The 276,077-nt window shown below is 38.5% G+C and overlaps 8 protein-coding genes and 1 long non-coding RNA gene across 19 annotated transcripts in view; 8 read left to right on the top strand and 1 right to left on the bottom strand.

Annotated features, from left to right (window-relative positions):
* Positions 1-20,916: 20,916 nt before the first annotated feature.
* Positions 20,917-68,906, top strand: LOC105939973 (SH3 and cysteine-rich domain-containing protein 2). 5 transcript variants are annotated; one of them, XM_021308517.2, is made up of 12 exons: positions 20,917-21,000; positions 21,198-21,372; positions 36,850-37,222; positions 37,337-37,431; positions 49,228-49,312; positions 49,403-49,515; positions 49,605-49,668; positions 51,185-51,240; positions 51,391-51,479; positions 64,067-64,118; positions 66,595-66,732; positions 66,957-68,747. In XM_021308517.2, exons 2-12 carry the CDS (start codon positions 21,283-21,285, stop codon positions 67,053-67,055), a joined length of 1,254 nt encoding a protein of 417 aa, XP_021164192.2. In that variant the 5' UTR covers positions 20,917-21,000; positions 21,198-21,282; the 3' UTR covers positions 67,056-68,747. The 5 variants fall into 5 exon arrangements, 3 of the variants coding, with proteins under 3 accessions (XP_021164192.2, XP_021164193.2, XP_012737842.2); XM_021308518.2 differs by lacking the exon at positions 66,957-68,747 and adding an exon at positions 68,777-68,906 and having other exon boundaries at positions 20,921-21,372; XM_012882388.3 differs by having other exon boundaries at positions 20,921-21,372.
* Positions 68,907-83,676: 14,770 nt separating this feature from the next.
* Positions 83,677-87,655, bottom strand: LOC105939963 (60S ribosomal protein L19). The gene is made up of 6 exons (XM_012882349.3): positions 87,533-87,655; positions 86,082-86,188; positions 85,861-85,983; positions 84,205-84,325; positions 83,987-84,097; positions 83,677-83,887 (listed from the first exon to the last, which is right to left on the bottom strand). The coding sequence occupies exons 1-6, from the start codon at positions 87,535-87,537 to the stop codon at positions 83,761-83,763; spliced, it is 594 nt and encodes a 197-aa protein (XP_012737803.2). The 5' UTR covers positions 87,538-87,655; the 3' UTR covers positions 83,677-83,760.
* A 4,314-nt stretch (positions 87,656-91,969) lies between these two features.
* Positions 91,970-118,188, top strand: gpam (glycerol-3-phosphate acyltransferase, mitochondrial). Of its 2 annotated transcripts, XM_012882348.3 has the most exons (21): positions 91,970-92,167; positions 94,395-94,533; positions 94,687-94,806; positions 95,931-96,004; positions 98,634-98,747; positions 98,951-99,100; positions 99,183-99,282; positions 100,080-100,216; positions 100,332-100,431; positions 103,250-103,462; positions 103,680-103,793; positions 104,663-104,748; positions 105,938-106,047; positions 107,078-107,148; positions 109,157-109,424; positions 109,540-109,691; positions 109,833-109,910; positions 110,028-110,165; positions 110,256-110,445; positions 112,277-112,335; positions 112,450-113,351. In XM_012882348.3, the coding sequence occupies exons 2-21, from the start codon at positions 94,450-94,452 to the stop codon at positions 112,564-112,566; spliced, it is 2,475 nt and encodes an 824-aa protein (XP_012737802.2). In that variant the 5' UTR covers positions 91,970-92,167; positions 94,395-94,449; the 3' UTR covers positions 112,567-113,351. The 2 variants fall into 2 exon arrangements, with proteins under 2 accessions (XP_012737802.2, XP_021164191.2); XM_021308516.2 differs by lacking the exons at positions 112,277-112,335; positions 112,450-113,351 and adding an exon at positions 118,098-118,188 and having other exon boundaries at positions 91,971-92,167.
* On the top strand, positions 118,165-126,363 carry LOC105939957 (FERM domain-containing protein 6). Of its 2 annotated transcripts, XM_036141846.1 has the most exons (14): positions 118,165-118,257; positions 118,481-118,571; positions 118,734-118,813; positions 118,898-118,956; positions 119,047-119,251; positions 120,327-120,482; positions 120,724-120,789; positions 122,370-122,438; positions 122,527-122,701; positions 122,791-122,952; positions 124,819-124,935; positions 125,032-125,054; positions 125,132-125,179; positions 125,833-126,363. In XM_036141846.1, the coding sequence occupies exons 1-13, from the start codon at positions 118,186-118,188 to the stop codon at positions 125,171-125,173; spliced, it is 1,317 nt and encodes a 438-aa protein (XP_035997739.1). In that variant the 5' UTR covers positions 118,165-118,185; the 3' UTR covers positions 125,174-125,179; positions 125,833-126,363. The 2 variants fall into 2 exon arrangements, with proteins under 2 accessions (XP_035997739.1, XP_035997738.1); XM_036141845.1 differs by having other exon boundaries at positions 125,132-126,363.
* A 3,044-nt stretch (positions 126,364-129,407) lies between these two features.
* ghdc (GH3 domain containing) lies at positions 129,408-149,254 on the top strand. Of its 4 annotated transcripts, none has more exons than XR_002426799.2 (12): positions 129,408-129,841; positions 130,051-130,341; positions 132,969-133,165; positions 133,256-133,450; positions 133,537-133,656; positions 135,478-135,775; positions 135,924-136,113; positions 137,245-137,316; positions 137,412-137,545; positions 137,636-137,724; positions 137,807-138,098; positions 147,999-149,254. XR_002426799.2 is itself a non-coding variant. In XM_012882389.3 (11 exons), the coding sequence occupies exons 1-11, from the start codon at positions 129,757-129,759 to the stop codon at positions 138,026-138,028; spliced, it is 1,893 nt and encodes a 630-aa protein (XP_012737843.2). In that variant the 5' UTR covers positions 129,409-129,756; the 3' UTR covers positions 138,029-138,476. The 4 variants fall into 4 exon arrangements, 1 of the variants encoding a protein (XP_012737843.2); XR_002426798.2 differs by lacking the exon at positions 147,999-149,254 and adding an exon at positions 138,690-139,324; XR_002426797.2 differs by lacking the exon at positions 147,999-149,254 and adding an exon at positions 138,356-138,476.
* kcnh4b (potassium voltage-gated channel, subfamily H (eag-related), member 4b) lies at positions 148,184-215,443 on the top strand. Of its 2 annotated transcripts, XM_012882385.3 has the most exons (16): positions 148,184-148,277; positions 167,034-167,267; positions 171,110-171,241; positions 171,585-171,712; positions 185,276-185,516; positions 186,887-187,044; positions 187,205-187,406; positions 190,771-190,965; positions 194,167-194,366; positions 194,531-194,780; positions 194,877-195,091; positions 203,945-203,983; positions 207,350-207,732; positions 209,034-209,125; positions 211,314-211,390; positions 213,587-215,443. In XM_012882385.3, the coding sequence occupies exons 1-16, from the start codon at positions 148,202-148,204 to the stop codon at positions 214,538-214,540; spliced, it is 3,576 nt and encodes a 1,191-aa protein (XP_012737839.2). In that variant the 5' UTR covers positions 148,184-148,201; the 3' UTR covers positions 214,541-215,443. The 2 variants fall into 2 exon arrangements, with proteins under 2 accessions (XP_012737839.2, XP_021164190.2); XM_021308515.2 differs by lacking the exon at positions 148,184-148,277 and having other exon boundaries at positions 167,251-167,267; positions 171,193-171,241.
* Positions 215,444-221,464: 6,021 nt separating this feature from the next.
* LOC105939971 lies at positions 221,465-222,718 on the top strand. The gene is made up of 4 exons (XR_001167110.3): positions 221,465-221,555; positions 221,647-221,727; positions 222,110-222,220; positions 222,312-222,718. It is a non-coding gene; the product is annotated as an uncharacterized LOC105939971 (long non-coding RNA).
* Positions 222,719-225,540: 2,822 nt separating this feature from the next.
* On the top strand, positions 225,541-233,019 carry LOC105939972 (ras-related protein Rab-5C). The gene is made up of 6 exons (XM_012882386.3): positions 225,541-225,689; positions 227,197-227,496; positions 228,704-228,855; positions 229,162-229,284; positions 229,440-229,533; positions 232,720-233,019. Exons 2-6 carry the CDS (start codon positions 227,328-227,330, stop codon positions 232,842-232,844), a joined length of 663 nt encoding a protein of 220 aa, XP_012737840.1. The 5' UTR covers positions 225,541-225,689; positions 227,197-227,327; the 3' UTR covers positions 232,845-233,019.
* Positions 233,020-248,598: 15,579 nt separating this feature from the next.
* The window catches only part of LOC105919501 (zinc finger protein 385C), a 115,389-nt gene continuing 87,910 nt past the window's right edge, over positions 248,599-276,077 (top strand). The window contains exon 1 of the mRNA XM_036141842.1: positions 248,599-248,789. Within this exon, the coding sequence (XP_035997735.1) occupies positions 248,747-248,789 (43 nt within the window). The 5' untranslated portion in view covers positions 248,599-248,746. The remainder of the gene's footprint in view (positions 248,790-276,077) is intronic.

Genomic DNA, 276,077 nt, shown 5'->3' with positions numbered 1-276,077 from the left:
TTTTTTTTATTTTTTATTGTGATTATAGTGGAAATTTGATTCATTGTCCAGTTTTACAGTGGAGTAAAGCTAAAAAAAAAAAAGTTAAATTATTTTAGCCCCCGCTACTTTACTAATTAAGTCACGTATTAAACCAATCAAGTTCAATACCTTTTTCTTTCAACTAGTTATGCGGTTTATTGTTTCCTCAGTCCTTCAAACAACCAACACCTCTCTTGGCGACTCATTTCTCTCCCCTATCTTCATGCTTGACCGTGCTCACGTCATAATTCAGTTTTTGCTGCTGCTGCTGTTTTTTCCATTGCCTTCTGTCTTTAGTTTATGTAAAGCACCTTCAATTTTCTGTCTGTGGATGAAAAGCGCTCTATGAGATCCATTGATTGGTTGATTGATCTGAGTCACACTTCAGATTATTATTATTTTTTTTTTTTAAACCATCCATGTTTTTCCTTCCTCTTCACAAGGATGTGCTCCTTTGTGTTGGTCCATCACACGGACACATATATCAACCTCATCTTGAGGGAAACGTGACTGAAGATCAGTTGATTGCATTTTAGATGTGTACCACTAGGGGGCAGTAGAGCAGCGGCCTGTACAGCCGCACAAATATGCATGGTGAGTTTAGACGTGTTGCACCTTCCAGGAGACAATTTTCTGGGGTTAAACTGACTTCCACATTCTTGTTCACAGTTATTATGAAATACGATTTGAAGATTTATGTTGCAAACTCATAAAAGGTGCGAGAAAGACAAACATTCGGTTGTACTCCAAGAAGGCGATTAAAAATACACCTTTATCAGCTCACCCTTTGTTCTTCTTGTGGACTTTTTCCCCTGCTTACTGCTGATGCACCTGAATTTTCCCACTGTGGGACGATAAAAGATTATTCTATTATCACCCAACGGGATGTTTACCAGATTAAAAATAGAACCTGTACGAGAAGTTTAATCAACGTAGGCCTGTCTTGAACTCTGGAGGGTTTGTATAAACTCTTTTTTGTTTTCTGTTTTTTTAGATGATGGGACAAAAAACTGTTGCCACTTTGGTCATACAGGTGGTAACATTATTGAACTGACTCCTGAAAAAACGCTCTAATAGGTGTTTTAAAAAAATCAGCATAACAGAGAGAATTGAACAGAACTGATGCGAGCAAATGTAAAGACATTTTCACTTATAGTCCTCGCCTAGACTGAGTTTTTATAAATTTGAGGCAAAATATGGGTGGAATAAAGGTGACAGTGAAAATCCCAGCTACATTCATTGTGTAAAATCAATAACATGTACTTGAAAGAAGGAGGTATTTTATCCTATGGTCTAGTCACAACATATGAAACCCAGTCGCCTCACTTTTCCCCGACTCTGCTGTTTTCCACCCTCAGGAGGCATGAGCCGATGTGTCTTTTTTTTTTTTTTTTCAAACATGGATGTGCTTTTATAATGGTGAAAATCTGGGTGTTCAGTCCCTCAGTGGTTAGTCAGCTTCCTGCTCGTCAACTTTATGGTGCTCTAAAGCTCTAAAGAGCACCATAATTTCCACTTAAAGGTCTCAGTTTTGTCAAAAACAGATGACAACGCTGTCTATCGACTCATAGATTTCCTTCAATTCAATTAAATTTTATTTATGTAGTGCCAATTCATGAAACATGTCATCTCAAGGCACTTTCCAAAGTCAAATTCAATCAGATTATACAGATTGGTCAAAAAATAAATAAATTCCTATCTAAGGAACCCCAGTAGATTACATCAATTCTTGACAAGCAGCATTCACTCCTGAAAGAGCGTAGAGCCACAGGGACAGTCGTCTGCATTGTTGATGGCTTTGCAGCTATCCCTCATACTGAGCAAGCATGAAGCGACAGTGGAAAGAAAAACTCCCCTTTAACAGAAAGGTTAAACCTCCAGCGGAACCAGAACCAGGCTCAGTATGAACGGTCATCTGCCTCGACCCACTGGGGTTTAGAGAAGACAGAGCAGAGACAAGAGAGACAAAAAAGCACAGAAGCACACATTGATCCAATAAGATGAGAATCACTGCAGCTCCTCCAGAGTTAGCGTGGGCTTCTTGGCTGCTTCTTTGACTAATGCTCTATTTTAAGATGAGCGGCTGAATGGTGCTCACGCGTTGTTCAAAGTTTGAGATTTTTTATGATCTAACATACTGAACCGAAGCATCAAACCTCAGGTCTTCGTAAAACATTTGCATTCATACTTAGATTAGATGAACTCTAGTTATTGCATGAATTATGGAGGCAACTGGTTGCTCTGGGTTTTAATGGATATTAGATTAAACAAAAGAGCTGCACGGTGGCACTGTTAATGGCACTTTTGCATTGCATCAAGAAGCTTTTTGTTTTTTTTATTTGTTAAAATGTTTTTTTTTTTTTTAAATGTAATGTCCTTTTCTTTCAACTTTGTGAATATGCACCGTTTTGTGTTAATTTATCCCGGTAGATTACTGTAGGCTACTAAAGGTTATAGTTGTAACGTGACAAATTCTGAAAAAGTTTAAGGAGTGCGCACATTTTTGCACCTTTATAAATGCCTTAAGTGTTTATTGATATTTGTTAGTTCCTCTGTGTTCAGTCTGTTGACCTGTTCAGTGCAGGAACACTGACACTGATATAAATAGTTGTCCGTGGAATATGTTGTGTACATGTTTTTTTAATATTAGAAATCTTGTAATGAGCACCTTCCTGCCATTTAAACTTCCTTTCTGGGTTGTATCCACAACATTCTCCTTTTATATTTGTCTTAATCGTTCATCTTTTTATAAAAAAAAAATTAGCCCTTAGGTTGACTGTAGGTCTGAGGGATTTTGTTGAATTCCTTTCCATTCTTTCTCAATGTAGGTTGGCAAAAAATATATTTTATTGCATTTAAAACTAACCCTGGAAAGGCTTTTTTTTAGCAGTTTATTGAATATCGTAGACTTTTACTACAGAAATGGATGATTATGATTTATGTTGGCCAGTTACGTCGACGATCAATTATAAAATAGTCTGGTTTCATATTCACTAAAATGAAGTCAGGTATTTAAAATCTTCTTTTGAAATCATTTGTTTGATAATTTATATAGTTTTAACTTTCCATATCATCTTAACTTCCCTGAATTGGGGTTTAAACTCTGCTGATTTGCAGCTCCTGGATGCTGTTCTGCCTCCCATGTTGCCCAAGTCCCGTGGAACCAGCGAGGGTTTAAAAGTTTTTATACCCCATAATTATAATTTTTAATAATGGGAACTTTCCTCCCAATTACTGGAAGTCAAAAAAGTTATATGGAAATCAGTAAATGTGACAAAAAATATTTTATTTGAAGGTGCCCTTCTTGTCAAACAGAAAAAAATACAGCAATAAAATAGATAAACAGGAAGATATTATGAGAAGAGCTATTAAAAGCCAAAAACAGCTATTAGGTTATTCAGTAATGAGACTGGACAGAATATGCAAGTATAGAGAGGCTGTGAAAAAGACAGACGGAGACGGTGGTGGAATAATGCAAACCGAGTAATGCTACTGATATGAGATTCTAAATCTAAAGTGCTATCAATTATGACACCAAAAGAAAAAAGAAAGAAGAAACCTTTAAGGGGAGAATTTTGATCAGCATTGTACACGACACAACAATAATGTTAATTTATGCTCTCTTAGCTGTGGGTTTTGGTGTACAGATAAGGAGAATGAGCTGACTTCAGCAGACTTCCACCTCCTTCCCAGCTCATAAGGAAGGGCCTGGAGTTCGTGGCTGTTGAGGAGCAGTAAAGCGTAGAAAAAAAACCTCCTGGATATTCTTATAAGAGCAGCAAGTGAGAGGGAGGGGAAGGATTTGCCAGTTAGTTAAGCTTTATGGGTGCACCCAGTCAGCTTTCTGGTGAACGGAGGAACAGAAAGGAAGAGGAAGTTAGAATAAAGGAAGGAAGGAGGAGAAGAGAGTCAGGATTTATTTTCAGCCTCGGAGTGCTGCAATTTAAAGTAAGGATATTATTATAGCATGAGGGCTGCAGACAGATACCAGTGCAGCCGTGGCTTCAGGTCTTAGGCTGCAGTGAAACATTTCAGCAGCGGTTACGCCTGCTGTCTGAGCCCAGGGCTGACGTTTAAATTTGACAAAGTATTGGAAAGGTGTTATTGTGCTAATTAGTAATGATATGGGCCTGGAGATGTGGGATCACTTACTGATGATTAAGTGAACAAATCAGAGTATAACAGACTGCGTCTGAAAATTAATGCAGCATCTTGTGTTTTTTTCTTTGGTTGCTGCAACCTAATTATAGAAAACGTATTAGTGAAATTATTGATGTTTTGTATTGGAACGTGGCACATTTTCCTTTTTGATGTCACTTGCTTTCTGGGAGCAGTTTATGGTTGTGTGAATTTTGCAGATCTGTACGGAGCCTCAGATTTTTGCTGAGCAGGCTGAAGCGATTGGCTGTAAAAACTGTGATCCTGGGGAACACATCAGCAAAACTAAAGGAAGCAGAGGTATGCTTCAATTTGCCTCCCTGTGACAACACGACACATTTTGCTTTAGCGACTGTTCTATATTTTATATTTTGCATATTTTAGTCAAAACCAGAGATAAAATGGAAAAAATAAATAAAATCACAGCTCATTATGACTGAAAGCTTAGCTAAAGCCTTTTGTACCTTTTATAGTGTTAAGGAAAAATGTAAAAATAGTTCCAGTCAGAAGTTTATATGCAGTCATGATGGGCATAACTAATATACAGTAAACTTTGGACTTTTGTTAATTTATTTGAGCCATATTTTCTAAAGGTGGAATGATAATGCAACATATTTAAAAGTAACTTTTAAATGTTAAGCATTATGTCAACAAGTTTGAATTAATTGTACATTTTGTTTAATCCACACAGGACAAAAAAAATAAGCATAGAGGTTCACAAACATATATATACCCCCATTAATATTCGGTTAAACGTCACTTAGCAAGCTGCATCTTCACCACACGATTGTTTTTGTTTGTTTTTTTAGCCATTAACAAAGTTTGGATATAATCCTGACTAGATATATTACCACTCATCTGAGCAGATGAGGTAAGGTTCATTTAAACTGTTTGTTAAAGTCAAAAATGCAGCTAGAATTATTCTGGAGGCTTAATAACTGCAGAAATATTTATAAGCAACTTGCTAAGCAGCATTTAACTAAATATTAGCAGTTTATCTATCCAACTGAGCCTGTATGTATGATTTAAACAATGTGTGGATTTGAGAAAACCCCCCCCCCCCAAAAAAAAAAAAAAAAATATCTAGCTTGTGCACCTATTGTTTTAAAACAAAATAGCATTTAAGCTGTATTTTGCATCATAATTTCATGCTGTAACAAGAATGGTTTAAATTAATAACTAAAGGCTCAACTTTGTATGATATTAATGCAGATAATGAGTTTCTGTAGATTTCTGATTGCAACCATACATATTTAGAGAGGTTTTTGACACATTGAGCATGTAAACATTTCACATTTTAGTTTCTGCATTGCAATTTTTCTTTTAGAACTTCGCTGCCGGTGCTTAACTAACAAATACACTGAAAATGTCATAACTGGAGGTTAATTTGTTTCTGACTTACCTATCCCAGATAAATGGTGAACAGCCTTCCATTTTAATTGATGGGTTGTTACAACTCAAGCACATGTATTTGTATTTGTGTATTTAAGTATCTTGAGGTTAAATTCTGCTTTTAGGGCTTTGGATGTAAGCCAGAACTGCAGCAATATTCCTATAAGGTTTCCATTTCAGGTCTTTAGATATTGTATATATATGCCCAGCCCAGTTACCTCTACTACATGCTAAATCAAAACAAAAGCCATCACTGGCAGCCATGTAAAAACTCATATCTCTGCCAGAGTTAATCACTCAGCTTCTGCCTTCCTCTGGTTTCTGCTGACAGCAGCTGCTTTTCTAAAAACAATGCCAGGGACACATTAAAAACTGATACTCCCAATAATCCCTGCAGGATTGGCGAACGAGTCAGCATTTGGGAGTGCCAACGCCTTGTGACGTGTCAAAGAAGAAGGAAAAGAAGGAAACCTAAAAATAGCTTAAAGGGTTAGAGGTTAATCTTAATGTAGTTCTCTGTCATCAGATCCTCACTTCTAATTTAATGGTGTGAGTTACAGCATGCATGAGGCAGACCAGACTATGTTTATCTAATTAGGTCCAAATCATTTTCCAATAACCCTGTCATGGTCTGGCAATTTAATTAATTTCTTGTTGTTGATGAGTTTAAATATGTTAATTTTGTCATAATCGAGTATGTCTGGCTTGTATTTGCTCCACAGTGTCTGTTTATTTCATCTTAACACTTGACAACATGAATAACACTGAGTCTTTGGTTTATATAATTTATTGCCAAAACATGCCAAATTGCAGGGAGGGGAGAGTTAGCGGTTCTCAATAAATCAGCCACAACCTGTGTGCTGATGTTTGGTGTTTAATTTATTACAGGAATAGAGCAGCTCCATGCAATCTACTTTTATCCTAACCCAAACAGTTTTGCAAGCCACCGTAAAATCATCCAAGAATATTTGAATAATCCATATATGGAGGCGTCAGCAAGAATTTGCCTCCTAAGAGATTTCTTTTGTTAGCTTTTTTTCACATTTAAATGTTTGAAATCAAATACATTTTAATGACAGACAAATAGAACTTTTCAATAACAATTTTATTTATCAAGAGGGAAGGCTATTCAACCACCGTGGCCCTGTGTTAAAATATAACTTTCTCTTAGACTTAGACAACTTTATTTGTCATTTTGTATGCACAGAACGAAATTTTGTTGCATACAGCTTGTAAATTGCAGTAAAATTAAATTACAGTATAGGGTGCAGCAGTGATTTAAAAGTAAACAATTTAAATGTAGGTAAATCAATTTAAATGCTCTCAGGTAAATTAGGTAAATCATAAATTGAATGATGAAAGACCAAGAGGAGAATACTGCCTGACCAGTAGAATCAGGTTATCACTTCAACAGAACCTGTCAGACAACATGGAGTAGGATAAAAGGTCTCTCAGATGGCACCAGGAGGTCACAAACCAACCAAGGACAACATCACAGACTCACCTGCCTCTGTTAAGGTCAGTGCTAATGATCCAACAATAAGAAAAAATGGACATCATTGGACATTTCTAAGGCCATAAATCCACTTCTGACCAAAAAGAACCAAAAGGCTCGTCTTACAGTTCCTCAAAATATCCTGATGATCCCCAAGACTTTAGGATAAATATACTGTTGGCTGACAAGAAAAAAGAGAAACTTTGATCTAAGTTGTGTCACTTCTTAGATCTGATGTAACACTAACACAGCATGTCAAGAAACAAACCTCATTTCAAACATGATGGCGGTAGGGTTTGGGCCTAGTCATGTATTATGACTATTAAAAAGAAACACAAAAAAAATAGACATTTTTCAAATAAAACAATATACACCAAGCGTTCATCCTGACAGTCTTTACTTGGTCAATTTGGAGCTTGAAAAAAACTTTGAACCGGGTGCAATCAGCAGAAAAATGTTGCGCGATCTGCTGGCGGAACCACGTAACTTTTAGAAAACAAGATGGCGATGGTTGACAAAGCTACTGTAAAAGCTAGTAGACTGTGCTGCATTGCCTCGCAGTAAAGTGACAGCTCGCAGTTGCTAATTATTTCTTTTTGCACTTCCGCTGGACATTGCAGACTCACTGGGCTCCAATGCTTCTACTTGTTTACTTGTTGTGTGCATGCGGAATATCATACCTCTGGTCACATGATCTTGTTCTGGTAAATATTAGGGATGCACTGATATGAAAATTTCTGCTGATATCCATATCCTATATTTATATTGCTGTAATGTCCGATAACCAATATTTACTGGTGTGTGTGTGCGTAGATCAACTTTAAATCAATATTTTTTCATTATGATGGAAACTATGATTTTTTTTACATCATTATCCACAAATATCAACATGCTGTCCATCCTCTTTTTTTAAAACCTCAAAATAGACATAAAGGAGCGTTTCTTTAACAATGACAACATATGTCCTACAGTAGATCTTTATCACAAATTCTAACTTGTATTTTTTTCAAAATGCCAGGCAACTCTGAACGTCTAGACTTACATGCTCCTTTCCGTATGTGTTCTTTTGACACCATGAAAAACGACCACACTGCAGACACTCCTTCTCTGCTTCATCTAAAATGCCAACAATCCTGGCAGCAGTGCATTACTGTTACTGTCACATGTCCAACCCCACCTCCTCCAACTGTAGGAACACAGGCACACTAGATGGGAATAAACATCAGTTGTTAAAGCTATAGTTGGTTAGCCTCGTGAGACCATCCTGATCTCGCGAGCTTTCAAGGTTTCACTCGCAGATCAGTCTGGCTATAGCCTCGTGAGACCATCCTGATCTCGCGAGCTTTCAAGGTTTTACTCGCCGATCAGTATGGGCTCTCCCGTTAAAGAACAATTTTGGAGCCGTTCACCAAACGAATCCAATCAGCGTTGGCTTGGAGGCGGGTTAGTGTGACCAAAGGGAAGCGCGTTCAGTTCAGTCTAAACAACATGGCGGCTTCAGCCGATGAAATAGCGTTAGCGTGGCTATCGAGCAAGTTTGATCGGAAATACAGAGGATTCTTTGCTGAGCTAAAGAGCCTTAACCTGCAGCAGCAAGAGAGCTTGGCTTGTGGTTGTGTTTCGTCGTCGCGCGTACACAGAGCGACGACGAATTGATTGTTCATTTGGCCCGTCTATCCCCAACATAGGCCAATCAAGCTAACCAGTATTTTCGCCCCTTCCCAAAATTACTTCATCGGAAGGTTCCAGATGATATGCGGAGCAATCTATCTGGCGGCTTTCGGTTAGTCTGGCTACTCTCCTTTAAAGAAATTTGAGCCGGTCACCAAACGGAACGCAATCAGCTTGCTTTGAGGCGAGTTGAGGTGTGACGCAAAGGGAAGCGCGACAGTTCAGCCTAAAGAACAGTCGGCTTCAGCGAGTTTGCACTGCGTTAGCGCGGCTACGAGCAAGTTTTATCGGACTTACAGAGTATTCTTGCTGAGCTAACGAGCCTTTACCTGCAGCCAGCAAGAGTAGCTTGGCTTGTGGTGGTGTTTTCGTCGTCGCTCATAACAGAGCGACGACGAATCTGATTGGTCATTGGCCCGTCTATCACCAACATCGCAAACAGCTACCAGTATTTCGCCCCTTCCCAAAAATTACTTCCAACGGAAGGTTTCCAGATGGATATGCGGAGCAACTCTATCTGGCGGAGTCAGGTAAATAGTTGGTAATCCTGTTGAGAAACACTTTTTGTTATAGTGGGTGAAATAGTCCTTCCATCCTGACAGTGGTCAATGCATTATGTATTCAGAAAAAGGAGGTTAAAAAATGTATCTCTGTGGGAGCTGCAGGTCTGTAAAAACTCTGACCAATCATGTTAAATGGAAAGAACCCATCAGATGCCTTCAGGCATCGTCCCCCCCACACTCCCCTTTGTCCCTCAAGTGCAAAGTCAATGGTATCTCCCTATCTATCAGTTGTCCCACATGCCAATCATTCGGACACACTCACATAACGCCAGTGTATGTGCACGTTTATTGTTAGTTTCTGCTTGCTGGTTGCGCTTCCTACATAAACACACTTCTAATGTATCCGATTAGCTTAGCGATTAGCTTCAGTGTTAGCCATTCATTGTAGCTCCGCTGCTCTCACCGTATACTTTGAAAATGGCTGAGAGTCGCAAGAAGCAAACGGGTACAAGTTTATGAGAAGAAGAGAAAGAGGAAAAAAAGAAGAGGAAGACCTCAGTAGAAAGAAATAAGACCAGATGCGATTTTGGAGATTTTTTCCCACAAACACCCTGAGGAGCGGCAGAGTAGGTAAGTCGGTCACGCGCATGCACAATTATTTAAAAAGGTGCATATGTTTCTTACTGGCATTTGCAGAAAAATTACCAACTCTACCTTTAATCTCAGCCTAGTTTTACTTATCGGACTGATGCCGATATGTTAAATAATTACTAACATTGGCCAATACGATGTCAGTGCAGGTATATCGTTCATCTCTATCTTCATTTAAAATATAACACTTTTGTATGCAACCACAATCAGTTACTGCTGTAGAAATTCTTAGTCACGGTACATGCGAGGCCCCTTTAAAGTTTTTCCATTGGTAACAATTTTGCTTTGCAACAAGAAGGTCCTGGGTTGAAATCCCAGCATGGGATCATTCTGCATTGAGATTGCATGTTCTCCCCATGCATGCATGGTTTCTCTCCAGGTACTCCAGCTTCATCCTACAGTCCAAAAACATGGATAATCAGTCTGTAAACTGTCCTTGGGTAGGAGTTTGTGTGCATGGATGCTTGTCCTGCGTATCTCCAGACTAGCAACCTGTCAAGAATGTTCCCCACCGTTCACCCAATGACCCCTGAAGATAGGTGCCAACCCACCCAGGGCCCTACCAGGATAAGCCGGTAAAGACGATTGATGGATGAAACACTTTAGAGTGGCTAAATTACAAAAAAAAATCTGAAAACCAAATGAAGACAAAATTATTGTCCCTAAAGAGATGTGCTGTTTCATAAGTGTTGGGATGTGCTTGGATTCATTAATAATGAATGATTTTACTGTCAGGAGATATCTTTAAACATTCTTCATTTATTTTTACCATTTCAGCTGAAAATATAATTGGCTTAGTTGAAAATTTTAAATGCTTATAGGGTAATTAATTAAAATGTAATTAATTTGGTTGATTATAATTGTTTTTTAGCCTGAAATTACTTTTCCTCAAGCATATGAACGCCACAGCTTTTTTTTTCTTGGCTTTTTATTACTCCTCAGTTATTTTTGTCATTTTCTGACAACTTGAAAGCTTATTCATACACTTCTTCTTTTAATACCTCACACTTATAAATATCTTCACAGCTAACCAGTTAAAAAGGGCCTCAAAGCTTAAAATAGAGTCTAATCCTTCACATTGTCGTTAACGTTTTGACACTTTTCTCTTTTATTGCATGGCAACACAGAGATACACATTCCAAAAATTCTTCAGAAGCTGCATCAAAAAAACACACACACACACACACACACACACACACACACACACACACACACACACACACACACAACAACAACAACAAAGAAAACAACACAAGCCTGTTTCAGACATGAACAAACACTTGCTGGTTACTTCAGGAGGAAAATGTGCTTCTGGTATCGGGATTTGCAGGGTTGACGTTTGACCTAGATTCAGTTGGGATCTGTAGATGTTCATCACATCAAAGAGTTTAAATGAGGCGAGCTCATTTAAATAGAAAATCAGCTTTACAATGAAGCAGTTTTCACATAGTGGGATCATACACTTCAACGAAGGCTGAGTAGCTTGAGGCTTTTTTTTTTACCTAATTATTTTTGTCCTCATGAGACATGTGAAATATGCAGTTTGCCTTCTATTTTCTTTGTGAACTTTAAAAGCATGTTGCACTTGGCAGCCTACACAGCCTTGAATACCACCACAGGACGTGAGATTTCCTTTTTATGGACATTTGCAGTTTTTCCGCTCTACATTGACTGGCACAATATTAAGTGAACTAACACAGGGATTTGAATTCCAGTTACATTTGTGATTCACACTGTGACCACAAATGTAACTGGAATTCAAATCAGAAACAGTCCTTTGTACAAACATAGGACTGCTCTTAGGCTCAGTTAGCTGGTAAGAGATCTGCACTTGGTTTCCTGACCTAAGATGATTTGTGTGAGGACCCATCCTTACTCTACGGATTTTGTACGGACCGTTGCACATTTTCCAAGACACTGCAAAATCACCTCAGGATTATTCTGAAAAAGTTAAAAAACAAAACAACTGGACTTTTTTTCCAAAGTTTGAAGACGTTTCACTTCCCATCCAGAAAGCTTTCTCAACTCAATGCAGTAGTGTGGAGTTCCAAGCTTTATAATATTGCCCAACAAAGGCCCTGTTATGGCTTAGATAATATGCAAATTGAACCGAAACTGGTCCACCCCTCAACCCTTTTCTGGATGGGAAGCAAAACGTCTTCAAACTTCTGAAAAAAGTCCAGTTGTTTTTTTGTTTTTTTTACTTTTTTTGGAATGATCATGACCTGGATGACTGAAAATCTTCACCAGCACCTCAGGACTATAACACTTCTACCCCACTTTGTTCACAATTGCTGCATGGCCCGAAGTGTGTTTCTGATCAGGATAAAACCAAGAACTCTATTGCTTACTTCATCCAATCAAAGCACTCAGTAGTTTGGAAAAGTAACCCATTTATGTTTCTGATGGAGGAAATTAAACCCCACCTTCCATTCATCCTCGAATGTCCCTCCCTACAACCTTCTCCCACCTCTACCTCAAACTCCTCTCCTCCATGTAACAGATTTTGTTTTTTCTCTGCTCTAATTAGAATGTGGAGGGTTCCACAGTTGGTTCAAGGAAGTGATGTCCTGAGACAGGACATCTGCTTTGGGTCTCCAAAGCCTCCAGATGTTTGCATCATATTCATCAGTCATGCACCCCAAAGATTACCTTGAAAAATCATTTGAACTTTCCTTGTTGCGGGCAGGTACTTATTAGTGAACGTTGTTCAGCATGTAGATAGCAGATTGTTGTGAGATTTCTGACCCATAAGATGTCACTTTTTGCTGCTGTTCAGTAAACTTTGCAGATTTTTTTTTTTCAAACCTCTCTTATAATCGTTCTCACTGTGCGGTTTGGCAAGATAAACTTGGATCCTGGTACTGCTTGGATTGTCACAGTTTTTGATGTTTTAAACATTGAAATTACAAAATTAGCCTCTTTGTAGTTAGCAAGTAGAAACAATCTACTTGGCTGATCAACATTAGCAAAGTAGCCATTTCCTTGGAGCTATTTTCCTCCTCATGTAAATTAACATACATTTTTAAGAGGTTAGGTGAAACACCCCTCTTTGTCATGTCCTATTTATATCCCAGTGCAAAACATGAATTTATATTTAAAAGTTTCGAGACAGCCTGAAGAACTGAAAACAGCTAAGTATAATTTAAAAAAAACAACTTCAGTTTTATTCATCATATAGAAATGTTTGGGTGCCAATAAGTGTGGCATCAGGAAATTTAAAAACAAAACAAAACCCAGTTTTTGAACATTGGATTGAATAAAAACACAACGGTTCTTATTTTTCTTATTTACAATAATTACATTATTGTAAATAAGATTAATTCGTTTCCAAGCTCCTCGGAATTATTCACAAGTGTTGCCATTAAATCTTGAGGCATGTGCATATCTGTTTCCCATCTTACTTTTACAAATCTTCAACAAACAAGGGATAAATATGTTGGAGGCAGTTTTTAGTGCTTCAAAAATATGAACAAGCTGCTATTCTGTGCTTATATATATAAAAAAAAAAGATTTGTTGTCTTTTCCCTTTATCAGGGAAATGATGGCAGATTAAAAGACTGTTAAAAATAAAACAGCAGCCAACACAGTAAATTACATAAATGGTTTTGATTGGCCAATCCTGGACAGGACCGAAGGGGACATCTGTTTGGATGGGAGGGGGTCCAGTCCCTCTCTGCCAGAGCAAATGAAAGATGAGCTCACACACTCAGCTGCTTTCCAAGTTTAGTTCAGCCGCTGTCCCCTTGCTGACTCAATGCTGCTTCCTCTGGGGCCGCAAGACGTTTCGTGTTTCACTTTTAATTTGATATGCAGAAGCAGCCAACTTCCATTTATTACTGCAATCACATGAACGGTGAATTAGAAAACCTGCTCTCTGTTGCCAGTGTTTGTATCCTTGAAGCCTGTACTAGGGCTGAAGCACAATCAAAAGGTGAATAAATTATTTTCTCTGTTTTGTCTTAAGAATACATGGGCTTTGTAAGCACATATTGTATACTAAGTGGAGGAAATGTAAAGTAAACCAGTCAGTCATTTACTGATTAGTAGTCTTCACTGTTATTTTTCTATTTTAGAGCTTAAAATATTTCAAGCTTAATTTAATTAGTTCTTACGTTTAAAATTATAGTTGAATAAACATTTCTAGCCACCCTGAGATTTTAAAATTCTGAGCCAAGAACATGCCTGTTCTGGCATTATTCGGCAAGTTTGCGCACACAAACAATGATTTGCAATGGCTCCACTTTGCTTTCAGTTTATAAATTTTAAATATAAATATGTAAAAATTATCTTAGAATGCAGTCCTCAGACAGTGACGATGACAATGACTGACTTTGTATTTATTAGTACTATTGAGAAGGATTTGTTCTGAGTAATTGCCAGTGCAACATGGGAACCGGTCAGAATACACCACTAAAACCCAAGAACTCATATTTGGCCATGTTCCTTCCAGATACCACACCATAATTACCTCCCTTGGTCCCATTATCTCCATCTTACCCACATGCAGAAAAAAAAAACTTGCATGAAAACTTAAATGTAGTTGATGGTGTGCAGTTAATGGTGCAGAGTACATTTTAGATGATAGCTAGGGAAATGTAGCATGACACCTGCAAGTACAGAAAAGACAACGAAGGGTGAAATAAAGTTACCTTACTTGCCTGTTTTCTCAGTTTTTGTCCTTCCACAGAAAATACTACCTGCCCTGTGCCCCAGTGCTGAACCTGTTTCTTTTACTAAGCAGAGCCATGGACTGAGGTTGTCATGGTTTCCAGGTTTAAAGGTTTGGATTTTCTTTTGTATTATTGTTTCTGTATTTACTTGTTTATTTAGGTCTTGACATGTTAATTTGTAATTTTGTGTTTGGTTTCTTAACTTATTGTATATCTATTGTATTCTCTGTGCATTTAGTATTTTTTTTTTTTTTGGCTTAATTTAATCTTTATTTATACAGGCTGTCTCACTGATCTTATTTAAAAGACAGACCTGTTTGATTACACACACACAAAAAAACATCAAAGAAGTTGCAAAGACACAAACAATACAAAAAATTAAAAGACTTCACTTAAATTAAATAAGGTAATAAAATACAATCTAAAAACATGTTTCACAGGAAGATTTCTCTATTTTGTTTAAAAAAGTTTTTTTTTTTATCTTTTTGTCCTGGTTGAATTTCAAACTCACATGGGACATTGCTTTGAAAGTTGTGGGAATTCTGATTTGCTTGTTGATTTTATCCATGTGACAACCTTTTTTGTACATATATTTTGTAATTAGTATGATGTTAATGCTGAAGTTAGTGATAAGGTTGCCTTAATGGGGTTCAGGCTTGTGATTTACAAGTTATATTTACGTATATGTCTAAAATAGGAAAATAAGCAGTAAAGTTGCAGCAGTTGCAGAAGAGTTATGGTATTAAGTTTGTAACGGAAACATCAGGGATCAATGCATAACACTTTGTCCAATTACAAATAAAGCACTGATAAAAGAATCAAAAGCTGTGATGTGAGTTCAAAAAGACTTTTTCTTATTTGCAGGAAAGAAGGAGGAGAAATGTTGTCTGAGAGACAGAAGGCAAAAAATTAAATTCTGGCAGCATTCTGTTAGATGTTGCAATTTCTACTCCTGTTTCCTACCAACAACTGTGTCAGCAGAATATAGCTTTTATTGTATTAGAGAGATGTGCATTGGTTACGTAAATCAAAATGTTCCATATAATCAGTGATGTGGTAATCAATGGACTGTCATTCATTTGGTTCTGACACAAATAAAGAATATCCATTAAAGCTAATCATGATGGCTAAATATGTAAAAATAAATCATTAAGAGTAGTGGCATTCAAACTCAGTCTGTAAGGGCTGATGTTCTACAGCTTTTAGATGTTGCCCTGGTTCATTAGCAGGCATGTGCAGAGCTATGTGACATGCTAACAGGGTAACTCAATTATTTCTAGCAATTGTGTTGGAGAAAGAAAACATCTGTAACCTGGAAGGCGTTTTCTCCTTAGTTTGGAGGGATTAATTATTCAACGTGATCTTTATATATCTGCTGGCATTTTGTACAGACAAAGGACTCAAACACAAAGCTTGCCATAATTTTTTTTATAATTTACTTACTTAAACATAATGACCACAAGAGCTGCAGGATCATTGATGGTCTGGCTGTTGACTTTCTGCTCCAGCTTTCTGTACTGGCATGAACTGTGGAATCCTGGGGCAAAAGAATAGTTTTCCAATGTTAAGACCATTTTTTGTTTTTTGACCAGAAATCCACATTTATCACCTGTTAACTTCCATAGAGCTCACCCAGGCTTCTTCGTGAACTTGAGGCAAAAGTGCTTTAGTCGTGAATAGGGGGAGGCACCTCTATCGACCATATTCCCAGACGGAGGGTGTTTTTTCCTTAAGTAAGAAAATAATCTGTGTTTACTGCTATGGACAGTAACAAGCTGACAGAAGGTGCAGTGTCAGACTCCACATCATCCACCATATATGATAGTGTGGGTCCCGCTTTGAGGCTTTGACTCAAAAGGCTCCTCATGTACCAGAAACGTGTGTTAAAAAAATGTAAAGGCTGAATAGAATTCATAATTGTTTCATGTTTTTAAGATTTCTAGGTTTACTGGCTCTAAAATGGGATATTTGGCCTTTAGTTTATTTTCATGTAAAGCAAGTTTAATAAAAAAAAGTGCCTATAGCAATAATGGTTTTGTGAAAATATAGAAAGCTTTATGCATTTCAAAAAAAGTATAACATAATAGCTGCAGTCACGCCGTTTGAAAGGTTTTCCTATGTGACTTGTTCTATGTGTATGCTATTGTGTTTGTGCAGCATAAAGAGAAAGTGGATGAAGGGTAATGTTTTGTAAGTAGAGCAAAACAGCTCTCCTCCTAAGCACTCAATAAAAGATGATGCTGCAAAAATGGAAGCCAACAGGAGCTCTTGGCATGGCATGAGAACAAAAATCGTTCATGATTCAACACTAAGTGAAGTGATCATTAAAAACTAACAAAATTATAGATTTTGACACTTTAAGAATCTGACAAATGAAACCCAAATGTTTCAGGAGCTGAAAATGTTTTTCCTGTTTATCAGTTTTTCAACTAATACTTTAGAAATGTGCACATTAATGAGCCAGTATTGAATTAAGTATTGAACATGTCAACAATTCAAGCAATCCACATGTACAAATAAATCCAATAAGTTAGTCCAGATATGGAGTAATGAGTGAAAGATTGTAATCACACGCATAAAAAGTACTGAACACATGCTCAGAAATATATTAAATACTTTGGATACAAGCAATTTTTGGCTATGATAACTTCAAGAGATTTTCTGCATGAAAAAGGCATTGCTCAAGATTATCTTCAAATCTTGTCCTTTCTATGTGGTCAGATCTTCAGTTCTTTCCATAGATTTTTCCAGTGTCAGGTGATTGACTTGACAGATTGATTAATTTCAGTTTCTTAAAGCAATTATGAGTGTCCTTGACTGTGTGTTTGGGACTGTTATGTTGGACATCATTAGTTATCATAATCAACTGCAATCATTCGAGGTCTGAACATAACATACCCTGTTAAGAGAACCCACACATGATTATTCCACCTGCAAACTTTACTATACCCATGTTTTTTTTGTTGTTGTTTTTTTTGGATGATGTTCAGATCCATTCTTCCTTCAAACATGGTTTGTGCAAGCCAGACTATATCCTTACAGAATTTTAAGGGCTTTCCCCAGTCTTCTGCAGCAAATCTTTAACTGATGTCAATATGTTTTTTCTTGAGCATACAGTTTGGTGCAGCTATGTTCTTTCCACTTCCACATTATAGCAACAGTAAGACCTTTTTTGCAAAGCTCTCTTTGCTTTTACCAGTTGTATTATTCAGTGCGTAAGAATGTGTTGCAAATATTGATAGATTTCAGCTGATGTCTTGGCTTTCTATGCCTGTTTGATCATCGTTTTTTTCATGTATTCAGTAGGCTACCTGTTTCCTTTCTTATTCCATTTTTCCCTCAACTTTATTTGTGAACTAAATAGTTTTGATTTCTTCCTGAATTGCTTTAGTTGATGTCTGGTTTAAATCTTTTGTCAATGGCCACATTTGAAATATCTTAACTGTGAAAAGTTGATATGCTTTTCCTGTGGTAAAAAAACAAAATATCCAGAAAACACCTCTAAGCTATAGGTTTGTGTTATAGAAATACTGCCATGTAAGTTACATTAAGCTTTAGACGTCATGTTTGATGGAATCAGATCAAAGCGCAGATAACGTAAGACAAGTTTATTTATATAGCACCTTTTCAGTAACAAGACAATTCAAAGTGCTGTTCATGAACAGAAAAACATTACAGACATAGAAAAAAACATTATAGACTCAGGAAAAACAATAAGCTAAATAAATCCTTGACTAGAATTATATCATACATTAACAAACATACAGAAAGACTTAATTGTTTCTATTAATAATAAGAAATTAGTTAAGTAGATTCTCTGGGATTTCTGATCTAAAATAATTATGTGCAACCTTTGCAAAGCAGCAAATAAAATAGCTTCATTTGTTTCATTGTTTAAGATAAGGGCTTGGAAGTCACATGTTGAATGGTGGTTATATTTATTAAATAATAAAACAAGGCTTACAGAGTAACAGGGAAACAGGAATCAGGAACACGGCAATGATGAGACCAGATGAAGACAGAGGACGTGACAATTGGTAATGGCTGGGCTGATAATATATATAGGAGGGAAAACAGGAGGAGTAGCAGGTAGCATTATTTATACAGGTTAGATGAGTAACATTGAATTAAACAGAGAGAAAAGAGGGCAGTGAGCTGGCAGGAGCAGAGGGAGAACTGAATCTAACAGGGAAGCATGAAAATGACCAGATCTGAGGGGGGGTGGGGGTGGGGGGCGGGGTCTAACTAAACTTAGGAAGAGCAGAACTAACATAACTACTAAAATAAAGAACAGAAGCTAACTAAAATGAAAACCGAATCTAACAATCTGAAGAATGCGTAATAAACATAAATAATGAACAGAAAACTAATGACAAAAATCAGGATCTAAGGATGAATATTACGAAGGTGCAAAACATGAACAAACTGCAGGATCAACAAAAGTAATCAAACCCCAGGGGATCCTGACATTAGAAAGCTATTTTTTTAACAGTTCACTAAATTTGCAGCATACTGGATCATACCATCAGTGTACCACATGTACATAAAGAAGTCCTTTAAAAGACTTGTCAGCATTTTGTGCATTTCTAATAGAATAAGTAGGCCTTAATTACCTTATTCTCTATAAATAAACATTATGTTGTTGATAGAAAAAGTACAGTGGCTGTCGAGTTGCCCAAAAGTGGGGTTCAGAAAAACTGTCATAAAAATAACTAGAACATGGTGTTCCGTCCAATTCTGCTGCAACCACAAGCAAAAGACTGATAAACTATATCTCTATATCTGCACATTTCTATGGGGCTGCATAAATATTGTTTCAAGTCTCAGTTGTTTCAATATTAAACTCTGCATGCATGTTTTCAATTAAAAAAAAACACAACAAGGTTTAATCAATAGGAGAAATCTGTTAATGAAAGAACTGGGTGAAAATGGAAAGAGGCAACTCAGCTCACATGAAGCCTGATAATTAGTGAGACACTTGCAGAGGCAGCCGGGAGGAGCTGTCCTTAGTGCTGAATCAGCCACCCATGCTGGGCTGCCCATGCTCTCTGTGGACTGCGCAGTCACCTACACATGCTTGTACTGGTTAACCTGTATCTTCTTCATTGTCTGTGTTAATTCTTACACAAACAAGGGAGCCTGAATAAAACCACATCTTTTTTGTTGTTGTTTTTAAACATTCATTATTATACGCATATGAGGAGCCATGAGATGTAATTGCAGTAAGGGAAGTTGTTCTTTCCTGCTGAGGAAACTATAAAATGCATAACAGTGGTGTTTTGTATCCATAAAATCAATATTGTCTATCGGTATTCATTCTATTTCAGACATAAATACCACTGCATTAGAGCTCATTTGTCTTGCAGTATTTCACCACATATCAATATGCGCCTCCCTTAGTGGTTACAAACTAAATGCGTTGTGATTATATGAGGCGATCTGAACAGAATATGTCTGTCTATGTATAATCAGTTATATTTTCTATTGTGCACTGTGTACTGCAATTCAAATCTTATTAAAGTACTGAAATATATAAATTAACAATATTTGATCATCAACAGAAAACAATCAATTGTTACATCCTGCCTTACATGGATTAGCAAGTGTGGGACTCTAATGTTGATGCATTTTCATTGCAATGGACAGTGAAGCTTAAGTAAATTTCAAATGTGTGGACTGTTTAACCCACAATAAATTATGTGTAAAATATCTTGATGTAATCAACTTGCTACATTTAACACCAGATAAAATTTTATGGAAATGATGCTAAACAAAAGTTATGATCTTTGATATTTGAAGGGGACATATCATGCAAAATCCACTTTTTAGCTATTAAATAGATTTTGTTGTGTACTTGAAGTCTCGGAAATGTGGATGTAGTCTGTCCCGGTGCTGTATAGACATCTTTATATTCTTTTTGGGTCATATTTTACGAAGAGGTTGAGTTTTCTCTCTTTTCAGTTATGTTTTTTGAACAAGTACGTCACAGCTTTTGCTGTGGAGCTGTAAGATTGTGTCTAACGGATCTAATATAGAGTTCAGTTTGACACCATTTAATTTTCTATTATTTCCTAAATAGTTTTTCATCCTTTTGTTGTAATCTGGATTTTCTGCGTGAACAAATTACTGTTTACATTTTGTGCAGGTGTTTGGTTAGATAAGGGCACATGTGTAACAGAGATCAATCTTAACTTTATTTTGGATATTCTGCTGTTTTAGCTCTTATTTAAAAATTCACCACGTCTGAGCGTCATTGTCTCGCAGCCAATCACCGCAGACTTCTAATGCCCCTTTTTTTTCGCATTTGCCTGCCCATTTGAACCAATCAGAGCGTGCGGAGCACTTTGTATCGGCGAGATTAAAGTTGTTGGAAAGAGCGCGAGGAGAAACACGGACCGGGGTCACGAGACAGGCGCGAGACGGCGGAGGATGAACAGCAAGTCTTTCCGGATATTATTCTGTTTTTAATCCGATAATTCATTGGCTTTATTTCCACCCGTTCAGAGCTTTAAACCTGAGAGGAAGCGTCTCGTTTTCGAGGGATTTTGACTGTTCTTTTTTATTATTATTATTATTTGATAGATGGTGTTTGGAGTCTGAAACGTCCCCTCTCTTTTCCACGCCATATTTCAGACCTCCGGTATAAATGGTTTTCTCGTTCCTCTGTCGCCGCGGACCTCTGGCTTTGCTGCTGGAGGAACATTTTCACTGATCCGAGATGACGGAAATCAGCGAAAAAGAGAGCGAACCTCAGAACCGGGACCTGAGCCGGCAGGGTACCACCGTGTCCGGTCAGCCGGAATCAAAGGTAGCAACACACCTGTTCAACAAACAGCAGCTTTGAAACAAGCGAAACCAACGATTAATCATTTAATCTGCAGGTAAAGGGGCTGTATGAAGCCAGGAATGTTTAATAATAAGTCGGATGTGTTTTTTTAATAAATAATTGTGGTGCTTCTGTGTTTGGTAACATTGGGGGGTCTATAAATCCAAGCGCAGGTAATTTTAGACAGAAATCAGTGACTGCGCGCTTCTCTGCCTTACGAAGCTAATTCTGTGGTGGCTCCAGGTGTTGCATAACAACTCTAAGCCACTGTAATTCTCCCACCTTGTCTGACCTCAAAGTTAGAGCGCAGAGATTACACAAAGGTGCGCATGTTCTCTTTGGCATGTGCGCCGAAACAAGTAAGGTAAGGCAGGGCACATTTATTTCTATAACACATTTCAAAACAAAGACAACGCAAATGGGAAAACTGAAACTAAAAGCAAATATTAAAAACAGTTGGAATACAAAGTTGAACTAATGATGTTTCAGTAAAACAGTTTAATTAGAACAGTCAAAGGCAATCCTAAACAAATGTGTTTTTAATCTTGATTTAAAGGAACTCAAGCTTTCAACACTTTTACAGTTTTCTGGAAGTTTGTTCCAGATCAGTGGAGCATAGGAACTAAATGCTGCTTCTCCTTGTTTAGTTCTGGTTCTAGGTATGCAGAGCAGGCTGGAGCCAGACGACCTTAGTGGTCTGGAGGATTGATACACTGACAAGTCTGTGATGTATTTAGATGCTAAGCTACTCAGTGATTTATAGACTTTTTAATACTTACTAACAGAAGTATTTTAATATATATATATATATATATATATATATATATATATATATATATATATATATATATATATATATATATATATATATATATATATATATATATTTAAAGTCACTCTGAGATACAGGGAGCCAGTGTAAGGACTTTAGAACTGGGCTGATATCTCTACTTTCTTAGTCTTAGTGAGTAAACACCACTGAACAAAAAAAGTTTTCCTTTCTCTGAAGACCACAAATAAAGGGCAGCCCCCTTTTTTTCCTGAATGATGTCCTTAAATTGTTTCAGTTGCACAAGAAAACTGTTTTCAGACTCTTGTGGCTTAGTGTGCTGTAGTTAAAATAAGTGTTTCACATTTACTTAGAAAGCGTAAACTAAGTAGTAATTGAAGGTGTTGCTTATTAAAAATGTTGGCATGTTAACATTTCGAAGTCAGCACTATTATTCTATTTAAATCCCAAGCTCCAATTGGAAGTATATTTATATACAAGAAATAATTGTTGAACAAATTCACGTGTGGCACAGTTATTACCACCACTGCTGTCAACACTTTGTATAGCCTATTGTACAAAGTGTTGTACAACACTTTTAAGACTTATTGCTTGGCTGCAGCATAGAGGGAAGGGGATTTTTGCTAATGCCTCTTTGTGCAATCTCTATACATCCATATGTCCTATGTCCCTGCTTAAGATGTCCACCCTTCATTCTAAATGCTTTTATATAGTATTTATTTCTGGGGGCTGAGATGGCCATCAAAATAATGTTGATTTTTATACCTGGTGAAGCATTTTGGGTCATTATCCTACAGTTTGCCATCAAAGTCTTCTAAATTTCTTTTATTTTAACCCCCCTTGTATTTCCAAGGCTTTCAGGATGCCATGTACTCTGAAAAGGTTCCCTGTGAAACAGGCCCACAGCATCACAGATCCCCTAACATACTTTACTCTAGCCATGAAATGCTTTGTCTAATTTGTGTCGTTTGCTTTACTGCAGACCCACCTGCAGAATTATTTTTTAAACTCATTCGTATTTTCATCTGACCAAATCACATCCCAGAAGAGTTTTGGAAACGCACGTTTATGTTTGTGATGGTAGGACTGAAAAGTCTTTTTCTGGCATTTGTGCACCCAAAGATGTCCCGTCTTTGCTGCGATGCTCTTAATGTGAGCTTTGAAGATTATTATTTTCAATCTCTTTTTATCCTGCTTGATGTGTGGGCAGTTAGATAATTGTGGGTCTCGATCCAGCCTGTGCGGTGGTTAAAAGAAATGGTCCTTTGTGTCACGCCTTGTTTATATCCCGCTTAAAAAGAAAGTCTCTAATATTTAAAAGTTCCACGAAATGATGCCAAACTTAAAAAAGTAAAGAATGAATAACAATTCTTAAGCTACATTTATTTTAAGTCAAAGCTGCGCATCTCATTGAATTGCAACCGAGAACTCAGAATGTGCAACATTAGAACCCAAAACCCACCTCAGAGCACTGTTTGGATGCAAAATGTGGTGGGTTATGATACATGAAGGGGCATGTGTAAGCACTCTGCGTTCAAATAATGTCTTTGACCAGCTGGATGGACTTTCAGTGGCCTTGATACATGAACTTCATCTAGATTTCTGTCAACAAATGGACCCAGCTCATACAAAGTAGTGAGGTAACTGATGGAAGGAAAATGAGGAGAAGAGTGAAAAAAAATGTGGCTTGGTCACATTATAATTTTCCACAACTCTATCCCAAATCATTTGTCTTCCTGATATTGTGCAAACCTTTTTTTAAAGGGATCCTTGAGAAAAAGTTGTGCCAGAACATGATTAACATGAGCTCATTACTTTTCTGAATAAATGTACAAAAGTTATAGACTGGATTTAACTCCATTCTTTACTGTGTGAATACCCTGCAATAAGAAAATCAGAATTTATGTGAAAGCTTTGTCGCCTCATGGTAATCACTTGGATTCTCCAATTTCTTGAATGAGGAATCGAATAGAGCTCCATGTGAGCCTCCTTTTTATAACCTAATCCTGTTTTAAACTTCACCCCAACTTTAACCCTGACCTGCCTGAAGTTTCTCTTAGTCTCCATGATGCTCTTTGCTCACTGGGTTACTCCAAAAATCCTTTGAGGCCTTCACAGAACCCCTGCGGGAGCTATGCTAAGATTATGTGGCACACCGGTGGCTCCTATTCGCTAAATAGGGATCTTGTTAAAGGCTAATGGTTGCACGCACTTCTATTTGGGGTTATCAGAGTTGAGTGGGTTGAATACCACCTTTTTTACATTTGATCTCTATGAAAGTCGCTTAAAATCCCAACAAAATACATTGAAGTTTATAGTTTTAACGTGATAAAACGTAAGAAAGTTCAAGGGTTATGAATAGTTTTGCCAGGCAAAGTAGCCGCCTTCTACTTGCTGATAATCCACTGGTGTAGAGATTTAGACTTAATCAGGATTCTAAGGATTTATAGTGCTTATCTGATTAATTTATCATCATATAAATCTTAAACTTGTTCCTGCTCTTTAATTTGACCACCAGATTCATTTTATTTTTTGCTTTCAACTGAGCTGTAACAAGCAGCCTTAATTTCCAGACATTAGTTTGTGGTAAATGTTATTGGTTATCTCCACAGAGACCAAGATTAAGCCCAGCTGAACAGATTTCTTGTTGTCTCTGTTTGTCCACAGACACCATAACGAATGGTGGGCAGTGAGGTGCTGCTTGAATTTATGAGCCAATCAGCTAGCAGATGTTTGCGGTGTCCTGCTAGGGGCTAGGTCATAATTCACCCAAGTGTTTGCCGAGACAAAATAGATCTCCAAGCGGCATCGACCGGGTAGTTCAGAGGTTTATTAAGGCCCTGTTGGCAGCCCGGTTTCCTAAACATCCTGCAGAAGAACGAAGCGGAAAGGAGAGGAAATTATTAAACGTATATCACAAGATGTCTCTTTGGTAGCTTTCTTTAGGGTATCCTTTGAGCTCCTTTTCCTTTCTTCCAGTGAATCCTTATCTCTTCTCTGCGTTCTAATAATCTCAACCTTTTGAATTTCTTTTTTGCATCCATCCGTCTCGCTTCCCTTCGCTATTGTCTCTCAACAGTCTCTCAGCCCGTCAGCAGCAAAACTCCTTCATGTCTCTCTCCTATCCCTCTCTGCTCTCCCTTAGAGTATTTATTACAGTGCTAAGTGGGCCCACCAGCTTTCTAGAGTGCTTCTAATAAAGGCAGTGACACAGAGTGAATAGTTATTCCACCTCCTCCAGCTACGGGCAAGGTGACGGCTGCAAAAAATATTTTTATTCCTCTATAATCACTTGGGGCTCATGTCATTCAAATATCTTGCACTCAGAATTGGATTTATGTTTGAGAAGATGAGAGAGTCAAACTGGTCGAAAGGCAGTCTCCCACCATATCCTCTTGTTTAAAGGGGCCTCGTCACTTATATTGACCATTTAAAAAAAACACAGAAAACATATATTCTTCAAATGAAATAATATACGGCAAGCTTTTGTCCTGATAGTGTTTACTAGTCCTTTTTGAGCCTGAAAAGAACTTTGCACCGGCCGCGATCAGCAGACATGTACATTGTTGTGCAGTCTGCCGGCATTACTGTAAAACGATCAGCAAGCGAGATGGCGACAATTGATGCAGCTACTTTAAGAGCCAGTCTACCGTCCTGCAATGCCTCACAGTGAAGAGACAGCTCTGTGTGGTCGAAGACCAACCTGATCTACAGGGTCCCAGATTACCGAACCTCTTTCTTTTCACACCCCCGCTGGACGGTGCTGACTCATTCGGCTCCATTGCTTCTCCATGTTTACTCACTGCCCGCTTGAGCAATATCATACTTCCGGTCAAACGGTCTTGTTATGGATTACTATACACAAAAAGTGCTTTGTTTACTAACAAATAGATAAAGTGTAAAACACGGTGATAAGACAAGAGCCAACAGGGAGTGATAATTTAATCGGAAAAGCTTTGTATGCAATCAGTGAGTGTTACGCCCACTTTAGGCTGGAAGACAGGGTTAACATAATAAAAGAGCCTTTTCTGCTTTAAAAATACTGATGGGAGAACTTTCTCCAGCATCTGATTAAAATCAATTTAAACCACACTAATGATATATAAACAAATTAGACTTTTAGGAACCATAACTTTCTAAATCTTGATATTAAAAAAAATACTTACAGAAAAACATAATTGTATTTGTATTTCCATCTAAATAATTTCTTACATGTGGATGAGGGGTGAAAATGCTTGTTTTGCAACATGAATGTCAATTTGAACTGATCTTTTAGTTTAATGCCAAGATTTTCCAAAAAAGACGCACTTGTTCAGGACTTAAAAAAAAAGCCTTAGCTTTGTGTTTTAATGGCACTTGCAGATTTGATAAGGCTGGGACAAAGAGACTGCCTTCCAGGACTGTTTTATTTGTTTTTAAAAGAATTGCAGCTGTTCTCTCAGTTCTGGTATAACATTTTTCTACATTAACAGCCATGGAAATTAATATTTGAACTCCAAAGTGCTTTGCTAAACCCTTTATCTCTTTCTCTCTTTATTACTTCTTCAGGGCCATTGGACATATGGTAGCTGTAAGTCTCTTTATCTTCATCTCCTAACGCCACCTCCTAAAAACCATAAGTTTTTCCTTTCGGGAAGGGTGTTCTTGGATAAGTGGCATATTTTGTGCGATTACACATCTGTTTTATGCAGAAAAATCTGACGACAAGAAACTTGGGTTGTTGTTTAATAGTCAGCAGACTGAAGCTTTGCCTCATCATCTCGGCAGTTTCTGCAAGATTCCTGAATCGTCATGCGTGCTTTCTGTTGTTTCAGTGAGGATGAAATGATGGTTGTACGCCACATAAATTTTAATAAAGCCTTTGAAGTGGCTGTGACTGCTGATAATGCAAGGTGTAGGTATGCTGCAGTCTCCAGGGCCTCTACACAGTTCACTGAATATTTGGCCAGCACGGAGACATTTTAATGAGACTGCAACGATGAAAACCATTTCTTTCCAACTCTGCCTCTCACCTTCATTTCACATTTACCCCCTTATCAGTTTTGTATTATTTTTATGCCCCACACATAGATTATGTAACACCTTTCTCTTTCCATTTCCGCTGTCCGATGACCTTTTCCACCTGTCCTTCAGTTCCTCGTTCTTTCTTTTTTTTTTTGTCTCAGCTGCACCATCACTGTTAAATTCCCATTATGACCTCCCTGATGTTTAGATAATGCTTGATTGTAAAGATGAAGGTTATTTAGAAATGCTCAGGTGGGAGATGAGTAAAAATTATACACAAAACAGGCCCTCGCTGACTACAATAAACAACATGCCTCATTTTGTAATTTTCTACTATGATTCCACGTTATTTGCAGCTCATTAAACCAGTCTTACGTGTGTATTTGCCCAACGGTGAATAATGCAGAGATTCTTCATTTGCATTTTCCAACAGTGCTGGCATTTAGCTACATGTCCATTACAGAATAAAATCCCAGCTTTTTTAGTGAGCGAATACTATGGAGCGCTTCTTACACATGCCAACTTCTATCTGTAAACTTGACGAGAGAAGATGACATTTCCTAACAACACGGATTCAGCCTCCTTTTGTTTATTTAATTATTATCTCTGTTTGCAGATGGATGCATCACTCAGTCTATATAATGTCTGACTGACTGAGATATGTTTATGATTTCCATGCATAAATGAATGGAATAGTGATAGTCTGATCTGAAACACATAAAGGCTGAAAGCTCCGGCTAGAAAATACACAATTAAGAGAATATAATCTCTGCCTCAATGCTAAATTACATCAAGTTAGGGGTTAGTTCTTATTCTGACACCCCTAAATAAAAAACAGTGCAGCCAATTGACTTTAGAAGGCACATAACTAGTAAGAGTGCTAAAGAGTCCATTTAGGAGTAATTTAATCTCAGCATAAAAACAGCTGTTCTGTAGAGGCCTGAGAGGTATTCTAGAGAGCATTAGTCAAGAAAAAGCTGTTTAAAGCAGAGTTAGGTCATAAAACAATTGAATTGTTCATCAATCTTTTAAAAAATAATAAAAAAAAAAAATATATATAATGCCACCCTAAATTGACCCAGACAAGACCATCTATCTGTCGTGAAACATTGGTAGACTATTAACCAGAGAGGAAGCCGCATGGCCCATTGCAACTCTGGAAGGCATGCAGAGATCTGTTGACACGATACCCATTAGTCACACAATCCACAAATATGTCCTTTATGAACGAGAGGCAAGAAGAAAGCCAATTTTTGAAATAAACAACAACACAAGTCCAAAGCCTCAGAGGGGACACAGCAAGCATGTGAATGAAGATGCTCGGGTCAGAGGAGACCACAATTCACTGCACATTACCCTGAATATACTATACTCCAGGTGAAACAAGGTGGCAGTAGCATCATGCTGTGGAGGTGCGTTTCTTCAGCAGGAACGGGGAAGCTGGTTAAAATTGTTGGAAAGAAAGATAGTAAATGGACTGAACTTATATAGCGCTTTTCCAGTCATGCTGACCACCCAAAGCACTGTACACTATAGCCACATTCACCCAATCGCTCTCACTAACGCACACATACACTGAGATGCAGCTCGGTAGGCAACTTGGGGTTAAGTGCCTTGCCAAGGGGCACATCGACATGTGGCAAGGGGAAGCTGGAATTGAATCCACAACCTTTTGATTGCCAGACGACTACTCAACCCATCAAGCCACAGTCAAGCAGTGTTTGAGGGCATAAAAGACTTGAGAATGGGGAGAGGGTTTGCCTTCTAGTGGGACAATGACCAGATTCTTAAGTGTTTTGGAAATTATCCTGTCAATCCTGTCTGACTGAGCTTGAAATATTTTGCTAAGAAAATAAGGAATCAAATTAATTCTCTAGATAAAATAGATAAAACATCCATCCATCCGTTTTCTAACACGTCTATCCCTTGTGGGGTCGCGAGGGGTGCTGGTGCCTATCTCCAAGTGTCCATGGGCGAGAGGCAGGGTACACCTGGACAGGTCGCCAGTCTATCGCAGGGCTAGATAAAACAAAAAACAAAAAATATAAATGTAATAGTAAGGTGTCTTGGTATAGCGACCAGGGCTTAAAAATAAATGAATGGACATCTTTCAGGATTTGTATGTATAGAAGCATCCACATACACATTTTGTTGAACTTGATAAACCTGTTAATACAGGTCTTTCACACACAGAGTCCCAAAAATCCCGTAGAAGTTTCTAAATTCAACATCTAATGTGAAAAGCTTGGAGGGATGTCAATACTTCTTTGAGGCCATGCCGTTGCAACAAGAATGCCTGAAACTGTGAGGAGAGCATCTGTAATGGATGTTTAAGTCTCAGGCTGTGTTTTGAGGATAATAAGGAAATAAAACAGGCTATAAATATGATTGTGGGTAACCAACTTGCTGTATTCACGGTCACTTTACCATTATATGCAAATCAATGAGCCGTTGTGATTGTCAGCGATTTCTAAGAGCTCCTTCTGCAGTTAAGCCCTTTTAACTGCCGGATTTGGAAATGAAAGCCTCTCTTGCTGCACACTTTAGCAGGCAGCTTGTGGGCTGCTGGAGTCTGCTTAAATGCAAATCAGAAAAAAAAGAAAAGAAAAGAAAAAAAAACCCGACCCTGGAAACAACAGGCAGGCCTTTTAAAGCCACACAGAGGTGTGACTGTATCAAGAAGAGGAGGATGCAAGAATTTGCTGTGGTTCATTCAGCGTCTGTCATTTTGGTATGATATAGAAAAGTTTTTTTACTATATCAGAGACAGAAAATCATCAGGACGCAGCTCATCCAGTTATCAAGTGTTAAATTAGTGAAAAAATAAATATCAAATGAAACTCTGATATAAATCTGTGTTCTATCATGTAGTTTCCCCCTTTTAGTTCTTTTCTAAAACAACTTGATTGTTCATTTACCCATTTGTACCTCATAAATTACCACTCCATCTTGCCCCGTGATTGTAGGCTTGGTGGCTGATGGAGCAATGTTTTGTCTACATCCAACACGTTATACGTTTTCAACCTCTGTTTGGTGTCTTTTGAGTTACTTTCTGGGCAAGTGAAAAGAAATGTTGAGAAAAAATATGACAAATACCGTTTAAAAGACTAAAAAGATAATAGTATGAAAACTAATATTTATGTAAAACAGCTTTTCATTTGGTAAGAAGTTTTTTTCCGTTTATTTTGGGCACCAGTAGAATGACTTCTCATCCACAGAAAAGGTTGATTTAGTTCACTTTTTACAAACATGCTCAAGCTGCATGGATGCTTATTGACGTCACCTTTCATTTAAAGCACAGCTCATGGTGAGGAAAGCAAAACGCATACTCAGACTTCAATGTGTTCAGTAAGATAATTTGAGACCTTAAGCCACAAGAGATGGGATGTTATACTTCACTCAGCATCAATTCTGTGTCATATATAAATCTGTGCATATCTGGGATAGTGTGTTTTTTCTCTTTTTGTGTTATTGAAATCAGTTTGCTACATTATGGGTTGTTTCGTTTCCATTTTGACCTGTCCTAGCTGGTACTTTTTTAATAATACCCCTGCTTAGGTTGTAGTATAGGCATAAAAGGACCAACTCTTATCCTATCAGTTGCCTTTTTCTGTTTCTGTGACACTGTGAGGAACTGAGTAACAAGCAGCCTTTATTCCCCCTCATATTAGCTGCATTATTCAGTAAAATGACATGGAAGCATGCTTTTGGTAATTACTGATCCATTTACACTGCAAAAAGGGAACTAAAAGTAAGTAAAATTTTCTAGAAATGTGTCTATTTTTCATTGATTTGAGCAGGTAAATTAGACTATTTGCCAGTGGGATTAGTAGTTCTACCTCCTAAAATAAGATAATTAGATATTCTGCACTTGGAAAATGATGATGGAGATGTATTGTTCCTACTTTAAGTGCAAAAATCTTATTCCGTTGGCAAATAATCATATTTGCCAATCTGCTCAAATCCAAATAAAATGCACTCATTTCAAGAAAAATTTACTTAATTTCAGTTTCCTTTTTGCCGTGTTGTATCTCCTTAAATGCTTGTGTCTCTGCTCCAGACATCAATAAGTCTGTCCAGAGAAGCTGAGCAGCAACACCAGGAAAACCTGTGATCTCCAAGTATCTGTAGTAAAGTCAATAACAGTCATATCGTTCAACATTCCCTGCGGGTGATTCTGGATTTTTTAATTTATCTGAGGCCGGGCTATGTTTTCTGTTTCCACAGGGGAGAACGTACTCTGGGTTTTGCAGCTGTAATGGAGGATCAAAACCTATATTTACCATCCCAGCGATGGGTTGATTGTCCAGAGCAACATTTTCAGTAAACCGTTCTCTAATCCTGTTTGCCTTATCGTGGTCCCTTTGAAATGTATCCTCTTTAAGTTTCCTCCTAACTCTATTACTTCCCCTCTTACTGGGTTTCAGCCTCGTAAACTCGTATTTGGACGTGTTGCTCTTTCAGTACAGCCTTGTGATGAAAGAGCCATATGTTGTGACTGTTTTACTGCTGTTGTTTCAAAGAGCAGACAGGTTTGTAACACTAGTTGGCATCTCAGCCTTTTAGAGCAGGTTATAGCTTTCACAACACAGGTAACATACGATCAAAAATGTCAGGGTGACAATAGGTATCAAATTGAAAACCGTCCCCTACATATCACTGGTAAATGCCTTACCAGGAGTTTTGATCGAGACATGTTGCCTCTGCGTATTGGTTACACTTTCCAACAATCATTCATTGCAATATTGGCGTTTTACTTGTTTACCCAAAAAACAAATATGACAACGCAGTTTTAGGCTTGCTCTGAATTCTTGTTAAAAAAATCCCCCCAAGACAATAGGGCAGAATGCTGGCAATCGAAGATTAACTATTTTGTCTTATTTGAAGTGAAAAATGTGCTCAATGAGTAAAGATCAGCATGGCAGGAATTTAAAACTACCGACTTAAGAGTTTGTCATAGGCCTGGATGATATAGAAAAAAAGCATATCAATAAAATAGATAGAATAGATATCGATAATTATCAACAAATTCAAAATATATATTTTAAGTGCAGCCCTGGCCATTTTGTGCTGTTGTTTAGCGACCTATTTCTAGATACAGAACACACAAACGCTGAATTCAAACTCAACCCTTTATTCAACCAACTTTTTACCAAATCTGAAGAAAAAAAAAATTTAAAAAGTATGCGTGCTCGCTGAACTCTCTGAAGTGGGTGGAGCTTGGTAGTGGAGCGTTCCTGGGTCTGCGTTTGTGATTGGTTGGGAGGATGTAATGAATATAGTATTAACCTACATGATAGGCTAGAATGCAAAATGTTATTCTATTGAACTTTTTATTTACCCTTTTTTTCTATCATCGATATACGTCTATCGAAAGATATATATATGTTGATACTGAATTATTGTCCAGCCCTAGTTTGTCATAACCAGCCCTCTTCTTTATAATGCTGCTTCTCAACTATCAGCATTGCCAGCAGATGATAAAAATATTTGGCAGGAAGTGTTGTACTGTATCTGAGCATCCACAAAGCCTCTCCTGATTATTAATTTATCCAAGCGTTCCCCACAACAACCTATTTTTAGGCCTTCACCACATCTCCAAACAAAGCTGACACAGGTTTATGAGATGGTGAGCTTATTTTGGTGGCTCTTTTATTCCCATTTATCCTGCCACTTGCCTGTTCTCTACATATCCTCCCTACACACTTCAAATTGATCTACACATGCTTTATTTCTTCGCTTCTTCACTGCCTTCCTCCAACCAGAGTCTAACTATACATCGCCACTCGCTCTGTGATCAGCTAATTGCTGTCACTAGTTCAGCATGGAGGGTCTCGGGTTCTGTGATCCATAAATAGATTTTTAAATGTTAGAGAGAGAGACAGAGGGGCATCAGGAAGTATCGTAGAGACTCGAGTTCATTATAATTTAGCTTTTGATTTCTGCTCTGTTTTTCAGCGAAGGTTACAGGCTAAAATAACTCCACCAATTAACCAGAAGCTTTCCCAACACAATGCTGCACATGTATAACTATAACCATAAAGGTTTGGCGTTAATAAAGATAAATGAGATTCTGCAGTGTGACGCCCTGCAGCTTAGACAGCTGTTATTGTTTTATGTTTCATCTCTGTGCACACTGATGATAAACTAAATTAGGATAGAAATTTGTGCTCCTTTTCAAACAACACACCAAATTATACTTACACACAGTACTTTTATGGTCTGTGTCTAGACATTAATTGCATGAATAGACATGAGAATGAAGCGATTAGCGTTTTCATGATGGCACAGTGAATGCATATTGCTGTCATGTTTTGAACAGAGGTGGGTAGAGTAGCCAAAAACTGTACTCAAGTAATAGTAGCACTACTTCAACATATTTTTACTCAAGTACAGTAAAAAGTAGTCTGCCAAGAAATTACTCAAGTAAGAGTAAAAAAGTGTTCAGTAAGAAAGCTACTCAAGTACTGAGTAACTTTTTGTTTCTACATTTTATTTCTACTTGCTTTTATTCTGCTTTATTTTCCTATATTTTAATCATGTAAAGCACTTTGCATTGTCTATGTACTAAATTGTGCTATACAAATAAATTTGCCTTGCCTTGTCTAATCATAACAAATGATGATTTGATATTTAAAAAATTATGTAACCAGACGAACATATAAGGTTATGTACAAATCTATTAAAGACAAAAGTGAAAACTATGCAAAGAATAACATAATTAGAAATTACCAAACTCAGGAAGAATATTTTCTAAATATTTCTTTGCAATTTTAAACTTGAAAGTAAAGTACTTTCCACTCTTTACTGTATGTTCATCTGACCTTCTAATGTCATGACCTCCAAAAAAACATTAAAATAACAAAGCTTGTGTAAGAAGAAGAGGTTTCACTTTGATATAAACTATATGTTTTTGTCTCTGGTGCATTTTTGGTTAAAACGCGTATATTCTTAATTCATGAAGTTACTCACAGTTGGTAGAGTAGCCAGAAATTCAACTCAACTAAGAGTAGCAATACTTGAGTAATAATTTATGACTCAAGTAAAAGTAAAAAGTACAGTGCAGTAAAACTACTCCTAAAATAACATTTTTGTTAAAAAAGTTAATCAAGTAAATGCAACTGACTAAATGTAACTAGTTACTACCCACCTCTGGTTTTTAAATAGCAGAAGGTTCAGATATAGACGGGAGGCAAGCAATCAGGTGAAATGGAGAAAATAGATCTTGAAATGAAATCAAAACTCTAAAGAAAACCAAAGATGGATTTTATACAAAACCATGAAGCAGTAAACATGTAACAAGCCAGAACCGAAACTGCCAGTTTTTACAGTGAACTCTGTAAAACCTGACCTTATATAAGTAGTAGGAAGTGATTGTTGGTTTGTGACTGATAGGAAACAGCTGATAGGGAATCCAGTGTAAGAAAAGTTTTTTTTTTTATCTCTTCTGAGTTGTTTCCATGATTTTAACCTAATACATGTGTAAATGTTAGATAATAAAGATTTCCTAGTTTTTTATTTTTATTTTTATTTTTGGTTTTAATTTGAACCATCTTGACACATTGGCTTGAAGGTAAGGAGAAAACGAAGTCTGGACCTGAAATGTTTCAGAACGATATTCAAATATGTAAGGACATTTACAAAAAACATTGAGATGACGTTTGTTGTTTTATTAGAAGGTTAGTTTGCTTGAAGAGGAAGGTTTTTCTTCTTTGAAGTCTTTCTAAAGCAGACAGTCACTTATGCGAAGATCAACACAGTCAAACAGTTTTAAGATCTAATGGAGATGAACACTCATTACTGAATGGGGTCTTCAGTTGAGCCAAGAAAAGACCATTAAAGAAAGCATAAACTCAGCTTTCTCTTCAAAACATTTACGAGAAGAAAGTGGGTCTTTTCATCACTCAATTTAATTGGATTCTTTAAATCTGGAGCTTATGGAGGAGGAACCTGCTCAATACTATTGATTATTCTTTGTGAAGTGAGTGCAGATGGCTAATGTGGTGGATGTTAAAGCTTAAAAATGCAATAAACACTGTAAGGAGGTTGTAATAATGTTAATAAATATCTTGACACGTTTATCTAAATTGCTTCAATTGAAGAAATGTAAAATACAACCACAGCATGAAACTAGAAATGCTTAAAATAAGTAAATCTCTGCGGTTCAAAGTGGTTTCTACAGGCAGCTAATGAGTTCAGTGCAAACTGAAGAGCTGCTCTCCACCGTCAGAAAGCCATTACGTCCTTGTCCTCAGCGGCCAGTCTTTTCCCTTAATGAACGACTCCGCTGCAGTTTTTATTTCCATATTCTGCCCTCCCATAATTTCTAAGTCTCTGTAATTGTTTAGCGTTATCGGCTCCTCTTTACTGTGACCGAGAGCAGTGAGTTGCGAGCACGTGAGAAGTGAAGGCAAAGAGCAGCAAAGATTAACAAAGCGTTGGCTGCGCATCACTGACTGCACACAGTGAAGGCGTCGGACGCTCAATAGCATTAATGCAACATGAATTTTAAGAAGTATTGACATAAGTGGGTGGAAAATTGGATGTAAATTTGCCATCTAAGGAAAAGAGGAGATGACTAAAGACAAGCGATCAGAAGTTAGCTTGACATTGCAGGGACAGTAAAAGGGTTCATCTTGCAGAGATTGTAAAGCCTGCATAGCCCTTCAAGCTGGACGCCCATTTATCACATTAAATGCCTGTTCTAGTGATCTTGATGTACCTGCACCTTATGATGGAGGACTAAATAAGGGTGTATTTTTAACAAAACAAAGTGAAATAACAGCTTGACTAAATATTGAGCTGGGAAAGCATCTTTCATCATACGAACCCTGGTTTTCAGATTTTCAGCATCAAAGTATGGATCTGCAACTTTTTTAGAACACTATGTTCTCTACTAAGACAAACAGGTTTGGCTGATTTTATCCATCGCTTGAATCCAAGTTCTGTAAAACACTTTATTTTTCATCATGGGTGGCTGTGTTTAAAGGTAATTGCATACGAAAATGTAGAATTCCTGTCTTGTGATTTAAAGTTAACTTTTATGGAGCGCAGGGGAGTGTAAAGTGAGAGATGAGTGTAACAAAATACTAGGAATATTTAACCAGTGAGAAAGTGTCAGAACTCTCCCGCTATAGCTCCGCCTTTAGTTTAGGGCCCATCCAAACTACCTTACCTTCCCAATAGTTCTATTGGTTGAATTTCTACCCTGGTACTCCGGTTTGATTTCTGATCTTGGTTCCTTTAGTGCACACACCAAGAACAGAAAATCGCCCTAGAAAACTACCCTGGTTCCTGAATAGGTTTCTGCATCTTAATCCAGGAACCTCCAGGATTGATACAATGTTATTGCATTGAATAAGGAGATTTCCCTTCTACTTCCAAAATGTATCAGTTTAGGTTTGTTCTTTTAAATATATATATATTTCCAGAACTGCTTACTTGTTTATTAATATGATCTCATTAAAGGTATTTTTCACAAGTAATGAAGTTTAATATTGCTGCTCTATCCCTCACATCTCTCATGTGTTTGATTCTCCGTGGTTGGTTTTGTGGCCTGTAGGACCTTTTCTATGTGTAGCCAAATGTGCAGATCATTAATCACTGATACATAGCCTCTAGTTTTTTGTATACAGCTGTCTAAAAAGATTCACTCTATCTTCCAGCTGCAGCGGCTGAAGCGCTCCCTGTCCCTCAAATCCGTCATACGCAGCAAGAGTGTGGATAACTTTTTCCAGCGGAGCAACGGCGAATCTCGGCTGACCACGGCCATCATCACCGTGCCACCACCTCGATCATCTCCTCCCTCCTCTGAATCCCCTCTGACTCATGAGCAGTCGCCCTCTCTATCGCCATCAGTCAGTCCCAACCCTTCCTTGTCGTCACATTCCCCCTCTATCAGCCCTTCGCTGTCCAGGACGTCAAAGAGCCAGCCAAAGTCTCAGGTCCAGCCAATGCAACCAGTCAAAACCCACTGCTTCCAGGAGCATGTCTTCCGTAGGCCCACCAGCTGCCAGCGATGCAATCATATGATCCAAGGTACACCAATTAGCAACTGTTACCAGAAGTTCTCTGTGCAATTTATTATCTGACTGACCGTAGCCTTAAGCAGAAAGTGTTTGATTTAAAGCCTGCCAATTGTTGTGTATCCAGGGAATTCCAAGCAGGGCCTGCGTTGTAAAGCCTGTAAGATGGCAGCCCACCTCTGGTGTTCCTCTGAGCTCTCTCAGCAGGCGTGTAATGGCAAGGTAAGAGAATTCAGATCAGGAGACGCGGTGTTTGCCAAGAGAAATCGATGTATGTGTGACAACTAGAGAATAAATCTGGAATCAATAAAAGTGCTGCGATGGATGCTAGAGTTGCACAAAATATCAAATCCCAATCATCATTGCAGTATGAATGAGAGCAATAAAGTAGTCACAAAGGACCTGTATGATACAGCATTTGGTTGGCTATTACATTTAAAGTGCTGTTTGTTGCATGTCCGACATGCCAGTTATATATTTGGCCAGTTGGATGGTCTTTAACTGCCCTAGATGATTAAATCTGATGTTGATTTTAGCGTTTAAGATGCTAAAGCTCATAGAGAGGGGTAGGGTTGTCCTGATGATGTAAAAGAAAGAAGGGTGATTAAAAACGGGGGTTTACTGTCACAGATCATTGCCATATTAAACAATAATGTTGCAAGGTCATGCTCTGGTGAAATTGGGCAGCCCTAATGGATAGTGAGGATGTTTTTCTTGCGTTTTTAGTTAAACCCTGAATTTAGCATTAATATTTTTTGTCTGATTCTGTCTGTGGTCCCAAATTGTAAAAAAGAAAAACAGAAACTGTAGAAGTTTTGGATTATAGAGTCCCAATTGAAGCAGTTTTGAATAATTGGCATTGGATTAGCTGTGTGCTACTAAACCTCTGCTACCTGTCGTGTTTGCACTCTCTGGGTTTTAAATCAGCTGTACTGTAAAAGCAATGACCTGTTAAAACCAAATCATACTGTGAGGCATTGCACTGGAAGGTGCAGTCAGTGCTGCTGTCACGTCTGCGGTTCAGAACTGGTCTTAAACAGAAAATGAAAGCTGTTCAGCTGCCAGCTGCAAACTTTGCAGATGAGATATTTCTCAACACGTTTGTGAAAGAGATGTATGAACAAATTAACAAGTGCCCACAGCTAACTTCAGAAATAAATGGGTGGAAACAACATACTTTACAGAAAAACTCTAAAGAAGGGAAATACTTTTCAAGAAAAGTCTGTGCCATTAAAAAAACACAATCAGAATGGATGGGTGACTTTATTGCTCTGGATGACCAACTTTTCACTATAATGGGGGATTATGTCTTTAGTCGTGCTTTGCATCTGCTGGAGTCTCAGCATGCCCTGCTCTAGAGGCTAAATAGTCAATACAGCACTGTCTTAGTTGGATAAACATTTGCCATCACCTGTTGGGTATGTAATGGGATGCAATGGGATGCAACTCTAGTTGACTTATGTACAGACATTTGAAGGGTCAGGGGTTTGTCTAATGCCACTGCCTAAAACCCCTCACACTGGAAAGCCTCCTCATTGATGAAATATGCACTGTGCTGCATACTCTGCAGTGTCATGTGTCTCATAATGTGGAATATATAAAATAACTGTTGAAGAAAATTGCCTAAAACACAGGAAATTGACAAGGAGCATGACTGCATCTTTTTACTAAATAATGAAAGAAATAAGGGAAAAAGCATTGGTTTATAGAGGAAAGAGGGGCTGCTTATGTATCAATATACACTTCTAAACTTTTATATCTTCTAACTCTACAGCTTTTAGTTTATTAAAAATGTGGCATAAAAGATTTTATATACGTTTCTGTGCTGTGCAAGGAAATGCTACACTAGGGACAGTTTATTAGCTCAGAATGCTTAATTGACTATTTTGGTCTGATTATTTATATAAGGTTCGCTGTATTTCGGTTGCTCCTAGCGTTGTGCTTTACCCAGAGCAAAAAAAGTCACATAATTAATTAGATTTACTGTAATTGTTTCTAAAATGTACTGGGAATGTGGACATTCCTTGGAGAGAGGACACAAATTAAGAATGCTCTGCGTCAGCAGAATTAAACAGCATCTGGATGCTGTGAGTGTCTCTCTGAGTCATTTGGCACAGCCTCTAGCCCTGGTAATATGCCCAGTCCCAAAATCCCTGGCTTGTAGAATGAGAATAAAACCCTCTGCAAACCAGCAAAGACAAAAAGGTGGCGGTATAATTAGAACATGGATTGACTAAAAATTTATGAAAGAGGAGTCATTTTTTCTCCCTTCTACAGTATATGCCATGCCTTATCAGAAGAAAAAGGCTGAGTCTAGTCGTAGTGAATTTCACATGGTTACATTCCCGCATTTTGTCTGCACAACCTTTCTGCTTATTTACTTACACACTGCTTCTCTCTCTTTTCCTGTCACTCGTGTGGACGCAACATTTCCTACCTCCCCTCTAAACTTTGCTGGAAAATCAATATCTCTCTGTACCAGCTGGTCTGCCTAATTCAGTGTGAAATTTGCTGTGTTTGAGGCGAACACCGTCCCTCGAGGATGTGCTTGCTCTTACCAATCCAGTGTCCTTTTCGATCACCGCACACTCACCAAAGCATGGATTAGCCTTTTTTATTTTAACTAGAGAGAGTTTTAGCCACCATTTATGCATATAAATTAAAGTTTTTGGATTGAAACACTTCAAGAATTTGTGGATATTATAATTAACGTTATTGTTTCAGTGGCAATTTTTGAGATATGGACAAAATACACAGCTGAAATTTAGAAATTTAGAAAAAGGAATTGTTATGCAGTGGAAAATTGTTTTTTGGTGAAAATAATGCCACAAACTCATATAATTAGTTGGGGCTTCAAAGTCCTTGAGGAAGCTGAAACTAAATCAGGCCAATGGGAGCACAGTCTGGTTATAGATCAGCTTAGCATGACTAAACTCTAGTTTAAAAGGCCATTGTACAAACAATTGGCCTCAAAGACCTCTTTTGCTTCCACAGGGAGGTAAGATTTATTGGCAGTTATCAAAAATAATTGATGGTCGTTGCTACCAACAGTGATGCCACCATTATTGCGTTCACTTTGAGGAGCACTCACTTAGTTAGTTGGGTTAGCTCTTTTCTCTTAGTAAATGGATCGTTATTTGAAAACTTGATTATTGTTTTTACTCTGGTTATTAAAACCTGTTGGATAAGCTGACTGAAACATGTTAGCATGACATAAAAAATACAAAGGAAAAAAACTCTGCTGAAGGGCAGGTGCCTTTTCACAGCTCTTTATTACTTCACCACCCTTTGCTCGTTTTCAGTTTACGTGCTGATTATGAACTTCAGAATATCTCCAGAATCAAGCACTTTTGAATGACTCTAGAATCATGAAATCTGTTCAGTAATCAATGTTAATTAAGCATTAAGGTGTAATATACTTTTATTGGGGACCTGGGAGTGCTGAGCATTGCACAAAAAAATCACTGCTATTGCAGTAAAGCTTCACACACACACACACACACACACACACACACACACACACACACACACACACACACACACACACACACACACACACATCCTCACTCTGTTCTTATTATCTAACAGTTAAAATGTGATCTAATCTATGAAGTTTATGATACTGAAATACAACAGAACAGTGACGGAAAGGGAAAAAATAAAACAAACTAACCAACATTACAAGCTTTCTGTTTGAAAAAAAAGAGCACATTTGTGCCAGTATTAAACACAATTATTTATAATTTTATCTCAGGCATGTGCTGTTGTTATAAACTATTTTTTTATTGCTTAAAAATCTGATTTTAAAGGCATTAAGATCCAGATTTGTACCGACTGATGTTTAGTTTGAAAGACAGAGCCAAATTACATCTATTTCCAGCAGTGCATATTAATACTGAAATGTAAGTAACGAAAATATATAGTAATAGAATTTATATTATCTGTAAAACACTTTAAATATGCATATTTTGGGACGTGGATGTCAGCAGAAGTGACTTGTGTATACCGTATTAGGTGATAAGAGGCTGACTAGTCCCTGTTAGATGATGAACGGTTTCGAAAGGTTAAAACGGGACAAATCCACGTCCAGACCCAGCTCAGCTTGAGTACTTTCCACCTACAGTCCATAAGCCGAAAGGCTCAGATGAAGAAATGCCAATGGCAATTATTACCTTTTTATTGTGAAGAAAAGGGGTAGAAGCATACTTGGGAGCAGGTGTGTGCTTTTCCCGAATGTCCTCAAATAAAACACTGGAGCAATAATATCTAATTTATTGAGCTCATGATCTTCTGTTGACATTGCAGGAGATAATGTTTCTTCGCAAAGGCCTGGCTTACCTTTTATTTACTTTAGCATCTTTTAGGTGTAGGAGGCAGGCTTTTGTGCCGTTCTTTCTGAGAAAGACTTCATTTATTAATATCGGTAAAAACAAAAAGGACAAAGAAAGCTAATACCTGCCATGATGTATAGATATGTGCACAAGAAATATTAAAATCAGTGCTATAACAATGTAGTGCTGTTACTAAACTGTTAAAAGTTGATCTGTCAGTAAATTAAAATCCTATTTTCATTAATTTGGTTAGAAACTGTTAAACCCTGTTGTTTTGTGCATTAACCCATGCGAAGCAGACTGAAACTTTAGTACCAGGTAGGGATGCAGCGATATGGAAATTTGAGCCGCTTTCAATATTTCCATATTAATATTGCTGTTATGTTCAATAACCGATATTTATCAATGTGTATACACACACATATTTACGTTTCTGCGATGGTCAAAATATGTAAAAGTTTGTACCGATTGAAAACAATGCTAAATAATTTTTTTTTATGTGGGTTATGGTCTAGACTTGCACACTGCTTATTTTTTTATCTCTGCTTCATTTAAAAAAAAAAAACAATCCTGGCTGCGATGCATCACTGTCACACGCTATATTGGAAATAAACAGTGGTTGTTAGGATCGGCCCTGTTTTACTTACGGGGCCGATACCAATAAAAAAAAAAAATTACAAACATTGGCCGATACCTATGTTAATGCCGATATATCGTGCATCCCTAGTAACAGGCAGAATAACGTGTCACTCTGACAAAATGCTTAACCCTTTTCAATATGATATAACAATTTATTCCAAATTAAATATAGCAGTTCTTTTAGGTGAAGCAGACTGACAGACAGCAGATTGTGAGGGATGACCTTCTATATGTTGATCTCAGTATCACTTATAAGAAGACCAGTTTTAACCTAATGAACAAACATGAATATATAGGGATCTAATCATTTGAAACTAGATATTTGCATACACTATTTAAAATGACAAAAAAAATTCTCAGTTTTTGAAATTAGAAAAGAATATTCATATTTTCTAAATGGCAGAATAAACAGATTTTTTGTATCTTTTCTGAAATTTAGAATAGTACATAAACCAACTGAAAAGATTATTGTTCCTTTAAACAGTGTGAGAAAGGCCAGATAATGGTGTCATGAATTTTAAGCTTCTGCTAGAATAATTCAAAACATTTGAATTAAATAGAGGTCCATTTGTGGATGTCTTTTAAAGCAACCCACCCACCCACACACACTTCTTCCTTGTGTGACATCATGGGAACATCAAGAGAAATCTGACATGATATCAGGAAGATATTGTAAACCTCCAGAATCCTGGAGTATCTGAGTCCTTAGGCAAGGTTTTGAGATGCTAAAGGTGCGAAATTCATCTATTCTAACAATTATATACAAGCATAAACACCATATTTTCATCATAATGTTCAGGGGGGAGACTATTACTGCGTCCCAAAGATGAATGTGGTTTGGTGCAAAAAAATGTGTGAATCAATCCAGGACAAAAGCTCAAGACCTTGTGAAAATGCTGCATGAAGCTCATACGAAAGTGTCACTAAAAAGTCCTCCACTAATAAGGGCTGTAAGGTCACTCAGAGAAGAAATCACCCTTATACCAAAGGCAACAGCAAAATCCTGATTACAGTTTTGAAATATAAAAAGGTACAAGACCTGAACTTTCAGAGTGATGCCCTGTGGTTTATGTGTTTTGCCACAATGGCCATTGTTAGATTTTAATGAAACCTTTACAAAAAACAATATTCCTAGTGTGAAGTGCGGAGGTTCCAGCATAATATTTTGTGAGTTGTTTGCTCGGTCACTTCACAAAGTAGGTGGCATCATAAGGACATTAGGCAAGGCAAGGCATGTTTATTTAAGTAGCACTTTTCAGTAACAATATTATTCAAAGTGCTGTACATGAACCAAAGACATTACAGAGGGAAATATTAAATAGGAATAGAAAATCATTACATTTACAAAGGAATAAGCTTAGTAAATCCTTGACTAGACTTCTTTAGTTTCACTGGCACAAGCTTCATCACTAATTGTTTTTATTCATATTAACAAATAGACTAATACATCTTTGGGGGTTTCTAATCTAAAGTAGTTGTCTCAAGCTTTATTAAGAGCTACGATTAACTAGACTTATTTTTGTTTCATTGAAATAAAAATAAACTGAGTAAATCTGTAAAGCTACAACTTAAGGTCTTTGATCTGACCTTTCTGACACTACAGCTAAAACAGAAAACAGCAGAGTAAAATGGAAAAAAGCGCAGTGAAGGCAGTATGCATGCATGTGTGTTTTAGTGTATTTCTCTGTGTGTGTGCGTATTAGTGTATGTCCGTGAACTGTCCCCGGTGGCCCTTTCCCTTGATGGAACGTTATCAGGCAATTCAGTAGCGCTCTGTTCCAGGTTACAGATGCCACAGAACATCTTGTTAACATAACATCCAGGAGAAATTAAGATTGCAGTGGAGCCGGTTTGGATACCAGCATTTATTTTTGGGCAGGCAGACTCTTGTTTTTCCGTCTGCCTTAAAGTCTTAAGTGGTTCTTCTCAAATAGCCAAACAGCCAAATTTGTAGTCATTCTGCCAAAGCCGGGCTTCCAACTTCTCCAAGATCTATCAATGCCGCCAGTGAGTTCAAGAACTACAGCTGGCCTGCAGTTCTGCTTACACAGCATTTCAGTCTGAGTATGGATATCACGAGATAAACCTTCACATAGTTTAGGCAGCCTTGACATGAGCCGAAACAGTTCGGAATTTCTTGAAACTCCAGGTAACCGTTAGCTTCAAAACGCAGAAATCCTGTTATCATAAATCCAATTTTAAATGCATTTTCAACGTCCTTGACCATCAAAATGGACAGAACACGATCCTCCTCCCAGGAGTCCACAGTCTGTCCAGCTGCAAATGTCCCGCCAGTGCTTGAGGGCTCTCCTTTGACCAGTCTTCACGTTGAGAAATTTTTATCAATTGTGTTGTGAGAGTCCAGCTGACCAGTTTCATAGTTTACAATTGGGAAGATATGTAAAGAGGGGCTCCAAAAAGATTGACAGAAGTAGAAGCAGGGGAGATACGGGGGAGGGAGGGAGAGGGGAAAGGAAGGGAGAGGGGAAAGGAAAGGAGAGGAGAAAGAAAAGCATCCGTCTTCAGCGAGAGTAGAAAGTAAAAAATAAAATACTGTGAAATACTGAAGCAACATCTCAAGACATTTGGGTCTTCCAAATGGACAATGATCCTAAGCATTCTGCCAAATTACTAAGTGGCTTAGGAAAAACAAAGTCAGTGCTTTAGAGTGGGCATCACAAAGCCCAGTTTAGTTCCTAAGGAAATTTGTAGGCAGAGCTGAAAGGTGTGTGAGAGCAAGGCGGCCTACAACCCTGACTCAATTACAACAGTTCTGTCAGGAGAAATTAGACTTAGCCTTAGACTTAGACACTTTATTTGTCATTTTGTATGCACAGAGTGCGTACAGAACAAAATTCTGTTTGCATACAGCTTGAAAAATCACAGTAAATTGCAGTAAGTTTCAGGATAAGGTGCAGCAGTAATTTATGTAAACAATTGAAATGTTAACAATGTAAACAATGCAGGGGAAATAGACAGTGTGCGATTCACAGTGTACAGGTGAGTATTATTAGAGTAATATTAGAAATTATCTCTATCATCATTCTACCATTTAGAAAATAGAAATTACGTTGCTGATTGACCTAAAACAGGAACAGTTTTGTCAAATTCAATGTCAGGAAGTGACACAAATAAATATCTGGTATATTTAAATTGGGTGAAAAAACAGTTTTTGTTTGACAGTCGTCTAATAATTAACAAATAAATATTCAAATGACAACAAATCCTGGTGGTATATTGATATTTTTTGCAATTATTTGTTGCAAACAGTCAAAACTCTCTATTAATTAATATGGTATATTTGTGTCTTTTTAATATTTTTTTTCAGTCAGTTGTTTGCTCCAGCAGGTCTGTATTACTTTTGCATTTAGATTTGGTTTCTGTGAAATGGGTTTGATCACTGCAGTTTAATGGCTTGCGCAAACATGACCTATTTCTTTTCTTTCTTGAAAATTAGAGCCTCGAACATAAATATAACACTGTCAAGCTTAAAGGTGTCACCTTGTGGAGGCGGTGGAGGTGTATAAAAACCTTGGTGTTCACCTGGACAGCCAACTGGACTGGAGATGTAACAGTGAAGCTCTCTACAACAAGAGAGAGAGCAGACTGTACTTCTTTGGGAGGTTTAGGTGCTTTTGGTTTTTCCAGCAAGATGCTCCACATAATGGAGCGTGTGGTCTCTTCTACCATCATCTTTTATAGCAGCATCAGAGCTAACAACTTAAAAAAGCTCATCAGGCTAAAGCCTTGTTTATACTTTACTTGATGCTTCTGCAAAGTCCGTGCGGCCATATTATGTCATTTGGCTCCCATGTCCCTCTGTGCGGCCAAATGTTTCCCCTCCCCACATAGGAAAGTTCCTAACTACGCAGACTGTCCCACACTGAAAAACATGGCGGACGAGGAAGCGCTCCTTCTAGCGAAGTTTGTAAATGAAGATGAAAATTATGATTCGTGATCAAGACATTTTTAACAATTCCTGGATAGAAATCGCCATCACTCTTGGAAGAAAGAAAACAACAGTTTTTTTTTTCTAAACAGCACAACACTGCCCTCTAGAGCAGGGGTCCCCTGGTGTCTGTGGGCACCAAGTAGCCTCTAAGAACAACATGTGGCGCCCTCGGTCTGTTTAAAAACAATAGCATCACCCAACTGTGAGCTGCATCTAAATGTGTATTTCATCCTTTTGCCTTTCCTTTTTAACCACACTTGCATTTATGTAGATTTAAAAATTTTACAAATGCATGAAAAAGGTTAACTTTTATGTAACATTAAGATGAGCTTTGACTCTTCTAGTTCAAAGGTCAGTACTGGTAGCCTTTCGTAGCACACAGTACCAATGAAGTAGCTCTCTGTTTCAAAAAGGTTGATGACCCCTGATCTGGAGTCTAGGAGAATAGTGCTACTTTGGAGGAAAACTGCACGGACCATAAATGCTGCAGACATTGGGTCTTATTTCTGCGCGGAGCCTATGTGCGTCAAGCATAAATTTGCCTTAATAAAGAAAGCTGGCTCTATCCTGGGAACTCCTCTATAACATCTGGAGATCATTGTGCAAAGAAGAATTAATCATAAAAAGAACATCTTCAGTTGGAGGCTTCTTCTGAACCGCTCTAAGGCTACGTTCACACTGCAGCCTGAAGTGACCCAATTCCGATTTTTTTGCCCATATGCGACCTGTATCTGATCTTTTTACAGTCAAGTCAGTCTGAACAACACAGATCGGATTTTTTCAAATGCGACCCAGGCCGCTTGGATATGTGGTCCTGAATCTGATACGTATCTGATCTTTTCAAATGCGACCTGTGTCTGTACGGCCGGGTCACATTCATCCGACCTGTACGTCATTAATACTCGACAAATGTCACTATTCTGCGTCCTGCTATGCAGAAGCGGGAAGAAAGACGACACCCATAGCGGACTACAATGAGGAGAGCAGTCAGTGGAGAGAAAGCTCCGGTTAGAAAATAAATTAATGACCGCAAAATGCGCGCAAGCATTATAATTCATGTTTACTTCCGCAAACACTGAGGACGCTCGCTACGTGTGACGTCCTCGCGTCCTCGAGTGCGCATGCGGGACACTTAGATTGAACGCATTCAGTTCACAAAGGAGATCACATACAAGTCGCATATATTTGGAAATGTGAACGGACACGCAGAAAAATCGGAATTGAGCATTAAGACCTGCAGTGTGAACGTAGCCTTAGACAGAAGATCCGTCCTGCCTCCAGCCATCAGCATCTACAAATACAATTTGAAGAAATCGGGACAATATGAGTTTCTACATTTAATTTCCCTTTGGGATTAATAAAGTATGTCTAAATTTAATTGAATTCTCCTCTGGGTCAAATGATGATAGCTTAGTAGACTTACTTCATAAGACAAAAATCACATGCTGGATACCCCGCCGTATGACAGACTTTAGTTTGGCAATAAATATAGCATTGTCATATGCCACATCTCAGTATGTTGCATCAAACAGGGTTTTCTATATCTTTATTTTATAATTATTCAGTGTTTCCCCTAAAAATTGTTTTTCCGAGAGACGGGTGGATGCTACCACTTCTTTCTTGGGCAGTTATGAAGGATTTTCTTCCACTTAGCTTTCCATTTATAGAAGCATACAGCTTTATACAAGCAGCCATCTTCTGCCTCTCTTAACCTCTCCCCTCTCCTATTTATCCATCTTTGTCTCTCTTTTTAAGTTTTTGTCTATATCATTTATCCTTATTCATGGTTATATTTTGAAGGCTACCTGCCTCTCTTCCTTCCTATTTCTTCATTGAATGATTTTTTTTTTAAATCTAGATATGCCAGGGTTTAGAACATTTTTCAGTGTAACGTAATTACATTTTAATTTACATTTGGGGTGTGTTTCTGAGCCATTCATGGTTTCTAGCAACAAAAATGTGTTTTCCAAGAATAAAGCAGCCATCTGTTTTCAGGGATGGACTCAGGAAGGTGGATTTTTGCTTCCCACAGACAGACTTTTGGTGATTTGCGACAGTCAAAGCAAATAGTATTTTTGTAGGACATCTGGAAATAACCAGATGATGTTTACTTGTTGAAAACGTGCTATATGGAGCTTTAATGTTTATAATTATCGAGTTTAAACAGATGTCATGATTCTCATGTTTATGTCAGGCAAACGTTCTCGGTATATTGAAGTAATCGGGGCAAAAGGTGAAATCAACAAAAACTTATCCCATTGGATCCTGCGCTCCTGACAAAACAACACAAGTTCTGTCGGGGATAATTACTCAGACTTTTCTAAGGGTTTCTCTTTAATGCACCCCCAAGTTCCCACATCAGACCAGACTCTCTCTTCACAGCCAGGAGAGACTCAGTGTTCCTAACTCGGTGGAAGTTTTTAGTGCAGCCATTCTCAGAAATTGGGCTCGTTTACAAAACACAGAAATACTTATCAAGGCAGATAAAATATGTCTTGAGTCTGAGCGCCCTCTCTCCTGGCTGGAATATAAGTTTACCTGCGTGCGAACACCGGTGACCCTGAGCTGACAGTAAAGGAGAGACAACTTAACTTAGGAGACACATTAAAAGTACCTGCACACCCAGGGGGCGGACAATTTTCTTAGCAGGGCGCCCCCTTTGTAGAATGGTAGGGGAAACAGTGGTATTGACTCCACTTTAAGTCTTCTGTTTCAACATGTCTCTTTTTTTCTTAGATTCAGCCATTTGTTAAAAAAGGCACTTTAATGGTTACTTTTGGTGTATTCAAGTCCATTGTTTTCCCCATATACTGGGAATTTAAAGGTTAAAACAGGATGACCCTGGTCCTTTCTCTTGATGCTGGTTGAATGTGAAAGAGCTCTAAATTACAGCAATAAACTCATCATAATTCAATCTCACAGCCTTTCCCATTTCTCGAGTTACATGCAGGCCCAATTTAACAGACTGAAACCACCAAGGTTTCACATTACCCGTACAGTACCCATTCTTGGCTTCTGTCTATATTAAGTAACATTTACCCTTCTGCTGTTCTCCTGTGCTGCCCTTGCATCTCTTCTGATCTACTGATATTTCAGTCTGGAGCCTTTAAGAGAAACTTCAGCTCTCCTCTGCTTACCATCGATCCGCTGAGTATAGTGAAGGAGGCTCCGGCTGCCCAGGGTGAGTGATGACACCTCTGGATGATTTGTCACTGTGGCAAACAACTGGAATATCTCACTAATGCTGTTTCATTTGTCTGGCTGTGTTCAGAGACAGACAATGTCATCGTTGACCCTGTGTATGAGGCACTGCGCTACGGGACGTCATTGGCTCAGATGAGTCGCTCCAGCTTTGGAAGTATCTCCGAATCTCCTTGTCATGAGGTATAAAATAGACAGCAGGTAGGCCATTTAAATTAAAGTTGACATTAAAGGGAAATGTTGCTGACTTTGTTTTTTTTTTTATATCCAAGGCAGAGACACTGCAAGGTAAACTAGAAAACCAACCCATTGCAGAAGAGGAAAATATTCCAGGAAGTAAGTCCAGTTTGCACATATATCTGCTAATTCTGTGCCATCTTTAATGACGTTTTCTAGAAATCTAAGCAAAACTCACTTTTTACAAGAGGTGCACTGATTAGAGATTTGTTTTTTGGATTTTCAAGCTTAGTTTTTGGCAAATCCTTAACCTGCCTGTAACAGTTTCTCTATTAACAAGTTCAAAATATTTATTTCTAGCCTTGCTGCAATAAACATTCATCATACACAGTCGCACACTCTGTGTGTTCGTTGCTGAACTAACTATATTTACATTATTAAATGTAAATATCAGTCTCTGCGAGTAATCGATAAGGGAATGCAGATCCATACCCTAAGTCTGGTGTTTCCAAAAGGATTGCCAACATATCCAAAGTCAGTATATTACATGACAGACACAGTTTAAAAGCTCAAAAGAACAAACCACTTTCCAACTTGGTCAGAATATGTTCAGCCTTCCTTGTATCGACAAAATAGGTATTCAACTCAGTTTGCCACTTCACTAATTTGATAAATCATCCTCAAGTTGAGTAACAATTGCCATTTGTTTGTGACAGATGGTTACTTTTCATACCCCCAAAAACTAGGTACAAAACAACGAGAAATATAAAAGTGAAAAATGCCGAAGGAGCAACATGACCAGGATGGTGTGTTGTAGAAGTCTGAATTAATGGGCGACATGCATGAATGAACAGTTACTATTAAATAATTTCCCTTTGGTTGTTTGCTTAATTGATTGGTTGATTGCACAATTCTGCAATTAAATTTAATGCACAATATTGTAGGCTGCAGTCTGAGTTTTTGACTTGAAAATTAATCGATTGGCTGCTAAGGACACCATGCACGCTTTAGCCCCTCTGGGGGTGTTGTTGTTGGCCAGTGCAGTCAACTGTTTGTCTGTTTGTGTTTTTTTTTTTAAAAAGATTATGTCAAAATGGAAAGATTGTCTTGTTGATTCTGCATGTTATGTGTAATTGTGTGCATCCTAAGCCGGTGTCTGCCTCATCAAAAATGTCATTATGATAACACATAATGACAATAAAGCTTCTTGGTTTTTTGTACAAAAGGGAACGCACATCAACGAGCCTTAATTAGAGTTTCTTTTTATACAGTCATACATGTGTCTGGTAAAGAGGTACAATAAACTAAATACCAAAAAGTTAAAGTACCATGTTGCAGTAATATCATTTACAATATAGAGCTGTAGTTTTTTTTGTATAGACAGTACTTTTCCCTTTCGCTCTCTACTCCCAGGAGAAAAGATCATCTCTGTTTGTTCTGCCACCACTTTACAGTACCTGACCTTCACTTCTGCCTTGCTGCTCTTGGTCAAAAAGTGTCACAAGCTCTCTCTCTCTCTCGTCTTTCTCTCTCACTAGCTCGTCTTTCTCCCTTTACTTTGCACTTTTCCTCTTTCCGCTGTCCGTTTCTTACATGTGACCTTTGATATTGTCTATCCTTCCCTTTATCTTTCCCCTTTTCCTTTTTGTCTCTTTTTATGTGTCTGTCTTTCCAGTGCTCACCCCTCCTGAAAGTGAGAAGGCTGATTCAGAGGACAGGGTCAGCCTGAAGGTGTGTAGTCAGCATTCTTCTCTTCTTTCAGCTTATTTTTATTAGAATAAGCGTTCTCTGTGAGTCCATCTTAGTCTCTCTTTTCTTCTCTTGGTTCTACGCAAAGACAAATTTCATGACTCGTTTTAATCTCATGTTTATTGTCGCCAGACTCCAAAGCGAGTAGAGGTTCACTCCCTTCACACGTACATCGCCCTCTACAAGTTTCTGCCTCAGGAGAAGAACGACCTGGAACTACAGTTAGTGGGATTTCTTTGTATACTGTATGTGTGATTTTTGCATGAATTAGAGTGGCCAGGTGAGAAAGGACATTCATGCACCATCTGCCTGCTCAGCAGGATGATCGTAGGGGGGCTCAGATTGGGATGGAGGAACATGCTGGGAGGCTAGAAAGGACAAACAGCTGCACTAAGTGCACGTCAGAAAATAGTTTTCGTGTTTTAGCAGGTACAGCTAACTGCTGAGTGTATTTCAACACCTGCAGCTAATCTAAAGATACAATATAAGGAGGTGAGGAGTAGCGCATTAGAACAATTGAGGCTTATGATTTAGTGACTCTTAAATTGCTGTTTGTGAAAGGATCAAGTTGGCAAAGAAACTTACAGTAGTTACGTTAGCTTCTTAGTGATAGGTGCCTCTTTTTTTTTTTTTTTTTAAGAATTGCTCAATGTACAACAGCAATAACATTGTGACAAAATGTGGCCGCTTCTATAGGCGGTGGGTAATGTAAAGGGTTAGGGTACTGGATCATGGTTGGTAATATGCAACAGCAAAAAAAAGGCAATATTTAATTGGACATAATGAAGCTCCTCATCTTAGGCCCAGCACACACCACCATTTCATCAAACTGTGCAAACTTGGTTTAAAACAACATTAGGTTACCTGTTTGACAATGTGTGGCTGAGGATTATAAGGTTATACTAGTGCACAGTCATGTCCCATCAGGGATATCAATTCAGCAATGGAGATAACTAGAGCCCTGGTGTTAATGCTCTTATTTTAAGATATACACTCTTAATTGTGTGCGTGTGTGTGTGTGTGGTGGGGGGACATATTTGAGATTGCCTAATGATTAGTAAATAAGGATGCTAATTAGTCCTCATTCATTCAATCATCCAGAGGGAGTGCTTTCCAGAGTTGATGCAGCTGAAAGATGTTTGCCTAATGATGGCAACCTGTGCAGGAGGAGTGGATAGTGCAGCAGAACTAGACCTTAGCATTTAACTGCTTGGTGTTTGTCATAGAGTGTAGGTTTTTTGTTGAAAATGCATCTAAATTGTCAATATGGACCACATAAATGAATTCTGCCTTTAGATATTTAATTTGTATATAATTAAGAATTTTGAAATGTTTTTAGACATTTACTAAAAGCCTAAATCTCAACCTGTTATAGCAGTGATTGACAGGGATATAAGTAAAACTGAATCTTACTAACTTAGCATCCATTCTAAGTGTCTAACATATTGACTTACACCATGTTGTGCAGAAAATATAAAAGCCTAGGACTTTGCATGTTTTTTTTTTTTTTTTTTTTTTCAAAATACAAATTAAAATCCTTTCCTGAGCTGCTTCAGAGATATTCTGTCAGGGCATCACCTCCGTGTTGCGAGCAGTTCAGGTACTGAGGTGCTGCTGCTGCTGTTTGAGAGTTTGGTTCTGGTTGGAAATTATAGTTGCTGAACAACTGACATTTTACTTTTCTGACATGGATCTTAACCTTCCCTTCTGATATTGACAAGCTGTGTTGTACCTAGTGCCCAGTTTGTGTTTAATAATACTATAGGTAAAGATTAATTTCCTCCTGCAAGAAGAGTACACATATGTACATATGTTGCAATATTAGCTTTTTTTTCATCGTTTATCAAAAATAATCTTTTTCTATACGCATTGATTTTGTACTGTAGTATCACAGCTGAAAAAATGATAATTTATTCAGACTGAATCAACAAAAGTGATCCTGAAATTGTGGTGTATGCTACCTAGTATTTTGCATGATTTGGATCATTTTTGTAGATCTTACAAGTTTGAAAGTGTAAGCCAGGACAACGCACTTTTGATTGGCCAAAAAACCCTCTAAAAAAATACACTTTTCTAAATCCTGGCTACTTCTAAACATAACTGACTCACGTCTAAATGAGCTTTATGTTTCATCTCAATGCTGAAATCAGGTTTAATGATCAGTGTTGAGTACTAAAAGAGGTTGTCGGTGTCTCTGGCACACACCTAACAGTCACAGACCGCTGCTGCATTTTGCTTTGGGCTACATCCAAACTACGTGTTTCGGAGGGGGAATGCTTTTCAACGTCAGATTTGAAAAGCTCAGATTGTAGTGTATGTAGACATTTAATCAAAAAAAAACAATGACAAACCTTTTCATTCATGCCAAGTAGTGTATTTATGGAGAATTTCTTAATCAGTCTCCTTTTGTCCTGACGTTTTCTGCAGACAACTTATTATCGTTGAATATGTAAATAGTGGAAAGGGTAAAGTATATCAAAGGAAGTTCATTTTGGGAGAATCTTTTGTGTAATATGTATGCTTCAGCCATGCTCAGGATCTTATTTTTATTATTCGGATGTTGCTTGTGTAACACAGTAGAGAAGAGTCCTATGTATTTTAGATAAATGGGCCAATAGGTTCGGCTATCGGAGCACAGTGAGGGTGTTTAAATGACAACGGATGCAGTTGGATGGTTTAACAAACGATTGCTTTAGTGAGATAAACCATCAAATTAACAAACAGTTGTACAAGACAAACAATTATGAAAATAAATTCAACACAATAAAATACATAAAATAATATGAACACTTGGCCAAGTTCTACTTCTCTGGTTTTATCTATTTTGGGTGCACCCTGTTAATCTAAATTCTGAACCTTAATAGATCACAGATTATTCGAATTCAGTTCACATTCAGATTGGACTCAACATCAGTCACGTGAGGAGAGTGTCCTACACAGTAGTTTGTTACTACGTCCAAAATAAAATTTATGTCCAAAGTCCCAGAATGAAACGAAAAAAATGGAAAAAGTCAGTAAGTAGTCTCGTGCATAACAAACTCTGCGTGAAGATTTGAGTGACACAGGCCTACCACACCGCAGGGTGCAGCAGAACTCCAAATGCAAAAGGAGGAAGCCAGTTCCTTTTCTAAGTCCAGGTGGGAAGGCTCGCCATCAGTCTCTTGAGGAATCCACCTCAGGAACGATCCAGCGGAAAAAAAAACCTGACCGATCTCAATCTCACTCAATCTCAATCAGTTTGGGACAACAATATGATGGCCTCGAGTCCAGACAGGTGGGACACTTCAGCTCAACTAATTCCAAATTAGAACTTGGATAATGAACAGCAATTCCAATTGCAAAAAGCTTCGTTTTTCATTTGTGTGTAATACTATAACAGTCTTAACACAGACTCTGACGCTGCACAGCTCAGCAGTCTCGTCCTCGTGTCCGATCTCTCTCGCTCACCCTATATTGCTACATACATGGGAAAGCAGGGCGGGACCTACAGGGGCAGTCTGCATTCTCATTGGTGGATAGACACTGGAAACTTAACTTCCTATTGGCTAGATAGACTACCTAGCTCCCTTAACGTCTGTTTTCCTTAAAGAGGCATCCCCATTTTATGTATGTTACACCCTCCCCTCTGAAGGGTATGCCCGTCCCTGGGCATCTGCAATGCGACACTGAGTCACACAGCTCAAACATGCCTGACGGAATTAATGGATACATTTTCAAGACCATTTAGGGAACTAGTCAATGCCTCACTTAGACCATGGAAAAGAGAATTCACTACCATTATCAGAGGATTTCCTAGTTTTACATAGTCTAATCTTTTAGGCTTCGTGTGCACTCTCTGAGAGCGACGAAGAAATGTTTCAGCATCTTGAGGTCCATCAGTCTGAAACTTTAAGGGTTCAGGCTGGCCAGTAACAGGTTCATTTGCTTCACAAAACCCATCATCACATGCTGCATCTGAGTTCATCTCATTATCTGGAGGAGTTTCCTCAGATTGCTGCAAATCCAAACACTGAGGGGATCGGTTCACTTGGTTCAGTTCAGGTAAAACGTTTGCTTCGGATAAGCTGTCTTGTTCAGGTAGGTTGTCATGTTCAGGTAGGTTGTCATGTTCAGGTAGGTTGTCATGTTCAGGTAAGTTGTCATGTTCAGGTAAGTTGTCATGTTCAGGTAAGTCGACACTTGATGCACCCTGAATATCTCCAGTACTTTTATCTCCTACAAGGGACTGAGTTGCTGGAGCATCAGGTGAGAGGGAAACTACAGACTCCTCCCTTTCTGCTGATTGCCGAACTGCACAAGGAGGCTCACTCAACTTGTGAGTTTCAGGCACCACAACAGATATATCAGGTCCATCTGTAATACGAGGGAGAAATGCCCAATCAGGTACATCATCCAAATCTGAGATGATCTCCTCCTCACTCTCAACGACTGGACATTGTCTTGTTCTGGGTCTCTTGTTTGGACGAGGTTTGATTGTTGCAGGTTCTGCAGCTGCTGATAGGAATCCACAGGGCAGAAGCAGGTCTCGGTGCAGAGTCCGCACTGGTCCTTCTTTACCTTCTGGTTTAACTGTGTAAACTGGCATCTCTCCAGTTTGCTTGAGGACAATATAAACATCCTCCTCCCATTTGTCTGCCAATTTATGTTTTCCACGCAGCTTCACATTTCGCACTAGAACTCTGTCTCCCGTCTGCAAAGTTGATTCAATCACTCGCCGGTCAAATCTAGCTTTATTGCGACTTGCATTCTTTCCTGCATTGCTAGTAGCAATACGGTAACTTTCTTCCAACCGAGATTTCAAATTGCCGACGTACTGGGAATGAGTCTGCTTAGAAGCCGTTGTGGGCAATCTGAAAATCAAGTCAATGGGTAATCTGGGCTGTCTCCCGAACATCAACTCGTAAGGAGAGAACCCAGTCACATCACTCTTTGTACAATTATACGCATGTACCAGAGGTTTGACAAAGTCTTTCCAGTGGAGTTTATCTGACTTGTCAAGTGTTCCAAGCATTTGAAGGAGAGTGCGGTTGAATCTTTCAACTGGATTTCCCCTAGGATGGTAAGGGGAAGTGCGCACTTTCCTGATGCCAATGAGTTCACAAAGTTCTTTTATGGTCTTTGATTCGAAATCAGCCCCCTGATCACTAAGGAGCTTTTCAGGAAAACCATAATGGACAATGAAGTTTTCCCAGAGGCACTTCGCCACAGTCTGTGCTCGCTGGTTTGGAGTTGGTATGGCCAATGCATATTTTGTAAAATGATCAGTTATTACTAGAATGTCTTTCGTGTTGGAGCGATCTGGCTCTATTGACAAAAAGTCAATGCATACCAGTTCGAGAGGTCGGCAGGTTTTAATGTTCATCAGCGGAGCAGCTTTTTCTGGATGTGTTTTTCGACGAACACATCTCTCACAGGCTTTAACCATTTTTTCTATGGTCATGTACATTTTCGGCCAGTAAAATCTGGTTCTTGCCAAATCTACTGTTCTTTCAACTCCAAGGTGGCCCATATCATCATGAAGACTCCTAAGGGCTGTAGCTCTTAGGTCCTCAGGAAGCACAAGCTGATATGAGATGTTTGGACCATCTTGTCGTTTACGGTAAAGCACTCCATTCTGCATCTCCAACCGTGACAACTCTCTGAGTAACAAAGGTAGTTCTGGTAGCTCCAACCTGAGACTGGGACATGGAGTTTCACCAGTCTCTAAGAGTACAATAACTGCATTGATAGCAGGATCTAATGTTTGTTTTTGCCTCAACTCTTCTTCTGAGAATGAATGGACAAGAGGGGACCCATCCACTTGCTCCTGCTGGAAGCAGTCGGGAATGGCTGCGGACTGGTGAGTGAGGGATTCAACTAATGTCAACCCAGGAGTGGTGGCTTGAACACCAGCTACAGATGAAGTGACCATATGACGTTCACAAATAGCCTTGATCACCTCCTGGGGAATAGTTTCTGGACTGTCAGAATTGCTCAGGTGGTACAGTGTGAACTGCCGGATTCTCTCACTTTCTTTTTTGGATGCATAATCATCCTTTGCTGGATCGTGAGGTCGGCGAGAAAGTGCGTCGGCATCTAGATTTTGCTTTCCCGCTCTGTACTGAAGACTGAATGAGTAAGTAGAAAGACTAGACAACCACCTGTAACCTGTCGCATCAAGCTTTGCGGATGTTAAAATATATGTAAGTGGATTGCTGTCAGTCACCACTGTGAAATCTGTTCCATATAGGTAATCAGAGAATTTTTCTGTGACTGCCCATTTAAGGGCCAAGAATTCAAGCTTATGAGCCGGGTACTTCCTCTCACTCTTTGAAAGTCCTCGACTCGCAAAAGCTATGACTCGAGATTGACCATCTTGAACCTGATATAGTGCAGCCCCAAGGCCAACAGTGCTGGCATCTGTATGTAAAACATACGGAAGCTGGGGGTCTGCGAATCCCAATACTGGAGCTGATGTTAGCTTCCTTATTATGTCATCAAAGGCTTTCTGACATTGGGATGTCCACCGCTCACCAAAGGACTCCTTTGGGTTGCGATACTCTGAACTTAGATTTATCTTTGGTTTCTTGTTCAGCTTTCTGAGTGGTGGATAACCGGAAGTTAGCTCATTCAGTGGTTTTACAATAGTCGAGTACCCCTGAATGAACCGTCGGTAGTATCCAGCAAATCCTAAAAAGGATTGAAGCTCTTTGAGATTTGTGGGGATCGGCCAGGTCTTCAAGGCCGCAACTTTCTCAGGGTCGGTTTCAACTCCTCTCTCAGAAACAACGTGACCAAGGTATTTCACTGAGGTTTGAAAGAATTTGCACTTCTCTGGTGCCAGTTTCAACCCATATGTCATCAATCGTTCAAGAACACGCTTCAAGCGCTGTTCGTGTTCTTCCAGGGACGATGAGAAAATGATCAGGTCGTCAATGAACACTAGAACTTCTTTTAGGTTCATATCGCCAACACACTTTTCCATCAGTCTTTGGAAGGTTGAAGGCGCGTTTGTTATTCCTTGGGGCATTCTGTTGAATTCCCAGAATCCAACTGGACACACAAATGCAGTCTTATGCTTGTCTGCTTCTTCCATTTCGACCTGATAGTAGCCTGACTTGAGGTCTAGAACGGAGAACCACTTAGAGCCAGAAAGTGCAGTGAAAGCATCTTCCAGTTTTGGAAGAGCGTAGGCGTCCTTAATAGTCTGCATATTCAGCTTTCTGTAATCCACACACAGACGAACAGAACCATTCTTTTTGCGAACCACAACGATTGGGGAAGCAAATGGGGACTCAGATTCCCGTATAACTCCAGAATCTAGGAGTTCCTGTAGATGTTGTCTTACAGCATCCACATCGTTGGGGTGTATCGGACGTGCTCTTTGCTTAAAAGGCGTCTCATCACTGAGCTTGATTCTGTGTTTCACTTTATCAGTATGGCCAAAATCCAGGTCATTTTGAGAGAAAACATTTGGCATGGTGTTTAACATTTTTGTTATTCGCTCTTTCCATTCAGTGGATAGAGGTGAATCTCCAAAATCAAAGCTCAGTTCTGGGAAAGACTTCGCTTGAGATTGAGAACAGTCTGGTTCATTGACGGTATGTTCTTTGTGTAATACCTGTACTATAGCATTAACGTCTGCCACAATACTGTTGGGGGGAATGACTATGTCATGATAGGTGTCATTTCTTAGTACGACAGGAAGATGACAAGAGCGTTTGCTTGGTAAAGTTACCGCAATCGCTGAAACGAGTAAGCCATTCGGTAGAGAAGAAGCTGATGGTTGCTCAAGAATGACATCTCTCTTCATGTTCAAACGATCAACATGAACAAAAGCTTCAACAACAGCGGTTTGCCTTGCAGGAACAACTTTAGGTGAATTGCCCATTAGTTTTGCACACCCAAGGCTGCTGTGGTTAAGCTCCCTTTGTCGTATCTCAAGTATTTTGAGAACAGCCTTATATCCATTGATCAAAGGCTCAAAAGATGAATGTTTCTGGTAATCAGCATAAAGAACGTCAAGTGTGTTTGTTCCTATAAGCACCTGTTCATGAGCTGCAGAGCGAAGGTGAGGAATAACCAAGGCCAGAGTGTTAATTTCAATATCAGACCCAACAAACTCTTTGGAAAAAGTGATGGTAAGCTCAACATATCCTAAATAGGGAACAAACTGGCCATTAGCACTCTCCACTTGAAGCAAATCATTTAAAGAATGAATGGTAAGATCAGAAAGGTGTTCTTCATAAAAGGACTGGGGCACAGTTGTGACTTGTGAACCTGTGTCCAGAAGACAGTTTGTGTCTTTCCCTGCGATACATACTTGAGCTGTGGTTTTAGTTCCCACAAGGCCATGTGGCAATTTTAACCCTTCTACCTCAACACACTTGATAACAGATTTCATGGTTTTGGGACTGCAGTTTTGTAACTTCGCTCCCATATGTCCCTCTATGGAAGCAGAGACTAGTTTAAATGTGTCTCACTTTGAGGAGCATTAAAGGCTTCCCAAGCAGCCTGCTTTTCTCTCAGCTGTTTTTTCTTAGCTGCTACAAGGGAAGGATTCGGTGCTTTATCACAGACTGAAACAACATGGCCATCCTCTCCACACTGGAAACAGTACCAGGGACGCGGTCTGCCATTTGCTTTAAGTGTGGTAGAATGCTCACGGCTTGTTTTTGCTTTCACAACATGGGCTTCATGTGTGACGCATAGAGGAACAGACTTTGCTTTTTGTTGCTTAGGTTGTTTTGGCTTTTGACTCTCTGACACAATGCTCTTCACCTGAATGCTGAGGTCAGCAATTTGTTGCTTGAGCACCTCAAGATCAGTCTTATTTATCAATTCATTTGTGTCATGTGCAAGATGCACTTGTGACATGGCACGCTGCTTGCCATGGCCAGACTTAGCATGGCTGAAATGCTGTCGCATGCGAGACATTTTTGCAGCCTGTTTATCTTCTTCTGTTCTAAGAAGGAGCAACAATTCTGCAAAAGTAGGAGGGTTTTCTTTCTTTTGTTCTAACTGAAAATCAGCTATTAAAGCGTTCTCCCAACAGCCTCTGCAGAACTGCTTTAAAAGCTGTTGGTCAAACTCAGGAGCGGAAACACCACCACGTCTCATTGTTTTGCTTAAGGCAGTGTGCAGTCTCTGCAGGAAAACAGAAGGTAACTCTCCATCATTCTGGAACGTGCTCATGAACCTAGCATAAAGCTCGTCACCGTCTTCAACTGTCCCGTAAGCGGAGTCAAGCAATTTAAGATAAGTTGAGGGACTAGACTGTGGGCTCAAATGTTTGATCATTTCAGAAGCAGGAGGAAGAAGACTGTCCAATATACGATGTGTGCAATGCAAGTCTGGCACAGATGGATCTCTGATAAGAATCTCAACACTTGCACGCCATGTATCATAATCTGCTTCATGGCTCGGACGTGGACTCTTGCCAGAAAAAGCTCTGAGTCTACTGGGTGAGGTGAACTGGGGTGAGTTATCATTGCTGCGCACCACATGCTCAACCACCACTCGCTGAACTGCAGGTGGATTGACATCGATTAGGGGCGTAGCAGAGGATTCAGATGAGGCAGCAAAAGTCTGTGGGGGGTTGAGATCGATCAGGTTTTTACTCAAAATGGAAGGGGTGAGAGGCTTACTTTGATCATTTGCTGGTGTCAAAATCGTGGAGTTAGTAGGCATTACTGACTGAGGGGTTTCAGAAGATGGGATATCTCTTTGGCTGGTTGAGTCTTTTTGTGGGGTTGGACTCTGTGGAGCTGAGGATTCTGTATCAGTCTGAGGTGATTGTGCAAAGGCACTTTCTGCAGATGAAACCAGATTTTTAAGTTCCTCCTTCAACATTTCTCCTAATGAATTTCCACTCAGCCTGGCAATTTCAGAGAGCTGTTCCATGTACATTTTAGTAGCTTTGCTTCTGGCATCTATGGTGTAAACACTTCCTAAAGCCTTCAACTCATACACAATGCCTGCTTGAGTCGTGCTTGGAAGCTGAAGAGGCAACAATGGCTCCAATGTCTGCATGGCAGTTTCATGTGCAAACTCAATAATCATGTCTTTATGGTAATCTGATTTAGGATCATCTAAGCGAATGTAACGGTTAATGGAACCATACTTCTGGAGAAAGGTTGACACTTCCTCATCTGTCTCTGACCCTGTTAAACCACTAACAACCACAGAATGGGGAATTTGGATGGACTCCCGGAGTACCACATCCATTTTTTTTTTTTTTTTTTTTTTTTTTTTAGAAGTACTTGGCACGATCTAACAGTACTTGTAAGATGTCTGACATTTAAACACACACACTCATGCTCTTGGCTGGCTCGCCATAAGATCCTATGTAACACAGTAGAGAAGAGTCCTATGTATTTTAGATAAATGGGCCAATAGGTTCGGCTATCGGAGCACAGTGAGGGTGTTTAAATGACAACGGATGCAGTTGGATGGTTTAACAAACGATTGCTTTAGTGAGATAAACCATCAAATTAACAAACAGTTGTACAAGACAAACAATTATGAAAATAAATTCAACACAATAAAATACATAAAATAATATGAACACTTGGCCAAGTTCTACTTCTCTGGTTTTATCTATTTTGGGTGCACCCTGTTAATCTAAATTCTGAACCTTAATAGATCACAGATTATTCGAATTCAGTTCACATTCAGATTGGACTCAACATCAGTCACGTGAGGAGAGTGTCCTACACAGTAGTTTGTTACTACGTCCAAAATAAAATTTATGTCCAAAGTCCCAGAATGAAACGAAAAAAATGGAAAAAGTCAGTAAGTAGTCTCGTGCATAACAAACTCTGCGTGAAGATTTGAGTGACACAGGCCTACCACACCGCAGGGTGCAGCAGAACTCCAAATGCAAAAGGAGGAAGCCAGTTCCTTTTCTAAGTCCAGGTGGGAAGGCTCGCCATCAGTCTCTTGAGGAATCCACCTCAGGAACGATCCAGCGGAAAAAAAAACCTGACCGATCTCAATCTCACTCAATCTCAATCAGTTTGGGACAACAATATGATGGCCTTGAGTCCAGACAGGTGGGACACTTCAGCTCAACTAATTCCAAATTAGAACTTGGATAATGAACAGCAATTCCAATTGCAAAAAGCTTCGTTTTTCATTTGTGTGTAATACTATAACAGTCTTAACACAGACTCTGACGCTGCACAGCTCAGCAGTCTCGTCCTCGTGTCCGATCTCTCTCGCTCACCCTATATTGCTACATACATGGGAAAGCAGGGCGGGACCTACAGGGGCAGTCTGCATTCTCATTGGTGGATAGACACTGGAAACTTAACTTCCTATTGGCTAGATAGACTACCTAGCTCCCTTAACGTCTGTTTCCTTAAAGAGGCATCCCCATTTTATGTATGTTACACTTGCCTACTGGTGCAACATGCAACATTTTTGAGGGCCATATAGAGATTAAGTAGATTCAGTTAATATAAAGAACAATGAAATATATTTATCAAAATATCTGGAGTTGTGTGTTGCAGCTTTAAGCTCAAAATCAAATATGATTTTCTCGATTTTTAGTGTAAACCCAGCTTTATATTGGCTAGCAAATGGCAAGCTAGACATAGCCCAGAGGTTTTTGACAAGGAAGGCTAACATTGTTACTGTCAGTTTGATGCATTTTTATCCTTTTTAAATATTAGCCTCCTTCACTTATCTAATTGAAACTGTGGTACAGTATTCTGAATTTCATCAGCCAAATACTAGAATTAAATTGTATAAACACTATTAAATGCTATTCATCTGGTTTGCCATCCATTTACCACTACATATTTAATTATGAGCTAAAATTTTAGTTTAGCTTAACATTTAAGTTTTGCTGAGCTAAGATAAAAAACTACTGACTCTATAGCTCTGCATTTAAAATAAACTCAAATTAAGTCAAAAGTAAGGTGTTGAAGTGTAACTCACTGACGTAAAAGCGTAACCCCGTCTCTAGACACATTTTGAAAGATGCCACCAAAGTGGACGGTTCCAAAAGACACGGATGAGCGGTGGGAGTCCTAAGCAGTGGTCAATGCTGCGGCGGTCAGGATGAGGGAAACTTAAATGTTAAAACATAGAGTGACCGACGCCACATCTGGTGGTTTTGCCACAGAGCTGACTTTTGAGGTATAGGAACTTTCACCCTCGAATCGCAGGGCTGTGGCGACAAAAGCGCGTACCGTTTGAACCAATGGGAAAATTCAACTGCAATAGCCACCGTTCAACCCTAGGAGGGCAGCACAAACACTGCAGAACTTAACAAGTTCACATAAAAATGTAGAAAAATTGCACAGTAACATTAAAATAGCACCCTTAGGCCCAGTTTATACAGTTTATCTGCAAAAAAAGTTGATTTTGGGGTGAGTTACACTTTAAAGTTAATTCTGTCCAGGGCAATTCATCGAATAAACTCAAGAGTAGAACTGCATGGCAGTCCAAGCCAGCAGAAAAAAGCTGATTACTTTATCTTTTTTCGAATTAAACACTTCAACTTTATTATTTCTGTCCAATTACACAATAGCTGAGGAACACGACAAGGAAGACAACGTTGCCCAGAAAAGTGTGTTGAGAGCAAGCTATGAAATCTTCAAAACCAGGGCTGTCAGTCTTTTCTCACTGCCCTGGGACATAGAACAAATTTCTCGCTTCTTAAGGAGTAAAAGCCTTAAGCCTAAACGAAAGGTAGAGAAAAAAGTCATTTGCTGTCGTGCTGACCTAGCGTTAAGTAAAATAGAAATTACCGAGATCTGGGAATGACAATAACAAACATTGTATGGGGCCCTATTTAATAATAATGTGTTTGTGCCTGCAGGCCTGGCGACAGAATTCAAGTCATGGACGACTCCAACGAAGACTGGTGGAAGGTGGGCGGCACTCCATTGTAGTAATTTTTATCCCCTGAATATTTCAAAAGCTCTACTTTTTACCCTTTCTGCCGAGAGCCTTACCACTATAAATATCCAGATAGCCATTGAATAGACGCTATAGTGGCCCATGTATAATGCATTGCCCTACCTTGGGAAACTGGAATGCTTCTCTGCAAGGCAAATCCGTTTAGAGACAATGAGAGTGAAGGGTTGAATTTTAATATGTGTGGTTTTAATCATTTTCTAGATAAACTGGCAGATTTAAAGTATAATTAGAAAAACACATACGTTTTCATGATGTGAGCTATTATTATAAAATCAAAAAAGCACTGTGATTTAAATGCAAATCAATGCTTCACATCAAGGCTAAATGTGCAAATAAGAAAGACGGTTTTAAAAAAGAATAGTGATGGTGACACTAAACTAGAAACAGAACCTAAAAAAAAATCTCTTTAAGTAAAATTTTCTAGCTAACTTTAATATATTGTTTCAATTCAGCCTCTCAGTGGGACACAGATGGGTCACATATTTAGGCAGCGAGTCACGTAATCAAAACGGAAAGGATTAAGATTCGTATGGCTGCTAACCTCAGGGCTGTCAAGGACTTGAAACAGGGCTGCTTGCACTTATAATATTAACACAAAATCACAAAGATTATCGTAACACCAGCACTTGCTTTCTGTACATCAAGAAATGTATTATTTTAGAAGGGAAATTAAGTTGTCGACATGTCTGACATGAAATTCATACTAAATTTCTTTAACAACAAAGTAATCCACACGTACAAAGATGTCAAAACAAATTAATGAGGGATGTTGTAAGTATTGAATATGTAATTATTATATGCTTAGAAAAGCCTGTTGTGGAAATTACATCAAGGCATCTCCTGCATGCTGGGGTGTAATTTTGACCCCTTCTTCCATAGACGTTGTCCTCAAATCTTGAAGGTTCTTGGAGCCTCTTCTCTGTAATCTGATTTTAGGTTGTTGTTTTTTTTACATAGATTTTTTTATTGGATTAAAGTAAGTTGACTGTCTGAGGCTTTCTGGCGGTATTATTTTCTTTCTCTGAAACCAATCAAAGGCTTCCCTGAATGTGAGTTTAAGATCAAGGTCCTGCAGAAATATCAACCTTAATTTCAGATTTATATTAAGAGCATGTTAGCAAATTTCCCCATTTTTACGCCATTTTCTTATATGAAGTATGCCAGTACCGTATGCTAATAAACCAGCCCCACAATGATGGTCCCTCTGCCAAGCTTCACTGTTGGTGTGATGTTTTTGGTGTAGTGTGCAGTTATGTTTCCCTTGCAAACATGATGTGTGCAGTCACATCCAAATATTTAAAATCTAGTCTCTGATTAAACCAGTGGTCCCCATTCATGAGCCTTAGAAACCCCATACCCTGCATGTTTTAGGTCTCTCCTTGATGCCACAAACCTGACTTGAATAAGTTGATGGTACAGAGGCATCTACAGCACTGCAGAGGAGGTCATGCAATGCTTTGAATCAGGTGAGCTGGAACAGGTGAGGTAAAACATGCAGGACAGGGGTCCCTGAGGACAAAGGTTTGGAAACCACCAGATTAGACCACAGTATATTTCACCAGTATTTTATTGGCAAGTTAAATTTTTCTTTAGCAAACTTTAGAAATGCTTCAACATGCTTTTTTCTTCAGCAGTGGAGTTTAGCGCAGTCATGTTCACAGAAGCCGATGCACGGTTTACTTTGTTTTCAAGAGTTAACAGGATTTTCTGAAGCTCTCCTCCAGTGTTTGTTTGCTCTTAGAAAGCTCCTCTCTCTGTTTGCCTCTTCTGTCAAAGGTTTTGAGAGGAGTACCTGGGCATAGTTTATTTATACTGATGTGACGTTCTTTTCACTTCCACTGAATTACGGCCCCAAGGGTGCTCACTCACTACAACATTTAGGAGTTTATAAATATGTCTGTCCAATACCCTCAATATATTCTACAACCTTTAATTTGGTGAGGCATTGATAGAGCTCTCGGCTTTTGCCCATCATGACATGCTTCTTGTGGTGATGAGAAAAGTTTTTATTGGTCATCAATCAGGACTAAACCGGCTGATTTTAGTTTGATCTGAATGGGGGCAGGATTGCCTTCTACGTACGGTCAATTTTGAACCATTCCTGACTCCCTACAGCTTTTAGCAGTTAGTTATTCGTTCCCTGTCTTTCCACTTTATTACACATCATTTCTAGACTTATTCGGTTATATTTCTTTGTATGTGTGGGTTTTTTGTGTTTTCATTGACATCTGCTGCGAGTATAAAGCCAATAACCCCCTAAGAAATAAATCTACCCAGGAAAAAAAAGGTCAGATGTTTAATGTCTAGTTTTCTCTGCTATAATTTTGCATCCCATTTACCTAATCTATCAGAACAAATAGAAAGAGCATCTGTGTGGACCGGCAGGCTACAGTGTTTGTGGATGTGTGACTCTGGTCTGTTTACCAGGGGAAAAGCAGAGACAAGATGGGATTTTTCCCAGCCAACTTTGTCCAGCGGGTCCGACCGGGTGAGCGGGTGTGGAAGGTCACCGCTGCTTTCCATGGCAACCGAGACAAGGGCCAGATGACTGTGAAAGAGAATCAGGTGAGCAACCATGAAATGCACGCATATTACCTGTCTTCTGCATACACACACTTGCTCAAGGCATTTATCATCAATAAGTGGATGCAAATGAATGCATAAAGTGTTAACATTACCGAGGACAGCAGTATGTTGCTTTCACCAACTGCTCAGTTTCCACCCAGGTCCTAAAAAGTCCCGCCCCTGTTCTCTGCCCTTCTGTTCCCCATGTTTACCCCCCTCTGCAGATCTGCATTGGGAAAAACGAGGAGACTGACGGCTTTCTTCGGCTGACCAGCGGGAAGAAGAGAGGCCTTGTCCCTGTGACGTTCTTGCTAGAAATATGATAGCAGTGTTGCATACCTCTCCTTGACCCTCAGATTTAGCAAAGGAGCTCACAGTGATGGAGGAATACTCAGGAGTGTTTAACCAGCACCTCACTGACAACCGTCCACCCTCCTCCACCCATCCCAGTACCGCTGCCACAGCTTGAGTGGACAACAGCCTGCAACTTTGGCTTTTTTGGCTGAAGGTTAAGACAACCAGGAGCTTCTTTAGAGCTACTTTGCTTGTAGCCCAGCTTCACTTTGTGAGGTTTCTTATATCCCCGCAGGAAATATGTAGCACTTATTTTTCCAGCGAATGAGTGTGAAGGCAGTTTTATTAGCTGTCTACACTGGTCACTCACTCACAAAAAGAGGAGAAAGATACTTTGTCATGATGTCACGGCATGTTCGAGATGTTAGTAAAAAGAAAACAAAGGATGATTCACTGGATGTGCATCGTTGTTGCTTGTGTAAACCCCTTTTAAGTTGAGTAGAGTGAGTGAAATTTAAGAACCACAACCGTTTTGTCCGTTCCGATTTCAGTCCTAATGTCCAGGTTCAATGACAGAGCTATGATGTGCATACACATTACTCTTGAATATGAAATGATTCAGGTATTACTGTGTAATAATGTCTTTTCTGCGCTATCTTGGTCCAAACAAAGTCACAACACGCCCTTTCTCTCTCAGTGTACACTCGAGGGTTTTCCCTGCATCCCAAAACACTCTTTGGTGATTACAGTGTGGCACATTCGCACTCTTCACAGTTTCAATGTGACAAATACTTGCATGCACCTTGGGGAGCTTTTAGTTTGCCCTTCAAATGTTCTCCCTTTACACACACAATACGAAAGAGTTTGTATTTTCACTTTCTTCTATGTAGCTCAATTAACCATTAGGAGCGGCATCCTGTTGTTGCATCATAGACATCATTTATCTGTATGTAATGTCCTGTATTATTAACATATGTGATGCAATATGAAAGCGCAGCAAGGGTAAATAAACCAGAGCGATCGATTAAAAGCCATATTCAGGTTTTTTTGTTGTTGTTGTTGATGAGAAGTGCTAAATGCTGTCAGTCTTTTCCACAGACAACTAATTTTATAGCTGTGACACGTTTGGTGGGAATAGAATTGATGACAAAATCACCTCACTTAATTTATTGCTCTGTTATAAATTATAAGGCCTGGTTTAAGTAATCATTTTTAATAAATGCCTAAGGGTGTTTGTATATAGCCTTCTTAAAGCACTGTACATACTGTATATTAGCTCCTGGAAGCATGCTAAGACTAAGCTTTGCAGGAGCCAACCGAGGGCATTAATTTCTCTATTCTTAACTGCAGGAGATTCCTGTTTATTGTCTCCCGTACCTGCAGTGCTGTATGTATGCATCGCTTTGCTCAATTACCACGTCGCCCTGTCAGCACAAATATTTCAAGAAACTATGCACAAGAGTTCTAGTCACTCGCTTTTCGTTCACAGCTTCTTTCCAAAGCAGCTCAACGTGTCTTTGTCACTCAGTTGCGAAGATTTAAAATTGGACTTTGAAATTGCCTGTCCTGCGTATACACCATGCTATTTGAATATAACCCTTACTGACTAGAACCAGAATTGGCTCAGGATAACTTAATTGCACGCTTACCAGGCTAGTTCTTAGCATGATTGCTCATCATGGGATTCTCAAATATGCCAATAAAGTTGGATGAACCCTCAAGTTGTGTCCTTGTTTTTTTGTTTTTTCAGAAATATTTGCTTCTTCTGACAGATGACAGATCTGCTGCAACGTTATGATACCTCCAAAACTCTTGAATGTTTTTTTCATCAAATCTGGAAAGTGTGATGTACTTTTTTGTCAACCATTTTTACTCTGATACCCTTGAATAAAATCCAGTTCTACCACTTGCCTTGAGAAGTCACCTGCTTAGTTCGCCTGTGTGTTCTTTGAAGGCCTCAGAGGTTTGTTAGAGAACAAGTAGGATCATGAAAGGCAAGGAACGCAACAGACAGGTCATGGACAAAGCTGTTGCAAAGCCTTTAAAGATTTTATAGAGCACTGTTCAATCCCTCTTTGGAAAATAGATAATGGCATAAGCGCTAACTTATATTGCCTTCCGAGGAGACCATTAATGAACCCCATGGCAACTCGGGAGGAGTTGAGGGAGTGTTAACAGGACAAACATTCAAGGTGCGTTCCTCAAATCCTGGCTTTATAAAGAAGAAAGCTATAAGAAGTCCAGTTTTAAGTTTTCCACAAGCCATGTTGAGGACGCAGCATCCATGTGGAAGAAGTTTATCTGCTCAGATGAAACCAAAATTTAACTTTTTGCAAACACTGTGGTGGCAGCCTCATTCTCTTGGGATGAAAACTGATGTTCACAGACGTCCCAAAAGGAAATCTAAACTATAAAGGTGCAAATAACCACGAAAGATTACGTTTTCAGTCTAACACATGTTCGTGTTTATTGTTTCTTCCACCAAAGAATTTGATGTTTCGACAAAAGCCTCATCTTGAGCGCGCTATACAATCATTCATCCGTAATGTGCAGTTTAACCTCACATTTACTAATTCATTTCACAGCTAATCTCATAAACTATCTGAACAGAAATCTTCTACTTTCGTGACCTCTTTCCTCTTTCATTCAAGCCGTCAGTGACGAGACCACTTTTTCTTAATAACCATAAATAACATGATTAACTCCCAGGAAAAATAATTTGCAACAGAGGAGCTGCTGGCAGGCCATCGACTAAGCTGGCAAAGAGAGCGCCGTGTCTCTCTGCGAGCTTGTGTTTCTCCCCGCTGCGGTGCGAGGAACGTTTCTCAAATCGTGACCCAGTTCTGTTATCGAAGTGGATCAAATGTGATTTTCATCTCTGTGCCTAGGCAGACAGAAATGTGTGCAACTGGCAGTACATCAAGTCATATGAACGTTTCGTAAAATTGCTGATTTTGGCGCTTGGTGCGATGGCGCGCCGCTCCAAAAGTGCTCCGCACTTTCTATACAGCTGAGACCTTCCTTTTAATGCAATGCATAAAGGAGGAGAAATTCCCTCAGCGAATCTGAAACTCCTTAATTTTCTCCAACAACAAAACTGATCAGCTGCTGCTCCTTCCCATCACGCCAGCACCAGAAAGGTACCTGAAACGTGCCATTAAATGTCCCGCTATGATCACACACCTTCTTTGTGTCTTTAAAAATGAAGCAGCATATGCATGACAGACTCCCAGTCAGCAGGATCCATGATCTCAGTAATCTGAACAGGCAGCAGAAATATTGCAAGAATGGAGGGGGGGAAAAATATTGACGCTTAAAATAGAATAAGATTAAACAGCCAAACGGGGAGAAAGAAGCACAGTCAGGGGAAAATAAAGCTTATTTTTTTACGTGCTGACAAAACATTATGAACCCCTGCATCAAACTTGCATATAAAAATAATCCCTCATTTTCTTAGTGTGTGAGTTGACATCTGTAACCGCACTTACCGCCCCTTTGACAGGCGAATATCCCTGTACAGCAACGCATCTGGTGGATGGAAGGGGCAGATTTATGACGAGTAGCAAGCTGATATGCTGTGTCTAGGCTTTGGCCTTATCACTGCCTGCAGGTATGCGAAAGCTCAGCAAAAGAGTGATGCTTCCCTTCCCTCAGATGTAGAGCTTAAAGTTAGATTTTTGTCCTGAAAAATCAGGTTTCAGAATTGCAACCTGTGCAAAAGCAAACAGTGTAAGATTGTGTCTGAGACAGACAGACATTTCTCAGGAGGCCAAATCTTACGACCCGATACATTTGCAATCTAATCTTTAGCATATTTTATAAGATTTCTGAACCTTTGATTTAAATTCACGGTGTGTGAACAGAGTGACAAGGAAGGGAATATGTCAATTAACAAGAAACAGATTAACTGGTGAAGAAACTATTTGAAATAAGATAGGGAAAACTTCAACAATTGTCAGATACAGAAAAAAAACACAACACTCTCACAGCTATAAGACCTAAAAACAAAACGCAAACAACTGAAATAGAAAATAAATGATGCTGAAAACTGAGAGGGTAACTCCAGTTTTCCTCATAACAATTATATCGACAGAGTTAGATATATTCAGTTCAACAAATTTTGCATCAAACTATGTTTATGTGATAATGGATAAAACTTTGCAAGGTTTTTATGGACCAAAATGTCCTACTTTGGTTAGGATTCTGTAGTTTTAATCTCTCTGAGTTGGTTTAGGAAAAATTAATTAATAGATGGCCCGGTTAATCAACCACCTCCGTCAGGTAAAGTTTTACAGAAGAACCTATTTATAGTTGCAGTGCGCTTCGATGAAAAAGATGGAGAAAGGCTTTAGTTTTAAAAGAAACAGCCTCAAAAGTTGGTTTTACATTACATAATAACAAACAAAAGCTGGGTACGAGCGAGTGGTCCAGAGTTTTCAACACGCAACCTGTTTTCAGAGACCTCAGTCCTATGACACGACTGTCTCAGGTTCAAGTCCTGGCCTGTGGACATTTGCTACATGTCTTCCCTCTCTTTCTCTCAATTCCGCTTACAGTCAAACGAAGGCCTCTTGTGTAAAAAAATAACAATAATTATATAAGAAAATGAAAGTAGTTTCAGATTGTTGTCAGTAGGACTGATTTAAACTGGTGATCCTGACCACTGCAACAAACACAATAAATAAACCATTAGTGTTGAAGTAAGACATCATTGACGAACATAAAGATTTAACTAGTCTCTTAGAAGGGTCAACAAGTTAATTTACCAATAATATTCAGTCCATCACTCTTTAAGGACAGACATTTTTCACAACTGCAAAAGATTCAAGGTCACCGCCGTTCTTTCAGGGTAGTAAGGCCCCAGCAAAATCAGAGCATCATCTCTAAGGTTTCACAAAACTTGTTAAATAGGTAGGCTTCGTGACAGCCCGATGAGAAAAGAGTAACGAATAAAAACATTTAAACAGTTCCCTTCAGGACTTGGACAATGTCCTCATTATGCTTCCAAGATGAAGATGTTTTGCATTTGCCATAATAGTTAAAATCAGACTCTAACTGTCAATAATATGGGTAATATGATAATATGGGCTTGTTTTCCTCCAGCAAAGTCCGGTCAGCTTGCAACACAGCCGGCCATATAGTAGTATCATCTTTATTGTAATTGAAACATACATTGAAACATTGAAATATACACCCCTGTATACTAAAGTGAACCACATGTGTAGTCATGGTTTTAAACGTTAAAGCCTACGATCGGACAATGCCCAATCAGAGAGTGAACCTCTATCTTACTGGCTGACTACAAACGTCAATAATCAAAAGGAGATTGGGTTTATTTCCCCCACAATTGCAAGATACACTTAAATTATACACAGATCAAAAACTTTATTTTGCAGAAACTACCGGTGGAGCTTTTACTTATTGAATATAACCTTCCTTTGTGATTTCTGCTATTTAAAATTCTATTTATTTTTAATTTATGCTTTAAACTTTTAACATTTTCTTGCACAATCTGAACACAAACCTAAACATATTCTTTATAGCGAAGTGGAAGAAAACTGATGACGGAGAAAAAGTTTGGCGTGAGTTTGTATTCAGCGACTATTACTTTGATATCCCTGCATAAAATGCAGGACCAATAACCTCCAAAGGTAATTGGATTAAACAGAGTCCGGCTGTAAAAAAAAAAAAATCACATAAATCTATAAAAGTTTGGCATGCTTTTGTAATCAGCCCCCATTACTGCAACACACATAAGAAAGGAAAGAAGGTTCTTTGATGCGGAAACAGCCTTGTGGTTAGATTGGACTAAAATAGAACTTTTTGGCCTACATGCGAAACACTATACATCTGAACTATGATTCTTGATGGCGTCAGCAACATGGTGTGGGGATGATTTTCTCCAGCAGGGGCATAGAAGCTGGTCAGCGTCGATGGGAATACAAGGGGATCTGGGAGGAAAGCCTGTAATAGGCTGTAAAAGACTTAAGACAGAGATTCAGCATCCTGCAAGATGACCCTAAGCATACAGCCAGAGCTGCAATGGAATAGTTTAGTAAACTTATATTAACGTTTTAGCATGGCCTCGTCAAAGTTCACACTTAAATACTGGGATTCTATTATAGGACTTGTAAATGAATGGCTTTGAACTCTCATCGTTCAGTCTGACTGAGCTCGAGATATTTTGTGATAAACAATGGACAAAAAATTCAATCTCTGAATCTGCTGAGTTGGGAAGAGATGTCCCGCAAAAGACTTGCAGCTGTAATGTTGTCGATTCAGAGGGACTGAAAACGTGCATGATTCAGATTATTTGTTATATATTTGGAAAGCCATGCGGTCCTCTCCCTCTGCTTCACAACACATCACCGCTATGTGTTGGTCGATCGCACAAAATCTCATTAAAACTTGAACTTGGATGTGACAAAATGTGGAAAAAGTCTAAGGGATATAAAGACCTTTTATAAAGACACTGTTAATATTGAAGGTATGGTTTAAAAAGTGTCATCGTGCACAGATACTGGCTGTAGAGCTGCTTCTGCTTAGGAGCTCAGTTTACAATCTACCTAGTTAAGATGCGCCTTGTACCAGATGGTAATTCCCCACCGTCTCTCTGATGTTTCTCTGAGTTAAGCCCATGACACCTGAGAAAAACACAACACCGATCCAGTACTGCAGATCAGCCCCACCTCCGCACCTGCTCTCGGTGCTTATGTTGAACAGCAGCGCGCTTCACTCTTCACTTTTTGGACTACCCATCACCTCCGTCTTCAATGTTCGGGCTATGAAGCGTCTTTGACGGGAATGTTGGCCTCTTAACCTCCCCGCAATGAGAACCGAGCAGCACACTTAGTGCACAAGGACACGAGGGTCCAGCTCCTAGCTGCAAAGTGAGGGAGTTTGTGGCCTCATAACTCGATGTTATCCATTACTTTTGATCAAGAACTTTTGAAGGGTTCAACTTACTTCAGTGTTTATGCCTGTTAATGACTGCAGGCCCCGTGGTGATTTATCTCCCCATTAGGCTGCAGCGCTGCATTAGATACGCAGACAAAGTAGAGCCTCCATCCCCCTAATCATTAAGTAAACACATCCTCCTTTAGTCTCCTCTGTGTCCTGGTTTCTTGGTCACGTAATGCTTGCCTGTTTAATTTTTGTGTAATCTTTTACAAATTATCATAATACAAAAGATACCCTAGTGCTCAGAAAATCTAGAACAAAAATACAAATTTTTCAGCTTTTTCTTACAAATTCCCATGATGATTGATTAGACATTTTTTGGTAAAGCATGACATACTTTCTTTAAAGTGCAGCAAGCTGGATTAATGCTCAGTGTTACCTGGAAAAGGAGGGTCTGCATTGTATGCTGGAACAATTTGGTCTGCAGAAAGGATCGTTGGGGTTTACATTCCCTTCACCCAGGACTTGTAGAGGTCTAGGGTCAGGAAAAGGGCAGCTGACATCCCTGCATACCCAAACCAGGACACAAAGTGGTTAGACTTTTACCTTCAGGTTGGCGCTACAGAGTGTTATTTATCAAAACTAGCTTCCACAGAAACAGTTTCTTCCCCCATGATGACAATCTGCCCAGGTGTGCCCAGATCAATACCATCCATGTCTGCACCAATCCAACCATGTATTTCTATTTTGTAAAAACACTGTAAATATATTGCAACTATAGTGTTTACAAAAAAAATCCTTTTTCTAGATTTATACCTAAAATATCTTCATTTTAAATGGAAAGTGTAATCAAGGTCAAATTCATTCTTTGTGTGCACAAACTTGAAAAAAATAAAAAGACTGATCAGACGTATCCTATAGTAACTTTGTCATCGGACTGCTGTGTGTTTACTCATAAAATAATCAGAAATCTAACACTGGGTCCCTTTTCTGCTTCACCACCAAAATTTAGCCTTCTTGGCCCTTTAAATGGTTCGCGCATCTACTCTGAAATCTTAAAAGCATGCCTCAAAATCCATTAGGTTTCTAAAAACAGGTTTTGAAAATCAGGGAGATGTGCTTCTTATCCGCTCCAGCAGAGCAGCTCAATTTTTTATCTATTTCTCTAGATCAATAAATACTTTTTATCTAATATTCTTGTTCTCTTTGCTCACTTCAACAACTCAACAAGAAAAGAGAAAGAGAAAACTATTTGGCACGGTAGCATAAAAAGTGGTTGGGCTACTGTGTTGTGGGCATATTTTTAGTTAAACTAGAAACAAACATAGCAGCAAAGAAATGTGCATTTTTCTCATAAGCAGCGATAGCAACAGCAAAGATAGCTGTAGCATTGTTTTACAGGAGGACATAAGTATGAAAAAGCTCCCCTAAAAGCAAACCTGAGCTTATAGTGTCTGAGCTGAAGCTAACAGCACGGCAAAATGTTAGAAGACGTTCATAACGAAGCACTAAAAACTGCAATAAATTGTACCGTCATAGCTTGTTTGACTGTTTCCATCAGTGGAAGGAAGCACTAAGGACGCTACTACATCCTAGTAGTCGGCTGTGAAGACTTTGGACTTGATAAAACTCAATCCTGTAGTTAACCTAATTGTTTTTGTGGTTTTTTTCTCTTTTCTGTCACACTTTTTCCTTCCACTCAACTTTCTTTTGCAATGCTCAGATGTAGACCTGAACAGCTAGATTCTATAGCAATGATCTTTTGTCTCTTTTCCTCCTTTTTAACTGTCAAGTAAGTTGTCTTCCTCAATGTTGTTTTTTGTTCGTTTCATATTCTAACTTTTCAAAGAAACAGATTTTTGTTTCATTTAGCTGCAAGCTATAGAATGATTTAGTCACGAATGCTTCAGATACGTCACTTTTAACTTTTCAATCATATTCTAATGTATTGAGACACAACTAGTAGTTTCAATGATTGGATTTTCAAACATTCTGTTTATTGATAGAAATTGTAGGAAAACGTAACATTTGAGAAATATCGTTTCCATTTTGTCCTGATTAGTTTAGATAACCGCAACACATATTTGTAAAACTGTCATCATGTAGTTACGTATTTGTACAGCAATGGTTACGCCTGATTTCTTAGAACTGGTTGAGATTAGCTGCTTTCCCTTTTTTTATTATATCTTTTATTAAAAATCCATGAGCAGACTGGTCATACTTGAGCCTTTTCCCTTAGAAGGACTTTTGTGTTTCCGGCGTGCATGGAGGCTTTCATGCAACTCCCTCCCTGCATTGCACGTTCTGATGCGTGATGTGTTTGATGTGCTGCCTGATGATGTTTGCTGTCGTGTCTCTGAACCTCAGCTTGAGTCATCAGACACTGAGCTTCTGACTTTTCCTCCTCAGAGGCTCAGATCTTTCCATCACCGACACACAGAGGAGACGCGGTGTTGTGTTCGTTTTCTACATGCTACGATCCATATAGGCTGCAGGTATTTTGTACAGATGATTCATATAGGTTCTGTGTTGTTAAAGCTACAAAGTCTCCAAAAACGAACGTAATTTATTCTGTTATTTTTACCAAATGCATTATTCAGAGAAGTCCACACACTTCCAGCTGGCTGTGAAAGAAATGAATCATCTGATTATGCAGTAAGAAAAAAATTACTTTATTTTGCCTTTTTGACTTACATTTTGCCTACCAGTTATTGATGAATGTGCCCATCTGACTAATTCACTGTCAAATAAAGCTTTTAGAGTCCAGCTGTCACAGCATGGATTAATTTTGCTGTGTGTGCTGATAAGCGCTGCCTGCTCTTAAGCTGCGGCTCTGTTTTTTTTCCAAATCCTAACTGACAACAGTATTAGTACAACTCGAAGTGTCTCGTAGGGCTGAGATTCACAGCTAAGCAGATATTATTGCATCACGTCGCTGCACGTCTTTGCAGTGTATGGTGTAAGTATTTTTAGATAAATCAAATATTTCCATGTGTGAAACAGTGCAGATTCTGAATAGATTTGTTTACCAGCGTCAAGACTGTTCAGATTCAACTCAAGCTTTTGTTTTGTTTTTTCAAAAAAAAGATATCTTCCAGGGCATCATCTGATCTCCGCCGCTGCCACTCTTGATCTGTCTCACACTCTACGTATGTCTATCAGATCGCTTCACAGCTCGCTGGGCTCTCGGGTTTCCGGCAACCACATGTCGTCCTGTGCCAAAGCCAAGGCAGAAAGAGGAACACAGTGATAAAGACATTTATTAAGAATTATCGTTGTCAGACCATTAGACAAAAACATTACTTTGTTTTTAGAAAGTTGGTTGGTTAAAACATGATCAGACTTGTCTCGATGCAACCTAAACATTCATAGATCCTAGTTCTTATAGCACCCTCAGCATTCAAAGAGTACAGGACGTCAGTGTAGCATTGAGGATCATTTCCTGACACAACATTTCTGTATTTAGTTCTAAAAAAAAGTTAAAAAACAAAACAAATGGACTTTTTTCTGAAGTTTGAAGACGTTTCGCTTCCCATCCAGAAAGCTTTCTCAATTCAAAAGTCTGGAGTAGTGTGGAGTTCCAACCTTTACATCATTGCCCAAAAAGGCCTTATTTATGGCTTAGATAACAGGCAAATTAAACCAAAACTGGTCCACCCCTTTGCAATGGGGAGTCGTTATGGTCATCGTTGGCCTGGCTTACACGGGAGAAATTTTGTATTTAGTGTATTTCCTTTTTTTTTATATATATAAAAGGAAGAAAAATATGGAGCTACAACAGTGACAGCCTGCAGTGACATTGAAAAGAGATTTGACATTGTAAAATCAAACATTGAAAAATTAAACATTCAAAAATGACTTGCAGTGACATGGAAAAAGAGATTTGGTATTGAAAGATTAGACATTAAAAAGTCAAACATTGTTAGAAGGTAAAAACGTATGATGATATTCTCATTTTATGCTGCAGCTTTTTTTCAATGACAGATGTTTTCAGTGTCACTACAGAGTTCCTTAAGCTGCAGCATAAAATGAGAATATAATCAAAAGCTTTACCTTCTAACAATGTTTGACTTTTCAATGTCTAATCTTTCAATGCCAAATCTCTTTTTCGATGTCGCTGCAAGCTGTCACTGTTTTAGCTTCATAGAGAACTGTTCCACTCCCAGTTTTGTATTTTAAAGAGGTCTTGATCAGCGGTTCCCAGGCTTTCCGGGGTCTCTTTAAAGGTTTTTTTTTTATTTTGTTTGTTTTTTTGGACTTTGGATTCTTTCTCACACATTTTGCATCCATTACTTCAAGCTTTGCCTTGTAGATTTAAAAGCAGTTTAAATTCTGAGGATGAAAAAAAATGTGCCAAAACTTAAAATGATCTACAGCTACTGAACAGTACCTTAAACTCATATCTTTAATAGATAATGATGAAATCTACACAAGACCTGAGAGAAGTTTCATCCTTCTGTTGATCATTTACATCCACACTGATCGTCACGAGGTTCTCAGCTACTTGCTCTGAAACAGCGCCATCTTCGGGCTTATTTATCAGTATAGCTAAATAAATGGTAAGGATCCTGTTTTAAATTGGTTCTTTGCTAAGTGTGTGGTAGTGTAAAACACAGCAGTAGTTTAAGAGGGTTTCTTTTTTTTTGTTATGCACGGAAGGTTTTCTTGCTTAGGTTGAATAAAATGTTTTTGGAGAGCTGCCACTTTGAATCACTTATAGGCAGCAGTTTTTTTTTTTTTAAAACCTGCAGAGATGGAGAATAAAAGCATCGGGTGACTCCTACCTGTTTAAGGTTTATGTGCTACTGCATGTCTAGCATTATGTATAATCGTGTAGAAAATCGTGGATAGACTCAATTTCTATCTCTGCAGCAGAGTCTGAATGAGGATTGATCCATATGAGCATGCACTGGTGGGTGTTTAGCAGCAGAAATTGTGTTGATTGTAACATAACAGAGCTGTGACATTTGTCAGCACAAGATATGAAAGTGATGCCTGTCTGGTTGATCTGTATCCGTATGTATCAAAGAGTTTTGTTAACCCCCATTTTTCGATCGCCAAATGAGAAGGAGGAATTCAAATCTCCAAAATCCTCCAGATGCCATTCTATCTCTTCATCAATGAACCAAAGCAATTAGTGGGTCAGAGTGGGGTAAACGCACGACAAAGGAGACAATGAAAGTATCAGATGGAAATGAGAATCATAATATTTTATTTTTTACACTCAGTGCCATGCATAAGTAGAAGTTCAGCCAAGAAGTAAATCCTACCAGTCAGAGCTGCGATTAAATGGTTTGGATCACAATATGTCCATGTGTTCTGTCAACATGGTCCTGACAAGGTCCAAACCAAAACCTCATTAAAAGTCTGTGGTGAGACCCTCAGTGGGGGCGAAAACAAATGCTGACCACCCACCATCCCATAAGGAGACATGAATATTATTTACCAACGCACTGCATGTGACAGTGTTCACTTGGCATTTCCTAGACCAATGGAACTTAAATCCAAACAAAAAAAAATAAAATAAGTATTTTACCTACATTTGTAGCAACAGTAATGATTTTACCTTGGTGTCATGTGAAAGAGGACCTCTTAACTCCTGGTAGGTGAAGAAGAGGAGAAAAGAACGGCATATAAGCAATATAAAGAGGATTTGGTCATCAAACTAACAAGAGCAGGAAAATCTACAGCGTGCATCAGGGTTTATATATATATATATATATATATATATATATATATATATATATATATATATATATATTTTTTTTTTATATATATATATAGATATATATATATATATATATATATAGACAGATAGATATAAAACATCTTCCTTTAATTACTTTAATTTTTATTGAGGGTCTCCTTAACTCCTGAGCATGCTCCATTTGTCCTGCCTGGGTTGAAGGCCAAATGCAATAAAGATCGGTGCTACATTCCAGCTCATATTCCTCTCCTCATCTAATCCCATTAAGACTCACGCTCCAGGAAATAGCGCTGCCTCGCGGTAATGAATAAATGCATTAACAGAGCTACAAAACGGCCATGTTGCACAAAAAAAAAAAAAACAGAGAACAGATTTTCCCTCAATAATTCCTGCCACGCCAAGATAAATTTTTTTTACACAGGATGAGTTTTGTCTTCGATTATCCATTTGGTGATTACTGCATGAGGGTTAAATTAAATGTATGGTGAAATTATTGTTCAGAAGGAAATCAGAGCTCAAGGTAAGCAGAAACTTTCCGGGTCGCTCTAGGCCTTCGAAACTAGGATGCCACAATGTTGGAAAATATTGCTAAATATACAATGTGCGATATATGCCTATTTTCTACTTTTCTCTCTTTCTCATCTGTGCTTCCATCACCGTGTGTGACCTTTTGCATTTTGGGGAATGTCATTGTGTCCACTGTGAGCATCTGCTGCGTTGAGACTCTGCCAAACAGGACAAACATTAAATTAGCATGTAAAATGCACGTTCATAACACTTGCAATATGTAAGCCAGCTATTACCCTCCCAGTAGACCTTTGCTCTGTGAAAAGGTAACACACATGGATATTGCAATGACTAAATATTCAAGATCTATATTGCAATGGCGACCTGTCCAGGGTGTACCGTCACCCACTGACCGCTGGAGATTGGCACCAGCTCCCAAATTCCCACCTCTCGGGTGTAGAAAATAGACGGATGGATTTTGCGCAGTCTCGTTCGCCCTGATGTTTGCACATGGTGATATGAGCGCACTTGAAATAGAAAGAAGATTTGCCATTGAGGGAAAACTGCTTCACTCAAGATACATAAATGTTTTCAATTTTCTTGCACCAGCCTTGGTTTTGCAGGCTTTGATGAATGCCACCACTCCTCTGACAGGATGCACTAGAGTCATTTCAACCCCCAGAAACATCCAAATGGTGTAATTCTGAAGCCAGACTACAAGCTTCTGCAGGATGTTTTATGTTTCTGTTATCAGTTTAGACTCCAAACTGATATTAGAAAAAAAACATTTTACCAAAAGAACTGAAACATTATCTTTACTGATATGGCTGTCTGAAGGTGCCGTGGTGTTGTGTGCCGTAGGATGAAGTGGGACAAAGCAAAAAAAAAAAAAAAAAAAAAAAGAAAACATAAAAAACAAGCATATGAATCTATTAATGCTAACCATCAATAGCTGTCTTAGTCAATGTCAGTGCAGTCAGTCATATTCACAAACCAGTAGCAGGAATATAGACATTAAAAATATAATTTTAAAAGAAAAAAAAGCTACTCAGCTTTATCTTACTTTTAATAATATGTTGAAAGACAATCTTGACCCCCTTTAAACATTATTTTAATGTTTTGTCACGTTTCATTTAATGAAATAAACCAACACAAAGTAGTGAAGATTTTTTTTAAAGTTCTGAACATTTCACAGAGCTCTGTTATATCCATCATCCAACTGAAAAATCAAAAGTATGCAAACCTACCCAAGCAATTTTTGAAAGCCTTGTCCACCTCGTATGTAGACAATCCTAAATGAACAGCCCTATAGAGCTACAAAGCATATTTGTATATTAGAATGGCCTAGTCCAAGTCCAATCCTAAACCCAAATTGAGAAACTGTAGCAAGAGAAAATGCACACTCTGTCTAATCTAAAAAGGTTGGTTCTACAAGGTGTCGACGTCTTAGAGTCCCTGCCTGTAGATTAAACCGCTATAAGAACTCATTTGTTCCGCTTTCCATTAAAGCAACAAATAGCATTAAGCAGTAAATTGTGGAATAGGCAACAGTATTCAACATTTAAACTGACACATGCTCTTTTATTTTTATTTATTTATTTATTTTTTCAGTATCTCTTAAAACAGATTTTTTTAAAGAATTTTTATAGTGGTGTTATGTGTGAATGCAGTGTGACACATAGTTTGGACTATGTAGCAGCCAGAGTCTGTAACCCAAATCAAATTTCCCTTTGGGACAATAAAGTTAATCTATCTATCTATCTATCTATTTATTCAGGGAGTCTGAAGACAAACATGTCTTCCACAGTCCTTCTGCTTCACAATAATTTATTACTCTGTGTTGGTCTATCAAATAAAATCCCAACTAAACAAACTGAGGATTGTTGCTGTAACACGACAAGATGCGGACAATTTCAAGAGGTATAAATAAATACCTTGGCATGGCACTCTAAATACATATTTTTGAAACTCTAACTCAACACTGGTTGTTCTGCTGAAACGGCAGACGTTTAATAATAGATGAGGATCCAAGTCCAAAATACATCAGGAGCAAAACAAATTGTATGCTGTCCAAACTTTCCCTTCAGCAAAGTGGTGAAACTCTTTTTTAGACTTTTTGCATGAGAAGTTTATAAGTTGTACTATTGTTAGACTGTAAAAGTAATTTACTGTTAAATAGCAGCAGGTCTGATTGCTGTCTCCTACTGACCGGCACACTGTATTTTATTCCCAAATTAAGATGTATAAAGATTTTACATCCAGTCATATTTAATGATTAGAATATGCATCTCGTTGTGGCTGGTTTGTCACATTAAACATACCTCTTGAAAATATAACCTTAAAATGGGTATTAACTTTTCATTAAGCCCATGGTTCTGTACCAAAACAATTAATAGTTTTCATTGGTCTGATGTCATATTCTAATCTTAAATGTTGTTTTGTTAACTGTAAGCGGGAAATCAAAGAACAAAGGATTGAAAACAGTTCAGTCTGTCACCATTATCTGTTTTACTGAGTGAATTGAAAAACTGAAATTACTTTTTCAATAATCAATTTATTAAATAGGACTGCATATAACAAAACATGAGAATATACTGATAAAGTATAGGATGTAATTTTTTCTTGGTAACTCAATTTTATTTAGTCATTGATGAAAACAGCAAAACTGTGTTAAATAATAAATTAACCTACTTGAAAGTTCTAATTATGGTGTTATTTCACAAGAACATGGTAGCAGACAGCTGCAACTGATTATAGTACATAATTTTGGTTTTCAGAATAAAAGGTTTTTAACAGTAAAATACCATAAAAAATGTTTGTTGTAATATACATAATATATTCTTTAACTTTTTTTGTTTTTTAATTACCACTACACATTTCTCAATACAATTCACTTTTAACTTCCAAATGAAGAATAAAAAGGAAATATTTGAAGGTTTTGATTGACAAAGAATGTATTGTGAAATACAGTGCATATAGTTATGCATTGTTCGGATCGTTAGGAAGTTGTATCCTTAAATTGATCAGCTGCAAATTGCCGTAATGCTTAACAGGCTCACAAACAACTTACAAGGCATTATGCTTTAAGTAAATTATGAAAGTAATTGCATTTAACCTCTTAAGACATGAGAATTTAAGTCTAAACATATGCTTTTTGATACCTAAAAATTAATTAGAAAAGAAATATCATTTATAAAAAAAGAAAAATAATTAAAAAAAAAACTTTTCTCCTCACAGAACTGTAAATGAGGTTTATTTCAGCCCTTATTACAGCGTCTAAAAGCCCTTGTTTGGACCATAATTCTCAGGTCTTTAGAGGTTATCTGACCACACCAAAAATTAACCTTCAGGAATCTATTGCGACAAGAATTGGTGCTCTACTGCCACCTGTTGGATTGAAGTAGACACAAACCCTAATTCTGTTTTAAACGCATCATGGTCGTCACAAAAGCTGCTTTTGAGCAAAACTCCTTACAATCCTGAGTTCTCTCTTCAAGTGACGTCCAGGAAGTAATATTCACAACAGGAAAAGATACTTGCTTTTTAATAGAATTTTATTATTAACAAAAGCTGAACCTGACAGACTTTTTTTTTTTTTTTTTTTTTTTTACATGTTGAATTTATTTCTTTGTCGTCTCCTCTTCCTTTGACAAATTCTTTATGATCTCTTCCTTCTTGGCCTGGAGACGCTCCTCTCTTCTCTTGCGGGCCTCCTTCGTCTTTGTGCGACGAGCCTCAGCCTGGTCACTGTGCAGGTGAAAAGGGATCGAGAGAAGGCAAATTGGTCTCAGTAACAAAATGTCACAGTTCACCGTCTCAGAGGGGAAAAAACAAAACAATTCTTACGCTAGAAGCTTCTTGCGAGCCTTATCAGCCTTCAGTTTATGGATGTGCTCCATCAGGATACGCTTGTTTTTGAACACGTTACCTTTAGCCCTCAGATAGAGACTGTGGTACCTGGTACAGAGACAGAGACACTCATAGCATCTCGAAGCAATTTATTTATTTATTTTAATAGAAAATGGAAGTCAAATTCCAGTTCATTACTGGAGATTCCCACTTACATGTGCCTGTCAATTTTCTTTGACTCCCTGTAGCGGCGAAGAAGACGGCGGAGGATTCTCATGCGTCGCATCCATGTCAACTTTTCTGGCATTCGAGCATTGGCCGTACCCTTTCTTTTACCTGGGAGAGATAAATGATGCTCATTTTGAAACTACAACGCTGCAAGTAGAACCACGACCTGCATGTCTTCAGTAGCAGGTAAAACCAAACACAAAAACAATTACCACCCGAGCTAAATTATCATTGAACATTTCCATATTTTGTCATATTGCTACGATAAACTTCAAAAAAATTTACTTGCACTTTTTTTCTATGCTCTACCAACACAAGGTCAAGCATAGTTGTGAATATATATAGTTTTTACATCATTTTTATTAAAAATCTGGGTCAAATATTTGTGGAAACAACCTTTGGTGTATTTCCAGCTGCAGTTTTCCATAAGTCAGTCTGTACCGCTACACATCTGGTCAGTTTTTACCCATTGCTCTTTGCAAAGCAGCTCAATCTCAGTCAATTTGGGTGGAAACTATCTGAACAAGTAATTTGACCATTGTAGCTCAGGCTGTATGCTTAAGGTTCTTATCCTGCTGAAAGGTGAAGCTCTGCCCCAGTTTTACGTCTTTTACAGCCTCTAAAGTTGTTTTTTTCCCCAGGATTTTCCTGTACTTAGCTTCATCTAACTTCTTTTAAACATTGAGGAATTTTCTTTCATTTAATTAAGAAACATATCCACACAGTATTATACCGCCACTACCATGCATAACTGTGGTTGTAGTAGGGCTGGATGATAGGAGAAAAGCATATTGATAAAACAGAAATCATATTAATCGATACTGATAATTAACAAATTCAAAATCTATATTTTAACTGCAGCCCTGACCATTTTATGCTGCTACTTAGTAACCTATTTTTAGCTACAGAACACACAACCACCGAATTCAAACTCAATCCTTTATTCATCAATTTTTTTTACCAAAACCGCAAGTATTTTTTTAAAAGAAAAAAAAAAGGACATGCGCTCTCTGAACTCTTTGAAGGGGGTGGAGCTTGGTTCCTGGGTCTGCGTTTGTGATTGGTTGGGAGGACGTAATGACCAATATTAACTTACCTGATAGGCTAGAATGCAAAAGGAAGGAAAACTTTTATTGTATTGAACTTTTTATTGACCCTTTTTTTCCTATCATCGATATACATCTATCAATCGATATATATTGTTACTGAATTATCGTCCAGCCCTAGGGGGTAGTATGTTCAGGTAAATGTGCATTTTTTTCTCCAAACAATTTTTTTTTTTATTGTAGGCCAAAAGTTCAATTCTGGCAAAAACTGACAAGATCCTCACACTACACTTATATTTCTTTTTTGGAAAAAAACAAAATAAAAAAATAAAAACAAACAACCAGAAAAAAAACCTATACAATAGATAGAGGTTTGTGGTTTTAACATAAAAACTTAATGACTTATTGATAAATTGGCATGTCACTGAAAATGAAACATAAATTACTCTTCAGGGTTTCGGGGAAGCTTATAATACGCTGGTGTTATAACCTTGCTCTTACTTTGGGAAATTGGCTAAACGTGAGTTCAGATGCAAAGCAAGATAACCTGTACAGTAGAGGAGTAAGATTTTATATTAATAATTCAGAATCACTCACCGTAGCCCATGTGACGGCCCTTGCGGCGGGCCAGAGTATTCTTGCGGCAGCGTGCACGGGAGTGAACAGTCACCGGCTTCCTGATAATCAAGCCATCCTTCACCAGTTTTCGGATTTGCTGTCCTGCATCACAAAAGCGGCGCGACAAAGGCCACAGGGTTACAAGACAAGCGTAGCAGATCATACGACACCACGTGTTTCATACTGTATGCTGAACTCACGAGAGTTTGCATTGGCAATCTCATTGGTTTCATTGGGATCCAGCCACACCTTCTTCTTGCCACAGCGTAAGACGCTGGAGGCCAGCCGCTTCTGGAGCCTGAGCATGCTTGGTGAACAGAGATAACCGCAGATATTAATTAGACAAAACAGGAGAGCGACACCTTTTCACATCCAAGCTACTCACATTACAGACCTTATAAGTGATTTATACCGCATTTTTAAAGAAACAAAAGTTGGATACGAATTCAAGACAGCCAAGCTTTATATTTTTAACCCACAAAGACAAGAGATCGGATGGAAGAGCATAAGGAAACAGTCGGATTGATGGATAAAGAGACAGATGAGTAGATGGATGGCAGACAGACTGAAGAACAGAAGAGGGAGGAATGCTTTAAATGGGACAGATGGACAGATAAATAGGTGAAGGAAAAATCTGATGGCTGAACTAAGGCTTTTCTTGTCAGGTTGACCACTCAAAAGTGTTTTTACAGCAACTAAATTCACTCAAACACAGCCTGGACAGGGCCCATCAGCATGTGTTTAAAAGGAAGGTAGAATCGAACCCCCAACTTTCCAATTCCAATACGACTTCTCCTCCCAAGCAACAGCTGGCTATACAAACAGATGTGCACATTTATAGATGACATCTGGAGGAAAGCGCTAAAAGAAAATCGAATTACATGAATTCCAATAATTTCAGGGTAATCATATATTGCTGGACTATCAAAAACTTTTATGGAATTACATCAGGTGATGTTTTTATGTCATCTTACACATTTAATACAGGTGAAGTCACTCTGACAACAATATAGTGCCATCCATTGCCTACTGAACTGTGATCAGGTTACCTTGGGTGTTAGAAGAAAACTGACAGTAATCACTTTGTCAGTACGGCAGTTCAAATGTCAGACATGAGTGTTGTTATTCAAGTTTGAGATGTTAAATTAATTTTATTTTGCTGTGGATGGAGACAACCCTCACTATAGCTATCGTAAAAGACAACTCAATCTGCTTATGATCAAATTTAGAGCCGTGTTTTTTAAATAGCTCATAAAAACAGGCAACTTAACCTAGCTTGCACAGCCAAAAAGTAACAGTGTCGATTCTATTGACTGACTTTTATAATTCAGTCCAATGTTATTTAAATAGTACCAATTAAATTTACCAAATTCAACCAAATGATACAGGCAGATTGGTCAAAAAGTAAGTAAGGTGAATTCGCAGCAAGGTAGCGGGTTCCTATAACATGTTCTGACATGCCTGGCTACCTATTAGCATAGTTAGCTTCCCAACACAGGCCTAAACAGCTTTCTATGTAAAATTGTCACATTTACCAAAACTGAACAAAAACCAAAGTCAACTGGGAATGTTTTAATTCCAAACCCCGAAACATTTTATTTAACGCGACAGACATAAAAGCGAAAATATGGGTGAAAAATATCTGGCTTACCTCATGGCTACCTATAGCTTGATAGACACGAAGGAAATAGACTGAGAGGAGACTGTACCATTTTAGCGATAGAGATGGGGGATTGATCCACTCTGGTGGCATTGCTTTTTGTATTTTCTTTTACAGTAAAACGAAGATTGAAATTAAAAATGGGATACTGATCTAATATTATATTTTCCATTTTGTTTACATTTAAGGTAGTGTTTCTAAAAAAGCTATACTGAGCTTATTCCATTATTTCCAAATTGACACATTGGAACGGTCCAAAAAAAATTGTAGTACTTTAAACCAACCACTAGAGGCCGCAGAAGACTTTTCTGAAGGGAATTATTTTTTATCTGATCCGTTCAGGACATTTTGCAAATGGTATTTTAGCATTTAAATTACAAAAATGTGCTCTCTAAATTAATTTCATATAAATATGCTGTTATTTTTGTGTAAATATTGGCTGGTCAAGTGCCTTGCAAAAGTATTCATACCCTTTGAACTTTTTCACACTAAATCTACAATTCCCAAAATGTTCATTGGATTGTGTGTGATAGACCAATGCAGGGTAATGTATGACTTTGAAATGGAAGTAAAATAATACTTTTTTTTTTCTTTTTAATATTTTTCACATACGAAAATGTAACAAGCTTGACCTGCATTTTTATTTAAAAATTCTGGCACAATCAATTGGCTTCATTGTCACTTAGAATATAAAGGACAGGTTTGTATAACATAATGTTAAGTTGTTGTGTTAAGCTCTCAGAAGTTTGTTAATCAGCATTAGAGAATAGATAGAAGGACCACGAAACACAGAAGCACAAGACAGAAATAAAGTTTAAATGAGGGTTAGGGCAATTGCATCCATCATCTTAATATTAAAAGAGTTGAGTTGCATACCGATACTGTGTATTGGTTATGAATGTGTTAACATTGTGAGTCTGGATGAGTAGATGTGACTTGTATGTAAAAGAGCTTTGAGGGAATAAAATTACTAGAAGGGTACAATTTAAGTTCAGGCCGTTCAGCATTTACGATTTGGGGCAAAGTTGCAAGCCTACCAAGAGATGGCCTTCCACATGAACTGAAAGCCAAAGAAAGCAAGGAGAGCATTTATTTCAGAAGCAGCCAATAAACCTATGGTGACACCACAAAAACTGGTGTTACCATGGGTTTAAGGGTGACACACGTTTCCTGTTGACTGATACACCTGATGGGAAAATCAGGCAACAGGATTTATTTTTGTATCGCACCCCCTAAAATCTGACCCGTTATGGAAGAGTGCCAAGCTAGCTGAACTGTTGAAACTGTCGATCCTAAACATGCCACCAAATTAGTTTAAAAATAATTTGATAGAAGAGGTGAGCAAGATAGCCTTCATATCTAACTTTGGTTACACCAGTTCTGCCAATGTTACAGCGAACTATTCAGCTCAGTTTATTTATATAACACCAGCTGACAACATGTCATCTCAAGGCTCTTTACAAAGTCAGTTCTATCAAATCATACAGATAGATCCAAGGAAACTCAGCAGATTGCTTCAAGTAATCAAATTGCAGCGTTCACTCCTCCTCGGTGAGCATGGGGGTGACAGTGGACAGCTGTTTGCATTGTGTCGTTGCAGCATTCCCGCATACCAAGCATGCATGTGGTAAAGGTGGAGAGGCGAAGAAACCTCCAGCAGAACCAGGCTCAGTGCGAACGGCTATCTGCCATGAACGGTTGGGACTTTGAGAAAACAGAGCATAAACACAAAAATAACGGATCCAGGAGTACTTTCTATGTTGGAGAAAAGTGAAAGATTAATGACAGTACTAGCTACATGGGTGTCTTTATCTAGGAAATAAACAGCAAATAAGCGCTGAGCCAGATATCAGGTCTAGGCAGAGGCGGAAATCCCGGGGAAGACGCAATGGATGTGTGTGTCTTCTTTCCATGAAGATGTCTCCCCCAAAAATCCTTGTAAACATAAAAAATAAATAATAATAATAAAAATACTACCGTAATGTTAAATAACAGTACAACTCAGAAGATCCAAATTATAAATGTAAAACGAGTTTCCTAATTATTAAAAGATCATGACAAATTTATATTTTAGTGACATTGTGGATTCTTGCTTAGCGAGAAATCCAGATTAAGTATTCTTAATCTAAACGTTAGTGGAGAGTTTTGATTATGTTTTGTAGGGGAAGTGGATCGCTACAGGGCAGAGGTATTTAAAGTGTTTGGATACATGGAGGTTCAGTTTGGAGAATGTTGACCAGGAAAAGGTACTACGTGGCCTCCTCACTGGGGAGTTAGACCGTTCAACAGATCAAGACCCTGAGCTGAACAGAGTTTCTCTGTCTGTGTGAAGTTGTGTCCCTTTCACAACAAATACCCATGTATCAGCTGTGTGGAGGCAGCAGAGGACCTCTAGGGACTGCCAGTGGAGGTGCAGGGCATGTTGGATCAGGTTGAGGTTCTTATCAGGATTCTGATGGTGGTGCTCGTGTCTTCATGTGAAGCTGAGAGGAGTTTCAGTACCCTGCATCGGGTAAAAACTTGGCTGTAAGCTGCTATGTCCCCACAAAGACTCCACAGTATAGCTGTTTGTAATGTTCATGAAATGAGACTGAACAAGCTGGGAATAAATATGATCTGACAGGAGTTTGTTGGTTCCAGTGTCACTAGAAGAAGTACATCTGGTTCTTTTGTTTAGAGAAGTGGTGATTTTGCTTTTTTTTGTTAGGTGCCAATGTTTTAGTCTGGTTGGTAGAAACTGTACTTTATTTTTTTCCACACACAGATAACATGCAGTAGATAAACTGATGAATGGGTGGGTAAAACATTTCAGTAGGCCTACTGTTACAACATCTAAATTTAAAGCGCTGTGCATTTATAAGTTTCACTGTTTTGTCGGATAGTTGCAATATCTTGTTGAGTTTTTGTTTGTCGACACTAAAGTAAGTGTGAATTTCTGAAGAGGAGTTTGAGTTTGTTGGATTATTTTTTAAATGATTTCCTCGGAACTTACTTTGAGCTGCAGTTTCTTCTGAAACTACTATGATGGACTATCGTGGAAATTAGGGTAAGATGCAAATAAATTCTGTCGTTATAAAGTTGGACCATTGCCACCTTCCACCTGATACGATCGTTGGCATTATCAGCTGACCATGGAAAAACATGGACTAATAAGAAATAATTCTAATTATTATTGCTATTAATTTTAATAACATAACTTAACATGCTGAGGACTCAACCCTATAAGGAAAGTTGCAAAGGTGCAGGGAAAAGAGGAAGAGAGCTGATTTTTTCCTCATGTGTCCCCCATATATATATATAAAAGATAAGGTAGACTTTATTGATCACACAGTGGGGAAAATCACTTGTCACATCGGCTCTTATAATCAAGAAAAGGTGCTAAAAGGAGGGAAAGGTGCATAGGGTATATAAAGTGCGTCCACATATATACAGTGGATCGAGAGAAAAAAATGAACTAAAGAAGACATTTAAGGTGACTTATATACATTTGGATTTGACGTTGTACATTAAAGTGGTACCAGGTAAAAAACAACAGTGAGGTAGTGAGATAACTATAACAGCTGAAGTCTCTTATTTAACAGGATTATTGCACACACACACACACACACACACACACACACACACACACACACACACACACATATATATATATATATATATATATATATATATATTATATATATATATATATATATATATATATATATATATATATATATATATATATATATATATATATATATATAGGTTATTACACAATTGAGGACCAACCTTTACTTCCATTTCCTTAATGCTAGAATAATGAGAGAAAGAGAAAGAAAGTGTGTATATATATATATATATATATATATATATATATATATATATATATATATATATATATATATATATAAACACTTATATATATAAACACTTTCTTTGTCTTTCTCTCATTATTCTAGCATTAAGGAAATGGAAGAAAGGTTTTGGTTACCTAAACCAGTAAAGGTTGGTTCTCAATTGTGTAATAACCTGTCCCTGCACATGAGAGAGGCTCCTTCACTGCCCACTTTTAGAACTCGCCTTAAAACCCACTATTATTCTCTGGCTTTTACCTCTATTGAGACTTGGTTTTCAATTTTAATTGGTTTTATTGTTTCTTTTAAGCGTTTTCATGCATTATCTTTTTATATTTTTAATTTAATTAAATTTTTTTCAATGGATGTGTTTAACTTGTAGCAATGCACCACTTTGTTCTCAGCTGTTTTTATGCGCTTTATAAATAAACATGGTATGGTAAAGGTGTGCCCTGATTCAATGTCAGACAATAAGAGAACGGTTGCGACGTTTTATGCAACTATGTGCAAATCAGTTTTTGCTTAGCTGGCAGCGCCATGTAGGTCTGTGGGCACAGCGCTGACCTCTACCGGCTTCCGGCGGAAGTGCACCGCTCCCCTACACAGCCACCGGGGCGAGCGGCGTGCGCTTTGCCTCTCTTGACATCTTTGCCCGGTCGGAGCCGTGCAGTCCGCTCCTCGCAGGTTGAGCGTATGAGCAGGGCGGTGAAACAGTCAGCGACATGCCGGTTTGGTTTTTCGACGAGCTTAATTTGCTTGAAATATGACTCAGCGTAAGACAATAATTAAGGTAAGACGTCTTTTTTTTTGTTCTCGCTAGCATGTTTTGTTGTAGCTAACCTTGATGCTAGCAGACGTAGTAGCCGGTGCGGCTCCTCACTGGCACAATACCTGTATCGTAGCACTGGCTCGTACTACGTTTTTGTTTTTTTTTACACGGTTATGTGTGCTTGGAGTAATTTTTTTATTATTATTATTTTTAATATCGACTGGCACAACGCCCCTGAATTTAAATTGACATTGAAAATCAGTGTCGAGCCTCTTTTTTTTGTTTTGTTCTGTTTGTCTCACCTTTACTTCACCTAAATGAATGTAATGTTGATGCCTTTGAACGTTTCATTCACAAAGGGCCAGACTCGCTTAGGCTTTAAATAATGTCTTCGTGGAGCTCAGCCACGGCATGCCTTGCAGCAGAGAGACAGCAGGAACTGCTGAGGACACGTTTAAATAACTCTGCGCATACTTGAGTTTTCTACCCAAAGAGGAGAAATGACAGTGCGGCGAGGCTGGAGCACAGACAATAATAATAATAATAATAAAAAAACAAAACACAAAAAACCGGGGTGCATTGTTTGTGCTTTTGTTGTCTGCTCCAGTAGTCATCTGCACTGCCCATCTGTCACAAAGACCTCTCCTGTTTGACCTGGTTACTGCAGACAGTGTGTGGGGGATTAGCCCAGCAGTGTGCATACACTGTACAGGATTCACAGCATGGGCTCCTGCCTGGATCTGGGCTGGTCACACCAACTCGCTTGACGTTCACTCTGGTGTAATTAGGTGTGATGCAACTTTTAGCAATAAATCCTTTCTCCGTATTACGGTTTGAGAAAAGCAGGAAGCAGCTTTTTTTTGTTTTTAAATCCCGCTTTTATGCTTCTAAATCGAGTGCGTCCATGCACATGATATATCCGGGCTGCTTTTACATGTTGCCTAATCCCACCTCCTCCAGATTCTCCAGCTTTTTTCTCTGGTTTGCTTCCAGCGCTCACCCCATCGGACGGGACTACTCTCGGTCACCAGCCCTTTTTGAAAATCCTGTTTCCCCTTGATCTGCATTTGCATCACTTAGTAGGATAACGGCGCCTTTAAAAGGGACTACGGCTTTAAAGGGCTGTTAATCCATTGCTGGGCAATTTTAAAGCCACGCAGTTTAGCAAGGAGCCCTGCCTTATCCCACCTCTCTCAGACTTATTCACAGAGAGATGGAACTGCGCCGGCTCTCTTGCGTCACGTGCATCGCATGATGTTTAGTAACTTTGCACTCATTCATAAAGTGACTCACTGACCTATTTGCCGTTATACATTAGTTGGAACCCGTACATACCTTATGCCATCTACCTGCATGCTCTCTCCTGTAGAAGTACGTTTATTGTGAAACCGTTGGCTATTGCGTCGTATACTGTTGGATGTCTCATGGGTGGATGTGTTGTTAAGTTCCAGTTTGATCAGTTTTTCTTTTCTGGAGCTCAGAATATCCCAGAAGAAAATTATAAAGATAACTTTACAGTAGGATAATTGTTTGTGTATGCATTTTAATATGTAGTTTTATCAAAGGTATGCCCTGTAGTGTCTCACAATGGTATTAGATTAGCTTTACTTTGAAAAATCTACACACACCCTTCGGACTTTTACGTTGAATTGCGCTTGGACTACAAACTTTTAATGCATTTTATTATGTGTTTAGTCTTGCGACAGATTCTGAATTGGATCTTTTTTTTTTATCACATGATTTTGCTTTAATTGAAATCATCCCATTTGTAGCTCTGACCTTCTGTTTTGTGTTGCTGGAAGCTGACCCACCTCAGTCTGAGGTCTTTTGGAGCCCGTCACAAGTTTTATGCGTTATGTTTGGCTCAATTTGTCTTCCCATCTACTTTGTTGATCTGTTGGATAAAATCCTTACAAATATTAACTGAAGTTCACCAGCGGTGACATAGAATGTCAAGCGATTAAAGTGATACAAGTACTTTCTCAAGGCATTCCAGCTTTTTAAAAGCACGCCCACATTAGGTAACCGGTTTGAGAGGACCTGGAGTACTGGCTCATGTTGATTGGTTGTAAATAATTTGGTCGGCATTGTGCTCAAGACAAATTGACGCGTTACGAGAACAAACAAAATTCCCTGGAACCCGATTTAGCTGCCTGCAGGTGAATTTCTCCAGAGTTAAGCAGAAAATGCCAGCTGTTGTTCACAGACAGTGCGTATCGCAAGGCTGACGTTTGTGAAATCTCCTCAGCTTGCCAGCATCCGGTGTGTGTGATCTGCACGGAGCGGAAGGGGCAGCCGTAAAGATGGAGCTGTCCGACGGCTTGTTGCTGCAGGTCGGCAATGGAGAGCAGTGGTGCAACCGCTGGAAACATCCCAACGAAGACGTTGTAAGTCAGACTCGCAAATTAACTGTTATTGTACCTCGTCATAGAACGACAGCTCCAGATCAGTCCTGCCAAATGTTTGGACCCTTTGAAGAGCCCCTTTTCATGTTTTCTGCCTTCATCCTAATTGAGTTTCATGTGCTGCTGTGTTTCAAGGACCGCAGCACCAGTCCCTCAGTCCTGCGCTCTGTTGCCAGGACGTGGAAGGAGGGCCTGCTGAACAGGAAGAGGCCATTTGTGGGCCGATGCTGTCACTCCTGTACACCTCAGAGCTGGGTAAAGTTCCTTTGCCAACTACCTTTTTTTGTCACTGAACTCAGATTCATCACTTTGAAGATTTTTTTTTTTTTTTTCTAATGGTGAGCTGTAAAGAAAGTGATCTCTGTTCAGCTGCCTGTCAAACCTAAACACATTTCATTAATATGAGCCATCTTTTAGTCTATCTCAGTAGTAAAGTCTTGGATGGATCATATCCTTCCATTGATAAATGCTGTCACTGACCCAACTTGTTTTTTTAATCTAACATGTTGAAGATTTGGACAAAAATGTGTGAGTTTCCTGCTGTAACTTCTACGTCATACACGAGGAGTACATAAGGACATGATGGACTTGCAGAACCTAAGTGGCAACCGTATGGCGCCTTGCAAAACTGTTCAAACATCCCTTGAACCTTTTTACATTTTATGATGTTACAGCCAGAACATTTAATGTGATTCATTGCAATTTTATGTGTCCGACCAGCACAAATAAGTTCATATTTGAGAATGAAAAGAAAGATCATTCAGGGTTCCCATTTCTTTACGGAAGAATAGCAAAAGAAAAGCCATGAGATGTTTGCAGCTTGGCACAAACTCATAGGGGAGACAGCAAACGTGTGGAGAAAGGTGCTCTTATGTACATTATTGGACTTCATGCAAAATGGCATGTGTGGTAGAAAACTATTGCATTAAACAAACCATCGTCTCTGTGAAACATGGTGGTGACAGCATCATGCCGTGGGGATCCTTCTCTGCAGCAAAGACGGGGAAGTTGATCAGAGTTTATACGATGGAGCTAAATAAACAGTATTCCTGGAAGGAGAATAACCTGTCAGAGGTTAAATAAGTGGGGTTTATGTTCACATTGTTCAGGTGGTGAAAAATAGAAATGTACTGCATGTCACACGTTTTTTAGATTTTTATTTGTAAAAACATATATATGAAACTATGTATGTGGTTGAAATGTTAAAAAAAAGTTCAAGTGATATAAATGTTTTTGCAAGACACAAAAATTTTGACCCCAGTAACTATAATTGGTTCATTAACAGTGTGATATCATATGAGACTTATTCAGTCAACTAAAACATTTTTGAAGTCATGTTAGTGAATAATATTTCCTCTTCCTTTTTTTTTTTTTTCTAGGAGCAATTGTTCAACCCCAGCATTCCTTCTCTGGGCCTGCGTAATGTCATCTACATCAATGAGACCCACACTAGGTAAACACAAGAGGAGCTGTTTCCTGTATTAGTATGCAAAGTCACAGCTACACTACTTCATATTATTACCCACAAAAAGAAGAACCAACTCAAATTATGACTCAAGACATTAAGCTGGTGACTTTTGTTTCGCTTTGACGTCTCATGTATTTTAGCCTCACACTGAGATGCTTCTCCCATGAATAAAAAAAGTTAGCACACGTCAGCCAGGTGCTGTATTTCTAAACAACATGTGTATAATGAATGACTTTAGGTCAAATGGCCTGATCTGTGACACAGTGGAAAGGGAGATTCATAAATTATTAAAAGTGTTTGTCAAGGCATTCTAAGGCATCCACCTTAGAAAGCAGAACTAAGACTAATAACCTCAAACAAGATAAACATATACTTGGTGTAAATATACCAAAATAGGACTTAGTTGTTTTCCGTTAACAAACCATATTTTCTATGCTCTCTAAACCGACAGATGGCTAAAGATTATTCCTGCCCACTGCCATCACCATCTACTACAACTCTTTAAAAAATCTGCATGATATTAGTTACAACAACGTTTAATTCCCCTTTTTGGACGAATTAAGTATTTTTGAACTGAATTACAGTTTTTCACCAATAACACTCAGGATGCTTCAGTCAAAATGTTTTCCAAAGCAGAGTTTCTGGTGGACAGCCTTAAAAGGCTTCTCCAGCTCAGGGTGAACTAGGTTAAGAAAGCTAATATGTTGGTTTGACAACACCTCACTTAAAATGCTCATAAGTTTATAATAGAGATGCAAGTTATCGGATAATGATTTAATCTCAAGTTAATTGATCTTATAAATCAACTATCGATTGATTGATAAGCGCCCATTTTCTTAAAAACCTGAGTGTTCTCTTGTATCAATCGGGTCTCTCCATAACACAAAGGGCTAAATTTTTTACAATATGTTGAATTTAAAAAGAGGAACATCATAACATTTTAACAGTTAATTTCTGCTCCTGTGTTAAACACTGACTGGATAAACTAAAAATTGTGGTTTTCTCACACATTATTAAACTTAAGACATATTTATTTATGTATTTAAGTATAACAAGACAGGAAGTTATTAGGTTACTGAATAGAAAAAAAATAAGAGAATAATAATTAGAATAAAATACATGAAATCTTATATTTCCCCACAAAAGCCCTTAGCATCAACCGTGCTTTTCGCATCATCTTTTTTTTCTTCTATTATGTAACAAATTGTTTGCGTAATGCTCTCCGCTTTTCTGTCATCACATCCTTGCCTTCCGAGCATTTTGGTTGAGAAGTTGACGCTGTTCTGCCATGCAGTGTGGTTGAATGGTGCCATTTAGGTGGTAACCTAAGGAGCTTGTTGAGTGTTTATATTTAAAAACAGAACTGTATAAAGTGCATTTTGCATCCTTGTCATTAAACATTGTAAAATAATCCCATACCAGACTCCATTTGGTCTTCTATACGTTAAGCGCTCCCTTCTGGATGGCCACCATACTACAACACTGAAAGAAGGTCCATGTGTTGGATGTTATCGGTTAAACGGATTGGAACAAACTTTAATCTAATAAACCATTAATCAGCAATTAACATTAAGTCTATTGTTGGTTTGCATCCCTAGTTTTGTAATTTTACTTGAAACACACAACTATAATCTTCAATAGTCCTGCTTCAGCAGAGCAATTTGATGAAATGCTAAAATGCTAGGCTAACACTAGCTTTTGTAATGATGTTTTGATATGACTCATTTATAGTTAGGCTCATTAATACTTATGCATATTTCAGGTTTAGCACGGGTTATTCATGTGTTGACAAAGATAAAAAAAAAAAAAGTTCTCCTGCATCCTAAACTTAGTGCTTCACTTTGAACGCCATGCATCTTAATTACTGGTCTTTCAGCTGCTTTCTGTGAGGGTCTTTCTCTCACACTGAAAGCTATTTGGGGAAATAAGATTCTCAATTTTCTGAACAGTGGCACAAACGGGGAACCTCAGCGGCCAGGACAGTCTCGCTTTCACTATAATTTTCATTATTACTGACAAATTCTTGGGACACACAATTGGTCATGTCTGTTCAAAGCAAAGCTGGATGACTCGCTGACATAAAATCAGAGCTCGTCCTCCAACTGGAGGTAGTGTTGATTGAGTTTTGTCAGGTGGTCCGATACTGATCATTTAAAAAATAATTTGATCAGATCTCCCAAACAATACTTTGTATTGGTTTGAGACATCCCTAGAATAAATAATAGCTGTAATTTATTGAAACTTCTACTTCCTATGATTTTAATTAATAACAATATTGTTCATATAAAATCATCTGGAGGGGGACAGGTATATGTTGGCCTTAGGTCCAGCATTAGCCTAATTTATCCTTAAGAGGTCAGGATAAACTTCTGTCAGTCTTAAATAAATACCTGGCTATTGTTTGTTTTGGCTGTATAACCGTGGGTGTACACAGGGCAAACTAAAAAAAAAAGTAAAACTGTTTGCTGAAATACTGTAGCTTGCTGCCAGTTACTGAGATTGTCAGCTACTGTAAACTCATCATGATATTCCTTTTATGTATTTTGAGCACCTTTATGTGTAAATAAAAAAAAATTAACCTTGTTTATTGGTCTATTCTTGTGTAATGTCACAGACAGCGGGGCTGGCTGGCACGCAGGCTCAGTTATGTACTCTTCGTAATGGAGAGAGACGTCCACAAGGACATGTTCACCAGGAATGTGGTTGACAATGTGCTCAACAACAGCAGGTAGGAGTCAACGCAACCTTTTAAAGGGACAGAAATGTTGTCTTTCATTGACCTTTGCTCACGGAAAGTCAATTTCAGCTATAAAGCAGTGTAACAGTTTCTTAATTATAAACCAGTAATCTATGTTTTTAACAGACAAAGCGCAACTAGATGTTTTTGTTGACATGACACATGTATTTGGTTGTGATTTGTGTTTTCCGCAGGGTGGAGGCGGCTATTTTGAAGGTAGCAACAGATGTGGAGGCTGCGGCAAACCAGCCCAGCCACGAGCACAAGGCTGTCGGTAAAGTGAAGCAAAAAGCCAGAGCCTTTCTCCAAGAGATGGTGGCCAATGTTTCTCCAGCCTTTATTAGGTTTAAGGATTTTTCTCTTTCTTTTTACTGCAGAAAAGCCCTTGTTGCTCTTGCTCTGTCTTTACTTTATTTTTCGTTTTAGGCTGACAGGGTGGGTGCTCCTGAGGCTCTTTAATGGTTTCTTCTGGAGCATCCAGATCCACAAAGGACAGCTTGAAATGGTCAAGAAAGCTGCCTCAGAGGTTAGCATTTTTTACTTGCACACCATGATCTGTTGCTATACAAAAAGATAACACTTGTTTTATTGTTTTATTTACTTAGTTGGTTTGCTCTTCTTTATCGTCTGGTTTCTGAAGCATTTGTATATTGTATATTATAGGGTAAAAAAAGAAAAAAAAGAAAATCAAGTTCAGGTAACCATATGTACAGGGTTCCTGCAGAGGAGGAAAATGTATAATCTCAAGTATTTTACAAGTCTGGATTATTCTTGACAAAGGAAATGAGAGTTTGGAAAAATATTATGCAATTTCCGGCTTTCTTACATATCCCAGTGGTTCCCAACCTATGGAGCCGGGAATGAGCAAGAGATACTTTTCAAATATCAAACTTAATAACAAAAGTTATAATGGGAAAACTTATTTCTGCTATAAATGTTGGCAGGGATGAGTAAACGGTATCTACCAACACCTTAAAGCAATATATTGGCTTTTTTTGCCTTTTGAGCCTCCATCTGACATCAAGTTTATTCAAATGGATAATTTATTTAAAATGGGCTAAAAGGGACAAAACTCAGAAATATATATGCAGAAGTATGCAATTTTGAGATTAAAATGTTTAGAAACTCTGATAAAATGTTCTTACTTTACTACATATGCAATAGATTTCATTGTTTTCTAATGTGTGCAACTTATTGTTGGTTTGTTTGCACTTCTTGTCCATTGTAAATATACAGAAGAATCACGGCAAATTAGATCAAAAAGTCTTGATGTTGTGTTTCATTAGAAAACCTGTTTTTTTTTTTTCTTCTTCTTCTTTGCAGCGAAAACTGCCCATGGTCTTTCTCCCTGTCCACAAATCCCACATCGACTACCTGCTCATCACGCTGATTCTGTTCTGCCACAACATCAAAGCGCCCCACATCGCGGCTGGAAACAATCTCAGCATCCCAATCCTTAGGTAAACAGCCGCAAAGCCTCACATACAGTTTGACCTAACAAACAGGCAAAACTCATCTCTTAGCGAATAAACAGATTAAACAATTGTCCTTTTTTCCCCCTTTTTTTTTTTTTAGCACTGTGATCCGCAAACTGGGCGGATTCTTCATACGGCGGAGAATGGATGAGGCCAGAGATGGAAGGAAAGACGTTTTGTACCGCTCGCTGCTACATGCGGTAAGTCCGTTTTTACTGGAATGATTAGAGATTTAAAAGCTTTAGTTATATAATCTCAGCACACCATCTGCACTTCTTGTTTCATTCTTGTTTAAAGTTTATTCGGACCACAATCCCACAGTGTTTGCAGTCGGGCAAAAATTCTGACATCTGAAAATGTTTACTTGAGTAAACTTGATCCTGGCATTTGAAGCGTCCTGGGTTGAGTTATACATCTCCTGACTTTTTAATTTAAGGATACGTTTTCAGATCTTCTGATCAGCTTACAAGCTCTGCCGCAGTGCCTCTGTGTCTGCAGAAGTCTAAGCTAGTTTAAATTGTACAATTATACTCATTTATTTTGCCTGCATGTGTTACAAAGTAGATTTAGAGATTTCAAAGCATTTATTGATCAGTTCCTTTCAAACAGGTAGAATGTATCAGGTTTCGGCGAGTGGATGTGAGCTTCTGGATCATAAGATGTCCAAGAAATTAGAGACTAGTTCAGCCAGAACTGAAGGAGCACGTTCTTTTGGTCAATCAGATAATGGGTAGCAGGTTTCTGCTTGTCAGAAAAACCAGTCTGAGCATCACTGTGAAGGAAAAACATTGAGTAACAACTTTGTGAATGCTTTCACAAATTTTGGCACATTCCAATTACAAACTTCACTAGATTAGAATTTATTTTTTTGGAGTATCTAAACACAAAACATTGCAGAAATGTCAAGTAAAAGACAAATAAGGCATGGTTCTGAATTAATTTGTACGAATAAAGATACGAAGAGTGGCGTGTGAACGCTTGTCTGTAATCTGATATCCCCGAACTAAAATCACGCAACCAGTTACCCTCAGAAAAAACTGGAATTTGTCCACCAGTGTTCACTTCATTATCATGGAAGAAGTGGGAAGAGTATGCAAACCTGCCAAGACATGGCCATCCACCTGAGCTGGCAGGCTGAGCAAGGAGACCATTAACCATAGAAGCAGCGAAGAAAACCATAGTAACACGAAGAGCATCACAAAATCTAAATCTCAGCCGAGGAGAGATTTGTTGACAGGACGACTAATAGCTGTACACTCCATAAATCAGACCTTTACTGAGGAGTGGCAAGAAGAAAACCGTTGCTTCAGGAAAAGTATAAGAAGTCTTGTTTGCAATTTGCTACAAGCCAAGAATGGGATTCAGCAAACATGGGAAAATGTTCTCTGGTCAGATGAGACCAAAATGTTTCTTCTCGTTTTTTTGGTCTGCATGCAGAACGCTACGTGTGGCAGAGAAAACTAACGCTGCAAATCAGCATGAACAGGTCTTCACCGTGGTGGTAGGGGCATCATGCTGAAGGAATGCTTTTCCTTTGCAGGGGCAGGACTGCAGGTTAGAACTGATGAGATAAGATGGATTGAACTAAATCTAAACCAAGCCTTGAATTTTAAAGGCTGTAAGACTTGCTATGTTGGAACGGTTTAGAGCAGGAATGCCCAAAGTGCTGCTCGGGGGATATTTGTGGCCCTTGGAAAACTTGTCAGTTCAAGAATGGTACAAATTTGGCCCTCCAGCAAATGGAGCCGATGCCGAATGGACACTTTTAGGATTAGATTTTCTATGACTAATTTATATCTTTCTTAAAAGCAAATTGTATGTGCAACCCAAAGTATTTTTTTCCCTAATAAGTCTTTAGTTTGTCAAAAACATCCAGTGAGTTTTTACTAAAAACAAACAAACTTGGGCACACCTTTCATTGAAGTTGAGTACTTTTAACTTGCAATGTGCAAACTGTTTGGACACCACTGGTTTAAATCAAAGCATATTCTTATAGTAGAGTGGCCTAGTCAAAGTCCAAATCTAAATCTATTTAGAAAACTGTGGCACGACATCAAAAGGGCTGTTTTCAGCCAGAATCAGCTCGAGCTAATTTACAAAGAACGAGCAAGAACAGGAGAAAATGCTTGCCACACTTTTCAGATTTTTACTAGTAAAAACCTTTAGAAACTATGCGTCACTTGTGTTCAACTTCAGTTATGTGCTAGTTTGTATTGGTCTGTCACGTAAAATCCCAATAAAATATATTTAAATGTATGTATGAATATGTCGCATACGCTTCAATATAAATTATTACGTGTTTTAAACTCATGATATATAGCTTATTTTATCTAATTGAGTCAATCACACCATAAAAAACAAAGTTTCCTGTTTGAAAAGAGGTAAAAAACAGTAAAAGATGTACACCGTAGCCGACTTGACTGTGTATGCTGTCTCTTTTGATAAGTTATCTCCGAGACACACAAGCAGCTGCTCACAGTGATTAGCTCCAGTTTTTTGTTTTCTTTTTTTTTCTTTACAGCGGTTCAACCGATCATCCAAGCTAGCCACAACATTTCAAATGTCCTCAAGCAGCAGATAAGATTTTAGTGTGAGGCTTAATGAAATGTAAGCAGATGAATTCCTCCACAGGCAGAAATAGAAGCAGTGAAGAACAAAGTGTCTCCCCGCAGAGCGTGGCTGTTCGTTCTCTTTACAGTTTGAACTTGGTGCCCTTTATCTATGTTATATTTCAGGAAGCAGATTCGCTTCCTAAAAGTGTCTGCATTGCTAGAGACAGCTGTGTCTCCACTAAACCCAGGGGGATATTGTTACACTGCGTAGCTGCTACCTGCATGTGCCCCGGGTCAAACTTGCATACACTGCCTATTTCTCTTATATTCAAACGGCAAACTGTATTGCCTACATTGCCTTGTTTGGACTCAGCCTCCACGTTACCACTGGGCCACCTTTTGAGTTGTTTAACGGTAAACATTTTCACCTGAAGTCTTCACGTGTGTCGTTTCAATCCTCCTGCAGTACACAGAGGAGTTACTGAGGCAGCAGCAGTTTCTGGAGGTCTTTCTGGAGGGTACCCGGTCCCGCAGCGGCAAGCCGTTTCCAGCACGCGCCGGCATGCTGTCCATCGTGGTCGACACGCTGTGCACAGGGGCAATCCGAGATGTGCTGGTGGTGCCAGTTGGCATCTCTTATGACCGCATTATTGAGGGCAACTATAATAGCGAGCAGCTGGTAAGCTCCTGGATGATGTCGGTCTGACTTGCTTTAGCAACAAAAGTTTTATTTAAATAATTGTATATGCATAAAAGGAAAACTATCTGTTGTGGCAAAAGGGATTTCTTGACACTAATGTTTCAAATCGTTTGCTTTAGCTATAGTTTTTTTTTTTTTTTTTTATAGAAATGGCTCTAATCTGATTATCAAAGCCCTGATTCTTTCTGTTCCTCAGGGCAAACCCAAGAAGAATGAGAGCTGGTGGGGGATCGCGTGTGGAGTATTTAGGATGCTAAGGAAAAACTATGGCTGTGTACGAGTCGATTTCAATCAGCCCTTCTCTCTAAAGGTGATTAATCACAAATCTGTATCTAACGAAGCTGCTATGGTTGGTGTGTCCAGTCCCACATTAAGAAATTATTATTTTTGACATGATTCCTGGTGGTAATGAAAATAAAGTAATGAAATAAATGAATCTAACACATTTTTGTTTCTTTTTGTAGAACTTTATAAAATTGTCAGGTCATTTTAAATAGTTATGGGTTCTATTTTTTTTTTGTGGTATAAATATTACATGAATTTAAACAGGCAAGCAGTTCATAAAATGGGAAAGACAGGAGAACATGGGATTTATATGGGAACGTCTGTTTGTTCTTGATAAGTCAGGAAATGGCTTCCAAAAAAATAGCTACTCACCTAAACTTGCCCATGACTTCATTCAGATCACTAACTTTTAACACAACTTTAACTATGATTAAAAAAAAAAAATTCTATATGCTACCTACTTGCCCACCAGTACTTTGGGATACATTCCAGGGCGAATAAGAGACATTTCTGTCCTACAATCACAAAATGTAAACCTGTAGAGCTTTCCAAAACTGCTGAAACTAACTGGAATTAATTTATTTGCTTGTTGAAACTAAAGTTATTTTTCTTACAAAGCTCCTGGGAACGTTTGGCTACGGTGGATTTAGACCACATGGCATCATGAGCCCTTTTAACTACCAGAACGTTTTGTTCTTTTTGTTTTAAAAACGATTGATTTTTAAGGCTTTTTAAGCTAATTTACTGGGGGGATTGCTGCAAAATACAATATCTGAGGTTTTGATCCGCAAATTCAAGATGATCATGTTGCAGTGTTTCAGTTATTAATTAGATGTCCTTACATGCGATGCAAATTACAAGCAGCTTTGTCTCTGTGTTGTTTGTCATATTTAGGAGTACATGGACACCCAGAGGAGCCGTCACATTCCCCCGCCAGTGTCTCTGGAAAACGCCTTGATGCCACACATCATTTCCGCACAGTAATGCACCTCTCATACTCTCTTTCCCAGCACGAGCGATCTCTCTCTGCCTCTGTCTGCCCGTTGTTTATGCAGAAACCAGATGTCCCTCCGTCTTGGATGTGACAACGTTTTATGTCCAAAGCTAATTTCTCCCTCCCGCTGCTTCACAGCGGTGTCTGTCATTAGGCATCTGAGACCGGCCCTCTGACTTTCCACTGGGAGAGGTTACTCCAGTTCAAAGCAGTCCCGCCTTAGTAAAACCAAGACTGTTGGACAAAATGTCCCTTATCGCAGCTGCAGCCTCTCCCAGCATGTCTAAAGTCTCAAACTCGGTTTTTATTTTATTTTTATTTATTATTTTCTTCTAGAGTTTATATCAATAGAAGGAATTTGCGATGAAGATACATTAGTAGTATATAACCAAACTTTTTTTCTTTTTTTTTCATCGAGTGACATGTCTGGCTGGGGCGTGTTGAGACAGGCCATGAGTTTGGACATAAAGGAAAGAAAGATCAAGACTGTAGTGTTTGATTGTAGATGTAAAAAGCTTTTAACTTCAGCTCTGAAATGTTTTTTTTGAGGATTGATTAAAGCTTAGACATGAGGGCGAAACAGAGAATAATCAGTTACCCTTTTATAGAGTTATATTACAACTTCTAACAAATGCTTAAACAAACTCTGATCAGGATTTCTCTGTATATGTAAATATTAACATTAGCGATTTATTTAATTTACCATTTATTTTTTTTTTTTACCAAACTGGTATCTCAGAAAATTCATGAAGGACTGATATGGAAATCCAATACTAATATTGTTTGTTATTGCAGATAACAGCAATATAGGATTTAAACACCAAGATGGATATAAACATTGGTTATTGATATTGGCCCAGTTATGCCTATGGGACCAATATGTTAAAAAATGTCTAATATTGGCCGATACTTATATTGCCAGCATGTATCGTGCATTCCTAGTAAAGCAACATTTTCTTTTTACTGTTTTTTGCTGCTATCTGTCTATAATATTGCCTTGTGGTCCTCTTGTTATATTTCTTCTGTTTATGCATCTATTTATTTATTTTTAATGCTTGAAATGTATAATTCTGTGTAGTCTTAAGTTTTATTGTAAGAGTAGAATTATGGAAATGAACGATCTGTGTTGTGATTTCTAATGTATTGACCTGTATCACACTTTGCTGTTATTCCAGGCCTGACGGTCAGTTTGAGGAGCAGGAAGAGGAGGAGATGGACCGAGAGGTCCCCGACGAGCTCTTCAGACGGCATCTCATCAACAACCTGGCCAAGCACGTCCTCTTCAGTAAGAAATCCCCAAACTCCAGTCGGTTGCTACTCTGCTGCCTTTGGAGGAATCATTACCTCGTCAGAGAGTCCCGTCTTTTGTTGAAAATATAGGAGCACAAAAGCTACCTTTTTTTTTAATTACATTTTCTGAGTGCATAAGTCTTATTTTTTATCCTTCATTAAAGCTGCACCTGTCTGTAAAGTAAACAGCCATGAAATGCGATCTTTCATCTTAATTGAAGTCCAGCACTGCAAAGCAAAGCAAAGCATCAGCCCATCGGGATTACATCACTCAGGGTGCTTTGTCATGGGGGTAACGCTGCAGTGACTGGTTCTCCTCTTCTCATTCAGATGCACGGTTGAGCGCCGGCTTTTCTTTTTTTTTTTTGTGTTATTTATTGTTAAACCAATTGCACAGCAGTCAGCTGGGTGGCATGTTGCTTCTAGCCAATAGGGAGAAGGGGAGGAGAGAAATGGGAAGAATGCAGCCCCGGTTTTTTTGTCCTCACTATACTGGAAATGAACTCTAGTAACCTGTGCTTTGAACGTCCACATAATCCTTTATCACTCTAAAAATGTTTGCTTGGGAAAACAATCTCTCGGATCAATTTAACGTTCTGATAATGAAGGTTAAGATTCACGGTCGTCTGTAGGGAAGATCTGCAGATAGACCTGCCAGGTTTGTGTTAATCCTCGCTGCCAAACCAGTTAAAGCAGGTTGTCCCCAGCTGTGATTCTGGTTCTGCCAGAGGTTTGTCACGCCTGTGGTTAATCACTAGAGCTTTTCCTTTTCAATGTGTCCTACCAAGTCCTGGTTAGTTTGTCACGCTGAGAAATGTTATGAAACGCTAAATATTAGATCAGCATATTTTAATTAGACCGAATTAAATAGAAATGAAGCTGCTAAGATTAAAGTTTTTAGGAAGTTTTCCATAAAGCTTTGATTATTTAATTCTAAGTGTTCCGTTTTTTTTCCTGCTTGATATATTTTAAACCCAAAGACATTTTTTTTTTTGCTCATAACAGCATCTTGTCTCCTCTGGCAGCTGCTAACAAATCATCAGCGATCATGTCGACCCACATCGTTGCCTGCCTGCTCCTGTACCGACACAGACAGGTAAGTCTGGCTTTTTATCCTGTTTCCTCATGTCTCTGTTTGGTCTGTCCCTTTATGTTTACATCATTTTCCCTTTTCTTCTTCCTTTTTCCTGTTGAGTGTCATTTGCTGTAGATTGCCTTGCAAAAGTATTCATCTCCCTTAGACCTTTCCATATCCACAAACTTGAACGTATTTTATTTGAATTTTTTTTTTATAATAACGCAACCAGAGATATTGGATGAATGAGAAATGAGGAAAAAATTTTTGCTTTTAAGAAGTTTTTCCAAAAAAAGTCTAAAAGGTGTGAGGTCTGTTTGGGTCAATACTTTGTAAAAACCTGATTTTGCTGCAGTTGCAGCAACAAGATCTTTTGTAGTATGTCTGTACCAGCTTTGCACATCTAGTAATGTAAAATAATCTAGTAATTAGTTCTTCACAAAACAGCTCAGGCTAAAATTGGCTGGACAGCAGGTCAGGACTTTGGCTAACACGTAGATATGTGTTGATCTGAACTATACATTGTAGCTTCTGGCTGCATGTTTAGGGTCATTGTTCTGCTGGTCTCAAATCTTCAGCAATCTGTAACAAGGTTCCTTTGAGAATTGCCCTGTTTTTAGTTTCCATCCATCTTCCCATAAACTCCCACCAGCTTCCCTGTCCTTGCTGAGGAGAAGCCTCCCCATAGCATGATGCTGCCACTACCGTGTTCAGAAGGGAGAAGTGTGTTCAGGAAGCGTCTGTTTTCTTTGAAGTCTTTCATAAAGACCTGATTTGTAGAGTGCACAACTAATAGTCATCTCGTGGACTAGGGCTGAACAATTTTGGAAAATAATCTAATTGCGATTTTTTTTTTTTCCTTTTAATATTGCGATTTAATGCAATTTTCCCAGTTTCCCCAGTTTAATTTATCATGTCCTTTTAAACATATACAAACAACAAATCAATTTGTTTCCTCGCCATGTGGATTAGTTGCTAAAAGACCCACAGCATCTAAACTTGGTGCAGAAATGATTGCGTTCTGCCTGCAATATATTTCAACCAAAATTGCAATATTGACTGTTCTCTGCATTAACCACAAGTAACAAAAATGGCCTCTAAATAAAGATGTTTGTAAACAAGGACTATTTAAAACAAGAACTTTTAATATTTCTATTGATCAGAATATTGTTCAAGAGAACAGCTTTTAGTGGATTTGGACATCGATCCTTGTTGAACATAAAGTGCAACCAACAAACAAGTCTATGTATTAAACTGATTGACCTGTACTTAATGGTATGTATGATTATATAAACCCTAAAACAAGTAGTAAACTTAGATTATCTCACTGCTCCAACTGTCTTCCCTTCTGCGTGGAGGTAAACCCACTTCAAACATTTTACCGAAACCTAAAGGACGCGTCGGATTCACTAATTGTTACATAGCCAAAAATTGCTGACCTCTGCGATTTGGAAATTGCGTTTTATAAAATCGCGATTATATTAAAAATGCGATTAATTGTTCAGCCCTATCATGGATGCATTAGTCCACCTGAGCTGTGTATCTCTGCAGCTCATCCAGAGGTACCATTTGCCTCCTGTCTTTGGTTGCCTTGCAGTTTGTCTTGCTGTTTGTTTTCAGATGATTGATTGATTAAACAGCGCTCTGATAAGGTCTTCATGGTGCTATTTGTATTCTAATGTTTTCTGAGAAACCCTCGAGGTCTTCACAGAGCGACTGGATTTATGCTGGGATCACATAACAGGTGTACTGTATTTAGTCGTTAGGTCTGGATAGGGGTGTCACAGTAAAGGGTAGGAATACTTTTGCTGAGCACAATAAATGCCCTCAAGTCCCAGCTGTCTTTTACCTAAAAATGTCCTTCAACTTTTTTGCACCACCTCTACACATAAGTGGCAGGTGCCTGCCCTCTGCAGGTGCATTGGTGTAACTGCATGCTATCTAAAAAAAAAACACTATTGCATATTTAGATTATTATGAAGTTTTTTAAAATGTTATTTCTTTATTTGCTTTGCTTGTTTTTTTGTAGGGCGTTGTTTTGTCCAAGCTCGTAGAGGACTTCTTCAACATGAAGGAAGAGATCCTGTCCCGGGACTTTGACCTGGGCTTTTCGGGGAACTCCGAGGATGTGGTCATGCGTGCCCTCCACCTCCTGGAAAAATGCGTCAACGTGACCAGCAGCGCCAATCGCAACGGAGAGTTCACCATCGCGCCCAGCCAAACCGTACCTGCGCTTTTCGAGCTCAACTTTTACAGCAATGGCCTTTTCCACGTCTTAATTCCCGACGTAATCATCGGTACGACGATGTTTGTGTACTGGAGCTGCAGTATCTCATGCTGTAAAAGCTCGAGGTTGTGTTCAACATTCCCTAATTTTCAGGATTTCCAACAACTTGTTTTTTTTCCCCCCAGCCTGCAGTATCCTGTCTCTGCAGCGAGAGCTGATGACGGAGTCTGCTCACCAACCTAAGGATCGCAGCAGCCTTCTGCTCAGTCAGGAGAGACTCATCCACAAAGCCGCAGGTCTCTCCCAGTTCCTAACCAATGAGGTTGCTGTGGCACCGGTAAGTAAGCAAACGGATCCATTATTCCAAATTTCTCACTATATATAACCCGTATGGTTTTCTGTTTTACATTATGAGAGCTCATTTCTCCTACTGGGGGTTTGTCCTTTTTGAACAACTCGTCTCCTCTTCATCCCGCAGCCCTGCCAGACTATTTACCAAGTTTTGAACGATGCAGTGAGTCGACTGATCCAATATGGGGTTCTATATGTTGCAGATGTGAGTTTTTATGCTGCCAGCTGTGCTTCTGATGGACAAAAATAAAAAATAAATAAACATAATTTAAAGGGGCTGTTTTGGTTTCGGCCTAGTTATTCATTTGTCTTTGTGCTGCAGGAGGACCAGGAGGAACTGAGCTCCAGCCCAACAGAAGAACCCTGGCCTAAAAAGTTCCCTGAGCCTCTCTCCTGGAGAAGCGACGAAGAGGACGAAGACAGCGACTTTGGAGAGGAGCAGAGAGATCGCTACTTAAAGGTCTTGTCTGGTGTTTTCACTAAGCTTTCAACTTTTTCAATCATTATTTTTGTAAGCATCGTGTTACGTGTCTTTCCTTTTTTATAACAGGTGAGCCTGTCAGCTGAGCACCAGGAGTTCTTCATCTTCCTTCAGCGATTGCTCAGTCCAGTGCTGGAGGCCTACAGCGGCGCTGCCGTTTTTGTCCACAGTTTGAGTCAGCCTGTGCCTGAGTCCGACTACACCCTGAGGCTCTTCAGATACCTGCTGACGCGAACAGAGAGAGGAGTGGCTGCTTATGGTAATACTGCACACATCTTATAGTCTCTGGAAAAGTTAAAAAGAACCCAGATACCAATAGGCAGGTACATAGTTAATAGTAATATCCACTGCATTGTTGAGTCTTAGTGATTTCTTTAGACATTCATCAATTCATCCCTCTATCCTTCTGTGAGTGGATGCATTCATCTTTTAAAGTGAATCCGTGGATGCTTACTTTTGTCAGTCAATGATTGCATGCATCGTACGTTTATCCATGTATCCATCTTTTTATGCATCTCTGCATCAGATGCAGTTCGTCTTCTTTTCCCCTCTTCATCCAGGAGTACTTACTCTAGGTAGCACAATGTGACATTTATAGGGGGAGACATAAATTACCTTAACATTTAGTTTTATTCCATCTTAAATGCATCACATTGTGTGATGTAAATGGCATTAATGTGACTAAAATTGCACAAATAATTAAGTATTTTAAGTCAAGAAATAATTCTGTTTGGGAAATCTGCTCTGGAGACCTGTCTGTCATATTTTCTCAGAAAGTCTGGACTGTGTTCTGGATCAGGAGGAAATGGCAAGTTAACCGGGATCCAGTCTGCAATTTAAAACAAAAATACAAAAATTAAAAATCACAAAAAAAACAGTAGAATTTGGTAATCCTACAGTGTCACAAAAGTGTACCATTTAGTCAAGCGTTCATATTGAAGAAGCCTTAAAAGAGGCAGCTTCTCTGTACGAGCCTGTTTGTGTGACGTGACCTGCTCAAACGGAGCACAGCTTGCTACTGTGATATTGTCATTTATAACTACAATGTGCCGATCAAAGCGCTTGATTTATAAAGCAGGGGAGTATCTCTCTCTAAGATTTTTTTTTTTCCCTCAAAAGAAAAATTGGAACCACAAAGAACATTTTATCAACTGAATTACGAAACGATGCAAGTGAAACTATCAGTGGCTACAGTTTCCATGGACTCCTGCAACAAAGATCCTCAGCAGAGTGAGATGGATGTTCAGTCAGGAATTTGTGCAGCTGAATGTGCAGAGTCAGTGCATCAGAGATAAAGGATGATGCTATGCATGTTTTAGTGTTAGGATCCTCCAGCAGCTTTGTAAAACCCAGTTAGCTTTAGCAGAACGGGCTGTCCTACTTAATTAAATAAAAATTGCTATCCAAAAAAAAACCCATCCTGACCATCATTATTGGTGCATTAGTTAGAACTCGGTCTCAAAACCACGGTGAACCACATGTTGCAGAAACTGTGAAATTAAAATGTATATCTGAAAAGCTTTTAATGTTACATAAAGAGCGCTTCAAAACCATAGCCATTTTTTTTATTACAGAAATAGTTTGAGTTAACTCGCTTTACATAAGCATTAAATCAATCCTAATAAATCTGTTATTTTTCTGTTTGAGCTATTTATTTTGTTCTATCATGTGCGAAAAGCTAGCTTTGTTGATGCATCAAAAATAAGTTAGCAAGTTTAAATTTACTACAAAATTAGAGTAGACCACTGTCAAATATTATACCTGCTTTAACACAGACGGATCAGTTTTTAACTTTAGGAAATTGCCTCTTATCCTCCTGTCTTGTCAGTCGTATGTGTGATGATGATTTCCATGACTACTTCCTTCTGGGACCTGATAAAGTCTAAAGTCTTACTGTCACAAGCAAGCAGCTTATTAAAAGGAAGTTGTTCATCACTAGTTGATCCTGACCTGTAATGTTATTTAGAAACCAGGTTTTGGACCTTTTGAACTTATAATATAAAGATTGAAGTCCTTAACTCTTGATAAATGAAACAGGATTTAAAACGGTCTCATTTATTATTCACCTTATGTGTTATTTTCTTTTTCAGGTGAAAGTGCAACTCATTATCTGGTTAAGAACACAGTGAAGACATTCAAAGAGCTCGGGGTACGCATGTTTAATGGACGCTGTTTATTCACGTTAAGTCTTTGGTTTGTGTAGACTTTGAGAGGCTCACAGTGGGGCTTAACCTTTATCTTCCATGTTTGGATGATTCCTTAGGTCCTGAAGGAAAGAAGAGAGAACAGAGTAACAGTTTTGGAGCTCAGCAGCACCTTTCAACCTCAGGCCAACCGGAATAAACTCCTTCAGTACATCTTAAGCTTCACCCTTCTGTGACTGGGGGACCTTTAAAACCACACGTTTTATAAAGGGCTTCTACTGGTTACGTCAAAACAATCCCAGGTGCTAGTCTGTGGAAAGCTTTACCAGGAAGTGCCTTCACGCAACGGCCGCTAACTATTGGCTGTCAGCTGGAAGAGACTTGAAGCCAGTCTTCCTCCTTTTCTTTCCAGCCAGTCAATAACAGGCATGTATAAATATCTTAAGAGGTACCTCCAGAAACCATGACTTGCTTTGGTAACATTGCCAACGTAGTTTTAAATGTTTTGATGTGGTCAAAAGGGGGAGAAAAAAAAAAACACAGGTGAGGTCAAGCAGGCTAGAAAATGAGGATCACTTTTACAGCAATCTGAACAAAGAAAGCTGCCTTTCATACGTTCAAGTAAACAAGCAAAATATGCATAGGAAAAAAAAAACAATCAGGAGAATTTTATGATGATTCTACCTGCTTGTATTTAAAGGCTTCAAAAGTTTCTTTAGGGCGCTGTAGATATCAACTATACAGAAAATAACAATGTAGTTTAATGCAAAGTTTGTTTTTTAAAGCAATTTCCTGTACATAGGTCACGAGAACAATATCCCAGCTGTGGTACTCATAAATGCACACAATCTGGGAGTCATAAACAATGTTTTCATATCTGACTGAACGATTTTGTGGACGGCCGAGAGAAGGCGTCCCAGCTGTAACGTGTAAATATTCAGATATTTCCGTTTGAATCTCTCAGCGCCGCTAAGGTCAACAGTTCTGTACAGTTTCAGGTATGAAAGCATTCAGCTGCAAAGGGGTTCAGATGTACAGAAGTACAGAAAGTGCCTCTCAATAAATCAAAGTATCTTTGTAAAGTCTTTTTCTTTCACTAATTTAGTTCAAAGAATGAAATTCATGTGTTTTTATAAATTCATCTCACACACAGTGATATTTTAAGTGTTTATTTCTGTTAAATTGAATGATTATGAGGTAATGAACCCCCGTCCCCCCCATTTCCTCAGACAAAATGTGAATATTATCCAAGAACCATAAGAAAGGATATTTTCTACAGCGACTGTAGACTGTATTGCACAGTATCAGCAAAAACCACTTGGTGCAACGTGGCATTGAAGCACATCGCTTGTTGCTCTGCTGAGGAGTTACGGAAGCCCAGGTTGCTTTAATACCTTCAGCTCATCTGCATCTGAGTCTGGTTTCCCTCATTTTCCTCTTGACAATATTTTCTATGGGGTTCAGACCAGGCCAGATTGCCTTTGGCGGCGTAGACCAGCGCCAAGTCCTGCTGGAAAATGAAATCAGCGTCTCCATAAAGCTTGTCAGCAGAAGGAGGCTTGAAGGGCACTAACATTTCCTGGTATACGGCAGGAGTAACTTTGGATCTAATCCAACACAGCGGACCGACGCTGAGAAGTGACACGCCCCCCCCAAATCCTAACTGACTGTGAAAATGTACACAGGACCACAAAAAAGGGAGTCCACTCAAACGTTAAACATTTTTATTATTTTTTTCATTAGCTGTAAGCCCTGATCACCAAAATAAACAGAAATAAACTTGAAATATATCACTGTGTGACATAAATAGATGCATCAGTTTCACTTTTTGAATCTAATTCCTGAAATAAACTTTTCAATGATTTTTCTAATTTACTGAGCTGCACCTCCTATAAAGTCATCAGATGCAATAAGCGGTACGCTGGCTGGAGGTGGTTTCTTGAAATACCTTACACCTGAGGTTAAGTGCATTTAATCCACTGTTAAGTGCATTCTGTTACACTTTTATCAAGACTTGTAATCATTACTGATCTTTTTGCAACAACTTTTCAATGAATGTGACGTCGCACCGCACTTAAAATAATCAACACCAGCCATCACATCCACGTCCGTGTAGAAGCAGTTGCCTCAGAAACGCATTGAAGAGGAAGATTTGAGAGCAGAACAACTTATTTTTTTTCCCCCCGCACGTTCTGAACAGCCAATGCAGAAGAAGCTACCTTTTCCCATTTGTTGGGCATTTATAAGACTTAATGAGTTGTTGAAAATAGAAGATGCTTGTCAGGACAAAATGGAGTTGAACTGATGTGTGGAGCAGGAATAGTAACAACGGCAGTGGTCCTTTTGTTTTGGTTGTTAAATGAGCAAATGTTCAGATAAAAACTTCATAAAATCATTACATAAGAAGTTTCCACAAACACACTTTAAACTGCCCACATTTCAATCCTGAGTATTTCCGTTTATGCACAGATTAGTGTGAAAATAGGACAGCAAAGTAAAACAAAGCAATTTAAAGCTACACTGTACTATATTGCTGTGTGTAAATGCAAAACAATCAGAATTTCTGTGTATTGCAAGATGAAAATGCTAATATTCATTTGTTTCCCCCGACCAATTCAGTTTTGAATTCAAACATCGGTATAGAAAATATCCTTCATGTTGGCCTGCATGTTCAGAGGCTAAAAGAGGAACGAGACTCATTTTCTTTCAAAGGGTCAAAGAAAATTTGAACCATTTTTGTGGTTCTTGGTTTAGTGTATACGGACTCGGAATATTTGTTCGAACAGGCTTCATTTTTGCTGGTTATTGTCTGTTTTTAAATGTTTTTGTGTGTGCGTGTGTATGTGAACATACACCTTAATTGCTTTTTTTTTTTTTTTTGTTGTTGCTTCTTTTAAAGTCAGTTCTACTGTATGTACTAATGACACATTGTGAAGATTAAAACGACTGTAGACTAAGCGATAATCTACAGCATGTTGACGGACAGACCAGTATGTAACGTCGATGGGAATGTGATGCGAACCGGTGAATGTGAGCCTGTTTAAAAACTGCTTTACAGCGTTTCTGAGCCCGCGGGCTGTCCCCGAACCCCCTCGGCTGAGATCTAACCACTGTCCAGGCTCCACTGTACGCTTCCTCCACTCCACTGTTAACTCTCATACCCTGCTCCACCTGCAGATGATGATGTTCCCGTAAAATGAGCGATTTACAGTGTTAGAGAGAATGGTTTATTTATTGGAGTAAAGGTTTTGTGAATGTGTGGGTCGGTGTCTGAAAAGGTGAGGAGCTCAGTTTGGTTTTTGTGTTTTATGAACCGTTTGTGGGAGTTGACGCTACTGAAGCCGCATTAACATCTCACTGGGACTCTTCAATGTAAAACATGCCTGTATATGGGGAGCAGTTGCCTCTATTTTTTAACTCTAGTTTTCTTTGGTTTTGTTTGTTGTTGTTTTTTTTTCCTTGCATGTGAACATTTTTCATGTAAGAATTTGAAACAAAGATGTAGGTTGTAACCTAAACACAAGCGTAGACGGACAAAATTTGAAGTTTCTTTGTGAGGATCACCAGCTACTGCGAAAAGTTTTTATTTGATGTTGCTTTATTGAAGCAAAGCACAAATGGCATTATTAGATTGTTTTTTTTTTTTAATAAATTAACAATAGAATAACAATGAAGGTGTATTTTTCTTTTGCTGCTGTGAATTGATTATTCAGTTCTGTCTACTATCGCCTCCATATCTATTGGCTCTCCTGTGAAAGATAAAAAAAAAAAGTACTTAGAATTAAATTCAGCTTGTATTGCAGTTGCATAACACCCAATGGGAGATTTTTAATAAAGTTAAAACTTTAATTTGAGTACAGTGTCAGCATTTTGGGAAGAAGAAATGTTATTTATTATTTGTCTGATTTGAATTATCTACAGTGTCTTGAAAGAGTATTCATATTCCTTTTTAATTTTTCTTCAATGTAATTTATTTGGATTTTATGTGATAGAGCAACACAGAGAAGTGCAAATAAACGATCTAAAAAGTGTGGCATGCCTTTGTATTCCACCCCCTTTACTCTGATACCACTAATAAAATAGTAAACAGACTCCAGCTGTGTGTAAATCAATCTCAGTAATAGTGCAGCTGCCCTGTGACGGTGACATGACTTGACAGAGATCATGAAGACCAAGCAACACATCAGACAGGTCTGAAGTTTAAAATCCAATCTATTCAGATCAGAAAGAGTACGGCACAACTGCAAACCTACCAAGACCTGGCCAACTGGAGGAGCTGCACACATCTACAGCTCAGGTTGGTAAGGGGTCAAGCCAATTGGCCAAAATGTAAATGTGGAAACTAAACTGCACACGCGTCATGATGTTTGGATGCTTTTCTTCAGCAGGGACAGAAAAGATGGATGGAACCGGCTTTCAATCCAGGAAAAGAACCTGTTGGAGCAGGGGTGTCAAATGCATTTCTATATTGGGCCACTTTGGCATTCTGAAGTCATTTAAAAGGACCGGTTGCATGTGTACAGATGATTTTATATTTTCATTTCAGTTCACATAGAAATATGTAAAAAAAAAAAAAAAAAAAACACAGCAACATAAAAGTAGCACCCTTCGACCCGGTTTATACAGTTTATGGGCAAAAAAAGTTGATATTGGGATGAGTTACACTTTAATTAATCATTCTGCATCACTTCTTCTCTTTTTGGACATTTCTGAGTTGTTTCAAGGTGTGGGAAAACTGACATTTAGTGGCAGGATGCTGTTACTACACAAAACAACATTGGCTATAGGAGGCACAGTTTTAGCCACTTTATACACAGGATATATACCCCTACTTTATGATATGATGTGCCTTTTTCAGCTCTTGACGGCTGGATAAATTGCCTTGATGTGTTGGATTCGGCCCGCGGGCCTTGAATTTAATACGTGCGTTAGAGTATGTGACAGACGGCTGCATCCTAGATGCTCTATGAAGAGCTTCTGCAGGTCCTTCCTCCCAGCTGCTGTTAGACTTTATAATCTTTGCTGCTCACAACAAACTCAATAAGTGTTTACAATATGCGAAAGGTTGCATGGGTTCTGATCCAGTCTCTTAGATGCAGACGTTCATTTGCACACACTTTAACTACTCTGGGCTGCTTGTGCAATCATGTATATTGGATATTTTTATCTGAATATACCATATTAATAATTGTGCAATTTTTTATTTTTATTTTTGCCTTTGATAAGTTCATTCTCTGTTGCTTTAGAACCTTTAGATTATAGCTTTTCATTACTCTTCATACCTCTGTCTGTGTTTTTGCCACCGTCATGCCCAAAGTTCCCCACTGGCAGGCAATAAAAGTATTTCTTATCCTATCGTAAAACTGGGGTGGAGATCCAGTATCAGGCAGGATAAACATTCAGCCAGGGCTGCAGTGGAATAGTTTAGATCGAAGCGTATTCGGGTGTTAAAATTTCTAAAAGTCAAGATCTAAATCCAAGCGAGAATCCAGAACTTGGAATTTTCCTGTTCAGATAATCTAAATTCAGTCTGAGCTGTTTTATGAGGAACAATGGGGGAATCTGATAGTCTTTGAGAAACATGCACGAAAAGACTTGCAGCTGCAACTGCAGCAAAATATGTTTCTACAAAGAGCTGACTCACGGAGGCCGTTTACAAACGCACACCTGATTGTTCTGATTTCTGTAATAAACAGGCCATCTCTGAAACATGAAAATTACTTGTGAGGATTTAATGGGTTTCTCACTTTCATGTGGCTGCATCAAGGTAATTAAAATAAAGGAGGCAGGACCAGCTTCAGTGGGAGGACGGGAGGAGGATTTAAGGACTGAAACTAACCGAAGTTTCTGTGACAATGAGGACAAAACCAACGAGACGTGTCTGTGTTCTTCTGCCCAACAAACAGCACTTGGACTGCTCTGTCAGGGTGAGACGGCTCTTCTTACACTATTCACTATGATTATAACTCTTCTCAGCATGAAGGTAATTTGCAACGTTTCTTTTTCATGTTAACAGGCCACTATCAGACACTAATCATACATTCAACCTAAATATGCATGACTAACAAAACAAGAGCCCCTGCTATTTGTTTAGTCTAATGTAATTAAGTCCTCTTCATCAAGCTGTTCTTGTTTTTTTTTTATTTCCAGATGCGAGCCAGAGGCCAGGAGGTGATGAACGCTGTGCTGCGTCAGCTCGGTGTCGGTGATCTCCAAGTGTTTGGTCTGGCTCTTCTCAGAGGTATGTGGGCGAATGTGTGGGTGGTCAGGAAGAAGTGTTTTCATTTCATTTACTCTGGAACGATGGGATGTGAGGAACCTATGCATAAAGTCTGTGTCGCTTAAATAGCACCTCTCCACCATTCTCTTCTCCTAATTTATAATCTTTATTTTGTGCTCCAAGATAATGAATATCTCTTTCTGGATTTGGAGCAGAAGCTGAGCAAGTATTTTGGTAAAATATGGAAGCAGAAATCCTTATCGGTTAGTTTTCCTTTGCATAATTCATCGACTATTTCTCTGGATGTTTTAAACGAGGAAGCTGAATGATTTATCCTGTGCTTTCAGGTTCCATTCATCTTATTTTTGAGAGTGAAGTTTTATTTGGAAAGTGGGCTTCTGATATTGTAAGTTCTGAGCCTCCCCGCTGCTCCTTTACAACCGTTTGATGCTCTAGTCAACAAAGGCGAGATGTCTTCTCTCTCATCCCTTTCCAGGAGCAGCAAGGTGCAGCAGCTTTACTACTGGGAGCTGAGGCAGAAAGTGTTGCATTCCCAGAGCCGCCACCAGGAAGCTCTGTTTTTTCAGCTGGCAGCTTCCGCGCTTCAAGCTGATGTTGGAGATCTGAAGCGTCAAGAGGGAGGAGAAGAGAAACAAGAGAGTATGCAATACTTTCTTCCAGAAGATTACTTTCCACCTTGGGTAAGAAAAAAAATGGCTCCAGGATCCAAAAATGGAGGCAAAAACTGGCAAAACTCAACAAGGTGCATCAGTGATGGTTGAGATGCTCCTTGGTTGGGAGTTTTTCGTGTTTTTTCTGCTTTTTACTCTTTTGTTAAGGTGTGCTTCTCAGGTGAAATGCTGAAATGGAAACCCTTGCAGCGTATTTATGACTCTTTATCCTACATGAGTAGGAATGGAGTCCAGGCTCTTGCTCTGATGGCACCCTGGACAAATCTCTTCTTCTGAACCTCAACAGGGGGGCAGGCAGGCAGTCCTAATGTCGTAGTCACATTGAAAATACTCACTGTCTTTACTTTGACAACTAGAGTGAAGCATCATAGATCCTAAACTGGATTTATAAAGAATCCCTAATGACTGATGGACTAATGCAGCTCATATTGGAGGGTAGGGTTAAATGTAAGCATTTAAAATTTTGAAGCACAGATGATGGCTGTAGTCCTGATTCCTTTACAGTAAAACTGTGAAATAGAAACTACACTAAAGATCACAGGCTGCAGATCAAATGGCGACTTCAGCCAACTGCAGCGTCCCGTCATTCTTACTGTCACTAGGAGTCACCAACTCCTTTACTGTGAGTTCATTTGCAGCACTTGTCCCCTGATATGCTTTTAAAAACAGACAAAAAAAGTTGAAATTGATAGAATTATCAAAATCTAAAATGCTTAACTTAGCTGAAAAATTACAATGACGGAATCTGATTGGCTTTTGGTGTGAAGCCTTTAAGAATCAGAATCAGAAAAACAAAATTTATCCCCCAGGGGGCCGTTAAGCGGGAGACAAGCACATGCAGAGCAAGGGCTGATTGTAAAGAGTTTCCGGTGGTTTTGAGAATAGTTTTGGTGAACAGGGAGCCAGACAGTAGCTCCAAAAGACAGGTATGATAAAATCATTGACTTTAAGAACACCTCTGCACAATCAAAGGTCCAGCATTGTGCTGCACCCAAAGAACCTTGAAAAACTGCAACATGGTCAAGGCTTTACTCGGAATGAGTATATTTTTGTCTGAACCCCCAATGTTATCTGTGTGTGCCAGCTGATAAATCACAGAGGGAGAAACTTCCTTCTCCAACACAGTCCAGCTTTGCACGGTGAGCTGAGAGGGTTGCCACCCAGCCGGGCCATCCTGCAATATTTGAAGGAGGCCAGCGGCCTGCAGGACGGAGCGCTGACTTTCTACAGGATGAAAGAGGTTGGAGTTTAACGCTACTTCGTCCTTTAGGAAATCCCCGAAGGTTTGCACCCATAAAGGATTGTTGAAGATAACAAAGAAAGAAATCTGTTGATTTGTGTAAGCAGTCATCGTGTTTTGACATGATTTTCCTTTCCCAAGCTGCATTCATTTCATTCAGCGGTCATTTATGGGATCGCACGGGCCATAAAATGGTTACGCAAACCAATCTGTATCGTTTCAACTTCTTCAAATTCTGCAGGGAAAAAAGGAGCGGAGAAGTTCGATCCTTCTCGGTGTGGCGTTGACTGGGGTCCACGTTTATCAGGTGGGTTATCTGGGTCATGTGGCATCAATCAAACGTTTACACATTCATCATGAGCATGAACGTCTATTGACTCTGGATGTTCAGGGATGCGTTTGAATAGTTATTTTTTACAAGATGCAAACAAAGATACAACATACGATTGCAATTTTGAGATCAAGAATTGGGTTGGTAGTTTGAATTTACTGTGGATTGTCTACATAAACAGATGGTCATTACTATACATATGGGCTTACACCTCCATTAATATGCAACGAGACGTCCCTTGCACAAATGCACCTTTATCAGACACTTTTTGTGCTTTTTATAGCCATCAGCAAGTTTTTTTATCTCGTAATTCTGGCTGGATAAATGACTATTCATATTCTCTAAATTTGAATAGTTTATTTAAACTGGTTACTTTTGTTGCATGAACCTGCCTTTTAAGCATACTCATACATTTTATTAGAGTTTAGGTTGGATATCCAGACTCCTTTCACAGTATAAAAAACTTTAAGCTAATTGGGCACTCCATTACCCTGTATATGAAAGCAAGTGCAGACAATTGCTGGATGGACGGATGCGAGAGGTTGAATCCAGTTCAAAAGCTTATTTTTTTATGCATTACCCATTCCAAACTCAGTATTGTTGTGTTGGAGCGTTGTCAAGCTCCATCCCAGTGAATCATCCGAACAAAACTGTCACTCTTAGCTGGAAAGAAATTGGCTCATATGTGGAGAAAACCAAGGAACCATCAAGGCTAAACCCTGCCGTTTTTACATGGTCATGGATATAGAGGGTGCTGACCAAGAAAGAAGACCTTGCTCCAAATCTGACACCTTCAGACATGACAAATGGACAAGCAAAATTCATTCTGGAGATATATTTAACGTTAGAAAAGACAAGGATTGAGCTATTTGGCCAAAATATCATCAGAGGTCGAAGAAGCCAAGGGGATTCCTTAAGACAGAGCATTGCATCTGCTGGTAATGATGCAGAGGATCTGTTTCACAGCCAGGGGGTGTGTTGCATCGCACAATTTAGATGGAATAATGATGATGGAGGGCTGGCTTCAAAGTCTTCAACTACATCCCAAATACACATCAAAACTGCTGTTTAAATGGATGAGGCAGGCTACATTAAATTTCTGGAATGACCTGGATGACCTCAAATCTACTGAAAACACATGAATTATGCTTAAATGCTTGGTTCATGCCAGGAATGCAGTAACTTTAAACAATTTGTTCTATTCCCGACAGGAACTGTGGTCAAATATCCTGCCAGAATTATGGCAGGAGCTCATGTACGGCTAAAGTGAGAACGGTTGTTCTGTAAATAACTAAGGGACACATATCCAAACATTATTGGGGGGCTTAAATGTACCTGTATGTATCATTTCAAACTTGTGCAGATTAGAGAGAATCCATAAAAATATAGTATTTTTGCTAAATAATTAATCCGTATAAAATTTGTATGGGCACTGTAAGATCAGTGTAAAAGTTTAATTAAAAGCATTTTTGGACAAAGTTCATGACTCAGATGAATGTCAATGTTTGTGATCTGTATTCTCACTTGTCTTTATTACTTTCATGATTTTTCCAAAGGAGGTGGAAGGAAAGCAGTGTGCACTGTTTTTTTTTACCTGGTCCAATATTGAGCACTTTACCTTCCAGGTTGGTTTTCTGGAAGCATCGCATTCATTCAGTTACGTAGATTTGACATAATCTCATACAACAGAACCTCGTCCTCTTTCCTCTGCAGGGAAGCAGGTTTGAAATTACAGCAGTGAGCTCTCTGGGCTTATCAAAGCTTGTATATTACACCCACTCAGCCTTCCACTCAAAACACATTCTGAGACACCTGAGCGACAGCCACCGCTTCTACCTCAACACCAAGGATGCAGCCAGCTACATCCAGCAGCTAGAAGACATGCAAAGTCAGCACATTTAGTTTCAGTTCTTAAAATTAGTTTTCATATTGGCTTCATATTTGTCACATAACTGCGTTTGGGCCTTTTTTCTTCAGCCTGCCAACTCCACAAAGAGGCTTACATTTGTGACATGACATGCTTAAGACAGAGACTCCGCTGCCGCAACCTCACTGCATCAGAATGCAGCGATATGGAGGAGACGCACACAACCTGGAACGAAGATGAAACGTGGAAGGAGGATGAAAGCCCTCCATCAGGTTGTACAATTTAGAAAGTTTTCATTTGTCACTTTTAACATGCAAAAACAGAATATAATAATTTATTAATTTAAAAGTTTCCACTAGTTTTAGTTAATTGGGTTTTTTTCTGTAATCAAAACATGGTAAAGGAAATAATAATAATAATAATAATAATAATAATAATATAATATATATATATATATATATATATATATATATATATATATATATATATATATATATATATATATATATATATATATACACACACACACACAAACACACACACACGCTGGCTCAAATATATACGCATCTTCAAATCTTATATTTGGATCTGTCAGAGCACAGCACTTTGGCCACACAGTTTTGATGTGTGTTTGGGATTTTTTTGGGAACATTTACTTCCTCATTTAGTTCCTCATTGTGAACATTTAGGTCCTCTTGGTCTTAACCATCTGACTCAAATGCTCACATATGAAGAGAAGAAGTTTCAGGTCTGCCAACAAAGTGCTGATCCTGCCATGAACTTGAGTGGCAATTAAGGCAGTTTTGCATTGCCATAGAATTTAAAGCCTGCCAATTAAGAATCTATTGTCTGTTCTCTTTAAACTTCATAAAAAGACGACCAATTGGGCTCTCAACAAACGTTTTTTTTGCTCTGACAAGACAAAGATTGAGTTATTTAACCCCAGTGGGAATAAGTATGTTTGGAGGCGTTCAAACAAACTGTTGACATGATGGTGGTAGCATCGTGATTTGTTTTGTTTTCAGAGGTACTGGTGCACTGCTTAAGGTAATTTAAAAAAAAAGGTAATCAAAATTCTTCCGTTTCACCACAAATCAACAACTAGATAGTCTAAACTTTGACTCTGGAGGGTATTTCAGCAGGGAAATGATCCAAAACACACATCAAAAGTGGTTCAGGACTGAATGAAGCAGACTAGCGTTAAGAAATGTCCCCAAGCTCACACTTATTAGTAGTTTGTGGACTATGTTTAAAAGCATGGCAGGAAGCGAACCATTTAAAATGAACTACCGTTACTGAAAGTAAGAAGAGTCGCACCCAGGCTCACATTGAGTCTGGTTCTGCTGGAGGTTTCTTCCTGTTAAAGCGGGATTTTCTTCTTCACTGTCGCCACATGCATGCTTGGTGTGAGGGACTGCTGCAAAATCAACACAATGCAGGCCACTGTCGCTACATACTCTTTCAAATGGAGTGAATACTGCAATCTGCTGAATCCTTAGATAGAAAACTTTTTAACCAATCTTATCTGCAGGATTTGATTGAACTGACTCTACGAAGTGCCTTGAGATGACATGTTGTGAATGGGCGTCTTAGAAATAAAGATGAATTGAATTATACCAGAAGCTTGTTGTTGCCTTGTAAAAGTCTATAGTGAAGGCGTAGTCTGCTAAGAGACGGTTGTAGGGGGATGTATGTATATTCAAGCCTGTACATGTACTTTTTACTGTGCTTGGGTTAAAGAAAATTAACAATAAATTGAAACCAAATTCTTGGCTTTGAAAGTAATTGAAGTTGTTTACTGACAAAGTACTTCTCAGTTTAATTTTTTTATTTAATTTATTGATATAGGACCATTTCACAACTTGTCTCAAGGCATTTCACAAAGTCATTTCTATTGAATCCTCCAGACTGATTAAAACGTTTTCTAAGGAAACCCAGCAGATTGCAGTGTATCATTGATTTGAAGCATTTCTCTCCTCCTAGAACAACTTGTGGCAAAAGCAAACAGTCACTTGGATTGTGTCGTTGCCTTCGCAGCGATCCCTCACACCGAGCATGCATGTCCCACTTCTTTAGCATGTACCCTTTCTTTTCTTTAACCTAAAATAAAGTCAGCTCTGTGGTAACCCTAATGGCAGAGGATGAACCTGAAGAGCTATTTGTTGATGACCCAGCTGAGGTGTCCTGGCTGGCTGACCTCCTCTATGGTGTGTCTGTGGATGGACCATTAGCATTGCCCTCGTCTTACTGGGCAGGTGGGTGTTCAAATCAACGGCAAAGAAACAATCTGCACTGTGTGTGTAATTTTATTTTGTGCATCATGTAACTTGATGTGTTCTTTTTTTTATTAGCTGTAAACATGGAAATGAAACAGGTGAGCGAAGAGAAGATGTCTCTCTGAGAAAGAACCTTTTTCGGTCCTACAGCATCTCTGTTTCCTCTGGTGTTCAGGTTCTGTCCCTCAGAGTGGATGAAGGAGTGTCTGTGGACTGATTTACGGTGAGAGGGGATGGGGGAGGAGTTCATCACATGTTCTGCAGCTCAGGACATTCTCAATCAAAATTTATAAAGATGTAAACAGAAAAGGGTGAATCCAAACCTTTTTGCTGTCTAAGAACTTAATTTCAGTATGTCACCAAAACTGAATAGCATATAATGGCACATAAAAACAAAAGTTTGAAAGTCCTGAATGAAAGGGAGCAGAAAGATGAATAATCTTATGTTATCTACCCCCTTTACCTAAAGCAATAGATTTACAAAAAAATAATCAACAACAACAAAACAATAAGCATCAAAATGTACATGACAAAAACAATAGATAATAATGAAATTAAATATCTGTCCTGCAAAACTGAAATACACATTTTACTTTAGGCTGATTTTCTGTATATTTATGAAACATAAAATTTCACATGATTATTAATAATTAGGCATAACTGACTTATTTACCCAACATAGCAGCTTTTATGAATGCTATCATTGGATTTAAAGCAGTTTGGTTTGCTCTTTAAAGAAGCTCCACTGCTGATTTCAGGTCATTTTAAGATGCTTCAAACGGGCCATGATGCTGCTTGTTACGACCCTGTGAAAGTGTTCTATTTGAATGTAAACTAAAACCTACACAATGCTAATAAAATGTTCTTTATCCTTAGGTTTCAAATCGCTCCAATGCGTGTTGATTCTGGAAAACCTAAGATTTCAAAGTGTTTTGCAGAAGTATTTATACCCTTTGTACATTTTCACAATTTTTCATGTTACATTAACAAGCTTTAAATGTGTATTGTGATTTTGTGTGATGGCAATAAAAAATAACAGGTAATTTTTGATTGAAAGGAAAATTACAAATTGCTACCAGATATTATATGGATTGTATTTTTATTCAGTTCCTCTCAGTCAATGGTTTGTAGAACCACCTTTAGCTTACACCTCCACATCTTTTGCTATACGGTCATGTTTAATAAACTAGAATATGCATTCCGATGAAACTGGTTTGCCAGATGAAAAATACCTTGTGAATTTTTTTTACATTAAGCAAGTATTCAACATAGTTTTCATTAAGCCCACGTTTATATATCAATTTGTTATATATTGGTCTGGTGTAATATCCTAATCTCACATTTTCTGTTTTCATTACTTGGTAGCAGAAATCACAATTCATTGAAATAAAGACTTGTAAACATTCATTGGTGTGTAATTAATCTACATCCTGTTTCACTTTAGTGAACTGAGTTACAGAAATAAACTTGTCAATAAAGTTTTACTTTAGGGAATATGACTGTATGCTTCTATGGACTTTGCACAAAGCCAGCCCAAGGCACAAGAAAACCAAGCCGCTGCTTAGGATCCCAAAGCCTTTGGGGATTTCCATGAATGCCTGAATTTCAACACAGACCACAGGTCTAAAATTTCTATATTTGTTGATTGATATGAATATGATTCTCATTTAAGCCAGGTGTAACAAATCAAACTGGTACATGGTGCTGGAAGGAAGTGAGGGAGCAGAAAAGACAGCCAGGCCAGATTCATAACATATTATACTGTGTCTAAAAGCTTTTCTGTAAATTTGGTATGTTCAACCTCTGCCTTTTTATGGATGTAACGTGAAGGTGTTTTGAAAAGTAAAAACATTTTGTGACAGTCAAACAAAATCTTTTTGTCACAAAAATGCAAGATGTAAGCACGGGTAACATTGCAAAATGCTATTGTTTACGTAAAAAACATCGAATAGTTAATAAAACTTTTTAGTCCATATTTAAATATGTATTATGTTGCTTTCTACTAAGCAGCTAATGCTTAGTAGTGCAGCCTAGCATTAAATGACTAACGGCTGTATTTACAAAGAATCCTTAGAATAAAAGTAGCTCTTATTGGTGTCATTTTAGGAAAAATCAAGATTTTTGTTAGAATTTTGCCTCGGTAAGATACAAATTATTCACAAAGCATCTTAGGCCTTAGGAGAGCTCCTAAAATGAAAAATAGGAGTAGTGAGGAGGACTTTTAGCGAGCCTGAAAGTGTCTTAAGCAGGGAAGATGGTGGAAACCGAGAGAGCTGTTTGACTGATCCACCACCTAAACAGTGGAGCAAATGAGAACATTGACTTCAAAAACAATCGGACAATTATTAATATCTGGATAAGATAAACTTCAATAATCCCCATTGGGGGAAATTAATTAGTTTCACTAGGAGGATGGGTTAGTGGTGTGGCTTTAACATAATTTTATTGAGGATAAATAGAGAGTAAAATATTGAATAATTATGAAGAAAAGGGGAAGAAATGTACAAAAATATAGTATACAGGAATTTTTATATTTACTTTACACAAAATACCCTCATATAAACATTTTATAAGAATTGGAAACAATTATGTATATGTAGCAATACATAAACATAAATACACACTCTAGACAAGATAACAGAAGTGAGAAAATATTTGTTGTATAACGTCAGCATCCATAGTTCAGATAGTCATCTAGAGGTTTTCTTGTGTGATTCTCCTCCCACAGCTGTGCAGGTGATGTGCGTTCCCCGCCTTCTTTTTTCTCCATTTTATATCAGCCCCTTTGCCAAATATAACCATGTTGTACAAGCTGGCAATCACAGTAAAACGCTGAATGGTGAGTGCACCCTCGGTCAGCACACAACGCAGACGTGGCCGGGGTTTGGCACGCTTGACTCTGCTACGTGTGATGTAGCCCAGTTTTTTTTTTTTTTACACGTTTTTCATGTTTTTATGCTATACTTTTTGCACTAGAGAAGACAGGAAGAGACAGCTGACCAGGTAACTCACTTAAACATAAAAATTATCCATGTCAACATTTTTAGTTTTAGGACACTCTTATCTAATTGTTCAATGAGTTGTAATCTTTCCCAAGCAAATCATAGAGCATCAAGTAAATACATCCGAAAAAATCGAGTAATTTGATATCTAATAAAATGCAGTCTACAAATGTAAATTTGTATATATATTTTGTACTAAATTTGAAACAAAAAAAAGTTGGCAAATGTATGCTTTTTATTGTCACATGTATGGGGAACAGAAAAGCTGCAGAGTAAATAACAAAATCCCAGTAAAAAAACATTATGTATTTCTATTACCAGAACGCTGAATTAGTCTGAATCCTTTTTACAAAATGAAATTATTCAATAAATAAATAAATTACAGAGAGCTGCCCCCCCCCCCCCCCCCCCCCCCCTCAAAACAGTAGGCTCTTTGCCTACCACAGATAACAATCACAGGCTGACTGCCTATTCTGAGAACAAAATGGATCAGAGACTAAAAACCCACTTAATTTCAACGATTCTGCAGTATTGTTGACTAAAATGACTGTTTTTGAGGTTGTGGACCTCATGCATGTAATGACAAAACAGATGCCTTTCTCAGAGTGTGCAAAGGTACTGCCTGCAGATGCAGAGGGCAGGAATTCCCAAAGTTTTTGACTTATACTGCCTCCCACAACGGATGGCAAAAAATAGGGACTGGATGATAAACAGCAGCTCAGAAAATTCCTTATTTTGACTAGCTGTTCTCTTACAAAGTTGACAAAATGTAAACCAGTGCACAAACATGCATAGAACATATATTACATTAAATACAGAAAGCTTTGTGAGAGATGTCTAGAGCATGACAGAAACTGTGGACACAGGCATTGTGGTTTTGGTAGTAGTGGGGCCCAAAAACACAGTTTTGTCCAGGGCCCTATCAAAGCTGTCAGCTGGCCTAGTGACTAATATTTGTTACTGACAAACATTGCAAATGTTAGTCTTTGTCACTGCAGAATTTTGAACAGGTGTGACAACTACTCAGTAAATTTATGTTGTAATTAGACATAGAAATATGGTTGACAAACTTTTAGTATGTGGACAAAGGCATTAAGAAGTTGTTCTACGGCATCTTGACAATCACGATGGCCGAGCGGTCCAAGACACTTTCACTTCTTAAAAACTAGCTTTTCTTCCTCACAACTTGCTATGTGCATGTTTACCTTTGAAGGGAAGGTAAGGGCCAGCCTGTATAATACAGATGGAAATGTGAAATTAATGCAAAAATAAAATTGTCCTTTACTTCAGTTGGGTAACCACTCACAATTTGTTTTATAATTTTTAATTGTTTTACTTGTAGTAACTAACTTCTTACTAAGTAAGTGTAACATTTAGGCTCTAAATTGGTGCTTTTTAAATATATAGATTTATTTAAAAATTAACAAGATTATATTTATTATAATTAGATTATTCTCATAATCATAATCCTCTTCCCTCGGCCATGATTGTGTATGATGGCTTGGCACCATACACCTAAACTAAATTGAATTGCACATGAACACAAATTCAATCTGGGGAACGGCGTATTCATGGTTTGGTCCTGTTCTTGTTTCTCATTGGCTGTGTGTATTAGCTTGAGTGACGTCATTAACAAGTTAACCAATCGGAGACAGCAACACCAGCCAAACACGGAAGCCGGACACTGCTTCTGAAGTTGAAGTAAAATTCTTCACCTCCTGCAATCAAACGCAAAAAATAAATGTTTTGGTTTACTTTGAGAAAAAAGGAGGAGTTTAGATCATATTTTCTGTTGTAAATGGGTTTTTCATGGATCATCGTCGCAGTTCCGCTTTGTTTTGCGGTTTTATCCGTAGCTGTCGCCATTAATGGAGAAACGCTGGGTGAGTTACCCGAATATGCGGTGTTAGTCGATGTGCGAAATTATTTTAAAGTAGATTATTGGCAATGGGGCCTCGAAACTGAAAAAGTAACATCCTAAACATAAATAAAAGCAAAAATCTAACGGTATAAAGTTGACCAACAGCGACCCCTGCTGGAAAATCTGCCTCCCGTGTTTCTTGTGTAACTCTCCCCGGTGTTTCCCTTCCAGCCATGCCGCCCCCTCTACCCACTGCCGTCGGCGTCCTCTCTGTGGCCGGGATGGCGCTCCTTTGGAGGGACATTAGCTCAAAGATGAAGGGTAATAATCGGACCCTGGGCAGTCTTCTGAGCCAGTATGTGGCGGTAAAGGCCGTGGGCTGGCTCGGTAGGCGGCAGCGAAAGAAACTGGAAGCCGACACACTGCAGGTGATGCAGGTCCAGGAGGAGACTCTGCTGAAGAGACTTCGGAAAAACGCGGACACCTTCTATGGGAGAAAGTATGACTTCCACTCTGTTAATGGTAAGGGCAGAAAAATAAATTTTAAGAGAGCCCCGGAATGTCATAAATGTAGTTTATGGAGGGGGAGATGTATACAAAGGTTTATAGTGATGTAACGTTATGGCCAAGAGTTCATAAACTGTGCGTATTTAACTTACACAACCTGCATGACCCACGCTTGGAGAATAACCATGATCGCCTCCTTGTGGCCGACTGTTCTCAGTACATCTCCCTCGTTTAAAATACATATTCCATAACATAACATATTGCAACAAACAAGTTTTGCAACATTTCTGAACGGAATAAAGCTGTAAATAACATTCCTTTAAAATTATTCTTCACGCTTTGCTTTCTTAGTTGAGGACAAGTCGGTTTCCACTTCACACCATAGGTTGCTTTGATTCTCCAGGGCTAGGCTGTCCATACCTGTGTCTCTGTTCATACAAGGCCGATACAGCAAATTTCTTTACAGTTTTTTTTACCTAAATGACCTTTATGTATGGGGTTTGTTATCTGCAGAGGGCATTAAGTTCATGATGTTATGATTCTGATAAAAACTGGAACACTAACTATGTCTGTTAATGTATTTAAAGGATTTTAAACCAGCGTATAAATAATGTTTGTTTGTTTTTGCCTATTTTTGACTGTGAACATAATTTGTTCACCAACTATATCCTTGAATCATTTTTATTGTATAAATAGTGAGTTGATGGCCAGCCTTGTTAAATATTATTATTGCCCCCTTCTTGAAGTAGGAGATTGAAGTAGGATTAAAAAAACTTTTTTTTTTTTGTTTTTCGTTTCCACAAATTTTTCTAAATAGGGTAAAACTAAAAAACAGAACAGAATGTGAAACATTTTGTGATCTAATACATGTTTGGCTCCATGAGATACAGATTTTTACAATTTGTTTTGAACATATTTGATGTGACGTTCCCAGTGCACATCTCCCAGTTTTATGTACTGTTGTCTGCCAATTAAATAGCTTTTAACACACTGTAACACTCCCCATCTCACTTATATCACAGTTTTTTAGCAGTAAATCATGATTTGTTGTGTTAAAAGGTTTCTCTGAGATCAACAAACACCAACAGAATTTTTCTTCTTCTCAACTGCAAAAGTTATTTCTTCATTATCTTCCTACTATAGGTATTGTTGTTGATTATTTTGATTTGAAACCAGATTGACTTTCACTGATTAGTTTATGTTTTTTCTGAAGAAAAAAAAAATCCTGTCTATTATTTAACAGTTTTTCTAATACCTTTGAGAATTGTGGAAGCAGAGATATAGGTCCAAGATGGAGATTTTTATCTCCATCTTTGAATATTGGGATTACTTTAACTATTTTTTTATTTTACAAGGAAATAACCGATTTGAATAAAAGATTACTGATATATGAGTACTTTTGAAATCCCCTCAATTACATCTTTTACCAAGGACATATCAGTACCATGTAAATCAGTGGATCTTTTGCTCTTCTTTTTTTTATAGTATCTATCATTTATCTTTATGTGATGGCACCGAGGAACATTTAGTGTGGATTTATAGTTATTAATTTGTCAAACTGCTGTGCTGGACAAGTCAGGGATGTTTTTGGGCAAATCTGATCCAGGATTCATGATCCAAATTTATTGAAACTGTCAGCTATTTTATTAATGTTGTCATTTTCAGTGCCTTCTATAATAAAAAGTTGGGATACTCTATTTTATGTGTACTATTTTTTTTTTATAACACTACTTAGGATAGTATATTTAGACTCACCAAGACGTGTCTGTCTCCCTTAAAGCTGGTCATAACCCTGAGCTCAGGTGAGAGAATCTGTCAACAGGGGAGCTATTAGCTGTGCCCTCCACAAACCTGGCCCTAATTGAAGAGTATCATGCAGAAAGCAGTATCAGGGCCCTTTTGCAGTTTGCCACGAGCCACGAAATGGGCAAAGCAAACATGTGGAGAAGGGTCTTTCATAAAATGCGACCAAATTTGACCTTTTTGCTCGTACTGCAAAATGATTTGTGTAGTGGAAAGCTTTCATCCCACATCTCACTGAGCACACCATCCCCTCAGTGACAAATACAGTTAGAATCTGTGGTAATACTTGAAAATTAATGTTCGCAGATGCTTTCAATCCACTCTGACTGAGCTTGAGCTGTTTTCCAAAAAGAAAATTGGGGGAAAAAATGCATTTTTTAAAACGTTTAAAGCGAAAAATGTGCAGTAAAAGGCTGGTTAATGTTTTTTATTTCAGCATTCAGAATACAAACATGCACAACACTTTCAGATTTTATTAGTAAAAACTATTTCAAACTATGGTATCTCATAAAACCTGATGTAAGCGGGGGATTTTTGTGTCTTTATATTTTTTTTTTATTCAGTGCCCTTATAAAAGGAAGACAGCAACTTATTTATTTAGTGAGTAATTGCTTTTTTTTTATTTCTAAAACATTGGGTGCATGATAGTTTCAGCCAATAGTTTAAGTCAAACGCTGACTTTACGGTCAACAAACCAGTCAGTTTTTTTTTTTTTTACCTGTCGATTGCGATAAAACAAATCTGGGAAAGTTTAGAAATTTTGACTTAAAAACTCTGAAACAGAAATTATTTTTTCCCCCCTCTAAACTCAAACCCATCCTTTTCGGCCCCGTCATTAGACGCCGCTGCCTTCCGAGCCCGCCACCCTATCACCACTTATGACCACTACCGAGAGCTCGTCGGACGCATCGCAGCCGGAGAAGAGAAGCTAATTATTGCCGAGAAGCCGCTCATTCTGGCCATGACCTCCGGGACGTCAGGACCGAGCGCCATGCTGTTGAGCACCAAGGACACAAACACAGAGTTCTTCCTGCAGGTCAGGCAGCGCTAAAGTCGCGTCTTTCTCTGGCGGTGTTCTGCCTTTTCTGCACGTAACGCATAAATCTGACATGTCGGCTTGTATCAGGGGGTGGCTGTTTGTTTAGATGCCATGCGGCGGGCTTTCCCTGAGTCCGACAGCCTTCAGCGCACCACCAAGTTCTTCTACACCCCCACGCTTCGCCAGTCAGAAGCGGGCATTCCTATCGGACCCAACTCTTCCACACCGGCCTCGTCCCGCCACATGCTCAACCTCTACACAACTCCAGCTCCTGCCTTCGAGGTACGGTCACCGAATCAGACAACTGATTAGCCCCATTTTTTTTTTTTTTAGAAAGGTCTTCATGAAAATGTTCTGTGTCCTATCAGGTTCCCAGTGAGAGGGACACTTTATACCTGCACCTACTGTTTGCACTGAAAGATCCCAGCGTGGGAACGTTGGAGTCCAACTTTGCGTCCACGGTCTTCTATGCGTTCACGGCGCTTCAGGTGCATGTCAGAAATTCATCAGAAACGTTGTGCAGAGCAGCATTTGCTCAACAGATCATTCTTGCCGTGTCTTGCAGATGTATTCACGTCTCTTATCCACATCCGGTCATGTTACCAGGACAAACATTAAAGCATTTTAATTATATTAATTAATAATTTTATGTGCTAGACTAACACAATGTAGTGCGTTGTTGTTGAGAAAGAAGGGGGATGGTACGTGGTTTTCCAAAATATTTGTTTTCGGCTTCCCAAGTCAGTACTTTCTAGAACCACGTTTTGCTGTAGTCACAGCTGCAGGTCTTTTGGGGGTATGTCTCTGCCAGTGTTGCACATCAAGAGCCTAAAAATGTTGCTCTTTTATCTTTTTAAAATAATTCAGTTTCAGTTACGCTTCAAGATGGGAACTAGAGTGAAATAAAATGTTCTTGAAATCAATGTATTTGCCCTTGATTTGAGCAAGTAAATAAGATGATTTGCCAGTGGGATAAGTTTTATACCCTTTAAAAAGGAACGATACGTCTCCATCATCTTATTTCATGTGCGCTCCATCTAATTATCTTATCTTAGAGGTTAAAAATACTCATCCCATTGGCGTCTTATTTTCCTGTTCAAATCAAGGACAAATACTCTAATTTCAAGAAAATCCTACTTACTCTTAGATCCCTTTTTGCAGTGTAGATTGGACTGAGACTACATCAGAATCAGAAAGTTTCCCCCGCGGCAAAATTTTCTTTGGCTATTGCGGTTCACGTTACACATTAGGCAAAAACTGTCAAACAAACAGGCAATGAACAACAGTACATTTTTTTTTTAAGCGTTCACAGATAAAGACAATGAGGTGATACGGTGCTTATTGAGCAATGATTAATTCAGGCTTTGTTTACAGAAATGTGCATCGAGATATTCAGAGATGATAGTGTGCAGTAGGCAGTAACATTGAGGTGACTGTGAACATTTTCAAGTTTTACCACAGATTCTCAGTCAGATTTAGCTCTGGACTTTAACTGGGTTTGGATCTTGATTTTTAACTGACCCATGAGTATGCTTTAGTCGGAACCATTTAAAGTAGCTCTGCCTGTACACTGGAGATTGCTGTGCTGCTGGATGGTAAACCTCTGCCTTGGTCTCAAGTCTTTTGCAGCTTCTAAGAAGCTTTCTTGCAGTGTTGTCCTTTATTTACCTCCATCCATCTTCATCCATCAACTCCGACCAGCTTCCCTGCTGAACAAAAGCTTCCCCACACCATGATGCTGCCACCACCATGTTTTGTAGTTTAGATACTGTAGTCAGTTTGGTATGCAGTGTTAGTTTTCTGACATTAAGGTAGTATTTTGCATGTGAGCTAAAAAGTAAAAAAAAAACAAGCCTTGGTGCCATGTGACCAGAGCACTACCAGAACCTTCTGTATTTTTGAGATAAAGACTCTATACACAAATTAGCAAGCATAAAGGTTGCTGAATACACGTGCACGTCACACGTTTTTCTTCCACTTCACAATTATGTACTCCTTTGTGTTGGTCTATCCTGTAAGATCTTAATAAAATGCGATAATGTTTATGGTTGTAACATGACAAAATATAGAAAAGACAAGTTTAAGCAAGAAGTTTAGCAAGGCCTTGCATGGCAGGACTTTGTTTTCAACGTAACTTTATAAAGCATCATCCTTAAAAAAAACCTGAACACCCTTTGTTGCTGTTCACTTGCATATTGCATCAATCTTTGTCAGGTGCCTGATTTCTTTTTTTTTTTTTTTTCCAAATCGCATTTTATGAATCAAAACATGATGATAAAAGTCTTTCGGTTTTGCTTTCAATCTCACAGGAGCGCTGGCAGGAGCTGGTGGACGACATCGAACGAGGGACAATCAGCGGCGCCTTGTCTCTGGAACCCAAAGTGAGGACCCGACTGGAAGTTCTAATGAAGCCGGATGCCGAGCGGGCCGATCAGCTCCGGGCTCACTTCCAGGAGGGTTTTGTTGGAATCGCCAAACGCCTGTGGCCTCACCTGAACCTGGTGCTGGCAGTGGACTCAGGCTCCAATCAAATCTACGGCGAAATGTTGAGGGAGACTTACTGCAAAGGAGTGCCTTTCTATTCACCCTTCTATGCTGCTACAGAAGGTACAAACACTTCCAGGCTCCATGGGAAATGCCACAACTGATTTATTAATTACTGATGACAATTGGCATTAAAATTGACAATTATTGAAATGCTTTGTAGTGTTGACCAAGTCAGCCCAGCGTTCATCCTCTGTATGGGTGTCTGCAGGTCTGATTGGAGTGAACCTGTGGCCTCAGGAGGCAAACAGACGTTACCTGCTTTGTCCACGCTCCATGTTCTGTGAGTTTCTGCCTGAAAGCAGCCTGGATGAGGAGACCCCCCAAACTCTGCTGATGGAAGAGGTGAAGGAGGGTGAAAGCTACGAGCTTGTTATCACCAATGCGTCAGGGCTTTTCAGGTTTGATTTTCCTTCATTACTAAAAAAAATAAATGAAAAATAATAAATTAGGAAACAGAACTTTTTTGTTACCCTATTTATTTGGACCATAAGGCGCACCGAATTACAAGGCGTGCCACATATTCTTCCCAAGATTGTAATTTCTCTCCGCCCCTCTGGTAGGGTGACCAGACGTCCCCGATTTCTGGGGACAGACCCCATTTTGGATGACCTGTCCCCGACAAAAGCTGACCCCGGAAATGTCCCGTTTCATTATGTCATGATGGAGTAAAAAAAGTTTAGTGCAACAAGAAGCATTTACCCGGTATTGCCGCTGTCCTGACGTAGAAGAGCTTTGCCGAACGCAACTTCCCCACTGCAAAAGCGGATCTAAAGATAAGCTAAATGTTTTTAAACATAGTGTTTTTGTCCTTCATCTGAGCAGGTAAATATGATCATTTGCCAATGAAATGAGCATTTTGACCCATAAATTAAGATAATTAGATATCCAGCACTTGACATAAGATGATGGAGATGAATTGTTCCCATTTTAAGTGCAAAAATCTTATTCCATTGACAAATCATCTTATTTACTTGCTCAAATCAATGACAGATACATTCATTTTAAGAAAATTTTACTTATTTTTAGTTCCGTTTTTGCAGTGCCCCCAGTCGGCATTGCAGTTCAGACAAAAAAAAAAAAAAAACCCAGGCAGAGATTTTGCGCTTAACAAAATCAGAGACGTCAACAGATTTGATTTCATTAGAGAAATCAAATCTGGTCACCTTACACCGCTCTCTCCTTAGAGGGTAGAGCTATCCGTCTCTGCCGGGAGGACAGAGTAGCTGGACTACACTGCCCTAGGTTTGTTGTTGCTAGCATTAACTCCAAGCTACCTTACATGAATGTACTTCTAGTTTAGACATTACAGTCAGGCAGTCTTGTAGACAGCTCAGGGGTCCTCAGGTAGAGACAGTATACCGTAATACTCCGAATATCCATTGAGTAGAGCTTCTTCGTCGCTAACCAAAGTCGTACTTAAACATTTTAACAGATTTTTGAGCGCATTGTATCACATAGAATATAATAAACCAAAATAAAAATAAAAATGCACTTGGACTGCTACAAGTAAAACAAACTCTGTGTTACAGATACCGTATGGGAGACATTGTGAAAGTCGTTGGTTTTCATAACCAGTGCCCCATCGTGGAGTTTCAGTACAGGTTCGACGTCTCTTAGTCCTTTACCTACCGTGCATCATGTTTGAAGTTTTAAAAAGACAAATCAGAGTTTTTATTTGTCGTTCTTTTCATGCCAGACGGGGTCAGATGCTGAACGTTCGAGGAGAGAAGGTCTCTGAGGCGTTGTTCCTCGGGGCGTTGAAGAGAGCCGTCGCTCAGTGGCCCGGAGCTCAGCTGGTGGACTACTCCTGTGCAGAGAGCGGCATCTTGGGTAAAATTACTTGGATTTAATCTTTCAGTTTCGAATTTGACTTTTTAAAGCTCTTATTTGCAAACTTCTGAATTTACTGTTGCAATGCAGGCGATTCAATAGGAGGCTCAGACCCTCATTACCAGGTCTTTCTAGAGCTTAAAGGGGTGAGGAATCTAACAGAGGAACAGAGATATAAGGTGAGACTAACTCCAGTGGTCTTTCTTTTATCCTTAAAAATCTTCTCTTAACACGCTTTGCATTCTTCGTCGTTCCCTCCAGCTGGACATTTGTCTCCAGAAGGACTCTGCCGTCTACAAGTCGTTTCGCACAAAAGGCAGCATCGGCCCAATGAGGGTGCAGCTGGTGTCGCAGGGGGCGTTCAAGGAGCTGCGGAAGCAGATGATGGCCTACACCAGCACCTCAGCCAACACTTTCAAAATGCATCGGGTGCTCCGGCGAAAAGAATACGCCGAGTACCTTCTGGGAAAAACAGTTTCCTGAAGATGGGCATGAATCGCGAACCGTATGGAGATCCCTGACGGGCGGACTCATCCCAGGTTTTGTCAAACAGGTATAAGATTTATAAACCGTTGCTTTGGGAGGAGTTGAACGCAAAAGTCACAGCAGCGTATTTATTCGTCTTTGACAGAAATGTATTCAGTGTTGGATACAAATATTTTTTTATTTTACCGTGACAGACGGATGCAGTGGACTTTTTTATTCTTTCAGCCTTATTTATGTGTAAATAATTTTTTCGGACATGTCATTTGACTCACATTGCCACAGTTAAACAATATGCAGTAAATAATGAATAAATCATTCTAACAGACGCCGTCCAATATGACTCATGGGGACAGATTTGGTGAAGAAGATTAGACAACAGTTTCAGTTTGTTGCTGAGTGAAGCTGGTGAAGACACCTCACCAGAAGACTGTAAAAAAAAAAAAAAAAAAAAAAAAAAAAATTGGTTCCAGTAAACAGCGCTTTGGTGACCTGAGCCTCTCGGCTAAAACCAGACTGTGTTGTGGTTAGCTTTGATGAGGCCATGTAGGTGACCATGCTGGTTAAGAACTGCTCCCCTCATCTGCGTATCGTCGCTGAGCTCAGATCCACGGTGTCCAGAAATGAGCTCAAAATGGTAATTCATACATTTGCACCCAAGCAAACAAGAAAGAGCTGGCCCGTCTGCAGCCAGTCCAAAACTCACCTGCGGGACTTCTGACCAGGACCAACCGGAGGGCTCACATGGCGCCTGTGTTAAAATCTCTCCCCTGGCTCCCTGTTGTGTGTCGTGCTCAATTTTTAAATCTTGGTGCTACGTCTATAGGCTCCGGCCTACATCTGTGACCTAATTAAGCGCTGCAGCTCGACCCTGAGTCTGAGTTTGTCTGAACCGAACCAGTGGATGGTTCCACGAACCTGCCTTAAAACGGGGCGACCGTTCTTTTAAAGCTGCCGCTTCTCGACTTTGGAACGAACTTCGTCTTGAGCTGCGCTCTCTGGACTCAGTAGATGTGTTTTAAAAAGTTCCTTAAAATTGCTTGTTTAGACAATTACTAACTGACCCAATGTTGCCACTTTTGTATTGTTCCTATCTTATATTTCCTTATATTTTATATGACAATATTGTCTTATAACTTGTCTTATGTTTTATATAAGGCATTATATATCTTATGTTGTCTTATATTTTGTCTTTTTATTGCTGTGCAGCACTTTTAGTCTGAACATTAAAAGGCCATCACACTTTGGAAATTTGTATATATATATATATATATATATATTAGGGCTGGGTATCATCTAGGATGAGCCGATTCGATACGATTCTCGATACATAGCTCAGCTTGCTTTGATTCCAATATCGATATTTATTACTTTGAATTAATGTTCAGTGATTCAATCACCAAAATCAGCCAAATATTATGTTTATGTTCTATTTATTGATCACAGACATATTAACAGGAAAATAAAGTGCATTTGCTTCAATGCATTTAACGTGTCACAGAAACCAAAAATGTGCCCAAACATCTGATTTTAGGGACAAAGGAGCTTCTAAAATCCTGTCGGCCGTTCCACAAATTCGTCTCACTTGCTCTCCTTCGCTGTGAACTGTAATGGTTGTGCTGTAATAACGCCCCCTAGAGGTTGGGAGGTATATCGATATTGAAAGCCAGAATATCGATATTAAATCGTTTTTAAAAATATCGATATTAATCTTTATATCGATTTTTATGCACAGCCCTAATATATATATATAAAAACAAAAACAGAACATTTCAGTTCTATGCTGCGTTTTGTTAGCCTATCACATAAAATCCCAATAAAGTACAGTTAAGTGTGGGGTTGTAACGGTTTGAGAGACAAAATGTAAAACAAAATTGAAAGGTATGAATAGTTTTGCACTGCACAGCTTTAACCATTAACATAGCTGCTTACTAGTTAAGTCCCGTTCACGTCACATAATGACAGCTCTTGGGATTAACAGTGCTAATTAAAAATATTACATTCATTTACTTGATTAATATCCAGTTCTATGTTTCTTTTTTTTCTCTTCTTCTATATTGTTTGATGTACTTAACTGTCCGTTTTGTGATTTTACCTGATTCTTGTAAAGTGCTATACAAATAAAATATATTACAGTATTTTTAATTATATTATTATTATTATTATTATTATTTATTATTTATTCAGTTCTTTTACAAATTCTCCTGGCTTTTAACATTTTAAGGTAACTGCTTGCTGAGTAGAAGGTGGCAGATAATCTCAATCTTGCTAATTGATAAATAAAAATACTGGGAAAGTCAGCATTTCTTTAAAACACTAGCATTAGATTTCTGAAGCGGCCTTTTGCAGCTTGGAAGGTTGAAAAATAACCCACTTCTGAATAGGTACAGTTTGTAGCACAAGTATTCACCCCTGGGTGAATACTTTTCATTTGAACCTGGAATTGAAAAGGATCATTGAAGAGTTTGCACCATTTAATTTATAGAACATGTCCACAACTTTGAAGATGTATTTTGTATTTTAATTTGAAAGCAAACATCAAATAGGACAAAAGGGCAATTCCAGCTGAAAGTAGCTTTGGATCAGCCTTTATGAGCTTGCCACGTCTCGCCGCTGGTATTAATGCCCATTCTTCAAGCCTGCAGTGCTGCAGCTCCTTTAGGTTAAATGTTTAAACACAGGTATTCAATTGGATTGAGGTTTGGACTTTGACTAGGCCTTTCTGACACAGTAAAATGTTTGTGTTAAACCTCTCGAGTGTTGCTTTAGCAGGACGGTTCGGATCATTGTGCTGCTGGGAGGTGAGCCTCCGACTCAATCTCAAATTACAGGTAGTCTCACGGGTTTGGCTCAAGAATATCCCAGTATTCATCTTTCCCTCGACTCGGACCAGCTTTCGACTTCCTGATGCTGAAAAACATGCCCACAGCATGATACTGCCACCGCCAAGTTTGGCTGTGGGTTCTGCGGGTGTTGGGTTAGTACCAGGCATAGTGTTTACCTTGGTGGCTGAAAGGTTAAACTTTAGTTTCATCTGACCAGAGCACCTTCTTCCATACGTTTGGGGAGGCGCCCACATGCCTTTAGGCAAGCTTAAGCCATTCCGCCTTCTTTTTAAAACAAAGCAGGTTATTTTCGAGCCAATTTTCTATAAAGTCTAGCTCTACTCAGCTTATTGTGGTCCGATGGACAGATCCTACAGTCTCTGTTGTGGAGCTCTGCAACTCATTCAGGGTTGCCTTTAGTGTCTCTGCTGTCTTTCTGAATAATGCCCTCCTTGCCCAGTCTGTGAGTTTTGGTGGCAGGTTTGTTGTGGCACCTTGTGCTTTCCATTTGAAGATGATGGGTTTGATGGTGCTCTCTGGGGGGTGATCAAAGATTCGTTGGAGATAACCTCAGTGCTCTTCCGGACCTAAGCAGCAGCTTATTTTAGTTCTCTCGTACCTTAAGGTGGTATAAGAGATTATAAAGCTCCATGAAACAATTTCTACAGTTTCTGCCTGAAGGACATGCTTTACCCATCAGTGTTTTTTGCCACCACTGGGAGGCGCTAGTTAAGCATTTATGACTTGCTAGAATTCATGTTTCCTGTGGTCAATTTACAGGAGAATGGCCGGCTGGCTGGCTGTAAAAAGAAAATGTCCATTTGCTGTCATCCCTGCAAGAAAGGCCTTCAGCAGACTGAATCTCCTTTCACTGTGAACTGGAAACATAACACCGCATGCAGGCAAGATCTCATGTGGAAAAAGAGTAGCCCCCAAAAAAACCTTTTTATGATGAATTTAATCCAAATAAATGAGAACCGAAGACCTATCAGAAAGCAGAGTGGGTTCTGTGGTTTGCATGGAAAGTGTTTTTCCTGCAAGTATTCATAAACTGGGCTAATATTTTTAGTTGTGTCCTATTTCATACGAGATTTGACATTGTTCTAGGCTTATTTTTGCTTCAGTGATAACCCCTCATACACTCTGTGTGTCTGTTAATCCCCTTAAATAACCCCCCCCCCCCTCCCCAGCTAAAAGATTGTTACTAATTGGTAAAAACGTAATAATTAATGTAAACATTAAAACACAAAGTTTGTTATAATTTTTTGGCAGAAATAAACTAAATAATATGATATAACCATACAATTTATTTGCTTATTCTGGAGTGTCTAGTTGGAAGGTGTAAGTGTTTATTATCCTGCCATCTCACTCTCCTGGAGGATTTACAGCCTCAGAAACATTTTGAGCATGTGGGCAAACATCTGTTCACTCGCTAGTTAATTCAGTGTAAACAGCCAAGATCTGAGAATGACAGGCCTGATTCCTCAATGGGTCCGCTGCTGAGGAAAGGAAGGCGTGTTTAAAAGAGAGAAGGGATAGCGCTCGCGGAGTGAATTAAAGAGCTTCTACTGTATATCCTGCAATTTAAGTCAGGATTAGTGGATTTGATGCACTGAAAAGTAAGATTGGCGATCAGATTTTTAAGAAAGATCTGAGAAATATGAGGATTACCCTACCCCTAACAAATAATTTTTTCCTAAGGGTGAATCATTAACCAGAAAAAAAGATTGTGTATATTTCTCAGAATTAAGATTTCTGTACTGTGAAATTCATTCCAAGTACAGAGTATTATTTTTATTTTGTAATTGCACAGCAATTTATTTCCTAATTAGGGTAATTAAGTAAAAAATAAGCACAAAACAAACAAGATCAACCCAAACATTAACTCCAAAATTCACTACAAGGAGAAAGGGAATGAGAAATTTAACTGAATTTCATTCAAAATACTATTTAAGCTGATTAAAGGTTTCCCCAATCAACTGGTTTCCTTATGTAGGACATTTTGACCAATCTGTATAATCTGACCCAATCTGTATAATATGATTGAACTTGACTTTGTAAAGTGCCTTGAGATGACATGTTTCATGATTTGGCGCTATATAAATAAAATTGAATTGAATCGAAGTTCAACGTTATCTCAGGGGTTTAAATAAAGGGTTTTGTTGCCTAGAATTTGGGGTTCTTGTACTTAATTTTTGCAGGATAGTTTTAAAAAGAAAAAAATAAGGAAAAAAGTTACCAGACCCCCTAAAAATGTCACCAGAAACCACATAAAAAAAAAAAAAAACAGGACAAGAATGCTCCTACTTTTGGCTCAGACAGCAGTTACAGAACCAGCTCAAATTTGTGGTCCAATCATCTCCATCTACTTCTCGGCGGCTTTCGGCTCCAACAGCTGCTCTGTCTTCCCAGGAAGGTTACTTGGAAGGGTGGTAGCTCACTGTTCTTGGTCTTCTTGGTCTTGCTCTGGATCACCATAAAACTGAACTGGACACAGTGGAAAGAATGACTCAGTGAATGATGCTGACCATGTTGGTGGCCAAAAAAAAAAAACCCAAAAAACTATGCAACACCGCTGGAACTTCACACAAAATTTTGAACAAACCCAACAAAAGGTCAGATGGCAACAATAACTTTAATCACAACCAAATCACATAAATTGATCAGGTTGGTTCTTGCTTGGATTGGCAAAAGCAAGTTCTATGTTTCCATTTCTCTCTCAGAACTTAGCGGCCAGCTGGCAGTTTCTGGGGAAAGAAATCGTCAGAGGGCTTGATGAGCCAATCAGAAGCAGACTTTGGATTTGCGGCCACATTGCTCTAGTCAACCAGTAAGCAAGATAGAAACTATTTTTTCCCACCAGATTCTTTTAACTAAAGAGATAGATTTTCAACCATCTATTGTTTCTCTTTTCATAAATAGAATAAAATCTCGAAGTTGAAGCTGTTTCATATTATAATGAAAGTTTAGAAAATCTAAAGTTTAATAATCAGAGATACTTTGACAAAGTAACAGAAATCTAGATAAGTCTATACTTTTGACGATAACACCTAAGGGCTATATAAACATTTATATGTTGAAGAATGCCATTGGCATAGGTTAAGAGGATGTTTTAGCTAGTCCAAAAGGTTCACCATGAACATTTTTGAGGTACTTAATGGATGTATATCAAGCATAATCAATTTTTAACTATGATGCTTTTCCTTCATCAAAATCATGCCCAAAGTGGTATTTTGCTTGCGTCATCAATCTATAAGTATACCTTGTGAATACTGCTCGCTGAGCATCAGCCCCTCCCTGTCCTGGAAGACGAGCAGGTAATTACCCCCCCCCCCCCCCCCCCCCCCCCCCCCCCCCCCCCAGCAGGAAATACTAAGTTGAAGGAAATACTAGCTTGACCACGTTGCCCCTGCCCATTAAACAACATACACAATGAGCGGTGATGTGAGGCAGAACATAATCATTTCTGCTCAAAGTTGAAACGAAGTGGCTCTTTTAGCACCTTATCTGCACAGGAACCACTGCTCTTTTTGATACCATGCTGCAGTGGCTCCAGAGCGACTTCACATGGGGAGAAGCAGCATCGCAGTGAAGGCAAGCGTCTTTCTTCTGGGTTGGAAAAATTGCACCAGAAAACAATTAATATTTTTTAACAAATTGATACTGTGTAGTGCCAAAAGCAATATTTTATCATACATATGCCTGTAGTTGACTTTGGAAGGTTTTTAAAAAAGCATGGTAATGACCTTTAAAGAAAACCAGTTCTTGTGGGCAAAAGTCAGATCTGCTTTGTTTGTGAGCATAAACACCAGCAATGCGTCGCACCTGACCTTTTGTGCGTCACTTAGCCGTGCAAGACAACAGAACCGACTGTGAGCACATTTAATGGGTTAGCCTCTTTATTAGTAACAAGCAGAGATGGATGACCTACAAGCAGACGGGACAATGAGAGATCATTAAAAATGGAGAGCAGTGAATTGTTGCCAAGTCCTGAACAGGATCCACAAAGAGGGGGAAACACTGCCTCAACAGCCTGCAAGTTGGCCTTTTACTTTCACTGTGTCATGTTTCTAGTTGGGTGAGTTGTTCAGGAGTTTCATTCAATATTCATAACAGTTTGTAAAACTTTTTTTTTTTTGGAAAAATGTATGAGAAAAAAAGATTTGACAGACAAGATCGTTTCAGTGTACTGATTTTGAATTTATTTATTAAAAAGAAATACAAAACTTTTCAAAATCCTGCCTTGTTTTGACATTTATTTAGCAAATAAACCACTTATTAGCATGTTATGCATCCAGGTGCTCCTCCTTGAGATAGATGAGGGATACAGGAACTTCAAGCAACGCAACCTTTACATGTACAAAAACAAAGAAAAAGGCATGAACATAGTCACTAGACAAGTATTAAAATTATGTTTAAATTTAATCACAACTTTGTTCTAGTTTATATTTAAGCCAGCATCAGCAGTCAAGCACAACTAGCTGCTACAGGACATTAGAAACATGGAGTTTTACTTTTTAACTATTCACTGATTAAAAAGGCAAGCAAGCATAGCTTTTATTTCATTCAATATTTTTAACCATGTAGGCAAAAAATCTAATGTAATGACAATTGGTGTTTCTGAGGACGTTACTACGGTGTTGATCAATTGTCAGATTAAAACTGAGTCCAGCAGCCAATTGTTTGAAGGCAGAGTTCAAATACTGAAAAGTTTGTGAAAACCTGAGATGTTTTGTTGTTCTAATTCGATAAGCTTTGGGAATTCCTGCAGCAAGGACTTTTGTTGCTTAAGCCCAATCCCCACAATTTGAAAAATCTTTACGACTTTTTCACCTAAAGACTTTGACCCGAAAATCCTTTAACAGATAAATATGTCGCATTTAGCATATTTGTTTGACTTACACTGCACAGTAACTTAAATTAGGTTTAAGAATTAGCCTCCAAATGTCAACATGTCCACATCTATTATGTTATTGTGTTTTTACTTTGTGTTTCAATGCTGTACGAAGATACTTGCATTAAGTAACTAATGCTCCAGAATCCCCTTATAAAAGTTTGGTACCACAGCATATGTTGATCGCAGCAGTTATAGTGCATATATGGGGCACTGCTCCACAAATGCCACCCCAAATGTTGCAGCGATAACCTGATAATAAGGCTGCCTAATCTCGTGCTATTTTATGCAGACACTCTCTTAGCACTGACTCACTTCGGCATGCTGAACGCTTAAAGGGGTTTCAAAAGGAAGGCAGCCCAAGCTTCTCTGTGTTTAATTCAACTAGTAACTATTTGACACCTCCGGGGCTCATGACCCAGTCATTCTCAACTGGTTTTTCTTGCTTGTAGATTTTATTTTCTGAAGTCTTATAATCTATTTTTTAGGACAGCAGATTTTAATAACATTTTAGATAATTACTTTGCATCATCGATTGTCAAAGGTTGTACAAAATGTACCGAAGGAAGGTACAAACTGATGAACGGATGGTATGAAATGATGAAATGTTGCTTGGTAGAAGGCTCTTTTTATACCTGAAAAGGTTAAATAATAATTAAAAAAAGCAAATCAGCAACACTGCAGATATTGGAAATTACCAGCACTTTATCAAATTTTATGAGCTTTTCTGGTTGCCAGTGTGCTTTCTGACATAACACATAATTTCTAGAAACATCCTAAGTACGATTAAGCCCAATATATTACTTGTATCTGATAGAGAATCTGTAGTGGAAGCTAAAGATTAGGGTAATTAAAAGTATAACTTTTAACCTCCACGAAGGGAGCTTGTAACCAAATAGAAAAGTTTAAAAATACCAGTGGAGACATACAAAAAGCTGCCCGACAATTATAATTAGACCGCTTTGATTGCTCTAAAAACAATAAAGATTTTTACACTTTATATAGAGAAAGAAAGAAATCCTTTTTAACATAACATTTTTAACAACATGGCAATAAAAACAGATAAGATGTTTTATTTTTTCATAATTAAATCTCCATTTACATTGTTTTATCTTTTATTCGAGAGATGTCTGTCTCATATCCATTCAAAAATATTTTTTGCATGAATGAAAACAATTTTAAACCTGTTTTCTGTGTTGCTGTGTGTCTTCAGCACAACGTTAATACATTTCGCTGCTCTGTGTCAGTTTAAATAACCTTTATTCATCAGGTTTCCTGATGCCACTCACATGATTTAATATTTAATGACAATTACATTAATTGACCCAATACTTAGGGGTCATATTCCCCTTCTGAGCACAACGTTGGTGGGAGCTTTTAAACAAATCCTTCGAAGGTGAAATTTATTATTAGAATCTTGCGTTTTAGAGGTATTTATTTTTGCTTTTTAGATGTGTGAAAGTCATGTACTGCTTTATGAGTTGAGTCCTCATGAAAACATTTCAAGGCTTATCTTTTAAATTCACTCTTAGCACAGTTTATCCCATGCTTTAATTCTCCCACGGGGACACTCATAGAACATTTGTCGTCTTTACAGACACACTAACTTGTAGGGAAATAAATCTAAGTAACGTTACCCAACACAGCTATGACGGCAGTGTTCCTTCAGCCACACTGCTGTGGCAAAGCAGCACAATGGCACACAGTCCAGCTTGGTACAATAGCCTTCACTGACAGACACACAGGTAATCCATCTTTCCTTGATTTGCAGTCCAACACACAAAAGCCATGCGCTGATAGTAGCACCGTGGGGTGTAATGGTGCTGTCAGATGCTCCCAAAAAAAGGATCCTCCCTCCCTCCTTCCATCCACCTCTCCCTCCCTCGTCTCGCTCCCTGATCCGATGAGAACAGGTCCCCACAGAGGAGGGCTGCGTCTCATTGGCTGGTGATGCACAGGAGTGGACGGGGGAGAGACAGAGTGGCGATGAGGGGGAGAAAGCTCAAGAAGATGCAACTACTCTGCCACAGCATCCCTACAGATCCCCGATCTGAGGGATGACAGAGGTGTAGAGACGCGTTTGTGGTTTTGTGGCAGGGCTGCAGGAGAACTTCAGCTCCATGACTTAAAACCGACTAATCTGAAGTACTTTGGATATGAGCATCACTTGGACTTTATGTTTTCGTGACTGAGCGGCTGACACTACCTGAGTCTCTGCATTGTTGGACTGAGCTATTGTGGTCTATTTCAGGATGTACTGCTGTCTAACAGAAAAGCATTACCCGGGAGGAAGGCGGTCGCATTTACTGTAAAAATGGGTCCCCGCATCCAGCGCTGGATCGTCCTCCTCAGTAACCCCACCACCTGCTGAGACATCGCAGAAAGCCACCCTGCCGCGCTTCTGGGATGCTGTGACGTCCAGCCACCTGCTGGCTGCCCCACGTCTGGGTCAAGATGCCTGTGATGAAGGGCCTCCTGGCCCCACAGAACACCTTTCTGGACACCATCGCCACGCGCTTCGATGGCACCCGTAAGTACAGTGGAAACACCCGTTGTGCTGATCTCAACTTTTACAGACATTTCAAAAAACACGAGGACTGAAGAATTGATGATTAAATACAACAAAGCTACTTTAGTGGACAGTATAGACCATTTACTGTCATCAGGGTGGCATAATGCTTCTCTTCAAAAGTATTGGCACCCCCTGAACCTGTCCAGATTTTCCTCACCCTACAACTACGAACATCAAAAAAAATTTTGGGTTGGGGGGATTTTATGTCATACTTTGTAGAACTTCCTTCCATGTCTGTATCGTGTTTTTAAGTCTAGAGACTGAAAATGAATGTCCATTCCTCTTTGCAAAATAGTTCAAGCTCAGTCCGGTTGGATGGAGAGTGCCTGTGAACAGCTGTAGTTTCTGAACTTGCTACGTATTCTCAAGTGGGTATAAGCCCAGACTTTGACTAGGCCATTCTTATGCAGGTAATTCTTTGATCTGAACCTGTTCACTATAGCTCAGGGTGTATGTTTCGGATCATTGTCCTGCTGGAAGGGGAAACTCTTTTGCAGCCTCTAATAGGTTTTCTGCCCAGCATTTAACAGCATTCATATTAAAATCAAATCTGTTGAGACTTCCTGTTAATGCTAAAGAAAAGCATGATGCTGCCACCACCATGTTTGATAGTGGGTGCAGTGTTAATCTAATCAGATTAGGCCAAAAAATAAATAAATCACGTTTTACCTATTTTCTGATAAGGTTACTTCTGAAGGTATCTGATTATACTGGATTTTATGTAGGTAAATCCAAATGCACACTTAACTTTTCATAATTATGCAAATTAAAAAGCAAAAACATCCGCTTCATTCCCCTTCAAAAATATGCACCACTTTGTCTTGTTGTATCACAATAAACCACATTAAAGTTTGTTGTTGTTGTTCAATGGACCCCAATGCTACTGTGAAACATTATTAAAACATTACTAAAAATCAGTTTGAAACTGAATTAAACAAGCTCTTTGTGATTAATTTCTCCGTGCTTCGCAGTCTCTGCGTTCACAAAGTGCTCCGGAATATATCTGCTGATTAATGCCACATAATATTCTGTGTGTGTGGTGAGGGAAAACAAAAGAATTGCTGTACTTTTGCAGTCACCCCCCCCCCCCCATACACACACGCACACACAGTGGTTTCACACATTTAGCTCCAGAGAAGTCATCGCAGCCATTAGGCAGCGTTGTCATTTCTGCTCGGCTTGCGTCTCTTGTTTTGTACCTTTTGTGCGCCCTCGGGGAGGTAGTTGCTCATTGTAAACAGACGCTGTTGGCATGTCTGTGTTTGTTCGCGTGACGTGTTAGCCTGACCTCTCTCAGCTGGTTGTTGCAGCCTGAATGAAAGTGTGACTCGGAGTGACTCCAAGAGCCAGAGCTGTATCTTTTTTTTTTTTTTTTACTTCTACTTAGGGATAAAAATGCTTTTGACAAGAGCAACAATTAAAGTGTCGACACATTCAGATGAGGTGTTTCTCAGGATCCCACGAGGAATTCTCTCATCTGCATGCTGACCAGAATTAAAAGTAGGTGTTCAGTGGTTCGTGTTTAAAACGCCGTAGAGATTAGTTGGAAGATGAGGGGGTCGTGGCCTCGCGTTGCATGTTCTCCACTGAAGAGTCCTTGAGCTGCACATGGACTTCCTGCCAGCTCCAGAGGGATGCTCTCTGGTTAAATCTCCTCTCTGACCTCTGAATGCAGAAAAGTAAAAAGCAAATAAATACTTCTACCTTCTGGGTTCATTTTTTTTCTGATGTGTAATGTTTTTTTTCCCCCCCTTTATTTATGTGTGCCTAGAACCGCAAAGTTCATTAAGCAAAAATGATATCGCTGCTGCTTTTAAAGCGTTGTTGACATTAATGTCCTGAAACATGTTGTGCTATTTGGGGTACTAACGTGTCAAAGGGCTCATCACCTTTCACATGTTGTGGCATTTCAATCCTGCGGCTTTTGTTTTTGCAGCTCTGGATGGCCGAGCCCACACTGCTGAAAGCTGTAGGACACAAATTTCATTTCTGTTTCAACTTTTCTGACGGACCACTCACTACCGGGGATTAAACTTTTTCTCCCACACGTTTGCTGCTGAGAAATCCAGCATGTTCAGTTTCACGAGCTAGATGGTATATCTCAAAAACCTGTTGGCAGAAGCCAGACACGTTGCAGCAAGATGCTGTCTTCCTCAAAGTCGCCACAAAGCTGTGGCTCCTCAAGGGGTGGCATGGAGCCCGCTGCTGAAAATAGCTTCTTTCCTGTTGCCTGGGTTACAGGGTCCCGCCACTTGACATGGAGGATGCTTGAACAATTTGGGTTCTTTAGAAAAGACAATGGTCAACCCAAAGTGAAAGCACTTGCACTGGCTTTGTAATCAAGGACTTGCATACAGCAGCTGGTCTCTTGTCTCTGATCAGTGCATAAAAAAAAAGCATTGTGGTGCATAGAGAAGCTGCTCTCTTTTCACATTGCTGTCTTGAGCCTGCAGCAGGTGGAGGTGGCTGGATGTTGTGCCTTGCAAAAAAACATTTGCGAGACTAACTTTTTCACATTTCATGATGTAACGGCCTCAGATTTCAGTGTATTCTATTGAGATTGTATCTGACAGACCAGCTCACAGAAGCACATTTGCTACTAAGCATTGAACTGAAACCCTTGCACTGCAGCTCTGGCTGTACATTATCCTGCTGAACAGGTAACCTGCGCATACTTTTGCAGCCATTTACAGGATTAACCTGTATTAAGCTCAATCCATCTTCCCATCAACCTTGATCTGCTTCCCTGCCCCTTATGATGAGAAGCATCCCCACAGCATGATGCTGCCACCACCATGTTCACTTTTGGGATTATGTGTAACATGGTGTGATGTTAGCTTTATCTCTTGGAGAATCAGTTTAGAATCAAAAGTCTTTATGTAACCATAATGACTTTTTATGGTGATGCACTGACTCAGAATTCACACATGACACACAGACAATTCAATAAAATTTTATTTATATAGCACCAGTTCACAACACATGCCATCTCAAAGCACTTTACAAAGTAAAATTCAATCAAATTGGACAGATTGGTCAAAAAGTTTCCTCTCTAAGGAAACCCAGCAGATTGCATCCAAGCAACATTCACTTTTCACGAAAAGACCGTAGAGCCACAGGGACAGTCATCTGCATTGTTGATGGCTTTGCAGCAATCCCTCAGACTGAGCATGCATGAAGCGACAGTGGAGAGGAAAACTCCCCTTTCACAGAGAGGGAAAACCTCCAGCAGGACCAGAACCAGGCTCGCGGTCATCTGTTACGACCCACAGGGGGTTAGAGAAGACAGAGCAGAGACACAAAAGCACAGAAGCATACATTGATCCAGGAATCCTTTCTATGTTAGAAAAGGTGATGGCAGATGATCAAACCCCCTGGATGGTGTCACGGCTAACAGAATGCCAGACCACTGGGAAGAGAAAAAAGAGAGAGAACAAAAAGTAAAAAGTTGAAATCACAACAAATAATGCAAATCATAGAAGTAAATGTTAAAGTTGAATATACCGACACTTCCTGAGAAGCAAAAACAGTGTAAATAAACCTTTGCATCAGCTAAAACTTAAATATTCAACTCAAAAAAGACATAGCTGTCACTTTACAGAACAATATAAAATACTTTGCAATTGCATGAATGTATCAAACAAAACACTCCCTGAGAAGTTAAAAAGTGTGCAAATAATCTTTAGAAAAATTTGAGATGTTCAAGTTAATTGATGTTCAAGTCAAAACAGAAGTCAATTTACAGGATGACCTAAACTAATGTACAATTGTATCAATGTACCCAACAAGCAGCTGATCAGGTTTATCAGGGTTCATAGATAAAAGTAGCTGGGTATCATCAGCAAAGCTATAAACTTTTCCCCCAGGCCTTCAAATAATTTTACCAAGTCTAAGCATATATAAAGTGACTTAAATTAATAGAGAGAATTTGATTTCAGGCTGTCAGTCCGGAATGCATTCAATCAGGACTGCAAGTAACATCGGCAATACTTGTTGGCTTAACAGAACAATTGCAACTTGACCGATAGCAACACATTCCTAAAAACATCCCTCTTTTTTTTTTCTTTTTTTTTTTTTTTTAGATGTGTGGTCCATGCTAGTCTCCCACCGCCATTCCCTGTTTATTACAGCCAGCCAACTTCTGCTTCTGACGCAATTGCTCTTTCATAGCCCTTTTTAATTTGTTCCAAACCAGTAGGTCGAAGCGAGCCTTTTTCAAATTTTCATTTTTGGGACATTTGAAAATGTCGCTTCAAATTTGCATGACAGTTGAATGGAAACATGGCTACTGTGGTTAACTGAAATCTTAAAGGCTGAACAAACTACTTTGTAACCAGTCTGATGATTTCAATGACTTTATTTCCCATATATTCTTGAATACCTTTAGATCGGCTATGATGTGTAGTTTTCTGGCTTTTACACATTTTTAAAAGGAGTAATACATAAAAATAGAGAGATTTATCACTGCAAAAAGGGAACTAAAAGTAAGTAACATTTTCTTGAAATGAGTGTATTTTCCTTGATTTGAGTAGGTGAATAAAACTATTTGCCAGTGGAATGAGTATTTTATCCCTAAAATAAATAATTAGATATATTGCATTTGAAATAAGAAGATGGATATGAATTGTTCAGATTTTAAGTGCAAAAAATGTTTTACATTGGCAAATAGTCTTATTTATTTGCTCAAAGCAAAGAGAAATTCACTCATTTAAAGAAAAAAAATCTTTAGTTCCCTTTTTGCAGTGATCTAAGAATTTTGTTTTACAAAACAATAATATCCAAAAATAAATGTATAGATGTTTCTTTTTTTTTTTTTTTTTTTTTTTTACATATTGCTGTTTGCATTCTCTCCACACTGTAGTATAAACATGACACAAGAAGGAGATTGCTAAGGTTTCTACATGTGGACAGGGCTGTGTTAAAATTAATAAAACCAAAGCAGTTTTAAGTCAATTGTAATACCTTCTCAATTGTAAAAATCAAAGAAATGAATCATGCAAACCCGCTCCCAGCAACACCTTTTCAGCGCAGTTAAAATGTCACAACAGTTCATGAAGCACCTTTGATGAATGCTATTCTGTGTTCCTTTCTTGATTCCTCAAAGGAAATGTGTGTCATTCAGTGTGCCTGCCTGCTTTTGTGTTTGTCACATGAAGACATATTGATAAATACCTGAATGTTCATATTTGTTGTGTCTTGATCTCAAAGGAGGTTTAATGGTCAAAGGTCAGGCTTGGCATCTAACATTTCACTAGCATTCCTAGGCTGAAAGCCTATAGTGTAATATGCGTTACATGCCTCCTATACGCCCATTCCCACCTCCCCAAACTCCTTTACACAACCTACCCAGCAGCGTTTTCACGCTGACAGCAGTTCTCATGCTGTGGAATGGCCCAACCACCCTGCAGCTGCAGGCAAAGATAAGGAGCGGGTTTATTTTCTCCTAAATTCTCCTGTTAAAAGGCAACCAGAAAGGAAGACAGAGAGGACTGTCACACTGCACCTCTTTGAGGTTTATTGTGACCCAGCTGATGAACGGGTCCTAATGAGACCAAAGCTCAGCAGCCAGACGGCAGAGGATAGCTGAACCTGCCTGTTGTTGCTGAAAAAAAGCAAAAAACTAGCTGTGCTTTTGAAACCAGTTTGCAAAGTTTGAAGCGTTTGAAATGTCCAAAGTGCTCAGATGAGAAAGTTGAGTCCCCAGGTGGATGTTTTTTTTTTTCTTTCTTTTGAGCAAGAATCTGAAATAAACTGCTTTTAATGTTCAGGTCTCCACCTTGGATGGCAGCTCCACCTCCATCAGTGTGTGAATTTAGGTGTGAGTGGGTGTGAGGCTTTGTGAAGCACTTTGCTATGTTCTTGGGATATAGCTGCCACGTAGCTGCAGTGCTTCCAGCTTTCGAAGCTCAAATCCAAAGGACACCAATACTTTTCCTTCGAATGCTTAAAAATGTATGTTCAAGCATAGAATTTGCATATGTATCACTCTAAATTGTATGAATCGGCTTTGTAATCACTAATTAGACGTACTTTGGTTCAGATCGGTGACCTTTCCCACCCCTCAAGGCCAAGCCTCATTGTGTTGTCCCTGATCTGACCCAGTAACTGATTACATGCTGCTGGGTGGTAATTAGCTGCTGGCCAAGCTTCAATGGCTTTCATCTGTCATTTATACACGGAGGAACTCGCATCCTCCATTGACACGATCCAGGCTCCGCGTGGTTAGCTACAGCAGTAGCATGTAGCATCATCGTGTCAGATTATAGTTGTTGCGAGTCAGCACAGATGTGTAATTAAGGAAGCTGGTGCAGCTGAGCGGACACTCGAAGCAATATCCCTGAGAGGATTACAGCACGAGAATGGAGGAGTTGTCACAATGAAACATGCACACAGTAACACACACTCAAGCCGTTCATCAAGTGGTTCATGTGGGGACTGTATGGGTTGTTCGCTGAGTTACAAGAGGAGAAATATGTATGCTGCTGTAGAAAAAAAATATCCATTGATAGTGGGAAAAAATCTCATATCATACAATTATGTCACAAGGCTCTGCGTGTTTTTCCCTTCTTCTTTGGTGTGATACAGTTTTGTGTCAACACATACAGTCTGCAAATATGCAAGTTTATATACAGGGAGGCTATTTTCTTGCAAAAGCTAAAAAACATCTGCCCTGCCCCAAGAACCCTCAAAGCACTTTACTAGAGCCATGGTCCTCCAATCATTGTGGGCAACTTGGAGTTAAGTCCCCAGGGGCACATTGGACATGTGACAGGAGGATGCTAGAATCGAAATGGTAAATGGCTTGTACTTGTGTAGCACTTTAACTAGTCCGACAACCCCAAAGCGCTTCAGTCATTCACCCACTCACACCCTGACGTTGGTGAGCTATGTTCGTAGCCACAGCTGCCATGGGACAGAAGTGAGGCGCCACGGGCCTCTCTGACCACTGCCAGCAGGCAATTCGGGTAAAGTGTCTGCCAAAACGTCTGAGACAGTCGGAGCGGGGGATCAAACCGGCAATCCGTCAATTGTAGGACGAACTCCCTAACTCCTGGGCCCCTGTCGAACCCACAACTACTCTACCCACTGAGCCACAGCTGTCCTCAATGCATAATATATAATACAGCATATTTTCTGACATTACCCAGTAAGTTCCCAGAAGGTCACCAGAAAGTTCTGGAAAGTATCTTTTAAAGCTCTGTAGATACCTGATAAATTGTGAAAGGTTCCATGAAAGTGCCAGAAACGTCTTGGTAAGTTTTGAAACGCACCAGGCGAGTTCTAGGAAAATTCCTGATAATGGGCTCACCACACAGGGAGCAACGTCGCGTGTGAAATTTCGAGCTCGTAAACGTGAAGGTACAGACGTGGGCTTGCAACTCGAGACAAGAAAGTTGAACAATGTTCAACTGTTGTCACCGTCGCATGGCACTACAGCCATTTATCTGGTTCAGCTATGAGGTCCGCCCTTAAAATGAAAAGATTCTCCAGGCTGTTTCCTTGTCTCTAATGTAGGATGAACCCGGTTGTATCTTCCTTGTCGGTGACGAGCTATTTTGAAAATATCAAAAGCCCTCCATATCTCATAACCAATATAATCTCTGGGAAACAAACCAATCCAACAGCGCGATTTGAAAAGCTGCCGACATGGTCGCTTCCCTTGTGTTGGGTCTCTACGGTGGTGGTGATGAAAGCCATTAGCCGCTTTTATTGGTCACTCCTTGTGTGTTGAGCCCATTAGTTTCATGGAAGTACCTGGAAAGTATCTATAAGCTTACACGATCCGTGTTTGTGTTTTTTGAGAATCAGTTCTGTTTGTATTTGTATTATTTTATGGTTGCCTATTATTGTCATCTTGGGTTTTCCATATATCTCTCATTCCTCGTGTTGTCATCTTGCCTGTATTCTGTTTAGATCCCGCTGTATTTATTTATGTGTTTACAACTTACCTTCCCTCAGTTCCCTGCTTAAGTTCTGTATTCCACTGATTATTCTCACTTGCTTTCCATCTCATCAATTCCCCCTCCTTTGTATTTAAGCTCCCTGGTTTCTATGTTTATTGCTGGATTTCTCGGTAACCCTCACACTGATTCTGTGTTCTTGTTCTCCTTGTGACAGGAAGTTCCTTTTTTGGTATAAAATCCTTTCATCACACACCTGACAATGTCAACTCATTTTGATCCTCTCTATCCACATGACATGAGGTTCTGTAAAGCACGTGATAAATTCCATAAACGTTACCGTTGATAGGCTATATAATGTAATGCTGCCTTGGTTTGCAAACAATTTCAATATGATCAAAGTTCACAAATTGCATATTATCTTGCAGCCTACCATTGTATCAGTAGCATATAAACTTACAATTACTCATAGGAAACCATTCTTTTTTTGTTCTTTTCTCTCAATAAACTCCCAATCAATGCTTCTTCTTGTTTCAGTTTTTCCCTTTCAGGGGTCTCCTCAGCAAGCTATCTGTCTCCATCTAACCTTGTATTCTGCCTCTTCTTTCACACCAATCACCCTCTGAATTCCTTGTTATTGCCCCTGTTCTGCTGTGTGTCTGAGAGCAACCTGTTTGGGTCTGGTCTCCTTGAATGCAAACGAGGCACGGCATTCATTTTCTGCTTTCCTAAAGACTCCAAGTACACAACAAAATGTATTTAAGGGCTAAAAAAGCAGATTTTGAATATGTCCCCTAGAAATCTTTTTATTTGGTTAAACTGCATACAAAATGTCCTGCCAGAAATTACTTAAATCTTTCTAAGTATTCAGTAGAAAAATCTTTTTTGGCTTTAAAACAATCAAGCCATCTTTAATTACTGATAATTTTTTTTACCTGCTTACTCTGATTTTTTGTTTAGTGATCTATCTTTGCTAATAAGCTCCAAGTCTTCAAAGCTTGAAGGCCTCCTTGTCATCACCCTAATCTTTTGTTTCCCTCCACAGCCACTCCAAAACATTGTTACTCCCAATAAGAAAAAAGATGATGGTAAATTTGAAAGAATAATCTTTACCCAAGTCCGCTAGGGATATGACAATTTTTGGGCTTAATTGTGATTTCCCCCGACAGGTTGGATGTCCCCGTTAACTCCAGCCATTAATCTTCTTTTTGGTCTCTGGCAGTTTCAGCCTCAACACCTTTCTACCGATGTCCTCACTATCGCTCCTCTGTACATGTCCAAAGCATCTTAGTCTCACCTCTCTAAATCTCTTACCAAAACATCTAACATGGTATGCCCCTCTGATGTACTCATTCCTGATCCTATTCATCCTCATCACTCCCAATGAGACCCTTAACATCTTCATCTCTGCTACCGCCAGGTCTGCATTCTGTCTCTTCCTCAGTGCCACTGTCTCTACACCAGACAACAATGCTGGTCTCACCACCGTCTTATACACAGTTCCTTTTATTCCCACTGAAAACCCCTTATTAATGCTTAATCAAGGAAAAGAAAATTTTGGGCCTCGAATTAGCGTGACTTTTTCTGCCTTTATGATAGTTCATAATTCTTTCCAATTCTTCATTAACCAAATGGTGGGAAACTAGTGTTATTAGAGCACAAAATGCCTTGCTAAATTAAGTCAGTTGTTGTAGTTGTGTAGGGTCAGTGTTACAGAAGAGCCAACTTCAGAATATCAGGCTGTCGTAGATAATACCCTAATTGCACTACTGCATATTTGCCTAGTGTTTCAACAGTACATGAAGATATCTTACCATGAATAAATAACGATCCAGTATCACCTTTCTGCATATGTGAGATTGTACCATACATAATTAGATCTCCTACTGTTTCAGGCTGCCAAGGAGTCTTTGTACATGTATGGTATGAGTGTTGTAGTATATACCTCAGATATAAGCTACAGTATGGAAACACCATAAATTAAATGTAAAGATCAAAGCAATGACCCAATAACAGCATAAACCGGTCTCATGTTACACTATGCAGCTGTTCTGTCTGCACTGAGGAAGATTAACTCTCACTGGCATGCCAAATGCTTGGAGTGGCTGACATGGCCAAAGGGTTGGATCCCTTTTCTTATTAATTCAGATAATTATTATCTGACTACTTGAGAGCACTTAGAGACTGTGTACAGGGTGTTAAACTTTCATGTGTTGATGTTCCAAGATGTGAGGTTCCCCAAAATTCTCTTCATTGCTTTACATTTGGACCCATGTTACATACACCAATGTGGCAGATATATGGTATATATATGGTACTTTGTTCATATATGAACAAAGTTCCAACATGATTTACAGAAATTTGGACACAATTAATGCTTGTAAAATTGTTTTATTCTACATAATAATCTATTTTTTAAGAAGAAAAGCTTACTAAGATTATTTGATTTTGAACAATCACTTTGTTCTCAAAAATAGCAAGTGTTGATTTGCAGTCTAGTAACAAGAAATCCTTAAATTAGTTACGGGTTAATTGCTTAAGACCATAGGTAAGTTGTTAATAATTATTTGATGCAACCAAATAAAAGCTTTTAACTTTTTTTAATCAAACAGTGTCCTGTCATTTACATTATCCTCAAACTCAAACAGAAAACTTAACCTGAGACTTAATGTCTGAAAAGCAGAGATTTCAGGCATACCATATGGAACAAATCTGATTGATGCATGGGTGTTTATTAAGCATTTTTGGGAATAGAGTGGAGGTTCACATTCCGATTGAACAACACCAAACTAGCTGCCAATGCTGCAATCGATAGCTTTAGTATAAAGCAAATAAAGTTTCATACCTAACTCCAATTGTGAATCTCAGAATGTTGACAGAATTTCTCCGTCCATACTTTCTAAGCTTTCAAAGAAGAATGGGGGCAAAAAGCAATGTATTCTCTAGATGTGCAATTCAGACAGAGACCTGGCCTACCCCAGAAGACTTGCAGCTGCATCAAAAGGTCATTTTTCAAAGTATTAACTCAGGGGGACTGAATACAAATACATGCAACGCTTTTAAGATTTTGTTTTATGAGATTTGCCAAAAACTGCAAATATTTACATTCCACAAATCTCTAGTGCTCTGGCTTACACACAATTTAAACAAAATACGAAATCAAGAAAACAAGCCCTGTAAAGATTTCTGCATTGTACTTTTTATTAGCTAATTTTCTAACTACATCGAGTACAATAAAAATATTTGCTATATAAAAACATTTTTGCAGCATTTTTTTTTAACTTATAACTGTGTTTTCTCAGTTCTATGTATCTATTGTCTAATGATTGTTATTTTGTTAACTAACGCCAGCATGAATCTTATTTACACCTTCTCCTGTTCAAACCTTCATAAACTCAATAAAATGCAATAGTCAATATTGAAATTAGTTTGTATATCAGTGCAGATCACCACTAACTGGACCCTTGAGAGGTGATCATTTCTCACAACCAGACCCTCACCATTTTTAGCCTCACTGGCAGATGGGTTTTGCTCAGGTTTAATTTAAAAATTATTGTATGAATGATAGTTCACTGGCTCAAGCTCAGAGCTACAGTGGTTAATCTTATCTGGAGTGTAAAGCATCGTGCTCAGCATAACTCCGAACTGAGCACAAAAGTTTGGAAAACTCTTGTAGTTATAACACACAGTGATTTATGGGTACACCTTTTCTTGACCTGTTTAAAGGACCAATTTAACTTGCTGAGCAGAGATGTAACTATTCTTAGGTGAACATTACGTAAGGCCGAGATGAATGCAGCTTCTCCTCAGCACATGCTGGCTCACCGAGCTGTGGTGTGAATGCACGGGAATTTATAGAACATAAAAAGAGGGCATGCTTTTTTCGCAGCCCTTCTTTCTGAGGGCGCATCTCATTCAGTCATTGTTTCTGGGGCAATCCTTATTCTGAACATGCAGTGTATGAAGTGAAGAAAACATGTTTAGAGAGTTGTTACTGTTTTCTCTCATACTAAAGATTTTTGACACAAGAACTGTGGGCAGTTTCCCAGAGTTACAATATGGGGGGAATGGGGGCGGTGAAAATATTCACTACCTTTTTATGTCTCAGTTGTGCCCTGAATGAGTTTTGAATTGCTCATTTTCATGTTCAGTCTGCGCTAACTCAGGAAAGCTCAGTATGGCCTACTTGAAAGGCTTGTAGCTTGTCAGTGACATCCATCCCTCCATTCCGTTGTTATCCAAGATTGGGTTGCGAGAGCGACAGGTCCAGGAGGGAAACCCTGATATACTCCCTATCGACAGCTCATTGTGGGGGATCCCAAGATGTTCCCAGGCCAGACGGGATAAATGGTCCCATCAGTGAGTTCTGGGTCTGCCCTGAGGTCAGGTGGTCGGTGACAGCATGTTTATATAGCTTACTTGTGGCGTCGCAGGAACAGGCATCTTATTTCAGCAGCTCCCATCCCGTTCTGAGTTTTTTCTTTATTTTCCTACCTATTCTTTTTTTTTAGCCATGTTGTGTGTTTCTGTTTTTTGCACCTTGCCTGTAAACATGACAGAGCAGATCATTTAGACAACTTTGTTTTTCTTTTCTTTTTTTTATCACAATTGTGTTCGGAGATCAGCTATTAGCTTACTGTAGCTCTGCTTTGCCGCCTCGCACTGAGCGACCTGATATTCCCCACGAGCTGAGAAAGAAGAGATGCAAGAACCGCACCGGCATGGAGAAGGTACAGACTCCTCATCCTGTCCATCATCATGGAAAATGTCTGATCGCTTCCTAATAAAGTAGATTAATCGGCGGCATTTACCCAGCATCAGCTTGGTTATCTTCACTGAAATCTATCTACCGTGGGAATTTACACGTTCTTGCAATAACAGGGTATGATCCACCTTTTGCCAATGTTGCAGGGGCCTGCAATGTCATCCACACTGTTACCAGCAGACCCAAAATGCAGCATGCCCGGGCCCTGTTTCTGATTCCTGCTTCCTGTGCTCCAGTCTTCCTGATTTCACCCATTATGTCGCCTCCTGGTGAGGTCTTCATTGGAACCACTGCCACCTGCCTACCAGCCTGTTATCTGGGTGGAGGATGTCATATGTTGGCTCTTGATACCTGCATGGAGCTCTGACCCACCCGAAGAAGCTTGGAAGCTCTCTTGTGATCATGTTCTTAGATTTCTACAGCGCTTTCGATACCATCCAGCCAGGACTCCAGAGGGAAGAGCTGCAGCTGTCAGGAATGGAGAACCAACTTTCCATGTAGATACTGGACTACCTCACTGACCGCCCACAGGACACAGGGCCGTGTCTCTGACAGGCTGATGGGGGTCCCTGCAGGGAACTGTACTAGTGCCATTCCTGTTCACCCTCTACACTGCAGACGTCTCCATCTGATCTCCAGGTTGCCACATTCAGAAGTTCTCAGATGACTCTGCCATAGCCTTATCACAGGTGAGCACGACTCAGAGCACAGACAGTGGCCACAGGACTTTGTGGATGGGTGCCAGCAGAACCACCTCCTGCGTAGGAGACCGAGAGCCTTGATGCAGGGGGAGCTCCTAAATGGGTCTTTTAAAATTTGTTGGGGCATTAGAAATCTTCTTTGGTGTAGTTTGTTGGAGCAGAAGCTTATCTACAGCTGATAGGACGGGGCTAGAAATACTCACCAGGAAGGCCAGTTCTGTCCCAGGATGGCACCTGACCCAGTGTGAGGGGTTGAAGACAGAAGGACTCTAGCAAAAAATCAGCATCACTCTTAGAGAGTGTCTTCCATCTCATGCATGAACCCTGTGCAGAATTAGAGAGCTCCTTCAGTGACAAGACTGCTGTATTCTAGGTGCACAAAGGAGCTTTATTGTAGGCCCTTCTTCACAGCAATTCTAAGACTTGATACTGCTCCCAAAATGTTAACATGCCTGCTGTTATTTACATTGGTTTTAATTTCCTACTCATTTCAGAAGGATGTGCTTGTAGGGCAGCATCCATGCAAGAACCACCAAAAAACAAAAAACAAAAAAACAAAAAACAGGATGGTAATGTAAATGTTCTCCATATTCAAGTGTGGGGAATATAAAAGCACGCATAGGGATGAAACCTCCCCCGCCTGCTGATGGATCTGACTAATGCCTGTCTCTTTCTGTAATTCCACAGCGACAGTTTAGTTGCTGCTCACTGCACACTCAAAGGTTGTCACTTTGTGAGAAGTTAGAAAAAGAATAAAAACATCCCCCATGGACTGCTTTCTCCACAGCCTGACCAATTACAGTTCTGGATCATGGAAAATGCAGGAGCTGTTTAATACTCTTTCTAGCTCTGCCGGTCTCTCTGTGGAGTCAGCGTAATTAAGAATGATTGTCTCTCTGTCTCTCTGCTTGGCTTTCAGGTAATTTGCACTCTGATGTTTTCTGTGAAGTAGGAATTTAAAGAGTTCGGATAAAATAATAATTACGACTTGGTATGATTGAATATTCCTTAGATATCTGATTACCCCGTAAAATCCAAGGCGTTAATAAGTGATTTAGTTAAACTTTTTAAACGTGCTTCTTAGAACAGACATAGCTTGAAAGAGTCCTCTGTGTTAAATGAAGCTCAACTCAAATGAGGAAAATCCCTTCTTCCAACACATTTAAATTTTAAGCTCAAAAGCAAAGTTGACTACACATGCCAGATTGCGCGTTTCTTTGTTTCATTTAAAAATCTGTCCAAGAAAGCATACTTTTTTTTTCCTAATATTTACTACTTTAAAGATGGTATGCCAGGTAATTTTTCATGGCAAAGTATAAAAATAATAAAAAGTGAATGTGTTTAATATCAAACCAGGTGTGGACGGGGACACAAGTTGTTTTTTTTTAATCACATTATGAGTGACTACAGAGTCATAGTAAATAAATTACAATATAATTGAAAAGTTTATTTATCCCAGTAACTGCAGTCACAAACTGAAACACATTATGCAGATTAATTACACACAGAGTGATGTTTTCAAGTCTTTGTTTTTCTAAATTATGTTGATTTTCTGCTTACGCATAATGAAAACACGACATTTTAGATCATTACACCAGACAAAATAAAATGAATACAGAAATATGTCTAAATGCAATATAAAAGGTTGTCGTTTTTTCCCGTTGTTATGTGCAGCTTCATGGCAAGCAGAATGATGCTCTGGCTGCCGTAGTTATGCCAATCATATTTGCTTTACCAAGGGAGGCATCACAGTGAAACATGATGGCTGCAGCATCATGCTGTGTGCCTGCTTTTCTTCAGTGGGGACAGAGAAGCTGGTCAGAGATGAATGGAAGATTGAGGTAGTTATAGTTGGATGAAAACCTACCAATGGCATGGTTTAGTTCAGCACATGTTCATGTGTTAGAATGGCCCATTCGATGTCTAGACAAGAATCCAGTTGAGAATCTGAAACATTTGCTGAAGTTGGTTTATGGGAACGATTTTTCAAATTGCGATTGGAAAGTTGTGGGTTACATTTCAGCTTTTTTCCCCTGCCACACATTGATGTGGTCTTGAGCAAGGCATCATTCTGTGTATCATCCATGCATCCATCCATGCATCCATCCATCCATCCATCCATCCATCCATCCATCCATCCATCCATCCATCCATCCATCCATCCATCCATCCATCCATCCATCCATTTTCCTACACTCTTTATTCCTTGTGGGGTCGCGAGGGGTGCTGGTGCCTATCTCTAGCTGTCAATGGGCGAGAGGTGGGGTACACCCTGGACAGGTCGCCAGTCTGTCGCAGTACCGTGTATCGGTGTATTAATATAAAGTAGAAATGCACTATGCAAAGGTACTGCTTTAAAAGGCTGAGGTAATCACTAACTTTTCAGACTGAAGAAATCTCTTGGACTTGAAATATTTAAACTAAGAAGAACCTGTCCAGAGGACCTACTGTATTTGTCTAGAAGTTTGCTGTATGATTTTGATGCATTTAAAGGACCCCTGCTATCCAATCTCACTAAACTTGAACTCTTTTGGGCCAAAATTTAAGTCTGCAAATGTGCAAACCTGCCCTGTGATGGACTGGCGACATGTACCCTGCATCTTGTCCAATGAGCCCCCATCAGAACCCTGCAAGGACAAGCAGGTGTAGAAAATGGATAGATTGATGTGCAAACCTGATGGACCACAAAGACTTGCAGCTTTAAATGCTCAGGAAGCATCTCAGGGGGACTCATTACAAATGCATGTCACATTTTCAGAATATATGTATATACATTATTTTAATTTTTGGACAACCATGTCACGTAAAATTTCAATAAAAATAAATGTATTAATAATTAGTCAAAAATGAGTAACATCATCTGTAATGCTAATGACTTTCTAATATATTCTGCCACTGTGCATTTCTACTTTATACCTGCATCTGTAATTGGTAAATAAAAATGGTGTTTACAGACAGTAGCATTATGTATGCAAATTAGGCAAGAATATTACCTGGGAATACAGTTGCCACATGAAACTAAGCTGGTTGCTACTAATTTAACCTTTCAAAAATATTCTAACACTTGTAAATCAATTTTAAGGACTAAATTGTATTATGAACCACTCTAACAACCACCAGCAGGCTTCAACACATCACAAGTAGTTGTTGATATTTTTTCAATGAGCTGACATTCAAACAGTGAACAACCTAACAGCCTGAACATATTCTTCAGTCATGAAAGAAATGTACCAATTTCTGTTTGTGTACAGGACAGTGGTTTGCAAAAATATTCTTGATTTTTAAAAAAAAAAGGGTAAAACATACTTTCAAATTGCTTCCTTCATCTCTAATCAAAGTTCTAACCTGTATTTTAGATAATTAAAATGGAGAGACGTTATGTTATTGTATATTTCATATATAAACTTCCTACTTGTAGATAAATGGCCAAAATGTCTTACAAATAGGCTACCCCTCAGTAACACCAAGTTGCAGCTTATTAATGTCAAATGGTGAGTGAAGAAATCATGATATTCCGAACTAAATATCAAATCTGAGTGCAGCAACCTGGAGTGACTTTGAGGAGATCCCAGAACAAAGGACTGGTGCTGCGTCACAGACATGGTTCAGTAATCTGAAATGTCCATAGTGCTGACAGCAACGCAACAAAAGAAGCAAAGCAAAGAGGACTCTGAGGTGACTAAACAGCAGGCGTCTATTTTTCTGAAAATCACCACATTTTCATTTTAAAGTGCCTGCTGTTACAGTGGAAAGTTTATACAGAGTCATGTACAATAAATTAGTAAAGAGTTCATTTATTTCAGTTATTCAATTGATTGCACATACTTTTCAAACCTTCGTTTCTGCTCATTGTCATTATCTTACAGCTAATGAAAACATGACGTTTAAGATTAAAATGTCCCAGCTGACTAATAAAAACGTTTTAATACAGAAATGAAGGCTTAATAAAAAGCAAGCTACAACCTGCTCAAAAGTTATAACTTTAAAAAAAAAAAAGTACTTTTAATCTGAAGCGCAAGCCTCATCAAAACCCATATTCTTATTAATTAAATATGACTGTATACCTTCAGGGACATGAATGTAACTTTATGGTGGACTTTTAATTATGTTTTTTTTCCATGATGGAGTGATCATCCAACAAGCAAATTAAATGGAAATAAAACATTTAAAAAAATGGGTAAAATACCTGACTTTACTGCATAAATTATTTAATTAGCACAAGGTCAAAATTACACATTCAGGATTAAATATGATATTTGTACACAGCACCTTAAGATTAAGTGAAATGTCTCTCAGTAAGCTACACCATGACCAAATGGTTCATTTAAATTCCCTTCTTTTTTTTTTTTTTTGGCTTTTGAACATGGTTCTTAAATTTCACAGTAGAGATCAAGGCAATTCTAGAAATTTTAACATAGCCTCCTGTATCCATGACACAACCAGCACTGATGTGTGTTTGGTTCCTTGTCCTGTTTGAGTATCTAGTTTGGTCCAATTTCTCATCATCATCCAATTGATTTGAGGTTAAGTAGAAGAATTTGGAGAAGGGGCTCCATTTTCATTTATCTATCCTCCTTGTGCAATGCACCAGCATATTTGGTAGCAAACCCGCCCCACAGCATGATGGCACCACCGTCATGCCTGTTGGTTGGTATAGTTTTTGGTTTGAAAGCTTCACCTTAATTCCTCCAAACATACTTCCTGTGAAAAAAATGGCTCAATCTGGTGTTTAAACCTTTTTCGCGAAGCCAACTAGCTTATTTATCTGTGCAGTTGCAAATGTTGGTTAGTTTGTTAGTCAGTCCCTTCTCGGTCCTAAACAATTTAAAACTTGCTTCATTGTGAACAGGGAGATGTTCCTGCAGTTTGGGATTAAAGTCAGCCTTAGGTTTCACTGGTTACAGTGATTTTTTTTTTTTTTAATCATCCAAATTTTATTTCTTCTGATGGTGAGATTTTGAGTCAGTTAGGTCATCAAAGCTGGTTTTGGGATGGATTTCCAAACCCCTGACCTCAAATCAGCTGATTTAAAAAATGTGTTTAAAGGCTGAGTCTGCAACAGAAACTCAACCAATTTAAATTAACCATTTTAGGTAAGACGGGTAGTCAACTCCCCATCTAAATGATGCTAAATGATGTGCCCAGGGTTCTTCTTCTTCTTCACCAGACCAACTTCTTGACAACTATGAGCAACACAGCTCATTTAATTCTGAAATCATACTGTATTAGACTCCTTTTACTGGTCACCATCAGATGATCAGTAGAAGTTTAATACAACTGACTTATCAAATGCAAAGAAATGTTTTGTGCTCTTAATCCTCTTTATCTTCTCATGTTCCCTTCACAGACAGCAACTTCCTGCTGGGCAATGCCCAGGGCCACCGTGGCTACCCCATCGTTTACTGCTCCGACGGGTTCTGTGAGCTGACGGGCTTCACTCGTACCGAGGTGATGCAGAAGAACTGCACCTGCGGCTTCTTGCACGGTCCTGACACCTGCGAGCACGTGGCCCAGCAGATAGAGAAGGCTCTGGAGGGAAGGGAGGAGTACCAGACCGAGGTCCATTTTTACAAGAAGAACGGTGAGTGCACAGAATTGAGAGACGTTTAGATGTTGGGCAAACTTAGCTTTTTTTTACTTTTATAAGGGCACAGCCTTTATTGTGATCAGTTATGGTTGTTAAACAACTTAATTCTGACTTATAGATTAGAAAATATAATAGGAAGGTCCTTCTAATTGGAAGCTGACTAAAAACAAATTAGGGCTGGTGTAAAACGTTTGCACAGCCGTTTCCACCCTCCATCCCAGCACTTAGAATTACTAGTTTTAAATTCAACTTAAAAGGTTTTGGATCGGGTAACAGCTCCATCATCTTAGTCAATGTGATTCGAACAGTGTAGGTTTTTTTTCTTTGCTTTCAGCATCGAGAAGTGCACATTTATTTTCTGAGGAGACCTGACTGTTTTGGTTGAATTATGGATGCAGAATTTATTATCAGCATGGCCGTGATTCTTTGGAGAGGGATGTTTTCTTCTCAATATTCATAATTATTGTCACAAAACAATCAGATATGCAGAAAGGGAGAATCAGCAAAATATTCTTATAAGCAAGGCTTTTATCTGTGCTGGAAGAAGTGCTCAAGGGCATTAAAGATGCGTTGTGTAAATAAGAGCGCTTCACTTGTTTCCTGAATGCTGATCATGCTTTCTGACTACAGAACAATGCCTTTCTCTTTCGTCTCGAACTGAACTCCCTTCCTGCTGACATTTTACTAATCCTTGAGGGAGTCTTGAGCTGAAAACATGTTCTCATGCATGGGCAGAGAGCATATACCATAGTCGTGGTTAAGCCTCAATGACTGGCACACAGGATTATACTGTATGTGTTCAACAGAAACCTGCAGCCTCAAAGTATTCGGAGCACTAATGGGTTGCAAAACACCCTCTGCAGCTAAATGCATTCTCTTCTAATCTTCTAAAAGCACTTAAAAATAATTCAAACCAACCATAAAAGAGTTCCTGTTGAAGAATTGTGAAGCAGAAAGAAGCATTTTAAAGATTAAAGCCTGAAGAGCAGATGTTCTTAACGCACACTGTAGTCTTCACTGCATGCTGCTTACTTCAGACTACAGAGCTTGCTTCCTTTTTTGCAAAAAACCTCTACAGCCTATAGTGCGGTCTTCCTTTCTTTGCATAATGTACACCAGGCACACAATAGGAGATGTGAAACATCTGGGTAGCAGCAAAGCATCGTTTCTGCACATCTGTCGATGGGCAAACTGGATTCTGGTGAGGTTTCAGGCCTTCCGCCAACACCGTAGCTTACTTTGCCACATTATGCGCGTCAAAACAAGCTCCTGTGTATTTTTTTAAAAACAGCATTTATATACAGCATATTACATAATGTGTAAGGATGTGTGTTGCATCCTTTAAAATGAATAAAAAACTGAAGCTTTGAGAAACAGATTGAGCGAGGGACTAACAGACGCAAGGCCAGAGGGGAACGGGTGGCCAAGCCCCCATGGGAAACTATATTTTCCTTTTAGATCCAATCTAAGCAGATATCTTTGCACAAAATAGATCCCAGATAAACCAGTGAAAGCTTGAAAAAACAGACACAAGTAGAAAAGCAACTAAATGCTGCATCATGTCAAAATTGGAGTAATTCACATAAAATCCTCTAGAAATTACACCTGCTTTGTAGACCCATGCCCTGCTTAATCTGATTTCTCTTCAATATCTGTACATAAAGAGTTATGCTTACTGGATACGTTTAGATTGAGCTGATTTATAGCTTTTCTAAAAAAAACAAAAAAAAAAAACAATGTCCAAACTTACAGAGTTGTTCTCTCTGTATTATTGAAACTCTACATTACAGTAAAAACCTCCTGGTGATGGGACAGAAGTAGAAAACCCAACTCAAAAGAAATGTTGAGTTGGGTTAATAATAATGTCTTATTAACCTTACTCCGTCTAAAATAGCTTACTGCTCTCTCAACATATTTAAGTGAAAAAAGCACAAATTTTATTGGTATGAGTTGACTGTTCAATTAATCATTCATTTATTGCAACTAAGAAGAGGCTATAGCAACCTTTTGGTCATAAAATATCATTAATTATTTCCACCAGGACCAGAAACAACATCGTGTCGCTTGTAAGAGAAAGCAGTTGGGGTTACACAGCTCTGCAGTTAAATATTTACTTCTAATTCAAAGTAAAGATAAAATGGCTACAAAGTTTACATTTAAAACTGTCTTCAGCGTATTACATCAACAAATAGCATGATTAGCATGGTTAGCATGGTTAGCATTTCTAGCATCCGTCATTGTGTGCATTCCCTGAAACGCTTGTAAACTCTTTCCTTAACAGTAACATTTCCGACTGACTGCCAACATTTCGTAATCTAGCTTGTTCTGGGACGGATGGAGCTGCATTCCTCGAACAATACACAAAGCAACGTTTCTGTAATCTGTTGAGGTTATGGATGGGGCGCTAATTAATTTGAGAAATATCCGATTTTTAGTTTCCAATTAGAGCAATTCAAGTCCTAATTTGAAACTAAGACCTGGCAACTTCTGGTCAGTGCCAGATGCAGCTTCAGTACATGAAGATTTTCTTAGTATGCAGCAGATGTTTGTAGGTATTACTGATATATATATTTAAAGAACAAAATTAAACACATCAGAATAACATAAATTACAGAGTGGAACAGTTATTGTCCCACTGTTTCCTATATTGCCATTTATTTGCATATCAAGCTTTTACATGCACTTAAATGTAAACCAAAGGTAATTTTATGAAACATCCAGTCCTTTCTATTTTGTATATTGTGTACATTGAAATAAAGAGTGAGATGGGGTCAAATGTGGTTAAGTAAAAGTCATCTGATTTATCAACAAACTGGGTGGTCTGTACTAATGTTTTGGGCACTTCAATAATTTAGCAGGCTGAAACAAGTAAATCATCATCAGTGCATACAGAGCTTCTGCATGGCACATCATGAAATTTAGAAAATAAAACCCCTTGTTTACTTATTTTATGGCGGTGGTGCATGGGTGCATTTATCTGAGTCTAATTTTATAAAGTGTAGTATATTTTTATGCCATTTAAACACAAGTCAGCCTTTCAACAGTGTAAAAGGGGGATTAGACATTAAAAGATTTTGTAAGAAAAAGCCAATTCTGTTTTCACTATTAGCTCTGGAAGGCTAATAATAACACCAGGCTGTAAATAAGAATATATTTCAGTAGTGAAAATAGTCATGGAAAAAATATTTTCCAGCCTCTACTGTTCGAGGGTTTTGATATTCAGCTGATTTGTATTTCCCGGTTTATAATTTTTCTTTTTTTAAATCGAATATCTAACCAAGTTTCTCTAGGGAAAGAATAGTAGGAAAATAGTAGTAGGAATAAAAGCAGGAAAGTGAAAAGTCTGCAAAACAATAAAGACAACCCAAAAAAAAAAAACACATTAAAGCCCAAAACTATTCATAAAGCTGAGAGATTTAAGTTTTAAGCCCTGTTATCGTCACAAAAGAGGATCTATGGAGGGAGCAAAAAATAAGGATAATATCAAAGTTAGGAATTTGACATTGATTATTATCTTTTGAGAGTAACCTGTCTCATTTAGATGGCCAGATAGCACAACAATTGTACAGCTTTGCTCTTGAACAAAACAAAACTGGGACGTACCGTCCAGCGTGAGCGTGTAAATGCAAGAGTTGGGCAAAGAGCGTGGGAACAAATTTTATCTTCCTTTGGAGGAGTCTCTTAATAGATGCCCTGTGTTTATTGGCACAAACAAAAATATATTATTTAATCAAATAAAGAACTGTTTGTCCTTGCCTAATGAAGACTGTCCTTCAATTCTCTAACTTGGGAGAACAAGTGCTCGCACTAAATCAACCTTTCTGATTGTGTTTTAGGTGTGGCCTTTTGGTGTCTGTTGGACATTGTGCCCATAAAAAATGAAAAGGGCGAAATGGTTCTCTTCCTCTTCTCATTCAAGGACATCACTGACACCTATGGGAAGGGACACCACGGCACCAAGAGGGAGGGTAAGCTACGAGCTCGTTTTTGTTTAATCTGGACATGATTCATGAGCAAACCACCTGTTTTTATTCTCTCCGTTCACTCCTGTTGTTCACTGTCACAGCCTCTAGAGTACTTTTATTTAGTCTGGCGTTCCTTCCCTGAGCTCACTGTTTCTAAAAGAGGGCCTAGCTGGAATCTAAACCCATCGGATATACATATTGGATGATGTCAGGCGACAATTTGTTATAATGCAGTCAGAAGAACGTTAAGCCAGAGGTCTTCTTTGTGAGCGATACCAGGAAAAAAAATGAAATGCCAGTCTCTTCATGGGTTTGTTTTTCATCTCCTGTGGTTTGACACTTTCAGAAGACAACAGGTGCAGGAGGAAGAGCAGCTCTCACTTCCGTCAGGCCAGAAAACACGGACGCACCATGTTGTACCAGCTGACCAGCCATTTCTCAAGAGGGAGCAAAAGAGACGTCGACCTGAGTGGAGTGAGAAGACATTTATTTATTCACTTCTTTACCAGCTTTGCAACTTTGCAGATTGCTTACCTGGTTGATTCACTAAACTTTATAATGTTAGGGAAATATTTGCAAAAAGTTAGAAAAAAAAAATCACCTTTCAAAATCCAGGTATATAAAAAGGTTGTGGTGGACATTAACTGCAGTAAACTGAGCCTCTAACCATTAAAGCTTGCATTCTCAGTTTCCAAACAAAATCAGATTGCCATTTAAAGGAGGTCATGTAGCTCAGTGGAAACATAATGCTGGCATGAAATCCTAACTGAGCAGCAGGGTTTTTTTTTCTAATGCGATAGTAAAGCTGCTACAATTGAGACATAAAAAAGGTTTATGTCTAGCTCACATTTATTTAACATCTTGGTCATTTTAAGCAGTAGTAAAGGATTTTTCCTGTTTGCTGGCTTTCATTTTTCTTTCAAGCGGGAATGTGTCTCAGGAAGCTATTTTCTGTAACAAAACAGATGCCAGCTAAGGTTTTCAAGGAGACTTTGGATGATATGTGCCCCTCAATAAGCAGTTGTATTCATAACGTCTTGCCCTGAAAAGCAAAGGGAGCAGTTTTTTTTTTTTCTTGAGCACCGTTTTAAGATAATCCAACATAGTTTGTTATTCACAATGTACCTCCTTTTCACAAAAGGGGTTAAAGCCATGCAAAATATTTAGGGCAGAACAAAAAACATTCATGTGACCAATTTAGGCAGGCAGTATTTAAATCCTGGATTGAAAAAGAACAAAGTGTGTTTAAGGGAGATTTGTTTACCTAATAATTAAAAGTAAAACATTGATATGTTCTATCACAAACTGTAAAGGTTTACAATGAAGTAGAACTCTGTTCCCTGTCCAAATGAAATATCCACCTCTGCTGATTAATATTTTTGCCCCAAAACAGTGAAGGATGGTACTCCATATAAATAAGATATTTCCACATTACTTTTTTAGTTTTTGCTTAAGGCATTTCTAATTTCAGAGATTCATGTTAGGGTGCTATCCAATAATATTATTAAATAATGGTGGTGATGATGATGATGACGATGATGACGATGATGATGATGACGATGATGATGATGATGATGATGATGATGATGATGACAAGAAGGCGGATGAAGTATGTATTTATTTATACATAATTTTTGTTTTTTTTTATTCATTTGTAATTCAAAAATCTAATTCAACCTCAAACATGCATTATTTCTTGTTCTTGTTTTGCGTAAAAATGTTTACCTTTTTCTTTCTTATAAAACTCACCTGCAAAGCTTTACATTGGAATTATGTGTATTGACTAAATAAGTAGCTATTTTATGTAACATATCTCACTGAGAAAATAAAGATTTTTAAAAGTAAAACATAACCTGCCAACTTAAAAGATAAAAAGACAAAGGAAACAGGAAAACATAGAACAAAAAGCTATCAAACCGAAAAGAAAAAGAAACAGAAAGCAAATAGCCAAAACATTGCATTAAAACAGACACACAGAACTGTATTTACTTAAAAGGTTGTTCAAAAAGCAAAGTCTTGATCTGCCTTTTAAAATAATCAAGAGTATTTCACACTAGTTGCTTAGCACACCTTTTATGTGTTTATGTAAACTCTATATATCTGTTCAGCACTTTGGTCAGCTGTGCTGTTTTTAAAGTGCTTATAAATAAAGTTGGCCTAACTTCACTTTGCTAACTTTTAACCTGAACCCCTGTCAGATGAAGGAGCCCCACAGCTTATGTCAAAGGTGAAGTAAAATCTCTGTTGCTTTTATTCAGGATCTTATTCTTTCGCTCATGATCCATAAGATATATATAATACAGGTGAATATAATATCCACCTGTATATTATATTCGGTACATATCCAGCTGTAAATTTAGTTCACAATACTAGTTATCTATATATTATACTCATAGGACAAATCTATCAGTGAAATTCTGTTTATAATAGTATCCATCTCAATATTTACTCAGTACAAACCCATGTCCTGTACTTATGGAACCATTGTTTCTCCTGCACTTGCTGCTATTGCACTTCTGGTTAGACCTAAACTGCATTTTGTTGCCTTGTACCTGTACCTGTGTAATGACAATAAAGTTGAATCTAATCTAATCTAAAATAAATAAATAAATAAATAAGAGAACGGGTCCTAATACCAATCCCTGAGATACCCTGCAAGCCAACTGGGTAAAAAAAACACCATGCATGTGCAACCACCATATACAATCACAACTGTCAGAAAATGAGTAATATCCTGCACTTCCATGTAGGGAGAAATGCTCCATGTGGTAGAACATCTGTAGACACAATATTCTTCATATATTTTATACCAGCACTACATCTTTCTTTTACACAATACAGTTGTGGATAAATGTGCTCTTAACCTGCTTGCAGCTGTCTCCTAATCTCCTTTTTTTTCCACCTGTACACACTTTGTTTCTCTGAAATGTACTGTTTTCCACAAACTTTATTAAATAATAATACAAAAACTCCCACAGGGAGTTTTTTTTAAGCTATTTTGTCTAAACAACAACTTGACAAGCAACAAAAAGGTGGCTTAGAAACAACAATTGACTCGGGTCAGAATTGAATCTAAAGAAAGTAAAAATCACGCTGCTGTAGCAGAAAACACAGAATACCCGAAAAAGTCGGCAACCAGTTTAAGATACTTAATGTCGTTACAAACGGTGTTACTTTTGTGTGCCCTGGGAAAAATTCATATGTTGCTATATTAAAAATGTAGACAACCTGTGTTTTTATAAACTAAAATTAAACATTGGTTGCAGATGAGTAAAATGGCCTTCAGGCTATTGCTTTTCTTAGGTTTTTTTTCACCGTTTAACAGCTTCTTGTTGTGCCTGTTTAAAGACAGTGACTTTAAAGAGAAAGGGAGAAACACAGCTGCATTAAGAAAGCCTTTATAAGGCTTGATTGTGTTTATTGCCAGGACCAAAGTTGCTATTGCTGCATATATTAGACTAATTAATTATTAATTCATTGCTACTGTTCAAAACCAATTGTATAACTATTAGTGAAGAAAATAATTGCTGGTTAAAACGAGGACCGAAAACATTGTTATTTTGAGTTGTAGAGTTACAACATTTTCTAGTATGTTTCCATTCAAGTCATTAACTGTTAACTCCAATCTCATGTTTTATATTATCTGGTGTTATTTATTCTTAGCCATTTCATCATAAACTTTTAGTTATTTATGTGTTGTTACTCTCTTCTCTCCGTTCCATATTTGGCCTTATACTGGATGTTTTTTTTTTTATTTATTGTGACGTCTTACCCCACAGCATCTTAATGTTTTAAGTGCCGTTAAGGTTCCCTTTATCTCACCTCCAGCCTGCAGGCTCTGTGTTTAGATTTTAACTTTACTCCTCCTTGCAGAATACCGAGTTGTGTGTAATTGCTGTAGAAGGAGATTTTGTTGGCAAAGGGAATTCAAGATTGCTTTTTCTTTTTATCTGTCATGCTTATGTTTCCCTGCTGGTCGATTTTTCTTCCTCTGCTGAGCTACGCGTTCCGTCTGTCAAACTAACCATATAGCTTTCTTGCCGCATCCCTCTGGAGGCTCTGTCTGCCTAAACATCCACTGCTACTCATTTACCTGTTTTCCTCATTTTAAGTCATTGTCCTTGTTCTGTAGGAAGGAAAATTCCCTTCAATTGAACCACGTTCATCTAATGACTTTTACTGCACTTCAGTCTGTTTTTAATCAGTTTATTGAACGTGGTGAAATACACCAAGCATCTATGGAGTAAAGTCACCCACATGCTGTTGTCATTGCTGAAACAGAATAATTTCACTAATCTCATTACTTTATATGTGGAATTAAAAATGTGCATATTTAGTTTATTTGTGAACAGGTAAACAAAACGATATAATTTTTGTATTTTTTTTAATTGTATTTTCTTTGGCCTGTGAATACTTTTGGCCCACATAACAACACGTTTCGACACCACTGCCCTAAAGTGATGCCACCCACATGATATGAGTTATATTGATAATGGAATTTCAGACAGTATTTATAATATTCTGCAGTTGTGTATTTTTATCATAGCTGTAGCTAACAGTATACACATAAAATATTGTTATTATTATTATTATTATTATTATTATTATTATTATTATTATTATTATTATTATTATTATTATTATTATTGTTATTATTATTATTATTAATGAGTCAGTATTTTGGTGATTTTTTTGACAGATGCTATGATATGAAGAGAGATTATCTTACTCATTTGACTATTAATTTATTTCTTCTTTTCCTTGTCGACTAAGATTTTGGTGACATAATGGAAAAACTCGTCCGTCTTTCTTCCTTGATTATTAATCAAATGAAAATCTGAATGTTGTTTTTTCCATTAAGTGTTCCAAGGCAGAAAACATAATTTTTTTTACCATAATGTTCCTGCACAACACAAAAAAATAACAGATGCTAACATAGGCACTCGTTATGACAAGAGTCTAAAGGTGATATTAAAGAACACCTTATAGTGTCTATTTGGTGGTTGTTCTCATATTAGTTGGCCAAGCCCCTCCTTTTGTACCCCCTCCCCCCCAACTAAGAAAAACAAGAAAATGAGATGCTGGGGGGGGGGGGGGGGGGGAGAAAATGCAGTATAGTCCCTCACAAAGCATGTATGGCAGTCTTGCTATTTTCAGCTGCAAGTAGAGCATGCCCAGTCAACACATGGGGATGCCAAGTCCCTTTTGGCCGCACATCCTTAAAACCAATACTTCCTCAGGGCAAAACTGACAGATCACGTACAATTTCCTATTTGATGCTCATGCATCCTGTTTCTTCTGCCAACCTAGGCAACTGCACATATGGCTAACGTCAATCAATCAATTAATCATTTATTTGTATGTATTGCTTCTGCAATAATGGTGACCAAATGGCTTAACAACATCAATATTAAAGAAAAACATACAGGGAGCTAAAATAAATCATATAAATCAGGTTAATAACAAGGTAGGCTGAATAATATTTACTTAAACTTCAATTTAAAAAGGCCAATTTAAGTTATAGATTGAACATCTAACGGAAGCTTAAGAAGCTCGGTCACCCCAACAAGTACTTTGTCCTTGAGTAAATGTTGACTGTATCACCTTAAAGGTGCATAGCGCAACTTTTGAAGTTAAATATCTTTTATTTACTTTCCCATACGTGCCCTTACAATTGTAAAATGAGTCATCTTCTGTTTACCGCAGTTGCCTCTATAGGATGGATTAGTCCGTTCACGAGAGAGTGATTCAGGCCGAATCCTCTGGGTGTGATGCGCTGTGCGCTCTCGTTCACCTGGCTACTTTGTTGAGTCTCCGCCGAGAGAACATGCGTTAACTTCAATATTTATAGCTTTCTTACCAAGCCATCACGCCTCTAACCAAAAGATTTAGATGATTGTCATGGGACTGGAGTTAGACACCCCTGGTATGTGTAGCACTAGAGCAGGGGTCTTCAACCCTGGTCCTTAGGAGCCACTTTCTAGAAAATGTTGTGTCTCTGCTCCACCACACCTGGATCAAATGATTGCATGATCTCCAATGATTGCCTGGTAAGCGCCCTTTAATTTAATTTAATTCAGGTGTATGGAGGCAGAGGAATATCTAAAACGTGCAGGACAGTGGGTCCTGAGTACTGGAGTTAAAGACCCCTACACTAGAGGGTATTTTTATTTATTGGCAATGCTGAATCAGTACCCTCCTTCCAAGACTACCTCACAAAAGAACACATTTTCCTTCTAGCTGTCTGACTCTCACAAGCAGTTAGCTAACAGTTTTCCTCTGCCTCCTAGCATATTCGTTACAAATAGATCTCTGTCTGACAGCTGCTACAGGCTGAGGGGGACAAAAAGCCCTCTAGAAATGCTTATAACCACGTTCATACAGCTTTGAATAGTGCAAAAAGCCATTTTTAAGATCAACAGAAAGAGAAGCATAGGTGTAAAGCTATTTTACAAGTGAAAAATTGTCCCGATCTGTCACATAACCCTAGCAAAAAATGTGCCATATTTTTTCTTTCGATGAAAGCTGCTCACCAAGGTGCTGACGTGTGCTTTATTTTTTTTTTGTCAGGTATGTTTCAGTTTGAATGCTGTCAGCCTGTGAGTTATCAGCAGCGGTAACCAAGCCATGGCTCGCTGACGGGGAACTCAGAGGGATTTCATGCTTTCCTGTTAACCAAGAGAAAAGGATTACTGACTTGTAGAAATGTTCTACTTGCAGTTATCCTCAATCCTCGTAAAAAAAAAAAGAAAGAAAGAAAGATCATATTAGTAAACACAGTGAACACCTTAGCTTGCAGGAGATGTAGCTGAATCGCAAAGCTTCAGGCAGCAGCCTGGATTTCTGAGTGTGACAAGCAGCATTATTGCGTCTCTCTGCCGTGAAAGACAGTGGAGTGTTTCACCTCTCTTTCTTATTTTAGAAAGAAAGGAGAATGATGTGGAGGTTATTGAAATAGAATCAGTCAATTTTCTCCAAGCCAGCTCAGCAGCTTCTAGGCAAACTCAAGTTAAGATTTCATTTCCCAGCTTCTCTGTTACTCAACTCGAGTGCACCAGAAGTGGCAAAATTGAACATTGCTCGTCCTTATGTCATTTTTTTTTTTTTTTGCTTCTCTCTACGGATACATTCAAAACTGTTAGCTTCTTTTCCTTCCATCTAAACTTAATCAGCTCTATTTTGAGGAAAATTCCCAGGGCTCCAGCCTCATAAATAATGCTTTTAAACTTGGAATTAAATATACTAAAAAGGATGTTATATTACTGGAGTTTAGAAATGAAAAGGTAGATGGTGGGTACTGTAGTTACAGTACAGCTCAGAGACCCCACAGGCTTTCTGTCAGATGTTTTTAGTGCTTAAAAATGCCAACTATTTGTTTTCTTTTCTGGTGAAGTCTGTCTTTTGTTGATTTAGATCTATTGTTTGACTCAATGTGCTGCCAAAAAATAGACATTTGCTCATCTTCAGCTAATCAACACACATCTGAATCTTTTTAGTCAAAACTTACTGGTATTCAGAACTATTTATAAATGAATCCACATTAAAAAAACAAAGCAGTTCCATCCTAAGTAATATGGCAATAACCAGACATGGGCAAGGCATTGCAAACCTTGGTCCCTGCTTTAGATCTTTGCATTTGCTTCCTTGTCCTGTTACCCAAATGTAACATGATGTTATTGACAGTGTCTGTGAATGCTTGATTGATTGTTGTCTTCCTGTCCCAATTATTGTGATTGGTAGGCTAAAACTGAATTAACCCACAGGGAAAAATAAAGTTGTTTGATTGATTGATTGATTGATTGATTGATTGATTGATTGATTGATTGATTGATTGATTGAAATAACCCCAGATCACGTTGGACTTCTTATCTTGAATATGTAGCCTAAAGGTTTACGTATGAACTCATCGGACCATAACATGTTCTTCTTTGAGGGTTTGGGTAATTTTAGAAAGACCTAAATTGCAACTAAATTGCAACCATTACTACTTATAGTCCAGACGAGGAGATATTGAAGATTTTTGTCACATGTAGATCAGAAACAAGACTTGTCAGAAATTCCTGCACCTTTTTCCAACTTTATTGTCAGGCTCTGAGCACTCCTTTAACTATTTTTGATCATTTCTCTTCCTGCCATTTTTATTTTCTAATTTTGGAGAAATTTCCAGTTTTTATAATGTCATTGTTTTCCTAGATTTTCTTCCATTACTGAGGTTCATGTTCACGGTGCCATAGTATTGTAAGGTTTTCACTTACTGGTTGTAACTCACACACAGGAAGACAAAGTTGAAGCTTTGAGCTCCTTAATCCGTCGGTTGTTTGCATCCCTCTTTCCATTCACAAAACTGTCTAAGTCCCCGCCAAAAGCAAGGAATATCTGTAAAACACAGCAAAGCCATAAATTACCTTAGGAACAATCTAACTACAAACACGCCACAGTCTATACATTAAAAGCCAAATGTATTTACACTGCTGGCAGATTTAGATTGAAAATAATTGGTTAACTTGACCACCTGATTTCTTCTAACTGGAACGTTTTGGAGTGGTTCTGCAAGAGTCCCAACTTTAATCTGATGGCAAATCTGTAGACAGAGCAAAAGAATAGGGTAATGGCAAATTCCAATCTGAATCACTTGGAGCTCGTTGCAAAAGATAAATCATGAAAAAGTCCTGCTGAGACACGCAAAAAGCAGGTCAGTGGTTGTAAACAGTGTTTGATTAATATAACACCAATAGACGCTTTTTCAATGACCATTAAGGGTGTAGCTAACTTTTAAAATGCCCCATTTTGCTTAACTGTAAATAAGAAAGGATTTTTTTAAAAAAAAAATGCTATATAATAAATATATAAAATGGTAGGATTGTTTTTGTTACCTTCTCCTGGCTGAAACATTTGTCTAGTTAGATAATTATTTTTCTCTGCAAACTCTGATTTTAGCTAAAGGAGGCAAATGTCTACAAGATCCTACCACAACACATGAAATGTAGTTCAATTTAAGCACATTTACTATAATTGATGCTGGGCATTAAACAGATCTGCATGTTTTTCTGTTGGATGTCATGGGAATCTTTTTGTCTGCATGTCACATTAAGTTGGAAAACAATTTAAAAAGAAACATTATCCTGATGTAATTTTTTTTACATCACAAAAACCTGCCATTTAAGTAGGGCTTTGTGCATTTTTTTTTAAAGTGAAACTGTACTCTCATTTCCCCCAAAAATGATACCCTACCTCCAACCTAAACTCTGCCATCTGACTCTTTGAGGGATAAAGCTCAGCCATGTATGAAATTATTAAGCCATTTAATTGTAATATGTTTCCTCTTGGCTGACCACGGTTCTTTTTTTGTCATTTTATAGTGTGTCAGTGCAGATTTTGAAGGGCTTGTCACTGTCTGTATAGGAGGCTGTCTCGTGGAGATTACCCCCAACATCTATGTGTCGTTTTTCACTTGAGTTGCTGTTTTACTCAATAATCAGCGGTCAGCGCACAAGAGAGGATGTTGACATTTAAATATTCCGTTTCTGGAAAATGTCGGCGCAGCAGTGTCCATCTGATTGTCATTAACAGTCGCAGCCTCCCCCCTCGTGACCATCTGGATGTTAAGTTATTCATTCATGCAGCTCCTCTAGGGTCCTTTTTCACATTTTGTATAATTAACAAATTAAGCTTAAAATTCAAGTGGCCATCATTAGATTTTCACCTTCACCAAGCAAGCCCCGTCACTGTCCACTTTAACAGAAACAGGTTTTATTTGTGTGGTTCCACGGTTTGCTTCAAGGAGCTATGGAAGCCCATTTCCGCCACGTAATTATGAGATAGCTAAGTCATAATTATCACATAAAACTTTTTTTTTTTCATCAGTGTGGCAGAAATGGGCTTCCATACATGAGGATCTAACTGTAGTTTGACCAGTTGTCAAATTTGAAGGAGGTCATTGTATTTGAACGGCTGCAGCAGCTCTTGCTCCAAATGTCTGATGAGGGAGACACCATAGGCAGCTTCCTCGGGCAAAGACTGCTGGTGGGGTCACTGCTCCAAGTAGTATAGCTAAACAATGTTAGCGAGCAGCTTTTCTTGTCTTTAAAGCGGCAGTTAGCATTTAGTTTCTAGCATCTGAAGGAGCTCATTAACTTAATTAACTGTGGATTCAGAGCCTCTGAATTAGCTGCTAACTTCAGCGTCCCGTTTGCCACCCAAACAGCATTAAACTGATGCTTAAATTGTCTTATATGAATTTAGCAGCTCAGTGTTGGCTGGAGAGTCTTTCCTCTGTGAATAAAACCCGTACATATCTTTATTCCTTATCAGGTCCATTATTATATGTAGTTGGTCTCTTAATGACCAAAATAGCAACAAAGTTTATATTTTTTCAACTTCTATTAATGTGATTTTGAACTTATCTCATTGAGTGCATTTACTTCTGAAGAGCCGTGGAGACTAATTATATAACATTTACCTGTTTTTCATAGTCTGTTTTCTTTTAATTATGTAACTTTTGGTGTTTTTATTTGTTGCTACCTCTTGGCCAGGACTCTGCTGGAAAACATGCTTTTAATCTCAATGGGATTAAAACATGTCCATGTTAAATAAACGTTAAATAGAACAAAATGTGGACCTGTTGTAAGTGTGTACACTTTTGGATAGAAATAAATCTGTGATACATTAAAAAAACAGTATAATTTTCTAATAACTGGAAAAGATAAGACACTTAAGATTAAGCTTTTCCCTTTATCTGCTCTTGTCTTGAAAATAATCAGTAAAATCATCTAATTGCTTGTCCTCCTCATTGTGTTATTAGGAATAGCAGACAGTTTGAATTAAATTGGAAACGTCATTTTCCACCTTGTGGCAGATCAAATTATAGGACCTTGTCTTTATTTCTGGTGAGGGACAGAGCTGCTCTGAATACCTGGTAGGAACATTTCCCTCTTTGTCAGTTTATCCGTGCAGATTGGATGTAGACCACGGTGCAGCTCTGCTCTTGTTGTGCTATAGGGGTTTAATTTTCTTAAACAAGTCACATTAAAATTAACCATAGTTGCCTATTGATGCCACTGTAGATACAGTATCTGTTGTGTAAGTATATAAGTGTAGTGCAACCTCTTTTATTTAAGAAATCCTTAATCAAACCAATAAAATTTATGTTGAACCCATCAAGTAGTCTGCTTGCTGCCCGGACACGTTTTATTGCGCTGTTCAGCAAATTATAATCTCGCCGTGGGCGCTAAAAATATCTAGAGCGGGCTATGCCAGATGCTGTAGGTGCTGCTATGTATATCTTCCTTTATTGGGTAGATCCCTCAGTAACCAATCCAGCACCTCTTCGTTCTTCAAACACTGACAGCAGCCAGCTGACAAGCGGTATGCTCGAGTCTGAGAAAGCAATGCTTTAAATGAGTGGAGGAATAGTAACGGTGTTTACACTAAAACGAGAATGGTTGACAGGGGATAAATAGGTTGTATCCTGTTTAGATGGGTTCCTGCAGGGTTATTCGTCCCAGAGGGCATTTAAATCCAGTTTTCTTCATATCTGAAGAGGCAGCGGTGATTCCTGAAAGCTTTAATTTGAAGCTTTACTGGGAAGCAGAACATGAGTTGAACTTATACCTTACGAAAAGTTCAAGTAAGATTGCAGAAAATGACCAATCTTTTCTCTTTAGGTGGGAAATCATCATTGGGTGGTTTTATTTTGTTAAAATTCATCCCTATGTGATGCAAAAATATTTAACAGCCTCTGGCTTTAAACAGAAATTAATAATCTTATAATTTTTGCCTTTACCGGATACAGCAGAGGGAAAACCTATGGAATTGACCATACTGGATAAAAGGACCAAAAATTAACATTGAATCAACACATGCGTTATCTAAAAACAGAAAAATACACTTTTAACATCAGTTAGTCTAATAAAGTGCAACATTACTAAGAGAACACACTTAGAAAGGTGCAGGCTGCCCTCTTGCACTCATGATTCATTCAGGTTGAATGACTGGACTGGCAACAGACAACCCACCCACAGAATGTGAATTTCATCATCTCCTTCACTAAACACTGTTTCATTCAACAACAAAAAAAACAGGTCCATCCTGAGCATGACAGGCTGTACTTCAGTAAATATTGCCTTTATAGACACAGGTAAAACTAAATAAACAAACTAAATGTGTATAATCTGCATGTACATTTCTGGTCAATAATGCTAAATCCTGAAAGAAAACCAAATACCTCTCACTACAGATATTTGGTGCAAAACTTGATGTTTTTGCTGATGAAAATTAAAAGAACAATGATTCCTATGTGTTTATTTATTTTTTTGTGTCGTCTGGCAGTGTAGCATTAAGAATTGTTGTCTTAATGTGTCACACGCTTGCCAAGAGGATTCGACCCGAATCGCTCTCTCAAACTGACTAATGGGGTCTAGAGGCAACTGCAGTAAATGAAAGATAACTCATGTTACACTTCAGACAATTGTAAGGGAATATATGGGAAAGGAAATAAATAATATTTAACTTCAAAACATGCACAACTTGGACAATGCACCATTAAAGCCCATCTAGTGGTGTGCTGAATGAATTACGAGTGACCTCGCTGGTAAGCACGTAATAATAACTGCAGAAGTGCCGGAGAGTCATAAATGTGACAATGTCAACCATTTTGAATCCTCCCTCTTCATGAATCGTTTCCACTCCACCTGGTAATAATAGCTACACCGATATAGACTCTTGTTTTCTCCAAGTTATTACTTATTTTTCTTTCCTTGGTTACTTTCTCTTCCCTCTCGCTGGGCAAAGAGTACGGGTGGTCCTCCATTTCAACAGAAAACGGCAAATGGAATGATCTACAGTCGTCTTTGCTTGTTTTATATTCCTCCTCCACAGACAGCACGTCTTCATATAGAAGACAGGCAGGGAAAACGCATATAGCTGACAAATTTGTCCCTACTGAAATCAAAAATGGTGACGTAACACAGCGTCTTCCATTGGGTGCACCATCACCGATGTTATTAGACTTTGGCAGACTATGTATATATAAAAGCAATACTTGATTTTTGCTAATTAAATGCCAAATTAGTTACACACTGTCCCTTTAAATAATTAAAGATCATTTTTTAAAAACATGTCTTTTTAAAGATGCGTTTAATTTCAGAGAGCACGACCATTAAGCCAGCCTTCGTTTCATTTTTGCTTTTTATTGCCAATTTTTTGCTTTTTATTGCTAATTTTATTGCTTATACTGTTAACCTTATACTTTGCGTATAGCTCCCCCCCCTTTAGTTCTTATGCAAGCCTACCCTTTGGCTTTTAAAGCACTTTATAAATAGACAGTGATGATGATGATGATTAAGAGATCAGAACAAAACAAGATTTTAGCAACATTTTCGTAAAAACTGAAGAATCTTTGGTTTACTCAAGTAAAGATTGTATAGAACTGTGTTTGAAAGAATAAGGGACAAGTGTAGACTATTTCTGTCCAAGTTCAAGCAGCTTTGCAATTTCACTTTATTTTAATGAAAAAAGCTTTAAAAATCCAAAACTGTGTAGTAAAGAATTTCTGTTCAGTGTAGAATATTGACATGTTGTTTTGGTTTTTTAACCAGAGATAAAATCTAGACATGATTTCTTAAACAAACAGAGATTTAATTAGAGAGTTGCTAGCTCACCCAAGGAGAAGCCTTTTTATTTGTTGACTCTGTCATTGCAACTAAACAAATCAAGAACCGCTTCCTTTGTCAAAGGAAAATCTCAAACATGCATGCAGACTGTTGAGCTTTAAATCAGTCATCTTCATATCTGGGCTCATAATAACACATAATAACACTTATTCAGACATATTCAATACGGGCTTGCTAGGCTAGATTCATGAGAAATATCGTGGTCCTCCACCCAAAGTGATACTGTCAAATATTTTACAATGGGAAACACTGAAACTAGTGAATTCAAGCTAAAAACAATCTGTTATTTTGGTACTTTTTTCGTTAATTAATACACAGTATATTTTGGATACATTGTGGTGTTAAATACACTCCTTTTGTCTTACAGACAATGGTGGAAAAGCCTTCTGTACCAGAGTACAAGGTGGCAGCAGTACAGAAGTCACGCTTCATCCTGCTCCACTACAGCGTCTCAAAGGCCCTTTGGGACTGGCTCATCCTGCTGGCCACCTTCTATGTGGCTGTCACCGTACCCTATAATGTCAGCTTCTCTCCCCACGATGACTCCATCCCTGCTTCTCGCTCCACCATCGTCAGTGACATCTTAGTGGAAATGCTGTTCATTATTGGTAAGGGATGGAAAGAGATGTGAAAATTTCAGGATTTGTCTTGAGATTCCAAGACAGAGAAGCTGTTGGGGGTCATCCGAAGAGGGCTGCGGAGAAGATATGTGCTCACAATCTGATAAATCTGTACGACAGTGGGCAAATATTGTCAAAATGTGGGATGCTGATGGACTCCTAGAAGAGTGACAGTTGGTTTTGATTTAAAAGGTGCTTCTACAGAGTATTATTTTAAGGCTGCGGACACCTCTCCTGTGGTAGGTTTGTTTTTCAGTTCGATTGCATAAGTGGAAATGATTTGAAAATCATTCATCGTATTATTCGCATTATTCATAGTTGTATAAAATATATTATAAAATGTATAGAGATATATAAGAAGAATTAAATCCTAGTGATTGTTTATCTTTAACGAGTCTTAGGTCAGAAAAGCTTTCCAACGCTTTTCATTTACTTGAATGGTTTTGTAGTTTTACATCTCAGGGTTTACCGCCAACACCCATGGATTGATTTTGTGCGGCCTCCAACAATTTACGAATGATTGAAAACTTTTGGCCCGCCAGCACAGGTGGTTGATGCAGATGGAGCCTTTTCTTGTTTAATTAGGGCAAAAATTACTGATGACAAGTTACAGTGTAAAATTTTGGGTACCGAACAAACAATTTTTTTGATAATCAGGATTTTTTTTTCTTTTTTAATGAGACATCTATCAAAGCAGACTTTGATGCGCCCACATATGTTTTTTTTTTCATTAATTTATTTAACTTGGCAAAATACAGCAAGCATTTTCAAAGCAAGAGCGACCTAAATTCTGTTCTTATTACTAAGAATAGACTAAATTATTTCTATAAAATGTTTTTCAATACAGGCCGAAAAAATTGCAAACTGGATGACTTTCTTTTTTTTTTTTTTTAAAACGCAAATGTGCAAAACCCTTAAGTTTTGGATCTACTATTATTTACACATCTCTTTCCTTCAAAAAATACAATTGATGCTCACATCATTTTGTGATTTTTTTTTTTTTTTTTTTTTGGAAAGAAAAATGATCATGATGTTTGTCCTCTGACTACTTTCCTCTTTGACAATGTTGGTCCACAGAACAAAAAGTTTGCACACCACTGCTTTAAACTATAACATCCCAGCTCTTACACTTTCTCAGAATGTGCCCAAGCCCCATCCCCACATGCATCTTTTCTTTTAACACGTTAACGGGTTATACTTTTGTTGCCATTTGCAGTAATCTAGCTCCAGATTGATTTCTAATCATTTCTGTTTCCACTGTGTCTTCTGTCACTTTTGCGAATGTTCTAACAATCACATTAATAACATGGCTGCCAGTTATTAATATGAGCTTCCTGAATCTAACTTTGTAATTTCAGACATCATCCTGAACTTTCGCACCACCTATGTGAGCCAGTCGGGTCAGGTGGAGTATGAGGCGCGCTCCATTTACATTCACTACGTCACCACTTGGTTCTTTGTGGACCTGGTGGCTGCCTTGCCCTTTGACTTACTCTATGCCTTCAACATCACAGTGGTGAGTATTATTCCCAGCCTTGCACTTCTCCAGAATGCTGTACTCAATCCACGGCTGTCTTTCTGTTGCAAACTTTGCTTAGCCAAGTGATATAATAAAGTTCGTACGAGCACATGTGAGATGGGTGGAGGAGGGACTGACATTTCCGTCCTCCGTTTAGACCTCCTTAGTCCACCTGCTGAAGACGGTCCGCCTTCTGCGTCTCCTAAGACTTCTTCAGAAGCTCGACCGTTACTCTCAGTACAGCGCCATGGTGCTGACCTTACTCATGTCTGTGTTCGCCCTGCTGGCGCACTGGATGGCCTGCATTTGGTACATGATCGGTCGCAAAGAAATAGAAACCAACGAAACCTGGGATATAGGTAGGTATGAGGAGCAAACGTCTAAATAATCAACTGTGGAGTTTTTTTTGTGTGTGTGTGTGTTTTTATTGAATTAATGCTTTTTTCTCCCTGATAGAAATCCAGCAAATGCCTCAAAACACTCTTTAGCAACATGAGTTGATGTGTGTTTTGTAGCCGCTTTGCTATAAAGAGTTATGCCACCTACTGGGTGTCCAGCTTTTCTTAGTGGTTGCAAAGCAGCATACACTGAGAAATGTCTTTAAACAGATGAAAAGCTTAAAAAAAAAAAAAGTAGAGAGATGTCTTCTCTGTAGGACTTTGTGATTAAAAAAAAGGCTCAATACAAACTTGTAAGCTTTTATGTTATTTTTTTATGCTTCAGCATCATTTTCACAACCGCCTTACTGCAAATAGGGAACTAATAGTAAGTAAAATTTTCTTGAAATGAGTGTATTTGTCCTTGATCTGAGCAAGTAAACAACGATCTGACAATGGAATGAATATTTTTATCCCTAAAATAAGATAATTAGATATCCTACACTTGAAATAAGATTATGGAGATGAGCTGTTCCTATTTTAAGTGCTAACATATTATTCCATTGGCAGATCATTTAAACTTGACTGCTCAAATTAAGGACAAATACACTAATTTCAAGAAAAATGTACTTACTTTTAATTCCCTTTTTGCTGTGCTGTTACCTATCAGACCATCCTGTCCTCCTCCTCCTCCCCCTTATATTATTATTGTTGTTATTTAAAAATGTTAGGTTGTTCCATATCAGCCAGAGATGAGGACTCTATTCTGCGGCTTAGACTCAAGTCGCACTTTGGTTGTAAAACAAACAAAAAAGACACCTCAAATTAGAATTGCACTCTTTGAATTTGAGCCTTGACTTGGACCTCAGGTCTGGGACTGACACACAGGACAAACAAGCATGCACAAGCTAAACCTAAAAGTCATGTTTTTGGACTGTTTATGGAAAGAAACCCGGAGAGAAACCATGCATGCACAGGGAGACCATGCAAGCTCCATGCAGATCCCCAGATCCTCTCTTCCTGCAAGGAAACAGTAGTACAAACTGGGCAGCCCCAACAATAATCATAATAATACATTTTATTTCTAGTGCACTTTTACATCAGTTTATAGTTCTCAAAATGCTACCATTAGATGACTGTTAAAGAACAAAGTATAACTTAGAAAAAAAGAGTCAAATCAGAAATTACTAAATTAAAGGTAGATTGCAAATCTTTTGAAGTACCGGGTTGTTTAGTCCCTTTCTGAAGGACTCCATACAGTCTGTGGTGTCCGGAGATGTTTTGTAGAGCATTCAGCAGGGGAGCTGCAACTTTACAGAAGGCCCGCTAGCTCACAGAATTTAGTTTGGACCTTGGGCTTTGAAGCTGTGGTGAAGTCGTTGAACGGAGAAAACAGACTGAGGAGTGTGCAGTTCTTTAAGGTAACCGGGGGGCATTTCCATGGACACACTGGAAGGAGAAGGAGCCAGATCTTCTATTGGATGTAGGCAGAGACAGGAAGCTGATGGAGGAAACGGAGGACTGCAGTAATTTGGTCATGTTTTGTTTTTGTGTTTTTTTTATTTAGTGTTCTGAATAGACTGAAGCTTTTGGGGATTTTTGTTTTCTTAGCAATACAGTGGACCAGCCTGGGGGAAATGAAGACATGGATACGTTTTTAGTGCCCAGGATGATGAGTGAAGGACAAAGGCTTGCAAAATTCTACAGCAGTGGCAGCTGGTGATAAGAAATTGGGGTTGAGAAGCCATCACTGTTTTTGAGGTGGAAGAAAGAGGTGTTTATGTCGAAAGTGAGGTGGGGGTCAAACTGGACACCAAGTCCTTATCTAATGTAATCAGGGGTGAAACACAGCTGGTAACGGTAGATCCTTTGTGTAAATGGTTAATGTTGTCCCCCCTGAGTTGCCCTGCTGTACACAAATGACTTATTTTCCTGTTGTGTTCGGGTTTTTCTTGATTTTTCTTGACAGTACGTGCCACTAAAAAAGGGCACCTTCCTAGTTCACTTGTTTGTATAAGGCCACTGCAGTAAACCAATTGCAATCAGTTGGCCTCAAATGGCAGCTCTGACAGAGATGCACCCATCAGAATAAAAGTACCCTCTGCTACTTTTATGCATAAACTCAATATTCTGTCCTATTTACTAAATAACTGTGCCTTTGCTAATTTAATTGCATGCCTTTCAACCCTGATACATTTAGAAATCCCACATGAACTGAACCTGTTGTTCTTTGAACATAATTGCATATTTATATCGTAATGGGACATCATATTTAAAATATTATACTTTTTAGTTTTCAAAGTGCCTCATAGCAGTTAGGAGTTGACAGTTTTTAGCTATTTGGTTCAACAGATCCCAAAAAAGATACAAATCTTAAATTTTCATGACTTAATTTAGTTTAAGAAGAGTAATTAGGATGTATAACCGGCATTAGGTAGATGTCATGCATCTAATGTGAGAAAGTTTATTTCATCTGTTAGAAACATATCTATCTATCTATCTCTCTATCTCTCTCTCTCTCTCTCTCTCTCTCTCTCTCTCTCTCTCTCTCTCTCTCTCTCTCTCTATATATATATATATATATATATATATATATATATATATATATATATATATATATATATATATATATATAGCTCTCTACTATGTGTTAAGCTTAAAAAGTTGCATCTAAATGATTTGGGCTTTTTTGCAGCTATATAACCTGGGCCCATTGCAGTCTCTGAGTCAACATGAACTTTTCTGTATGCTGAAATATTCTGGAGACAAATGTGAGGCAATCAATCTTACCGTTAAACCTGGGAACAAACTGGGCCGTGCAAGCATTGAATCAACATTCTATGAAGAAGTTTGGAGTAAAATTCCTCCGCAACAATGAGAGGGAAGGATTAAGTCCCAGAAAAGCATTTATTGTTCATAAAGGTGGATTTAAATGCTGTTGAAGAATTGAGTTTCATGTCTAGGTTTCTCATACGCCTTTGGCTTTCTTTAATAAATGATAACCCTCTACAGTCTAATTTTTTTGCACTTTCGATTTGAATAATTGTAGATTCTGGGTAATACCAGATTATTATCATTATATCTGGATATATATATAAAACGCTAGATAAGAAAAAGGTAATTAGCCCTGTGTGTATTTATACACAACTTGGCTCATTGTAGCTATCCAGTTTTTCAAATGCCAGCCTGCTATTTCTATTCATATCCTCATTTAGGCAAATACCCACACGGAGAAGCTGCTGAAGACGTTTGTTTTTGCTGACCATCCGTTCACGGACATCTCACACTTTTACGATCAACATAAAGAGGGAGAGATTTTTTAAACTGTCTTTCCTTTGCTCCGAAGGATGGCTCCATGAGCTGGGCAAACGTCTGGAGACTCCGTACATCAACAGCACGGTGGGCGGCCCGACGGTCCGCAGCTCCTACATCGCTGCTCTCTACTTCACCCTCAGCAGCCTGACCAGTGTGGGCTTCGGCAACGTCTGTGCCAACACTGACGCTGAGAAGATCTTCTCCATCTGCACCATGCTTATCGGAGGTATGTATGACACCAGGTTGTCAGTCGCTCTCCGGGGGCTCTGGCGTGGCTTTGCATATGCTTTGCGTCGCAGTCCAAGAAGTCAGCAGGAGTTGGACAGAACGGCTTGGCAGGGTTGGGAAACTGAGACGCAATCACCATCTTTCAGAAACAGATTATTTCATCTAAGGTGTCAATAATAAAGGCAACAGTCCAGCATGTTATCATGGGTCAATTTTACTGCATGTAAGAAATGTAAACACAGCAGTAATTTGGTCTTACATCTCTATGGAGGAATGAGAAAATAAACGTTCAAAAGTTTAAACATTTATTTTGACTCCAAAAAACTGATTTTAACTCAAATAATTTTACCTGCAGGACCCTGAATTTATTAAAATTACATTTCTTATTAGAATCCAGAGAAAGCGAATAAAGGGATGGCGCCAGAAAAGCTGGGTAACTGTATGACAAAGTCAGGTGTGGTAGAGAAGTATGCAGGTAGGTTAATAAGGACAGGAAGAAACGTGATGAGGTGTGTTGTAGGAGTGACTGATGGATTTAAGATGAGGGTGGGATTACTAAGGGTTGATTATTTTGTCAGAGCAAATAATCAGCCAATAGATTACTTTTTTCTGTGCTTTCTTGTAACAACAGCAAAATAAACGAACCCACCCTTCCCAACTCATCTGAAATTATAGTAAAACAATGTATGCCATAACCGATGGCCAAAACAAACTACAAGTCTTCTCAAATTATTAACTGCCTTTTCTATTTAATAAATTATTGTATAAAATATGTGACATGAATAATTTTATGGTTAAGCAAAAAAAAAAAAAAAAAAACATACTTAGATCAAGTAAATGTTTATTTGTTTGCTATTAAACCACAATATTGCAAATTTTAAATGCACAAATGCAAAGCAACAAATTTGAAAAAAAAAAAACTTGGAAGATTTTTTATTGGGGCTATAGTACCTGATGGACTCGCTGTGGTTTAGAATGTTAAAAGGGGTTATAATTGAATAATCTCCACTTTTTCCTGTTTATGCAAATAGTAGCACTGCAGCACAGCTAGACACTGCAGGAAGTTGTTTAAAATGACCCTAAGCAGGAATCAAGATTGTTTAGAATTGGTTTATTGACTTTTACTGTCTCACCCACGTTGCAGAATTTTTTTATGAATTGTAAGTATTTTAAATTTTGCTCACAAGCAATTCTTAATTGATCCAACTGAAGATATTGTTAAATACTGCCAATTAATAGCCAAAATAGCAAAGGTTTCTCTAACAATGAGTACTAAAATTCCTAATGTTCATAGAAAGGGACAGTCAGCATAAAAAGCCAGTAAAATGCAAGGTTTTTGTGATGCCAAAAATCCCTTCAAAACTTTCTATCAGACATTTATCCGGTACAATCCAGCTGAAAAAGCTGTATATAATATAAGTAAATATATATAAAAATATAACATCTATATAATAATATAACTATATTGAAGTAAAAGATATAACAATTTAAAGCAGCGAACACCTTGCAGCACAAATTACGCTTTAATTAATAACTTTTATGAGTGTTGATTCACTCCAGCATTCAGTCTTTTCTTGCACATACCTGCCATTAGATACAGTACAGAGAAGCTGATTAATCTAAAAAAATCTCAGCTCTTTTTGACATTTACTCATTTTATTTCTTTAGCTATAGTGATAGTTGCAGAGGTTCATAAAAATCTTGTTGTACAAAAGTATCAGTCATGATAAAACTACAAAAACATGCAAATATTGGCATGAATAATTGTGGAAAATATGGGACAGCAGTGACATTAGTAAAACTGGACATTTCTCTGACTGAAAGTGATCAGGGAGTCTGCTAGGAGCGTGATGATGAAGCAGCTGCAGGAATTAGTACTGGTTGTGCTCTGCGTGGGACAACAGTCGCTGTGTTGTCCATATGTGTGGACAGAGGAGTACGGTTATAAGACAGAAACGTTTTTCTTCCATAAAAAATATCCAGGTCTGGGTGAAATCTTTCATAAACGTGGGAGAGAATGTTTAACTAAACTTAAACATTAAGACCACAATTTCAAAAGATATGTTTATCACAACAACATCTGAGCCCATCACCAGCATCAAGGTCTGGGGTTACTTTTCTTGAAGATTAAAGTTGAAATTGAAATTGTTAATGTTGACAAAATCCTGAGCGGTTCTGAAAACCAGTCACTTATAGTCCAACATCTTTGGTTCCCTGCTAGAAAGTTAGAGGTATGATTTTTGAGTCTGCTGGTGAAGATTCTCAGTTATCCAGGTCATGATTAATCAGAAAGAAGGTTAAAAAATAAAACAACCGGACTACTATTCTGAAGTTGAAGATGTTTCTGGTTAGCTGATTGGCCTATGTTGGTGATAGACAAGCCAAATAAACCAATCAGATCAACGAAGCATATGACGTACTCGCTCGTAACAGAGCGACGACGAAAACACAACCACAAGCCAGGCTACTCTTGCTGCTACAGATAAAGGCTCGTTAGCTCAGCAAAGAAATACTCTGTAATTCCGATAAAACTTGCTCGATAGCCATGCTAACGCTAGTTTCGTCGGCTGAAGCCGCCATGTTCTTTAGACTGAACTGTCGCGCTTCTTGTTGCGTCACACCTCAACCCGCCTCAAAGCCAACGCTGATTGGACGTTCGTTTGGTGAACGGCTCCAAATTTTCTTTAACGGAGAGTAGCCAGACTGATCTGCGAGTGAAACCTTGAAAGCTCGCGAGATCAGGATGATCTCACGAGGCTAGTTTCACATCCCATCCGGGAAGCTTTCTCAGTTCAAAACGTCTGGAGTAGTGAGGAGTTCCAAGCTACCAAGCTCTAACGAGGTCTATAAAGCTGTATGTCTGAATTTGCATAGAACCCCAGCAGGAAAAGTGTTTGTGTTGTACATAAAATAGTAAAAACAACAAAAAAAGAGCAGAAGATAATAGAAACACTCCCAAAAAAATGGAAATTAGAGAGATGGTGACTCTTTCTGGTTTGTTTTTGGCCTTATCTTTTCGTTTTTGTGCCCATTCTTATTTTAGGTTACATCTGTTATTTATAAAGTTTTAGAATTGTATTTTTTGTTGTTAACATGTCAGACAAAGAAAAAGGATGGCTTTAACCTAATAGAGACAGTTTATCTCAGCCTGACCACATTGATCACTGTCTCTTGTGCTCTTTGCCTCCGTCTGGCACAGCTCTGATGCACGCTGTCGTCTTCGGTAATGTGACGGCCATCATCCAGCGCATGTACTCACGCCGTTCTCTCTACCACACGCGCATGAACGACCTGAAGGACTTCATCCGCGTTCACGGTCTGCCCCAGCAGCTTAAGCAGCGGATGCTGGAGTACTTCCAGACAACATGGTCTGTCAACAACGGCATAGATGCCAACGAGGTAGGGGTCTCCTTTGTTTTTTACATGACGCCGTCCTTGAATGACTTCAAGATTAGGATCTGATGTCCTTTTCGTGCCAAATCCCCACCCAACCCTTTCACGTCTTAAACTGATCTACAATATGCCTCTGTGACTCTGCACCTAATTACATGAAATATCCCCAGCTCCTGCACGACTTCCCAGATGAGCTCCGGGCCGACATCGCCATGCATTTGAATAAGGACATCCTTCAGCTGCCAGTTTTCAAGGGGGCCAGCCGCGGCTGCCTGCGCTCCCTCTCCCTCCACATTAAGACTTCTTTCTGTGTACCTGGGGAGTACCTGATCCGTCAGGGTGATGCTTTGCATGCCAACTACTTTGTCTGCTCTGGTTCCCTGGAGGTGCTGAAGGACAGCATGGTGCTGGCTATATTAGGTCGGTTACATGCCGGACCTATGAAGAAACATGTCTGACGTGTTTATAAGCTAAATATGAGAGCAGGAAAGTGATTGTCAACGTTTGGGATTTCAGGAAAGGGGGACTTAATCGGGTCCGATCTGCCTGGAACCGAGCAGGTGATAAAGACAAATGCGGATGTGAAGGCGCTCACCTACTGCGATCTCCAGTACATTAGTGTGCGCGGTCTGAGAGAGGTGCTGGAACTGTACCCTGAGTATGCCAGCGTCTTCTCCACCGACATCCACAACAACCTCACCTACAACCTACGTGAAGGGAGCCAGGACGAGGTACTGATACACACTCACAGGGCGGTCGTTTTGTGTTTAATCAAGATTGTTCCTAAATGCTAAACACAGTATCTGAATCCAACATTAGCATTTGCTTATACCTCACCTCTTCAACCTAGCAATCACACTGCAAAAGAGAATTAAAAGTTGGCACAAGTTTCTTGAAATTAATGTATTTTTCCTTGATTTGAGCAGGCAAGTTTAAATGAGCTACCAATGGAATAAGATTTTTGCCCTTAAAATATGAACAACTCATCTCCGTCAACTTACTTCAAGTGCAGTTTATCTAATTATCTTAATTTAGGGGTCAAAATACTCATTCCATTGGCAGATAATCCTTTTTACCTGTTCAAATTAAGGGCATACACTGCAAAAAGAGAACTAAAAATAAGTGCAATTGTATTTGCCCTTGATTTGATCAGGTAAATAAGATTATTTTTTTAATATTTTTATCCCTAAAATAAGATAATTAGATATATTGCACTTGAAATATGATGATGGAGATGAATTGTTCCAATTTAAGTGCGAAAATCTTATTCCATTGGCAAATACTCCTATTTACCTGCTCAAATCAAGGAAAAATACATTCATTTCAAGAAAAAAAATCTTGTTTTTAGGTCTATTTTTGCAGTGTATAGACTCATTTCAAGGGAATTTTACTTACTTTTAGTACCCTTTTTACAGTGCATTCTCCAAATCTCACCAACTAACATGCATGTAAGGTTAACATGTGATAATATACGAGTGTCCTTCATAAGCTTTGCTGTTCTCTTTTCAGGAGATTCAATGTGTTGCTGTATTCGCTATTCTGCTGTCTTAATCACACAATAGTTATTGAATGAATGGGAAAAAAGATTGTGAGGGTTAAATGCTAACACTGTTATCCTTATAGCTTCTGGCTTTGGGTAATGTATGCTGAACAGGAGGCTTTGTTCTATCACAGAGCTCAATGCTGTATTTTTTTCATGTTTAATGTGTCCCATAGGAGTTTCTGCAGGACAACTATGTTTATAGAAATATTTCTAACTCATGTCTCCCGTTCACGTGGAGCAGTTCATTGAAAGCGGAAGGTTAATGTTGACTTGTTCTTCTGTTTTGAATGTCTTGTTGATAATTTGGCTTGTAATGTATGTCAGTGTTCCAAGTAATCCTGTGAGACCAAAACTTACAGAAAATGTTGTTCTCCTCCTTTATAAAGGTTGCGCTGTACTTTGAATATTTAAAAAATCTGTTTTAATATATTTTTTTATTTGTTTATGTTGGTAAGGACAGATACAATGAACATGGCTCATTATATAATAAAATTATCTGGTGCCTGTATCGTAGTGCCTATAGCTATGGCTAATCCACAACACATGTCCCCTGCAGGGCTTTTAACAGTTAAAGTAACTAAAAAATTAAAACTGTTACAATAAATGCATTCAAACATTTCCAGAAATCAGTAAGCACTAGTAAAATTATTGTTTTGGCATGTTCAGTGTAGCATTCCCATAAAGCTAGGCATAGGAGCACATTGCAGAGCAGGTCACATGGCACGGGCGCGAGTTGCTGCAGCCAATACAGTCTCTCTTTCCTTGTGATGGTGGATTGTTGTGGATGAAAAACACCATGATTGTTAGAGAAAATTCAAATTCAAAAATTCAAACAAACACTTAACCATGATCTATAACTCACTTTTGCAAGCTACTTGAAAACAGGCTAATTTTCAAACAAAATTGACCATGCATATCATGACTGCATATCATAAAAAAAGTAACTCCAGCAGGTGTTGAGTGTTGATTTTAGTCACCAGGGTTAGCAGGGATCAGAACCTGACACCTCTAAATCATGCCTGTTTTTAATACCCGTTAACATTTTTTTTAAATGAGTCTCAGATCACATTTTCTCATGTTGCACATGTATTCACTCTGTTAAAAAATGGATGAGTTTGTGGTTCTTATTTGAAGGCCATCCATCTTGCAGAGGGATGATTTATTTTAGATGTATTGCCATATCTGGGGTATGATCATGCTTCCACGCTCTGCAGCAAGGTTCCCCACACTTCCCTTCCTTAAACCTACTAAAAAACTGGCAGACAAACTTGATCCCAGCTATTGTCAGACGCATAAACATTGCAAATACACCCAATTTTGCTCCCCGAGGTGCCTTTGTCACTTTACATGACTCCTGTTCTGCCACAGCAACCACAGAGCAATTATCACGAGTGGGTGCCACTGTCAGGCAGGCATAGCATTTCCCTAAAGCCCAGCAGGATGGCACAAAACCCAGACAGCATGCTGCTCTGTTATGTCTAATATACCAACAGTTTTTTTTAAAAAACGTCTTACTTATGAGTACAAGAACCTATATAATGTGAACCTGTAATAATTTGTATAAAACCTGACGTCTTCCACACTTAAACCACAGTGCCTTGGCAACAAAGAGCTTTATTTCATCCTAAACAGCAAACTCTGCAATGAACCAGAGGACCCGAAAGTTCAACCAGACATAGAGTACAGTAAGTGGGATTTAGTGTAAATCGGAAACTGGTGGGAGTCAGGAAACTGTAAAAATAGAGGGCAGGTTAGAGGCTTTTTGAGTCTGAAAAGTACTCAAAACGAAAGCCACCAACCTTTTCAGAATCGCTACGAGGGGTTCAATCCCGATGGAAAGCTCCCCCAGGAATTTGTGGGCTGTGGGAATCCAAAAGGACATGACCCATGTCGGTCTCAGAATAGTTCCTCTTTAGCCTGCAGGCTGTGGAATCACTCGTGCTTCTCCAGAGACAAACCAGCTAACTGCAGGCGAGGATGATGACGTCACAGTAGGTGGCATGGAAATGGATTATTGGGCAGGCTTGATTCGTTACACAGACGCTAGAAAATCTAGAGTCAGGAGGGTGAAAAAAGAGACAGGCAAGGATCATACATGAAGAGGAAGAGATCAGATTACTTACCCAATGGCTTGGCAAAAACTCAGAGGTGGGACACAGACACAAAGTAGATGTCCAGAGATCAGAAGCTTGTCAGAAGTCGGGGAAGGCAAGGGTCCAGGGCACAAAACCGTGGTCGTAACAAGGAGATCCATTGAGGTTAAGGAGAAACTGGTGGACACCTACTGGCTGGAGCCTTTGATAATCTGGGAGAGACTTGAAGACTTGAGACTGCTTGAATAAAGCAGATCAGAGGTGAGTGAAATTGCGCTGATTGTAGCAGAGGAGGTGGGAAATTAAACCAAGACAAAATCTGTTGATGTATACAACGGCTGACCACTCTATATGAATGTAAATGTTAAATAATTGTCCCACAATCCCACATGGCCACAATATTCATTGCATAAATACAATTTTTGTTATTTTTCTAGCACCAATTTGCAACAAATTTCATCTGATATCCCTTTTCAAGACTCCTTCTAGTCTTTAATTTTTGCCCTAATGTTTAAATAAAAACTACCCAACTGACCCCAAGTGCACTACAAAATGTATTCGAGGGCTAAAAAAGTGGATTTTGCATGATATGCCCCCTTTAACTGGTTTTGTAAAGCAGTCACAAGGTTATGGGCTCGGCTACAACACCGCTGTCAATTGTGGTTATAGCAACAAAAATGCAAGAATAAAGTTTCAATATATTTTCTAGTACCCAATCTTCAAAAGTATTGACTTGTTGCTGCTAAAATGCCATTTTCATATGGACATCAGGCTGAAACAATAATAAACAAAAGTTTATGTAACACCATTTCCATGCAGACAGACCGTTATGCAATAATGGGCTGATATGAGATTTTTCACAGCTTGATAACATTGAGTAAAAACACAATGGATTCAAAGATCAAGGCATTCAGATCACTATTGGGGGACTTAGAATAGGGTTACCTCAGTAAAAGTGATGTTTGACGCTATTTTTAGATCCCATGATGTAACCGTCTGCGTTATTTTTCTCCATAACAATAAATATATTTGTCATTCCATGCAGGAAGGAGAAAGTCTAGTAGTATCCTTTAAGCCAGCGGATTGGCAGAGCGCAGCAAAAACCCGAGAAGTGGCAGAACTGTGTTAATTGGTTATTGTAGCACTTTCTATGGTGTCTCGTTAATTAAGAGGACTTTGACCCACGATTTCACAACCATAACATTTACAAATCTTGGTGCAGCTTGTTACCAGTAACTGGTCCATGCCTGTTTTACTGCATTTACAGCTGAGATAGACTGAGATGGAGAACAAGACAAAAAAACAAAGTTCAGCAGCTATTTTGTATAGCATTTTCTTAAACTGGGGGTTTGGGTGAACAAATTAATGAAGAGCTGTCTGCGGTGTGGCTGAAAAAAAGCGAGAACTCTCCTCAACACTTTCTAAAAACTCATCCTTGTTAGCTGTTAGTTCGTCAGGCATTCCTCTTGATCCCCTGTGGTTGTCCCCGTAGTTTGAAAGTTTTGTTGCTCATTAATTTAATCTTTGTTTTTTTTCCTGGTTTTGTTTTGATTCGTATAGTTTTGAACAGGATGGACAAGACATCTGTGATGGATTTGCTAATTAGAGGATGTCTTTTCGTCAGTCGGGCTGAGGGACACAGATTTGAACGTATTAATGAGGGGTTCAAAAGCCGGATCGTGCTTAATAGTTTGATGCCCTAATGTCACTTTAAACTGGCTGATTGCCATTTCTCTGCATGCAATATTTAAAAAGAGGTTTATTTTCTTCATTTGTGTACAAATGAAACATTTTTTACTTGCTGTTTCCAGTATTAATTTTGATTCAACAAGGTTTCTCCGGATGGTTTATCAGCAACAGTCTTCACTCACGCCATCTGCTAAGGGTTTATAAAGAGCACAGAACCGGAGCTCGTTATGAACCGACCGACTGCTACATCCCTACACACCCCTCCCTTTCCCTTAGATCCCTTAGATTTTTCTGTGGCAGCTCCCAAGCTATGGAATCACCTTCCCTTGGGCGTTAGACAGGCCTCTTCACTTTCTGATTTTAAATCCCTTCTTAAAATCCATTGCTTTTGACTTTTGATACAATCTGAGATGTTGACTTTGTTTTACTTTCTTTAATTATATTACTACTTTCATATACCATTTACTTATAGCTTTATGATTGATTAGCTTGTATATTCTGATTGTTGTATAGTCCTGTGGTCCTGTGGGCATTTAAAGTGCTTTATAAATAAAATTGGTATGGTATGGTATGGTATGGTATGGTATGGTATGGTATGGTATGGTATGGTATAGTATGGTATGGTATGGTATAGTATGGTATGGTATAGTATGGTATGGTATAGTATGGTATAGTATGGTATGGTATGGTATAGTATGGTATGGTATGGTATAGTATGGTATGGTATAGTATGGTATAGTATGGTATGGTATAGTATGGTATGGTATAGTATGGTATGGTATGGTGTAGTATGGTATGGTATGGTATGGTATAGTATGGTATAGTATGGTATGGTATAGTATGGTATGGTATAGTATGGTATAGTATGGTATGGTATAGTATGGTATGGTATGGTATAGTATGGTATGGTATGGTATGGTGTAGTATGGTATGGTATGGTATGGTATAGTATGGTATGGTATGGTATAGTATGGTATGGTATGGTATGGTATGGTATGGTATAGTATGGTATGGTATGGTATAGTATGGTATAGTATGGTATAGTATGGTATGGTATGGTATAGTATGGTATGGTATAGTATGGTATGGTATAGTATGGTATAGTATGGTATGGTATGGTATAGTATGGTATGGTATGGTATAGTATGGTATGGTATAGTATGGTATAGTATGGTATGGTATGGTATAGTATGGTATGGTATAGTATGGTATGGTATGGTGTAGTATGGTATAGTATGGTATGGTATGGTATGGTATAGTATGGTATGGTATAGTATGGTATGGTATAGTATGGTATAGTATGGTATGGTATAGTATGGTATGGTATGGTATAGTATGGTATGGTATGGTATGGTGTAGTATGGTATGGTATGGTATGGTATAGTATGGTATGGTATGGTATGGTATGGTGTAGTATGAACCAACAGAACAAAGGATGATCAAATTTAGAGCTCCCAGGCCTCAATAACTAACCACACACACATAAAGCTGCACGGTTATCTACACATCAACAGTGATTCTCAAGACTTGTATTGACTGAATGATTACACAGCAATCCTGAAATTGTGATGACAAAAAAGAGACAGGTGTGTGTAAACATGAAAACTTCATTTTGGACGTATTTTCCCTGAGTCAGACAAACAGGTAAAAAAAAAAAACCTAAGTGTTGAAGAAAGTCACATGCAAGCTACCTGAACAACATTAAAAAAATGTAATAAAGCTGCTGTATGTGCAACAGTGAGGTATTGAACCTCTTGGAAGACATAAGTTAACGCTATTTGTTTAAATATGATCTTCATGGATACCGACAGCCTAATGACGGGGTTCTAATGGTCTGAGCCCTCCTGTGGAGAAGCGCCTCCCTGCTGTGCAGAGCTCTGTTCTACAAACGAACAAACGAATGCAGGAAAATATTAATCAGCGGACAGCTCAGTCAGCCACTAAATAGTAAAGCAGCAAAACAGACCTGCGCACCGTTCCTCCTCTATTTAGCTGTAAAAGCAGTGGATTCTAATGTTGAAGATGATAACACAGGTCATGGTGGAGCCAGACTGAAGCCGACTACTGGAGCAGAAAAAAGTGGGAACCTGTTGCTATCTATGCTTCTGTTCTAGTCGATCCCTTAAGAAAATATTCAACAAAATTACCAATAACACAGAAGTTGCTGAATACTTTTACATGAACCGGATCCTTGTTAACACTGTAAAAATAATAATAATAATTGTATGTGCCAGATCCGTGTTTGTTTTGAAACATAATTTATTTTAGTATAGAATGATCCTTTATTTGTCCCCTGGTTGTAACATTTAACTGCATCAGCAGCAAATTGACAGGCATTTGGAAGCGTACAGTTGCACACTAAAGATAATCAATTAAATTAAAATAACTTATTTGCACAACTGAATCAAATGTACATGTTTTCATACAGTTTATTGACATTTATACCAAAGTGTTATCTTCTCTACTCTTTTTGCCGAACAGGAAAGTGACACCATTTTTTTTTCTAAACGAGGGCTTTTTTTTTCCTAATTAAAGAAGTTAATAATACAAGAATTGATCATATTTTTTCCTCTTCACTAAAAGAAAGTTGTGCCTTCAAAAATGTTGCCATGGTCACAAGTAATTTTCTTCAAACAGGCTTAAATCAGAAGCAACAACAGACATATTTCTCTTAGTTTCAGTATTGAGGTTAAAATCTTAGTATTGTGACAACCATGTAACATAGCATACACACATTAGGAGCCGCTTTGTAAAAACATGTGCTAATATGAAACACTTACCACGTCCAAAATAAGATTGTTCCATAATGGGTAATAACATTCCCACAATAAAGTTCATGCAAACCTACTTTACCATATATGGGACTCCTGTGGCTTCAGTGTTTTTATTAATTGCTAATAGCATTCATGTCAAGTCATTTCACGCCAATATCCCATGATGGCTATATCACTCCATGATGCCGCAGGGTAAAATTTCCTTATATGTCCTCATCTTAACAGCCTTAGAGATCCTTTTCATGGCCCACCACCATCTAAACTGATGCAAACTTTAATTTCCTTTTCATCACTGATTTTTAAACCCAGTGGTTTTATTTTTGGATTAACTTTAATGCTTCCTTGCATCAAAGAGCCTGTCTGGCGGTAACTGCTGTGGCGTGTGTGTCTGTCAGTTCTGGCTGAAAATCTTCACACAGTAGTGAAGGCTGCACCATTGCAAAATAATTACCCTCCCCACTGCTTAATAGCCTAAACTAATTCCGCCACGCACCAGGGGAAAAAACTAAATTTGACAAAAACCTCTAAGCAATTAGGATTGGAGAAATTATTTGTTGAACTTGAATAGCTTCTTGAAATGACAAAAGTGTAGCAATTCACCCACCCTGAAAGGATACACAAACTAACCCTAGACTAATGCTGAGAAAATTGCAGTTCGACAGCTCATCCACTGTGGTCATTTCTCGTTGTTGGAGTTATGCAACGTAGATAGTTGGTAATTTTCCTCTGCTAGCCTCATTTGTTTTATGAGTTGTGCATTAAATTGATGCAAATTAGTATTAGAAAAATATATAATTGCAAACACGACCATCTGGGTGGCAGTTAATACACTCACTCCAATCAGCTGATATTTCCACTGTGACTCATTGGCTCTAAAAACTCTGGTCTTCATTGATTTTAATAATAATCTTAAGAACTCCTGCCTTTGGGGGGGGGGGGGGGTCCATTGTGCAATTCAACTTAAGTGGCACTTCATGAGCATTAGGAAATTTCAGCTTCTTGCAAGGAACAAAAAATAAAGACAGAAATAAGTCAAATTTCTTAAGTAGGAGATAACTAAGTAAATAAATAAATAAAGCAGGGAAGAAGAATTATTATTATAGTTGTTTAAAACCTTTTTATAAAAATGTACAAATGATCATTTGCTGTAAGCAGCCAGTCAAAAGGCAAGTGCAAAGGAGTTCAGATCTGATGTTTGAGCAGAATGGTTTGAAATTGATGGGAGAATAAAACAAATCTGATTGGAAAGATTGAATGTTACAAATAACAAATGTCATGCAAAGTCGAACCTTAAAGAACTAAATGACAAATGTTTCATTCCACAGGTCCTATAAAAACTGCTCGGTGTATGTGAATTTTTTCTATTGTTGGCTCAGTGGCATTTTTAAGAACCTCAGCATATATTTAAATTTAAGTTTTCAAATACACTGAAAGAGACATTTTTCCCAACTTGATTTCTTTTGTCTTTTCTTTTTGTCACTGCAGGGCTTCAGACGATTTTGCAAGTCGCCCAGACTTCCCCACGTAAGTTCTGTGCATGTTTAATGCACCTCCCGTTTCAAAAAAGTGTCATTATTCCTTTCTCTGACAGGCTCTCCTGGACCTGTCAGGTGGGTGTTACAGATATACTAGACTGTGTGCATGGTTAATAGTATAAAAAGTTATATTTTTGAGGATTAATCTTAATACTGAGCAACTACAGTGCTCTCAGTCAAGGCAAAAAAATTCTTATAAACCTCAAGCTATAACTTGTCAGAAAGAAAATATGAGGTTTGGACTTTCTTATGAGAATGCAGACACCATGTCCCTGACATCTCAAACTAAAAGAACAACTTCAGAATGAATTAGAGCAGAGACTGTGAGCCAGACCTTCTCGTCCAGCATCAGTGTCTGATCTCACAAAGGTGTTTCTGGATAAATGGTAAAATTAAAAAAATAATAATCTTAAAATATTTTGCCTTCCTACCCAGTTCTGTTATATTAAAGCACTTCAGGACATTAGGCTACAGGCAGCTTAGCATTGGATTGTTCCTACATTGTTTTGACCGTTAGCTTGCACTTTTGTTTTCCAACACGTTTCTGGTCTTCCTGTTGACTATTTGCAGCAAAATCTTTGATTCTGTTATCTCGGCACAGTATCTCAGCTATTTTAAATGTTCTGAATCGCTCTGAAAGACTTATTACAATGTTTTACACTCAGTTATATCTTTTTTTTGGTCCATTTTTTTTTTCACAATAGAAGCTGCCTAAAAATGTGCACACATTGAAAAAGGCGTTTATCTCCTAACACCACACTCACCCTCATTACAGAAATGCACATCGCCCGATAGGGTTAAATCCAGTAAGCGTTCAGATTTATAAACCCTGGAGTTGGACAATGTGCATAAAATGATTTGATTATAATACCTAAAAAGGTACACACATTGCAAATAAAGAGAGAAATAAAGAAATATCCCCTGTTTTTTAGCAACCTGTGGCCTTTTTTTGAGGCAACCCCTCCTGTTTTTCTGGGACATGCAGTACTTCTGGTGGATTCTGTGGGAGGGCCTGTGCGAGGTCTTCCCCTACAGGTTGAAACTCGTTTAAAGCAGACAGAGCAGTTCAGTCCCAGGAGTTAGCTCCCAAACTGGGTCAATAACTCTGAAATCTTCTGAGCTACTTTTTCTATCTTATACTGTACACCAACCCATCTTTTCCTGCTATTTTTAAATCTAAGGTCACATTTCTCTCTTTATTGGTCGTAGGGAATTACTTGCAGATTACAGGCGGCTTCTGGAGTGACTGGGGTAATTAATCTTTAGTAGGATTAAAACTGGAATTTTGTTTAAATGTGTTTTGAATCATTGATATCAACAGACAGATCAATATTTGCTTGACTTTGTGTTAAAATTCTGGGGAGTTTTCTGCTTTTTCTAACATGCAGTACATTTTGTGGATTCAGATTGTAATGGTGCATATTTTAAAAAGCAAATCATGGTTGTTTTTTTGTCTAGTGCACACCAGGGGATACTTGGTTTTATTTTAAACTGGGTTCTGTTGTGACTCATCAGGAGCCAGTGTCTTTACTGCAGTAGATAGCAGTCTAAATTAACTTTGCTTGGATTAAAAAAAAAAACTATTTCACCAGCACAAAGACAGGTAGTTGTTCACAAAGTCCATAGTTATGCACAGAAGATTGCATTTGGTTCTTATGTTGCTGATTAGGCTTCATAAGAAGTGCATATTACCAAACATATGTGCAATCTTGCAGTATGTCCCTCTCAAACAAACATATAGCAGTGTTAAAATATTATTTTTCTTTTATATCCTACTTTTGCTTCAGGTTGTGTTACTGACAAATCATGCATGCCAGTTTCCATTTCATGACAGGTTTCACATCAATAGTAGTGACAAGCAACATGGTTTTCAGTCTAACCTTTTGCTATTTTTCATTTTCACTCAAAAGTCGGAATCTCTGGGGTCACCAAATAACCCCATAGTTGGGAGCCAAACTTGAAAAGTTAACAGTTTGTCAGCTACATCACCCTAATGACACCCCTGGTGAAATAAGAGCAGAGATATTTTTTATCGTCTGAAGCATAATATGACACTGAAAGAGTTTCTGCAGATCATTTAAAATGAGCTTTGCAGGCTTTTTCCCCACCTTATCTATCCTCTTCACTGAGCAGTGACAACATAAACTTGGTTCCTTATACACTTCCACTTGTTTAAGCTTTTTAATTGTTCCCAAAGTAGAGATAAAATATTAGACAAGCTACTTTCTCAATTATTGGTGATTTATAAAGATCTCACCCTGCTGCCATTTTAAATGGCATGCTTTATTTTTCTTTCATATTAGGAGACCAGCTAAAAATATGGGGCTCTGCATCACATCAGGGAAACAGGAAATCACCAAATAAACATTCCCAGATGCTCTGACTAACTAAAAAAAAGTGAAATCAAAGAATTAATGGTACTTCTATTTAATTTTATATTTTGTATGAACTGTTAGATCGTAATGACTTTGGGACTGGAATTGGCCCTAATTGAGAAAGCTGGATTAAGGTTTTGGAATTGGCCGGTTAATGTGTGAACTGAAACACAACATGGATGCTGTGGGATGACCTTAAATAAGGCCATTGGTGCCCAAAATTGCCAATGTTATTGAATTAAAACAATTCTGCCATGAAAAGTGGACCAAATTTCCTCCACAGGAAGATAAAAGTATTATTGCCATTTATTGCAAGCATTTTATGGTATTTGTTGCTCCTTAGACCTTATACCAGACGCGTCAAACTCAAGGTCCGCGGGCCGAATCTGGCCCGTCAAGGCAATTTATAAGAGCCAAAAAAGGCATATTTCATAAAGTAAAGGCATATATCCATTTAAAGTGTATAAAGTGGCTAAAACTGTGTCTCCTATAGCGAATGTTGATTTTTTTTTTTTTTAACTGTGTTGTAACAGTATCCTGTTACTAGGTGTCAGTTTTTCCACAACAGAGTAAAACAATACAGAAATGTCCAAAAATGATGAGTTTAAAGTTTAACTCACCCCAATATCAACTTTTTTGCATATGATTTGTTCAAATGAGCCTAAGGGTGCTAATCTTATATTACTGTGAAGTTTGTTTTACATTTTTATGTAAACTGGAATGAAATTATCAAATCAAAAGTGTCATCTATAAAGGTGCAACCGGCCCTTTTTACTAAAGTTATGTTGCCAAAGTGGCCCAATATAGAAATGAGTTTGACAACCCTGCCATATACTAAGGATCAACTATGTAAATAAAATAATAATTTGATCAGAAACTTAGAAGTGTGACAAAAAAAGCAAAAAAAAAAAAAAAGAAATCTATAATGAGGACTAACACTTTTTAACTGTAGCATATCTGCTTATTGTATTCCTTTCCAGCAGTCACCAAAGCTCCCCTCTATTGTGGAGACAAAGACCGACGACCCCGATGACACCTTCCACCTCTCTCCGGCCACGCGCTCCCGACGCAATCTCCTGCTGCCCAATTTCACCAGCCCAGTGCGCCGTACGTCCCTGGGAAACCTGTTAGGGGACGAGCTGCGACAGTTCAATGCCTTGCGACGCTGCCGTTCACCAAACCTCAGTCGAGGTTTCCTTGGACAAAGCTTATCCCCTCAGCCACCATCAAAGAAAGAGCACAGCACTCCCCAATCCACTCCAACTCAGGCCTCAGCCAAAGGAGATTTGGGAGCCGAACAGAAACCCGCAAAGTTGCTCATCCCGTCGGTCGCATGCTTTCCACCACCGGACCTCAGTCCCAGGTATTTGAAAGTCTGTCTTTACATAAAAGATTCTTTTAACAAAGCTAAACCTTCCTTTGTTAAATCCTTTAACAAAGGATGTGGTTTATTTTGGTGCCATTATTATATTACTACCTGTTAAAATGTATCACGTTTTTATGAGAGATATAAAAAAGGAAAAAAAAACGGGTAATTGGTTTCTTCCTCCTGTGGAAATGAAACATCACAGACTAATGATATAATGATAGGCATATATTGGCTTATTATGAAGTTAATTTATTTCCCTGAATTAATTACTTCCGTGTTCCATCACATTACACATGGACAAGCCATATACCCTGTGGACAAAGGTTTTATCCTCTGACAAGACATGGGACAAAATTTTGACCTAAATGATTAAAGGCATGTTCTAAGTTGTCAAAGTGAGACGTGAAAACCTTGAGAAAATTTTCAAACTGCTATGCATGTTGGACTTAGCCTCCTGCCGTGGGGCTGTTCGCCTGTGGCACTGGTACAGTCCATGAAATAGATAATGGACGACCCCCAGAACCTCAAAAAAAAAACAGCAAGGACAGGCCAGAGCTGGCTTTGGATAAAGATAGAGCAGGCTGACATAAATCATCTGGAATGGTCCCGCCATTAATTTTAATTTACAAAATAAAAATTGTGGGCTATGCTTTAAAAACGGCCGATTTGCATGAACTCTGCCCAGCCTGACTGGATAAGTGACCATTCTTGTTGTCAGAATTATGCCAGTGGCTTGTTGACGGCTACAAAACGCATTTGATTGCTCTGCAACTGGCCAAAGAGGATTTCACAAAATATCAGCGAGGCTGTACATATAAATTTGAGTCTGTAAGTATAAACTTAAAGATACATTTTTGTCATTCTCTCTGAGATAAGGAACAGTTCCAACACATAAAAGCCCAAGACGAATGATGTCCAGACTGATGGGGAATGTATGGCAACACGAGTCCTACAACACAAATCTGTATCATATCCTTAATGTGAATGGGTTCTGTCTGCGTCGCATATTAAAGCAGATGTCACTGTATGTCGTTACTAGAGCACCTTATCTTGCTGCCCCTACCATCTGTATCTATAATGTATCACCCAGTGAGCTCCACATATGGGTAAGGGCTAGTTCATAGAGCTCAAATATCTCGTCCCATCCTAACTTGGCTCCTCTCTTCACATGGGCCGCTGCCAGCTGCAGCTCTCATGGCACATTCTTGGCTCGTCTTGTGTCTGTGATGATAATTGAAAAAGCTCTACTGTAACATTAACCCGCGTTCTCCATCTCCTCCTACCCCTCCTATCAGGGTTGTAGATGGCATCGAAGACAACGGGCACACGTTCCACTTCACCGTGGAGCACAGCAAGCCTAGCTCCAGAACAGGTGGCATCACCCAAGGTAAGACACACCACCCCCAGCGGCGAGGGTAACCTGCAGGCCAGATGGCTTGGAGGGAAACTGAAGAGTTCAAACAGTGGATGCGCGTGAGGCCGCCCTGCCTCCTTCTGGGGAAATCTGAGAGCGCAGCAGAAATAGCAGACAGCCAGGTGTCCGCAGAGTCAGAGAACATGTTAAAGGACAAACGAGGTCAAAACAGGGTTCTCACTCTGAGAGTTTTCTCTGATACCGGCGATGGGGTGACCAGTTAATTTGCTTTACTGAAGCAACAGCATCTGTTAGTTTCCTATACTAAAGTACATATTGACTGCTGTGTCTCCAGCTAGACCGATTTCAAGTTTTTCTAAAAGCTTTTAAGGTTTTAGGAGTAATTTCCACCTGAAATGACATACCTGATATAAATCAACAGCTCCATAGTTAGTATAAATTAAAAATGTTGTTACCTGTGTGACAGTAAGACATAAAAATATATTTTTTCCCAGTTAAACCACTATTGCAACTGTTAATATCCCTGATTTATTGATCATTGAATAAAGAAAGATTTTTTCAGCCTTGCCCAAATCATTTTCTAAATAAACAGGACAAAACATCACGAAAAACCTTTTGGAAACCTAAAAAAAAAGCATAGGAGTTTATATAGATCCACAACTTGACTACAACTGCAGCAGATTTGGAGTGAATCAGTTGAAGCATATTTACTATTCAAAGATTTTAGTGGCCAGTGTGCACAGCTTTATATTCAGAGCTGTGCTTATAGCACAGTTTAGCCAAATGTGCCAACACTGTTTGGAATGTGGTCAAATTAAAGTGATGATTTCCATTTTAGGACTCCTTATTCATATGAAATAGTCTTTGGTCACCACATTTACCCCCTATATCGTTAAACTGTGCCATTGTGCACAGCTTTATATCAAAAGTGCACAAAGCAATGCTTAAAAGCTAATATATAAGCTCAATTCGGAACGGAAATGACGTGGATTGTTTTGGAAACATTTACGCTTCTTTTTGCAACCCAACTAGACAAAAAAAATGTTCTTCTTGTTTAAAGGTCTAGTTTAAAGCTCTGTCTCAACTGGGCCCACATGTGGGCTCGTCAGGTTTATAAAAGGCTGCATATTTTACCAAAAACACTGTTTTAGGTAATGCTGTATGAATCGTTAAACAGATGGCTGCCGACGATCCCATCGTCATCTTTAAACAAGAACAGTTTTGATTTTAAGGTACTGGGGTAGAATTTAACCATCTTCTTATAAACAAACATAACAGTAAGGCGTTATGATGTGAACAGTGTGAAATCTCTGTTTAATATAAATTTTATTATATTTTTATATTTCTTTTACTCTTTTATTTTCCAATCATGTATAAATAAGCTAACTGAAGTGAGTTATGTAAACTATGTTAGCTGCTGAGGGAAACGAGCAAACTGATTTAAATTCACTTAGTTTCAGCAAAATCATCAAGCTTCATTTTCTTGAAATGAGTGTATTTGTCATTGGTTTGAGCAGGCAAGTTTAAAAGATCTGCCAATGGAATAAGATTTTTGCACTTAAAATAGGAACAACTCATCTCTATCATCTTAATTCAAATGCAGTGTATCTAATTATCCTATTTTAGAGGTCATAAATATTCATTCCATTGGCAGATAATCTTATTTAACAGCTCAAATCAAGGATAAATACACTCATTTCAAGAACATTTAACTTACTTTGAGCTCCCTTTTTGCAGTGTATAGCATATTGCTTGTATCTGTTGACCGGTGATAGTTAGTGCAATCGGGATAGTTAATCCAGAGGAAAAAGTAGATGGTTAGCATAAATGCACATAAAAAGGAGCAAGTTGTATGGTTTTGTAAATTTGGCCCTCTGGTTCCTTGTTATAGTACAATTTGTGCAGATTCAGGCTTATTCACGCTCCTTTTTCTTTTACTTTTCTGTGTCATTCAGTCTATAGCACCTTAATAAAGTTCAAATGCTTTCTTTAATATGGAAATAAAGGCTAAATAAAAAAAATGTGCATGTTCTCATTCAGGACAGATTATGTGGCTATATTGGATGTATTTTAGCAAAAACTTGTTCTGAATTTATAGAACTATGTTGTTTTAATCAAATTTATTAAGTTAAGCTTTCTGGGGTGTTATTGAACTGTTATTTTTACTTATTTTGTTTGATTTATTTTCACCCTTCCCCAGAAACCACACAAACAAATGCCACTCTGCTGCAGGAAACAGAGGAGGTCAAGGAAAGCATGGCTCAGCTAAATCTTAAGGTAAGTGACTCAAAACAGGTTTGATAAGAGTAAAGAGGATTTCTGGCCATAAATTGCATCTTTCGACATCTATCACAGTATATAAAACCAGCTTTAATAGGAGCAAAATTGTTCAATAATTGGCACCACTGGTAACAATGTGAGAACAGCCTTGAAACAAATTAATCTTTTATTGCAGCAGCATAAACTGACAACAGATTTTTTTTTTTTAGATTTCAACCTTTAATTTGAAGACAATTAGTTAGAGGGTTTTTTTTTTTTTTACTAAATCCATCATGCTGCTCTTATAGGCACTCCTGCTGTAAAGAGTTAACTTTTTCACCAACAAGACAGCACTTAATCATCTCTTATGAGGTTCAAACACACAAAGAGAAGTATGTGATCAAACATCTACATAATCTCTCCAGATCATTTAAAGTTCTCGATCCCCTCTTATGGACCTCTTCTTTTTAACTCAAGGCAAACTAATTTCTAATTAGGGTCTAGGTTCCAAGCTCACCCTGACAAAAGCTTTATTCTGTTTCAGGTGAGTTACCCGTACGTTTTGGATCTCTGCCCCGTTGAAATACGTACTGACGATTAGCAGTTTATTTTGACAGAAAACCTGAGGTGTTCATTTAAAATGGTACTGAGGCACGGCGGTGGCGCAGGTGTAGTGCGTGTGACCCACTGTCACCACATGCATGCTCGTAATGAAGGATTGCTGCAAAGTCAATGACACAATGTAGGTGGATGTCCACTGTGGCTAGGCGCTCCTTCAGGAGGAGGGATTTCAGCAAGCCAGTGTTGTTGGGTTTCCTTAGAGAGCAAACTTTTGACCAATCTGGATGATTTGATTGAACTGACTCTGTAAAGTGCCTTGAGATGACATCTGTTGTAGATTGACTCTATAAAAATTAGCTTATTTGATTTGATTTGATATGACCCATGTTAGGAGGCCTCAGTCCTTGAAGCAACTATCCCTGGAGTTAATTCCTGGTCCGTGGACCTTTGCTGCGTGTCTTCCTCCTCCCTCTCTACACCATTTCCTGTCAGCTAACTCTCAAATAAAGGCCATTAGTGTAACAATTTTTTTTTTTTAAATGTCCTGTTATTTAAGAGGGATTGGAATCGAAACGGGACCACAGCATCATATATCGTCTTCTGTATTTAACATTAGGCATGTGGTGCTTTTTGTTTTGTTTTACATATTTACCCTAGGAGATTTTTTTAACAGAATTTCAATCAAGTGAAGCTAAAGCTATGCCACTTGAGGAGTTCTAGAACGAGCACATTTACAGACGGTTTTTCATCTTGATTGCAAAACATGTAAATATTTTTGTAAATTTCTGGCTTAATTGCTGCTTTAGAGTGGGCTGCTCTTTCAGCAAATGACATGTCTAATAGTCTGTATACTCCAGTTAATGATTATTCCATGATAATTAGTTGAATAATCACGATTAATCAGATTCATTGTTTCAGCGCTATCAGTCAGTTTCCAGGGGTGCCAATAATTGTGAAGGGTGCTGTATGTATTAAGTTGCATCATCTTCTGTATTTATACTTGACGAAAAATCTTCGCTTAGATAAAATAATTTTTCCCGCACTCATCCTGACATTGAGTTACATAAGGTGCAACGTAAGCATCCAGATGGGCTCGGTAAGGTGCTGTCAGAAGTTAATATTAATTAATCAGCAGAGCACTCCTGCAATGCAGAAGAACGTCAGGTGTGCTGACTCGACAATCCAAATGAGAAAAATGATGACAGTACAGCTCTAATGTGGCTTGTCTGACCCAAGCCTCCCTCTAGAAATCATTTCTCTTCACTCGTTAGGACATCATCAGACTATATTTAAACATAAGGCACTAAGTAAACCTCAATCAACAAAGCTGATTAATTTTCCCTCCCTTGGGAACACTTAAAGGATTTATATATATTTATAGAACCGCTCAGTGCAAATGTGTTGATGGTTTAAAAGTTTGTAAAGCAGCTTTTGCATAACCACAGAGATGATTTTGAGATTGTAGTTGGTTTAAGGCTAGAAATCGACTTTTCCTTGGCCTCCTCTTAGAGTGGCGGCTAGCTTTATCCTCCAGTACCAACGGGTCTTAATTTACCTGCATTTAGTCTTTGCATAGAACCTTACTTCATTATTACTTGTTTCTTTATTATAAAGCTTTTTAATAGTATTAACACACCTATGTACTGCACACAGGTGGGATCATTAAACCAAGAAGTATCAGAAATCACCAAGAGCCTTCACCACATGATGCATCTCCTCCAGGCTCACATATCTGTAAACCACCACCAAAAAACCTCCTTCCTTTCAAGTCCTCCGTCCGTTCACACGATGGGCTCCAACAGCTCTTCGGCTTACTGCCTTTACACCAGTCCCCAGAGTCTCAAAGCCCTCGGCCACCAAAGTGCACCAGCCGACGCCCGCCGGAGCTGCAGCGAAACAGCTTGGTCCCACAAAGAAAGCCACCAGTCTCCCATCCCACTCGCTAGTGCTCGTCTGCAACTTTCAGTAAACTCTTCATCTAAGCCAGGTCCGTATCATAGCACTGAGAACATGACTTCGCCGGTATGGACCAGCCCATCTTTTCTGCACGTCAGTCCAGGCTACGTCTGTGGAAGCCCTGACCTGGCACGTCATGCAAACCGGGACGAGTCCAGACCTCTCGGTGCTGGTCCGACCTCCATCAGCCAGTCCCATCCTACTTTATGTATTAAGCCCTCAAGTGACAGTGAGTTTTCCAGCGTTTTGTCCAGCGCTCCTGCAGGTACGTCCACGCAAAGCCTGCTGGACCCCGTATCTCAAACCTCCAGCGAGGCTCTGGGTGGCAATCCCACGCAGGACGCGGCGATCTTCCAGATCCATGACTCACATTCCTCCCTCCCCCCCGCCTCCTCCTCCTCAACACCCGCGTTGCCCGGCCAGCCGTCCGTCTCCTCTCTGGATTCAGGTTCACCACAGCTGGATGTTTTAGCGCCCCGTCTCACACTGGGCAACCCCACGGCTTCAGAGCACACCAGTTTGGAGTGTCTGCTGGGCAACAGGGACTCGTTGGAAAGCAGGGACAGCGAGAGCATTTCATCACAAAGGTCCAGCATCGGCGGACAAACTCAGAGCACCGAGCAGTCGTGGTGCCTGGACCTCACCGACTGAAGCGCGCACATCTGAGAGTCTGGCTCAGCGACATTGTCACGTTATCGACGTGCAACTTCATACAGTGTTTAAAATTCCTCTAACAGATGGTTAATCTGTGCTTTTTGTTACCATCCTAACTCTTGGGCTCCTGCTTTTGTCACATTCTATGCAACAGCATGTTTTTGTGCATTATATTGGCTTTACTGAAGTGTGTCTTTAAGAAAAGCTCCACCACAGGAGCTGCAGTACATGTTGTATATTTTTCCAGCATCCACGAACATTTTGCCATCTATGAAACCTGTTACCTCTCTTGCATGGTAAAAAGTTGTTTATTCTTTTTCCTAAGGAAAAGTGTGTAAGCATTCTACATTTCTACATTTATTATTGATTGTGTACACAAATACTGTATTTCTACAGGGAGTGAGTCCAAGCTGTTGGGTATTTTCATGTAGAGAGGAACTACAATGGCATGCCTCAGTTTGCATGTGCACAGCATAGATTATCTGTTGTTTTTATTCAAAGACTTTCTTAAATTTAACCATTTAATCACAATATTTCAGACCGCTGTATGTCCAAACTCTACAAATCACTTAAGCACATAACTTTCACTTTTTATGCATTGCAAATTATCTGGAAAATTAAATACAAATAATCCAATTTTTTTTTTGCTTCACCATCAAATGAAATACATTGTTGAACATTTTACTTAACCAGATTTTCTTTAGTAAGCATCTGAAGTTTGCTGATAAATAAAAAAATAAATATCCACATTCAATTAAAAAACGTATTAATTTCCCAAACGCAAATGACTCAGATTGAAACGCAAATGTTACACATTATTAAGTGTGTTCAGGAATTTTCTTTCTGAACAGATTTTCCTTGGTTGTCAAAATTAAAAAAAATCAGACAATATACTGTTTATTTACTGTGTCCCATTTTCTGCCTTTCATATTTACTTAGTAAAATACCCCTTTTCTGCCAATACTTAGTCTTCTCCTGGAACCTTTGATAAATCTGACTGAAGCATCCTGGTAAAAGTTCCCGTAGAGTTTAGCAAACTCCAAATTATATTTGCAACATCCATCAGAAAGAAGGTTTTTAGAAATAAAGTGTAGCATTTTTTTAAAAAAATCCCACCATTACATTTATTTTAAAGATATTTTTAGGGTAACTTGATCAAAAACTCACTTCACCCATCTGGGGTGGTTTGTTTAATGGGGGACATGGTGGTTACAGAGCGGGATGCTTATGCAGTCCAGTTGAGTTCATCATATACTATTGATACTAAAAGTTTGGAGCAAGCAGGAAAGAAAAAAACTCAAAGAATCAATTCAGTCAAAACTGAGATTTATTTTCAGTCCAAGCAAAAGAGAAAACCTTCCAAAAACACCAGCTTTTCACAGAACCAGGAATAGCAAGCGTCTGGGTAAACCGAACAATGAGTGAGAGGCAAATCATGGTTGGTAGTAATCGTGATTTGCTTGTGATACATTAGATGGAAGGATCTAATATTTATCTAATATTTACCGTTTAAAAGGATCACACTTTGTGGTTCCTGCTATTATTTATTTCATATAAAAAAGAGGCTTCAGCATCCAGTGACTCAAACAGAGTTTAATGTGAGAAAGATAGATGGAAATGGACACCCTGTATTTAAAACTTGTTCCCTTAACCACCACAGTTCAGTTATTAAAATAGTTTTGCAGAGGATATAACTTCTAAATGAAAAAATATATATTTTGACAAGACAATGCCAGAGATTAGTGAATATTAAGTTCTGTAAAACTTAGATACATTGAGACATATGCATGCATATAGCAGAAATACAAGACTGACACGGTATAACGATAGTATGATGGTGGTAGGAACTACTATTTTGAGCCAGTGGCATCGTGACATAGTGGCATCTTTTTCTAAATCTAAAGTCACACGAAGATGGGAATAAAAAGGAAGCCAAGGCCGAACAATCACTGAGAGTACAGTGAGAATCTGAGAAAGAACTGAACAGAGTCGTGTTGACATGGTGATCTGAGAGAAACTCGGAGAAGCTGAGGACAACAGGGGATCATTACAGGCAACAGACAACTAAGAAACAAAACAGAAATTGAGCAGAACACACAAGAACTGGGGCAGATTCAAACTAACGCAGCAGCAAAGCCCACAGAGGGAAACAGAAAGTGATTAAAGGGGTGGTTTAGCTTGTTTTTTGGGGGGGGGATTAAACCTTAAATGCACCCATGTGACAACAACAGCCTTACCCCAAGCTGGTGAAGAATAGCTAAATAAATTGATTATTGAAGCCGAATCTCTTTAGCAAATACACTCAGTTTTAACAAAAACTGAAAATACATTAGTTTTCACTATGATCAACTTTGTTAAATTGTACTCAGAAACAATACCGAAACTCATTCTAGTCCTTATCCAAAAGAGGATTTGCAGCTGTTCTTTCTCTCTAATTACAGGCGTTGAATTTGATGAGTTTTCCATCCAGTGCAGCAAAGATTGGAGTTTTAAGTGAAACTTTGCACGTCACTTTGTGTAATAGCTGCACTTTGTTTCTTTAATCTGCAATAAGATTGACTTAAATAACGTTTTTACATTCTAATGTGTACAACATGGATTTTAACTGTTTTAAATAGCTTTTCTAAAAGTATCCATACTAAAATGATACACACACATGCATCCATTCAGTTTTAATCCTTTTTTACAGCATAACCCTAACCTAAACCTAATTCAACCTGGAGAGACTCACACAGACAGAAGAGGCAATTAATGTGGTGGTTTAATGACATAAATCAGAAAAGTTCTTCTTTGGCACTCGGACACTGAAAGCTGCAAACGTTTATGACCTTGGATGTTAAATTTAGGATTAGGATTAGCTACCCTCCTTGAGCTCGGGGTCCGGACACTGGCGATGGAGGCCAGAGGAACGAAGGAGCCAGGTGGAGCCTGCAGACAGGAAGGAGGAGATGGGGTGGAGGAGGGTCGAAGCTCAGCTGAAGAGCAGGAGAATCCGTGAATGGAGAGCCTTATGAGCAAAGTCTTGTGGGATTTGGGGAAACTTCAAGACTCTACCTTCAAGAGAAAAAAAAAACATAAAACCACGAAAAGGGGACAGAAAACAGTTCATGTCAAATAACTCAGACAGGGAGTAAACAGCCAGACCACAGAGGTGACAACAGCTGTTTGTCAGTATATAGTTTGATAATAAAGAGAAATGCAATACATTAAACACATTCTTCTTGTGGATGTTTTCAGCACCCAAGCTTCTGGATGACAAATTTGGCTGTTCTGGCTCCACCTGAAGGTAGTTTTGGTTCTTGGAATTCTGATAGAGCGCTGAACTTTCAACCTTTCCCATAAACGAAACTCTAGGAACCTATTACCTGATAATATTTGGTATTACATAACACAAGTGACCTACTTCATTCAAGCATGGCTCCAGTTATGCTGTTACAAAAGTGTTTGTTTAACATTTAATAATTAATGGAAAACAAAACAAAGAGCTTTAAAATCTGACACTAACATACTTTGTGTGTCAGACTCAGTTTACATATCTGATTTTATGATAGTAAGGGATTGATGCTCCATCATTAATTATGTCCTAATTTAAAAATAGTATTTTTTTTGTATTTGTCAGGACATTTTGTGCTGCAGTGTTTCTCAGAAAGTTGTTTTCTTTTACTAATAAAACTATCAGCAGTATTTGAGTGTTCCTGTTAGATAGATCGTGGGAATAAGTGCAGCATGAGTTTCTGACCTTCTCAGGTCTTGTGTTACAGAAACCCATGTGACTTGAAGTTGATAATAAATAGGAGGGTTCTCAGTCGTCTGAGAAGACCGAAAAGAAAGGAAGGCTTTGGTCTGAAGGGTAACATTTCATTTTTCATCAAAACAGTTTTGCAGGTAAGATGTCTGAATAATGATCCCAAGTATATTTGTTGTATCGATAGAGCTTGATTTTTCTTGCTTTGAAAACAGGAAGCCTGTGAGTCTTTGTTTATTGACACATGAGTGTTTAATGCCAGTATTTTTATTAAATTTGAATTTATCACAGTCATTTTTGCATGTTGTCAAAAAGAGGTCTTGAGGTTTTTTCCAATGAATCAATTTCTGTGCTAGTTTGACCTTCCAACCTCCTGGAGTAATTTCATCCTATTTTGTGATCGTTATATTAGTAAAATGTTCTGTCTCTGGATGTGAAAGCCTTTTAGGAAAAAACCCCAAATGTATTACAGCTGTAATTGCAGCAAAAGGTGGTTCTCCCAACTACTAACCCATCGGTACAAATGTACAACACACTTTTGAGATGATTACTTGGGAAAACATTTAGATGTCTGTGGTTGGAATTGTTCAAAATGTGGCAGAGTTAACAGGGAATGAATACTTTTGCAAGGCTGTTAAGAGTTGAAGGGCAAAGAAGTCTAATCATATTTTCAAATGGTGAAAGACAAAGCCTAAGCCTTCCAAATATCTGTGCTAAAAGGGTGTTTCTTGTGTGATTCAGAATTCAATTCAAAATTCTTCCATACACTTCCGTGCTCCCCCTACCATCCTGATCTCCTTCACATCTCTACTCCTTCCTGCACCCGTAGATCCTCCTCCTCCATTCACTTCACTGTTCCTCCTTCTCGCCTCAGCACCATGGGGAGCAGAGTTTTCTCCCACTCTGCTCCCAAACTCTGGATCTCTCTCCCTCCAGACATCCGCACCGCTGACACCCTCTACCAGTTCAAGTCTAAATCCAAAACCCATCCGTTCAAAAGTGCATACTCTCTGTGACTGTCGATTCACCCGGAACTTTTATTGCTTATCTTTTATCTTTATTGTTACTATGGCACTTGTTCTGTACAGTGTCCTTGAGCAGTTTCAAATAAAATGTATTATTATGATAAAACTACCACGTTACAAAAGGCACCACATACAATAACTTTACTTTCAAAAAGTGAACATTGACTGTGTGAAAGAACAAACTGAATGCTTCTGCAATATTGTTCAAATACACATATGCAAGTAGACTTTCAGATTAACACAAACTAATGTGGTTGGTCTGCGTCTTAATCAGCTGCAGAGGTTGATGCTGCAACAGCTGGCAGATTACAGACCAGGGTAGTTCCCCGTCCTGCAGTGAACTTTCTGTCATAACCACTAAAGTAAAAGGGCTCTGTGCCAACAAAAGTAGACGATTAATAGTTTTAGTCCAGCAAAAATGATACTGAGCTGTTATGTTGCATGTTTGGCACCAATGCACACACTGTCAACGCAGATCCTGGTCTTTACAAAAACTCAACATCATCTTTTACCTCCACAGTAACACCACAAGGCCTCATCTTAAACACAAAAAGCAACTATCCCGATTACTTGGTCAGTCTTTAACAATATAGTTTAAAGTACATGTGTCTTTTCATGGACATATGTTACGTGAACAGCTGTACATGAAGTAGGTTTGCACATTTTTTACACACTTAAGCTACTGAGCAGATGCCCCAAAACAAGGGAAATAATTGTCTTAAAGGAATTGTGTAAAAACATTTAGAAATTATATTCTTAGATTATGTTCTATAACGCTGCAAACTATTTTATTTAAAATATGAACCTGTTTTAGAAATCTCTCTTGGCATACTGTTCTACTGAAACGTCAGGTGTGGAAGCCGGTCAGGTCTGAGCTGTGCTTTTATTATGATTTTGTTCCCCAATGAAGAAATATTTTTGTTGATTTTTAAAATGGTTATAGTACATTTCCCAACTGATTTGGACCGTCATGATGAGGAAATACCCTACAGTTACACAGCTGATACGAAGACAGAACATTCTGTTAATGATTAACTTATCAGCACAAACATCTGACTCATGAATGGAAAAATCTAATAGTTCAACTCATAAATACATAAAATTATGTCTCTACCTGTTTTTCATTTTGTTTTCTGTTTCAGGGATTCCTTCTACCTGTTTGTTCTTATTGTTTTGATACAAGTTGAACATAGTTTCAAACATTATACAAATGTAGATTTTTGGCAAGTTCTCTATGATATTAACTGGCATCAAGCAAATTAGTTTCTAGGAAACTGAAAAGCTACTTAAATGTAATGTTAGTTTGAATATTTTTAACTATAAAATACAGTTTGTTCCATCATCTTGTCTTTGATCACGCCATGGTGAATTTCATCAATTTATTTTTGTGATATTTCAGAATAATATTGTTGTAGTTGCAAAATCAAGCTATGTTTTATTACAATTTAATATGTTTGCTATTCAGAGCAAATAGATCCTGGCATTATTAAAATATTTGTTGTGAGCTTCAAAGTAAAGAAATCAAACAGAAGAAGACCCTGGTAACAAGCCAGGTGATACGGACAATTTTTGTCCTAAATATTTTTCTAAAAACTAACATTTTAAATTCAATTCGGAGTTTAACTGAGAGTAAATGGAGAGAAGCTAAGACTGAAGAAACATGATATCTTTCAAAATCTCATTCTGCAGCTTTTTAGATAAATGAAGATATTTTCACAGATTTTTTTTCTTCCTTAATTAGTCGAGGCAAATTCCATATTCAGCGAGTTAAACCTCAGTCATGTCCAAAATCAAAAGCAGAAAACAAATTGTGATTATGTTGTGATGATAATAAAGAAGGAAGAAATAGGTACAGAGAAGGCCTGAAACTATATGATCAGAAAAACAAAATATCTGCTGAAAAACATGTGGGCCAAAGTCCATCCATGCACAGGTATGACTGTAGAGGGCTATGAGTCAGACGTGTTGTTGCGTAACAGATTTCTTCACACAAGAAAAAGAAAACTTACGGCTCACACGATGACACTGAGATGTGTTCGTACTGATAAAACTGTCAATAATGGTACATTCTGTTCATGATGTCATGTGAATGTGAGTTTTTTCTGAAATCAGAGCCCAACCTTGCGAAACTCTACACACACCAAAATTTCTAAGTTTGTGCAACAAAGCCACAATAAAAGGACCTCTCTAGTCTGACAGACGTTCAGGTAACATTTTGCATTGCAGCAGGACATTTCACCAGGTTAGCTGTGCTTTTTCTACATCTGCGTTATGTTTTGTGATTAAATAATTGAAGCAGTAATAGAGATCATAATCTTCTGTTTTTTCCTCAGAAACTTGCAAAGACAAGAGGCACTGTCAAAACATGAAGGCTGTTATTCTTGCTCTTTTTGTGTTGCTGCTCATCAGCCAAAGTGAGTATCACTGCAAAAATGTATCTAAAAACAAGTAAAATGTTCTTAAAGTTAGTCTATTTGTCCTTAATTTGGGCAGGTAAGTAAGATTATCTACCAATGGAATGAGTATTTTTACCCCTAAAATAAGATAATTAGACATCCTGCACTTGAAATAAGATGATGGAGATGAATTGTTCCTATTTTAAGTGGAACAATCTTATTTAATTGGCAAATCATCCTATTTACCTGCTCAAATCAAGGACAAATACACTAATTTAAAGAAAATTGTATTTATTTTTAGTTCTGCTTACTGTTTGTTACATGCATATGCTGTTTTGTGTTTGTAGATTTGTGAGTGATTAAGGAGGTTTAGCAGTAAATAAATGTATTTTCCTTCAAGATGAAGCCTTGAGGTGTCTCTGTGGAGGTAAAAGACGATGTTCAAGTCCTATAGAGACCTGCACCACCTCTGACAGCGTCTGCATCAGTGCCAACTTTTACGGCGTACCCCGTGAGTTCTGTATGACACTGTCCATAATAATCGTCGGGGAAAAGGATGCTTCTCACTAAAAACTCTTGATCTTTTGCATTTGTTTTCACAGAGCCCTTCTACTTCAGGGGTTGCTACAGAGAAAGCGACTGCAGGAAGGTAAGCCTTCCCGGCATGTCAACTGCCAGCTGCTGCAGGACCGACCTCTGCAACTGAAACAAACTGAAGACCAAGCAAATAACTTACTTTGAACTGAAAATGTACTTTAGTTTAATGTGTGCTTGTGACATATTCAATTCAGTTGTATTGTCACTTGGTGGTGAATCGTTGTAACTAACCTAAATGATGTTTTTAATCAGTTTAAATTGATGCATAGTTAATTGAATGATTATATAAATAAAACACTGAATAAAACACTGGTGTAGATTCTTGGTCATCCAGGACATAACAGTCCTAAGTGTTTAAGTAGAAGAAAACCAGACTTTTTCCTTTTGTTTATTAAAGATGTTTCAAGATTAATGAGTTGTTTGAAATGATGTGAAAGCCACACCTGATGCTCCTTTCTGGGTGATGAAAGATGCGTACCCACTGTGGAAGTGTGTTTTCTTTCTTTATCCACTCTGTGTGTGAGAGGAACCTCAAGGGCTTTTTCACATAATGAATGCCAATTCCTCGTTAGATAACTGCACTAAGCTAAAGAGAAGGTGTTGGTTTGAACGTCACAAATGTTGCAATTCACACTTCAGAAGGGAACATTTGTCAGGTTAGAGCCTCTAACGTATTAAATATTTGAATTTTGCTGTGTATAACCTTTTAGAAATAATGTGATCCTGTCACTTTTTCCTAGCAAATACTGTTGCGGATCTTATATAAAATAAAAATTTTCTGAGACACCTAATTTGGGGTTTTCGCTCTCTGTAAACCATAATCACTAAAACCGCAAGAAAGAATAGTGAAGGTCTTTATTTATAATAAAGGCTTGAGATATTTCACTCTATGTGTAATGAATCTCTATAATATATTAGTTTCACTTTCTGAAATCAGTGACAAAAAAACACCCAGTTTCACGATATTTAAATATTTCGACCTGCACTTGTATCTGCTTGGTGGTATAATGGTGGCACCATGTGGCAGATAATATACAGCACCCCTCTGCCTCTACTCCATGACATGCAGGTGGCTTAAAAAAATTAAAGTAACCCTTTTTAATCAGAGCAAAAATATCAAGTCAGTTAAACTTGTGGAATATTGATCTGGTCAGTTCAGTTTGTTTTTTAGTGGTAATTAAGTTAACAACAGGTGCGCTAAAGGGGCCACAATAAGAAGACCCAAAAAAAACAGAAATGGTTTTGCAGGTGGAGGCCACAGACCCTTTTTTTTAATAAGCTCCTCATTTTGTCTTTTGACTGCTTTTTAGAAGCTTTGCATTTGACGAGGGTCAGCGTCACTGCTGGTGGGATGAGGCAATACATGGACCCTATAGGTTGAGCAGGCAGTCCAGCTACACCAGGATGGTACACTGATCTGTGCCGTTGCCAGAAGGTTTGCTGTGTCTAAGAGAACAAACTCAAGAGGAGATCGCAGAATTGGCAGGCTTGGTACTCGTCCAATGTTTTTTTTTTTTCTCAGATGAGAGCAGGTCCACTCTGAGCTCATGTGACAGATGTGAGAAGGTCTGGAGACGCTGCAGTGAAGGCTGTGCTGCCTGCAACATTGGTCAGCATGGCCAGTTTGGTGGTGGGTCAGGGTTGGTCTGTGGAGGCATATCCAAACAGACCTGTACAGCATAAACGACAGCACCCCTGACTGCCATTAGAAATCAGGATGAAATCAGATTAGACATCTGTGGAATTCACACAATAGAATTTTTTGCTGTTGTTGGTTCTTACAAATTCGTGAAAAATATATTGTGTCTTTTTTTTCTATCATTTCCTATTTTCTATGGAGAAAAGGATGTGGAAATACATTATTGGTACCTTGTGATAAATCCACAAAAGATTTATGCCATACTCAAAAATCTGTCCTCAAACTTCAGTTGAAGTTTTGGTCGATAGCTCGCACTGGAAAATGTTTCAAAAATATACAACGTCTTAAGAGTGTGTACATCTTGTGTTTCAGGCTTCTCTCCTGTGAAATAACAAGGTGCTATAATCCGTGCATTAAGCCTGTGCAATAATCCTGTATAAACTGTATAAACTGTGCAATAAGCCTGTGCAATAGTCCTGTATAAACTGTATAATAACATGTTCAATAACATATTTATACATAGGAGTCTACAGAATTGTATATTGTATATAGCTGTATAACTGTATCTAACTGATTCTACTTACCTACTTTGACACCTTCTTCTGACTTTTGACTATTGAGCCGATGGGACAAGTGAATTTCTCCACTGTGAGATCAATAAAGCTTATCTTATCTTAAATCAATTCCCAGTTTTGGTCCGTGAGGCAGACACCCTATCTACTCTAAAGACTAGGCTTAAAACTTTTTCTTTTGACAACGTTTATAATTACAGTGGCTTAGGGTATCCTGAGCTACAGTATCTCTGTAGTTATGCTGCTATAGGCTTGGGCTGCCAGAGGACATCAGGGTCTATTTTTCTCACTCAGCTCAGTTCTTCTAGTGTTCTCCAATTTGCATTGTTTGTTGTTATTTCAACTTTTAACTTTATGTTGTCTCTGTCTTTTTTTTTCTCTTCATGGTAGGTACACCTGGTCTGGCGTTTTGTTCGCTTGTTTTTCTGCGTTGTCTACTCTAAACCCCACCCCGTCGAGGCAGATGGTCGTTCACACTGAGTCTGGCTCTGCAGGAGGTTTTCCTCCCTGTTAAAGGGGAGTTTTCCTCTCCACTGTCGCTTCATGCATGCTCAGTATGAGGGATTGCTGCAAAGCCATCGGCAATGCAGACGACTGTCAACTGTGGCTCTACGCTCTTTCAGGAGAAGTGAATGCTGCTTGGAGAGACTCGATGCACTTTGTAAAGCGCCTTGAGATGAGACGTATTTTGAATTGGCGTTATATGAATAAAACTCTATTGAGAAGGTAGAACAGTATATGAATAAAAATATATCAAACACCGTGATGATGTATTGATAATGTAGGCCTACTAATTAATTTATCTGTAACTGAACCATGATTCTGAGGGATGTGTGCTAGAAATGACCCTGAACAAACTTGTGTTGGCCTTGGTAGACATCCAGTAAACATGTACATTTCTAATCACAACTTCCACTAATCCCACGTGTTCGATTAATATGAAAAACACGGCAAATGAGCAGTTGCTGTTCCGTCTGCACCACACGCTATTTGATTGGCTCTGACCACGGGTCACGTGACCGACGAATCCAGGAAGTGTTTTGCTCTCACAAAGCGGAAGCGAATAATTTAGTGGACCTGAAACTGTTCTGGGGGGAATTGTTTACGGAGCGAAAGACACGCATAATTATTATATATCGGGTGTGTGGAGTGGGTCCTGCCCTTCTTTCTTGGTAAGAACGGCCTGCTCGTTCTTTCTTTGAGAATATTTTAGTCTAGCTTTGCTAACTTGCCTGGGCGAGCTTTAGCATTGGAGCTAATTTTCTGCTGTTTGTTGTTTCAGTTCGCCCACACCGCTAAAGTTCACAAAAACAAATACGTTGGGGATGTTTCACGGTCGATTTATACAGATTTTTTTTTTACGAGTTTTAGATTAAAAAAAATAGACGGGTTTGTTTATTTTACCGTGTTGTTGACTGTATAAAGATGAGCTTTGGGGGCGAAAACTAGCTGTGTGGTCAGTTTCCTCTATTGCACAGGCTCTTATCTGTGATATTTGACGATTTAAGCGGATATCAGAGCGATATTTTCTGGCCTACGACGATCTAAGTGGACAGCTGAGGTGGCGAGGGTGACGTTTGTCTTGCTCGTTAACGTTAACGTGAATTTTACTTTTACGTAATAACAACGAATAAACATTGTGATCAAAGTACAGCAGGACCGGGTTAGTTGCTCCACCTTTGCTGGAGTTTTAATGCAGACTATTTCTGCTTCACCTCGATGTATTTTTTTCAAGGTTGGGGAAATAATTTATATTTTAATCTTGGTTCCAGACAAATAAAGTGCGCAAACCAGACTCACGACTTCCTTATTTGACGTCATGGATTTATTACAAGGGGATAAAAACATCACAAAGTGAAGGCAACAGTCTCTTAGGGTGTTACTTACATAGAAGATAGAAAGCAGAAAATGTTTGATCTAATTGATTTCTTTTTAAACTGAATTATTCCTACTGCAGTTAAGATAGTAGAACGTGGATGTACAGAAATATTAACGCTATAGCATTAATTTGTCGGTATGTGTATCTTGTTACATAAATTGAAGCAAAATTCTGAGATCATTCTGTTGAAGTTTTCAAATGCTTATTGTGCTGAATGTAGTAACTTTTTACGAAAATATACTGGAAATATTTTTGAACTGCCTGATTGGTCGTTCTCCTAAGACAAAATGCAGCAGCCTTCTTTCAACCAGCTGATCGGCAGTGGGCAGGAACGGGTTGGGTAGCATTGTGCTACTCTCTGCTCCACACAGCCAGAGAAATAACCAGGCTTTCTGGTTGTTAAGTCCTCTGGTGTCATTTTTAAAGAACTTTAACCATATTATCCGCAGGACAGAAAAATTAAAGCAGTTTAACTTTTAAAACCTAAACAGATTAGGTTAAATTGTAACAACTTTGTATTATTTATTTGAAACCCTGCATAGGTTTGTTTGTAATGAATTTAGCTTTATTTTTCAGTTACAAAAGTTAAGTGGAGCTTTTCTTTAAATGCGCCGTTTTATTAATATTGCTTTAGATCTGCACTGACAATCGCTTTAATTTGATCCGTTTATGGTTTTGTATAGATATTAGCCAGAGACATGTTTCTTTTAGGTTTTAATACCTTAAATATGAGTACTAATCTATATTTTTCCCGATTTACTCAACTGAACTTTCCCCCTTTTTTTTCTTTCCTTGTAAAGGACCCGAACACGCTGCTGTGGCACGATCCATCTGGTGTCCCCATCCAGTAGTGTGATCGCTGCCATCTGCTGATCCTCCCAATCAGCACCAGTCTTTACACATCGCTGACCTGTAGTTTTTCTGACTACCAATGGCTGGGCGTGGTGGTGGAGCCACTAGGCCTAATGGTGCCGCGGCAGCAAACAAGATCTGCCAGTTCAAGCTGGTGCTGCTGGGGGAATCGGCCGTGGGCAAGTCCAGCTTGGTGCTGCGCTTCGTCAAAGGCCAGTTCCATGAATTCCAGGAGAGCACTATTGGAGGTAAAGGAGACAGAGAGATACGCTTTGAGGACATTCACAGGAGATTTTCATAGAGAAATTAATTGTGGGCTTTATTTTATGTACCAAGAAGTTGGTGCGCAATGGCAGTTGTATGTTTTTATTTGCTATAGTGCTTATGGGATATGAAAGATTAACTTTACTCAATATGAACATCCATCCATCGTCTATATCTGCTTATTTGTGCGTTTTTAGCTGAATAAACCAAGGGATTACTCGTACATTCTTGGCCAAATCTTTTGAGAACGTCATTGTTTTTCAACCAATTTCTCTCCATCATTGTTGGCTATTGTTTCTACGATATCCTGAGGTTCAGTATTAACTATTTTCCAAGTTTCAAAGGCTTTGATTGAAAAAAGGAATCAAAGTCTCAGCCCCAAAATTTCTACATTTTAGGTTCAGAGCCACAAATTAATCACGTTTTGCTCGAGGGATGGTGCTCCATCGTGCTGTAGAAAACGTTGTTCTTAACCAAATAGCTCCTGAATTGTTGTGCAGACGTGCTTATAGAGCAGTTTTTTTTATCTCATTCTTTATGTATGCCAGAGTTTTGGACAAAATTATCAGTGAACTCACTTTTTTGTATACGAGGCAACCCTACACATGAATAGTCTCGGGGTGTTTCACTCTTGGCATGATGAAGGTCTGATGAAAGCGTTCACCTTTTTGTATTTTCTGGAAAGACGTGGTGTGTTTTTCTCCCCTCCAAATATCCCAAACGGTGTGAAAGGGGCATTTAGCTGAGACCAAATCACCCTTTGGACCAATCCTGGTAGTTCGTAGAGAATGTCAGTCTGTTGCTGATGTTTTTCCTGCCTTTTTTTGACAGCAGCACAGGATGCCGAAATTGTTTCCTCCCTTTGTGTGTGAAGCCACTCACACCTAATTTCTAACTCGTTCTCAAAACATTTGGCCATGATATTGTTTTTAATGGTCAGTTACAAAAAAAAACAGCTCAAATGTGAATGCTTTATTTAAAATCAAGACATGACAAATAAACTTGTTCCCCTCAAAACGAACTGATCCTGTAGCTGATCCGATTGTCTAAGGTTGATTTAAGTAAAATAGATTGTCAAGCCAGTCTGATCTTCTGCTGCAACCTCAAAAGCATGATCAATAAAATAGATTAGATTTAAAAAAAAAAAAAAGGTTTATTCGTCAGAACTTATTGATGCTCTTTGCTCTTCAGCTGCTTTCCTCACTCAGACGGTCTGTCTGGACGACACCACTGTGAAGTTTGAGATCTGGGACACAGCAGGTCAGGAGCGATACCACAGCCTCGCCCCAATGTACTACAGAGGCGCTCAGGCAGCCATCGTGGTATACGACATCACCAACACAGTGGGTATCTGCTGCAGGATTAGAGTCCAGATAAATCTAGATATCTTTAGCCAGGGTTCTTATTTTTATAGCTTGTTATTTTGACCTGGCAGTTGTGTTTCTGTAGGAATTACAATCCAGTTAAAAGGATATGTTAGGGAAGTATTTAACTTTGATTTTATATACTATAGTTATTGTTATATGCGTCTGTGTAAGGTGGGTTCTGGCTTCCTAAAAGTCTTGCTGTGTGATGAAAATGTTTCACTAATCTCTAAATTTAAGCACCACAGTTAAGAATATTGCTAATCCAGTCAATTGGTTTACTAGGACACATTTGCACGTGCAAAAAACTGGGTGAAGGAGCTTCAAAGGCAGGCCAGTCCCAACATAGTGATAGCTCTGGCAGGCAACAAGGCAGACATCGCTGACAAGAGAGCAGTGGAATTTCAGGTATGAATATTCAATAATGTAATACCAGTAAAAATATTGATAATTCATTTCTATCATAAATTCAGTTGAAATGTTTAAATTCACAGTATTACCATTGTCATAATGTTGCTTTCAAATGAATTAAACCTGACCTTTTTGATAAATGATTTTCCCAGGAGGCACAAACTTATGCTGACGACAATAGTTTGCTCTTCATGGAAACTTCAGCCAAGACTGCGGTGAATGTCAATGAAATCTTTATGGCCATTGGTAAGTAATGAGTCAGATCTCACATCAACAGATATTTTTGGTTGCAGCTCACTAACACGATGCAAACTGATTAGACATATTGATCCTACTTAAAAGAAGAAGGTGGGCGTGCTAACTATGAAGTCTAGTCTTCAAGACTGACATTGATCTCCAGTCATATATCATACAGTATAGTGTGTATATATAGTTTAGTATAGTGTGTATATATAGTAGGCTTATTGGATATGGGGCACACAGGTGTGAAACAGGAAGGGCATCAACCTAAAAACTCTGCTAAGTCCGTGTGTAAATTGTGAAATCTTGCTGTGGCGATCCCTGATTAATGGAACGCATTTTGTTGCTGGACAGTTTACCAGTGCCTTTTGCAAAAGTATTCCTGCTTTGTCACGTTTTGGTACTGTACAACCACAAACTTAAAGATTTTTTTTATTAGAATTTTACAGAATTGATTAAATGAAAAGAGCGCACAATTAAAATGAACAGAAATACTTTGCTACTTGGTTTTCGAACGTTATTAGGGAAAGATCAGAAAAGGGTGTCCTGCAATTTCTTCAACCCTTTCACTCGGATAAAATTGATTAAAATTCAACTCAACCAATTGTCTTCAGAATTTAAACTCATAAGTAAATTAACTCCAATTGTGAGCTGTTTAATCTTAGTGAAAATGGAAGTTTGAAGCAGGGTAAGGCCGTGTATTCCATCAATCCTGCTTTTATTAAAGTCTGTCAAGAAGAAAACTAAAGAAAGCAATAATAATTCAGTTTTTCTTTGAAATTAAAATGCATTTGATAGTGTGAAAGATTTATTCCGAATCAGCTTTATTTGGCCATGATTGTGTGTACAATCAATTAAATTTAATTTAATATACGAACAGTAATTGTTTTGGACAGTGTAAAGATCCTTATTTAGTTTCACAGCAGTGTGGCTGATTGCCCAGGCTGTAAGGTGTTCATTAAATTGACAGCCTGTGGAAAGAAACTGTCTCTGTGGCGGCTTGTTTTTGCAAGGAGAGCTCTGTAGCGTCGCCCTGAAGGTAAAAAGTCTGTGTGCAGGATAGGTAGGGTGTGCAGAGATGTTGGCAGCCCTGTTCCTGATTCTAGATCTGTACAAGTCCTGGATGGAGGGAAGGTCACCGCTTATGAGCCTCTCTGCAGACATGATTGTCTGTTACAGTCTGGACCTGTCATGTTTTGTGGATGAACCAAACAACAGAGTGATGGAGAAGATGAAACAGGAGCTGAGGTGGAAGGCTGCACATCTTGAGATTCCCCAGGAAGTACAGTCTATTCTGGGCTTTGTCTATGTTTTAGGACTGATAATTGAATAGAAAACTCAGTTTTCAGGTGATTTTTCGCTCAATCAGCACTTTATTAATTCTTGCAAGAATGAGAACAGAAGAACACTGTCAAAAACCTTTAGCTCTGTGTCTGTTTTGCTCTAAATACAACATGACTTGTGTGACTGACGAACAGCCATAAAACAAGAAAAGCAAGAGGCCTGGAAATCTTCAGTCTGGCTCCCATGAATATGCTTTTTAAACTCCTCCACAAGCTTGACAACAGAGATCTAACCCTTGGACCTATGAACCTATGAACTTCAGTGAGAACTTCATCACTTTCTGCATCTGCCAGATCACAATCCCTACAGAAAACCTCCCAGGCGTTTAATGCGGTACACAAAAATGAGCCTCTGTCATGGATCTGACCTTGCAGGAAAGCAGATGGGCAAATGCTATTTTAATTTATACAGAATATTAAACATAGCAGTTTTCCTATCAGAGGACAACCTCAGGTCCCGAGAAAGCGTGATTCCTAGGAACCAGAATAGATCCACAGCAGACACAACGTTGTTGAGGATAGTGAGTGGAGGCAGTCCACAGCCAACACACCCCTGGTGGACGCCAGTCTTATAGTTCTTATGTGGGAGAAGATGCTTCCCTGTCCTATTTAAAGTTTGCCACAAGTCCTGAAGGGACACAGAAAACATGTCAAACAGACGAGAGCAAATCTAAACTAGTTTTTACCTATATGATGAAACTTAAAATGTATTTAATTACATGTAATCAACAATAATAATGAAAGTATAAATGTTATCTTACTACTGTTTAAAAGGTGCCGAAGATTCCTGCCTGCCTCCTTATTTGTCACAATCTTCAGTTGACTTTGGTTTTTTTTCTCTCCCTAGCTCACATGTCATTTATAACAAGTTTCATTATTACCTATTTTTAAATGTGCACACTATAAATAATGTTTTAGACCTATCCTTACATATGAGCACATTTACTGTGCACACACAGACACTCATAAAAATAAATATATGTACCAATAATTTTAGATGCTAGGGTACACATGCACCGTTAGGCTCAGAGTACTCCATACCCCTGGCAGATTTGGATTTAAAATTATTTTCATTCTACCAAAAGTTTTGATTCTGGGGTGGGGAAAAAAACTAGGCATGTTTTTTTAATACACTTCACAATATTAAATGAGTCATTTATTGATAATACAGGAGTGAAACCCCGCCGCTGTTATTTTGGGGGCCGCAGGCTCATAAGTTTGTGAAGCCCTGCCCTAACATATGACCACACGTTTTGTTTAAATCCCTTTTGTTTCTCAGGAACCCGTGAAAACCACATCTTTTATTAACGTAAACGTTTTTCTAGATCTGTGCAAAGCGCTGTGTGGGGAAAAAATCTGACGCGGCGCTCCCTGAACGCTATTTTTGGAACAAAGTGTGGTATAGAGATACCCTGACACACCTGTAGCTGTAACTGTAGTAAAAGGTGACTTTTAAAAATACTGACAGAGGGGGGGTGTATATAAACACACATCTCAGATATTTATTTGTTGGACGTTTTGATTACAATCCCCCCCCCCCCATCATAATTGTGCTTTATTTGTTAGTCTAGCTTGTGAAATGTACAAATAAAAATCTTTGAGTTTGTGGTTGTAATGTGACAAAATGTCGAGGCTAAGCTTGTGTGGTGTAAATACTTTTAGCTTGACACCATTTTCTACAATGAGTAATGGGTGGTCCTCTCAGAGAAAAGAAGGTACATTATTCACTGCTTTTATGTAGCAAAATGCCTAAAACAGAGCCAGTATATGTGTGCGACCCAGAAGGATATACCGCTCATAATTCTGTTGCTGGAAACTTAAATTTGTTTAAATTTCTGTATTTCTGTAGCAAAGAAGCTTCCAAAGAACGAGCCCCAGGGCGGAGCGGGACAAGGGGGGCGGACAAGGACCGGGGTCGATCTACAAGAGGCGAGCCCGCCAAGCCGCAGCAGCCAGTGTTGCGGGGGTCATTAGCAAGTGCAAAACGACGAACTTAGGGAATGAGCCGTGAACATCGTTTTAAGGACAACATGTAGCTAAAACGCAGCCAGACGGGAGAGGGCAGAGGCTCTCGCTTCTCCTGTACTTAATCTGATATTACAGATGTGATTATCTGGATCCTCTTTGATTAAAAGAACTTTAACAAGAATCATAAGCTAGAGGGAATTCCCAGCATCCTCCAGTACTTCTTTACCATCTTTCCGCTACTTGTCCTAAACCCTGTTCATCTTCTGTGTCTGTTGATTCGGCCCTGTTTGACTGGACTTTTTTTCCAACCGTGATCCTGAGATTGTTGCTGCTCTGTTAGAGCATGTGTGTTTATATATATATATATATATATATATATATATATATATATATATATATATATATATATATATATATATATATATATATATATATATATATATATATATCACACATGCAGTCTATCTAGTCCTGTCATTTCCCTACCTGCTCATCTTTAGTACAAGTATGCAATATTATAAATGCTAAAATTGCAAGCTGCAGAGCAATGAAGCTTTTTGTTCTATTACAATGAAATTCACATTATTACATTGCTGTTTGACCCTGGGATTAACTCGGTAGTTACTAATGTTTATCGTGAGGTCTTTGTGTGCATCTACACATACTACAAAGGTTACTAAGGTCTAAACCTGTAAAGAACAACGTTGTCTCCAAGGAAAAATGTCAAAATGATTCAGTTTTTGTGAGTGGAACTTGCTCTCCTTTGCACAAATATTGCTGAAAGACACAGTGAGGTCCACCTACACTGAAAGTCTGACCAGTAGTTACAGTCCAGATGATATGACAAGCATGCTGAAGCAAATGCATGCATTTCCCATTCTTATAGATCGCCCTAAGGATCACATCAACTAATTGGATTTTCATGCCCAGCAGAAAAGTTTTTTTTTTTGTTATTTTTGTTTTAAAATGTCAAATGTGACACTTTTAAAAATGCTCAAATTTATTCTTCCTTTTTTTTTTTTTTTTTTTTTGAAGTGTGATTTGATAGTTCACTCATCTTTAAAAAAGAAGCTTCATGTGCAGCAAAAAATATATACAATGTTGCTTCTGTTTGATGTGTCCTCAAATCTGACAACCAAAGGTTGTTTGTCATTTTTTAAAATGAACCATAAAATAACTTGTAAATCAAAAAAAAAAAAAATAACACGCAATACATTGTTTTGGTTTATTTCAACATTTTGGGATTCCAGTGCATTTAACAACATTTTTTTTATGCATCTGCAGTGTGGTGTGTTGAAAATCTGGATGAAAATAAAACCTTTATTTTAAAGTACAAATGCATCTCTCTAAATTTGGTTTGTGGGGGGAACAAAACTTAGATGGTGGGCAAAACAAGCAGAAGAAAATGGCCCCCCTATATTATTTTGGATCTTGGGCCTCTGCTCTTCATCCCGATTCTTGGACTTTGATTTCCAAAGGAGATTTGAGAATAATAATCTGAAAAGAAGACTTTGTACCTCCAAACAAAAGTCCAGTCCTTTTTTTTTTCTTCTCAGCCCAAGTAAGATTAGAAAGCTACTCCTAATGTCAGTGCATTTCTCAACAAATAAAACAACATAAAATTAGTATGAATATATAAATAAGTATTAAAAAGTATTGCATGAGATATTAAGTATGTGCACACATTCACAGATAATTGCACACAATGGAGAAATCATATTGAGGTAGAGTAAATCAAAGCAGCAGCAGTGATATTAATATTGCACATAGTACATTGTATATTATGTCGGCTGTAGTTTTACATAATGAGAGCTTGTGATGCTAATTGCTCTCGGAAAGAAACTTTCTCAGTCTAATTGTTTCAACTTGGATGCCTCTTTAGCACCTCCCAGTGGGCAACAGCTCAAACACCTCAGAACCAGGGTGTAAACGATGCTTTATTAATTTGCAAGCTCTACTGATGCACCAGGTGGAGCAAAAGGTTAGGGCCAAATGTCACAGTTTGAGGTCTGTTATTTTTGTGTGACTCCTGTCTGGCAGTGTAGCGTTCAGAGTTGCTGTCTTAATGCCAAAAAGAACCTACAATATTTACTTTCACAAGTGGAGCATTACTGCTATCCCCACAGTGCTCCGCTTGATTTTTTTTATGTGCAAAAAGCTTTATTAGATTTTATTCTGGGACTATTTCATGTTCAATGGATAGAAATCGGGAAGGTAGAAGAGAAAAAGATGTGACTAAATGCTAAAAGGGAGAAAAGGTGACAAAATAGAGAGGAAAAGGATAGAACAAGACAACATTCTTGGAGTCTGCTTCTACACCTGCAGAGAGAGGGATAAAAAGAATAGCAAAACCTATAAAGTATTACAGGTACAAACAACCAACGCCTTGATAACATTGCTGATTACATAGTATTATTTAATATGAGATGTATAAAGTGACAGCTAAAGTTAATGAGCTGTTTAAAAGTGTTTGCGAGAGTGCACTTGTGTATGTAAGGTTTGTCCATGAGAAAAATGCTCAATAGTGGTTGTGAGGAGCCAAAGAGCCGCCCCCCCAGAGCACCGAGGTAGACACCATGAAACCAGAACCCCAGACGGCTGAAGGAACCCCCAGAGCAAAGGTGCCCAAAAGGGACCAACACAGGGATTTCAGGAAAGAGCAGAGAGGAGCCCCAGAAAACCCCCCAACAGCCACAGTGCCGAAACCCCTGGGAGCTGCTATGACGCGGATCCAGTCATGGGCCCAGAGACCAGCGGCCCAGGGGCACCCCGCCCCCCGGCAGAAGCAGCTTCCAGGATTGACTCAGCACACACCCGAGGACCAACACACCAGCGGGTCAAGACGCCAGCCAATGGAGGGGAGCAGGACGGGGGGATGGGTTACCAAAAGACTACCAGAAAACCAGGTACACAGTCACATTCACACGTTCCCACCCTGGTGCCCCCACATGCATACACTCACCACACACATCCTATACTACCCGGTCCTGGTACTGGCACCCCAGAGAGGGATCCAGCCCCCAGACTTGGGAGGTGAACCCCATTATCCCCATAACCCGACCTACCCGGTCCATACTCCGGTCCCAACACCCCACACCAATGCATAATGCCAAGGACCGCTGGACACTTGAGTCAACTTTCTAACCCATGGTTCTGTAGGCCTTCAAATGGCTCTACAACCATCAATTATCTATTCCCGTTCGTCCTTGCAGGGTTTTGGAAGTCTCTGCTTATTTCCAGCAGGCGATGGGTTCAGAGTCAGCGTATCCCCTGGACAGGTCACCAGTCTATCAGAGGGCATCTCAAACAAAACAAAAAAAAAAAAAAAACATAATGGTAATTTTAGACCAATTAACCAAATAGTAAGTTTTGGACCTAGAGAGGTATCCAGTATACCCGGAGAGAACCATGCATGCGTACACAGGCAGTACTTTCAGAAAGACCCCAGATCAGGACTTGAACCGAGCCATTTTTTATTTTATTTATTTATTTTTATTTTTATATTTTTGCTGCAACACTGTGCTGCTGTCCAGCTCCTGGTCATATTCATAACTACTGACTGGAATAAATGCTTGAATTATAAATCTCTGTGTCTGAATATTGTAGGAAAAACTGAAATGTTATCCATATCTCAACACTAGATGGCAGCATAATACTTAAATCCCAAAACAATGAAGGCGTAATAGAGAAGAGGCTCTTTTATTGAATATATGCCAGATTGTTGGTTTATAGAAACAAAACAAATGAAACGTTTGTTGTTCAAAAGGAAAAAAAGAACAACCACCATGAAAACAATTTTAATATTACAGACATTTAGTTTGTGATGTGATTGACACACTAGTCATGTCTGCATTTGTATGCAGGCTTCTTGCTGGTAATAAGCCTTTTGGTAATTGGCCAGTCAGGATTCTATTTTTCACCTTATTCTTTAGCAACTGGAGCTGGTGATTTGTCTCTTTTGGAGAAGCAAATCAATTGAAGAAATATTGAGTATTTTAAATCTTCGTTCAGAGGTCAAGAGCTATGAGATTAAATATAAAAAAATTATACTTGTAAATTATCTAAGCAAACTGGGGAAAAATGTTTGCCTGTATTGTGAAAATTCCATAAAACACATGAGATGTCATCATAAATCCTTTTTAATTAAGAACAAAAAAAATAAGTTTATATTTATGTTTATGTTGTGGTTTATAAAGCTATGAATTGGCTTTGGGACAGTTTGCAAAGCTGTAGACATACGAACATAGCGTGTCGAAGTTTTAAAATATGGTGGTGACAGGGGCGCCTCTGGGAATTGTTCAAGGGAGGCCCCCTGTTATTTTTTAGGGGGTGGAAAACTGAAATAAACTATAGCATAATTTTAGGAATTATATATCACTGCACATTTAGCATGGTTAGAGAGTGATGGGGAGTCAAGACTGGTATGTCATGAAAGAGGATAAAAAGACGTATGCATAAATACATTGTGAAACTCACTAACCACTATCTGTTCCTAACCTCAAAAATAGTTTTAAAATCATAGATTAGGTTTGAATTCAAGCACAAATATAAAGGAAGTTTACAGAAAATTATATTTTTTGAGATAAAAAGAGCATAAGATATTGCAAACAAATATAGAAAACTAGAGCATAAATATAAAGTAAGATTAGGGAGAGCAACGTGCAACTATATACTTTTACCCAACCCCCATGCTGCCAGGCAGTGACATGAACATATTATTTTTCATTAATTTAATAGATGAAACAACAAGGTTTGATGATTTGTAACATTTGTTTATTTAATATGCTTTCTTTTTCTTCTTTTGGTCACTTTATGAATGTCACTCACTTCAGGACCCGTCCTGAAATGATACCAGGACCCCATATTTATGCCAAAAATGATTATAGCTTTAAAATAATTGGCTCCTAATATTTATTTACTAATATCATAACAGTAAATTAACAGATTTCTGGAGGCCACATAAGAAAAAGAAAACGGGAAGTTTCTGACCAACACAAAGATATTCTGACCACTGAGCTATATAATACACTGGAGTGCTGATTTTGCCGAAAAACTGAAGTCACTGGCCGCCATCTTGCTACTCCCTACTCTCACAGAATCCCATAGGATTTGCTTGCAACAACAAGCAGTTTTCTGGCTGAGTGAAAACGTTTTACAGGTAATTCTACAGTCAGTGGATGTACTAACACTATCAACTACTAGGAAATTAGGTGCTGAAATATTTTACATGTTATTCATATTAAATATATATATATGTATATATAACTATGTGTATATGTATTTATGTATATATATGTATACACATATGTAAATATATGTTTTTGTATATTGTTATTTATATATTTATAAATGTTAAACATATATATTTAAATGAATAAAATGCAAAATATTTCAGCACATGACTTTCTCAGTACGTGATAGTTTTAGAACATAACATAAAACTATATGGCATTTGACATTTTAAAAGTCTTAAGCCCCCCTGAACATGAGAAAATCCTCGTTATTCGATGCTGTAGCGCACATATTCCCTAGTTACTGGGGGGAAATAGGGAGTACCAATATGGCGGCTGGTGGCTTCAAAGCGACTCGTTCAAACAGATGGTGATTAGCACTCCAGTGTATTATATAGCTCAGTGATTCTGACATTCTGATTGCCTTCTGGTTCTGGTGTGTCGACCAAAGATTGCTAGTGACCCCATCTGGCCATGCCTGGCAAAACCTTATGGAGCCTCCTTTGAAATAAATCCTCCTACCACCATATCCAAACAAATGAAGCATTAAAAAGGACATTTAGAAAGAATTTCTAGTGAAAAAAATAGAACTACCTCATACTTGAAGTGTTTTCAACACGTTACAAATCTATTTAATTTATTAAGCAAGCCTAAAACCAAAGGTTTTGGAGAAATATACCCAATTTGAGATCCTGTAGTGTGTCCTTATACTGGTGGAAAACCCTCCATTGTGGCAAATTTAAAACAACAAAAAAGAAAGGTCAGTTTGATTGTTTTTTATTATTATAGATGGAACAAAAAAGATTACACTACATTTAGTATTTATTAATTTTTATATTTAAATTTGTTTTGTCAGAAACATTTAAGGGAACACTTCTTCACTGATTAGCAAAGATTTTAAACGGGTTTAATGCTGTTTAGGAACACTTTATTCTTATTTAAACAGAAAATCTGAGAAATACAGAACAGAGATTAAGCAGGTTGCTTAAAGCCTAGCATTCAACGTAATTTTTAATATATATTTTTTTTACTCTTACATTTGCCTTCTATTATTTCTAAACTTGTTTCTGTGGTTTTGATTCCAGTAACAACATTTCCTTAAATCCATCACAGACTGATCTACACACACACACACACACACACACACACACACACACACACACACACACACACACACACACACCCTCAGAGAAATGTCAGCATTTCTGCTCATAGAAGAGCTACTGCTCTGCTCACAGTAAATGATTTCTCATTTGTTGGGCTGTCAGTGAAGATGTGTTCTGTCAAAAAAATAGAAACTCATTTCATGCTTGGCCTCTGTGAATTATAATGGGCTGAGAGCCCGACTGAAATTGACTGTGTTTAGGGGAGCAGCTTAGCAGAATAATGAAAATGTGGCCTGAGAAATAAACGTGTTTCTCTGTCGTTTTTTGGGTTTGTTTCTGGGGGTTTATCCAATTTTCCAGTAAAACAGGAAATGAGGTCAGACTGTCATGGTAACAACAATTATTTGATTAGCTTTTGGGACTGTAAATAAATGTTAATAAACATCAACATTTTTCTAAATCAAAAAAAAAAGAAATTCTATTAAAAAAACCCATAAAATCAGATGTATTTTTCTCTATCCTCTCGGACAGAAGGAAATGTCATTAAATACCAAGGACACGGGGACGGCCTATCTGGATTGTGTTTTGCAGAGCCGTCTGAGATTTCTGCTGATACCGATCGTATGTGAGATGTGGTACAATAATTGTCTCTTATCTAAAATGAAACATCTGCCACCAACTAGCAGCTTAGAGAAGAAGGGAACCGAATGCAATAATAGAAGCGGTTGCCCGAAAGTGAACCAATTTTTTTTAAAATATCGTTCTTTAATATACGCCTAATGGCTGTATATTAAAGTCACTGTGCATTCACAAAGCCTTAATAACCAATAGTAACTGATTTGTACACAAAAATTAAAAGAATAAACTCAAACCCCTTCCTAGAATCTCATGACCTTTCCAGGGTGTATCCTACCTTCTACTGGGGACAGGCACTACCCCACAATCATGTACAGATATAGAAAATGAATGGACAGATATTTAAATTCTCAATTTACAATTGCACTTCTTTTGTTTCAAGCTTATATTGCATTTCCTTCCATACTGTAGTGCACACACTAGATTTAACCTTTTACCTACAAGAAATGTTTTTCTTCATGTCATTTCAAAAATGTCCTTTATGGACAATTAGGTGTAGCTAAAATAACTCTACATGACAAGATGCAGGTTTATGCTCAAATTTTTTTAGGCACTAGTGGCCTTTATTTGACGGTAGGCTAACAAAAAGAGTCCAATTTATTGTTGGCTCTCCAACCAGGTATATGTTTTACGTTGCTTCAAGTCTGCCTCTGATTGGTCGATCAGTCCCTTGCGATGGCTCCTTCCTTGGAAGGGTCCGGTAAAAGAACTCCGCGCACCCGACAAAAAAAAGTCTTTCTCAAACAATTCAGAGCAGAGACTGTCAGATTCAGCTGAAATAAATGTTTTTGTTTGAATCATACGTTGCTCTATGCCTTTATATTTTTTCGGTAAAGCTGTGCAAGAGTTCAGTTTTGTGTGTTTAGTGTCACCCATTAACTTTCTTTAAGGATGTGTCTCTCCGTATCCATCCATTTTCCAAGTCGAATGTGAGAAACCACTAAAGGCTGGTTTATGCTTGATTTGTTGATCATGGTGATCATAAAGATCTCTATATTTACAAACCTTCACCAGAAGGAGCTACTGCTCGTCCTCCTAGTTAGGAATTTTCCTAGATGTGCAGAGCGGAAACTTTTGGCCACATGGAGGGGCGTCGTAGCCAAAATGACGTAGTGTGGTCGTGCAGACCTCGCAGATGTGTCAAGCATAAACCAGATTTAAGAAAAAAAATTACGACTTGGGCCAGAACCGACAACTATGAGTCTGGGAGTGACATTTCTGCCGAGAGAGCCGCATTCATCCAGTCAGTCCCATAAGTGTAACAAAAACCCAATGTTGGACCAGATAAGGTACTATTTTCCTGTTCTGTCTTGGTTATAGTGCCAAAACCTGCTGGATCAGACGGTAGTTCATTCCCCGTCATAATGCTTCACCTTAATCTGAATTGATAGAGCAGAATTAGTGCAGTACCTTCGTATTTTTTTCAGTAAAATGATTACATGTCTCTCATTTTTTTCTCTCATAATCCTCCGAAGTGTAGATATCCTTTATTGATTCTAAATAAATCTTGTATCCCTTCATATTTATGCACATATACATACATTAATATTTAAGTGTGTGATATAGATATCTCAGTGCAAAGATCAAGAATTCCTCCATCAGAAGTATTGACTGAATCACACTACAGCCCTTCATCCTCAGTGAATTTCCGCCATTGTGTTGAGTGCCATTCCATTCCTGTAACAGACTCAAGTGAACTTCAGTGACATTGACCCCTCAAAGGACAGCATGTACAAGGATGCACACTTTTACCCGGGACACATAATGATCTAATTTTCATCACTTGCCTTTCTGAGAGCCGTTCATCCTTTTTCATTGTCGGATTGTCACCCTGAGTCTGACCAATGTGGATTTTTAAGAAGGATCTCTCTAAATCTAAGAATGTGTATCAGAAATGAGCAGAGTGCTTAAAAATTGTCTGAATTTACCTTAGATGAGCTCGTGGACACACTACATATACATGTTCATGGCTTTCCTTTTTACAGAAAGTATTGCTATTCTATTTTATACTCAGCTTTCTTGTGTCTATTAAATGAATTTCTTTATCAAGTAAATGGTCATTTTCAGGAGCTAATATTAGGCTCAGGTCAGTATCTTAATTATCATGCTTTTTCAAGACTTTCAAAATAAATTATAGGCATATATATATATATATATATAATAAAGAAATATTGCCTTTGGGACTACAGATTATTCATTTATTATGAAATATTAGTTGTTTTCTGGTGCTATTTTTCTAATCCACAAGAAAGACAGTTGCTTTCACTGCGACGCCACTTCTCCCCATGTGGGTGAAAAACCCATTTTTGCAACTTAGACGTGAACTGTAGCTAAAAAAAAAAAAGAGCAGCTGCTGTCACTGTGCAGATTAGGGGCTAAAAGAGCCACTTTGTCTCCACTTTTAGCAGAAATGATTGCGTTGATCCTCATTTCACCGTTTATCACCACTGATTGGAGAAAGTGGGCATGTTGCTTACTGGACAGGGGGGTATGCAGTCAAGATACATGCTTTCTGGAAGGTGCGGGTAATGACAGCACTACGTAGCCTTGTTGTGGCCATTAGTTTTCCAGGACAGGAAGGGGTTGCTTCTCAGAGAGCACAATTCACTAGGATTATTAAAACATGCATGAATGATTTTTGATGAAAACATTGCCTTATAAGCATTATAGTTAAAAGATCAACAAACTTGATTTTGCATTATAATGGCCCTTTAAAAGGAAAGGATGTTTTTTTTTTTATCTCTGCAAAAGTAATTACTTTACAAATAAGTTGTTCAATGTCTTTGTTTATTCTCAGGTTTTGGAAAACCAGTGCTACGTACGCAATAATAAAAGATATATAAACTATTCTTTCCTAAAATAAAGCAGACTTGACTTGTCCTGTTTTAGGCTGTTTTGGATTACAAATATGGAATTATAGGAATGTTTTAGAGAATCTCTACTTCAAATCCAGAAATTCACATACATTGGCGTAGCATTTAGTTAAACTGGATTTCAAGGGTATGACTTGGGTCAAGTGTAAGTCAAGTTTCTCATAATCATTTGCTTACATTTTTTGCCCATTCCTCCTGGACTGGTGTAACTGAATCAGATTTTAAAGACTGCCTTGCTCATTGTTTTCAGCTCTATGAACAAATTTTCTGTGTGTATGAGGTCAGGGCATTGCAATAGCCACTTCAAAACATTGCCTTTGCTGTCCATAAGCCACTTTAAACTAATTTAGTGGAATGATTAAGTTCATTGTCCATTTGAATGAGTCGAGCTTTAACTTCCTGACTAAAATGTTCAGATGTTGCTTTGATATTTCCGCATACCGTTCTGTTGTGAAGTGCACCATTCTCTCCTGTAGCAAAACAGAAACCATGATGCCGCCACCGTACTTCACAGCTGGGATGGTGTTCTCAGGCCTGCAACCTTCAGATTTTTTCTTCTAAATATAACAATGGTCAGTATAGTCAACCACTTTACATGTACATTCATCAGACCACAGAAAATGTCTCCAAAAATAAAGGTTTTTGTCCTCATCTTAACCAGTAGAGCCAAGTTGTGATTGTAGTTGGCCACCAATCCTAATAACAAACTGATGGCCAGACATTCACCCCATCAGGATTTTCTGATAGAAAACATATATTTCATGGTTCGATCCAATATGCGAAGCTGTCCAGATCCTAATGCTTTAGCAAAGCGACCTCAGACCATCACATGTAGACCACCACCATGTTGGATTGTCAGTAGTGTGATGTTTTTCTTAAATAACAAGTTAGTTTTATGCAAGGTGTAACAGGACACGCACATTTCAAATGATCCCACTTTTTCCTTGCCAGTCCACAGAATATTTTCCCTAAGGTATTTCCCAAAAGCCAAAGTGTTTCTTGCCAAATAAGAGACTGGACTTTTGTGTTGATTGAGGTCTCCAGGGAATTGGGCTTGGAAGTCTGTTAAATCATGAACTCTGACCTCGACTGAAACAATTGAGGCCTACAGTTCTTTGGAAGTTGTCGTGCATTTTTGTGACTTCCTGGAAAACTTGTTGATAGGTTCTTGGACTACTTTTAGTAGGCTTGCCTTTGACATTTTACCTCTGTTCCATATTTTCTCCATTTGTGGAAAGAGACAAATATAGAAAGCATGTGGTTCCCTGGACTCCCAAAGCCTTACAAATGATTTTATATATTTCATACATTGTTTCCAATAAAATAAATACATTTCTTTAGATTGGGGCATGATGTGTTGCTTTTTGACATAATTTAGCCTACTTCATGTTACCAGCCTGGTTCTCTAGAAGTGATCTACTAATTCTCCAAATGTTAAAATAAAGTGTGGCTTGTGAAATTAAGTTAATCACAGTTAATTCAAAACTTAACAAGTGTGATGTGGAGAGGGGTTTCTTTGTAGGCCCATTGGTTTGGATTTTTTTTTCTTTATTAAATGAAATTGTTTGAAAACAGATGTTATGTATTTACTGAGACGATATTTGTTTGTTTATTTAATTCATTTGATGATCTTAAAAAATAAGGTGTGATAAAATAGGTAAAAGAAGAATAAATCTGTAAGGTGGCCAACCATTTTTACAGGGATTTTAACTAAGAACCTTCTTCTAAAAAAGGACAATGCTAAAAAAAAAAAAACCTTAGTCATAATTTAATTTGAATTATGAACATAGCAAACTAAAAAAATACCAGCAGCTCAAAGTACACAAACGTCTCTGACTAATTTTCTTTCATACATTTCCTTTCCTTCATGAAACTAAAAGCTTCAAATAATAAAAAACAAAATCACAATTTGTCAACTTGAAAGCTTGATTGATGGTTTCATTTTGCAGTAAATTATTGTCAGAAAAGAACCCCATCGGTTCAGATGAGATGTCCTTTTCAGTTCCTGACATTTGTCACATTGAAAAAAAAAGGAGCAATGTTTCTAACTGAGCCTACATATTTTTAGATGGCCTTAAGACAATAAGTGTAATTCAATCAGTCACATACAGAAGAGAATAAATACATTTATGAAAGAAATGACTACAAGTAACTGAGTCAGATGGGGGGATATTGTATTCGAGCTCAAATACTCTTCAACGCTGAGGGTTGCTCTGTTCCAGGCTGTGAAGTGCAACCATTATGTGGCTCCAGCTTCCACAGTGGTGCCATTCTTCTCTTTTACATTCCCACTCTACGTTTTTAAAACGAACCGCTGGCATCCTGAAAGTGCTATCTCAATCAAACATTAAAGTTGGAAAAATGAGTTCATATGTAAAAAAAAAAAACACAAAAAAAACACACACACACACATTGCCATGGTGACCGGTTGAGCTATAACACGCCGCTCCGCGTCATGGCCAATTTCTTGATGATTCTGAGCGCAGTAGAATGAAAATGTTCTTTAATGAAAGCACTCAAGATGATGATGGAGCCGAGGGCTGTTATTAAGTCTGATGGAGGGAGCATGATGACTGGTCTGAATGTAGCCTACACACATTTTATTCCAACCTTAACAGCAGGAGGCTGATTCTTCTTCACTGGAGGTGCCCAGTCTGCATTTACGTGCATGCATCTGTTTAGTTGTTTCTCTCTCTCCCCCTCTCTCGCTCGTTCACACAGGAGTGAATGAAGACACGAGGACAAACATATGAGCTCCTTTATTTTTAGGGCGGATGCCTTATGGTGAGGTCAAGCAGGGCGTCAAAGGACTTCAATGCGAAGGACATAGCTCAAACTCCAAGTATGTTTCCACCGTTCATGCATCACAGTCTGGCTGACAGCTGAGTTAAACACACACACACACACAAACACACACACACAGAGGCAAGCTGGCCGCAGTGCACGCAGGCATGTCCCGGTGTCACTGTACTCTCCGAGTCATCTTCAGGCATCTGCTTTTGAACACGGCCCAACAATGTTAATGAGAGGCTATGACAGGGCCAGGATTGGGAACTGATGCCTGGTGATTGGACCTTACGTGACACAAATACGAGCTTGAGGTAGAGGGGATTTGACATGTCACAGTGAGACGGTGTTGTCCTCTGAGTCCTCGAGCTGTTTATTGTAGCCCACAAGGCCATTAAGCCGGAGCAGGTTTTTAGTGGGCCTGTTTATAGGCAAACATTAGCATTGTTTTTAGGCTTTAAAATTCCTCTTAGTCTTTCATAAACTCTGCTATGGAGCAATTTATTTAGACTTTATTCGGATAAATACTGTATGTTATGACGAAAACATTTGGATGTTTTAACTTTCTCAATGATTTTGCTGCTAAAGAGAAATGGATATTGCTGCATGTACTGCACTTATTATTGCTTATGTTTTGGTATAAATTTAAAAGACAAAGCTTATTTTTTAAACATAACTGGATTGTAATAAGATTAATACAATAGACCAGTGAAGTGGGGGAAAATGTGAATATGATTTTTCATCTGCTTACAAATAAATATCTGAAAAGTATGGCAAGCGCTTGTGTTCCGAACCCCCTGAGTCAGCAATTTATAGAATCACCTATTGCTGTAATTATGGCAGCAAGTCTTTTGGGGGTCTATAGGGTAGTTCACGCGTGACGTCCCGCGTGACGTCAGCGCTACATCCGGGTCCCGCTGGTAGGCAGAAAACAGTACTGTTCTCGTCTACTACATGACAAAACGGGTGATTTAGAGCGTACTTTTACTTCGTTTATTTATGGAATCTAAGCAATGCCTACGACTTGTTGTGCTCCCGGTTGCACAGAGAGGCATTTCAAATCGTTGGATGTACGTTTCTGTCGTTTACCGAAGGAGAAAGGACGAAGAAAGAAATGGATATTTTCAATGAAAAGAGCGCAGGCAGATAATCCCAATGGACTGGGGGAGTGATCATACTACGACAGAATTTGCAGTCTACACTTCATCTCCGGTAAATACAACTTAATTCTGCTCTAGTCATTGTTCTACTTAAATAGCGGCGGAGGGTACACAGATCGCTACACGGGCCGGAGAAGCGGTAGCAGCAGCAGCCAAGCAGCAGCGGCGGAGCAGGCAGCGGCTGCTCTGCCAGTTCACGGGCTGCGGCAGCAGCCAGCGGCTGCTGCGTAGTAAACACTACACGGGCCGGCGCCGCCGGCTACACGGGCCGGGCCGGGGCGGCTAGCAGCAGCTAGCAGCAGGGGCTACAGCAGCTGCTGCTGCCATTACGCCCCGGTTCACGGGCGCTAGTACTTGTGTTTACGCTGCAATGTCGCCGACACCGCCACCCATTTTAACAAGACAAAAACACCTAAATAATCCGTAGTGAAATTATTTATTTTTTTAACCTACCGGGCCTCTGCTGAGACGCGGCCTGTGTCCGACGCCGCTTTGTGCTGTTGCACAAACATGTGTGAACAACATCCATCCATCCATCCATTTTCTGACCGCTTAATCCCTCATGGCGTCGCGGGCGTTGCTGGAGCCTTTTTCCCGATTTAAAATAATTGTAGCCGTCCAGTGGTTTCATGGCTTTCGTGCTCTCTGTCTGTACTGGCCTGCCGTGTTTATAAGGCAGCTGTATGTCATGGTACGGAGCGCTTGGCCAGCATTTCACAGACTCGCTCCGTCCCTTAAGGCTTTTGCTGTGTGGATCTGGCAATCTGATACCATCAACCATCAACTTACTCTTAAAACGATCGTGTAGTACGTTATCTAAAGAAGAAAAATACGCGGAGAACTCGTCAGTTTCTCTGTTTGCGTCCGCCATTGGGTTCGTCTTTTGCCTACCGGTCCGGCGCGCATGCGCGAAAAACCCGCCTCAAAACAATAACAATGAACTGGTCTATACCTGGCATCTTTTACATAGGGATTGAGATTTTTACACATTCTTCTTTCCACAGTAGTTCAAACTACATAATTGTGTAGTTTTGGGTTTAGGGCTGAACTTTGACTGGACCATTCTAACAGATGTTTATTGTTGTTTTCATTTCTTGCATGAATGCTACACCGGGCAAGCAACTTTTTAAGAAGTGTAATTATCTTTTTTCCCCAAAAATGGGTTATAATGTTTTCTACAATCTATCAGTGTATTACAATTCATTTCAAGTTGGACCTACCGCCGTTTTGTCACAATCTAAGCCTCTTGATTGCAAGAACAATGAATATTCTCTTCTGTGCAAGTTCCTAGCAAGTTTTCATAATTGTAAATATGAGTTTAAAAAAATATCTGTTCAGCACAGAATAATGTATTTCAAGCTTGACCAGAATAGACATTTTCGATTTTGAACTAGAGCTGAAACAAGGGAATCCAGATTTCTAATAAACTATAAAAAAAAAAACACTACTTAAATTTAGCTCTCAAAAGGAACCAGATACCAACTGTGTTGTCACTTGCCATACACCATTCCATCATTACACTGTGCACAATTCATTGAGATGTTAATTTTTCTGATGTTATATGCTATAAATGTTTTTGAAACTCTTGTGGTGACCCTTGAGGCAGTGGCTCCCTGGGAGAAGAGCCATTTTGCACAAATCAGAAACTTCTGGTTTTGTTTAGCTGGTATGGCCGTAAAACTGAACTGTAATATGTTTTTTTTTTTTTTTAATACTGATATGAGTGTTCTTTTTATCCACATATTGTGTCAAAATCCTAATTTTGGAAGCTGTAATCATACTTCTTCCTTGTTTCTGAGGTTATGGGATAAAACATCAGTCGCTCAGCTCTATTGTGAAAATGTACAGAAAAACGTAAACGTTGTGGTGTGAGTCTCTGCTTTTTTATGGCCCCCGCTCTGTTGTCTCAGCGGCTGATTTCATTTGGTCCCTCTCTGCTTTCCTCTCTCATCCCCACGCGCTGTGATTCGGTATCTCTGTCGCACAGGCGGCGGCAGTGGCGCAGCGCGCGCCCATTACCCGCGCAGTTTATCTTTTTTCTTGACTGGCTCGCGGGACCGAACACGCTCTCGCGCGGGGGGGCTGAGCTCGCGCTGTAATCTGTGGCAGCTGGAAATGGACAGCGACAGCAGAGGAGCTCCGCAGCCGTGTCGCACAGGTAGGAAAACACAGTTTGGTTTTTACATTTTGAGGCTGTCTAAACTGCTTTTAGACTCGTTTTTAACGCTTTTCTTGTGGCTGCTTAATGTGTCACTTTTTATTTCATGGAAAAGCAACTCATTTCCGTAAAACTGCCCCAAACCATCACGTTTGTTGTAAAACTAATTTTCTATCCACACACCGTTTATTTTTTTATTATTCTAAACATGTATAATTTGGTTTATTGCTGCCTCTTGTAAAATATAACTAAAAGTTGTGGTTCTTTGAAGTAACCTCTCAAGGTGTCATTTAAAGTGATATTTGAAGCATCCGAAAAGCAAGAAAGTAAAAATTGACGTAATTTAATTGAATTTTCAATGAATGGGAATTGTTTTTATTGCTTGCGCTTGTATTATTTTCAGAAAGGCGGGTCAGACTTTCTTAGTCTTTAATGTAGAATAAGGCAATGAATAGTGTGTGCGTGCGTGTGTGTGTGTGTGTGTGTGTGTGTGTGTGTGTGTGTGTGTGTGTGTGTGTGTGTGTGTGTGTGTGTGTGTGTGTGTTGGCTGTTAAATAAAGCAACCAGATGACTTATTGTTAATTCAAACGTTGCTCTTTGCCACTTCCGCTTATGTTCTAATGTTTCTTATCCACCTGGATTATTCTGTGGTGCACGGTTTATAGCACTACATATATTAAGAGTTATATTGAAATCTTTTTTCATCCATTTTTTAATCACTTTCTATACAAGATCACATTTAAATTTTTTAAGAGAAATTCATTTTGCTTAGAACAGATGTGGAATAGCCGTAGCTCAACTGATTTAACTTTAAATGATGAGTAGAGTGAGAAACATTCCGTAAAATTTTCTAAAGGACTTAGAGGAATTAAAGTATAAAGTTTTATCTCCCCAAGAGTCACCATTTTGTCAGTAGATAGCTGTAGTTATTTCCCTATTACATAACATTTAGGGATTTACATGAATATATATTTTCTTTGTTCTAAACCGAAGCATTTTGGTGTGATATTTAAACCGCATAATACTAAATCAATACTTGGCTATTCGTGAGATTTGTAAATATGTATCACTGCTATATGTCATTTAACTACATAAGGTGGTTATGTTAGAGGTAAGAATGACATGCAAAAATAATATTACCCTAAGACATACACACAAGAAAAGAAGTCCCATCCATCAATTTGGCTGTCTGTCCAATGCTATGAAGTGGTCGGCAGTAAATTGCTAGCAACAAATCGCATGATTTTTTTGAATGGTAGTTGGCAGATTGCAACCTACTGACTACCAGTTTACTTCAGTATTCTCTTCCACATGCTTGATTGAAATTTTAAGCTGCTGCTCAAAAAGCAAAGCAGGCCAGCTCATTCTAACGTGTTTATTTTTCTATTTTCACATGTTGTCATAAGGTAAAACTGCAATATGGCTGCCGGTCTGGCAATGTGTGTAGAGATTCAAGTTTGAAGGCAAATTTAATAAAACCAAAATATTCTTTTTTTTTGTGCACATTTAGTTTTATTTATTCTCAACTAAGGGTGGATGTGCATCTGAATCATTTGCAGAATTTCTGCTCTTAAACAAGATTCTGCAAATTTGCTAAATTAATAAAGCACAGAAAAGAGGGCCTATCGAGATATTTCAAAATCGGAAATATTTCTGTTACATTTGCTTCTGGGATTTGTCTTCAGTTTATATGTCCTCCATAAATATTCCCGTGTTTCTTTCATTACTGCAAGTGTTCCCGTTGCGCACTAAGCTTCAGCTCAATTCAAATAGAGTAGACACACTTTAACACCCTGCATTGGCCACATCATTACATTCTCCATCATCTTTAAATGACCTTGCTCTCCTCAGTCCCTCTTTGCGGCTGCTTCAAAGCTAAATGGCCACAAATGACTGTCTCCTGCCTGCCAAGCATTGCCAACGCGATGTTCTTTTCCAACTGCACTGAAGCAATCATTTCGCTGCAAACAAAAGGTCCTTGATTCATCAAGTCCCGCATCTCCCACTGCCCACTCCCCAGAGGGATGCAGTCATTTTCACTAGCATCCTCATGCGTGCAGCTGGGAGTTGGTGCTTCGTTTTTTTTTTTAGCAGCTTTTGTGGTTCTTTCAAGCTCTTAGTTGTGTATACTTCTGGATCCAACTCACACAGAGACTGCTTGTAAAGTATATTTTCACACAGAGAATAATATTATAATATATTTCCCATAAAACGCTCCCTACTGCGTAACACGTACTTAAAAGGTAAAAAAACAACAATTGATGGCTGTTAAAAAAGGTAAACAGTCTGAGCATTAATACTATGGAGGGCCATTCCTGCCATGATTCAGAATAGATACAGAAATAAAGAAATGACTCAATTAAATAAATACAGTGCTGAAAAGGAGTCAAAAATATCAATTATACAATAAAATAATGAAAAGAAGACCTTTATTCAGTAATTGACTTTGACAATTAATTTTGACAATTGCCAATTATTCAGCTGAAAATATATATTTCTATTTCAATATTTCACAGACATATTTTATCCCTTTGATGTATTGCACGTTGTTTATTTAAACCACTCATTTTCAGTTATCTGTTTTTCTTGAACTCTTTATTTACTGTTTGTTTATTTATTACAAGTGATTTTTTTCTCCAACCCTTTTATTTTTTCATATGTATTTACACCCAAATATATTTAAAACGTGTTTTTACCTAAAAAAAAAATTTTTTTAATTATTTTATCGTTCTTTTAATTCTGAAACACTGACACATTTCCGCCTCTAATATACCCCTGTGGCATTTTCTTCCCTAATGGATTCCCCCCAGCCCTTTTATTTTCATCCCCTCTTTTTCCATCGCCTAAACCTTCTTGCCGATTGGTTGAGCTCAAGCCTGTAGGAAGTAGCTGAGTGCCTGCTTGTGGTGGAAAGGAACTATCTGTAGCGGCTAACTTCCCTCGTATGTGCTAATGAACTTAAAAGTGTTGTGGATTTGGCAGTAAGTAGCACAGTTAGCAGCAGATAGTGCAGTTGGCCGTGATACTTCACTGCATCGGGTTGACTGTCTAATGAGAGAATGCTTCAATCTACAGGAGCACGGATTATTACGGTGGCTGTCGTGTCGCTATCAAAATAAAGGCATGCACTAGAGACGGAGTATGTTTCACATCTGATTAGTCAAAACATATTTTAAGAACCTCACAGCTGAATTACCAGCTTAAAACCTGGTAAAAAATATATAAAACACCATGTTTTAAGCCATCGTCCCAGGATGCTTTATGTCCTGATAGCCTACTGATCTTAGTTTCTAATTCTTATTTCATATGGAATTGTATGATTAAAGTTCACAAAGAGGTATATTCATAATTCTAAAAACCTAATAAAGGCTTGGGCCACGTCTAAGTCCAAAAAACAAAGGAATAATACCTTATTGGTTAAAACAGAAACACAGTGCTTGGTTTCTGGGAACACTGAAAGTTCCCTGGTTCAAATCCCACAGACTTCCTCATTGGATTCCTGAACAATACCCTTAACCACGAAACACTTCCTGGGTGCTGCATAAGACTCCTTCTAAATGTATTGTAAAAGTAATCAACATGGTACCCAGACTGGTCATGAAGGTCGATGTTTTTAAAAGGCTTTAATGTACAGTATAAGGGTCTATCATAAATATGAATAAGTGGTTCTTCATAATTTTTACACATATTTATAACCCCAAACCTTTGCAACTGGGTTGTAATCCTTTTCATGCTTAGACCAGAGATCTTCAGGAAAATCTGCTCTGGATTTCTTTCACAGTTTACATATGTATTTCACAGCAGGACAATATTCTGCTGCAGAAAGGCTCTCACAGCTGGATATGTTGGGAAGAGATGGGCGAGTGAGCCTCTGTCGACGGCACACAAAAGGCAGGACAGAATTCAGAGAATACCATGTGGGTTTACCTGCATTTCCTCCAAACAATCACCCTGACAGTAGCACATGCAGTTCTTTGTTGTGCTAAGAACTGCACGTGCTACGCTTTTGATCAAATTAAGGAGTGTGAAGCAAGAAATTCATAGTAAAGACAATAAAGTGCAACTTTTACTTGGAAGCACACAGCCATGGCAGTACAGAAAGCTCAAGTGAAACCTCTCTGGATGTGTTTTAGCGGAGGGTTGGGAAATAAATCATCAAGAAAATACTGAGGACTTCTTTGTTCGAACAATCCATAACTCCACAATGTCTCCAAAACACCAAGACTGTGATACTTCTGACATAAACTGTAATTTATGTACATTTTCTATGATGCATTTATGTTCAGCCCCTCCTGATCTGTGCAGGGCTAACATCTACGAGCATGGCATGTGTCTTGCAGTCCTGTAACATGACAAAAGGCAGGTCACATTCGCAGATTACTTCTATCCCAAACACCGCTGATGAAGCTGAGTGACCCGCTTATCTTTTTGACCCCCCCTTCCCCTCCCCCTACTTCATACTTTCTCCCCGATCAGAGCCTTTTTCTTTTGTACTTTAGCATTTGGCTGCCGCCGTCTGCCTCAGTAAAAACCATCAGCTGTGAAATTGAGAATAATCATGTGGAACGAGATTGAGCGGGGAGCAGCTTGAGCTCCAGCCCTCTCCTGTCAATGGAGTCATGGCTTCTGCTGATAAAGTCTACCAAAGACCGAACAATCATTCATTAAGCATACCGTTGGTTTTATTGTTGACTCTCTGCTAATCAGCATTTTTCTCCCAAACCTTCATCTCTTTAGTGTCAAGGTGGTTAAAAAAAACTACAATTGAATATAAATAACAAAAGCTGTGTGTTTCCTGTGTCTTTAATGGAGATTGATGACATGTCCCGTTGGTCCTCTACACTGAATGCTACAGCTGCCATTTGCGTGGCATTCCTAATGTGTTTTATGACTAATGGCCATGACAGCCAGCTGGCACACAACTCTCCCCGTCTTTATTTGAAGACCCGCTGGACAGTTGGCGAAGTAAAACGCAAATTAACCAGGAAGATCCACAACAAGAAAAATTAAAGAGTCCCCACATTGCTCTGTTAGAGTATGTTGACATAAAACAAAAATACAACATTCCAATATCTGAGCTGCTTCTGAAGTTTAAAACTGCGGAAAAAAATGATAAAAAACAAAAGTGTATAAACTCTCTTAAGGTCTGTCAGATACACAAAAATGTATCTTCTAATGTTTTGACAATGATTTTGTAGTTATTATAGCCTCCTTAAAATTATATTCATATTATATTAATAATTCTATTATAATTTAGACTAGTATGGGGGTGTTCATTTAATCATTCATCCATTCATTCAAATAATACAAATTGTAATACTCATAATAATATTTTCAGCATTGCTATGATAAAAAAATGTGGGGCGTATAAAATAAAAAAAATATGGTTAATAGATAATTAAATATAAACTAATACAATTTTTATTGTTGTCACAACCAATACGAACATTTTTCTTTTTGTCATTTTGGTCTAAAAACGTTTTGATTTTTGAGTGTATAGATCTGAAGAAGCAGTTCTCATTTAATATAATATCAAATGTTTATAATATATTAAAGTTAAAGTAATATATATATATTATATATTATTAGCGTGTTTAATAAGAAAATACTGCTTCAGCTGGATAATCATTTTTATATAGCTTTGGGAGCTGTATTGGGCAGCTATGTTTCAACAAAGATAATAATAATAATAACAATAATAATAATAATAATAATAATAATACATTTTATTTAAAAGGCGCCTTTCTAGACACTCAAGGTCACCATACAGAAGGGTAAAAAAACAGAATGTCAGAAACAAAATCAAAACAAAAAACATTTAAAAAATACCGATATACAGATATCTTAAAAAGTGTGCAAGGAAACAATATTGGCTAAAACGGTAAGCAACCCACCTTTGGTTTTACTAATTTAGCTAATTTTTAAGTTGCCTGTAGACACAGATGTCCAATAGATGCTTGAAAAATGTTACCTTTATATGGGTGATACACTCCTGTCTTTATGCTCTGTAGCTGCCAAAGGAAAACAAGCACTTTATATGATCAGTAGTAATGTGAAATAGACCATCAGTTAAAGTACCAACCACAGCCATCATCAGAAGCAAATTGCAGGTGGACACACCATCAGTAGAAACCATAGATTCAGTGCAGATTGCTCTTCCCAGCCTTCCCCCACTGAGTTTGCCTCAGCTCAAACACACATCTGAAATGGATTTCTGGTTAAGTCTCCCACTGAAAACATAATAGCTCTCAGGGTCTGTCATTACAAGTCAAATGAGCATCTCCTTCATGCAGTAAACTTGCTTCGGCACCAGTAGCCAGGATCTTTATTTGTTTTTACCAGAGGTGACGACTGAGCAGGGCCACGTCCGTGGCTGTCTACACACAGATATCTGGCAGGGTGATAAAACTGTTCCTTGAGGTTCTGCAGAAGTGTCAAAACAATCAATAAAAGACATGTTGTGACGGTGAGAATAGTCAATACTAAAAACAGATTTTGCAGTCTTGACTCTGAAAAATATTCCCCGGTGATAGGATCATTAAGAGCCGGTTTATAAGCCGCTGGACTTCTTAGAGGAAATTTGAATTTCCCTTGAGGTAAAACAACATAGATGTGAGCAGGAAAGATTTAGTGAAGTACAAGGCGTGAGGTTAGCACATACAGACTCCCATCTTCCTTTAAAAGTACTGTGTGAAAATGAGTCTTTTTTTTTTCTTCTTGCTGTCATTAAATCCAAGTATGTACTAAAGTCTTCACATAGTACAAGATAGATTGATTTCTCAGTATTTCCCTGCTTGTTTGTTTTGTTGTCAAAGTAAACATGCCACTTACATGCTACCACTAAAATGATGCTGTCTGGTAGATTTTGCTTCCATATCTATTAAGCACTTTCCATTATATTTTGCCTCCGTCTGTAAATGCGCCGACAGATGCGTTTTGATGTCTGAAAACGATCCAAATGATGTTACAGATGAATAGTTGCACTTTGTTTTCCCATCATATGGATGCAGGGACGCACATACACCTTGTGTGGGATGTTGATTTTTTTTTTTTTTTCTACGTACCATTACCTTTCCATTTTCCCTGGGGATGAATTGGTGGTACAGATTTGACACAGTAGGTGAAAGCATTGTGATTTTTTTTTTTCTGTTTTTGTGTGTATTTGTGTTGCATGTGTAGATGTGTACACCCACGTATTACAGCCCAGAGAAGATGTTTCAGAATGGATATAAACAGAATTCCAATTTTTTTTACGATTTTATGTTGATTCTGCTTCACAATAACAATGAAGATTATTGTATCTTGTAAAACAACAGATCTAACGATACATCTAAGGGACAATCACAGCTTTTACTTCAGATTTGGCTTGTGACTAAGGTTCAGCTCAATAGAATAAAACACACGCTTCTAAAGCGAAGGCTGTGTCGCCATGTTGACACCCCCATAGAGTCTCATTGGACCAGCCGCAGCTCTCCGATGTGCTTGTTGCCTGCTTCTCACTCTAGGCTGCTCCTGCAAGTCCCAATCGCTCAGACTGAGTTTGACTCATGCAGGTAATTTATCAAAAAGTTTCTCTTACACTGTCGGTCTTTGCAACCATATGCTGCTGTCTGCGCCTCTGCACTTCCTCCATAATAAATTGCTAGCTTTGAATTAATATTATAAAGATTTGTTGTTTATCATCAGTATAATTTCTTTAATGTTCTAAATCTGCATGTGCAACAACGTTCTGATTTTTGCTCGTAGTACCCACCTAATCCATCTGTGCGCCATTTTTGTATTTATTTTTTCTTTGATCTCAAACAGTTTTGCATCACAACTGAGTCCTCAACCTCTTAGTCTAAAATAGTTCTGCTTGTCGCTCCACAATTTTGCTCTTTGTGCCCCATTTTCACATTGATGGCTATTACCACAAAGCACAAAAGACCTCTCAAGCATGCCAAATTAAATATTTTTTAATTAAAAGTGCCATTACAGTATAGCTGTGCGGCTAGGACTCGGTTTCTATCATGACTCTGCCAGAGGGAGTTGCTGGAGAAGCAGCTGGGCTTTTATATAGCTTCTAAATTATGATCACAGTCATCATTTGGCAAAATTTTCATCTACTATCGCCAGAGTTTATTGGATAATATTATTACTATTATGGTTTTTATTTTGCTGTTGTACATTAGGGGAATCTTTGTTTGCACTTTCCATGCCTTGTTAAAGGAGATTTTGTTTAACAGTGTCATGATCTATGGGACTTGGTTGGTGTTAATTTGTATTACAGCATATTTAGGTTTTGATATCGTTGGATGTTGTCGTGTTCAGTTAAATTATTGTTCATCTAGTCTTAGTCTTCCAGTTTTATCTTGAATACCTGTAAAACTAAATGTCAAGTAAAATAATACATAAATAAATCCTCTCCTTCTATGATGAACAATGTCCGCCCTGGTAGATCCTCTTTTGAAAAGCTGTTCTCCCTTCTCTACCTGCCTTATCAGGGGTTTAGCTATGCTTAACAAAAAACATTTCTATGATTTGTTCATGGCAAAAAGTTGTCCGGTAATCCTACATGCACAATTCCGCACAAAGGATGCAGAGAAAATAAAACACTGCTTAAACTTTTTATTATTATTATTATTATTATTATTATTATTATTATTATTATTATTATTATTATTATTATTATACTCTGGATATAATTGGAGCTGCAGAGAACTTAGATTGATGCAATTGGTAGAGATAGGTGTCAATCAAAAGAAGAGACACTGGTGGCTATTTTGGCTAAACAATGTTAAAAATTATTATTTTGTAATTCTGAACCCTCTGTGGGCCACTAACCCGGAAATGGTTTTAACAAAGTTTTGTTTTTTATCGACTTAATTTTGCAACAAAAAAAACATTAAAAAAAAAAACATAGCGCGTCAACATGGATGAAACATTGTATTAATAATAAAATAATAAGGCCTACTATCTCTAGTCAGCCCAATATTATTTTTGATATCACAGAGTTTGTGTCACTGTGGTAGGTAGATATGCGCTTACAACGGATATTTTTAGCTAAATCTAAAAACACCTTATTTTGGCCAAGTTCTGAAACATTTATATTAATTTATTATCATCAGGTATTCTTAATATTTCCCGCTCCAAATGCTGTGTAACAGCTGGTACTGTACTATCTGCTGGACATGATTTCTAGCGTTAATAAATAATGCTATTGTTTGCAGAGCACTGAGATTATTTTTCTCCCTGCAATTTGCGTCTCTAAAAAATGAAAACAGCTTTTTTATGCGTTTTAATTTGTCCAACAAATCATTTATTTTTGTTGTTTACAACTGTATGAATCCACCTTTACAAGCATAAACCGCCTCATCAGTGCACAACAGATCATATTATACCCCCGAAACCACAGAAAAACTGGATTTTGTTAAAATTTGAATATTTTGTGAGTATTTGTTCCAATCACATTTGATTCATTGCATTAAAAAACCTCAGTTCACTGATATTACAGCTGTAAGGTTTTTATTATTTATTATTTTTCTTGGGCAAGAGGGCGGGGGGCTGTATCAGGTTTAATGTCTAGACACTGATATTTTTGTATATTTTTGCACATTCTTTTTGCTCAAGCTCAGTCAGGTTGAACAGGTTAAATTCTTGTCACATTCTCATTCTGTTTTTTCCACTTATCAACCTTAGATCCATTAATCAGTTTTTTTCCAACAGTAAAAAAAAAAGACATAAATTGGCCTACACATAAATTCCAGGAAATGATGGTCAGCATCAAAACCCTTTAAAGATCCATCTGTCTGAGTCTGATTAGAGGATGACTAAAACTAGAATAGACTGGCCAGCAATCGAAAGGAGCCTGCAAGGAAATTCAGACAGTTACAACCCATTTTACCTTGGTAATGCGCCTAATTAAAAGTCAATCCAATTTATACCTGCCAGCCTTCCAATATGAGTTGGAGAAGATAAGAGCATGGAGCATGCAAGATAAGAGGAATGGGACCGAGGCAAAGCACTGATCTTATCTTTAGACGTCCATCAAAGTTGGATTGTGCTCCAGAAATTAAATGTAATCAAATTTCTGCACAATGAAATAATATATATAATTTTTTGTGATTTCAAGAGTCATTTGATTTACAGTCCACTTAGTTACTAAAGCAGGCTGCTGAGATAATTCATTCAACATATATTTAGGCTGCTGGCCACATATATTCACACCCGTTGGTAAAGATTCCCAAAGGAAACTAAAAAATGTAAATAGTAAATAAACATTTTGCTGCAGTAGCATAATGTGACACTGAATTTTTTTAGAAAAATTAATTTGGGCATTTTTATTTGGTAGGGATAAAAATACCATGTTAAAGAAAAAAAAAAAAAAAAATATATATATATATATATATATATATATATATGTGTATATGTGTATATATATATGTATGTGTATGTCTACTGTGTTATATATCATTTGTCTGTGTTGTCTATATTCTCTTCTATATCTCATATACTCATATCTATCTCTATCTATCATCTCCTCTCTATTCTCTCTATCTCTATCTCTCTCTTGTGTCTCTTTTGTTCTCTCTCTTGTCTATCTCTGTCTCTTCTCTCTATCTCTCTCTCTTCTCTCTTCTCTGTCTCTTTTGTGTTCTCTGTCTATCTCTCTGTCTCTGTCTCTCTCTCTGTCTCTCTCTGTGTTCTCTCTGTCTCTCTCTCTCTCTTCTTCCCTCTATTTGTTCTACTCATACCTCTGGTCACTCTTGTATCTCTATATATCCTATCTATGTGTATCTCTCTCTCTCTCTCCCTATGTATCTCTATGTCTCTGTCTCTATCTATATGTCTCTCTCTGTCTCTCTCTGTCTCTGTCTATATCTCTCTCTGTCTCTCTATGTGTCTCTGTGTCTCTCTCTCTGTCTGTGTATGTATATGTGTCTCTCTCTCTGTCTGTGTATGTCTATCTCTCTCTCTCTCTCTCTCTCTCTCTCTCTCTCTCTCTCTCTCTCTCTCTCTATCTCTCTCTCTCTGTCTCTGTCTCTCTCTCTGTGTCTCTCTCTGTCTATCTCTCTGTCTCTCTCTGTGTGTCTCTGTCTCTCTCTCTCTGTCTCTCTGTCTCTCTCTCTCTTCTCTATGTGTGTCTCTGTCTCTCTCTCTGTCTCTCTGTCTCTCTTCTGTCTCTCTCTGTGTGATCTGTCCTCTCTTCTCTCCCATCTCTCCTCATCTGTCCTCCCTCTCTTGTGTCCCTCCTTATCCTCCTTTCTCCCTCTCTTGTTTCATTCTCTCTTCTCTACTATGTATATATATGTCTCTGTATATAGATCTTAAATATTATATATGTGTCTATATATGTTATATATGTTGATATATATATATATGTAATTATGTTTGTGTATATATATCTTCTTATATCTATATTATATCTTCTATCTATATATTATGTTCTGTATGTGTATGTCTATATGTATATATCTGTATATCTCTCTTCTCTGTCTCTGTTTCTATAGTTATGTCTATTTATCTATCTCTCTGTGTCTTTTCTCTCTATAATGTTTGTATCTATCTCTCTTATCTCTTATCTATATACCCCCCCGTCGCCTGTTACTAAACCCACCCTGCCGTTAGTTCTCTCTTACTACTTGTGATGAGGTTGAAGCGAACAGAGGAAAGGATCTTTGACCCTTCCTCTTTGCAAAATCTCTCTTGATATAATGTACGGAGGTAGGACCCAGTACACAACCAAGACAAGTCAGTGACATTATAAAGCAGTATATTGAAGGCGGAAGCTCGGTTACTTGCCGGACTATCGTCTCCGCTTGTTACGGAAACTCCTGGAGGCAGAGACAGCAGGGTAATGATCTTGGTGACTTGAGCGACACACAAGAAGTGGGGGTAGATCACTAACCTTTGTTGGGGCAGAGTCTGAGACAGTTGGGAGCCGGCTTGTGTGGGTGGACTGGGGCTGGATCACAACGATCCAGAGAGGGTTGGGCTCCCAGGTAGGCAGTCCATGTTGGGCAGGCAAGGCAATCCAGGGGCCGAACCGGGTCAGACGTTCAGACAGGCAGACAGTATCAGAATAGGGGACAGGCAGGCTCGGAGTCAAAGGCAGAACAGGTCGGATTACAGGCAGGTAGGCAGACAGACAGAATCAGAATGCTGGATGAATCTCACCGGGATAGCTAGAGACAATCTGGCACTGATGGCTGGTCTGAAGGCTGCTTATATGGTGGTGGAAACACGTGAATGCTGAATGCAGGCAGGTTGGAGCTGAGCAGGTGTGCTGAGTGACTGATCAGACCAGCAGCCGTGCCAAGATCATCACACTGGATCCTCCAAAGTACTGGGTCCTCTCTTATATCAACTTCTGTTGATATAAGACCTCACAGGCCACCAAATTTATATTTAAAATGTCTTTGTATTTCCAATATTTCATGAATGTCATGCACTCTAACAAGGTTCCCAGGGTCTTTGGAAGAGAAACAACCCACAGCATCACAGATCCTCCACCATACAAAACAGTAGACATGAGTTACTTTCCGCATTTCATCCTTTTTTGTACAACAAACCCTTCTGGAGTGTTTGATGCTTAAAAGCAATTTGTGATAGCAGGGGCTTCTCTTGGCATGTCTCCTAAACATCAATTAGTATGTAAATGTCTTTTGGTTGTTATGGAGATTTGTTAGCTTTTCAGATTTTTTTTATCACCATTACTCTCCTACTCACTGTGCTACCCAATAGTGGCTATAATAAATGGGCTTCTCTGTCACATCCTGTTAATACTCCACACAAACAGAACGTGAGGGATGTGCAATTACAATTGTCTTAACACTTTGACCGAGTTAAAGCAAACATTTGCCTCAAAGGTATATAACTTTTAGATTTTTTTGTAGTCTAATCAAAAGCTGACATTTTGATTTTTGTTTTCCGTTTTTTCACTTTGTCACAGCAAGCAGAATGGGGCTTTGTCTACTGTAGTTAAACCAGACATTTTGCTTTACCAAAGGACGCTTTATACTTATAAAGCCCCCTTGGCACCCAACCCTTAATGATTTATTTTATTGCCGTTAAATTATTTTGTACAAGCTGATGCCAAACACGACTGCAATAACAATGACAGAGTAAGAGAAGAGAAGACAGAAGAAGAGAGAGGACAGAGACACGAAGAAAACGTGTTGTACAAAAACAATTGTACTGCCTCCATTGGGGAAGACAATGACAAACACCTGCAAAGAAGCAAAGCTAACTTTAATAAAAGGTGCATAGTTATGGGTGCAGAGGGCCACTGCCATACCCCTCCATTGGTCAGAAGAGAGGAGAGAGGACCCAAGTCTGAGGAAATCAGCATGTGTGGGATTTTTGATGAACATCAAGAAATAAACGTATCTTCTCTTTTCTTTAAGTAAGCCATTATTGCTTTAAAGAATTGACCATGATTTCTCCAGTCCGGTTACATCTATCAGAGATTTTAAATGCCATTGCCAACCTACTTATGCGAATAGGAAAACTGTCACAACTTGCATGGCCTCACATTGAAAAACGTCCCTGCAGCCTCGCTATGAACAATGCAAACACTCTTGTGTTTGCTGAGAGCATGTGAACAAATTTATTTCACAGGAGCAAACACACACACAGGATAAATTCACACATCTTTAACACCTTCCAGTCAGCCCCTTTCTTTAAATATATTTAAAACTAGCGAAGGAGATTGAGGTTAAGTCTTTTTTGAGTGTTAGGAGAAGGCAGAGGAGGATTACAGATAACATTGACCCGATCGCCTCCACAGCCTGCGCCTCACACTGTTGCCAACGAGGCAATTTCATTATAATCCCTCAGCACAGTTAACTGTATGGCTGTCAATATTCCTAGAGTGCCTCTAAATCTCAGCAGGTTCAGACTATTTAAAGCATCCTATGACATGTTTCGTTGTTCATATTCTCAGTTATAAAAAGCTGTCAGGAGAATACAGCTAAATTCAGGGGTCACTTTCACCCAATATTCCTATAAATACGTTGTTGAAATATTATTGGCTTTACTCAATGTAATGTTGCCTTAAAGATGTGTAAATTTAGTGTTTTACCATATGAGTATAAAGTTTTGCTGGTAATTACAGTTGGCTTTTGGATAAGTGAGATTGCCAGCTGTGAAAGTAAAAAAAGAAAATGCAGAATGGTTTGTGGCAATTTGCCCTTGGAATCACAGACACACTGCTTTTCAGTGAATTTTCTACTCTTCATTGTAGCAATCTGCTGTAAAGCAGGCTAAAAGGACGTTTTTCAAGAAAATGCACAATCTCAAATAGTTTTAACATTTAATTTCAGAGACCATCAAAGCTGTGTGTAAATGTGTGTCCAACACACATGGCTATCAGCTGGAATAAAGCTACGTTATCTTACACATTAGTAGATACAGCTGCACAGTCTGGACCTGGCCTGTTTGGTGGATTAGCGAAACCACACAGTGACAGACAAACACAGGACAGATTGAATGTAAAGCACTTTGCATTGTCTTTGTACTGAAATGAGCTAATACAAATACATTTTCCTTGCCTTGAAGGATGGCAATGTAGAAGATGACCAGCAGATCATAGGAAATATTATACTTTGTGAGTTGCTGCAGGAAGTTTGGTCTCTGCTGGGTTTCCTTCTATGTCTGATAACTAGCTCAGGTCTGGAGACAGGGTGGTTCCTAGGATCCTGAAGTGACCCACTGCAGTGTTGTTGATGATGGTGAGGCGAGGCAGTGTGGGGCTGTTCTCTGAAACAGGAAGTAGAACGTTTTCTGAACTGGATTTATCAATTACATTCATCCTGCCACCGATTCTCTACTCCCTGTTAGCTTTGCAGGCCTTGTGGGGGGCTGGTGCCTATCTCTAGTGATCATTTATGTGTAGATTGTTTCCGTAATCATCTTCCTGATTTGTATTCTGAATATAAGTCATTTTTATGTCAACTGCAGATTGAAAGAAAGGCACATGAGCCTTTCTGGTTTAAATGTTGCAGAATTTGCTGAGTGGAGATCTGCAAATAGTTGGTCTCAAGTTCAGCTTTTTTAATGCATGGTTGGCAGATAATTTTTTTTTTTGTCATAATTCATAGAAACAATCAAGAATTATTTCAGTGGTTTCAACAGATCCAAAAAATGGAGTGATCAGCTCCCATCCACAACCCTTGATGGGAAGTGTTGTTTCTTCTTTCCCTGTGTGGAAAACCGTCCCCGCTGAGAATCAAATAAACCACCAACGCCGTTCATAGTCTGTTTACAAACACACTACTGGTTTTAAAGGTTCCTGATCCGGTAAATTATTATTTATGTCCATTTGTAGACTTGTAACTTCTCGTGGAGTTTTTGGAAATTCATGTAAATTGTACGTTTTGTACTTGAACATTTCAAGTAATGAACATTTGAACATTTGCAAAGGACTATTCTAAAACATTCATGCAATTGCACAGCATTTTATATTGTTCTGTAAAATGCTATCTGTCTTTTTCGACTTGAAAATTTCAATTTTATAGATGCTAAGGACTATTTGCACATTTGAACTACTTAAGAAGTGTCGTTTGGTATGTTCAACTCGAGTATTTTATAGTTTTATCTGAACATGCCTTATCAATCAACAATTGCTCAGTATTTTTCCCTTTCTGATAAGCCCTTCTCTTCTGCTGTACAGCTTAATTTTAAATGTAGCCTTTTTTTTTTTCAAATTAAGTTTTTAAACTTTTGAGGGTCTTTTCTATGAACACTTATTCTTTGTTTTTTGAGCAATGCTATTTTTTAACAGACAAACCTGAAGTGGACGCACCTCATCTTGATTTCATGTGATGCTGTTATATTAAGAGAGGGACGAGTTATACATAAACCTTTAGTGACAAACTTAGACTATTTCCTACACACTGATAGGCAGTTCATGTGTTTGTAGGTTCAGGCAGGCAGCAGAGAAGAATCAGCTGTTTGCTGACATGTGGGAAGTTTTTGCCACCTTTGTGAGGACCCATATTGGTAATGTGGGTCAATGCGGCAACAAACGCTTCCAACTCGACTGCCTTCAGCTTCACTCTCTACCTAAAGACATTAACTGAAATCTCATACCCCAACCCATAACACTATATATATATATATATATATGTATATATATATATATATATATATATATATATATATATATATATATATATATATATATATATATATGTATATGTATATGTGTGTGTATGAATAAAAACTAGGTCAAGGTCAACTGGCGTGGGACTGTTGAAGGGTGTGTTTGCCTCTGCTCAGTGCTGATCAGAAGGACATGGGAAAAGGAGGCAAAGGAATATCAAAAAGCAAAGGAGAGTTTACTGATTTGTGAATTCCCCACAGAGTTAAGCTGAGCTTGCTCTCACTGCTGCACTCAGGTGGCTAAAATGGGATAAAAAAGAAGAATACATACCTTCACTATCTTAGGTTTTATTCTCTTCAATGTGTGCAGCCACCATACATTTTGACTCTGTAAGGTGGTTTTACCACAGTCCTGTATTACACAGAGTTGCTGGCATTGGACCGAGTCAGCAGGTGTGCACCAGAGCCTCCAGGTCTACATTAACCTGCTACATTAACCTCAAGGGGTATATTAACCTGCTACATTAACCTCAAGGGGTACATTAACCTGCTGCTAAAAACATTTCAGCAGCAGCAGAAATATATTTGTCCCACTGCAGAGCCATACTGGCAGATGTTTGTCCAGATCTCACTTAGCAGCTGAGCGTGAACTATTTGCACTTGATTGCAGGTATTTTTTCTTTTAATTATTATTAAACTTAATATTTCTGATACCAATCCATTCCACTGTACCCTATTATTACAACTAATATGAGGGTAATAAAAAGCAACTTTAAGAAAAACAGTATTTCTCCACTTGCTCTCTGCTTTAAAAAAGTAAATATTACTTTGAACCATTTTGAAGCTTTGGCAGAAACTCCACCCTGAACTATGAAAAGTATGTGCTGGTTTGTTACAGAGCTAATTAATTATCTTAATGTAAATCATGAGTTTTTTTCTGATGAAGATCATAAAACATAAAAACAACATTTATTTACTTCACGTTCAGTCTTACCAGCTATGAGAGTCCAGAAGCATGAGCTCCTGCAGGGTTCGTTAGTGAGTTTATTTTGCTTTTTGTTAGTTTGTTTTGTTGTTGCTTTAGACTCGGTCATCTTTACTTGGACTGGGACTTGGCTCCGTGGACCCAGCGTCTATTCCATCACTGATACAACTGATAATTGTAGTCATTTTAATATCTCTGCTGATGACAGGAATCTAAATTAGTCTGATAGTCTTAGGTATACAGAGTAAAAAAAAAAAAAACCCGGTCAGATGCACAACCAAGTTTTTGTGTCGATACCATGAAGGGAGGGGATCCGTTTTGGTGGCCTTAGGATTGGGTCACTGCTATTCGCGGATTACGTGGTCCTATTGGCTTCATCAGGGCGTGATCCACAGCTCTAACTGGAGCGGTTCGCAGCTGAAAATCAGTGCCTCCAAATCCGAGACCATGGTCTTGAACCGGAAAAGGGTAGAGTGCCTTCTCCGGATTGGGGAGGATGTGCTGCCCCTAGTGGAGGAGTTTAAGTATCTTGGGGTCTTGTTCACGAATGAGGGGAGGATGGAGCGGGAGATCGACAGGCGGATTGGTGCAGCGTCTGCTGTGAAGCGGGCGCTGTACCGATCCGTTGTGGTGAAAAGAGAGCTGAGCCAAAAGGTGAAGCTCTCGATTTACCTGGTCGATCTACGTTCCTACCCTCATCTATGGTCACGAGCTTTGGGTCGTGACAGAAAGAACGAGATCCCGGATACAAGCGGCTGAAATGAGTTTTCTCCGTAGTGTGTCTGGGCTCTCCCTTAGAGATAGGGTGAGGAGCTCAGTCATCCGGGGAGGACTCAGAGTAGAGCCGCTGCTCCTCCGCGTCGAGAGGAGCCAGGTGAGGTGGCTCGGGCATCTGGTCAGGATGCCTCCTGGACATCTCCCTGGTGAGGTGTTCCGGGCACGTCCCACCGGGAGGAGGCCCAGGGGAAGACCCAGGACACGCTGGAGGGACTATGTCTCCCTGCTGGCCTGGGAACGCCTTGGGATTCCTCCTGAGGAGCTGGCCCAAGTGGCTGGGGAGAGGGACGTCTGGGCCTCCCTACTGAAGCTGCTGCCCCCGCGACCCGACCCCGGATAAGCAGAAGAAGACGGACGAACGGACGGACTATGAAGCCGGGGTATTTTTACTGAAGGTTATCATACCATGAGAATCATACTTACTTGTCCTCCAGCTTTCAGAGCAGCAGGATATTGGGTGTCATTTTATAAACACCAAAATACTATAAATACTCTAAAAGTTAAAATTCTGCTGCATTGCACTTTTTTTGCTATTATTTGTTGTTTGCAGTGTGGCTCCGACATGTTCGCTGCTGTCACACTAAGGTCACATTTGCTTTGTTGCCCACAGGAGCCTTACGGCCCTCCCAGATGGCCGGTGACAGATGCCCACAGTTGCTCTTGCCCTTGGTTGCAGGCAGTTTCTCCCACTAGATTAAAAAAGAAATAAATAAAAAAAGTTATATTTGAGTTCCCTCAAGGTCCCATTTCCTCAGTTTGTCCTTGGCTTATTTATTGGCACAATTTACTTTATATAATCTTCTGTTTCTCAGGAGGCTTTTATTTTTCTTATGCATCAAAATATTTCAGTTTGAGCTTTTCTGTTGCACTGTTTTCTTAATGTTCTGCCCCCTTCTTTTCACTGCACCATCCTTTTCTGTTTTGTCATGTAGCTGGATGAATGCCTTGCATTAAATGAGATTTCCCTCCTTATTTTCTCTGTCAACTAACGGTTTGGTATAAAACAGAAAACAAAAAGGTGGGAGACTTGTGTCAGCATGCGTCACAGAGCTTCATACCTGCTTTTGAATTGGTCAGAGTTGTGTTGTTGTGATCCAGCTGGACGCAGAGCTACATTAGGCTCACTTTGCACCTTATTAAGACCAGCCTATAGTCTGCTAAACAACCAAGACTGTTATGGCTGAATGTGGCTGAATCGCTGCGACTCAAAAAAAAAAATAATTTCATTGTAAAGTTGATGAACCAAGAGCATAAACAGAAGACTGGGGCAAGGTTTTAAATATATATTTTTTTTCTTGGAAACCTTTGACTACCTGTTTTCTTCCTGAATAGAAACTCTGCTTTAAGGAATTTATTAGGAATTCAGAATAATTAGATCAAAATTTGACTTTTTAAACTGCTGCAGTCTTTAAGCAGGCCCCAGTGTAAAGTGGTCCTAATCAAGTGTGTTATCACACCCAATCCCCCTTGAAAAAGATTATTACAGCTCTAGCTACTTTCTTTGTCAGTGAGGTTACATTCGTTAAAAGCAGTTAAACTTGAAAGTTAGGAGCTAAATAAAAAAATTGTAATACCTTTGAAAATTGACAACTGATTCTCACTGCAATAATCACTGTCCTAATATCAAAAGTAGCGGTAAATTAGCCATTTTGGTTTTTTTGTTTTGTGTTTTATTGACTACTATAAAGGTCAGATCAGATGTAGTGAATTAATAAATTTTTCATCAGTTCTGGATAATTCAGTCCAAATGTAACTTCCCCATGTACTGCAGTTTTCACATAGGACTCTGACCAATATGCTAAGATTGAAGTGAAATCTTTACCTAAATAATTCAGTTTTCTCAAATCAAAGACTTTATTAATAAACCATTGTTCATTGCAGAGTCAGCTTGTTCAGGTTTGGTCAGTCTCAATAGATTCTCAAGGAGCAATGTGCTTCAGGTTCTAGAAGAATCCCTGCTCCAAAACAGCTGACTCAAATGGTTTGATATTTTAGAAACATTATCAAATGGAATTCAGAATCCTTCAAAAAAAATGTGAAATAGTCCTTTAGTATGAGTCTTGCACACAATCTCTGTTTTACACGGATCCAGCAAACACAGAAACCCTGAAGTAAATTTTATAACAATTGTTATTTTTTTTTTATGATTAACAATTGCTGTCACAAACTCTGTGCTGCTGGTAATGCTTTCTCCTTCACTCTTCTCCCTTCTTGTTGCTAATTACAATGCTGGTGCTTTCTTGATGCAAAATGTTGCATAAACTTAAAAACTGGAAGTGTCCTTCAGTCTAGCAGGAACCAGCAAAGTCAAGCCTATGTGAAATTTGGAGGTTTGTGCACTTCTCCCCAGCTGGAAGCACTTTTCCCCATGTAGACCACACGAGTTCTGCGTGCAGCACAGCTGGCGATGGCTCTGTATGAATTAGGATTTTTTTGTTGTTGTTGTTGCAACTGCTTGTTGAGATCCTTTCGGTTCAGGCCAGAGCAGCAGTTGGGCACAATAAATATATCAGCTGCAGTGCAGAGAGCCTTACAATAGCTTACTTGGAGCGGTGCCATCCTGGTGTGATGAGGTTTCACGTTTGGCACGAGGCCAGCTAAGTATTCCTGCTTCAAATACTGAGAAGGCCAAACCATACCAGTGTGCATGAGTCTGGAATCTGCAAAAGTTTTGTACGTGCCTTGAAACTGTCGGTACAGGGAACTCTCACTCTACCATCACACGTCATCTGCAATGCACTGTGTTCATGATGTCCCCCAGAATGTCACCTCAAGACCTGGAACCGGCTATTCACGTTCTGACTGAATATTACTGCCGTAGTGTGGGCTTTACGTTGCCTTGATAACAACAGTTTGACACAATATCAGCATTTAATAAGAAAAATTAAAATAAATAAAAACTTTGACGTTGGCAGTAAAATACGCAGTGAGCAACATTATCCATTAAACCTGCTGAAAACATGGTAACAACATGCCACTGAAGTAACACTAGGAGCAAAATCTGCTTTCTGTCAGATTTTCTTTTCCCCCCCTCTATGACCGGAAGCACACTGCAATATGACAGAGTCCATCTGGGTAAAAGAGATTACATTTAGTCATTTCTGACGGCTGCCTGCCTCAGCGGTGTTTATGTGGAGGAAAAACGATGTTTTTGGGAATATGTGTAGCTTGACAGAAGATTAAGTGCAAGGAAAGGGATGTGCTTTAAACTGGCATCGCCATTTGTTTCCTCTTCCACCGAAGTAGGATATTTATCATATTTATATTGCATCCAATTCTTTCCACCAAACTACCAACAATTTAAAAAAGAATGCCCATTTTAAATTGTAAATCATTAATTTGATTTTGACAAGAAGCATATGACTTCTCTAACTTGAGGTCAAAAGCATAAATGGGACATTTTCACACTGTTTTGTTGACACATGTTGATTTACAAATAAGGGGCGGCTCATTTCATGTTTTACAGATGTTCAAGCAACAAGAGATTTCATAATGTGATGAGATGTAAAGAGTCCAAGAGCTCTTTTGCATAGATTTTTATTGTGTTTCAACAACCACTTTTGCATAGATTTTTATTGTGTTTCAACAACCAGTTTAACTCTGATTTTGACAGAGAAATCAGATTTGCTCTCTCAGAAGTGAATCCTTGTGTGTTGCAGCACGAGCATCTGTTCAAATTCTGAGCACCTACAAATAAAAAACGAAGTCTTTTCATATAGAAAATCATTAAGATGTGCAACTTTTTCTTTTCTAAAGCATCTTTTACGTCTCATAAACTGCTCAATCTTTTTCTCCTGATTAATTTCTGAAACCTTGCTAATGAACAGTTAACCTTTAATGCTTCAGTTGTTTTTACAAACTTCAGCAGAAAGAAATTATAAAAGTACTATAAACACATTTCTACATATTTGCATCATACATTGTTTTAGCTTAGTTATTGCCATTTACTTTATCTAATGTTCATCTGTGTCATATCAACTGGCAGCAACCTGGGTTTAAACATTAGCTGTTTTTCACGTAGTTCTGTTGGCTGTGGTGCTAATCTTGAGTGTTTGCAATAATGCGGGACACTGAAGGCCTGATAAATGCTTGTTGATAGCCTAGAGTCCAACAAATTTTGAGATAAGGAAGTAAAAATATTTTTTTACCCTTATCTTGGGCCACATGCAAGAATCTAATGATTTATATTTTCTAAAATGTCTATAAATATGTTTGTGTCATGTCTAAATTATTCTCTTGTTTTATCTACCACTTTAAATCAACACTCTTAAAACAGCCTTATTATAAAAGATATGATGTTCAACACAACAAGACAACGGTTCCTGTAAAGCTTGTAGCATGCAAATAGTCCTTAGGATCCAATAAGACTTATATCTGAGTCAAAAAGTCAGATAGCAGTCCCTTTACAAGCGATGTAGATTACTGTGATGTTATAGCAATCAAGTTGGGGGTCCAACCAGACATCCCCTGAGAAACTAGAGTGTGCAAGTAGGCATTGCCAGTAGTGTGTTTGTAACATGTAACAGGCCACGAACTGGGCTGGTAGTTTATTGATTCTAAGCAGAGGGCGATTGCCCTCACGGCTTTTGGAGAGAAGCTGTTTTTAAGCCTACTCGTTTTTGATTTAATACCTTACCCTGTCATGTTACAAACCCAGACTTTAGTGCAGGGTTTTCAGGAATGCTGTTATAGACAAACACAAAGTACTGGGTAACTGTGAAGGAAAAAGATACAGGGTTTTAATTTTTTTTAGGAATAAAGACCCAAAAAGTGTGCCTTGTGTATGAATCCAGGTCAAACAATTGCCTTCAGAAGTCAAATTTTTAAGTTGATCAGTTGAATTCTTAATCACAATTGGGGCATTTACAATTGACGCTGACTAATACCATGTCATAGTGACACTTAATTTACCAATGAGTATTAACTATGGATGATGTCAGGTTTGACAGATGCTACACGTTTCAAAATAAATTAACTAATAAAATGAGTGCAAACAGATGGTATTCTATTAAAATGTAGAAGGTTGTTCCTTTCTGCTGCACAATGATTTTTTTTTTTAGATATAGTTTTTGTATTCACTCCCTTTAAAAAAAAAAAAAAATCTGCAAATGTTGTGAAAAGCAGCCCAAGTTTTAGCAACCTAACCAAAACTATTTTTTCCAGCCCAACATGTTCAAAAGAAGCCTAACTGGGTGGAAACCCATCCAAAGTTTGTGTTGGAAAGGTTTAGATGCATAAGGAGAGGAACCTGTATAATTAAACGATATAAAATTAGAAAAGATAATAACAGAAACTGCCATTCATACTGGAAAACATAAAATAAGGGTGCATTTTTAGCTCCCCCTGTACAATGGTTTAGTCCAATGTAGAGGACAGAATAACAGCGGGAAACGGAGACGGAGTCAGCAGTGACTGCCTGGGGGAGAGGAGCTACCTGTGTCTGTCAAGCACAAATAATTGACTTCCTCCAGTAAGTAGCTCCCTAAAATAAAAGACGTGTCACATGTTTACTTCCACTTCTCAACAGAATAAAACATATTAACATTTGGAACCAGACTGCATGTTGTTCACCTCCCAACAGACGGGAGGGAGGGAGGGGTAAGCAATGTAAGAGAGCTGGAGGGGGGGAGCCGTGACTGAGTAGATACGGAGAGAAACAACAGCAGGTAGAGAAATAAAGGGTAAACAAATTTGGACTTTGCTAGAACTTGATACGATATTTACCAGTTTTCATCCAGATGTTAATAATTAACCTCAATTGACGTGCATTTTTTTTCTAGTGGCAAATTCTAATAATTAATGTTACTAATTGTACAGTGTGCTGTGGTATTTCAACAGGGTTGTCAGTTATTCGTTATGCCGTTTACAGTACAGATAATTCAATTCAATTAAATTTTATTTAGATAGTGCCAATTCATGATACATGTCATCTCAAGGCACTTTCCAAAGTCAAATTCAATCAGATTATACTGCAGATTATACAGATTGGTCAAAAACTTTCCTATCTAAGGAAACCCAGTAAGATAAGCTTCCATCTGTACATTTTACAACATTACATTTCAATGTAACTTTGTTGACCCCCACCACCACCACCACCACTTCTACCATAAAAAATTACTCTTCTTGAAAAGTCTGTTGTTTATTGTCTCCCCCCCCCCCCCCCCCCCCCCACCCCAAAATGAAAGGGAGTTTTCGCTTCGTTTTATTATTTCTTTCATTTGGGTTCAGTTTCTTAGTTTAGTCTTCTGTTGTTTGTACCTTTAGCATCATTTATCTTACCTTTTTTTACCTTGCATTGGTAGTTGTTTTTTTATATATATAAATCTCTCTCCTTCAGTGTCCCTGTGCTTGTTCTGTCCCAGCTACTTCACATGATCCCCTGATTATCTCAACTGGATTTAATGTGATCCTCCACTTATCCCTCAGTATACAAGCACATTGGTTTTCATTGTTCCTCACTGGATCTGCTTCCCGCCATGTCCTCCGGTCCTCCGTCTAGTCGGCCTGTTTTCTCCATCCATGCTCTGTGCCACGTTCTTTTTGTGCCACACAACTTGTACGTTTTGTGTTTGTTTATTAAATCATTCTATGCCAATTCTGAACTCCTGTCTGCACTTAGGTCTGGCAAACAACTAATCAGACATGACACAGCTAGATAGCAAGGAAATAAAATTTCATGATAACACTTTTTATAGTTTTAAATAATGAATTAAAGTTGAAAATCAAACTTTAGAATAAGATCCTGAAAAAAGGCAATTAATAATAACAATAAATTGTTTGTAACTTGGACTTAGTGTTCATCTTTGATGTTTCAAGTCTCACTGGGTCTGGTAGACAACACTATACATCACTTTGCCAAGGGGATGGCATGCAGAGCTGTCTTGTCTGCAGCAGCCTCCAAACACATCAGAGATGATGACAGTTGATTGGCTGCGACTCCTCCTGGCTGTCTGTAGCACTGGTTCCCTGTGAGCAACAAGACAGGCGTACAAGTCTCATGAAGGCACCCAGTACGTGTTTGCTTGTGTATGTGTGTGTGTGTCCATTTTTAGACATTTTTCAAACAGTGTTGTTGTGAAAGTGCATCTGTTAAAGCATAAGCTCAGGTTTATTATTGGGGCAGAAAGAGCGGGATGGTTCTCTGTTACTGTTAATTTATCAGAAAATGGATGCAAGTCAGTGCAGTCAGTGTCACCAAAGAGGTGTGTATGGATCCCTGTATGTTCCCTCAGATATGTACCAGCCAATCTAATTAAAGAGCTGGCACATCAGAACCCTGCTCTGCCTCTTTGTTTAACATCGGAGCTAATCTCTTGCTACAAGGAGGTGTGGGGGCTGGTCTGTGAAGATGTGTGTGTGTGTGTGTGTGTGTGTGTGTGTGTGTGTGTGTGTGTGTGTGTGTGTGTGTGTGTGTGTGTGTGTGAGTATATGTGGGAATCCTGCCAAACCACCTCAGAAAACCATGTGTCTTGTCTTAGACTTCACTTAAAGCTGTTTAAGATCTTGTGTTGCTGATGTTTTCATTGATCTCTGTGTTTTGTACTAAATTTGTAGTCGTGCGTTGCACAAAAAAATATGTTGCTGAAGGATTTTATATATATTTGTATTTAGAATGTTTTTGTTATATAGAAAAATGCTGTCATTAATCTACATAGGTACATTTTTATATAGCTTTTTTAACAAATAAAAATTGCAATGTACTTGCACATAGCATAAAAAAAGAAATATGATTAAAAAGAAAAATACAAATTAAATCATGCAAATAATTAAACCATATATATTATATATTTTTTAAAAGTCTGAAGTATTTTGAAGGTTTGAATAACAATGAGTTCAGTTACTTATTTACAAATATTACAGTTAATGTTTACATTTTTAAAAAATATCTAAATCGAATATTGCACATTGTTTTAATTTTTTGCTATGTCCATTATTTATCATTCTAACGCTGACTAAAATGATGTTATTTCCTTCAACCATTGCTGTTTGCAGCAAACTATTGCATATATGCAGTTAATGCAGACAGGGACCAGTACGTAGACTGAATCAGAAATGATTCCTTTGCTTGCAGGAATATTTTCAAGTCATAAACTGACTACACATTTGTCTATAAAATTAATTTGCTCGTATTTAAGAAAAAAAACTTTTCATTTACACTAGTGATGTCCAAATATTTTGCCATTAGGGCCAAAATCATCTAGTTGCAAGTACTTGTAGGCCACAAAGATTACCTTTTTTTAAAATAAAAAATGCAAAATTGATTATTTATTATAATTATTATTATTGTAAACTTTTGTATTTTTAACTGTTCAAAAATAAACTAACAGTTATTTCGTTTTTATAGGAAATGGATGAATGTCGATCTAAAACATAAAAAAGGGTTTTACACCTTTGCACTATTACCAGAAATGCATTTAAAAAAATTTGGGGACGACTATTTTCTACGTTGGTCTAAAAGAAAATGTAATCTTTCACAAGCTCACACTACATTTGGGCAAGTTTAATAAGTGGCTGCGTTCATTTCTGCTTTTGAGTAAAAGTCGATGAATGTTTACGATCCTGTTTGGGTTAAAATTAAATTAAAAGAAAACTGTGGTTGATAAGAAATATAATTAGATTACCAGTCTTTGGTAAAAACCAGCAAATAAGTAACATCATTTTCTGTTTTTTTATATGAATAATAGTGAACCGGAATACTATCTAAGCTGTAAATCATTCCTCTTTTTTTCCTTTGCCATAACTAACTGAGTAGATGGAATGTGCACAGAAAACTCAAAATGCTGTTATTTGATTCTTTTCATTGTGCTTTGCAAGTAGCTGTGGATTTATGCAGTAACAGCAGTGAATTGTCCTCAACGCCACCATCAGAGCCACAAATTAATGTGATGAATAGAATGGGCTGTTTAATTATTCAGATTTGTTGATTAGATTTTAGATATAAACATTATTAAAAGCTTTTGCATTTTAGATATATCCTCACATTGTAGTAGTTTGTAGCACTGTTGTCTTTTATGAAGAAGGTCTTGGGTTTAAATCCCAACCTGGTGTCTTTTTTGCACGTTCATGATAGCGGCAGTCTTTGGTGAGGACACTAGTCGAAGTTAGCTGTGCTTGGTATTAGATGAAGTGTTTAAAAATAAACCCAAATGAAGCACAAAGATGTAAAAAAAAAATGCTTTCTAAGACATAACTTATTTATTTCATGACAACAGAAAAGTGTCTGTTTGCGCTACTGGTGAGTTCATACTCTCTGCAGCACTTTAGTCAAATATTTTTACCCTGTAGAAAAAACTAACATGATTTTAGTAACACACATGATAATCAGAGTCAGCTTTATTTGCCAAGATTGTGAATGCAATCAAGGAATTTTAACTTCGGTTTCAACCCCCAACAGGGTGCAGACATCAAGTAAAGTTTAGAGGAAATAAAATGAAGGATACATG

The sequence above is a fragment of the Fundulus heteroclitus genome, chromosome 10, assembly GCF_011125445.2.
Source record: "Fundulus heteroclitus isolate FHET01 chromosome 10, MU-UCD_Fhet_4.1, whole genome shotgun sequence".
NCBI classification, from domain to species: Eukaryota; Metazoa; Chordata; class Actinopteri; order Cyprinodontiformes; family Fundulidae; genus Fundulus; species Fundulus heteroclitus.
Note: the sequence above shows the minus strand (reverse complement) of the source record. Positions and strands in the feature narration are given on the sequence as shown.

Excerpts from the sequence above, each read along its gene's own strand:
- gpam (XM_012882348.3), top strand. The coding sequence starts at position 94,450 with ATGGAGCTGTCCGACGGCTTGTTGCTGCAGGTCGGCAATGGAGAGCAG. Across the intron at positions 109,692-109,832 it reads ATGAGGTTGCTGTGGCACCG|CCCTGCCAGACTATTTACCA; the intron begins GTAAGTAAGCAA and ends TTCATCCCGCAG. Across the intron at positions 110,166-110,255 it reads AGAGAGATCGCTACTTAAAG|GTGAGCCTGTCAGCTGAGCA; the intron begins GTCTTGTCTGGT and ends TTTTTATAACAG.
- ghdc (XM_012882389.3), top strand. The coding sequence starts at position 129,757 with ATGGGTTTTTCATGGATCATCGTCGCAGTTCCGCTTTGTTTTGCGGTT. Across the intron at positions 137,546-137,635 it reads TGCAGAGAGCGGCATCTTGG|GCGATTCAATAGGAGGCTCA; the intron begins GTAAAATTACTT and ends GTTGCAATGCAG. Across the intron at positions 137,725-137,806 it reads CAGAGGAACAGAGATATAAG|CTGGACATTTGTCTCCAGAA; the intron begins GTGAGACTAACT and ends CGTTCCCTCCAG.
- LOC105939963 (XM_012882349.3), bottom strand. Across the intron at positions 85,984-86,081 it reads GATTGCCAATGCAAACTCTC|GACAGCAAATCCGAAAACTG; the intron begins GTGAGTTCAGCA and ends TTTGTGATGCAG. Across the intron at positions 84,326-85,860 it reads GGGCCGTCACATGGGCTACG|GTAAAAGAAAGGGTACGGCC; the intron begins GTGAGTGATTCT and ends TATCTCTCCCAG.
- LOC105939972 (XM_012882386.3), top strand. The coding sequence starts at position 227,328 with ATGGCTGGGCGTGGTGGTGGAGCCACTAGGCCTAATGGTGCCGCGGCA. Across the intron at positions 227,497-228,703 it reads CCAGGAGAGCACTATTGGAG|CTGCTTTCCTCACTCAGACG; the intron begins GTAAAGGAGACA and ends TTTGCTCTTCAG. Across the intron at positions 229,534-232,719 it reads TGAAATCTTTATGGCCATTG|CAAAGAAGCTTCCAAAGAAC; the intron begins GTAAGTAATGAG and ends GTATTTCTGTAG.
- LOC105939957 (XM_036141846.1), top strand. The coding sequence starts at position 118,186 with ATGAGGACAAAACCAACGAGACGTGTCTGTGTTCTTCTGCCCAACAAA. Across the intron at positions 120,483-120,723 it reads CTTTCTACAGGATGAAAGAG|GGAAAAAAGGAGCGGAGAAG; the intron begins GTTGGAGTTTAA and ends CAAATTCTGCAG. Across the intron at positions 125,055-125,131 it reads TAAACATGGAAATGAAACAG|GTTCTGTCCCTCAGAGTGGA; the intron begins GTGAGCGAAGAG and ends TCTGGTGTTCAG.
- LOC105939973 (XM_021308517.2), top strand. The coding sequence starts at position 21,283 with ATGACGGAAATCAGCGAAAAAGAGAGCGAACCTCAGAACCGGGACCTG. Across the intron at positions 21,373-36,849 it reads CCGGTCAGCCGGAATCAAAG|CTGCAGCGGCTGAAGCGCTC; the intron begins GTAGCAACACAC and ends TCTATCTTCCAG. Across the intron at positions 51,480-64,066 it reads AAGAACGACCTGGAACTACA|GCCTGGCGACAGAATTCAAG; the intron begins GTTAGTGGGATT and ends TTGTGCCTGCAG.
- kcnh4b (XM_012882385.3), top strand. The coding sequence starts at position 148,202 with ATGCCTGTGATGAAGGGCCTCCTGGCCCCACAGAACACCTTTCTGGAC. Across the intron at positions 185,517-186,886 it reads GGAAATGCTGTTCATTATTG|ACATCATCCTGAACTTTCGC; the intron begins GTAAGGGATGGA and ends TTGTAATTTCAG. Across the intron at positions 211,391-213,586 it reads TGGCTCAGCTAAATCTTAAG|GTGGGATCATTAAACCAAGA; the intron begins GTAAGTGACTCA and ends TACTGCACACAG.